At 43.2% G+C, this 288,358-nt stretch overlaps 2 protein-coding genes across 6 annotated transcripts; both read left to right on the top strand.

The window, feature by feature from the left end:
- Positions 1 to 13,244: 13,244 nt before the first annotated feature.
- Positions 13,245 to 55,410, top strand: MINDY3 (MINDY lysine 48 deubiquitinase 3). 5 transcript variants are annotated; one of them, XM_053263187.1, is made up of 16 exons: positions 13,245 to 13,398; positions 13,717 to 14,012; positions 24,845 to 24,924; positions 25,612 to 25,669; positions 26,840 to 27,013; positions 32,906 to 32,957; positions 33,819 to 33,933; positions 35,545 to 35,618; positions 36,008 to 36,087; positions 40,708 to 40,778; positions 41,257 to 41,337; positions 49,489 to 49,561; positions 50,756 to 50,828; positions 51,517 to 51,604; positions 52,439 to 52,510; positions 53,695 to 55,410. In XM_053263187.1, the coding sequence occupies exons 2-16, from the start codon at positions 13,916 to 13,918 to the stop codon at positions 53,842 to 53,844; spliced, it is 1,338 nt and encodes a 445-aa protein (XP_053119162.1). In that variant the 5' UTR covers positions 13,245 to 13,398; positions 13,717 to 13,915; the 3' UTR covers positions 53,845 to 55,410. The 5 variants fall into 5 exon arrangements, with proteins under 5 accessions (XP_053119162.1, XP_053119159.1, XP_053119160.1 ...); XM_053263184.1 differs by having other exon boundaries at positions 26,840 to 27,061; XM_053263185.1 differs by lacking the exon at positions 13,245 to 13,398 and adding an exon at positions 13,478 to 13,588 and having other exon boundaries at positions 26,840 to 27,061.
- A 21,634-nt stretch (positions 55,411 to 77,044) lies between these two features.
- ITGA8 (integrin subunit alpha 8) lies at positions 77,045 to 252,663 on the top strand. Its single transcript, XM_053265690.1, has 30 exons — positions 77,045 to 77,400; positions 84,071 to 84,195; positions 103,051 to 103,151; positions 111,837 to 111,960; positions 112,898 to 112,959; positions 114,567 to 114,612; positions 116,489 to 116,614; positions 117,678 to 117,722; positions 119,373 to 119,416; positions 121,612 to 121,668; positions 121,881 to 121,933; positions 127,589 to 127,794; positions 128,477 to 128,668; positions 143,686 to 143,731; positions 148,837 to 148,944; positions 156,894 to 156,949; positions 158,485 to 158,639; positions 164,501 to 164,638; positions 165,836 to 165,903; positions 167,506 to 167,653; positions 178,833 to 178,925; positions 179,778 to 179,857; positions 184,479 to 184,559; positions 191,454 to 191,559; positions 196,980 to 197,138; positions 201,483 to 201,605; positions 210,092 to 210,205; positions 227,288 to 227,389; positions 244,249 to 244,371; positions 248,215 to 252,663. Exons 1-30 carry the CDS (start codon positions 77,168 to 77,170, stop codon positions 248,299 to 248,301), a joined length of 3,201 nt encoding a protein of 1,066 aa, XP_053121665.1. The 5' UTR covers positions 77,045 to 77,167; the 3' UTR covers positions 248,302 to 252,663.
- The last annotated feature ends 35,695 nt before the right edge of the window (positions 252,664 to 288,358 follow it).

Below are 288,358 nucleotides of genomic sequence, written 5' to 3'. Positions count from 1 at the left end.
CGATTTGAGTTTTGGATCCCTCCTACTAATTCCCCCAGATTGCCAGCTTTCATTTAAAAAAAAAAAAAAAAAAGCTAAGCTCTAGTCCTTATAGAAGTGGAGACATGGAGCAAAATGTGTGGTCACTATTTTTCAAGTGTTTCAATTCTTTGGTGTATAATAACTTTCACTCAATAAATCCTTATGAGGATTCATTACATACCTTCATTTCTTCTATTCATTTTGACTGTCTTTTCGACAGCGCCAACTGTCAACTGCCATGTGCCAACTACACCCCACTCCCACCCGCAAGGCAGTGGGGTACTACTCAGTTTAAGTTAAGTGCCTAATGGGTAGAGGCTATCACCCAAATTGCAGAGGAATTGGGCAAAGGGCTGATTTTTGGTGAATTGTTGACGTATTAGTGTCTTTGGGGCAGATTTGGGGCATAAAGTGGGATCTGGGGCAGAAGAGTGGGGTGGGGTGGTAGTGCCTAATGGGTGGATGCTACCACCCAAATTTCAGGGGGATTGGGCAAAGGGCTGGTTTTTGGTGAATTGTTGGTTTATGTGTCCTTAAGGTTTTTCCCCATAAGGTATAATGGAGGTGTATTGTTTCACATCGGGGGGAAAGGGGGGGCGCCTAGAGCAGTGTGGGGTTGGTGGTAGTTCCCAATTGGGGCAAGGAAGCTCCCAGAATTTTTTCAAAGGATTTGGGCAGAGGGCTGATTTTTGGTGATTTGTTGAAGTTTACGCATCTTTAAGGTTTTCTCCCTAGGGAATCATGTAGGTTTCAGCAGCCCCATAACTGCAATTGGGGGGTGCTGGGGTGGCCCAGAGTGAGTGGCGGTGTAGTGAAAAGAGGATGCCAGCCACCCCCATGAGAAACCCATGGGGTACAGGGTTCTGTTGTTTCTGAGGTGTTCTGAGTGTATATTCTCTGATAGCAAATGAGAGTGGATTCATGGTTTGTATTGAAAATCTCATTTGCTGCCAGAGAATCTACACTCAGAACTTCAACAATTCACCAAAAATCAGCCCTTTGCCCAATCCCTCTTCAATTTGGGTGGTAGCCTCCATCTATTAGGCACTACCACACCACACCACTATTCTGCCCCAGATCCCACTTTATGCCCCAAATCTGCCCCAAAGACACTAAAACTTCAAAAATTCACCAAAAATCAGCCCTTTGCCCAATTCCTCTGCAATTTGGGTGGTAGCCTCCACCCATTAGGCACTACCACCTCACCCCACTCTTTTGCCTGGGACCTACTTTTTGATCTGAATCTATTCCGATTTGGATTTGGATTAATTTGGATCCAAATCAAATCTGGGGTGATTTGGATGGGTCAGATTTGGACCCAAAAACAAATCGGGGGTGTTTCTATCTGCATCCAAATCGAAACACCCAACATCCAAATTGCACACCCCTAGTGTGCAACATAGGTGAACACAGAGACTCAGTGGCAACTGAAGAAATGTTGGTGCCTGTAGTGGGTACCAAATGCCCCCCCCCCATTTCCCCTATGCACGCACAGTTACACACTCATCCTCTGCCTTAATATCTGACCACTAAGTAGGTAGGTGAGAGATGGCAACAGTGTACAGCACTTTGCTGTTGCTTCTGCTATGTCATCTTTGCTCTTCTATTGGCAGTGAGTGAGAGCATTGCTATGCCCAGCAGCAGCCACCACAGAGGAGGGAGAGATTTTTGCCCATAGAGTTGGCCTGGCTAGAGTGGTGGTGATGCTGGCTCTGTGGAGCTACCATCCACAGCAAAGTGAGTGGCTCCAAATCTGCTACTCCCACAAATTTCCTCCCCATAGTGATTCACGTCACCTTACTTCTTTTGTTTGTTTTATTTATTTTGTGGGAAACCGTGAGTTGCTTTGTACTTTTCAAGCCAAGCCATATCCTGAAAATAAAGATTGCCCCCCCCATCCAGTTCTCTGCACAAGTCTGTTCCCATGCAAGACAAAGGTATATTTTTACTTACCTTAGATAAATACTGTATCTCTTTTTTCCTTTGAGAGAACAGAAAGATTGCAGTTCCTTGTAAACTGGAAAATTACCTTTCAGTTTGCAAAACAGTAATCAAAATGGTCAGAGCAACCTTTAACCATGATAGGTGTCTTCTGTGATTGGTTTGAAAAGGCCAGTGGGCCGGAAAAGAAACCAGGTAGCCATTTTCCAAGAAAGGACTTAGCTCTTAAGGACTTTCTCCCAGGTTGATGGTGACCACCTGTGATCTTTTATACTTTCCCCTTCCTGAAACAGTACTATGATGTGTATCATTGGACTTTTTGTTATGAGTTTGTTGTTTTCTTAAACTGATTGAAACCCCAGGATTTCAGACCAAGTCATTTCCTGCTAACAAAGCACATTGTGATGGTGTTGGCTCTTATTCTCTAGGAAAGAAACCAAATGGCTGCTTTCGTTAGCAATAAAGCACTTACCTCAATGTTGGTGATGTTACTTAATACCTGTTTCTCACTTCCCTTTTTCTGAAACAGTGAAACAAATTAAGTTCCTTACCTTGCATCATTCCTTACCTTGCATCACAATTTTTGTAATGCATTTATTTTCTTAAACTTGGCAAAATCTATGATTTTTAAAAAGCTTTTCCAGATGATTTCCAAAATGAAGTTTGTCTTATTGTTGTCCATTTGTCTGTTGCTTCCTGTTCATGTTGGTCTTTCCAGGGTGAAGATACCTCTCCAGGCAACATAGTAACTTTCTCCCTACCATTTCTAGAATTATGCCTTGACATAGGTTATTTACAGAGCTAAAGAAAGGAAGGAATCTGTCATAACTCCTACCAGAGCCAGAGGAGGAGGGGGGAGTTGACTGGGGTTGGATCCTTGTCTGTAAAGTATTAACTGTTGGACATGGAGTTCCAGTGCATCGACCTTTTGCACCAACTATCCTAATGACCACTAGGGCATTGGGAGTAGAGGTAGTTAGTGAGGGTCTCCTTACCCATCCCTGCTTGCCTCTACTCCTGCTATATCTATCTATCTATCTATCTATCTATCTATCTATCTATCTATCTATCTATCTATACACACACACACCCCTACTCATTATGTAGCTGATAGATAGGATAGGTCTTTCCTATCTCAAATGTACTTCACCAATAAATCTATTTAGTTTAGACTCTACAGTGATCTCCATGCATGTTATTTAAACACTGTAGCTGCAACAACTAAACCCTGCACTCTGTAATTGGAGTGGTAGCTTCCTTGGTGCTTTGCTAAATAATCACAAACCCCAACATTCATAATAGGCTGCATCCACTTTATTTTGATGTGGGAAAACCCACTCTCCATATAAGGTTCCTAGGGGAGTAAAGTAGCAAAGCCCGCCCCCCCCCCCCGCAAGGGCTGAGCAGTCTTAGACCTTCAACGGCTCATGACTAAGTCAGACCCAAAATGAAGAGTAGCACACTTCACCAACAAGGATTTATTATTAGATTAAAAGAAAACCAACAGTATGCCATAACAATAATTGTCTCTTCAGAGAACAGATTGTAAGAGAGGGAGAGAGAGAGAGAGGGAGAGAGAGAGAGAGATGTCATTGAACCAGGCAACTCAGATTTCAAACAATAATGTAAAGAAGACTAACTTCCCTCACGTGTCTAACTGAACTGGTCCTAACACTAGCTGCAGCCTTCCCATTTCCCCAGCAGCTCTCAACCAGCTGCTTCCTCAGGACACTTCTGGGACAGAAATAACAGCCCAAAGCTTTGTCTTCTTCATTAAGTGGCCGTGTGGATAGTTCCCACCCAGTCCTCTGGATGGGCCCATCAATTTTGAATTTCCTGGGATTTTTCACTTATTAGGAAAGGCCTATTCTCCCAGCAGTTGCTCTACGTGAGGCCTAGTCCTCCCCTGAAGCCTTACATTCTCTACAGGAGTGAAAGAATTTGGCATTTAGAGGTGCTAAAATACTTGCTTCGTCCTCTGGATTGCTTGGTTTCAAACTGCCTCCAGCCATTACAAATTCGTGTTCTAGAATAGAAAGATAGTTCTTACCTAGCAACCTTACCACTCATTTGTATATTTAAAAGGAGCACAACTGCTTTGCCTTGATTATCCCATTCCTTCTTGGAACAGAACACTACTGAGCTTTAGCCATCACCAAGGGGACAATGAGCACATCATAATAGAGAAACCACAGGCTATGTCATAATTTTCATCTGTAGAGGTGGGGGCAAAGTTTCTTCCTTCAATACTGAGAAAAGATGTATCTGGTGGGCACTAGCACTACAATTATATATGTGTTTTATACCAGTCCTATTCTAGGAGTTCTAAATTGGTGAGAGTGCCAATAATTGTCAGAAGATCCCTGAGCTCAGGGGCTCCCAATCAGGGAGGAACGCTGCCGCCCCAGAATCTTCATCTAAAATCACAGCACCGGAGGGGGAAGAGCGGCAGCGGGGGGGGGGTAAGTCCCCCCCGTGCCTGTCCGAACAGGCTGAGCCATGCACATCCCTACAAAGAGCTCCTTTTCTCCCCGCCTCTCAGCTGATTGGCGGGTGGGCGGGGCTTCCAGGGAGGCCTCCATGTAGGCCTCAGTGAAGCCTGAACTGGAGTAGGCTTGCAAGGAGGCCCCAAGGAAGGAGGCAGGCAGGCAGAGTGGCCCCCACAGCTCTCTGCAGCAGACCCTCTGCCCAGCCCAGCATTTGCCAGGTAGAATGTGCACTCCTTTTTGTGGTCAATCCCCCCCCCGCCCATATATAGGGATCTCCTTGCTATAGGGCTTTGATATGGAAGGGAGGAGAGACTGAGAAGTCTTTGAATATTTAATTTAAAACAGCTTGGAAAATTTGCTGGCTTAAAAAAAAATTATCTAAAAAATCCTATAAGTGGCTTGTTTCATGGCAGAAAATTATAAAAACTTCTGGAACAAACAATATTATATTTATTTATTTATTTATTCATTCATTTATAAATGCACTTATGCTCAAGTTGTTTTGCAACCCAGAAGGTCTGAGTTAGAACTGTGAAGCATGTGTGGTGCTTTTATTTTAGTTTATTTTTCTTGTGTGTGAACTGCTCCCCAATAACTCGCAGGGACTTCAGGGTCAATCTGGCCAACATGTGAATGCAGCACCTCCATTCCAGAGGAGATGTGTGTTAAAGGGCTTTAAAAGCCTCCTGTGAAAAACCTCCTGCAATCAAACTTTACTGAATTTGTTCAAAATTCTGAGAAAACATACATAGGCTCACACTGCATGGTTGAAAGTCTCCTTTGCTAATCTGCAGCAAGGGTCCCATTTTAATAATTAGTGTTTCTAGTGTGTTCTAGGCATTAAAAGTAGCACAAATATATAATACTCAATGTATATCACTATATATTGTGAAGTGTGCATGTATGTATTCAGTGAAATGTATTTCTAGGCAGCATACTTATTTTGAAATATCAGACTTAAATCCTTGGGGGCCTGGGGTGTGCGGAGGCCCTGGACTTTGAGGGGGGGGCATTTTAAAATCTCGTCTCTGGGCCCACTCCAACCTTGCTACGCCCCTGCTCACACATCAGGTCTCCCTTTCATATGCAACCAGGGCAGACCCTGCTTAGTTAAGGGGACAAGTCATGCTTGCTACCACAAGACCAGCTCTCATCATCATTAATCTTATATGGTAGGAAACCTAACTAGTCCACTACGCCTATCAGAAAAGAAGACAAGGTGTCAATGAATATCTGGTACAATAACTTACGACATATTGCAATCTCAGAAAAGCTAACCCATATTATTCAGTCCCATTCAAACCAGACTACAAATAATGCTTTTTTCTTTCTTTCTTTTTTCTTTTCTTTTTTTGGTAATTTGGTCAGAATGTATTATTTACACTAATCAGGGAAATTATGTTTGTTTTCCTACCTTAGACAATATCAGAGAGTTTGGATGGATTGATGAATCGGGGTTTGTTGTATTAGGTTTTGCTGTTAGCGTTTGAATCAGTTTTGTTTAGCATAGTACATTTGTTTTAATAAAGAGATTTTTTAAAAAGAAATTAAGGAAAAGAAAGCAGAGGTATAATAACCTTTTTACACCAGTGCTGAGGAAGCTGTCTTATACTGAATCGATCACTGGTCCATCTAGCTCACGGTTGTCTACTCTGACTAACAGGGCTCTCCAGGGTTACAGACAGGTTGTTTCCCAGCCCTGCCTGGGGAGATGACAAGGTTTGAATCTGGGACAAAGCAGATGCTCTACCACTGAGCTACGGTTAAAAGGTAAAGTGTGCCATCAAGTTGATTTCGACTCCTGGCGCCCACAGAGCCCTGTGGTTTTCGCTGGTAGAATACAGGAGGGGTTCACCATTGCCTTCTCCCGTGCAGTATGAGATGATGCCTTTCAATATGGTTCCATCCCCTTAAAACAGGAACATAAGAAGTTGTTTTATGCTGAGTCATATCGTTGGTCCATCTAGCTCAGTAATCAGTTCTCCAAAGTTTCAGGCTAGAATCTTTCCCAGCCCTGTATGGAGATGCCAGGGATCAAACCAGAGATCTTCTACATGCTAAAGAGATGGTGTTCAACACACATACAATCTGTGTACAGTGAATGTACGTTCCAATATGTATCCATACATTATGGTCAATGCACATATAGTACCATACTTCTTATCTGTATCCAGCATTTGAGAGGGCCTTTACCCAGGTTCACATTTAAGGTGAATGCCTGTACCGTCATTCACACAACCACCACATGTACATGTGTGCAGACACCTGTACACACGTACATCATAATATCTGAATAGGGCTAATGTATTTTTCTTTAAAGAGGATTTTAGAAGCTATTAATCTTTTTTTTTTCCCTGCTCAGTTTTTCTGTCCTGTCTCATTACTTTTTTTAAAAATGTAAGGCTAAGGGGAGGACCCTCTTTGAAAGCTGAAAAAATGTTTGAAAGTTTTGAGTGTGGTACATTTTAAGTGTGTTTAGACTTGATGGTGATGATTTCCTGATAGCCCTATAATGTAAATACCTAGCTCAAAGCAAGTACTGTATGAAGATAAAAAAGAAGATACCTATGGGCTAAAAATATATTGCTGGGCTTTAGCATAAATAATACAAAAATTCTGCTGGCAATTACAATTACGAACTTCCACAGCAACAACACTATAAATCACTCTATTTTCCATTCCCTCTAGATAAAAGATGATTACCACTAATACAAGCTACAAAAGAAATCAATAGGATGCTTTATATCCTCAGCAGGCTACATACTTATTACAATTAAGTGCAGAGTACAGGCTCAGCTCTTCACTCCTTCCTGTCCCCCTGGCTACCCATAGAAAATTGTTGTGCATGATGGCTTGCGGGGGAAAGAATTCCCCCTGATTCCTATCTGTTCTTATTAGGCTGAAGCATACATTCAGGACTGGCAACACCAGAGCCATGAAACTCACTGGGGGACTCTGTGTGACACTCTTACCTCACAGGGTCGCTGTGGGGATAAACCTGATAATCATGTTCACCGCCCTGGACGTCTTGGAGGAAGAGCAGGATAGAAATATAAAAGACAAACTATAATAAGAAATGCCGATTATTTTTTGCAAAGGAAGACTGCAACTAGACCCTATTGGCAGGAGCTACCAAGAAAAGCCCTGCTGTTTTGTTTCAGCTTCCAGTGGTTGCTAAAAAGAAGCAAAAGGCCCACTTCTGCCACTACATTACAGGGAAGCCCCACTCGTTATGAAAACAACAAGAAGTAATGAGAACAGCTCATAGATGGTGTAAACCAAATGTAAGTATGACTCTTCAGCAACTAAATGAATCAGGATTTAAATAACAAATAGGATGGTTTATTTATTTATTTGTTTATTTGATTTTTATACTGCCCTTCCAAAATGGCTCAGGGCGGTTTACAATTAAAAACAGAAACCATTAAAACCAATAACAATTAAAACAGAGATATAAATATTAACACCAATTAAAAACATCTTAAAAAACAATTAAACTATCATAACAGTTAAAACTCTGAAAACAAGGTTAGCATTAAAAAAGTTAAAAATAATTTAAAACCCTGAAAGGCCAGGCCAAACAGATGGGTTTTAAGGGTTCTCTTGAATGTCAGTAAGGAATTAAGATCACAAATTTCTGCTGGGAGTGCATTCCACAACCCAGCAGCAGCCACAGAGAAGGCCCGCCTCTGAGTCGCCACCAAACGAACCGGTGGTAACTGGAGACGGACCTCCTCAGATGACCTTAACGTGTGGTGGGGATCATGTAAAATGGAACTGAAATGGAATTGAAACAATTTTCTCACATACCCATAGCCTCAGACATTGGTGAGTTCAGGGCATGCTTCTTCCGACAGTTGTCCCTTTGTGATTGAACTTACATTGCATTTCTTTTGTTTTTATCTTCTGTGCTGGTGTGTGTGTGTTATTCAGCCTAGCAAATTGCTCACCCTGTTTTGTCACTGGTGCTATCCACTGACCTGATTGATCCCGAGATATTTTCACAATAAATTCCCTGCTGCTTTCCCAGCCAGCATATTGGCCGGTTGTTCCATTTGGCACATGTTTCCTGGACTGGTCTCTTGCTCCCAGATTAATTATTTTGTATTTGTCTGTACTGAAACCCACTTGCTATGAACAAGTTATGTACATGAGAAAAACCAGTGATGAAGCTTTTTATATCTTTTTTCATTACGGTCTCAGCCTTCAAAATTAATACAGGCTGCAATGTTCAAAGTTGTAGTTGTTTCAAATCTATTTGCAAACCGTTAGTATCAGGGTAGCTCAACTGTGAAGTTTTGGAGTGGAATCAAGTCATGAAAGGCCACAGACGTTGACAACGAGGCAGTGTTGTGAAACCGTACTCAGAGAAGTGGTGCTGATTTTGTAAGCTGCCACCCATGGAATATTTTGGTATTTGGGGCATCTTGGGATTTTTGCTCAAGGTCTGGAAGTCCACCGTTGGGGTCCCACTTGTGCCCTGTGTGGCCCCAAAGAAAATAACTTTATTTTTATCTACTCAGATCCCTGCTTAATTGGACAGTGATTGGAAATTTGTGCCTGTGGATGGATCAACATTACCACCACCCATCCACTCCAGTGCCAAAGACCTGATCTTTGGCACTGGACTGGATGGATGGTGTTAAGGGCAGCATTTAGGCAAAAGAAAATATGACGCCCCCCCAACCCCACCCACATCTGCAGGTGGCTGCTCAGCTTTCTTAGGCCATACTGCCAAGACAGCAGCAGTAACAGGAAAGCACAGTCAGACTATACCACCAAGTCAGATGGAGGTATCAAGGGTCACCATTCAAGGGGGAGGAGAAGAAGAGGTGTACTGTAGTAGGAGCGGGGAAATTAACAGCGGGCCCCAATGGAGTGAGGAAGCACAGCAACAGTGGACAGCAGGGTAGTGCTCATGATGGGGATGGAACCGCTCTGGGAAGAGCACCTAGGTTCCAAGTTCCTTCCCTGGCATCTCCAAGATAGTGTTGAGAGAGATTCCTGCCTGCAGCCTTGGAGAAGCAGCTGCCAGTCCGTGAAGACAATACTGAGCCAGATAGACCAATGGTCTGACTCAGTATATGGCAGCTTCCTATGTTCCTATGGTGGGGGCTGAGTTCCCTCCTCCTGTGCCCTTCCACTGCCTGAGGCAACTGCCTCACCCTGCCTAATGGAAGGGCACCCAGATCCAAACTCGTTAGTCATAATTAAGAACCATTGAAATCAATGAGAAGTTAGTCATGACTAACTTAACTCTCATTCATTTCAATGGGACTTGGTCATGACTAACTTAGTCTGGCTCTTCCCATTGTCTCTTTAGATGTAAAACAGAAACGACACTTGAGGAAAAGGAAAACAAAGCATAAGGGCAGGCTATTCTAGGTAGAAACCATTTCTCCTTTGTATGGTCTTAATTGAATTAACCTCCAGGGAGCTAATACTGATTTTAAAACTCAGCTGAAGCACAATTTAAGCAGATTCAGTAGAGCATTCAATGCACAGGCTGTATAAAATATTGATAGAGTCAATATAAAATGGCAGCTAATGGACCCCAACCAAAAACAAAGGCCAGAAGAAGTGAGGACAATACTCACTAAATAGCCCTACACATAAAAACTGATGTTGCAATGATGATGGAAGAGCAGCACTGGCACCTGGCGTTAAGCAAGCAGTACTGCTTTAAAACTAAAGGGCTTGAGAAACACCCTCACACTGTCCAGTTCTATTGAGAAACACTGAAATAGGCACCAAGTGATCCTAGTTCTTGGTGCTATACAGGAACGACTCTAGAACAAGAAGTTTGGGGGATCAAAGGGGTGGCAAAGAATATTATTGGGAAAGCAAAGTCATAGGGATGGGAATGAGGCTGTTATTCCTTCGTGCCCTGCCCTAGGCAACCAGCCAGGTGGTGGGCCTGGGAAGACCAGCTACAGCAAAGAGAACAACAGTGATAGCAGCACCCTGGGGAACTTCAGGCCTCTGGCCAATTTCCCAGAATCCCAGGCACACCTGTGGCTTCTCTATGCAAGAAAAGGGAGATAAACAAAACAAACTGAAGAGGAAAACTCTTTTCTCCTCCCAGAAATAACAAAATCCCAAATGGTATACACAACCATGAAGTCCTATTCAAATGCAGAAAGTGCACCAGACCTGAGGTTTCCCCTCTCAGGAACCACCAGGACAAAAGGGGCTATTAGTTTAGGCTATTAAAAGAAATCTATTAGTTTCAATGGAATTCCTGATGAAATTCTACCCTAACTGGATCTTTCAGAGCCCACATTGAAATAAATAAATGTAGCAACAATCCCAAATTCACCCCAAATCTGTGACAATGGGTGGTGGTTTGCTAAGAATGCAGCAGCCAAACTGTGGCTTGGGGCAAGTTTTAATTATGGGGATGCTGAACACAAGCCCCCACCCCACCCCATCTCAAAGAGGCATTCAATGAAAATCTAAGAAATAGCCCCCGTCCCCAGCTCTCCCCCTGCCCTCCCATGGCACAATGTAGAAATAATGTTGTCAGGATAAAATTCTCTTTGGTGGAGACTGAGGTTTCAAATAATTATATAACTCTTTTTTTCAGTGTGCATCTCTGAATATGCACTTGGTTTGCAACACCTTAATAAATGGCAGACAGATGAACATGAGTGTCCAGATTTTAAAATGTCATTTCTTAAATGCAGGGGCGTAGCTAGGGGCCTGTTTTCACCCTTCTCTCTGAAGGCCCCTCAGAGTGAGGGAGATAATGAAGAAAATCGGGAGGGGTGGACCTGGGGGGCCCTTAGGAGCTGTGGGGCCGTGTTCTTTTAACCCTTTTGCTCAGTTATAGCTACACCCCTGCTTAAATGTCGTTTGTTACAGGCACTCCCCAACTTACAACCACCTGACTTACAAACGATCCATACTTATAAAAGAAGCTCCATAGCATTTTAAATTAACGAAGTCCTCAACTTACAAATGCCAACTCACACATACAGATAAGTGACCTCTCATAGGAACTATGTGCGTTTCCGAGTTATAAACATCCAAGTTACAAACAAACTTTTGGAACACAGTGCTTCGTAAGCTGGAATTTGGAAATTCCCTGTACATTTTTATTCTGCCTTCCTCCAAAAGGCTCAAAGTAGTGTACATGATTCTGTCTCGCCTTCATTTTATTGACGCAACAGCCAGCGTGGCGTAGTGGTTAGAGTGCTGGACTAGGACCGGGGAGACCCGAGTTCAAATCCCCATTCAGCCATGATACTAGCTGGGTGACTCTGGGCCAGTCACTTCTCTCAGCCTAACCTACTTCACAGGGTTGTTGTGAGGAGAAACTCAAGTATGTAGTACAACGCTCTGGGCTCCTTGGAGGAAGAGCGGGATATAAATGTAAAAATAAATAAAAACTCTGTGAAGTAGGTCAGGCTGGGGCATAGTGGCAGGCTGAGCTGGGAGTGAAACGCAGGTCTTCCCACGTCTAGTCTAGCACCCTGCCCACTATTATTTAACACATTTTAAACATATATTTAACATATGCCACACTGGTATCTGTGAGTGTGGTACTGTATAAATGTTTCGCTGACTAGGAAGCAGTTCAGGGCGCCCTCTAGTCACCAAAGGGGAAACTGCAGCTCAAGAGTCGTAAGTAATTTAAACAGACAGAGATTTCAGAGCTGAGCCGGAAGAGCCGCAGCAGCTTTTGAGCATCCTCGGGATTCTTTATGGGGAAGGATACTACTTAATCCCGTCACAACCTTTGTTCTGAGGCCCTTTTCACAGATATATTAGATTACTCGGCCAAAATACATGAAAACCCGCGAGCAAGCGAGATAGGTTAAGAGAGAGAGAGAGAGAGAGAGAGATGTTAAGGCTCTTGACATAATTATTTTAACTGAAATGCAGCCCAGAGGGCTGCATCGATCGAGTGGTGGGGGAAACGACGCATTTCCAGACTGGCTGAAATTCTCGGCACACTGGCCAGGGAATAAATCCCAAAGGAGTCAATGTGGGACTCACTTTTCAGTAAACAGGCGAAGGATCTGGACTGTTGATGTTGTTGAAATGCCACTTCAAATCTTCGTGCAACGCCAAACACCACTTATTTGAATGCAGATCCTGTTTTAGCCTGTTTCATTACCTTTCGTGCCAACGCGCAGTTTGTTTATTTATTTATCATATTTCTATGATAAAGGCTAAGTTGAAGACAGATCATCTTAGAGAGAATCTATCTATGTGGTCGCTAAGAGTCGACACTGAATCAATCAGTTTCTATACCACCTAATATGTACATCTCTAGGCGGTGTAAAAAATTTACAATATTTAAAAGTTACAAATTAAAATACATAATAAGAACAATAGAATAAAATAGATATTAAAACAAGTTTTAAATTAATTAAAATTAATTCTAATTTAAAGCCTGCGAAAACAGGAGTCTCTTTCTTCAACTACTTTTACCGCCATAAACCCAAAAGTTAGGTAGCTGAGTGTGACTTTGGCATTTCTACTTCTATGCCCACACATAGCGAACACTAACCGGAAACGGAAGTGAGGATCGAGCGGAACTCTCAAAAATTTTAATACCTCTTTGGGCCTGCCTGCTTCCCTTGAATGATTCCAGTCTAGAGCCGCGAGTCGGTCTCCGGCTTCCACCATCCATCAGTGATTGGCTCTTCTGAGTGCTTGTCACACAATCTTGTCAAATCAGAACCAGTCCCGCCCTGTCGTTGATTGGTATGTGTAGTTTCTCCTGCCCCGCCCCCCGCGCCCCGTGTTGTACTCCGAGTCTCGGCGGGCGGGCGCGGAGCCTGCCACCCTGCCTCTGATTCGACTAGAGTCGTGCTTGTCAACAGTCGGCCCAATCCGAGCCGTTCCCGGTGTCCGACCCTACCATTGAGTATTTACAGCAGAGCCGGAGGAAGGGTGTGAGCGAGCGAGTCGGTGGAAGCGGCAGGAGTGCGGGAAGGTCTCTCCTCGTATAAACAAACTGGGAAAGCAATAGAGGCTCCCCCTATACGGGTTGGGGGGGGGGAGGGAGGGAGGGAGGAGTCCAAGGGAGGATTCGCTGGAACGGAGGAACCGAGGAGAGGCCCCCTCCTCTCTCACCCCCCCCCCCGCCTAATTATTTCACAAATTATATCGAATACCCAACGGAGGTGGGCGGCGCTTCTTCGCGGTGTTCTCTGCGGCTGCCCCCTCCCCCAGAGCCTCCCCCCACCCCCGATCCGCGGTCTCCTCTTCCTCCGGGCCGCCCTCCTCAGCAGCCTCTCCCTTTCTCCTCCAGGCCTGGTAGCGCTGGAGCCGCCTCTGCCGTCGCCTCAGAGAGCCTACCTCGCCCTGCCTGCCGGGTCTCGCTTCCCGCCCCTGCCCATGTCCAGGGAACGCGGGTTGGCAGCCGACCCGCCGCCGCCTTGTCTTCGGAGCCGCCCGGCCCGGGAGCCGCCGCCGCCGCCTCTGTCGTTGTTGCCGCCGCTGCCCTCGTCATGGCTGAGCTGGGGCAGGAGGTGGTCCAGCTGGTGTGGGGCAAGAAGCCCGGCTCGCACGGCCTGGCAGATACCATCTTCTGCCGCTGGGCACAAGGTATTAACCCCCGCCCCGCCCCGCCCCGCGCGTGCCTTTCCCCTTCAGGTGCCCCTTTGTGTCGCCTCCCCCCCCCTTTCCGCGCCACACACACTTCCCCGTCTCCTCTCGCCCTTATTGCCCACACTCTCTTACCCCACAACCAGCACCACTACCCCTTCCCCGCGTTTGCCCGATGCGCTTCCCTGCTACGCGCTTTCACTTGGGGCCTTGGACCCCCACGACCGGTTACTACTTTTGCTCCATCTGTGGCTTATAGGAAGAGCGAGGCAATTGTTGTATTTGTGGAATAGCTACTGCTTGTTTATAGGCTCTTGGACTGTGCATTGACATCTTTACGGCTTGTCCCTTGGGGAGTAAGGGGTCTTCCTAGAAGCGTCTGGAGGGGTGGAATGAAATTCATCCTCTGCATCATATTCCTTCCTGCTCTTGATTGATTGATTGATTGATTGATTGATTAAAGTGCTGTCAAGTCGGTGTTTTCTCTTAGCGACCACATAGATTCTCTCCAGGATGCTCTGTCTTCAGATTGGCCTTTAAGGTCTCTCAGTGGTGCATTCATTGCTGTCATAATCAAGTCCATCCACCTGCTCTTGATACCTCCCTGTTTACTAGGTGGGTAGGAAGCAATCCAAATATCTCTGGGGTGGCATAATCATGATTTTACATCTTCCTCCTCCTCCCTGTATGAGTTGAGGCATTTATTACTAATACATAGCTTCTGCTACTACTAGAACAAATCTTTGTATACTGTTTTTCAACAAAAGTTTCCAAAGCAGTTTACAAAGGGCTCACAGTCTAAAAAAGAAACGTAAGATAGACACCAGCAGCCACTGAAGCCGTGCTGTGCTGTGGTTGGATAGAGCCAGTTGCTCTCCCACAGCTAAATGCCACACCACTTTTAAAAGGTGCCTTTTTGCCCAGATAATGGGTATTTCCTGCTTTTCCAGCAGAGCCATTTACACCATGCAGTTAGGAAACCCTTTTTTGAACTTCAGGAATCACTGCTGCTGAGGAAGTGCCTTTTTACCACCTCCAGTTGGAAATGTGATTCATCTGTTTTCTGCTCACGAGTCTGTCTGTGATCAAAATAATCATTCTTAACAATTGTGATGTAAATAATACTAGTGACTGCAAATAGCAATAGTTGAAACTACCAGCATGCATTTTTGACATGGATCCCATTGATGGTATTGAGTCACATGCACATCAAAGGCCCTAGGCTCCCTTAAGGCAGTTGTTCCTGCCACAACTTGTTTTTATGCTGTGTTTCTGCAGTGTTTTCTTTTGGTGTTTTGCTGCCTATCTGGTTTGACAAGACTGGAAAAATCCCAGGTGCCCAGCTGGTCAAGTACCTAGAAAATGTAGGCTGGTACTCAGGAGTTTGAAAGCAAAACTGGCTTTTGAGAACATTTCTCGTCTTGAAATTGGATATCTTTTGGGCACTTGCGCGTGTTGATCCCTGTAGTGTGTATAGGAAAAGGCTTCAAGATTTTCTGTAAGTTTGACCTTGGCTAACTCCACTGATAATGGGTCAGCACTGATAATGGTGTTTACCTTGCTCATAAATAATAAATTAAACACTTTTTAAAATGCTTGTAGTTGGAGCAGTACTTCTAACTTAAAAGCTTATGTGTCTAGGTTTATATTCTTGGTAGAAAGATGTGATGATTGTATCTATAGTATTAATTCCAAAAGATAAGATGCAAACCATCATAACTGCTAGATTCTCTTAGGCATAGCGACAGTAAAGTACAAAGCCGTATCAAATGGGATTGACAGTGTTGGGTTAGGGCACTGAAAGGTGAACTTCCTAGACAAATAGGGTCTCTCTCTGGTGTGTTCTCAGTATGTGTTCAGCTAGTAATGTATTTGGTTGGGTCCTTTAGCAGCATGTTTAGCAATGATATGGGATGCAATACTTTTTGAAACAGCAGTGTAAAATTTGCTATCTTTTGCCATGGAACATTTTCTGCTTCTAAAAATATTTAATATTATAAAATAGTACAATATTATGAATTGATAGAATTACAATGCCAGGCAAACTGGGTAGTTTCAAAGGTATAATGAACTTTTGGGGGTGATTATCCTTGGGAAATATTGTGTGCTTAAAAATTGTTTATATATAACACTTAAACCACATTAACCAAATGTTGGAACATAACATTTTAAACCACATTATATGTATGTTACATAATTTTTCCACAATCAGATATTTCAGTTCAAGTACTTGTGGCTATTAGGAAGACTTCAGTTCTTGTGCAAAACTAACATGGGTTACTTTTTTTAAAAAAGTTAACTAAATGTATAGGTTGAACATGCCAATTAGATCACAATCTGTTTAAGACATTGGATACTTTTCCAATCAAGTTTTCTGGAAAACCCACATCACTGATGTTTAGCAATTTTCTGTTAACTGGCAAGCTATGCTTTGTGACTTGCAGGATTATAATTAACTTTGATTTAATCCTGTAGCCCATTTAAGATAGCCACTAGTGCAATCTAAGCAGCAATGTGCTGAGCCAGCAGTGATATACCAACACAAATTGTTAAACAAATTCCAACTGCGAGAGCAGCATGCTCACCACAGAAATGAGCAAATGTATAGCATCTTCCCCTGCAATCACTATGGCATACCCAGGTAACTTCCTGGTAACTCTACAGAAGAAGCACCGTCAGCTGTGATAACAATGAATTCATTTCATCTCTTTTCCCAGCTAAAAGCTTGCATGTGCAGCAATGCAATATATCAAACAAAATAAAACAAATCCATGTAGTGAAATAATTGATTTATAACAAAAAGGTTACTAAAGAGAGAGTACGATTGGCCAGAGATTAATCTTAAGAGCACTGAATACTGGAATACATCATTTTACTTCCTGTTGTGGGCAATAGCAGTGTTGCTGCAATTACAATTTCCTTCTCCTCCCCTTGGGGCAACCCTGATGATGTGTTTCACAATCAGCAAAATACACAATTGTGGTTATGATCATGTTCCAAATATATTTTTAACCAGGCCTAGTGTATAGTGACACAGGTGAGTCCAAGAACCCAAGTTTTAGAGAGTTATCCTCCTTTGCTTTTTCCCCTGTGTTGGAGCTCATCAGATAGGGTTGTGTACTGAGCATGCTTGAGACAGAACTGGATCATGTGACGTAATTTCCTGCTGTAAGCTGCCTCCCAACCCCAGTTCCATTTCTTTCTTGCTCGAGCTGAGACGTTCCTGGAGAGAGCTGTTCTCTAATTAGTGTTTTTTGACAGCCTTTTGTTTATTCTTCTTATTGTTCTTTACATTTAGCACTTTATCTCCTCCTCTTCCTATCTAGATTGTGCAAGGGTGGGAGGAGATGTTCTCATTATTGGCTACTAAAAATTTTCTCTATTCTCAATACCTTTTTGTGTTGTAATTCGGCTAATTGGACCCAAAAAAGGACTTATTTTTCTTTTGATTCCTGGCAAATTCCAATGGAGCTGGCTCATGCTGAAGAGCTCCTGCAGGGCTCTCTTTCAGAGGGTTCCCAACTGCCGCAGGACCTGGGCAACTCAGCGCATATGGCCACAGCTCCCATCCAAAAAACACCCGGCTTTTCCCACACACCATTTTAATGCAGGAGGCAAGGACTTCGGAGCTGCCTTTTACCAAGGCACCAAAGAAGTCTACATACTGCGGGGATCATTCCCCCGTCAAAGAAAAAGAAGCGACACAAGTCACCGATCTCAAAATCAGAAAGCTCAGTTTGTCTCAGTGAGTGGCTGTTGATTAAGGCGGTATGCAAGAAGTCTAAAAAGAAAGAACACCCTCACAAGCCTCTGCCTCCTGAGGTGGATGACCAGCGCCCTTCAGGTAATCGCCTGGTATCCTTGACCTCACCTGGTATGGGCCCAGTGGCTGAGGGGGACCTGGCTGGCCAGCACATTCCCTTTCCACTGCCGATGCGATCTCCACCGGCTGCTGTTCCTTTGGACGCCGCTCCAGTGTCTGTAAGTACCTCCACCCCTCCCGGCGCAAGTCTATCCTTAACGGGTAACCCACAGAGTTACCCATTGGCTAAGGGAAATTTTCCAGAGAGAGCTTTTGTCCGACTACCCTGCTACTGAGCACACCTGCGGTTCCACTTAATGAGCCACTTGCGGCTCTGAGTATCCAGCCACTTGCGGCTCTGCTTAATCAGCCACCTGTGGGTCCAAATTATGTGCTGGCAGCCCCTGCTCCGCCACTGGCCTGGCCCTAGCATATGTTGGTGTGCTCCTAGAAGGAGCAGTGACTGTCTCCTCCTCATCCCTGGACTCTAGCCCCCGCAGGCAGGCCATTCCTATTTCTGAATGGGGTCTATTCTCTCCTAAGCCCTTGCCTCTCAGGTGCAAAAGGTGGTATAGACACTCCTCTTCCTCCTCACAGGAGGATAGGCAACCAAAACGGCCCAGACACCCACCCACACCTCCTCCTTTCCCTCCTCCTGCCCCAGTGCCTGTTGTTCCTGTCCTCATTCCCCTCCTGCTCTGGCTCCACAGGAACCCCCACTCCCTCTCACTGTTCCTCCCCCTATCCCAGTCAGACCCTCCACCCCCACTTCAGCCTCTGACTCCTTGTACTCGGAACCTGCTGAACCTATTGACTCTACCAAGGAGGATGGAAAACTATCGCATGAGGACCTTTTGTCAGGCTCCCCCATTCCTAGCTCGTCTAGACTTTTTTTGTCAGATGATTTCAATATTCTCTTGTCCAAGGCAAAGAGAACTGTTAATGATGTGGCACCTTCTGAATCCACTGACCCACCGCCCACTCTGGATCAGAACAGTTTCCCCTCAAATCCTTCTGTTTCCATTGCGGTACCGTTCCCACCGCTTTTTTGCAAAATTATGTGTGCTGAGTGGCAATGCCCGGCGTCTTCCAAACCAATTGGCAATCTTCCAAAGAAGCACTACCATCTCTCACAAGAGGGTGATGGCTCTACTGGCTACTCCCAAAATAGGACCACCACCACCCCCGCAGTAGCCCAACTCGTATCCGGCTCTATCCTGCATACGGAGGGCCAAGAGCAGTTGAAAGGCCAACAGGATAGGAAGTATGACTCACTTTTAAGAAAGGTACATGACTCTGTGGCCGCGGCCATTAGAGTGGCTATTATCAACTCCATTTTCTCACGGGCCTCTATGCTCTGGGCTAAGGAACTTGTGGCCCTGGTTCCACCTGAAAAGCCAAGCTCTGCCAAGGCATCAATAAAATGGCCAAAGCAGCGGCCCTTATGGCAGACTCCAGCCTGGACTGTATTCATCAGTCCTCCAGAGCTATGCCTGCCGGAGTGGCGGTACACAGTTCCCTGTGGCTTAAAAGTTGCAATCTAGACTCCCAAGTCCAAGCTTCCCTTGACATCAGCTCCTTTCTTTGGCTCTAACCTTTTCTGTCCAGCACTGGACCCTATACTAGTTGAAACTAGAGAGAAAAAGAAAGCCACGGCCACCAACCGCAGGGACTCTCGCAGGTTCTTTCAAGCCCCAATTCACTCCTTTCATCCCAACAGGCAATTCTACAATCAGTCTTCCATGCAGTTCCAGGACTTCTGACCCCAAAACTCCAGAGTCTTCAGCAGGCCGCAATGGCACCAGCGCTTGAGGGGCAACTCCAGATGAGCCAGCAACAGACCCTTTTCCTCCATATCCACGCCACGTAAGCAGTGACTCGATCCCCGTGGGCAGCAGTTTGTTAGAATTCGCTGCGACCTGGATGTGCACATTCACTGACAACTGGGTTATCAACACTGCCTCCAATGGCTATGCCCTCGACCTCCTCTCTTATCCCCCCCCCATGTTTTCTACCACCACCACACTCCATCAATTCAACCAAACACCTTCAGATGCCCCAAGCAGTTCGCCATCTCCTCCAGATTTGAGTGATAGAACACGCTCCATCTATGCAAATATTTCAAGGTATGTACTCTATCTTCTTCCTTGTTCCCAAAAAGCACGGCTCTTGGAGGGCAGTTCTGGATTTGAAATTTCTCAACCGGTTCATCCAAAAGAAAAAGTTCAGAAATCCCTCCACACAATCAAGGAGAACATATGTCCAGGGGACTGCCTTGCGTCCGTAGAACTCTCCGAAGCTTACCTTCACGTCCCCATCCGACCAGAGCACAGAGTCTTCGTCCATTTTTCATATGATGGTTCACATTTCCAATACCACGCCCTCCCATTCGGGCTCTCGTCCCCCCCATGTCTTCACAAAAGTCATGGTAGTGGTTATTGCCCGCCTCGGGGGGGGGGGGCGGGGGACACACATCTATCCGTATCTGGGCAATTTCCTCATCAGATCTCTGTCCCTACGTCATGCCCAGGAGGACGTCCGCGTGACACTTCAATGTCTCCAGGACCATGGCTTCGTGGTGAACATAGAAAAGAGCCACCTTGTTCCCTCTCAGTCCCTTGTTCACCTGGGGACCCTCTTCAACACCTCTCAGGACTCCATCTCTCTACTGCCGGCAAGAAGGGAAAAGATCACCACCCATTTGTGCTCCCTTCTCCACAGGAGCCCAGCGGATGTCATGGAACTCTCTCAGGCCCTGGGGTCCATGATAGCATGCCTGGCATGTACTCCGTGGGCAAGCTGGCACTCCTGCCCTCTTCAATAGCTGCTCCTACCCTTTCAATACATGATCATGTCCTCAGCCCACCACTTGATCCCCCTGCCTCTGGCACTCAGACAGTCCCTGTAGTGGTGGCTGTCCTTGGCTCTCCTCAGAGGCCTCCCACTGTCCGAACATCTCCGCCTTGTGGTGACTACAGATGCCAGACTCCTTGGCTGGGGAGCCCACTGCCTTGGCGACCAAGCACAAGTCCTGTGGTCCTTCACGGAAGCAAAAAGATCCATAAATTGGCTGGAACTCTGAGCAGTCTGCCTTGTGCTCATCCAATTTCAACATCTACTTCGAGGACAACACTTTCTGGTGAGATCGGATAACATCACCGCCAAAGCGCACATCAACCAACAGGGCAGCACATGGGCCAAATTGCTGATGCAGGAATCCGACCTCCTATTCCAATGAGTGGGAACCAATCTGAGATGTATAACTGCAGAACACCTCAAAGGGGAGGAAGACAAACAAGCAGATTGACTCCGTTGAAGATCCCTATACTCAGCAGAATGGTCTCTCAATCTTGCCATGTTCCTGCAAATCAGTCAAGTCTTCGGCCATCCCCAAGTAGATCTCTTTGCGTCCCCCTTCAACCATCTCCTTCTTCGCTTCTTCACAAGGTTTCATTCCCTGCAGGCGGAAGCAACGGATGCCCTGACTTCCCCATGGCCAAACACTTTCCTCTATGCCTTTCCTCCCACGGCCATAATCACCAAGGTACTCAGGAAGCTAGTCCAGGAACAAGCAGAAATGATTTTCATCACACCTCATTGGCCTTGCAGACCGTGGTTTCCCGACCTACTCGGTCTGTCAGTAAGCCCCCCGTGTCACAGGCAAGTCTCTATCTGATGAGCTCTGACACAGGGGGAAAAGGAACATTGGCTTACCGTGAAGGGTTCTTTTTCCCTGTTTTGGGAGCTCATCAGCCTCACCCGGATGTATAACATTTCTGGGATTTTCTCTGGGAGGGAATATTCCTACAGACACTCAGATGATCGGCTTTTTGACGGGGGAGACTGCTCTAAGGGTTACAGATGCTAGGCTCTCCTTTCTGCCCATACTCTCTTCTGCTTAGTGTTCTCAATTCTATACTGCCTGTTTCTTACCATGTATTCTAGCTCTCTCCTTCATACCGATGCTTCCAACTCGGATCAGCTCTCTCCACTTGATATTTCTCACTCTTAGCAACAGCCCTGGAACTGGGGTTGGGAGGCGACTTACAGCAGGAAATTGCATCACATGATCCTGTTCTCTCGAGCATGCTCAGTGCACAACCCTATCTAATGAGCTCCTGACACAGGGAAAAAGAACCCTTCACAGTAAGTCAGTGTTCCTTTCTGTGTGGATCTTCCTTGAATTCTTGTACAAGTCCTCTCCCTTGTGCTTCTTCTAGTGTGCCCTTTTGTGACATTGTTACCATTGTTCCCTCTTGTGTGCACACAGTTTGCCATTTTTGCACTCTTGTATATTTATTTATTTATTTATTACCCCTTAATGATTTCAAAATCATAGACTTAATTCTCTTGTGTGGATTCATCCTTGTTCTCTCCTGCTTAATTTTTGATGTGACATTCTCACTCCTTCGCTCAATAACTTGTTTTGGTTAGCATAGAAACTTTTCTAAGCTTAGTTACCTTAGTATTAATATAGACTTCAGCTGAATCGGAAAACCTGGCATCATTTAACATTGTGCCTCTAGCTGCCCTGCCATTTAACTGTTTGAGAGTTGTTGCTGTTGACCTTGCTGCAAGCTTGCACTGCCATCATATTGTGGCCCCATAATCTTCAGGTTTTTCACTGTAAAACTCCCTACTCATATTAGTCAAAATAGTCAATCAGTGATTCAGAAGCAAACATCCTCAATCTTTCTTTTTGCTTTTAAATGGTAAATATTTTAATAGTTTGCCCCCCAAGCCCTTGGAATAGGGGCTATACTTAGCTGCTGTTTCTATGCAGAATTCTTGAGGTTATTTATATATTGTGATAAGTATCGCTGCACATATAACATTGAAATGGTGATTGAAACTTGTGTCCACTTTTCTCTTGGTTTGGTTGCATTTAGCCACTGAAAAAGCAAAGCAACAGATTTGTACACTTTGCTCACTCCAATATCTCACTCGTGTCAAAACAATCCAGTGCTCTGAACTCAAATTGACCAACAAAGGACAGAGCATTGAGCTCTGTTCTAAGTAAGAATTTTCTAAGGCAGCTGTTGCAGTGTTCCATTAGAATAACCTGCTTGTTTAAGAAAAGTGGGATATATGTTTTTTAAATAAAGATTTGCAGGAATGTAAGAAAAATTCCCCATACAGATGTTTTTCAGGTAGCCAAGTAGTTGAACTGAAATATTTGATTAGGGATAGAAAATCCATGAAGGCACTTAACGTGGTTTAACTGTTATACTAAAACAAATTCAAAGCTTTGTATGGAATTTTTAATTTGAGTACTCCAGTAAATCAATAAAACATATACAAGAGGCCGATTATCATGGGTTCAGCATTCACTGTTTCAGCTATTCACGGTTCAGCTATATATATCTGGTTTCAGTTAGTGTGGCGGTGGAAGTCTATTTGCAGTTCCTGTGTGTGCATTTTGCACTTCCAGTGCCATTTCTGTGGTATTTCCTGCTTGGGGGTGCTTTGGGGGGCAGTGTGGAACCATCTTGGGACATGTTTTTGTGGAATTTGAAGGATTTTGTGTTGGGGGGGCATTACTGGAGGAGATGGAGAGCTGGAGTAATCAAGGTTTTTTTCCTGGGGTGGGTTTTGGGGTAATTTTTAGTAGGTTTTTTTAATGTACTGAGGAACCTAACCCTATCATTGCCATAGGTACAAGGTTTCACTTATTGCGGTTTTGGCGTTTGCATTGGTATTGTGAAATGTAGTCCCTGCTGTAGTTGAGGGGCTCCTGTATGTCTTGCACACACGTTTAGGGAAAATCACCTGAAAAACATTGGCCCCATTCACACACAACGCTAAACTGGAGTTTAACGGGAAGGAGGTTGTAATTCCTGTACATCCAAATGCGTGACACTTTGGTTCTGCACTCAAAGCAAACTGTGGTTTCCCTCACCAAACTCCAACTTGAACCTTCGGTTTGTAGTGAAAGTTAAGGGGCAGCAGCATTACGTCCAAAGCAGACGCTGCCGTAACTGCAGTTTTGTGCTGTTTCTGGAACTGAAATAGAGGAGTGGTCCAGACACATGTAGCAACTCACACTCCCCATGCCTGCCATGCTACTTGATGGCCACCTCTCCAAGCACTTGCTCCATGCCAGTCTCTGAGCTACTCAAGTCGTTGCCCAGCAAACAGGGATGCCACCATGTCCCATTCCAAGCCCGTCAAACTGGGATCACTGATAATCGGAGCTCCCCTCTCCGGAGATTCTCTGTGGTGGCCGATCTGCATATGCTGCAATGCAGGTCCAAATCCAGGAAATTTGAAAGAAAGTTAAGATCTATCCCCAGTCCCGTTGTCTCCCTAATCTGTCCTCCTGGACACATGGAGCAGCAAACTTGAGTTTTATGAAACAATTCATTTTTTGAAATTGGAAAATTTCAACAGCAAAATAGCATAGGAAACTTTTACCAGAAAATTTTGGAAACTGTCAACACCACATCTCTGAAGATTTGCACTGCTGTGGTGCTTATATTAGTATGTGGTTCTGATAAGCCCCAGATGGCCTTTTCCAGGTTGAATGGTTGGGACCACTAAAATTCAGAGAAACCTATTTTATTCTGATTGGTCAAGAGCAAATAAACTTTATTGATGTGCATGATGTAGAAAATGCATTAAGAATGTATCTGCATGGTGGGACAGCCCAACATCTGGTTTGCTTGATCTTGATAACACGTGCGTGTGTATGCTAAATGTTGCCTCTTTAGCTGCTTGTCTTTTTGCTGACACACTTAAAAACTAAGCTAAGAATACGGATACTTTGAAGATGAGAAGTAACTAGTACTAGTAGACCTTGGAATTGGTGCAAGTTACTGATAATGCCATTAGAATGAACCAGTGCAGTAAAAAGAACTATATAGAATATTGGGCGGAATAGAAATTTAGGCAGAGATTAAGAATGCTAGGAATATCACCTGCAATTTGACCACGACAAAGAATAAGTATCTTTTTTTCAAGGACAGAGTTATGTTGTTCAGGGATAGGTTCATTCAGAAACAACCAACATTATTTTGCTTTCTGTTCTTAGGGTTTGTGTTCAGTGAATCAGAATCCACTGCATTGGAACAGTTTGAAGGAGGCCCTTGTGCTGTGATTGCACCTGTTCAGGTAACAACTTGTGGAACTTACACAAACATTTAAGCACTTGTATTTCCACGTGCTGTCCTTAGCCTTACTTAATAACTTAAAGCTGTTGGATGGGTTCACATTAGGTGGGTTACTCTCTGTGCATAATAGCCCATTTAAGTAGTCCTTGGTTTGAAACTAACACTAATATTTTGAATCATTGTAGTCTGCAGTATATATTTTACACTATATACAATATATTTCAATGCCTTCAGCTGACCTTTTGTAGGTAACAATCTAAACTCTCAGTCCATGTTCTTATGTAGCATTTAAATCATGCTAACAAACAGTTCAGATACTTTCGGGTGAAGGCATATGGGTAGTCGCATTCTTGACTCTCTGATTATTTAGCCACTAAAGGTTTAGGAAAGAAGGGTATTGAGTGCATGAGCAAATTGGTCATGCTTCAGTGTATAGAAGCCTGTTGTAGACACATAGTTATGTTATAAACTATTTAGGTATCTTAATAGTCAAATGCCACAATTTAGTGCTTAGCCCTTTTTTATTTCTGCGTAGGGGGAAAGAGTTGTTTACTAATTGAAAGTAATCTCATTAGCTGTACGTTTTGAATGGTGAAAATGGCTTAGTAGGGAAAATGGAAACTCTTTGCACCACTGCAGATCAACAAATAGTACATTTCTGATTTGTCAATTTTGTCTTTAATATAAGGCATTCCTTCTGAAGAAGCTTTTTACTTGTGAGAAATCTACCTGGAGACAATGTGAAGGTAACTACAAAGCTACTACCCCAAGAGAGTTTTGCTATGATACTTGCCAGCACTTTGTGCTGTGTGAAGCTAAATGATATTTCACTATTAGTGAGTAATGCTCTTTTGTAATAATTTAGTATGCTTTTGTACACTAATTGTAACATTCAGCTGATGATTTCCCAAAGGGAAGATATAGAATTCAACACTAAAAGCCTTATATGAGTTGTCAGGAAGCCCCAAATCTTGCAAATGGACTCCTCATGCAAGTTGCAGAACTGTTACTTTATCTGATTGCTTTTTTTTCTGACTGGGCAGTTTGTCATCTTATTTTTGTTTGGAAATGGAGAATGTGGGCTAGGACTCATTGAACACTAGTCAATAAAGTTAAGAGGAGGAAATTGGAACTCTGTCAGATGAAGAAGCCTTTCCCATCAGCACCCTTGCGTTTCTAAGGCTTAGCAAAAAAATACATGTGTGTGTTTTCAAGAAAGAGAAAACAACCAGAGCCACCCCAGGGAACTACCAAAGATGTCAAATTCTAAATGCAAGTAATAAGAGCATGTTTCAAAGGCGGAATTAATTTTTAATGTGGCAAACACTAATTGTAAACAGTATATATTCCCAAAGTATACGTTCTATGTATCAGTACCAATTGCATATTTAAGACAGGCTGAATTCATTACACACTTTACTCTAAAGAATCCCACTGAAATTAAAAAGAATGTCCCAGAGTTACAGCCAAAATTCTCTTAGCAACTGCCTCTGTAGTTATTTCCCCTTCATGTTATGCCTCCCTTGCTCCTTTTATTCTCAAAAAATGTACTCCTCCCTTCTTTACATGAGAAATTGGAGGGTGTGAGAAAAGAGTTAGAAATGCAAGCAAAAGAGAGCAAACTAAGGTTAGGAGGAGATCTCTTCATTCCTGCTTGCTTCCCCTCTCCTGTTTTCTGCTTGAAATGGCTTTCTGCCAACTGTGGAACTTGATTAGCAAACAAGATGCCAGGTAGCCCTTCCAGGGATGGATTTGGCCCAGAATTTGCAAATTGCCAATGCATCTCATAAGCTACTGTCAACCTACCAAGGTTTTCCACTGGAAAACGCTGCATTAGATGGGACACTATTTAGTATTACTCAGTGTTTTGCATAAAAGTGCCTTTTAAAATTTTATTGATTCTTTGAATATTTCAGAGGAAGAGCAGAAGAATCTCCTTTGTCATACGTTATGTGATATTTTGGAACTGGCTTGCTCTGATCATTCCGAATCATACTGTTTGGCAACATGGCAGAAAGCAAAGACTGCTGAAGAAAGTGGTAGTATTTCTGAAAGCCCAGCCGAGTCCAGCCATCAAGAGGAGCAGCCCTGTAAGATACATCTTGTGTGCAGTGTAGTGCCAAACAATAACTCTTGTAGTAAGCCTGGTTCTGTTACAAAAATATTATTTGTTGTACTGCATACAGTCTTGTCTTCTACCCTAATTCTGTCTCATCCTAATAGGGAATAGGTTTTGTGGTATATAAACAATAAATCTCTAGTATAATTATATACATTTAAGTTCCCTGGATCCAAAGTTGACAAGAACTTCGAACCCTAATATTGGATCCAATTTTATGGCAACCGGTAATTAGAATTTAAAAGTAGGGCTGCAGTGTTTAGATTAACTAATTAAAACCCTTTTGATCAACAAAAAGGTGCCCATGATTTGGCAACAGATCTCTTTTAAAAGCTAATTATTTTAAATACATTAACTTTAAAAAGCTAAAGGTCACAGACACCATCTTAGAAGAGGCATTTCCTTATATGAAAGAGGGAACTTGTTTTAAATGGTAATATGTGTGCATTATTTAAAATCACTAGAAGTATGTTAAGCAAATGTATGTAGATTTAATTGATTAAAAATAATGCCATGGATTAACCAAGAGCTCGTTAATTGGATGACAGTCCTATTAAAGATGTACTTTATTGGTGAGGACCAGGCAAAGGTACAGCTCTCCCCAAACTGTTCTGCCTCCTTTCATGGATACCACAAGTACAGTTTCCTTAACGTTTCTTTAATCTCTGTCTGCAGCCAAGTTCATTCTGCAATGTGGTATCATCAGGTCATGCAGAAGGTAGGAGGCAGGCAGGAGGTAGGTGTGGGAGTGGTTTGTCCCAAAGAAAGAGATGTAATCCTGAATGCAGTTAGTATTAATTTGACTGATATTCATGTCAGTCAATCTTTACTTTCATACTGAGGATATAGAATGTATCCATATTTTATTTCTCACAGTAAAATTAGACCTTAGTCTCTTCCTCTCCTAACATGATGTGACATGTTAGTCAGTTCTAAATTGGCATGTTAGTGCAGATAAAATAGTCTGATTTGTGAGCTGTTTGTGGTGAAGTTACTGGGAAACAACTATCATTTCACGACCGTTCAAAAGAGGTCGTATTACCAGCTATTGCTTCTATGCCACTAGTATGTCCTTGACATTTGCTAGTTTGTAAGCCTATCGGCATGTCCAATTCCAATAAATGTGTACCACCCCAGCAGCTTAACACAGTACTTGCCAGGTCCAGTGCTGAGGGGACCCTTTGGAAATTGAGCCCACAAAGACATTGGGAAAGGCCCATGAGCACGTGGGAAGTACAGTTTCGGGGGGGAAATGGAGAAATTGAGAAAACATAATGGGTGGCACCCCTGCAAGCCACTTCCAGCAGCCTCTCTGTAGCCCCCTGAGTCCCTCTCAAGGGCTGAGGGATCCTCGGCAATGGCACAAAATGCAGTGCAGGTGGCTGCAAGGGGAGGGGAGAATTCTCAGAAGCCAGGCAAAGGCACTTGCCTAGATGGATAGGAAGATGCCTCCGCTGGCTTCTGCAATCCTGTCCCCCTTTTCCTTGCAGCTACCTGCATCATATCATGTACCATTGCCAATTGTCCCTCAAAACTCGGGAATGACTTCTGGGGGGGGGGGCAGATACTGCAGGGAGGAGGAGGGCCAACAAAAATGTGTACTTACACTGCTGTGGATGCCAGCCAGTATCTTTTTATATTCTATCAAGCTACTAGTATTTTCAAGATAGCTGCCATTTTAATTCTTATTTTTATTTTAACATTTCTATACCGCCCAAAACGTATGTCTCTGTGCGGTTTTGCATTTTGCAGCAGCTGAACACTGTTGCTCATACAGCATCCTTCTGTCATACAATGAAATTTGTTTTTTAAAAGCCTTAATTTGAGTCCCTAGTAACATAAAATGACCCTATCTTTTTTTAAACAAAAGGTGGGGGGGGCACCATAGAAGTTGTCCTTACATTCTATTCTATTAACTTAATATTGAAACTCTTACTCTTTGTTTTTGGATTTGTTTGGGTGTTTTCCCCGGGATTGTGTAAGGGCAAGCAGCAGCTAAGAAAGTATCTTTCTACTTCTTCTCTTTCTAGATAAGAACTAAATCATGTGCATGAATGTTGCCATTCTTAAACTTTGACTTTTACTCAAAATATTTTCATTTTTCTGCTTTCTTTAACACATGTTAACTTTGGAAACTTCTACAATTTATTGTACTCTTGCTAGGAGGAAAGCCATGTACAGTTAGGAATGGATGTAATACACAATTAGTAAGGTGAGGACTTAAAACTGGAATGCTGGGATCCGAAGCACTAGGTGAAGGATTCTGCAAGTGCTCAGGAACTCTCCAGCTTCCCCTTCCAATGGCAGATCTATTAAATAGCCCTAAAAGCTGCATCACTGGTTGGAGGCCCATCAGGGCAGCACTTGACAAGGCATGATGGGCGACTGCTGCTGGAAGGTGCCTCTGGATCCCAGCCAGGGTCTTCTGCAACTTATATAAGGGAGTATCTAAGGACTGATTTACATTTTTCATGACTTGTGGTTTTGGAAAGTGGGAAGTAGTGGAAAAAGACACTGGCTGGGAAGCCAGTCGTGATTTTCCTTGTTCTTCATATTTCTAATGGACGAGTTCAATCTTAATCTAATAGTACAAAGAACTATACACACTTTCTAATGTGTGCTGGCCACTGCAGAAATACAGAAATTGAGGCTTATTAAAGCATGGTTCTAGTACAGATCAGGGTTAATAAAAATGATTTTTTTTAAATCATAACTTCTAATTGTATTATATGAACATGTTAACAGCAGTATATGAGGATGAGAGATCAGGCCTGATCAGTCCTATTCTGCAGGTAGTGTACATGCAGCGCACACAACACACAGTCAAGCCCTTGCTCCCCACCCCGCTCAAAAGTGCAAAGACAAAGGAGGTCAGTGAATGAATAGAAGATTTGGGGGCTGGAGTAGATATAAATGCTGGGGAGGGGAAATAGAAAGTGAACATATTCATGCAGTCCTGAGAAAACGTTTTCTGAGTGTATTCTCTATTACTGAAGGGAAACGCCAATCATGGCAGCAGGCTGTAAAAGAGACCCCATTTGGGAATATTTTAATGAAGTTCCTGTACCAATGGGTAAGAAAGGTATGCGTGTGAAAGGCAAACAGTGCAACAATGAAATGCAAGGCCGCTTGCCCGAATGAAATAGCATTATGAGAAGTGTGTACCTACTTTCTAAAAATGAAACCTACATCTGTCTAAATAATACATCTAATAATGTATTAAACAAGAATATACTTTTACAGAAAACAATTAAATAGACTCTTCCCAAGTAATAATTTAAATTGTGATTTAAATCGTGATTTAAATCATTAAAAGTGAGTCCTCCTGTGAAGCGATTTAAATAAAATCAACCCTGGTTCAGATTGACTTGTAATAAAAATTTGACATTTTCCTTGGTTATACTTGGTTAAACTGTGAATTGGGCTACTGTCGCTTAACTTAATCCCTCCTGTTCTGCACAGGCCTCTTTCTTTTAGTCGTGTTTGTGTTCCTCTATTCATAGTCCACCTCTTCACACTGTGTGTGCCATTCCACTTGGTTCAGCTGTATCAGAGTGAAATTGGCAACCATGACTGACCCACAGATTGCCAATACAAAGTCTATTTGTTTCATCTGCTTTATGTCATGCACACCTATGACTTGTTTGCGATCCATTGATTGTACTAGTGCAGTCACAGGTTCAGAGATGTGTTTTTATATCATTATTCCCTCAAGCTGTTTTTCTTAATCATTCGTAGTTTGGTCAAATTCTGTTGGATGAAGTGACACCTTAAACTTAGAACACTTTGCACTGAGATAGCCTTGTAATTAAAGAGAAAAATTGGACTTTCCTCAGTTTGTGCTCAACTGTTTTGGTGGGCTTGCCCTTGTTGACAGTAAATGGTTTCTTAGTGATGACATTAATTTTTTTTAAAAATCACTTTTTCCACCTTGCCTTTGGGCATAGTGGAACTTCAGAAGTATATGAAGCACTGATAATGTTCCTGTCAGCCGGCTGCTGCCAGTCACCATGTTTGTGTTCTCTAGAATAATTTCCTGACTCATACTAGAGGAAGAAGTGCAAGTGCAAGCAGGAACTGGCTTCGGGGAGTGTTATCAGTGCTTCCAATGCTGTTGAAAATGCCACTGTGCCCCCAAAAGCAGGGTGGATTTTTTTAAAAAAAGAAAGAAAGAAGCCCACTACTTGCCTGGATAGGATTCCTGATCATCCTTGGCAATCGGGCAAGTACTTAATACCAGCTCTGCATTAAGACCTACCACTCATGCACACTCACGGTCCAAAATAAGCATTTGTTACAGTAAAACTTCACATAGCACTTGCTGTACTTTTTCACCTCCCAAAGTGATTTTTAAACTAGTATTTCACATTTGTGCAGTATTTCTGAGTGTTTAGAGTGTTTCACATGTATTAACACATCTTTTCAACAATCCAGTAAAGCAAGTACCCATATTGCAGATGGGGGCTGAGGCTGAAGCCTAAGGATACCTAATGAGTTCATGGCACAGGCAAGATTTGAATGGGTGGATTCACATGGCCACCTGTAAGCACCTGCAAAGCAGATATGAGAGGAACTGGAAGGTCTGGGGAGCATTCCTGACAGGCTTGATTTCTGAACCTGCCAACCTCCAGTTCCCAGACATGGTTACCCACATCGGATTTTACCAACTTTCTGCACTTATTTGAAACCATTGGAAGTTGTCTTGACAAGATCAGTAAAATCTAAGGTGGATGTGGCAACAGGGATCAGAATCCAGAGGTGGGTTCATTCAGACATCGTATTCCTCAGGACCACATGCTCCCTGGACCCTCTGGTTCCTCTCATACTTCTTAAATACTTAAAAGGTGATTGTGTGAATCCTCCCATTCAGAGCCTTCATAGAGCAGGGTCTTAGCCACTGCTCCACCAACTCTCGTATAACGAGTCTCTCTTTAATTTACTACAGTTCAGAGTTTTCTCTCTGAATAATTAATCATGTTCGGCTAATATCTTAAGGGATACCATTCAATCACAGAAGTTGTAGCCAATTTTTTTCCTTGGTTATCAGATTTTTATCCACTATAGTTAATTGAGGTTATACAAGTTTTGTATACATGTTTAATTTTTAGCTGTAAATCACTTTTGTGGAAGGCTAATTTTTAAAGCTGCATATCCTCACTGGCTGTTAAATTCAGAAATTAGTAATAATGCTCTCTTTTATTAAAAAAAACTCATTTTAATTTCTCTTTCAAAGATTGAGGGGAAAAGTAATATAAAGTCTGTTGAACCTGAGAAGGCACTAAATGCTGTATTTTCCCCTAGCTTTTTGGTTACATACCAAATACTTAAGCAGGATAATTAAACATATACACATAGGCAATACTTGTCTTCCTAAAGAGGTGTGTAATTGTTTTGCTGCAAGATATACTGAGATACTGAACTATTTAGAAAATACAGCTTTCTTCCATTTGATTCTGCTCTGAAACGATCCAGATAACCATGTTTATTTGTTGAGTAGACTTTCTAAAAGGACTAGCAGATGTATGTGTTCAGTATGCTTGTGCTTGGTGACTTCCCTACAGTGGTTGTCGTAACTCATGCAAAATAAACCCTGCAAGTTTTCAAGGCTATTGGACTTAAGTAGTTTACTAGTCTTGGCAATATTCTGTTGTGGAGTCTAATAATTTGTGCATCCAGTTACCTAAATGGTGGACACCTAGATGGTTGCATTAAACTGGCTTGTGCATATGAAAGATAGTTCAGAGGAAGTCGGGGTGGGGGTTAAAATTGAAATATGAGAGGCTTGAAAATATTCTAGCTTGCTGTGTGTTTCTTGTGTCACTTTTTGCCATGCGTAGTGCTGAAAAGTGTCTCTTGTGTATAGCTGCCTTGGCTGTCGAAGAGCTTGGCTTTGAGCGATTTCATGCATTAATTCAGTAAGTAACATGTTGGAACACTTAAAATACACTATCTTATAGTCCACAATAAATAAAATTTCGTGTGTTATCCTTAACTAACTAGGTTAGTTAAGGATGAATGAATCCTTAACTAACTAAGCACATCAAACTTAATACCTCCTTATAATTAAAACTCAAGTAAGCTATTTCTTTAAAGATCAAAAACAGTGTGCCAGTGAACCAAATCTCTTGATTTTGTGGATGGCTTCTGGGTAAAGCTTTGCACCACCATTCAACTGTTAAAAGTGGGAGGGAATGGGAGACTTGCACATCCAGCTGGAAACTGTGGGGTAGCAATGGATGAGCTCATTATGTAAGAACAGCAGTAGGTGTACAGCCTTCTGTGCTTACAACTCTCTGAACTAGAGCCAGTATGCCTAGTACTTCGTATTTTACACTGAGGATTATAGTGTGTTGAGCACACTTATTTGCAAGAGAAAAGGATTTTAACTGCACAGTTATGTATCTTACCAGCAAGAACAAAATTTAGAATCCTTGAACTATAGTGATTATCCTAACTTAAGTGCTGCCAACTTCCACTATCAACATCATGTGAGAAATCTTAACCAGACTTTTTAACATTCTGACATAAGCTGGCATATTGACACCACTAGATTGTATACATGCTGTAACCACTTGTTTTTCTCCAGTAGACATTTGCTAATGATAATGTTGCAAGTGTATTAATCACAGATACAGCTGCATGCCCTCAGCATTCAGTGTCACCTTATGTTAATCTGCATCTTGTTGTTAGTCAGTTGCCTAATGCAAAATCAGACTTGTTAGCTTTTGTCAGAGTCCAGTACAAAGTCTGATTTGGCTTTTCTTTTTAATCTTCAGCAAGCAGACATTCACAAGCTTTCCCGATTTCAAAGATGCAGTTTGGAATCAATATTCAGTCTGGACAAACAAATTTGGAGTGTTGCTTTTTCTGTATTCTGTGATACTTACCAAGGTTTGTTGTTTAAAAGTAAATATGTTAGACTGAACTACTACAAAGGAGTGTGTGAAAATGTAAAATGAAAGTTCAGTTGTTCTAAAATGGTAATATGACCTGCTTGTTAACTTGTTCTTATTGGGCTTCTCATACAAATGCAGTTTTAAAAAAACAACTGTTTTTGGGGTCTCCATAGAGTTATGTATTTCTTGAAATAATATGATACACTTTAGAAGGTAGATGCTTATTGAACATTTTTAAACATGTTTTCTTCTGTCTTAGCATGACTGGGTAGTTGTCACATAAGCAGGGTAACAGTTTACATAATCCTGGTCCTAAGAAAGGTGGAGGAAAATAATACGTTACCCTACAGCAGGGCTGCTCAACTTTGGCCCTTCTGCACATGTTGGCCTACAACTCCCATAATCCCTGGCTATTGGCCATTGTGGCTGGAGATCATCGGAGTTGAAAAAACAGTGGGGGGGGAGTGCTTAAGTTGAGCAAACCTGCCCTACAGTTTTCTGTCACTTAAAATTTTGAAGGTTATCCAACAGCTGTGGTAGAAACTTGAGTCTTGAGGCTATGGGATTTCCTTATGGAGAGATTCCTGAGGGAATAGATGGAAGGGATGAGTGAAGGGATCCATTACTTCTGTACCATCCTCTTCGCGTGTGTGCGTGCAAGTAAATGTGACTGTGTGTGGAAGAGAGAGAGAGACTTTATGTTTGTGGGGTATGGAAGGGCAGTTCAGATCAACTTGCTCTCCACTGCCACAGATGTTTGCATTCTTTACACTTTCCCCTGATCGTCACATTTAGGGTCAGTCCTCCCCTACCAGGACTTAAAATTTGGCAAGTGACTTTATACTATGGTGGACATTGGACACATCTGGTTATTGACAGCAGCTTAACAAATTGGTCAAAAAGAGGGCAGCTAATCACCAGTATTTATTTACTCATTACATGCATGTCTCACCTTTCTTCCATCATGGAACTCAAGGTGGCATGCATAGTGACTTGCATTTTGTTCAGCACTCCACTGATCCAAGAGTGCAACATGCTGGTTCTGTGCTACTCCAAAGCCTGTCCATGCTGCTAGAAAGCATGGAGAGGCTCTGTGGCCACTAATAATGGTGGTGTTGCTGTTGCAACTATTTTCTCATTGGGAATGATTGGAAAATCATTTCTACAGCAATGAAACAATTCTTGGTAGCCATGGAGCTTCTTGAAACTCACTAGCAGCATGGACGGACTTTGGAGTAAATAGCATTGAACCAGCATGCACACCACTGTAAGGCACTGTTCACAGCTGGTAACCCATTGACGTACTGATCAAATCTGCTTGGCTTCAGCAAGGTGGTAGTGTCATTAGTTTCTAGCTCATGCTCTGGTAATATTGATACTTTCTGGTACCAATCCAGATTGGCCTTCCATGTAGCTACTATTTGCCTTGAGAAGGAAGATGCCATTGCCAGTACTGTGCTTAGTGGTATGGCCCTAATATTCAGGTTTGTGGCAGAAATTTAATGGGTGGTTTGTCCATCTTAAAGAATTGGTATGACTATTGAGAGGTTTCTTAGTATAAACACGAGCTCAATATACCATACCAATAAATAATCCTGTTTTCTAGGGTATTGAAAATATAAAAAATGAAATTGAAGATTCAACGGAGCCATTGATAGATCCTGTTTATGGTCATGGAAGGTAAGCTCTAAGTAATCCTGTACTTCCCTTTAAAAAAGAAAAGAAAACATGACTATGTTCTGAACCAATGGTATTTTTTTCCAGGAATACAGTTCTTCAGGTAGTTGATTACAAAGAAATTGAGAGCCAAAGAGAATATTAGGGGCTTTACAGATGTAATTGTATTGTTTCATTGGGTGGGGGTGGGGGGAGATATGCATAGTCCTAAGGGCCATGCCCTTTGGATAAACTGAAATGGATGCTGGTTGGCTATCTGGGGCGGGGAAGTATGTTTAGTTTACTAGAACTTCTTAAATACTTGTTAAGTAGTGCCATCTGGATTGCCTTGTTTAGAAAAAGATGGCAACATAACTCATTTGCACATCTGAAAGCCTCTTCTCACCTTGCAGCCAAAGTTTAATTAACCTCCTATTGACGGGGCATGCAGTATCTAACGTTTGGGATGGAGACAGGGAATGCTCAGGAATGAGTAAGTTTCTACATTATTCCACACCATAGCCAGACTTTGTATGCTAATGATTTGTTTGCCTTGGTTTAGAATCGGATGCATTTCTTACAAATGGAAGCTGTAATGGGGTGCATGTACCAGTGTTCTCTTTAATATTTTTTTAAATCTGTGTGCAGAATGAGTTTTGTTCTGGGAGGCAGTATCAAGGCAGTGTGTGTGCACATGCATTCAAAATGGGGCCTTCCTGATTCAACCCTGAGTGGGATCTAAAATTAACTGAGCGGACATCAAAAATCTTGTGAGCACGTGCACATGCCTTAGAAGGAACACTGGCATGTATTCTTTCCTCTTCCCCACCCCAATTTTTTGGTTATTGCTGTGATCCTTCTTGCTTTACTACACTGTTGCTATCGTCCTTGTAGCTGCAAGGTTCTGTGTGGTAAACTGATTCCCCATGAAATTTCTGCTTTGCTGAATAACAAATTATTAAACGCTAATGTTTCTGCCCAAGAAGTAGATGTTCTCCAAGAACAGAGGAGAGCATGTGCTCATGAGCTCTGGACTAAGATCCTTTCACATGCCAAGTTAGACCTGCAAGTGGTTGCTGCAGAAACAAAAACCCAGCTGGGACAGCCTTAGTTCTCTCTCCATTCCCTTCCCCCAGGGCCAGCCTTTCACATGCACACTAAACCTCTTCAGTCTAGTGTGACCCTTGTGCTTCAGAAGTGCACATGATTAAGGCAGCCATGTGAATGGAGAGATGTCTAATGGGAATATGAAAAAACGGAAATCCTAAATTTTTATGGCCTTAAAATAAGTTCCTTTGGTATTTCCTCAGCTGTGTTATTAATAAAATAGTGCTATGGAACATTACATACTGGAAATTTTATTTTTATAAAGTGCTTAGACATTAAAAACTACTACTACTAGGAGTAGCATCTTAGAGACTCGGGGAAATTGGATTTTTCTACACTATTTGATTAACCAGTGTACTGTACTGATGCATGAATGCGATTTATTTAAAGTAAGCTTAGATTCTTGACTTACCACAAGATGGCAGTAGGCCCTAAGGAGAAAAAGTCCATGAGGATTTGGGATACCTCTTATCAGAGACAACAAAAAGGGATCTTTGAAGCTGTTTAGTAGTGATGGCAGACCTTTCACAAGTTCACATAGTAATTGCTGTGAGATAAGCAAGTAGCATATTTTGCTTGCTTCCCATTAATAAGTGTTTGTGTTTTGTGATAGAGGTTTCATATAGCCATGCTATTGTGACAGTGTACATTTGAGAAATGTAACAATCTATCCTTGAACCTAGGGTTGCGCCCTCAACAAAAAGAAAAGTATGCCTCAAGGCTGTTGACCAATATGATCCATGTACAGGTCACCATACTTCTCAGCAGTCCTTGGTAACCATGCCAAAAATTGTTTGCCAGGATACCTCCCAGTTTATCCTGACGCTGCCCTTTCACAGTCTTCTACTTCCCTTTCCAGCTCCATCTTTGGAACTGGAAAGAGCCCTGGGCATTGCCTTTACTTCTCAGCAGTATCGTGACAAAAGAAGCCATTCTCCCAAGTTGGTGAGGTGGCGGTGGTCCCTTCGACTTGTCCCTGTGCTTCCTAGGCACTCTAGGTGCATTGGCAACACACTGGTCAAAACAACCTCCCAGCCTCTCCCCCACATTTGGAGCTAGAGAAGCGGTGAGAATTGCTGTGGAGCCATGGGAGGACATCTTGGCCCTCTTCTGCAAGGCTAGGAGGAAGTCTGGGCTACCTCCTCGTGCTCATAGATTGAGGTGGTAGAATTCTAGAGTTCAGATGTGGGATTCAAATGTTTGAATGCTCCCCAAACAAACACACCTTCCCTGAAAGTTCTTTTTTTTTAAAAAGAAAGCATTAGTGAGGCTATCCTGGTTCAGTTTGCAGGGAGCTCTTTACATAGGAGAGCATCCAGTCATATCCTCCCTTACCTGCACTCTGAAGTAGTACAGCCCACACTACCACCTCAGAATGTTCCACTTCATTCCCAGCTGTTTCTGCTGCAAGTGTGCCCCAGGCCTCATTGTGGCAAACAAAAACATTGAACCTTGTCCTGATGTCACTCGTGGTGATGGTGCTGCCGGTGGTGGTAGTGATTACATTTTTATACTTCCAGAGTTTTTCTGTCTTGTATATTTCCATATATAGTCATTTGGTTATAAGTGAATTGCCAGAGCATGATTAGCAAACTTAAAAATGAAAATGATTTAGGTTGTGTTGTCTTTGCTGAAAGAATTCTAAGATTAACCATGGGAATGGGGGAGACTCTGCACAGAATATATGACAATACTGAAGATGTCTCAGATAATCAGGTACAGCACGGGCACAGTACAGAAATGTATTCTACAAAGTGACTGAGAAGTAAACTACATGTTCAGTGGAAATGTGTGTTTTTTAATGAAAAGGAGCTACTAGGGAAGGACTCTTCAACCCTTTTCCTGCCGACTATTTTTTTCTGCTTCAGATTAAGCTTATCTGAAATTTCCTGTCTCGCCTATAGGAGTCCAAATATGTGTTTACTCTCTGAAGCTGCTTTTGTTTTTTTTCAAGTGGCTGTTGAGCAATGGAGTGTGTGGTTTGCCCCTAAAGCACAAGCTGAAACTACAGTGGGCTAGTGTAAATATGACACTGGCTGTGTCTGTGGTTAAAAAACCAAGTCCCTAAAGAGTGTTCCCTCCTTTCCCTGTAGCAAAATCTTCCACCTCACAAATATGCTAAAGCAGTTTGTCAGCCCTGGCATTAATGTAAGGGTGATTTTAAACTAAGATTGGTGACCACCGTCGGAATTGGGTTTCAAATCCTGGTTTAAGGGAAATCCTGGTTAGCCCTAACCACTGTTAGCATATATGTCAAAAAACGTTGGTGGGGGGGGGGGGCGGCTTTCTAGTTCTTGGAAAAGGTCACCAGGAGAGAATGGATGTCCCGTAGGCTGGCACCCACTTTAACCATGACAAGCATGGAATCAAAGTTGCATCTGCACTAGCCAGCTAACTGACTGTCAGATGTATTATCCCATTTAAATAACATTGTAATATATACAATCCAACTAAATCTTTGCCTTACATGTAGAGAAAATTGAACATCAATAAGTGGTGGAATGAAGGTTATAGGAAACTAGAGGGCGAAGCCTTACGTTGAAAAAGATGTGACTGAAGCCGAAACGAGGAACAGCTGTATTTTATTTATTTATTTTATTTATTACATTTATACCCCGCTCTTTCTCGGAGGAGCTCAGAGCGGTGTACATGCTTACTTTTATCCTCACAACAGCCCTGTGAGGTAGGTTAGGCTAAGAGATACATGCTATGTTGGCTTTTAAACAGCAGGTTTCAATTAACATAGGGAATTAATAACAGTGCTGGGAAGCATGAGTAAAAAAATTTTTTTTAAAAATAAAATTTTTTAAAGTAGAAAAATTATCCAGAGAAGTCACTAACCTTTTAAGGTGATAGTGACAGGAACAACTGCAAACTACTCTGATAAAAAATGAAAGTATGAGTGGAAGGAATAAGATGCTTTACTGATGTCTTTTATTGGTACAAAGCATAAGCAGTTTTTTATTAGGGTCCAGTGGCAACATACTATCTCTGCTCCTTCTCAGACTGATAATATTTTGCCAGTTATGAATAGTCCACATTCATCTTCTGGGTTATTCTGCTGGGGGCAGCCGGGGGTGGGGGGTGGGGGCGCTCCAAAGGCCTTTAGGTCCAGGCTGCAGAATTACCTAGGTGCACCTATGTGTTGGGCTACAACTCCCATCATTCCTGGCTACCCGTCGTTGTGACTGGGTATGATGAGAGTTAGGAACATAGTAAACTACCTTATACCATTGGTCCATCTAGCTCAGTATTGTCTGCACAGACTGGCAGCGGCTTCTCAATGGTTGCAGGCAGGAGTCTCTCCCAGCCCTATCTTGGAGATGCAGGTGCTCTTCTCAGAACAGCCCCATCCCCTGAGGGGAATAGCTTACAGTGCTCACATGTAGTCTCCCATTCAAATGCAAACCAGGGCAGACCCTACTTGGCAAAGGGGACAATTCATGCTTGCTACCACAAGCCAAGTTCTTTTAGGCCAACCGCTGGAGGACTGCAGTTTGAGACTCCTGAACTATGCTGTTGGGCTTTAATGTACTCCAGCCAGCTTGTTAGTGCTCCTTTCTGGAAGCATTACAGTCTTCTCCCTCACATAATATGAAAAAGCACATGGTTGGTATGCTTAGAAGACCTTGCTTGGCATGAAGCAAGCAGATTTTTGGCAGCTGTATCTGATTTCTCTGGTCCGCTAGCAGCATGTTCTTGAGCTGTTCATAAACATGTGAAGTAACTCTCTGTATCTAATCCTTCTCAGAAGGGCAATTCAGCAAGCCAAAAAGTCAACAGCTCATCTTGGCTATATTTTCTCTGAAGAGGGTAAATTAGATATAGAGAGAATGCCTTTTGAAAAGATGTTTTTGTTCCTAATGTTGATTATTCAAGAGTCCTCTCTCTATATTTGACTTCAGTTGCTTTATTTGCTGGCCACAGTGTCACAGGTTGTTTTGGCGTAAAAGGAATATGAATCAAACTCTGACTGATCTGTTATGGGGTTTTTGTTTCTCTGCAGAATTACTTGGAATACATAAACAAGCAACTGTTGGTTTTTTGACACTTATGGAATCGCTAAGATACTGCAAGGTAACTTCTTTAAGTCCTTCATGTAATATTATGGAAGTTGTAAACCAAAGTGTAGTGTGTGCCTTTGAAAACGTTGTTTTGGAGCTATAGCTTTAAACTGTTGAAGAGTCAAGTCACAGGGCTGTTATATGTTATAACTGAAGGGACTGGAACAGAGCAGCAAGTGATGGGGGTGGGTGGGATGGAGCTTCAGTGCCCTGGACAGCTATTGGTCCCAGTTCTCATATGTTTTCTCCTTTATTCCCTTTCTTCCTTGCATACTGAACCCTACTACATGAAATGCAACCTGAATCTTGGAATGCAGACTCATCACTAATTACAAAATACGTGTGTTCCTTTTCTCAGAATGTGGAGTTGGTTTAGTGCTGAGTACTCTGAGTCCTGCCTATACTGCAGGATTTGGAAGCACAGGGTTCCATTGTGCTTCTTTGTGAACTTGCAGAGCATAGTTCGTTCTTCCTTTTTATTGAAATTTTAGGTTGGCTCCTATTTGAAGTCCCCAAAGTTCCCTATTTGGATACTTGGCAGTGAAACTCATCTCACAGTCTTTTTTGCCAAGGTAGGATTCCTTTTTTATTTCACTGCTCTTAGCCAAATAAATAATACATATTGAAGTCTACAGTTCATACCATTTCTAGAGGATAATTTTTGCCAAAGGGTTAAAATATGTTATTAACATTATACATTTGTAAGAAGTATGTTTTTCTGAATGTACTGGATTTCTAAAAGAATGCTTTCAGCAACTGAGATTGTTGAAGGCATCTCCAGGGCCATCTTCGGAATCTCCTAGGTTGCAACTGTAGGGCTAGAAATCAAGTCTCTAAGACCCTTTTATGGTTTTGCTGGGATAAAATGATTGCCATACAAGGATATTTGTGCAAAGTGGTGTGTGTTGTAATGTTTCCACAACTGAGAAACAATCATGGATTGTTTTTGCATGAATCCCAGTACTACTAATAAACTCAAGGGAAATGGGGTATGCTGCTACTTGTATTACATTGATCTGGAGTGAATGGGCAAGAGAGACTCCAGGGTGTGGGGATTGGGGAGCACCTGTCAGACAAGTAGTTTGCCTTTCTACCTGCCCATCTTATGTGGGACATAGCTCATCTACTCTTAAATGCACTTTCCCCTTCTATGTGCCCTCTTCAACCCCCCCCTTCCCGGTGAATGGGAGGGATGGATGCTGCCTGCTGTTGCCCTCCTTGTCTGTCAGGTGCTCCCCGTGATTGGCTCTTCTACATCCATTATATTCCATTACAGGATCAGCACAGAGCTGCAGCACCTGACTGGATGAAAGATAGTTAGGGAGCAAATAGAAAAGCATTGAACAGCAGCCTTGAGGGAAAGCTAGGGAATTCAAGGCAGTATTAATGAAACCTATGAATATTAAGCAAGAATGAACTGGCTTGTGTTGTTTTGAGGTTCACACAAACTTCAGTTCTGGACTTTATTTTTTATTTTGCCAAAGCTAAAGACTGACATAGCATTTTAAGCTCTCATTAAAATTATCTAGGAAAACTGGGATTCATGGAACATTACTGTAGTTATCTGCAATGCACCAGTGTTTTTCAGTCTGCCTTTAAGCTATGATGTTGCCATTAAATAAGATACGTTTTGGCATTTCCTGAAAGAGAATTGAGTCAACAAGGCAATCCTAGTTTGTTTAACTGATTTCAGCACTCCTAGGTTTTTTAACCTTGTCAGTATACAGGCTCTAAATATGGTAGTCTGAAAGGTCACTGTTCATGGCTGAACGTAGACCATGAAAATGTAATTGTATATACCCCTAGGTGATAGAACAAATTATTTCCTTTGCGAGAGGTGGGTCCATTATACATCTGTTTTCCTTCAAGATTTTAGCAGTTAACTCTACCAGGAAAAGGAGCAAAATGTTCTGCATTTTGTGTAGCTGTGAATATTCAAGTACTTGAAATAAAACTATTCAAAGTACACAAATGAGATTTTATAATCTGATATAAATTAATCTGCCTTCAGATTACATCCCTTTTAAAAATCGCATGGCCAAACCATATAACAGTTAACCATAATTGTGAAAGTTCAGAGTTTCTGAATGATGAGGGATCAAAGTACAGTTCTGATTAGGTTTTCTTTGTGCTATTAATAGTTTCAGAAATCAATTAACTTTTGAATTAGATTGAAATACTATGTTTAAAATTATATGATTGCTGGATACCACTTAAACTCTATGAGTAATGTGCATTTTGAGCTTAAATGAATAAGGATTTATTGCTATATTAAGAAAAGTATGTGATACAGTCTGCATTGAACTATGCCACAAGAATGCAGGTGGAGATGTCCATCTCTGCTCTGCAGATGCATTACTCTGTGGCCAGGATCAAAAGACACACATGCAAGTACTTCTGCATGCACCAGGACTGTTCAGGCTCCAACTCCCTTCAGTAGTCATCAGTGTCCCCCAAAACCTGGTATGAAGGCTGGGGAAAACATTCTGATGCAGCATACAGGGCTACAAGTTGCCAGCAAGTATCAAATGAGTCTCTTTGGATCTGACCATACTCTGAGTTGGGATTAAGGTATTAAGCTATTTAGATGACTAGCATAGCCCAGTAAATGCCAAATTCTGCCCAAAAATGTTTTCTAACTGACCTTAAGCATCTTAACACATGGCTAATAGAAATATCAAAGTGTTACAGTCATTGGTATAATTACATGGATGACAAAACCTTACTCAAATCTGTTTGTTTCCTATGAGCCATTTGATCATCATGTGAGCAGTAATGCATATGACAGCTGTTGAATCCCCACCTATGTTGCAGGGAACTTTGTTTACAGCATCCAGTTTCATCCTTTACAAGTGCAATATATACCCTTGAAAATCCATTTCATCCTCTCTTTTGAAGTAGCAGGAAATGAGTTTTACATTCCCTTCGTTGTCTCCTTGCATTGAAATAAAGATTCTTCTACGTACAATCATGCTTTTGACCATCCCTCGACAGCAGTGTTTAGATGAGGCTGTACAAGAACTTTCTGAAAACTGTTGTCTTGCATTTTCCTTGCTTTTTAGCACTGAATATTGCACGTTATATATGCATTGATTAGGTTTTTGCTGCTTATTTTGGGAGATAAGAGGAAATGATGAGAGTATCAGATCTTAACACCTCAGCTCATGTATCAAACATAATACCTTCAGACTGAAGAGTCCTGATTTTGCTCTGCTCTTTGTTATGCCACATTCTCCCAATAGACCTAGTCCAGACATACTTGTGGATAGTATTTTGTGCATGCTGCTGTGGGATCTTTCCTTTTACCAAATGCATGGTCCTTTCGGATAGTGCTAATCCCCAGTTGTGGGAGGTGGGGAAAGGGTTTGACTAAAATGGCTCCTGCCCACCCTTTCTCCTGTTAGTGCTTTTGGAGTAGATCTAGGGTTCTCAAACCCGGGTCCCTAGATTTTGGACCCCAGCTCCCATCATCCCCAGCCATAATAGCCAAAGCTCTGTTTAAAAAAAAAAAAGCCTTTTGTGGGTGGGGTGAGAGTTGTAGTCCAACATGCCTCGATGGCATAGTTTGTGCTGTCATCCACCCTGATTCAAGATGGTGGATGTATACAAGTTTGAGGCACAAGTGAGCTATCTTGTGGGCCACCTAACTGATTTGAAGCAAATTTGGTACAGTTGTCGTGAATGATACATAGAGACCTAGTTTGTGATGATGTCATCCAGCCCAATTCAAGATGGCAGATGTGTGAATGTTCGAGGTACAAGTGGGCTAACTTGTGAGGATGGTAATTATCAAATAAGATTATAGTGGAAGTAAGCAGACTAGATCTGGATAGTGGTTCCATCATTCATAAGAAGTGGGTTCTGCTCCTGCGCAGATCAGCTTTGGGAAGAATTCGTTAGCTCCTCACGACGCCAACCGCCTACTGCACGTGACTGCAGTACCCTCTAGTGGCGGTTAGGCATCTCAACGTTCAGTTTCTTTCTGACCGCCATAGCGAAGAGCAACTTGTTTCTAAGCTAAAGAGCTCCAGGTGTTGTAGCCTTGTCTTGTAAGGAAAGTGCTCTATGCTCTTGATCATCTTGGTTGCTCTCTTCTGCACCTTTTCCAGTTCTAGAACGTCCTTTTTGAGAAATGGTGCCCAGAACTATGCGCAGTACTCCAAATGAGGCTGCACTATAGATTTGTAAAAGGGCAGAAGCGGGCCTTCAGAGGCACAGATGCTCTGTGCCCGGTCCAGCTACTAACATTAATTTAACATTAACCAACCTTTCAGGAAAACCCCTGTATAAAGTAACAATTCTTTGCTGTGACTTGTGAAAACACTCCTCTCTTGAAGTACTGAACCAGTAACCTTCACTGGTTAAGCAACAATCAAACTCATGAAAAGTGTAAAACGTGAGTAATTATTCTATTAAAGTAGCATCTGCTGCCCTGAACCAAATTAATGAGGTTGATAGTAATGTACAAATGGAAGCTTTAAGTTTATATTGGACAGTGAGTTGCAACCTTACGTATTATTTTTCAGCCTTCTGACAGCTGTGATATAACACGGGCTCAGCTGGATTGAGAAAGGCTTTAACATGTGCAGTATATCTCTGCTCCAAATGCTGCTCATGCACAACATGATAGTCACATTTGTTCCACCCCTCCTGCTTAACGATGATTTAAGATCTAGCCGTTAAGGGCCCGTTGTAGAAGAATGTCCCAGGTTCACTCTCTGGCACCTTCAATGTTATTTATTTGTTGTAAAAAGGTTCTCTGGTAGCAGAGTGAAGAGAGGCCTTTGCCGGGTGCTTTGGAGGGCTACTGCCACTCCAAGTGTACAATAATGGGGCAGATGAAGCATCAGTCTGAATCGGCATGAAGCAGTTTCATATGTTCATTTATTTCATGCCATGTTCATTGTTTATGAAACTGTCCAAAAAGGCCTGACTCTGGCTGTGTCTATCTTGTGGCTTCTTGTATGGATTTCAAAGAGCTACACAGGCTTGTGCAACAAGGAGTTTGCAGTAGCTGACCAGGTTCTTGAAAAGTTTTTTTAATAGATAGATCTGTTTTTATGCCACACTCTGTAAAAGCATACCCCAAGGTGGTCTCTACAGTTCTTCATAGTGGTCTCTGTCCTTCACACGACTGGGCCCTGCTGCCTGTGCAGTGGTGGGTCAGTCAGGAACATTCCAGGCTCTTCTGTTTCCTCCTTCAATGGGAACACCTTGCCTCCGTGGCACTGTGTAGGTCCTGTTTCCCTTCCCATCCTAAGAGCGAAAGGAAATCCCACCCTGCCATCCGTCATTCTCCCTTCTGCAGCACTCACATTTACAGCCTTTGTCTGAAGTGGGAGAAGCTGCAAGCGTGATGCTGGGCACGTGATCAGGAGGCTCTGAGCCAGGCTTCCCCAAACTGCGGCCCTCCAGATGTTGCTGAACTACAACTCCCAGCATCCCTAAACATAATTTTTTGTGTCTGGGTATGCTGGGAGTTGTAGTTCAGCAACATCTGGAGGGCCGCAGTTTGGGGAAGCCTGCTCTGAGCCTTCAGATCATAGAAGCACCCTCCATCACGCTTGCAGCCTTGCCCTCTTCAGAAGACGGCTGTAAGTATGTCAGCCCTCTCCAGCAGGGAAGAGAGATTAGGACTTCCGCTAGTATTAGTACAGAACTAGTACCATGAGCCAAAGGGAAGCTTTCAATTCCTCCTCCTCTGGCCTGACCAAACAGCAGTCCCTATCCCACTAGCCTCATTCAGACATTAGATGAGGAGGCTGTGAGCTTCCTTTTGGCTCCTGGAACTAGTTCTGTAGTCCTTTTAGGGTTCTGAGTTTGCTCAGTAAAGTTTTGCTTGCTGGGCTTTTGAAACAGAGGTTTCAGGAATTGTTGAACTAATGTTTGTTTCTGAAGTTGCTGCTACATAATAAAAGCATAAATGAAAACACAAGCTTTTTATATTAGCCTGCAGGTTAAGAATCTGGAGTATTTTTCATTCCTCAGCAGCATTGGCTCCTAAAAATTTGTGTAAAACTTCTAGCCCTGGGCCTGTGGTGTTCCTTCCTTCAAGAGAAGGAAAATATGCTTGCTTGCTTCACTTGTTCTTGGTGGATATATTCTTGATGGAAGAAACACTGTTGAGACAGGAGGGTAGGTGTTTATATATAGGCATAGATGGAGGAGAAATTAATGTTTGTTCTGACTCCTAATTTGTATAATGAGTGCAACTATCTACAGCTGCAATTTTTTTTAAAAAAATTTACATTTAAAGAATTAGGGATTTATAAACTAAAACATTTGTGATGCACTTTTTAAAACCCCAGTGAGTTTGTGCCGGTTTTGATTTTGGGAATGAAAATGGCTGAGAAATCTTTATTGGGGCGTTCAAACGATGTGTGTGTTTGCCTCCAAGGCTAGACATGGGATCCTAAAATAAACATGCATTATCAAAGAGAATGGTATTTAAAATGGAGCAAAATGGCTTTTGTTTGGAGTATCACAAGGTCCAAAGGGTGAAACATGATATTCTTGCCTTTGAGACATGGTGTACTTCGAAATAAGGTTTGGTAAATTACTGATAGAATTTCTTTCTATAGGAGATTTGGGGGAGTGGATATTTTAGATAACCATTTACAAGGCCTGGGTGCTTGTGTTTGGCAGAAATTGTGGAACTTTGGCAAATGAAGGACATATTTTGGATGTTTTACCTTTTTAATAACTGTTAACTGCCTGAAGTGAATGAGTTGCTTGCTTTTTACAAGTTGCAAAAGTTGAAGCTATGATTTTGATGATGGGGTTGACTAGTGGGTTGTTGCTACTATAGACCAGCAAAGGGTAGGGCCAGGGCTGCAGAAGAAGGCCTGACTTCTTGCTGCCTGCTCCACATTTGATCATATATCTATGAGACTGTTGCTTAGGGCAGAGCAGGAGGGGTTGCCAGGCCAACTTTTCCAGACCTAGACCCTGTCCCATGCTCTCTTGAAGTATCTGCAGCCTTCAGAACTGGTGATGGAAGCAAGGAATGTTTTCCCCAGAACTCCGTTTAGGACTGGAGAGAGGATACTGTGTTTTTGTTGCCGGGGGTGGGGGTGTTGCCTTTTGTCCAGAAGAGCTGATGAAACTATCAATTAGTTTTTCATATTTGCTGATAACACAATGTCTTAATGCCTCAATATTTTGGAGGGCTGTCTAATAACAGTGGAAGTAGAGAAAAGTGGGGGCAAGCAGAAGGAATTGGGGCTACAGATTGAGGGGAATTGAAGGCACGGCAGGATTTTGACTGAAAATCCTAGAATGTCTTAAATCTTGAAGCTTGCTTTAGTCTCTAAATCTGTAAGTGCACAATGAAGCAACACTATCTTAACTGCATTGCATTTTTAATGCATAATCAAAAGCCCTATTCAGATGGTTTTATAGCGGGGGACGGGGACATTCCCAACATGATTACAGGAACCGAAGTGGGTTGAAGGTCACTACCTGGCATGTCACTCACCCCCTTGACATTTCCACTCATGGTTACCGTGGTTTCTCCCTAGGGAAAGACTGTTACCGTGATGGCTGGTCCTTCTGTGACTAGCAGCATGGATCACTTCAGGTTGCTGATAATGGAAGCACCAACCATCCCAGTTATGGTGTTTCCTAGGTAGACAAACGCTGCTGTAACCATGAGTGGTAAGGTCAAAGGGGTGACGCACTAGGGCGGGGCTTACGACTCACTTTGACTCCTATAAGTGTGTTGGGAAGCTTTTTTTACCAAACGACTAAATAGGGTTAAAATCTGGTTAAAGCCCCTTTATGCACATCACATTCTTGATTGTTCATTTCAGGTCTCTACTTGCAGTGGTCTCCAGAGGCAGTGCAACATACAAAAACTCCTCCTCCTTCTTAAATTTATTATATTTGTACGCCACTCCAAACATCTGTCTCTGGGTAGTTGTCAGCAGCATAAACTAATACATTAAAACAGAAATTAAAACCTTAAAATAATTAAAAACCACAACTCTAGTTTAAAAGTTTGGATGAATAAATGTGCCTTTAAAGAATTTTTAAATGTTGTCAGAGATGGTGAGGCTCTTGCTTTCAGCAGGGAACACATTCCAGAGGCGGCAACAGAGAAGGCCTGTCCCTGCGTAGCCACCAGACAAGCTGGTGGTAACTGCAGATGAACCTCTTTAGTTCAATTTAGATATCATTCCAAAGCTATCTAGCTCAAACCATGGTCTGCAAACTTTTTAAAATATTTATAATTCTTGATTGTGCTCTGAATGCAAACCAGCGTGGTGTAGTGGTTACAGTGCTGGACTAGGACCGGGGAGACCCGAGTTCAAATCCCCATTCAGCCATGTAACTAGCTGGATGACTCTGGGCCAGTCACTTCTCTCTCAGCCTAACCTACTTCACAGGGTTGTTGTGAAAGAGAAACTCAAGTATGTAGTACACCGCTCTGGGCTCCTTGGAGGAAGAGCAGGATATAAATGGTTCTTTAAAAAAAAAAAAAAAAAATTCAGGTATTTCACTATACAATAGTTGTGTTCTGAACTGTGGCTTCATGTGATGTCTGAATATAACTGGTGTCAGTCACACTTCTCTGTAGTATGGTAGCCTCTGCTGTGATTTGATACTTTTCTCTAGGAGTTTAATCTAGGAAGCTGCCATACTCCTTTCTAATTTTCAGAATGTTTAGTATCTTCAGATGTCTTTACTGTGAAGATCTTAATCTTGTGGAATTTTCTGTTAAGGATTTAGCTCTGGTTGCTCCTGAAGCTCCCTCCGAACAAGCCAGAAGAATCTTTCAAACATATGACCCTGAAGGTAAAATGTGCTGTGTGATCTTATACATGTTGGGAGGGTCTGCAACTGTGTGTTGTTGTTTTTAAACCGCCCAAAGATGTGTGTTTTGGCCGGTATACAAATACGTTAGCTAAATAAATACAACTCAGTGTTAGAGCATATCTTTTATGTGCAGAAGGTCTCGGATTCAGTCTTCAGCACATCCAGGTACAGTTAGGAAAGACCCCTGCCTAAAATCTGGATAGCTGTTGTCAGTTAGTGTAAACAAACCTGGGCTAGATGAAAGAATGGTCTGACTCTGTATAAGACAACTTCACATGTTTACTTGGGAAAAGTCACACTGAATTCATTCATAACCCAGAACGTATAAGATGAGGACAGTTAAGGTCCCGAAAGAAATTGAGCAGTTCCTATTCTCAGTCACCAATACAGGAATTTGAGTTATGACATGAAGCAAGAATATTATCTAGCTAGTTCATATTTATGGCTTCCAAATTATTTTTAAAAATAATGCTTTGAATGTATTCAAGTAGTGTTCAGTTACTTTTCACACCTTTTCAAAAAACACTTTTAGTTCAAATACTTTATATTCACATTCTCTTGGTTCTTATGTTGCAACTCTTCCATAATGAGATGTGTTTTTAAGCTTAGTTACACATACGGTGTGACTGTGTCTGGATAGTCACATCTCACAAGACAGAACAGCTTGATGAAGTTGCCCTCTTCTCTTGCCAATAACTGGTGGCTCTGACGGCTGCTGCCACACAGATTCTTCCAGAGAAGTGACTTGAAGGCACTTAGAATCCTAGTAGGAGGGGGAGATTGATGGAGTTGTCCTCCTGAGAGGTGCCACCCACTATATATTACGGCGGGGATTCCCAATCTTGAGTCTGATGACATTGATGGGAACTACAGTTCCCATTCTCTCCAGCCACAGTGGCCTTGAAGGTGGTTTTGTAATAGGTCTCCTATGGTAAGATCACCGGTTATTGTGCCCTGAAAATTGGTGACAAAGCAGAGATCCCCAGGAAGTGGCAGCTCACAATTTCAGTGCATGAGGGTGCTTTTACAAGGCCCCTTGTCATGTATTCAGAGATCGTATCAGTGCTTCTAACCCAAAAGTAGTAGCGTTTATCACTTTGCAAATGTTTAAAGGTAAAACTGGTGCTTCGGCATCTGCTAGCTCGGGCTAATTAAGGAATGTTGTGTTTTCAGATAATGGCTTTATACCAGATACTCTACTAGAAGATGTCATGAAGGCTTTGGACCTTGTATCGGATCCAGAATAGTAAGTGTATCGAGTCTTCCTAAAGCACAACTTTGGTAACACTTTCTAGATAAGGTTCCACTCTACAGATAATGTGTTTTGCTCCAGGGTGCACAGCTGGTGCAGTATGTGTTAGTTTTATCACATCTGTGTTTTGGAGAAGTGTTGGATATTTCCATTTTGCTGCTTAATAGGATCCAACAAGATCCAACGCATAGGATCCTTCAGAGTGAAATGCATGAAAGATAAAGGCAAATTCAGCCTATTTTTCCTTAGTCTTGTTCTACTTAATCTATGCTTAATTCTGTTCATCATGGCTTGTCCAATAAATAAAACAAGGGCTGGCCCTTGCAGAACAGTTTGAAAAATGACTGGTCTTAAAGCCCAGGACTGCCTGCAGAATCCGTTAAGTGTTCTGGACTGTAAGCCTAGGAATTAGACCGTGTGCTTTTTTCTGAAAGCTTTACCTAATAAGGCGTAGTGTCTCAATTATTGCTGCTACTTTGATTTTACGTAAGATTACTTTGGTTTAAAAATAACTAGATTTTGGCAACAGGATGCCATTCCTTGGCATTTGTCTTTAAGATTCTAAATACAACAGCTTCATTGTTTTTGGCAGTTAATAGTGTTGCAGAACTACAGCACTTAGTCATGCAAGAGTACGAAAGCACCCCAGTGATATTTTGTGTTTTTCATCTTCTTATCTTAGTGTAAATCTCATGAAGACAAAATTGGATCCAGAAGGACTAGGAATCATATTGCTAGGTCCCTTTCTTCAAGAGTTTTTCCCTGAACAGGTAAATACAACAATATACTATGTATTCCTGTTTATGATAAGCCATTTTTAGACATGGTGGGCAGCGATGCTGTAAACATTTTAAATATGTAATGTGTACAAATACATTGAAAAACCTGTTCCAGGTCCTCAGTTCGTTTTCTCTCCTCCTCTTCCTCTGCCCTTTCTGTTCTTCCTCTTCATTTTGTATACTAGTAGAAATACGTCTTGTAATTATTTGAAAACATTAGGAAATACCTGTGTGGCTGTCCAGAGACCACATATAATATCCCTCCTTTCAGTCCTCTTTTTTAAACCCTTCCTGAGCCTAAGTGGCATGAATGTGACTAAAGGTATGTGGTAGCTGCTACTGTTTAGTATATAAAATGTCAAGGTCACTACAAACCTGCTATCACTGCCTACAGCCCTCCTTTATCATCCCAAGCTTAACACAAGAAGGGGTGTGGTGGAAGTTTGCCCATCAGTGTTCAGAATTAGATTGACCCAAAAGCAAATCTGAGTGCCTACCTAGGCATTAGAGGCATGGATTTTCAAAAGGAGAGAGATTTAGCTGCTCTTGATTATGTGGGATCTTAAATTGACCATCCAGGTCTTTGGGGGTTAATTAACTCCTTAACTACAAAGAGGGCAGTGGGGGATGCTTTTCTCCTGTTTAAATGGCTGAGCCTGAAATACCTTCATAATACTGTATCATAGTTTATCACTTTTGTCTTGGCTTGAAAGTGTGTTTCTCATGTTATAGCAAAGTATAACTATAGAGCAGAGAGAGAGAAGAAAAATGCTCTATAATACTAAACTGTGACTTGAAACTGACTATCTTGTGTTTTGTTCTTAGGACTCTAAGGTTCAAGAATCATTCCCTGTATACCACTACAATGGATTGAAGCAATCAAATTATAATGAAAAGGTATGGCAACTTGGCACTACATAGCCACACTTCATTAGGAGTAGCGTTTCCTTAGAATGGCAGTTGCATGTACAGTCATTTGGAATTCTGTGTACAGAAGTTGGATTCATTCTGTTCCAGGTGGACAACCCTCCATTGGATGAAATAGGCATTCCCATTGTGGTAGTTGCCACATATCCCAAGACAGAAGAACAACCAGAGAATAGAGAGAACATTATAATTGGGGTGTTTAGAAAACAATTCAAAATTCCTATTTTGTCACCAGTTTAGTTTATCCGATATCAAACAGACTTGTTAGAATAATGATAGGATCTCTTATGATGATCAAAACTGTCAGCAACAGGATCTTTTTGGTGTATAGATTATTTTGTCAATTTTGTTGCAACAATATTAGGCCATTTTACTGGTTTGGAGCTAAATAATCCATCTTTGCCTTGAAATATAAGAAAAATAGTGGATTTGTTTTTCTTTGCATAAGATGGAGTATCATCTCCAGTATTGTATGGTGTGTGTTTTTAAAAAAAGGGAAAGTACTTCAGTCATTATTAGCTTTTAACACTTTATAAAGTTGTGTGCATGCACAAGTTTCCATGTCCACTGTGTTAATTGTCTGCAGTAGAGCCTGGAAGAATCAAGTTTGTGCCTGAGGGGGGGGGGCTTCCCTTACTCCCTACATTAGGAAAGTACAGATGAAGTGATGAGTTTTAAACCAAAAAAAAGGCCTCAGGAGAGGGCAGGGGTTGGGTTCCTTTGGAAGGAGAAGATATGACCCTGCCCTGAGGTATACAGGGCAATGTAGGATGGAGCCGTAGCTCAGTGGCAGAGCATCTGCTTTGCATGCACAAAGTTGCAGGTTCAATCCCTTATATCTCCAGATAGGGCTAGAAAAGATTCCTGCCTGAAGCCTTAGAGAAGCCAGGTCAGTGTTCCTGCCCTTTCAAGGATTTCCCTCCCCCAAAAAACTGTGGAGTCCAAGGACAATGCATGCAAACTGCCCTCTTGCTGGCTCTGAATGTTGGCAGCAGAGAGCAGCAAGTAGACACAGTTCTCTGCTGGTTGGGACTGGAAGTTGCGAAGATGAGCTTAAGGGATGAATTTTTAAAGCTTTGTGTAACATGTCTGTCATCAAAATAACCTGACCTTTCAGGAATAATAGACTAAACTAGGTATATCTGTTTGGGCAGGTCATGTACGTTGAAGGTACAGCGGTGATTATGGGGTTTGAAGACCCAATGCTACAGACTGATGATACTCCAATCAAGCGCTGCTTGCAGACCAAATGGCCATATGTAGAACTTCTCTGGACCACAGATCGATCCCCTTCATTAAATTGATGTTGAGATGAGACTTTGTAATACTATCCAATGTTTGAATGGGGGTTGGATAGGCAGCTGCCTGTATTTTGAAAAAAAACCTATACTTTGACTATGTGGCTATACACTGGTGTCACTGAGAAACTGTAAATAAACACTTTTTCAGTGTTAATTAGAATATTTAATTTAATTTTTTTTAAACAATTGGATTGATTTGTATTCTATCAGCTAGTTCCTCTTTGGCCATTGTAGTGCAGTTAAAAACGTGAGTTTTCACCCAGAATCCTCCTTGCTCCAGAACCTGAAAAATGGTCTATTAGTGCAGTATCTGCATATTAGATAACAATGTGTCTTAAATATGGTATTCACCTCTTTACACACTTGTTCGGCCATATGTTTTGTTTGAATTCTACCGCCTTAGGGCACCATCAGTCTGGAAATACCCCCGCCCAAGCTTCATGGAAATAAATAGGGGTTACACAAGTTTACAGTAGTGCTCTGGGGGTTGCCCAAGAGTACTCTTATGCTCTTGGGCAGCTCCATTCAGGGCTAAGGAAGCTTGTCCCTGACCTGAGGACAAAGTCCTCGCTCCAGTGGCTCCCCGCCCCCTAGGTTTTACCATCATGTGCACATTCTTGAGAAGGCAGGGAAAGGAGTTCCCAGTCAGCAATTCCACAAACTCTGACTGGCGAAGAGAAGCTCTGACAGGCCCCATTCTCGGCATTGGCCCCACCCCTTGCATCCGACATCAGATGCAGGGCGGGGCCAATACATGGGGAAAGGTCCATTTGAACCCTCTCCCATTCCTCCCCAGTCAGCGTTTTATTAAAAAACTACTGGCTTTTCTACCCAGTACAGCCAGTGTGTCACTGAACCACTGTCTGGAGAGAAGGGTGTGCCTTGCACTTCCAGCCGGCGAGCGCTTTGTTCACCAGCTGGATTCAGGAGGGGGTAAGAGGGAGCCTTGGTGGCACCCACAGACCTTGGTGGCCAGGGGACAATCTCCCCCCCCCTTACTCCAGGCTCCCTATGCCTCTGCTCCCATTCATTACAGGGGAGCTGGTGCCCTACACTATATTATCACAGCTTCAGGACTAGACTGGCATTTGCACTGAATATGTTTAGATGAGTTAAATTTCTGCTGTTCTTCTCTAGAAATCTGACTCTTATTTACATGGCTTTGCACATATAGGGCAAAAATTATGCATTTTAAAATATGGCTTAACTATAAATAAGTGCTATTTATTGGCGGTTGTATTGTTCCTGATGTTTACCTACTGGGCACACTGAAAGTAAAAGCAGGATTTTAAGAAAAATGGAATTCTAATATTTTTAACTGTCTAAAGGAAATATAAAACAAAGCAAAAAAAACTCCAGCAGCAGAGAGAATTTGTGCTAGGGGTTTTGAAGCTGTTCAGATTATTATTTGCCAAATACCTCTTCTCAATACAGTATGTCCTAACAAAAACATAAGCCAGCACTATTGTATGTGTTACATGCATTAAAACATCTGTTATTACAAGAGTATAGTCCATTATTTATTATCTAGCAAAGCCTAAATAAAAAATCTGCCAAATAGTGACCCTAGTCATTTTGCCTCCTTGTCTTTTTTAATTTTGAGGTTTTTTGTTTTTAAAAAAAGGATATTGAGTAAGGTATTAAAATGTACTGTTTTGATGAAGCATTAGGCCTCTGTCATGGCAAAATAGCTATTTTTTAAAGCCAACTAACCCAGTTGTTGGGGATTTCCTGGTTAGAAAACTGGACTACTACCATTACACAATGTTAAGCTGGTAATGTGTTGCCTTTTAAATTTAATGTATCGTGCTGTAATGCCCCCTGGAGCTCATGCCCCAATTCACTTGAATATCAAGCAAGCCTTTTCTCTGTCCACAGTATTAGTCTAGGCACCAATGGTTAACTATATCAGTTTTTGCAGCACTTCCCAGGGAAAAGTGACTTCTGCTTTCTTGAGTTGCTAAAGGGAACAATGTAATTTGAGGCAACCACCAAAAACTACCTTGTATGTGCTTCATACTTTGCACATATGGCCGAGTATTTAAAATCTTTTAAATAGAGATATACATATCAGGCAATATAAAAAAATAAATAAGGGGTGCCTAGTATTAATAATGATCACAATGGGATGTATATAACCATATAGGTGGTCACTTGCTTGGCAGGCTATAAAACTTAGAGCAAGAGACAGATGGACTGGTGGAAGGAGAGTTTTTTAAAAAATAAGGTAAATTCAAAGTAGATTCCATATGGCATGTCAGTTGCATATGGGCCCTGGGTTTGAAGATCATTGATATAGTTTGAATGTAATCACACTTCTGGCAAATATTCTGCATATTCTGTATTATATTGTTTTGTAATATAATAAGACATGGTAATACAAAATACATAAAACATACAGGTGAAACTCGGAAAAATAGAATATCGTGCAAAAGTCCATTAATTTCAGTAATGCAAATTAAAAGGTGAAACTGATATATGCGACAGACGCATTACATGCAAAGCGAGATAAGTCAAGCCTTAATCCTATATAATAAAAGGCTAAGTGAGTGGCCATGGCTTTGGAATGTTGGGGATCTGCGTCCCTGCCTCCCTGGGCTGTTCTGGGCCTGCGCGAAGCGCAGGCCCAGAAGAGCCCAAGGGACACAGGACCTCAGACACCAGTGTCCCACAGCCACGGGCGGCCATTGAGCCCAAGGGACACAGGACCGCAGACACCAGTGTCCCACAGCCACGGGCGGCCATTAGCCGATGTGTGGCGGCGGGGGAAAGTGGCCGAGGCGGCAGCAGAGCCGCCGCCTCGGCCATGAGCTGCAGCACGGCGAGAGGAGGCCGAGGCAACCAGAAGCAGCCGCCCTGAAAAAGGCGAGGGCAATGGCGGCGGGGGAAGACCGAGACGGGGGACAGGGAAGCTGGGCGAGGTGGCGGTGAAGCCGCCAACGAGGCCCCCGCCTGCTCACAGCTGTCGCCCCCGCCTGCTCACCCGCCCTCCCAGCTGCCCAAAATCACCTTCCCCGCTCCCCCCCAAAAAGATTAAGGGCTAAAATGGCCCATGAGAAGGTCGCCACCCCCGCCTATCGCCCTCCCAGCTGCCGAAGACCACCTTACCCGCTCCAGCCCGAGGGAAAAGAGAGGAGCTCACGAGCAGAGCTCCTCTCTGTGCTAAGTCACTGCTCAAACTGCCGCTATGGATGCAAAGGACGCCTATTGCGTCCATTGCGACAGTATGGGCAGCAGCTTAACACAGAGAGTAGCTCTGTTCTCGAGTTCCTCTCTTCTTCGGGCTGGAGCGGGTAAGGTGGGCTCCGGCAGCTGGGTGCGTGGGAGGGTGATAGGCGGGGGCGGCCACCTTCTCATGGGCCATTTTGGCCGTTATTCATCCACACACACACACCCCAAAAGTAAAAGCAAAATAAGGAAGAACAAAAACAGAGACAACAACAACAACAAAAAAAGAGAGAGGGGACAAGGGGGGAAAAAAGAGACAGAAAGAGAGAGAGACAGAAAAGACGGGATAGAAAGCTAGCGCCCGTTATCATAACGGGCTTAAAAATACTAGTCTGTTATAATTGTGATGATCATGGCATACAGCTCATGAAAATCCCAAATCCACAATCTCAGAAAATTAGAATATTACATGGAACCAAGAAGACAAGGATTGAAGAATAGAACAATATCGGACCTCTGAAAAGTATACAGTGTACTGTGCTTGATTGGCCAGCAAATTCGCCTGACCTGACCCCATAGAGAATCTATGGGGCATTGCCAAGAGAAGGATGAGACATGAGACCAAACAATGCAGAATTGCTGAAGGCCGCTAATGAAGCATCCTGGTCTTCCATAATACCTCATCAGTGCCACAGGCTGATAGCATCCATGCCACACCGCATTGAGGCAGTAATTGCTGCAAAAGGGGCCCAAACCAAGTACTGAATACATATGCATGCTTATACTTTTCAGAGGTCCGATATTGTTCTATTCTTCAATCCTTGTCTTCTTGGTTCCATGTAATATTCTAATTTTCTGAGATTGTGGATTTGGGGTTTTCATGAGCTGTACGCCATGATCATCACAATTATAACAAATTAAGGCTTGACTTATCTCGCTTTGCATGTAATGCGTCTGTCTCATATATCAGTTTCACCTTTTAATTAGCATTACTGAAATTAATGGACTTTTGCACGATATTCTAATTTTCCGAGTTTCACCTGTATTAATATATATTTCTTGAAATAACGTCTCTTGGCAAAATTATCACATGGTTGCTATCAAACCATTGATCAGAACTTCACAGTTTTAAGTTAGTTGGACCTTTGGGACATGGGGTCAAATCCCTCCAAAGATTTGTTCCGGTTGGAATAGAGCTTGATTTTATGTCATTAATACTTGCTGCCACCCTTGCTTAAAATTATCCAGGTGAGATGGTGAAGCCTTTGTAGAATAGGCCTAAAGCATAAGGCCTGAACACTACTGTGAGCGTGCATGGCAGTTTTCAGTGCAGCTGGGAAGTATTGGGAATATAGTTCAGTGTTTTTTCCCCAGTGTAGGAAGGAATCCATGACTGTGAGTTGATGCACCCACTTTCTCCTTAGAGACAGGATCTCATGATGCTTGGTGTCCCATTGTGCTCCTGGGCTAGGACCGCTGGTGCTGCCAGTGGCTTCAGCCCTCCCAGAAGCCTGCAGGAGAGGAGGAGGAACATTGACCCCAGGGTGAGGGACTAGAGAAAAAGACTGTCTGTCTTTTTCTCCCCCCCCCCTACTATCTGCCCCCCAGGATAGGCTGCTGGGCTGTGGTGAGGCTTTGCAGGACTGGGGCCCACAGGGGGTGACTTGGCAGTTTCCTGGATTCTGCCGGAGCTTGCTGCTCAGGGCTATTGGGGGTGCTGCCAGTGGCGGCAGGCCTGTCACTGAAGGGGTGATACCAATGGGGGTCACCCCTTTGGGGGAGCCACTTCAGGGAACAGCGAGGGTGAAGGGCAGACCTCCTGGCCCAGGTATTTCATTTATTCATTCAGTTTCTATACCACCCTTCCAAAAGGCATTTGTAGGGGTGGGGGGGATTTAATTATGCGACTTCTGTTTTAATTAGTCCTGGGTGAGATGGTTTCGGAATGTGTCCAGGCTTACCAGGAAATGGGAAGACGGGGTGTGTCCACTGACTGTGGGGCAGCAATCCCCGTGGTGGTGGGGAGCAGAAGAAGTAACATTGGCAGGTCAGTGGGCCGTTACAGGGGAAGGGGACTTGTAAGTCTAATAGCTGTTTCCCTTCCGGCTGTCCTGCCAGCTCTTTGACCTTGGGGAGCAGTGCCAACCACCCTTGGAACCTCACCTTGCTCCTCTGTAATGCCAGGTCGGTCCAGAACAAATCAGAAACCATCCATGATTTGATTCTGGATTAGGGCCCTGACTTGGTATGTATTACAGAGACCTGGTTGGGGGAGGCTGGTGGCCCAGTTTGGTCCCAGCTTCTCCCTCCAGGGTACTCCGTTGAGGAGCAAGTGAGGGACCGTCGGCGGGGAGGTGGAGTGGCTGTGGGCTATAAGAACAATATCTCCCTGACCAGGATCGCTGTTGAGGTGTTGGACCATATTGAATGTGTGAACTTACGTTTGGGGACCAGGGATAGACTGGGACTTCTGTTGGTGTACCGATTGCCCCGCTGCTCAACAGAGTCCCTAACTGAGCTGACGGACTTGGTCTACGGCTTGGTGTTGGAGTCTCCCTGGCTTGTGGGGTGGGGGACTTCAATGTTCATTTCGGGACCAAATTGTCGGGGGCGGCTCAGGAGTTCATAGCGGCCATGACGACTATGGGCCTAGCCCAAGCATTCTTGGGACCAATGCATATTGCAGGTCACATGCTTTATTTGGTCTTTCGCTCTGATCAGGATGGTGTTCCATAGGTTGGGACTCCTGTGATTTCCCCATTGTCATGGACAGACCACCATCTGGTTAAGGTTGGACTTACAGTCACTTCCCACCTTCGCAGGGGTGAGGGACATATTAGGATGGTCTGCTTGAGAAGGTTATTGGATCCAATAGGATTTCAAGAAGCCTTAGAGGGATTTAGTGTTGGCTCTGCCGACAATCCTGTTGATGCCCTTGTGGGAAACTGGAACAGCAAACTCACCGGGATAGTAGACATGATCGCTCCTAAGTGTCTTCTCCGACCCGCTTCAAAATTGGCCCCTTGGTATACGGAAGGACTACGGGGCTTAAGCAACGAGGTAGACAACTGGAGCACAAGTGGAGAAAGACTCGACTTGAATCCTACAGATTACAACATAGAGCGCATTTGAAGATCTATGCTCAGGCGATACAGGCGGCAAAGAAGCGATTCTTTTCTGCCCATATTGCATCCGCAAGTTCACGTCTGGCGGAGCTTTTTAGGGTTGTGAGAGGGCTAGCATGTGCCCCTCCTCCCTTGAATCATAATCTGGAGCCATCAATTACCTGCAATGATGTGTTAATGAATTCTTTGTGGGGGAAATCTCTCGTATTCGGGCTGACTTAGATTCCGTCTCCACAATTGCCTCATTGTCTGATGTGGAGGTGTCCAGCAACTCCTCTTGTGTGGTTAAGTTGGATCACTTCCAATTTGTGACTCCTGAGGATGTGGACAAGCTGATTGGAACAGTGCGGCCTACCACCTGTTCTCTTGACCTTTGCCCGACATGGCTTATACTATCTGACGGGGGGTTGTTGTAGAAGGCCTAGTAGAGATTATAAAAGCATCTCTGAGGGAAGGCAGGATGCCTCCTTGTCTTGAGATAATTATTAGACTGCTTTTGAAGAAGCCTACTTTGGATCCCTCAGAATTGAGCAACTATGGTCCTGTTTCCAACCTTCTGTGGCTGGGCAAGGTAATTGAGAGGGTGGTGGCCTCCCAGCTCCAGACAGTCTTGGAGGAAACTGATTAACTTGACCCATTTCAAACTGACTTTCGGGTGGGCTATGGGGTGGAGACTGCCTTGGTTGGCCTGATGGATGATCTCCAATTGGGAATTGACAGAGGAAGTGTGACTCTGTTGGTCCTTTTGGACCTCTCGGCGGCTTTTGATTCTATCGATCATAATATCCTTCTGGAGAGTCTGAGGGGGTTGAGAGTGGGAGGCAGCCACTGTTGCCAGATTTGGCTTTTTTAAAGCCAAATTTAGGGTTATGGCCCATTTGACTCATGAGTATACCCCTTGGGTTCTGGCCACCCTCTTTGCAGTGGTTCCGCTCCTACCTCTCAGGCAGGTTCCAGATGGTGTCCCTTGGAGACTTCTTCAAAATCTGAATTTTTGTATGGTATCTCTCTGTATTGTCTCCGATGTTGTTTAACATCTACATGAAACCGCTGGGAGAGATCTTCAGGAGATTTAGTGCAGGGTGCTATCTACTGATGACACTCAAATCTACTTCTCCATGTCAGCATCATGAGGAGGGGGGCATAACCTCCCTAAATGCCTGTCTGGAGGAGGTAATGGACTGGATGAGGGGTAACAAACAGACTGAATCCAGATAAAATGGAGGTACTCATCGTGCGGGGTCAAAACTCTGGAGATGGGATTTATCTGCCTGTTCTGGATGGGGTCACACTTCCTCGGAAGGAACAGGTATGCAGTCTGGGGGTGCTTCTGAATCCAAGCCTCTCCCTGGTCTCCAAGGTTGAGGTAGTGGCCAGAAGTGCCTTCTATCATCTTCAGCTGATACACCAGCTGCGCCTGTTTCTTGAGATAAATGACCTCAGAACAGTGGTACATATTCTGGTAACCTGCAGACTGGATTACTGTAACATGCTCTATGTGGGGCTGCCCTTGTGTGTAGTCCGGAAACTACAGCTGGTTCAGAATGCGGCAGCCATGTTGGTCTCTGGGTCATCTAGGAGAGACCATATTACACCTGTATTGAAAGATCTATACTGGCTGCCAATAAGTTTCTGGGCAAAATACAAGGTGCTGTTTACAACCTATAAAGCCCTAAGCAGCTTGGGCCCTGAGTACTTAAGAGAATGTTTTCTTCTTTATGAATCCCACTGCCTATTGAGATAATCAGGAGAGGTCCGTCTGCAGTTGCCACCGGCTCGTTTGGTGGCTAATCGGGGATGGGCTTTCTCCACTGCTGCCCCAGAGCTTTGGATGGTGAAATAAGAGCCTCCCCATCTCTGACAACTTTTAAAAAGTCTTTAAAGATGCACCTATTCACCCAGGCTTTTAATTAAATATTGTTTTAACAGTTTTAGCATGTTTTAAAATTTTAAATTGTTGTAATGTTTTAACTTTTACTATGTCATTTATTTTGTTTTAACTACTGTTTTAAATTTTGTTGGGGTTTTTTTGTCATTTATTTTAACTAATATTTTAACTTTTCGTTTGTTTGTTGTAAACCGCCCAGAGACATGAGTTTGAGGTGGTATAGAAGTGTGTTAAATAAAAAATAAAATAAAAATAATCCCTGGCTATTAGCCACTGTGGCTGGGGACTATGGGCACTGTAGTCCAAAAACAGCCGAGGAGCCTAAATCGAGCAAGCCTGCTCTACAGGGTCTACATGTGAACCCATTTTTGGATGACCTTCTAGTCCAATCACACTCCCTTCCCCAAGCACAGCAATACATTCAGCAAGTGCTCCATCTCCTACATACTCACAGGTTCCTCATCAAAATGGCTAAGAGCTCCGTAGTCCCATCTCAACACCTGGGAGTGACCATCCAGACTCAACTGGGCTCCATATCTCTGACCCCGGGCAGGAAATTCAAGCTACGTTCTCTTATTCATCAAATTCAGACAAACCCCACTAGCAGACATTATTATTATTATTATTTTATTTATTTATTCGATTTCTATACCGCCCTTCCAAAAATGGCTCAGGGCGGTTTACAAGGAGAGATAACAAACAAATAAGATGGCTCCCTGTCCCCAAAGGGCTCACATTCTAAAAAGAAACATGAGACACACACCAGCAACAGTCACTGGAAGTACTGTGCTGGGGGTGGATAGGGCCAGTTACTCTCCCCCTGCTAAATAAAGAGAATCACCACGGTAAAAGGTGCCTCTTTGCCCAGTTAGTAGGGGTTATCATGCAACTGGCCCAGCTCTTAGGCAGAATGATCTCTTGCTTGGCAATAGTACCATGGGCCAGATGTCACTCCTGGTTGCTCCAATGGACTTTACTACCACACCAAGATGACATCCTCTCCACTAGACACATCCACATCCCACTAACTCCTCAGCTGCACCAAGCCTTGATGTGTTGGATGTCACCCGCACTAGACAAGGGCATGTGCCACAAGGTTCACCAAAGGAACTGGATCACCACCAGCTGGGGAGTGCATTGCAAACATCTCTAAATTCAGGGCACCTGGAGCACAGCACAAGCAGCACACAGCATTGACTGGCTGGAGCTGCAAACAATTTGACTGGCTCTACTCCACTTCGCAGACAAAGTCACAGGTCACCACATTCTAATCAGGACAGACAATATTGCAGCCAACGCACATCTCAACAGACAAGGCGGCACTTGCTCCCACTCCCTCATGGACGAAACTGACTGGCTATTCAGCTGGGCAGAGCAACACCTGGCCTCTCTGCAAATGGAATACTTCCAGGGGTGGGACAACATTCAAGCGGAGTGGATGAGCAGCCATCAGATAGACCAGGCGGAATGGCAACTCCACCCCAAAATATTCCAACTGATTGTTCACAAGTTCCGACCCTCGATCTTTGTGCCTCACCACTCAACACACAGACATCATTCTTCAGTCATTTTCAATCAGTGCCCTTCACCGGAGTAGGTTTGGGAAAGGTATGACAGCAAGGGCTGGTGGCCAAGAGGTGATACTGGACAAATCAAGACTAAGCCCAAAGCTTCAGATCAGGCCAGCGGAGCTTATGCATTAGTACCAAATTTACCGGTATGATTCTTGCTGTGCTCTAGACTTTTTTCAGACAGGAACCTATAGTAGATGATGACTGAAAAGCCAGATAGCAGGGGAGACAGCTGTGGTTCAATGATAAGAGTATGGCTATTGCATGTTATTTAAACAAATATTTTAAATGAAATAAAAAAGTGTAGAAGATCCTGGGTTCCATCCCTAGCCTTTCCAGCTGAAGGACTTCCAAGCTCTGCTCTGCTTTTAGAGAAGCTTCTGCCTTGGAGAGCCCTTTGAGTAGATAGAACTGGTCTAGGTTGGCTCGATATGGCAGCTGTTTGCTTCTATCTGCATGATATCAATGGTTTGATATGCTTCGCATAATACACTCCATCAAATGCAGACATCTTCCAACTGAAGACATGTTACAGTCTGAGCTGGTAGCCAAAGCGGACTCCTCATTAAGAAATTATTTTTCCCTTTAGCCTTGCTTATCTCCATTATCCCCAAGTGCTCCCAGAGCTGTAACTTTGGTGACCCATCTCTGCCAAGGCTTTTGTTAATTCATTCATTTGGACATCATCACTGGTCAATGGCAGAAGATGGGGGATGGCCTAGTGGGTCCAGTGCTGATGGGTGGAACTTGATTGAAAAGTAAATTCCTATTCTGTCTCTGAATTGAGATAAATGAGTGCAGCTGAACTCCTTTTCAAAGAAACTGGAAGACACTTCGAGGTATCCTGAGACACCAAAGCAAAGAGGTCTTGAGGGCTCTTGTTTGTGTGTTTAGATGGCCCTGTCTTTTATTTTAACTTTGAAGGGAAGAGGTCTAGAGACAGCACTGAGATACGGCTTTAGGTTTGTTTGTGTATTCTTCTGGGTGGGCAAAGCCCTTGTAAAATAAACTTGGGCCCTCCTGGGAAGGAGAGGTTCTGTTTGCGTTGGTCAGTTTCCTTTGGAAACTGTCCCCCTGCCCCCCAGCGTCAGAGAACCCGACCGTCCTCTGATAGGCTTTTTTGGAGAAAGGAGGAGCTATGTTAGAGTGCTTTTGCTGGGAGAAAGTGGCTTGAGTGGGTTTGTTTGGTTTTGTTCCTGCTTTTATTTCAATGCACCCACCAGACTAGACTAGGAGAGGTGCAAGGTCAGCTGCCGGTCTGTATTTCACAAGTGCAGGCTTATTTTTTCCAAGGAGAATAAAAGCAGCAGGTAACCATTTCCTTGGGTTTATTAGATACTACAGCTACTTTTTAAAAAATCTGATCTTGTCTCCCCTTCCAAAAAAAAGCACTGCAAGAATCACAGATGTTTCAGCATCATGATCTATGAAGAAATTGGAGGGAGCAAAGGGTCGTGCCCTTCCATTGGCTGTGTTGAAGAAAGTTTCTGTCTCCCCACTCCCTTGAAACCCCTCAGTTGTCTCTGCATGAGTATACAGCCTACAAATACTGCTGAAAGCTAAGCGTCAAAGGACGGCAGTGTAGACAATGAAACAAAATCAAAAACATTAGGATATACATGGACAAAGAGATGTAGAAAAGGCAGTAGATAAAATAGGGTCAAGGCAAGCAAAGCCATGCCAACAAGATGGCGCCTTGTCCATATAGCAACTTCTTGTCTTGATTCAGTGCTGTAGGGCACAATCAGTTTAGAAAGTGCTTCAAAGAAGGCAGGTGCCTGATTTCTTTTTCCTTTGGCTGCTCCAAGTAGATGATGCTGGCCCACCTTGGAGATCCTGGACTCTACCACCACTTCTAGTAAAACTCCTTTCCCTTCCACCATTTGAACAGACTGCACACACAACCCTCTTGTGATGTCAAAGAGGGTCCAACTAGGGTGTTCTCTATCTTCGAAGCTGGCCAATGCTGCAAGTAGAACTCTCGTGCATTGCTTTGGGGCACGGCCAGCATGACCCGAATTGTTGACTGCCCAGTTGGAGCCAGCCTTGTGTTAACACCACAGCCCATGCCATTCGCTGTCAGCAATGTGTGTGGCCTATAATGGGCTGAAGCATCAGACGTACTCAGAGGCAGAGAGTAAAGACTATTTTTGCTATTGGGGTCTTAAGACACATGTTTGGAGCTCAGTGGTGGGGCATCTGGCTTTCATGCAGAAGGTCCCAGGTTTAATCCCTGGCATCTCCAGGTATAGTAGGACTGGGAAAGAAACCTTGAAAAGCCACTGCCATGTGTACAATATTGAGCTAGATGGACCAATGCTCTGACCTGCTATAAGGCAGCATCCTATGTAAGTTTTGCCTATGTTCTGTATAGTGCAATAATGTTAGTAAAGGCCTAGGGAAGAATCACAGTTCTTTTCCAAGGGAGAAGAGCTGGTTTTGTGGTAAGGTAAAGTGTGCCATCGAGTTGGTGTCTTCTCCTGGCGCCCATAGAGCCTTGTGGTTGTCTTTGGTAGAATACAGGAGGGGTTTACCATTGTCATCTCCTGTGCAGTATGAGATGATACCTTTCAGCATCTTCCTATATCGCTGCTGCCCGATATAGGTGTTTCCCATAGTCTGGGAAACATACTAGCAGAGATTCGAACCGGCAACCTCTGGCTTACTAGTCAAGTCATTTCCAGCAAGCATGAATTGCCCCCTTTGCTAAGCAGGATTCATCTTTGTTTGTATTTGGACAGATCACTACATGTAAGTGTTGTAAGATATTGTTGTTATTTGTTACTATCTAATATTTATATGCCACTTTTCAACAAAACAGTTCTCAAAGCAGTTTACATAGAAAAATAAAGAAGACAGTTTCTTTGTCCCAAAAGGGCTCACAATCTGAAAAGAAACATAAGATAGGCTCCAGCAACAACTGCTGGAGAGATGCTGTGCTGGGGTTGGAAAGGGACAGTTGCTCTCCCACTGCTAAACATAAGAGAATCAACACTTTTAAAGGTGCCTCTTTGCTCATTAAACAAATGCAGACCTGTAACCCAGGTCACCAACAATGAAAGCACTCTGAGATATATATACAAACTAATTATTAAATGTGTACTTGCAGAAGGCATTTTGTCTAAATGTAAATTGAGAAATATATCATTTTCAGATATTTATTTTATTTTTTTGCAGAGGGAGCTCCTACATAGCTTTCCAAATGCTATAGGTATGCTTCATATTTCTCACTATATGCTCTGCCAAAAATGCGACTCCCTTGCAAAAAGCACTGTTGTGAAGGGATAAAGGGACATTACTTGTTTAGAGTAATATACTGGGGATGTCAAGCATTCTTTTATTGTACATCAACTAGTATAAAGTTAGGGGCAACTTGTTCTGCAGGGATGCTCAGCAGCCAGATATGAGCAGATCCCTGTTGCCACTCTCTGGATCCATTTGAATGTGGTTCAGCAGTGTGATTTTTAACAATTCTCCTTGCCTGGCCATGGCATAACACTTGTCTAGAGCAGAGTATGCATGGCAGGGACAGGGAAGGAGACAAGAGAGGGAGGCAACGGACACAGCTGCATAGTGGGCCCTGGAAACAGGAGGCAGAAGAAGAGGGAAGCAACTTGCGAAGGAGGGAAGGAGGGAAGAAGAGGACAAAGAAGCTGTCACAGGCAGGAAAGGGTTAGGGATGTGTGAACTGGTTCTAACTAGAATTGGTTTGCACTTGAGCCAGCTCAGTTTGAGTAGTTCAGTCAGACCTGGTTTGGTCTGAGATCGGACTGAACCTCTCGTGCCGGTTCGGGGCTGGTTCAAGGCCAGGGGGGTTCAATTTTCAGTATTTAAAAAATGACTTACTGCCTGATGAGGGCAGTGGTGGCCTTTGGGTGGCTGCGGGGAGGTCTCCAGTGTCTCCCCCTCCTCCTGCTGGACCCCTCCCCCCAGGGGCGTAACAAGGCTGGAGTGGGCCCAGAGACAAAATTTTAAAATGGGCCCCTCGCTGATACACACACATACTTCACAATATATAGTCATGTGACTTGCCTCTGGGGGCCCCCTCGAGGCGTGGGGGCCCCCAGGCAGCCACCTCCCCTTGCCTAATAGTAGTTACACCCCTGCCTCCCCCTGGGGGGGGAGCCTGTTTCGACCCTCTGTGAGCATGTGGTGGCCTATTTTTATGTTCATGCAAATAGGCCGTGCACATGCATGACGGCCTCAAAAATGGCTGCCGTCACTCACAGAGGGCCAAAACAGCCCTAAAATGGACCAGGGGAGGGGAGATGCCAGAGACAACCTCTCCCCACTGCAGCACCCCCTGAAGGCACAGCTGCCCTTGCTAGGCAGTAAGACATTTTTAAGAACTGAAAACCCTCAACCTGGGCCTGAACTGGTTCTAATTTGAACCAAGCCAGGCCCGTTTGAGTGCTGCAAAACCGAACATTCACAGTCCAGTTCAAATCTGGTTTGGATTTGAACTGAACTGGGCAACCCGGTTTTGTGCACATTCCTAGAAAGGGTACAGAATACAGATTGCAGATCCATTCATTCATCTTAACAGACCCACCTTTTGCTATATTGCAGATATGCATGTGAATTTTTAATTAAATTAAAGGTTTCAAAATATTCCTGCAAAAACATAGTGATTGACATCCAAATCAATGGACTGCATCCAGAGGCTTTCCATGCTGAAGAACAAGCACACTCAAGGTTTTCACTGATCTGCCCAGCCTCCAGAAGTGCTCAGCATCCTCCAAAAATATGGTCCGAGGATCATGTGATCTGGGCTGATCAGCAAACATTGTTGCCCCTCCCCCTGCACATGCACTCCGCTGCTCAGGAAGCTTCTGGGTATGAGGACACAGTTCCTGCTGTATCCTCGGTCCATTGGCTGACGTTCACTCTGAATGTCAACCAATGAATTTTTGTCAGATGGAAAGTTCTGGTTTCAAACCATTAAAAGGCAGCTGCAATAAAATAAAAATAGTTTGTCATCTGTCAGTGTTCTTCAAAAGTTTCCAAAAACAGAAGTTTCATTGTGCTATGTACTAGAACATTTCAGTAGAACAATGTTCTATACTGTATGTACGTTGTACTAGAATGAAGATCTGCAAGAACACAGCAAGAAGAAAAAACATTCTCAGAATGAGTCTTCTGATAATAGCTTATTAACATTCTCTGTTTCCTCTAAGATAGGGGCATCTCAGAATGATCAGTGTTTGTGCATCATATTAGGTACATGTGATGTCCAATCTGCAGAGCAGTAAAAACGTAATATAGACTCTTATAAACCAGAATTGGTCTTTTTATTACTGGTTTTCAACCATCTAGAAAGAATCATGCGAAGTCCAGGAAAATATCCTCTGCTGTAATTACACTCCATGTTCAGCCTTACAGATGTTTAATTACTGCGCTTCACACTAGGCCTTATGCCTGTCCATGCTATTCTTTCTCATCAGGTTCCACAGCTGTTCTGCATTCTCTTGACTCCTCTGAGGTATCTTGTCTATCTGCTTCTAGATAAAGGGTTGCCCAGTACTACCAAACCCTGACCCTGTTCATAGTCTTGGCTTGGCACAGCCTCTGTGCCCTCCATCTTCTGATAACAGAGGTGTATCTAGGGAAATGAGCGCCTAGGGCAAGCACTGAAATTGCGCCCCCTGTCCAAGCATCTGACACCCATCTTTCAGATAACTTTACCATAATAACAGCTGAAAAATACAAGTCAAGCTCATTAATCTTTTAATATTTCAAAAACTATTTAGCAGTGGACATAGCCAGACCAAAAAATGCTGGAAAACTATAAATTTCAGTATGCTGGGGCTCATGAAATACCCAAAAACTATGAGGAGGTATACTTGGAAAACTAAACAGAAGTGTCTGTCTAATTCTATACTATGCATTGTAGCATCACTATTACATAAGTTTTAAAAATAAATGGAGAATTTGACTTTTCCCAGATACTCTGAAAATAATCAAAGGATATGCAAAGTAAACTGTGTCACTGCTTGGAATATATTCTAGTCTTTCAGAAAGACAGTTAAAATGAGAGAAAGAGAGCAAGAAACTCCCAGTGGGCCTTAATACTAAGGATTTCACACTGATTCAAAGACAAACTCACCATTAATAGCCATTATATTAAGACATCACATGTAACTCACTTATCACAAGAAGCAAAGTAAGAGCAAATCCTAGCTCCTAGATACAATCCTAGCTCATATGTTTCAGCTCAGTATTCACAAGCCCTGATTCTCTGTACATAGTGCCAAACTAAATATGTGTACAGTGACTTATATTATATTAAATTAATTTTTTTTAACCTGTAGCCCCTTTGGGTGGCTTCCTAAAGGCCGTGGGGGGTCTGCAAAGGTCCCCCACCCGCTGGCCTTTAGGGCCTCACAGGGACTATTTGAGCATGTGCACTGGCCATATTTAATTTTTTTTTAAAAAAATGGCCACTGAAAACAAAATGGCCACCGTGCATGCTCAAATGGCCTCTGCATGTCCTGGCATGGCCTGGGCAGGCCATTTGAGCATGTGCGGTGGCCATTTTGTTTTCAGCAGCCATTTCTTAATTTTTTTTAATTTTAGAAAATGGCGCCCCCTTCAAGTGGCGCCCGGGGCACATGCCCTGCCTGCCCTACCCTAGATACACCCCTGTCTGATAAATGCTCTTTCAATAAAGTCTCAAGGGGCCCCACTTGTTGCTGTGGTTAAGAATTTTTATTTTTTATTTCTGAGTCCTTAAATGTCTTTGCCAAGGAAAACGTGGCATTTTGTATGTGAAATAATATGTAAGCTTTCAAGCTTCACAGAGTTCCTTCCATTATCATCTAGTAAAATGGTTATTTCTGCATTTCCTATAATACTTCTTACAATGTGAACCAGGCCTGCTCAACTTAGGCCCCCCAGTAGGGATGTGCGAACAGTTTCGGAACCGAACCTATTCATCATCAAACCGGTTTGGTTCAATGGTTCAATATCAGAATGAACCCCCTGGCCTGTTTGGGGGGTTCCGGGCCTCACCCCTGTGGTGGCAGCCATTTTGGAGGCCAAGGTGCATGCCCAATGGGCCTCTGCATGTCTGGGTCATGAACTGGGTGATTTGGGAGTTAATAGAGGCCAGCAGGGGGAGGGGAAACCTCTGGGAAACCCCCCCCCCCCGTGGCCTCAGAGAAGCCCCCTGGAGGAGGTAAGTAATTTTTTTTAAAAATGAACCCCACCCTGGACTGGACCAAACCAGGGGCAGGATTTGCGGGGGTGCCAAAACTGAACTTGCCGGGGCTAGTTCAAGTCCTGTTTTTGTGCACACCCCTACCTCCAACTGTTTTTAGACTAGAACTCCCATAATCCCCAGCCACAGTAGCCAATAGCCAGGGATTATGGGGGGGTGTAGGCCAACATCTAAAGGAGGGGTTGAGCAGTCCTGCTGTAACCACTCCAGTCTGGTGGGACTTTCTCTTCCTATACCCCAGGCCATTAGAATTGTAACCTGTAAAGCTTAATCTGTATCGTCACAGTCTGCAACGTACCATTATAAGAAAAAGTATTATAGCTTATTGCAGGGGTTCCCAACCAGCTACAATTTATTTTGGTTGGGGGATGATAGGAATTGTAGTTCAGCAACACCTGGAGTACCACAGATTGGGAATCCCTGGCTAATTCTCAGAGAGACCATATTACTCCCATACTGAAGGAGTTACATTGGCTGTCAATATGTTTCCAGGCAAAATACAAGGTGCTAGTTATAACTATAAAGCCCTAAACAGCTTGGTCCCTGGGTATTAAGAGAACGTCTTCTTTGTTATGAACTCACTGCCCATTGAGATCATCAGGAGAGGTCCGTCTGCATTTGCCACTGGCTTGTCTGGTGGCCACTCAGGGATGGGCCTTCTCCGCTGCCGCCCCGAGGCTTTGGAATGCACTCCCTACTGAAATATGAGCTTCCCCATCTCTGACAGATTTTTAAAAGTCTTGAAAGATGCACCTTTTCACCCAGGCTTTTAATTAATATTGTTTTAATGGTTTTAATGTTGTAACCTGGTTTTCAGGGTTTTTAAATCATTCTGATTGTTTAATTAATTAAATTTTATGATGTTTTAATTGTTAACTATTGTTGTTCTACACTGTTTTATAATCTCTGTTTTAATTGTTAATTGATTTTAATGGTCTTGTTTTAATTGTAAACTGCCCTGAGCCTTTTTGGAAGGGCGGTATAAAAATTCAATGAATGAATGAATGAATGAATAATTGCATTGACTGTAACTAAATACATAAATATGTAGTTTTGTGCTAGATGGAGCCATTATTTTAGATGGAACCTAGAGTTGTACATATCAGGTGATATAAAAATATGATAAAACAATAAAACAATAAATAAATAAAATTATTTTCTGGTTACTGCAAATGATTTGTGTATGGGTGTATTCAGAAGAAAGCATACACAGCCGACATAGTTAGTTTAGTGCACCAAAGCCACATAGTTGCAACACAGATGGTATTCAGTGCCAAATTCCACAAGGATGAGTTGAGTGGTACTACCTGGAGCTGTGAGAATAGACCAGTGGCATTCCCTGTTGGGTGGGCATTTGTCGTGTATCCAGGGCAGTGGAACAGCACCTGCCTGCTTGCATTCAGAAGGTCTCAGGTTCACTCCCTGGCATCTCCAGGTAGACTCCTGTCTGAAACCTGGGAGAGCCACTGCCAGTCAGGGCACACAATACTGAGCTAGATGGACCAACAGTCTGACTTAGATTAAGGCAGCTTACTATGTGACCACATGAAAAAGTCTGCAAGTGCTGACTTCCAGCCCTTAGCAAGCTCGTCTTGTATTTCACGACCATTCCTTCCAAAAGTTGGCTTTCATCACTTATTGGCAAGCATGGTTTCCCCAACTGCATGTCAGCACATGACAAAAACCAAAACTCTGCATACAGTGGTGACCAGTGTTCCCTCTAAAAAGAATTCCCAGATGTTGTTGACTACAACTCCCAGAATCCCCAGCTGCAATAGCTTTTGCTTGGGGATTCTGGGAGTTGTAGTCAACAACATCTGGGAATCCCTGTGAGAGGGAACATGGTGGCGATTGCACACAACTATTAGAGTATACAGTACAGGCTAGGGGTGTGCATGGAACCAGCTGGCCCAGTTCAGTTTGAGTGCAAACTGCACTCAAACCTGTCCAGAACAGTTTGGTCCGGCCCCCCTTCGAACCCGCCTCCCCAGTTCGGTTCGGGGAGGGGTTCGCGAATATTTTTTTTAAAAAAACATTAGAAAATATTTATCTCTAGCCCCTTCGGGGGGCTTCCTAAAGGCATCGGCGGGGAGGGGGTATCTGCGAAGGTTCCCCCTCCCCCCATCAGCCTCGGTAATCCCTGCCACAGCCCATTTTACTGTACTTTCTGGCCCATTCAGGCCTCTGTAAGTAGGTGCAGCAGCCATTTTCCCTGCTGCTGTGCATGTGCAAATGGCCTCTGTGAGGCCCTGGGACATGCAGGCCTCACAGAGGCCATTTGCGCATGCGCGGCGGCAGGCAAAATGACTGCCGCACCTACTTACAGAGGCACGAATGGGCCAGAAAGTACAGTAAAACGGGCTACGGCAATTACTGAGGATGGTGGGGGGAAGGGGGAACCTTCATGGACACCCCCCCTGTGGTCTTTAGGAAGCCCCCTGAAGGGGCTAGAGGTAAATAATTTTTTTACAAAAATTTGCAAACTGACAGGGGGGGTTGGTCCCGGTCTGGATGGAACCAGGGTGGGGGTTGGTTCGACCCCAAACCATCGAACCCCCGAACTGAATCCCCAACCCCCCGAACCAGTTTGCACATGCCTAGTACAGGCTTAGCAAAAGCTTTCCCCATGTATCGTTCCTAAGGTTGTGTGAATAAATCCTCCATCTGGACTTGGTTTTACAGTCTTGTCTGAAGCTCTTTCAAATCCCATTCCAAGTTTTTGGTGGTGGTGGTGGTGGTGGTTGAAAGGTAGTTTAACCTTTCTATCTGAATTTGTGTGAAGGTTTATTTATCTTTGGTACGCTTTAAACATTGTAGACCATCCTGTCCCTTTTTATAACCCAGATTCAAGGAAATAAATGAGTTGTACTGTAGGTTACGGCTGTATCATTGTTTTAGTGATACCAAAGGAGGGTCAACTGTGATGTGTGTGTGTGTGTTTTCTTGAATTAAGCAGCTCTGATGGCTCTGTGCCCTTGCAATGGGAAGCTGATTGGCTAGATCTACTTGTTCTATCCCCAGATAACTGCTGAATAGCTATGATTATGTATCACTTCACACTGCAAGCTGATAGGGTACTCTCAAAAAGTCAAATATAGGGAGCCAGTGCAAGCTGGTGATGACAGCTTAGGGCAGTACACTTAACCTTCGAAATAAATCCACTCTTTCGCTGCAGTTGCTGGACAGGGCCAAGTAATCCTGCCTGCAGCACACACACCCACCACGCTGCAAGTATATTCAGCCCCCTAACCCCTCTTAGGCTTTGTTTTAAGTGCCTTCATGCCGGATGTTCTCAATTTACTTTTCAATATTTCTCCTGCCACTACTTTTGTTTGCTTTGTCAAAGAGACAAGATAAGCTGGGCTTAGAGGATAAGTAAGTGGATGTGTGTGAGGAGGGAGTGGGACAGGGCTGTCCTTCCTTTCCTTGACTTGCATTTTGGCAGAAAAGAAAAGAAATTGCAAAGTTGCTTCATCATGAAGCTGTTGCTGGAGTGTAACTTCCTCTCTCCCTTGTAGGAGTAGAAGCTGGAATCCAAGCAGATGAGGTTCATAAACTGCACTCAAGAAGGAAGCATTCTAGAATCATAGAGTTGGAGGGGACCGGGTAGGCCATCTAGTCCAACTTCCTGCTTGGTGCAGGAAACCCACCGCTGGAGCATCTCCTCAACAGATGGCTGTCCAGCATCTGCTTGGAGATTTCCAGCAAAGGAGAGCCCACCATCCCTGGGTAATTGGCTCCATTGTCAAACTGCATTGCTTAAACGTGGATTTACCATGTTGACAAGCAATGACATAACCACCATGGAGATTGAGAGAGCGAGAGAGAGCGTGTGTGTGTGTGTGTGTGTGTGTGTGTGTGTGTGTGTGTGTGTGTGTGAGAGAGAGAGAGAGAGAGAGAGAGAGAGAGAGAGAGAGAGAGAGAGAGAGAGAGAGAGAGATGTCCTGGGGTATGACCTGGGGCCCACTCAGGGCCTCCCTTGCCCCCCGCCCCACAGGGCACTGATAGGTAGAAGGCTGGGTGACAGGCAGTGTCAAAAGGGCCTTGTCAACATGGGCAATACAAGAAAACTGGTCTTATGGTAGCAAGCATGACTTGTCCCCTTTACTACGCAGGGTCTGTCCTAGTTTGTATTTGCATGGGAGACCATGTGTGAGCACTGTAAGATATTCCCCCTGGGGGATGGGGCTGCTCTGGGAAGAGCATCTGCATGCTCCAACGTCCTTCACTAAGATAGGGCTGAGAGAGACTCCTGCCTGCAACCCTGGAAATGCCACTGCCAGTCTGTGTAGACAATACTAGATGGACCAATGGTCTGACTCGGTATATGGCAGTTTCCTATGTTCCTAGGGGTGCAGAAAGATTGGCAGGCAGCAGCCTCACCACCACTTCATGGTTCCTGCTGCCACCTTTGCAGCTCCCAAGGGTAACAGGCAATGCTTCCAGGTTTTGACGCCTGTCATGCTCCTGGTGCCAGCATCAGCACATCGACACACAGGTGTGGTTGTTGCCCAGCATTCTGTGGTCCTGTTGACAAGACCTAGTTTCTGTAATATGGGTTAATTGCTTTAGCATTCATGTAGAAGCAACAACATTGTACAGAAAGAACCTCTTGTGCAAGAAAAGCCTTTCATCACCATTCAAACATGGAAGTTGATTGTGCAAACTGAAGACTGGTTAAAGTCTGCTTGCTACCCTACCCAGGCAGGTTGAATTCATTCAGGGTACCTGAGGTTGCACTCCAGAATCCAGTGCCATGTTACAGAAGGCTTCTGCATTATACATCATTCACACAAGGAGCTAGACAAATGGAATTGAATGGAGCATTTCTATAGAATGTTTTTCTATGCAAATATATTTGGTGATTATGGGTGAATTAGAGCAGGATTTTTTAACCTTGGGCCCCCAGGTGTTGTTGGACTAGAACTCCCATCATCTCCAGACATGGCCTTTGTGGCTGAGGATGATGGGAGTCATCTGGGGGCCCAAGGTTAAGAAACCCTGAATTAGAGTATTTTTGTGATAATTGTTATTCATATATTGCTCTTAAGTGTTGCTTTTAAAGCTTGCAAACCACCTAGAGATCATTGATTGGGGTCTATATTACATGCTATATACATGTAATGAATGGATAAATAAATAAGGATAAAATAAATGTTGGGAAGTAGAGTATCTGTTTTGTAAGTTTGAACTTGTTTAATTTGGTTAATTTTATTAGTCTGATTTTATATTGAAACAGTTTTATAAATGTTATGAGCCGCCCCGAGCAGAAATGTACTGGAGAGGCGAGGTATAAATATTTTAAATAACTAAATAACTAAATTCTGCATACAAAGCAGATGTATGTATCACCCATGATCCCTACAGCCTTGTGATCATGGAGATATCCGCCATCAGATTTACAATGCTTGCTTCTTCAGGACGCTGTAACCATGAAGAGTCAGGATGGGAAGATGAGAGGGGCACCAGGGGCAGGGGCGGGACTTTCGGAACTGCTAGAGATGCTCTATTCATGTACAGGGGTGGTCTATGTACAGGGGTCTTTTATATGTTGTTATCTGTCTGGACAGGATTAAACACAAGCCTTATTCAGATATCACATTGTATACATGTATGCTGCATGCACATGCTTTTGTGTGATTGCTGTACTCGCGTTCATTTTAAAAGCAAGCCTGGGTATAGGCCCCCTCATGCAGAGTACCGACAGTGTACTACTGTGTGTGCAGTGAATGCAACGAGTAAACAACTGTGTATGTGGGGCAAATCCATCCATGCATGCATGCGCTGCACACAGATTGTATGTGCGTTGGACATAACGTGTGAACAGGACTACAGAGACTCAAAGAGTGTGGGGGTAGTTTAAATAAAGTGCACAATAGGACGCTGAGCCGTCCTCAAATAGACCTCTGCCGTTTCTGGGAAAACGTGAAAGCAACAGAAGTACAAAGCAACAAACTACTCCGGCTTTAGAAGAAGCAGCCCACACCGGCGGTCTGGAAACGCCATCAGCAGACGCCGCCGGCGGGGAATCTCACATCCCCAAGTACCAACCCTGTCCTGTTCCATCTCTGGCGTGGCGGCCGCGGGAGCGACACCAGGGGGCGCCCTCCGAGGCAGGCTTCAGGCTCCTCGACCCCAAGCCGGCGCGGCGATCGGAGGCGAATGGCTTTGCGCCTCCCTCGCCATGCCACCTCCTGGCGGGCGGCGCGCGCAGAGCGAGACGCGGGGGTGGCGACGGCAGCAGCGGCCAGAGCTCGCCCTGTGAGGCTCCCAGCAGCGGCGGCGGCGCCTTTCAACTCAGGTTCGCCACTTGGGAGGGCGAGAGCCGGAGCAAGAGCGAGCCGCTGCCAGGAGGATGTGGAGGCGGCGGCGGAGGCTGCTCCTGCCGCTGCCGCGCTCGGCGTCCCCTTGGTGCAGGCGCTGCGCGGCGGGCGACGGCGCGCTCCTCTCCCTGCTGCTGCTGCTGGCGCCGCTGGCCGGGACGCTGCGCGCCTTCAACCTGGACCAGGAGAAGCTCTCGGTCTACAGCGGCCCCGACGGCAGCTACTTCGGCTACGCGCTGGACTTCTACAGCCCTGCGCCGCACACGTAAGTAGCGCTCCGCTTCGGCTGGGCTGCGCGCCTGGGAAAAGACGCGCCTTCCCCGCTGCTGCGCGGAGCGAAGGATGTGTGTGCTTTCCGAGCCATCCACGCGAGCCTTAGCCCTGTTCGGCGGCAGGAGAGGCCAGTGCTGGCGATCCGTCGGTTCACTGCCGTGGGGGACCGTGCAAGACGCAGACTCTTTTGCAGAGCGATGCGCTCTTCTGCACGTTGACTTCGAAGTGAGCCCCGTTGGTTATAGTGGGACGCCCGGAATGCGCATAGTAGTAGGATTGCTGTAGTCGTAGCGGGGCTTACTCCTGCCTGAGTTCAGTGGGCTTTTCTCCCATGCAAATGTGTGTAGGAAATTCAGCCTTACTAGTGGAGATAGAGAAGCGCCTCTCCTAAGGGAAGCCATTGACTTGTGAGAAGCCCCACAGAATCCAGTAAGGTGGGCTCTAGAACAAATTATTCGTTGCTTGCAGCACCATCCAGTTTTCCAGCTCCTGGGTGGAGTCCCAGAGAGTTCAGTAGCTGCTGTGTCATTAACGATGTCAGCTCAGTCTAGCAGCAGAGCCTTACTTAGGACTGATGTGCAGATGTAGTGCTCTTGAAGTCAATGGAACTGGTGGTGCGCAAGTCACATCGATCGGAACTCCGTTAGGGGGGAGTAGATGAGCAGTTCAGCCTGACAAATCCACTTGCACATCAGTGGAGCTCTAAGCTGATATTTGTTTTATTATATTTGTACCTTGTCTTTCTTCTGTGATGGAACTCAAGGCAGTACCTGCTGGAGGAGAGGAGAGCTGGTCTTGTGGTAGCAAGCATGACTTGTCCCCTTAGCTAAGCAGGGTCTGCCCTGGTTGCATATGAATGGGAGACTAGAAGTGTGAGCACTGGAAGATATTTCTCTCAGGGGATGGAGCCGCTCTCAGAAAAGCATGCTAAGTTCCAAGTTCCCTCCCTGGCATCTCCAAGATAGGGCTGAGAGACTCCTGCCTGCAACCTTGGAGAAACCACTGCCAGTCTGTGTAAACAAGTCTGTACAGAGCTGTATATTCCAATGGTCTGACTCAGTATATGGCAGCTTCCTGTGTTCCTATGATTCCCAATCAGTCTCCCATCCAAGCTGTGACCTCACCCAGACTTGCTTAGCTTTAGAAAGGTGGTAGCGTCATATGCTTTCAGTCCATTTAGTTTAGTGTAGTTTCTCTAGAAAGCACACAAACTACTGGCTCTCAAGACAGTACTTTTCAATGAAACATCAGTGAAGCTGGTCCAGAGAAAATAATGTTATGTGGTATGGTGCAGTTCTGTGCATGTCTAAGTAGAAATGCCCCATTGTGTTCAATGGAATTACAGCCTTAGTTACCATGTATAATGTATTGTATACCTGCCAACTGAGGATATGCTTCATGCATCTGATATTTCTGGTCAATGACCAAAATAAAGATATCTACCTGTCATGCATCTGATGGAGGGTGGCAGTAGTACATGAAAGCTTATGCTGCAATAAACTTACTACTACTACAATTGTTTATATACCACTTTTCAACAAAAGTTTCCAAAGTGGTGTACATAGAGAAATAATAAATAAATAAGATAAAATGGATCCCTGTCCCGCAAAGAGTTCATCTAAAACATTAGATTTAGTAGCATTTAAGGTGCTACAAGGCTCTTTGTTGTTTTAGTCATAGTTGAAATATAAATCAGCACCTTCCACTACTCAAAGAACATTAGATTTCTGCTAATTCAGTCTTACTGGTTAGTAGAGCTGATGTCAATTACTTTGTCTTGACTGGGTAGTGAGTTAAATCGTAATTGTCTGGTTTTTAGCAGCAGAGTAGTTTACTTGGATAATTGTCATGTGGTTTATGTAATGGCCGCCGAGATCCCGTGGGTCTTAAGAAGTTGTTTGTGCGCTGCTACTATAAAATAGGTTGCTTTGATTAAATGGTTGATGGATGGTTGCAACTCTAGGCAGGTTGGCACAGGGACATCATTTCATATCTCTCCACTCTTGGTTTCTACACACTTGATAACTGAATGGGTGAACTGACTCCATTGAAAATAATTGAGGCGTTAATGGAGGCTCTGTTGCGGATAACTTGCATGTTTGAATGAGACATCTCTTAATGTTGCAGTCATTATGGCAAACATGCATGTGTGAATGGAATCATATGGTTCCCGTTTCTGGAGGGAATATGGACTGGGGGCAGAGGACATTCATTTCCCAAATATTAAGATTTATCGCGGAGAATTGGGGTCGGACTGAAAGTATATTGCTTTACCATGTTCTGCTCATGAAATATGGCGGTATGGATTAACCCCAGTGGAGGTACATTGAGCATGGATGGCCAGCTTTTGGGCTGGGACATGGTCACTTCCAGACCTCTGATTTTAGGATCTGGAAACTGGACCTCCTATTCCTAGGCTTCTGCCTAACTAGGGGAATTGGTAATAGTTCTTACACATGTAAGAAGCTGCCTTCTACTGAGTCACACCATTGCTCCATCTAGCTCAGTATAGTCTACACTGACTGGCAGCAACTCTCTGGAATTTCAGAGAAGAATCTCTTCTAGCCCTACCTGGAGATTCCAGTGGTTTTTGCCTGGAACCTTCGGTGTGTAAGGCATGTATTCTTCCCCTGAGGTGTGGCCCCATCCTCAAAAGCAAGCTCCCCAAAGGATTTGCCAAAATGGACATATGGAACAAGGTAATTCCTCCGTAGCCTTGTCAATATGTCATCCGTGCGGATGACATTCTCACAAGTAAGTGCCGTTGCCAGCCTTCCTCCCCAATTTCAGCACGTAAGGCTCTTGATTATGATTTTTTAAAAAGAAAATCTTTAAGTAAAGGCCAATTCCATTGTTACTGAGAACATAAGAATTTCCTTCCTCGCGGAGACGAAAAGTCTATTAAGCAGCAGATGTTCTGGAAAACTCACAAGCTGGGCACAGTCCCTAGTTACTTTCCCCCAACAACTGATGATAAGAATATACTAGCAGAAAGAGTTCTGTTCTCAGTCATACCATTGATTAGATTTATCCATGCATTTATTTACATTTAAAAAAAAAATTGGCAGTCCTACTGGCCATCACAATGTTACATGAGGATGAATTGCATAAACTAATGATGAGTTGTGTGGACAAAATGTACTTCTTTTTAAATCAAGATGTACAGGTGAGAACTACTTCCTGAATGTAAAAGAAAATGATTGCTGAACAGCTATAGGGATGAGGTCGTAGCTCAGTGGCAGAGCATCTGCTTTGCATAAAGAAGGTCCCAGGGTCCCTCCCTGGCATCTCCAGGGTGCTTTCCAGGCTAGCTGCTCAACAGCAGCAAAATGCCTCAGTTCAGGCAAGTCACATTAGAAACATAAACAGCAGGGGGAGCTGTCTCGCAGAAACGAACAACCCGAAAAAACAGCAACTTTCTCACGCCACATATACGACATCCTAGCTCTCTATCTCAGTGATTAAATTCGAAACAAGGCATTGGAAATGTGAACGGCACCCTACGCTGTCCACGTAGGGACTGCGGTGTCACAACACAGGAAGTGTGGAAGCACACTTCCGAGATACAATGTGATCCCGTTGCAGGGTCTCATCTGGAAAGCACCCAGGTAGAGCTGGGAAAGACTCCTGCCTGAAACCTTGGAGAGCTGCTGCCAGTCAGTGCTGACAGTACTGAGTTGGATGGACAATGATCTGGCTCCGTATGAGACAGCAGCTGCACGGCATAGAGGCTAGGTGAAATAACTTCAGTGGTGTGGCATCTCCACTTTGAGTGAAGTTGAATGAATGGAATAAAAATAGGGCTAGGCAGATTTCAGCCTTGCAAGATCTACTTCTTCATGACTAGAATGCAATAGTCCGTCAACTAGAGCCAAAGTCAGAATAGTGGTACACAGGGGTGGGGGGGGGACAGGGTGTATGTGCACTTATGGGCAAACTACAAGCTAGATGTGCCACCAAGAGGCATGCTTAAGTCTGGCCACAGCTCTCAGGAAGAGGAAGACCATTGGTCCATCTAGCTCAGTATTGTCTTTACTGGCTGTGGCTCTCCAGGTTTCATGCAGGAATCTTTCTACCTGGAGAAGCAGCTGCAGGGGCCTAATCCAGATCAGGACCATGGGGCAGATGGGGTTAACCCTTTCTCCCTACACCAGTCTTCTGCCAAAGTTCTCCCTGAAGATGCCTTTTGCTCCCAAAATGACCATTTATAGCATATAACAGCTTTGGGGAGAGGATTTTTGACAGGAACACAGCTGGGGAGAAGGGTTACACAAACACACCACACACACTTCTCATATGGAACAGCCCCCACTCCCATGGCTGCTTTTTGTTAGAGATATTGCCAGACTTAAGCACACACAACCCTTAAGGACATAATCTACATAATGTGTGGTTCAGTCCTTAGGATTAAGGAACACTTAGTGAGCAACCCAGACAACAATTATTATGAGGAAGCTATAAAAACAAAGTTGTCGTTATTAACGGGGCATCTCTGAACAAAGGCTCTGCCCGGGACTTCTTTTTCAGCAGCAGAACTGAGCTCATGGGCCCTTTTAGACACATATTTCCTATATTTCCCCCAAGTTTTTTAAATTTTTGCTTCTTAAGTTCATCAGCCTAATTTAGAAATAAAACTTCTTTGCTACTATTTGTTCAGAGTCAGAAACCCTTTGCCAATTTACTCCAAATCGGGTGGAGATCTAACAGGAGATCCCAGTCTACCTTTTATCCTTCTCTAGAATAAAAGATGCTGGCCTGGGGTTTAGAGTAGGGGTGTGCATGAATCAGGCTGCAATGAAACGGGTCAGTAAGACGGTTTGATCACGAACTGAATTGGCTGCCAGGAGAGATGGTTCAGTCTGCGGTGTAACTAGACTGAGTATAGTGCATTGCACTATTGCATTTGACAGTCCACTATTGCATTTGACGGTCCAAGGAGGCAATGATTGTAAAGGGGAATCCAGTGAGGATTCCTTTTTGCAAGCAAAGGGGAATCCTGCCTTTAAAAGGTTTCTAAGGGTAGCCAGGGGGGCGGCGAGTGGGCGCCTTTAAAAGTAGGTGCTTACTGATCCTGCTGCAGCAGTGGTGGTGGTGTGGTTCCAGCCTCCGCGGATGTGCATAGGCCGGAACCCTGCCACTGCCAGAGGATCGGTAAGCACTTACTTTTAAAGGTGCCCTCTCTCCCCACACTCCGGCTGCCTTTGAAGCCTTTTAAAGGCAGGATTCTCCTTTCCAAGCATAGCCCCTTGGATCATCAGACCAGTTCGACTTGGTTTGATCAAATGGACTGGACTGGCTGACCAGTTCGACTGAACCACTTTGCAGAGTGGTAGTTTGGTTAGAATTTGGTCCAAACCACCCAGAGACATAAGTTTTGGGCAGTATAAAAAAGTATGATTAAATAAATAATCAGTCCATGCACACCCCTAGTTCAGAGCATTGGGAAGAGGGCCAGAATGTGACTTTCTGCAGTCTTTGTAACACAAAAATTGGTGAGATTAGGACAGGGCTTATATCTGCTAGGCTTTTTAAAAAAGCTTTTAGCTTTTTACTTATAATGTTTAATTTGTAACTTTAAAATGTAATATTTAACCTGTTTTTCTAAATTTTTCTAAATTTTTATTGTTTTAGATTGTATCTATTTTATTAATGCTGTGAGCCACCCTGAGTAGTGTACTAGAGGGACAGGGTATAAATATTTTAGATAAATAAAATAAAATAAAAGTGTTTGACAAATCCCAGGTGCCATGATGCTTAGAAGTTAAAAAAAAATATCCAAAATTATGACCCTGAGGGTTGCACACCCCTCAGGGACATATTTTCAGGTGGCACAGAGGGCTTCCTGGAGACGGGTAAGGCTTCAAAAATTGCACCAGTGCATTTGCATGTCAGCCATTGTGATGACTGCAGTTAAAGGGATTAATCTCTTTTCCATGCATTTTGCTGTAACTCTTGTGGGTTAAGATGTCCTATATAACTGTAAATAAATAGATTCATTCCATTCAATCTTGAGAATGGCTAGATGCATGGCTCTGTCAGTGCCTACTACATATTTTGTAGAAACAATGTTCTCTTTTTTCTTCTTCTCAGATCTTGGCACTGAAATAGGCATGTACTTAACCATTCTCAAATTACGTCTGACAGATATCTGCCAACATAGGTGTCAAGATTATGTCAGTGAAAAGTAACACATGAATCAAGATAAAGCTGTGAATAAGAGCCATTGCTTGGAATATGATGCCCTTACCCAAGACTAGCTTTGCTTCTGCCCTTCTGTAAGCAAACAAGTTCCCAGGAAAAGTGTTGGGGAAATGTTGTTAAAATAAATAATTACATCCAGCTCTTTTGCTGTTGATCTTCCTGTTTGATCCCATAACCAGCATCACTCTAGCTGCATGGGAGCCACATGTTCTCATTTGACCTTGATGATGTAGCAATGAATTCAGAGGTGTGTGTGTGTTTTAAGCGAGTCTATGCTATTGTCTTGGTCATATATGTTTTTTAGGTTTCTTTTTTTCTTTTTGCCCAATTAGAGGTGTGTGTTTTTTAAAAAAGGTAATGGACTAGCACTATGGAAACACTCATCCTTCAACAAAACAGCCCCGCCTTTGATATTTTGGATCCATCCTTGTTGTTCATGAACTTTTGTAAATGTTTTGCAGGGTAAGTGTCCTAGTCGGTGCTCCTAAAGCCAACACCACCCAACCAGACATAGTGGAAGGAGGAGCCGTCTATTATTGCCCTTGGCCATCCACTGAGTGCAGGCAGATTCCTTTCGATAACACAAGTAAGTAAATTGGCTCTTCACTGCTGTCTGCATGTGAATGCTCAGCTGACCTCTTGAGGCTGCCCTCTTTGTAAGCACATTGGACGTTCTCTTCCATTACGTTGCTTTGTCTGATCTAACTCCTTGCAGCTTCCCAGAGGAAATGCCACTCTTGGATGTTTGTATGTGTGTGTGCTTGTGGGGAAGTGTTTAATGGTCCCCAGAGAAATAACAGTGGTATGAGCTCTGGGGCTCGTACTTAACATGCTCCACCTTAACTATGATTTCTATTTCTTCTTTTCCCACCACCTCCAATGTTTTCATACATGGGGTTCTTGTATTTTTAAGAGAGTTTTACAAAGCAAGCTCTAGTTGAGCAGTTCTCTCTAAAGCTGAAATCTCTGTGTTGTAAATGCTCCCCCCCGCAAGGAGTTTCTTCTTGTTGGGTGGAGGTAGAGGTACCCTGTGCTCTGTGCTTATTTAATTCTTTTCAGAAAGGGGGAATTTTCTTTCATAGTAATGGAAGCTAGATGGAAACCAACGTTGGCATCATATGGCTAGAGTACATCCACTTCAGACCCCTCCCCTCTTCACAGATGGTTCCTATTTAATTAAAGGGAAAACACATTTTAGACAATTCAGGCTGTTTATGTTTTCTGTTGTTTTTCCCTTTATGGCCCTTGAAAACCATTTAGTGCGCGTGTTTTCTGAACATCAAATTGAAAGGTTTTAATTTAGACACGTCTGATCTTCAGAAGTGATGGCTATGATTCATCAAGTTCATTTTAACTCCAGCGCGACTATGAGTGCTTGAGTATATCAATCCCTATTTCTGCAAACAAAGCTTTCAAAGAGAGGGGGGGGGCAAAATTAGTAAAGTGATACCTTTTGAATGTACCAGTGTCTCCTGGGGGAGATCTCCTTCAGGCACAAATGAGGAGACTGGAACTGAAACTCAGCATGCCTACAGACAAACAAGCAAGGTCTTGATGGACACAACATGGGCTCTGCATGAATAAACAGTATAATTGGTAACAAACCCTCAGCGCATGAAATGCTTGCAAGACAATGGAGGGTTCAATCTCAAGGGATTATGTACAGCCTCTTGTAGCAAACTCATGAAGAGACAATGGTCTTAGACCTTCAGTAACTTCTTGAGTTCCCATGCGCAGATACAGTTTCCAGCTCTTTCTTTGAAATGTGTTGTCAAAGTTCCCTTTGAGGAGAAGACAACAGAGTTGTTGCAATGGGAGACGTGTTATTGCAGGTCACGGGATGTTTTAACCTGTAATTGCTTTTTTAAGGAAGTTATCTGTGGCTTACAGGTTGGATTGGATTCAGTCTCATATGGGCCCATGAATGGGGAAAGCTCTATAGTGTGACTCGAATTTGCGTGTATCCTGGTTTTTCCCCTGAGGAGAAGGAAGTGTTGGTTTATTGTTGTTATCACTTTTCAGTGAGTGGTGTAGTTATGAATATGGCAAATTGTTTTTATACTGCTTTTCAGCAAAAGTTCCCAAAGTGGTTTACACAGATATAAATAAATAAAATGGCTCTCTGTCCCTGAAGGGCTCACAATCTAAAAAAGAAACATAAGACAGATACCAGCAGCAGCCTCTGGAGGGATGCTATTCTGGAGCTGGATAGGGTCAATTGCTCTCCCCCTGCTCAGTAAAGTGAATCACCACTTTAAAAAGGTCCCTCTATCTCTTATGGCAGGGGTTCTCACACTTGGATCCTCAGATGTTGCTGGACTACTACTCCCACTTCCCTAACCATTATGGCTGGGTATGATGGGGGTTGTAGTCCATATCTGGGGACCCCAAGCTCAAGAACCTGTTTCTTGATGTTGTTTGAAGATCCTTGAATCTTCTCACATGACCTTTTCAGCTCAAGTTCACTTCACCTTTTACTACCCGTGCACATGGCTGCCTCTTTATGGGAATCTACTGACATGCCACCAATGTATGCAGGTATTCTCCTGATAAATGACCACAAGTTACCCTAAACATGGATTCGTGGTGACATGCAAAAGTTAAATATGATTTCTTCTGGGCTCAGTGTAGGACACTTAAGTACATCAGCAGCAGGAACACCAGAGAGCTGGCCCAGGGACATTCATATCACGTCTCCCCAGCATCTCTCTTAGTTGCCTGCCACCAAGAGAAGACAATAGAACATATAACAAAAGGGCCACACGTGTAAAGAACAACCAAAAACTAACAACAAACTGTGTGCAAACAACAAAGATATATAAACATACAAACTCAAGAATTAAATAATTATATGTATTTTATATTTATATATGTGTATCATAAATTATTTAAATATACCTCTTAATAAACATACATATATCAAAAGAACACCAAGTGTTGCCCAGAGCATAGAATAATGAAGATGGTAGTAGTATTCCAATCCTGGAAGAATTTATGATGCACATTTAATTATTTAATTCTTGAGTGTGTGTGTGTGTGTGTGTGTGTGTGTGTGTGTGTGTGTGTGTATTGCTGGTTGTGTGTGTGTGTGTGTGTGTATATATGTGTGTGTGTGTGTATATATATATATTTATATTTGCTGGTTGCACATGGTTTATTGTTAGTTTTGGTTGTGCCACCAAGAGAAGAGCTAAGAGCTGTGTCCCATCTGCTTTGGGTAAGAAAAAGCCCCACCACGAGTGGCAATGCCAGCTGATGACAGCACACTTCCCTTGGACTTGTCATGGGCCCTATAGGGACAGCAGAGATTGCTACGCTAAAATCACATCCCTCCAGCGTCTCCCCTAGCCACCCACCATTGAGGGCTGGGCCAGCATTCTGTTTATAACCATATTTCTTATATTTTTTTAATCTGTTGTAAGCTGCTGTGGGGATCATTTGACTGAAAGACGGGTGTAAATTTTAACTAATAAATACGTAAGAGCAAAGTCCTTTTCATATGGCTTGCCAGAGTTGCATGGGGAGACTTTTGGTGGCACGGAATAGAATCTCTGTTGCCTTACATCACAGTCCAGTGCTTTCTTCATTCTCTCCCCCCATATACGCACACCCTAAAAAATCCCCCAGAACTTGGGCACGAAATGCAACTGGCTTTAACTTAAAAAGAGGGGCTGGTTCAAATACTGCTGTATTTTTACAGACGTCTTGGGGTTTGTTAACATCAAAGTCCTTGGCATGACCTCCCAAAGTACCGCATTTACCCCTATAGAAGGCAACTCTGAATGTAAGACGATGTCTTTAAAAAGATAGAAGCGAAATACAGATCATACCTGTATTTATCCAAAAGAAAGAGAAATCTGAATCTAAGATGACACCCCCCATATTTAATAGGAAAGAACTGGGGGGAAACTTCGTCTTAGGTTCGGGTAAATATGGTGTGTGAGAAGGAGAGAAAAATATTAAATATATTTCAGGCCTGAACATTGGGAAACTTAGTGTAAACCAGTTTCAGCAGACATGTAAATTCCATCCCACTAGTCATTTCTCTTTGAACAATAAAAGGTGGCCAATGGGTGGTTGGTTGGTTGATTGATTATTAGTTTTATGTCAGAACAGATAATAAACCACAGCTGCAGGCAAGAAGATAAAGCCTTAGGCTATGGGCCTCATGCCTGGTTTAATTCCTGGTTCCAGCTTCTTCCTAAATGGCAAGTGCCCAGACTGCTTTGACAGGTTTCTTCCACCCACCTGAGTAAGCTGGCTTCTAGAATGCTTTAAAGGTAAAGTGTGCCGTCGAGTCGGTGTCGACTCCTGGTGACCACAGAGCCCCACGGTTGTCTTTGGTAGAATACTTTATGGGACCTGAAATCTTTCAGTGAGGGGAGACTGTACAGCACACTTGGATGAGTTCTCACTTCCAGTGCCAACAATAACGCTCCGTGGAGAAGCAGAAGGAATGAGAACAGTTCCTACAAGTGGCCTTTATGAAAGAGCAATAACAGGAAAGCTTGCATAGATTTGAAAGCACCGGGACACCCCTGCAAGTTGCTTTCCTGGATCCTGCCACCCAAATGTTTTCGTGTGTGGCCAACTCAAAGCCTGGCATGATGGTCTCTCTTACAGTGGCTTTAGATCAGTGTTAGAAGTTTATAAATGATGGCTGCTGCTGTTAGGGATGTACACGGAACCGGTTCGGAGGACCTTTGTGGGCCTCCTAACCAGTTCGAAGAAACGGCGGTTCCTCCAGTTCGAAGGTGGCGGGGGTGCCGCTTTAAGAGCAGGGGAGGGTGCACTTGCCCCTCCTGTCACTTTCCCCCTGCCGGCGTTCTTTAAGAAAGCTGATCGGGGCGGCAGCGTACCTCCCTGCCGCCCCATTGCCCCCGTTGGCTGGATATGGCCAGAAGTCCCCGGCGCGCCTGCAAATTTATTTATTTAATCATATCTCTATACCGCCTGTTATGTACATCTCTAGGCGGTGTACAAAATTTAAAATATTTAAAAGTTACATATTAAAATACATAATAAAGACAATAGAATAAAATAGATATTAAAACAAGTTTTAAAATTATTAAAATTAATTCTAAGTAAAAGCCTGTGGAATCAAGAGGGTCTTGAGGTTCTTCCTGAAAACAGAGGAGGAGAGGCTCTTATTTTTCAGTAGGGAGCATATTTCAAAGCCCCGGCTCCTTGAGCAGGTGTGCGGGCAGGAGAAGATGAAAACACAGCCTAGCAGTTGCTTGCTTGCTCACTTGGCGGGAACGGGCGGAGGAGGAGCGGGCGGCTGGTATGCCGATGCAGCAGGCTGTGAGGCAAGCTATTCTGCTCCCTCAGCTGAGCTCCTGGTGGCCGCTGGGGAGGAAGAAGAATTTGCAGGGGAGGCAGGTGCACTCCATGCCACCAACTGACTACGGGTCTGTCTGGGGACAGGGGCAAGGAGCTGTGATATGCTAGGGGATCAGAACTGTGCACCCACTGACAAAATGGCTCCTCTCCCCTCTCCAAATATTAAAGCTCCTCTTCACCAAAACACAGGCAGTAGAAGAGCAGCCAGCTTGCCTAGTATAGCAAGTATTAAATGGTTGTACAGATGGAAAGCAGCCACCATGCTCTGAGGTACACTATCCTTAAATTTATGAAGACTTGTTTTTATTTAACTCTTTGGAAGCTTTGCTCTTTGTGACTTCACTGTCCAAAATACAGTGAGCCGATACGTGGGACAAGGCCTTTTATGTGGTGGGCCTGAGGTTGTGCAACTCCCTTCCTTGGGAAGTTCACTTTTCTCCTTCTCTGCAAGTTTTTCAGTGGCAGACCAAGGTACTTCACTCCCTGAGAACTTTTGAGATGGCATGACATTTTTAATGTGCAAGTGAGCAAAGGTTCTGTCTGCCCTACTGTGGATTTGTTGGTTTTCTTAATCTGCTCCTGCTATGGGGTGATTTTCTTTAATAATAATCATTAAAAATTAAAAAATAGGAGAAGGGTTTTTAAAATTCATGTTGCTGTTGGTTGTGAGCCACCTTGGATATTAAAAGGTGGGCTATAAATATTTTTATAAATAAAGTAATACATATCCCTGAAAGTGCTTAGGATCATACTGTAGTTCTCCAAAGTGGCCAGAAGGCGTTGTTAGAGAGCAATATTGAAAAGACTTCCCTTGGTTAGATTCAAAGAAGCGTATCTAGCTGGAATATTTCAGGCTGAACATTCAAGAATGTTGTTCAACTTGAAGTATTCCATCTAGATACACTCTTCTTAAAATATTGATTTATTTTTCTGGATAGTAGCTGTTTTTCTTTCTTTTTAAAAAAGGCTAGTTCTAAAGCCCGGAATTGCTGGAATGAGATTTTGCTAATCATAGAAGATTAGGTGTGCCTTTTATCCCTGTGGGTGTGCTCAATCACACTTTGGTCACACAGGTTGTGGTTTTCAACCAAGGTATGAATCTCCCATCAGGAAGGGAGTGGGGAAATCTTTGGCAAAGTGTGTCTCTGAGATAAAACATGAGTCAGTCTGGCCTGAAGTAGAGCTGATGGTAACAAAAGCCAGGTATTGCTTAAGCAGAGGGTATGTTGTGGGACTCCAGAGATTTAATTACATGAAGAGTGGCAAGACCCTGTGGAAAATTATTACAAAATAGAATTTAGGTGTCAAGAGAAAACACAAAGAAATAAGAAGCTTGTCCTGCTGCTTTTGACACAAAGGACTCAGGAATGCCAGTTTCACCTCTAGCAATGTATAGGCAGAGTTTTGATATATGGTTGATAAATGGTTCTTTTTATCATCAGTGAGTCTTTTAAGGAGTGAACAGATGCAGCTCGGTTGACTTGCGTCCAAGGCTGAAAACATAATCCATCTTCCCCTTCCACGTAAGAAGTGGACTACTATGGAAGAAAATACATTTTATTTTATTTTATTTGTTTTACATTTTATACCCCGCTCTTCCTCCAAGGAGCCCAGAGCGGTGTACTAAATACTTAGGTTTCTCCTCACAACAGCCCTGTGAAGTAGGTTAAGTTGAGCAGAAGAAATGCGTAGAAATAAAATAAAATACTATTGTGGCTGACATCCTGACTAATGCTGTCAGGGGTGGAGCCACCATTGGGCGAACGGGTTCAAAGAACCTGAGCTGCCACCCCAGGGGCTGTGCTGTGCGGCCCCAGACACACACTCCGCGTCAGGCATCAGACACAGGGGCATTATTTCACTCCTAAATGGGGCCATGAAGCCCCGTTTGGGACTGAAATCAACTCGCACTGCATTGGCAGCATAGCTGGAGTGACTGTGCTTGCCTTTTAAAGGCAGGGAGAGCCGTTTCGGCTGCACTGCCAATGCAGCAGGGCTGATCTCCCTCCCAAATGGGGCCACGTGGCCCTGTTTAGGAGGGAGATCGGCCCCACTATGTTGGCAGCACAGCCGAAATGGCTCTCCCTGCCTTTAAAGGCAGGGAGAGTTGTTCCAGCCCGCGCTGCCCAACGCAATGTCTTTGCTCAAGTGCGGCATTCAGGCATGGAGGGAGGCTGGCGGCGGCCTGTTTTCGGCCCCCGACGCAACCCCCTAGCCCCGCCCCCCGTATTTAGCAATAGCAATAGCACTTACATTTATATACCGCTCTATAGCCGGAGCTCTCTAAGCGGTTTACAATGATTTAGCATATTGCCCCCCAACATTCTGGGTACTCATTTTACCGATCTCGGAAGGATGGAAGGCTGAGTCAACCTTGAGCCCCTGGTCAGGATCGAACTTGTAACCTTCTGGTTACAGGGCGGCAATTTTACCACTGCGCCACCAGGAGCTCATGTCAGATTTGATGTCAGATGCAGGGGCCCTGCTAGCCACGCCCCCACATCTGACGTCAGACATGGGGGCGTGGTCTCCCTCCAAACAGGGCCCTGCGTTGCATTCGGCAGTACGGGCTGGAGTGACTTTCCCTGCCTTTTAAAGGCAGGGAGAACCATTCCAGCTGCGCTGCCAACGCAGCGGGGCCAATCTCCCTCCCAAATGTGGCCGTGTGGCCCTGGCCCTGTGTGATGTCAGACGTGGGGGCATGGCTAGCTGGACCCCTGCACCTGACATCAAATGCGGGGGGCGGGGCCAGGGCGTTGCGTCGGTGGCCAAAAACTGGCCGCTGCCAGCCTCCCTCCGTGCTTGAATGCCGTGCTTGAGCAAGGGCAATTGCACTAGCTAGTTGTGCTAAGTCTGGAGCTTGTGTTCCAAGCTAGTGTAGCAGCACCACCCTGCCATCCCCGCGCCAGTGCTGGGAGGCCACTTAAAGGGCTCTCACCACCCGTGGACTACTTAGGGACTACCTTGCACTTGCCCTGCAATCTAATGCCTCCTGGTGGTGGCGGGAAGGAAGGGATTCCGATGTCAGCATCCTGGGATTCTGACCTGCACAGCCCTAACGTTTATATACGGCCCCAAACCCACGTCTCTGGGTGGCTTACGATAAAACAACACAAATTAAAACAAAATTAAATCGTTGAAACCATTTAAAATGTAAAAACAATGTTAAATTCTATGTCGAATTAAAAGCTTGGATGAACAAATGTTTCTTAACAGCTTTTTAAAAAGTTGTCAGAATGCAAGGGCAGTGTCAGCATTTTAGTCCGTGTATATAAAGCTGAGTCAGATTTGGGTTAACGAAGGCAATGCACAAGACTGAGGAGTCAGTATTTTATATTTCAGTGGTTATTTCATTCTGTGCCCCTATAAAAATGAAGCGAGACTTGCAGATTCAGTCCTCTATAAGCTGTGTTCCATTATTTGTGGTGTGCTTGTGGATTTGCAGAATCCTACATACTCTACCAGTAATTAGTTTCCCTAGATTCAAGAGGCCACTTCAGAAGATGGTCATGTATAGAAATCATCTCCCCTGAGGCAGTATTTGCAAAGGCCATATGTTATTGCATGTGACAATTGTGTTGTGCACACATGTACAAGAAAGTCTCAGCTAGTTGTTCAATGTGAAGTAATCCTAATTCTACAATACTGAGACATGGTTCAGCTTGCGGTTTGGAACAACTAAAATCAGTTCTTGTATGGGTGTTTTGGAAGGATTTGGCTTGTGTAACTGAGAGCCTCCATACCAGTGAATTAACTGACAGGCAGATTAATAGCTAGTGAGCAATAGTTCTTGGAATCATTAGCACATGCGATTAATTCTGAAAATTCCATGTATCATCTCTTGTTTAGACTCTTGTTTTGGAGCCTGAAGAGAGCTGGAAACGAAATGGTGTATTTCACTCAATTATCATGGTACTGATTTTAAGTTGAAACTTTTTAAATTACAAAAAATTGTTCTTAAAGCATATGCCATCTCTCCTCTCTACCCCAAATGTCTATTTTTAAAGAAGTTGGCAATTGGGCTTTTATGCAGTATTTGGAGCAGCATGGGTGTTGCATCCTCTGTAGTTTCCTCCCAATGCCACTCAATATGACCCAATAAGATTATGTGGTTATGTGCTGTGGTGCCCGCTGACCTCAGAAAGGGAATATCTGTGAAGTTGTCAACCTTCTGTTTACTTTATGTGTAGCAGCTTTTGTGTCTGGGAATGGGTTAGTCCCGGGCAGCATAACTTTTACCCTCCAACCTCTGTTGGACTACAACGCCCATCATTCCTTTCTATTGGCCACTGTGGCTGAGGATGGTGGGAGCTGTCATCCAGCAATGACTGGAGGGCCGAAGTTGTGCATTCCTGGGTTAGTTCATGAGCCAGGTGCACAGATTTTGACTATCGGTATGATCTCAGGGGACAAATGCTCACTGTGATTTTTGACATCTGCCCCCTTAGGGATGGATAATAGATAGCGCTGTTGCCTTTACAGCTTTCTCTGTGTTGACACCTCTTCTTTAATTCAACCCCCAAACAGTTTAGGGTAAAATTGCAGTCATTTTTGCACAGTGGGGAGCATTAGGGTAACAATAAACCAATGGTTGTACTCTCTTCATGAAGTAATCTGTGGAGAACATCCCTGCCATCCTTCCTTTCCACTCCTCTGACAACATTGATGAAGTTTTATAGTAGTTTTTGTGTCTTTAAAACTTTTAAAAGCTTTTGGCCCCTGCAGGTCCGATGGCCAGGACAACAAAAGCATGATAACAGGCTGAAAGCATCGCAATGCTTTCACCCACTTTCCATCTCTAGGGCTGTAGACCTTTAAAAAAATCACAATCGGCCTTTGTCCCCCCAGACAGTACCAGCCATCTCAGCTGGCTCATGTACCAGGGAGAAGAGCTGTTCAGAAATGTTCCCCTCCCCTGTGGAGGCCTATGCAAATCACTCTTGCACACCTCTGCTACACATCTTGGTGGCAGCTGGCACTGCGGTGATTTTTGCAACAAACCCAACAGGGCTACCACATGGAGGTGTTTTCTCATGTTCTCATAGTTTACACAGGAAACGGTCTTGTTCTGAATCAGACCACCTAGCTCAGTTTTGTCTACATTGACTGGCAGCAGCTCCCCACGGTTCCAGGCAGGGGTCTTTTCCAGCCCTACCTGGAGATGCTGCCAGGGATTGAAACTGGGGCCTTCTGCGTGCAAAGCAGATGCTCTGCCGCTGAGCTGCAGTCCTTTCCCCATCTCCATATGGGAGAGGTAACGTTGGTGTTGACTCTGAATGCATTCCTGCGGTGGGCGAGGGGTCATGCTTAGTGGCAGACCATGTGTTTTGGTACTCAGAAGTTCCCAGTTTCCCCTGGCATCTTCATTCCAAAGGATAAGGTAGCAGATGATGAGGAAGATTACTTAAGACTCTAGAGAGCCACTGCCAAGCAGAGTGGATAATACGGGGCTAACTGGTCTAAGGTTGGGTTTTCAAACTCCAGATGTTGTTGGACTAGTCTACACCTCTCATCATCCCTAGTGGCAGTAGCCAAAGTGTCCATGTGGAACTTGGTGCATGACCCTGGGATGCCAGTCAGATTAATTTTACCTAAGAAATCATAGAGAAGTTGCTTCTATGACTCCTTTGCCTTCATGTATAGAAAATCTGCATAATTTCTCTTCTATTACTCTATGCTGTGGATGTTTTGTGGCATGCAGTGCCATTTATTTTTTTATTTGTTTATTTGTTTAACATATTTCTATACCACCCAAAACACAAGCCTCTGGGCGGTTTACAACAATACAATAAAAACAACAAATAAAAAGGTTAAAACATTACAACAATTTAAAATGTAAAACAACGTTAACACTATTGAAGAACATCAAACTATTAAAACAGTATCTAATTAAAAGCCTGGGTGAACAAATGTGTCTTGCCTGCCTTTTTAAAAGTTGTAAGAAATGGGGAGGCTCTTATTTCAGCAGGGGGCGTGTTCCAAAGCCTCGGGGCAGCAGCGAAGAAGGCCCATCCCTGAGTAGCCACCAGACGAGCCAGTGGCAACTGTTAACGAGCCTCTCCTGATGATCTCAGTGGGTGGTGTGGTTCATAGCAAAGAAGACGTTCTTCGCATTCTGGACCAACTTCAGTTTCTTCGCATTCTGGACGAACTGCAGTTTCTAGACTACGTACAAAGGCAGCCCCACTACTGCATTGCAGTAGCCAAGTGTGGAGGTGACTAGCAGATGTACTACTGTTCTGAGGTCATTTATCTCAAGAAACGGACGCAGCTGGCATATCAGCTGAAGCTGATAAAAGGCACCTCTGGCCACTGCCTCAACCTGGGGCACCAGGGAGAAGTTTGTGTCCAGAAGCACCCCCAGACTGCATACCTGTACCTTCTGAGAAAATGTGAGCCCATCCAGAACTGGCAGATCAAAATCATCTCCAATCATCACCACTTCTGCTGATGTTTGACAGTCCTATGGGCAGTCTTCAGTTTATATTGTTAATCGACAGCTTTAAAAGGGGATTATACATATAAACGAAGGGTGGCTGTTAGCCATGAAGTTAACAGTCCACAGCTTGAAAGTGCTCCTGTTTCTGACATTGTCTTTGGATACTCAAGTGGCCAGAAGTGCTTTTTACCAGCTTCGGCAGGAGCATTCCCAGACAGCAAATTTGAAGGGCACATGTGCATTTGCATATCGTCTAGATTTAAGCTGAAGTCCCTGCAAGCTATTGGGGAGCACTCCACACAGGTTTCGGGTTTTTCATTATGTGTTGGAACGTAGCCTGATTTATGCCCAGGGTAAAAAAAAAAAAAATCTACTTTTTGCGTCAGATAGATAGATATAAGTTTATTTGGTCATTGACCAGCAATCATTTACAATAAACCAGTCAGTGTTTGGGGGCAAATTTGAACTTTCAGTAATCTTGTAGTAAACCTGCGGTAAAGCTCCAGGTGTACCAGCTGTGTCCCTACCTGGTGAAATTGAAAGTGCTGGTATGAACCTAAAAACCCTTTCATGGCTGCACCTGAGATACCTGAAAAACTGCCTGCATCCCTACACCTACTCAAGCCTTAAGATGTGCCTCGCAAATTCTGCTCTGTGGCCATTCATAGGGTGGTGACCAGAGAGAGAGCATTTTAAGGCGCACACACACCCATCTATGGAATGGCACCCCTTGGAAGATTAGTCAGGCTGTGTCCCTAGGCATGGTAAAAACAAAACCAGATGAAGACCCTCCTTTTTAGAGAGGCATTTGGCCCTAGCTGACTTGTGTTAAATTCTCCACGTGGCTTTTAATATGATGTAGCTGTTGTTGCATTTAGAGATGTTGGCTGCTGTTCCTTTTAACCTGTTCGTATATTTATGTGGTTCCTCTTGCTTTTAATTATCTTTGATTATCGTAAGCCAGTCTGGGGAGTACTGCACTTGAAAGGCAGAATATGCATGTATTAAATAAATAAAAGCTATAAGAAACCTCTGTGTTTGGAGACATGGCCTCTGAATGCTAGTGGCAAGGGAGTAGCAACAGGAAGAGGGCTCTTGCCTTCCTGCCCTGCTCATGGGCTTCCTGGAGGCATCTGATTGGCTACTGTGGGAATCAAGATGCTAGAGCCTTGGCCTGATCTAGTGGAGGATTTTCTTTTTATGTGTTTTATCAGGTCCTTCAGAGTTTGTAAAATCCCAGCCACCATCTTGGATTCATTCTTGGAATTGCTGACACCATAAAATTGCTTTTAGCAGTCAACGCATCAGTTTTGTTCTTGGATTTTTGCATCTGAATATGATTTTTACCTACACTCATATCCACTTCCCCTCTTAAAAACTAAAACTCCTCAAAAGGATTTTTTTTAAAAAAAAAAGCTCCTGAGTATTTTACTCCTTAGAGTGAGTCTGAGGCTTGTTCCTTTTAAGGCAAGGTCATGTCTGTGTTTCAAGCTTTGGAAGCTTTGTTTTCAATCAAGACTGCATACTTGTACAAATTTTGTGTTCAAGTATGCTGGTTTAATCAAAAAGAAAACCTTTAAAGTATGAAGCAATGCTCGTTTGGCACCATTGGCTTAGTGAATCAAAAGAGAGTTTTACTTTTATGGGCTTCAATTTAGGGTAGACCATGGATGAGGCATGGCGTAGCTGACTATCAGAAGATCTCACTCACTGTTCAGGAATGGGCAAAATGCTCTCTATTTGTTGACTACGATCTGCCTGACACAGACTTATATGGGAAGTGTGTGGAGACTATGGGTAGACATGGGCAAGTGTCAAAGAGCAATAATTTGTATATAGGCAATCTAGTATGTTTAAACTTATTTAAATACAATGGCTGACATCTTGACAAAATTACTTAACGAAAGTTCCAGGAAATTAATAGGGCAATTAGTCGTGACTTATGTGTCCTATTAATTTCAGTGGAACTTCCATTGAATAAATTAGTCAGGATGTCAGCCATTAATCTTAAAAAGAACTGTATGCCGTGTGTTCCAGGCTTGCCACCTCTCCTACACATTCACAGGCATGTCCCTGTTTTCTTCAGAGAAATGTCAGAGGGCAGATGCAATGATAATTGTTAACCAGGTTCCCTCATGGGTTGGTGTAAACCCCACCCCCAAAGGGTGAAGTAGTTGGTTCTGGCTGGTGGGTGTGGTCAGGTAGCTACTTTGTTGTGAGTACACCCAGAGGGAGATGATGCATGAGCCAGAAACTGGCCCAACCCTAACACCTTACATAGGGCTTCAGTTCTTGAGTTTGTCTTGTGGGCCTTCTTGGAAAGGTGCAAGTAAAGTGCTTGAAACAGAAGAGCTGGATCAAGTCAGGAGTTCAAGTTGGTCAGTTGTATTATTTTCCTTCTCCCCGAGGTGGATTGGATCAGTTGAACACTGGATTTGCTAAAGGGGCATAGCGACCATTGAGCAAGGCGGGGGCAATTGTTTCCAAGCCCCAAGTGCCTAGGGCCCCCCAAGGCTCACCCTCGGCCAGGGTGCCCCCTTGCCTCCTCACACACCCAGCCTCCCACAAAGCGCTCGCTGGCTAGGAGCGTGAGGCATGTTCCTCTCCTCTCCAGCCAGCTTTTTACACTGGCTGGGGAGGGATGGACTCTCCTCTCTCCTCAGGCATTGGCTCCTCCCCTGCATCTGAAATCAGATGTAAGGGGGAGAAGCCAGTGCGGAGAAGTTCATTGCCTCATTGCCCCTGTCAGCAGTTGGTGGAATCGCTGAAAGGCAACTCCATGAAACTCTGCTGGGGCTGTGACATCCCCACTCTCTGCACTGGCCCCGCCTCCCTAGCATCTGACGTCAGATGCAGGGGGCATGGCTTTGGAACATAGGAAGCTGCCATATACTGAGTCAGACTGTTGGTCTATCTAGCTCAGTATTGTCTTCACGGACTGGCAGCGGCTTCTCCAAGGTTGCAGGCAGGAGTCTCTCTCAACCCTATCTTGGAGAAGCCAGGGAGGGAACTTGGGACCTCCTGCTCTTCCCAAAGCGGCTTCATCCTCTGAGGGGAATATCTTGCAGTGTTCACACTTCTAGTCTCCCATTCATATGCAACCAGGGCAGACCCTGCTTAGCTAAGGGGACAAGTCATGCTTGCTACCACAAGACCAGCTCTCCTCTCCATACTGTAGCACCACTTTGTTGTAGACTGTCCGTTTCCAAGGTAAAAGTAAAGTATACCATCAAGTTGGTGTCAACTCCTGGCGACCACAGAGCCCTGTGGTTGTCTTTGGTAGAATGGTAGGAGTGGTTTACCATTGCCTCCTCCCATGCAGTATGAGATGATACCTTTCAGCATCTTCCTAGATCGCTGCTGCCCGATATAGTAGCAGTGGGGATTCGAACTGGCAACCTTCTGCGTCAAGCATTTCCCCACTGCGCCACTTAAGGTGGCCAGTTTCCATGAAGATTGGACATTGTCCTGCAGGGTTAGTGGGACCAGGCCAGGTGGGCAAAGGGCTAGTTTGAGCCAGTGGTTGAGAACAGTCATCCAGACTTCGGCCTCCACTTTTATCGAACCAGATTCCAAACGTAGAGCAGCATGGGAGACACAGCAAGGCACTTATAAGGCTGCTCTTAGGAATTTAGACTGAACACATTCCAGTGTGGCCAGATTGGAGGGGGATCCTGGGTGGGCACCATATAGTAGTTGTGCCAGCGGCTTGGCTTCGGAAGGTACGTAATGGTCGCCTCTAGTCCAAAGGAACCGCAAGATGGCAGCGGAGCTCCTCTGTGCCACTAGGGCAATGTGGTCACAGTGGGTCTTTCTTGAGCCAGAGGCATGGAGGACTACCCCCAGGTATGTGAAGCAGGCGACCGGCTCAATTCTGTGTCCATCAATATTCCAATGACGAGTCTTTGGTCTTCTGGTGAAGGCTATGACCTTAGTTTTTGTGGTTGTTTATTTCAAGTTGTTGACTCTTGCAGTGCTGTGACAATGTTGCCAGCGCCCTTCTGAGGCCTTTAGGGGTCCTCGAAAGGATTGCAGCATTATCTGCAGACAGTAGGTTCTTCTGGCCAACTTGGGAGGTTGAAAGTCAGATTTGTTAAGGTGGCTCACCATGGCATTGATGTAAAAGAAGCGGGGCCAGGATACAGCCCTCTTTGACTCCCTTCTGGGTTGATACAGGGTTCGTAAGGTGTTCTTGGGGGCTATCTCTCACCCTGAGTGTTGTGTCTGTGTGGAGGACGCGGATCAGAAGAAGCAGACGTCCATCAATTGCAGTAGATTCAAGCTTTTCCCATAGCTTAACTCGGGAGATAGAGTCAAATGAGGCCTTGAGGTCTATGTAGGCAGCGTGAAGGGAGGTAAAATTGTTAGAGCAATACTTTTCAATGAGATGTTGGAGCAGCAGACACAGATAATTTGTAGATCTTTTGTCCCTAAAGCCTGCTTGTTCTTCTGCCAGCATCTGTTCTTGCTCTAACCAGTCCTTAAGGTCCCCTTGTATGTGTCTGGCATACAGCTTGTTGGTGCTGTTGAGCAGGCTAATGGGCCCATAATTGGCAGGGTCATTCCTTTGTCCCTTTTTGAATATGGGGATGATGATTGCCAGTCCCCAGTTCTTGGGAATGCAACCATGAGAGTCAATGCAGGTAATTAGCGAAGCCAGAACTGGGGCCCACGACTCCAGGTTACTTTTTATAAGATCCAGAGGGATGAGGTCTTATCCTGGGGCCTTTCCTGTTTTAGATTGTGAAACAAGGGACTCAACTAGTGATGTGCAAACAGGTTCGATGTTGAACCAGTTCAGTTTGACTGTTTGGGGTCGAATCAAACCACCCCGCATTTGGTCCGACCCTGGACTGAACCCCACCCCCGGCCATTCGCGAATTTTATTTTTTAGAGCATACGCACTCTGGGGGATTTCCTCTAGGTTGCGTGCATGCAAAGCATGCACGAAAGAACACCCAGGGTTGGGGGAGCCCCCAGTCAGACTTTGTCCTCCAGCCCCCACAAAGCTCCCTACACCCTTGCTAAGAACAGAAGGTGGGGGAGGGAGTCTGCACTGAATGGCATCAGCTCCCCACCAGCTCCCCATCTTTCCCAGCCCTACCTGAAGATGCCGGAGATTGAACCCAGGACTTTCTGCATGCAGAGCAGATGCTCTGCCACTGAGCTACAGCCTCATTCCAGAGAAGGGACTCCACAAGCCTAGGATATCATAGTTAGGAGAATGGTTAGGGTTAAGTCAGCATTGGGTCTCTGAACAGTGACCAGTGTAACAGTATGTGATGGTGTTCCATGTTTATAAGCAGAGTACGGAGCTGTTCACATGACCAGGCGGGTGAAGGCAAGGTTCAACCTACCGCCCCCCAGGCGACTGCTTGCAGCCCCGAAGGCGCATAAGCCATGCGCACACATGACCAGCTTTGCTGAGAGCAGTACAGAAGAATCTCCACACTGCTCCCGGCAGCACAGGTAAACAGAGGCCAGGACTCATTGTCCCGGCCTCTGGAGATCTCACAATGCACTACGTGACGTGCACGATGCATTGGGGGATTCCCCCAAGAGGTGAGTGCTCTAGGTGCCCGTCTCTCTGTGCGGCTGGGCTGGAAGCAGCCTGACTTGCGCACGAGCAAGTAGCCCAGACGAAGGGAGCATTCTCCCACTTAACCTCAGCTAGCAACCGGGCTAAAAAGCCGGGCTAGGTGGCACTGGCCTGCTGGGATATAGGACCCAGTCCTGGAGTCACATGCAGCCTAACCTGGGCTGGGCTGCGTGTGAGAACAGCCTTTACATATAACTTAATTTGACGTTGAAAAAATACTTTAAATTCCTTCTTTGACAGCTGGTGTGTTTTTGTTTTTATTTAGTTTGCATAACAAGAGTAGGCTCTGTTGAAGTACTTCTTGATATGAACCAGAAACAAAGCAGGAGTGCACAGATATGAAGGCATGGGGGTTTACAGGTTTGCTTGTGGGTATAAATAGAGAAGTTCATTAGGAGTGACTGGTGAGGGAGGAACATAGTTTGGGAACATGTGGGAAATCAGTTTACTTCAGAGGACTGAGGGTGAAAGGAAGAGATGTCTGTTTTTTATTAAAACCTGAAATGCATTATAACTGGGCTGAGTTTTTACCCAGATGGCTTTTCTTACGCTGACATCTGCGACATGAATATAAAGCAGCGTTAAAGAGCTGTCTCTTGTGGCAGCATGTACACATGTAATACTGCTCAGAACTAAGTCCTCTGTTGTCTTTTATGCTAGTTGTGGAATAATCGATGATGAGAAACTGTTTGCTTGATCAAAATAGATTGCACTGTAACTCTCCCCAAGGGGGGGACTTCTTAGGAATTGATCTTTTGTAGATATTTTGTTCATTTATAATCAGAATACCAAAGAGCTTTGGAATTCCCTGGCTAGATGAACCTCTCAGGATATGGCTGCTAGGCTGGATTGCTTTTCCATTAATTTCCTGATATTTTTATTGTATCTAAACTAAATATGCTCAGATGTAATTTTGTTTAACTCAAAGAGTTGTGTATATGTCTCTGTGTTTAAATTATTCAGCCACGTGTTTGAGTGGCCTTGAAATATTAATAACTTTAGACACTCCTCATATCCTGTCCTTATCCTAAGTGCATTATTTGGAAGTAAACCCCACTGACTCATATTTTGATGATGTAAACCAAGATTTCTTAACCTGGGGTCCATGGGGTAGGCCCAGGTGGTCCATGGAAAACCTTTGGTGATTTGAATTTAATTTGCTTCTTTCGTAAACCAGAATAAAGTTCTTGAAAACAACAATCCTGAAAATAACAGTTCTTCCCAGCCCCCTCTAATTTTTACTGGAGGTTGGGAGTCCAGGGGTAATATTTGAAGACCGGGGGTGCTTCTTTCGTAAGCCAGAATAAAGTTCTTGAAAACAACAATCCTGAAAATAACAGTTCTTCCCAGCCCCCTCTAATTTTTACTGGAGGTTGGGAGTCCAAGGGTAATATTTGAAGACCGGGGGTGGGGTGGGGGGTTTCATCGGTGCAAAAGGGTTAAGAACCCCTGATGTAAACAAATTGGAGATTGAAGTGAGTCAGGGGTTTATTTGCATATACTGAGCCCCTTATGTGTGGCAATACACACATAGATTTGCCCTGTTCTTTTCAGTGTGGGATTCAGCTGTGCTTCAGATTACTTTGTGGGTTTTGAGTATCTCCTTTATTGAAGTGATTAGGAAAGAACGCATGAACTGAAGCACCACGTGGGATAATCTGGATTGGTCAATTGGAGTGTCATTGTGGTTCAATGAACAGGGTATTGGACTTAAATTTAGAAGATGTAGGTTCGCCCTTGCTCAGCTGTTCAGCTGTAAATTTTCTGCCTTTTGTATATCAAAGCCTCCTCAACTTCAATTTGTAACCTGCTGAATTAAGATGAATGAGACAAGAACTGTAAATAGCCTGATCCAAAACACACACATTTGGATATAAGTCCATTGCTTTCAGCAGAGGAGGGCATGTTTATAGAAATTGCAAGTAACAATAACTGAGACAGGGTGATCCTGAATATAATCATTTTACCTTTTTGTTCTCTCCTCCTGTCTATGATTATGATTAGACTAGTGCATTTAAATATGAACTTGAAAACATCCTGCTTCTTTCTTTCTCTTCCAGACAACAGGAAAATCAAGGTCAATGGCACAAGGGAGCCCATTGAGTTTAAATCAAATCAATGGTTTGGAGCAACAGTCAGAGCTCATAAAGGAAAAGTTGTGGTGAGTTTTTGTGCATTTGGTATTCATTTTGCTGAGATGCTGCTCCTTTTTCAAACATACATTTTCAAAATGCATGTACAAGTTCATGTATGTTTGATACTTATATTGAACTATATATTTAAAGATCACCATATTGGCATTAAAAAAAAAATCTATCAATAGTGCTTATTCAGAACACAAAGAATTCTGATCTTGATCTATCAAAATATAGCATTTGTATGACCATAAATTAGAGCTTAAGTTCTTTCCCAGGTCTGGAATACTTCAAATGCCACAGGATCTAGCCCTTATATTTTAGGCATTCATATTTTAGTCATATAACATTGGAACCATTATGAAGTAATAACTGTGTGGTGTTTACATGCAGGACTGAGTATACTGGCTGACATCCAGACTTAACAATGTGCACGCACTCCAGGATCGGGGTGACTTTCACCAATCTCTCCTTCCCTCTGAAGCTTATTGTGCCTCCCAAAAATATGTCCCTGAAGGTTGCACGGAGGCACAATGGACTTCAGAGAGAAGGGGCAATTGGGAAAACCATCACTCCCCAGTAATGCTAGTATAGTGTTAATTTGGATGTCAGGCACCAAAATAATCTCTGTTCCACAGAGTAATCTGTAAGTAGAGATGTGCACGGTCCGGACCAGTCCGGACCGGCACCGAAGGGGGGCCCTTTCTTTTAGGGCGGGAGGGCTTTCTTACCCCTCCCGCCTCTTCACCCCCTCCAGCACCCGTATTTAACCAAATAACGGGGCGCTGGAAACCAGCCGCCCCCGCCCCCGCCGCACCCCCAGCAGATCCACATAGAGAGGTGCACATACCCCTGCCGCCGTCGCCCGCCCGCCCTCCCTCCCAGCTGCCCGCCCGCCCAAATCCTTACCCAAGGCTGCAGGAGTAAACGAGATGAGCTCCCGGACAGAGCTCCTCTCGTTAGAAAGGCCTGATGCAGAATGAAGGCGCTTTGCGCGCGCGCACATGCGCGCGCCACAAAGGACGCCAGAGGCCCGGTCTACCCGGCCTTTTCCCGGCGGGTAGACCGGGCCTCCGGCGTCCTTTGTGGCGTGCGCATGCGCGCGCGCACAAAGCGCCTTCATTCTGCATCAGGCCTTTCTAACGAGAGGAGCTCTGTCCGGGAGCTCCTCTCGTTTACTCCTGCAGCCTTGGGTAAGGATTTGGGCGGGCGGGCAGCTGGGAGGGAGGGCGGGCGGGTGACGGCGGCAGGGGTATGGGCACCTCTCTATGTGGATCTGCTGGGGGGGGCGGGGGGGCGGGGGCGGCTGGTTTCCAGCACCCCGTTATTTGGTTAAATACGGGCGCTGGAGGGGGTGAAGAGGCAGGAGGGGTAAGAAAGCCCTCCCGCCCTTAAAGTTATACCCCCCACCCGGACCCGGACCAGCAAGGGCCGAACCGGTCCAGCAGTTCGGCCATTCCTTAGAATGGCCGCCGGACCGGTTCGGACTCACCCCTATCTGTAAGCAATAGAATCATCTGTATTCCAACACATAAATTGTTTGCTCAGAATAAATTAGGAAAATGTTGTGTTAAATGCCTTAATTTGCATAATTTTAATTCTCTGTGTTTGGGTCTTTGTAAATTTTGCCCCACATTGTATTATATATATGTCTACTTTGCTCTTCAATTTGTGTATTTTTAAAGTGTTTTATTACAAAAATTATAGCAACATGATAAAATCAAAGTTACCATAGCTAGGCCTATATTTAAAAGATGACTGGTGCTGTTCCATACTGGATCCCTGTTTCTCACTGGATGTTTTTCAAGAGAACACTCCATTGGAACACACCAACCCTATGTAACAGAAGGCCTCAGTACATTGCCAATGTATGCAAAGGGGAGTTGCGCTTGGGAGACATCTGAGAGGTGTTGGAAGAACTTGTGTCCATTTGCTGTGAAAATCACTGCTTGCTTTTAGCCTGTAAGAGTTGGGTCATTTCTGGACAGCGCCTAATGGCCAGTGTTAATTACCTAGGGCCAGCATGTTTAGCTGCTTATCAAGTAGCCATTGGAACCAATACCTTTACCCAACAGACATTGTCCCCAACGTTGATGGGTGCATAATTGCTGGAGTGGAGCAGGAGAATACTTTGTTTACATGGTCCAATCAATAAGGAATGTATTTTTGGCTGTCCTCGCTGTTTTATTGTTACTGTTAAAATGTTACCATTTTCTGTTTCTATTGATTATATGGTTTTAAATTATTTTGCTGTGAGCTGCCCTGAGTGTTTTATGGAAAGTCAGGATATAAATATTGGTACAAATATATAAAATGGTCCTGGGGAGACCAGGAGGGAGCTTGTATTTCTCCTAGCAAGCTCACAGTGAGACCTACCTCACAGTTTCAGAACATGGCAAAACTGCAGTGAGACTAATGGTTGCTGGAGTTCTACATCTGAGGATTTCTTTCAAAAATACTGCAGTTTTATAGGGCTTTTTGCAAGCCGTCATAGAAACCCCCAGGTGGAAATCCATAATGATCTACTTGTGTTCTCCTGAACGGTTTTAATAACTAGTGTGGTGATGGTGATGTGTTCTGCACATACAGGCATTTTACATTAACAGTTAATGCTCTAGGATTTAATAAAAAGCTTCATAAATGACGACAAAGCATTGTGCGCTGTGAACCTGGAGTTTGGTCGTGCTTAATTTTCCAAACAATTACGAAGCAACAAGTGTTGTCTTGGGATTCGTTTGAAAACGGTTTGAATTATTACTTAATGGCAGTGTGTATCTAAAGGAAATGCCATGCTTTAAATATTCACTCATGTGGTTAGCCCCAGAAAAAGGATTTTGACATAAAACAGGTGATGAATAAAACATCACCTTCTCCTTTTACAGAACAAGCATGTATGCTGAATTCCCAGCAGTCTTCCCTCTGAGTGATCACAGCTCTCGGATTCCAAACCTGGCACCTTTTGTCTACCTCCCTTTGGCACAGGCACTCCTTCTTGGCTCCAAAGTTGTTTCCATGTAGAGGATAACTGTCAAAAATATATGCATGCCGCCTGACCATCCTTAGTCATCGTCAGCCATGAAGTTCAATCTGGGGACCATTTTCTTCCCAAAGATAAGATCAAAGACACCCTTCTTAGTTTAGCTTCATGAATCTTGTCCAGAATGAGAGGAGAGGTAGAAGAGTGATGAGACACATGCAAAACTATATTGTTACATACTCCCCTCTTCCCTGAGCAGTGAAACTTTCCAAAGAACAGAGGTGCAGGGTTTAGTTCTTTCCCCTTGAGAGAGGAATGGAGTTTTTAGCTGTCGAGGACACCCGCTTTGCAAGCAGAAGGTCCCAGTTTCCATTTCTAGCATCTCCTGGTAGGGCAGGAAAATAACCTGTCTGAAACCCTGGATAGTCACAACTAATTAGTGCAGACAATAGCAGTGTTCCCTCTAACAGGGATTCCCAGATGTTGTGGACTACAACTCCCAGAATCCCCAAGCAAATGCTGTTACAGCTGGGCATTCTGGGAGTCGTAGTCAACAACATCTGGGAATCCCTGTTAGAGGGAACACTGGACAATAGTCCTATTCAGACTTATTCTGTACATGCATGTACAGATGTTTTTTTGTGTGAATGACTACACCTGTGTTCATTTTAAAAGTGAACCTGGCACCTCAAATGCATGATATGGATAGGAAATTTACTGTTGCACCTATTTTCAGCATGCTATGTTGAATAACTGTATCTGTGTACAGATCTACAGCTGTGTACACTCTATACTTGTACGAGTGTTGAACATAACATGTGAATAGGGCTAATACTGAGCTAGATGGCCTAATCTAGCTCAGGCAGCTTCACACACTCATCTTTCTTTGTAATGTATACAGATATACAAGCTGAGCATAAGTGGAGGAACATGGGCTCTCCTTGAGAACATAAGAACAGCCCTGCTGGATCAGGCTCAAGGCCCATCTCATCCAGCATCCTGCTTCACACAGTAGCCCACCAGGTGCTGCTGGAAGCCACACATAGGAGTTGAGGTCATGTCCTCTCTCCTGCTGTTACTCCCCTGCAACTGGTACTCAGAGGCATCCTGCCTCTGAGGCTGGAGGGGGCCTTTAGCCCTCCAACTAGTAGCCGATGATAGATCTCTCCTCCATGAAGTTATCCAAACCCCTCTTAAAGCCATCCAGGTTGTTGGTTGTTACTACATCTCATGGCAGAGAATTCCACAAGTGGATGATGCATTGTGTGAAAAAGTACTTCCGTTTGTTGGTCCTAGATTTCCTGGCAATCCATTTCATGGGATGATCCCTGGTTCTAGTGTTATGTGAGAGGGAGAAGAATTTCTCTCTATCCACTTTGTCCACCCCATGCGTGATTTTATAGACCTCTTTCATGTCTCCCCGCAATCGTCTCTTTTCTAAACTAAAAAGCCCCAGGTGTTGTAGTCTTGCCTCATAAGGAAGGTGCTCTAGGCCCCTAATCATCTTGGTTGCCCTCTTCTGCACCTTTTCCAGTTCAACAATGTCCTTTTTTACATGTGGTGATCAGAATTGTACACAGTACTCCAGGTGTGGCCGCACCATAGTTTTGTATAAGGGCATGATAATATTAGCAGTTTTATTTTCAATCTCCTTCCTAATGATCCCTAGCATGGAATTGGCCTTTCTTCTGGGCAGAAATCCACTGCTCTGCATCAGATTCCTCCCTGGTGCTTCACTTTGAACCAGCTCATCGCTCTCTGCCTCCCCAACACTGCCACTTCACAGAGGGCCAGTGTTGTGGTGAGGCACCTGCCAAGGTCTACATCCCAGCAAAGGTCTCACTGCTGATTGCCTCCTCTCCCTGATGCTTCTCATTGTTGCCACTCTCTTGTTGTTCTTCCCTTCCTGTGGCCCATAGGGGGCGAGCAAGGAAGTGACCATGGTGATTAAGAGGAGCGGCATCTGCTGCTACCTGGTTACTCGCTGGATCTCTCTCTGGCAAATGAGCAGCAGCTAGCTAGGAGGAGGATTTGGAGATGGAGGAAGATATTGTTGCACCAGTGAAGAGAACAACACGGAGCTGCCTTATACTGAGTCATAGCATTGGTGTATCTCTCTCAGTATTGTCCCCTCTCCTTGAGAGCTGCTCTTCAGAGCCTCAAGCCAAAATATTCCCATCACTTGCTGCCCGATCCATTAGCTGACGCTTCCAGGATTGAATATAGGACCTTCGGAATGTAAAGCATGTACTCAGCGCTAGCAAAAACACTGAGGGTACCTTTCCAAGAGTTCTTCAGAACATGATCCTGGCACTGAACTCACTCAATATGCAGAGCACTCCCCCCCCCCAATCCTTTTCTTGTATATGATCTGGCCATTCAGGAAATCTACAACCATGTCATGGAAGTTAGGATCCTTCCATGTCCAATCCCTGGCTCCTGTCTGGAGTCACTTGATAGATTCATTCACAGACATTAGACAGCTAGAACAATATTCTTTAAATGTCATTGATTCATTTGAAGCCAGTAAATACTACTTCTGCTGCACTATGCACAGGGCTGGTGGGGAGTGGGCAACTGGGGCAATCTGCCCCAGGCCCCTACAACACAAGAGCCCCATGCTTCAGCTTCGATGCATACCATTAATGTCTTCCACAGCCCTGTCACACTCTTCAACATAATTATTGGTATTTTTTTAAAGTTAGTTTAGGGGAAAAAAGAAAAAGGAGGGAATGGTTTATTAGAGTATAAGATGACACTGAACTGCAAAATGTAGTCTCACAATGAGGAGCTAGATGTGAGAATTCTCACATATCCCCCCCCATGTATACACTTTGTGTATACATGCACAAGACTTTGTATACACATGCACGAGACCTTTTAGAGGGACCCCAACATCACACCTGATGTAGGACCCATACATCCTCTGGGTGGCCCTGGAAGATGACCCAAAACTGGGAGGGATAGCTAGAACCCAGAGAGCAGAAATGAAATTCAAAATAACCTTGATAGAATGGGAAACTGGGCTGAACCAAACAATAAAATGCAGCAAAAGCAAAGGGGAAGTTGTGCACTTAGGCAAAAAAGGTATAGGATGTGGGATACTTGGCTAGGCAGTAGTACATATGAAAAGCATCTTGTGGTTGCAGTCAGTCACAAGCTGAAGACAGTCAGCCATGTGATGCAGCTGCCAAAAAAAAAGAAAAAAGAATGCAATTCTACACTAATAGAATCATAGTTTCTAAGTCACAAGAAGAAATAATTCCACTTATTGAGACCTGCACTATCAGGTCTCATGTGGAGTAATGCAAGAACAGCCCTGCTGGATCAGGCCCAAGGCCCATTTAGTCCAGCATCCTGTTTCGCACAGTGGCCCACCAGATGCTGCTGGGAGCCTATAGGCAGGAGTTGAGGTCATGCCCTCTCTTCTGCTCTTACTCCCCTGCAGCTGGTACTCAGAGACATCCTGCTGGGCTAAGTGGCATACAAGTAGGGATGTGTGAGCTGGCTCGGAATCTAGCCGGCTCAAGGTCAATCTGGCTCAGCTCAAAGGCTAGCACTTGAGCAGGCCCGGCCCTACAAAGAGTGAAGCTGGTCTGAGCTCAAGTCAAGCTGGGCCCTGGCTCGAAGAGCTGACTTGCAAGCTGGTCTGACTCGCAAATCTGGCAAGGATTCCCCTTTACAAGTAAAGGGAATTTCCTAAAGAAAAAAAGGGGGGAGGGATAAAATGTGGTATTTACCTTTATAAAATAAGCCTTCAGTGGTGGCAGAGGCAGCCGCTGTAGTGATGTAGCACAGTGATGGTTCCTCCAATGTCATCCCCCCCCACCTCCCAAATGACAGCCCAGGCTGGCTGCGGCACGGTTTGGGCCACTGTGCACACGTGGGGGTCACTAGAGAGACCTCTGTGTATGCACGGAGGTCTCTCTAATAGTCTCTGTGCATGCACAGAGACCTGAACTGGGCTGCAGCCGGCCCTGGCTATCACTTGGGAGACCAGCGGAGGCTTTGGAGGAGCCGCCATTGCAGCTTCTGCCACCAAAGCCTTGTTTTAAATGGCAAATACTTCCTTTTAACCTCCCCTCTCTTTCTTTAGGGAATTGCCTTTACTTGTAAAGGGGATTCCTCACCAGATTCCCCTTTACAAGAAAATCCATCCATCCATCCAGCTTGCGAACTGGCTCAGCCCAGCTTGATGCCGGACAGAACTGGTCCCAGCATGTTCAAGCCCGATTTGCCTGGGACGGCTCGAATCTGGTCCAGATTGTGTGCGTCCCTACCTACAGATCCCACTCCACTCCTTGATATTATAATTCTGTGTTGCTCGTAATGATGATCATTTTTTGGACACGTTACAGAAGCATTATGGGTTGAGAAGTGATAAGCTTGTGGGGGGGGTGGAACCCCAAAATAATAAGCTTTTGTGGTGGTTGTGGGGGAACCACACAAGGAAAACAATTCCAAGCAGCACCCAGTTAAGTCACTGGGGTTGCTGGTACGATTTTAAAATAACTTTTTTGGGGGGTGGGGAATCAGCACAACAACCCAATTACTAAAGCTGATGGGGGTGGGAGTTGCGACAAGCAAGAATAAGAAAATAAACTTCCAAGCAGCACCCAGTGAAAGCAACTGGTGCTTCTGGTACAATTAATTAATTAAATTAATTGGGGGGAAATAAAGCACTTGTTGGCACTGCAGATTAAAAGGATTAACGAGAGAGAGAGAGAGAGAGAGAGAGAGACAGACAGACAGACACTCAGCAGGCACTCTCTGTTTTTCTCTCCACTCACAGGGGGCCAGGCAGGCTGGCTCAGACCACTACTACCACTCTGTTCTCAGTGCTGCTGCAGTCTCTCTCTAATCCTTCTCTCCTGAGTTACAAAAGCAATGGCTCTCTTTGCTTCCAAGCAGCAACTTCCTTATATGACAACAAGCCAACCAAGAAGTAAGGAGATCTCACGCCAATTGGAATCCAGTACCAGAAAACCAATCTGCAAGGGAAAAAAGTGGAGATGAAATAGTGCCCACAACGTGAATCACTCAAATTGATTTGTGTTGAATCAGCCCAGATTAGATTCGACCTTGAATCAGGTCCTTCATTTTAGGGCTTGAAATTTTTAGGGGCGTTTGGATTTGGGGTTGAATATGCAAATCTCCCCCAATTCATGCATGAATTGAATTAACATCTCTAGAACAAAGATGCACACACAGAAGGGGATTATAGCTGAGTGAATGCTCAAAGATGTACATACAGAAGAAGATGTAGCTGAGCAGATGCTCAAAGTTGTGCAGTCTCTTGGTATCTCAGTTCACTTGTGCAAGCTTTGCACTTTAGCAACAAGGATAGTGGATAGCTTTGCATCCTTCCTTGCAATGTATATAGACTGAGGAAGAGGTTTCAGAACAGGTGGCACACTACAGATTGTGCAGACATACTCTGTTGCATTGGTGCAACATGAACCTGAAACACAAGCTCCCGACTTAGTGGAACCAGCTAGTACAGCATCCTTGCCCTAGTGCAACATCTTTCCACTAGTGCAGCATTAGTCTGGATGCCAGCAAGTGAGTTGTACCTCACAATTACATATGCTTAAGACAGAGGTGAAAGAGAGTGTATACAAATGCACCAGGTATAACATAATGGCACCTATTGTGTGTGGGGGGGGGGGTGGGAATCCTAGCCAAACACACATGACACCTTAAAGTTTTTGCTATGCAACCCATGTTTTGATAGGCTTGTGCTCCCTTATATCACTGGAGGACCCTGAAGACTACAGCTGAAAAGGATCCAGTTGGCACCTGTTACGTAGCAATTCAGAATTTCAGCGCCTATGCAGAATACTCTCCTTGTCGCAATAGTAAGTCTCCAACCACCCAACCACAATTTTACCTATATAGAGCTGAAATAGAAATGTGTGCTTTCCTGCTTTTAACCCAGCTGTAGCTTTGGCAAAATGAGAGACCATCAGCATCTTGAAAAGAGATGTCTCCATTTAAAAAGAGACATCAAATCATATATTTCCACGTGGATGCTCTTGTATTTAATTAAAAGAGCAAAGATGAGACTGGTGCTATTATGCTGACATGCAAAGACAGAATTGGCTTAATTTAAAAGGGCTTAGAATATAGCAAACGGATCTTGATAAGCAGAAGCCAACTTTTAAAAGCAGCTGATGGTTCCAAGTGGAACTTTCTCTATATAGAGTTGGCAGCCTACAAGTTGAACCTGCACTAAGATAATCATACTCTTTTGTAAGCAATTAGGCTATGGTGCAGCATGAGATGGGAAATATGTAACAGAGTGACTCCTGCACACCTTCTATACATTTTCTGAAAGTATTGTTTAATTGTTGATTAAAAACACCAAAGAGGGTATTTGATATCTCAAGGTCAGTTGTTTCTGCAGGAAAGCACAAGGGCTACCATGGGCTATAGTGAATGCATCTGCAATCTCTGATCCTGTCCAATGGCTCTTAGGGTAAAACAACGTTAGCATCGCAAATTCACCTTTGAACCTGCCAAAGCGGATTCCAAATTTGAACTGGTTGTTAGGTTCAGATTTCCTTGGCAAAATGCACATTCTGTTCTTGATGTCAGCATCAGATGGTCAAACCTTTCTTTGAAGCTAGTGTTCTTCTCAGAATTTGGTTTTTGAATATCGGCACCAAAACAACATATTAGATCTGCAGCCTATTAGCTCTTCCTTCTTGGAAAGCCCTGTACATTTGCTGTGGTAAAACTTGAGTCACTCCCTATTATTAAATTAACCCAATGTTTATATTTTAATATCTGCAGACAATCCAGATCCTGAGGGACAAGGTTTCTGTCAAGCAGGATTCAGCTTAGATTTTTACAAGGTGAAGGTCTACTACGTTTGACGTGTCCCTGGTTCTACTAATCTCTTTCATCTTCACCCGCAAATGCATGCACCTCACCTTCAATTTATCATTTCTGCGTCATTTCTTTTTTTTAAAAAAATTGTACATAATGTTGAGTATCTAAAACCTATTCAGATTCTTTTACAAACCAATGTATAATGATGATGTTCTAATCGTAGGCTAGGATCCAATGAACTGCGCACCCAAGGGAGCTTAAAATTTAATGAAATAATTTATTCAAGTGCAGAAGATTAAGAAAAACTATGCTCAACCCTAGTAAAAATATAAGCATTCGTAAGGTGTGACAAATGCACTTCGCTCTCCCATGTTGGCCTTACCAGCAAGTGTCACTTGGTGGCAGTGGAAGCTGGGATGGCTAAGATGACACTATGATGGCCTGTGACTGTACTTGCACCTGCATGGTGCAACCTGAGCCTCCATTGTTGCTAAATAACACCCTTCAGTAAGGACTGACCCTGTTGCAACTCATTTAGTGGCTGCACTTCATAGGGTTGTTCTCACAGCCAGAGATTCCTGAGTAGGAGATGATTAACCCAGGAATCCCTAGTCATCTGGGGCATCCGGAGTCCTCCTGAACTAGCAGCTCCGAGCCTGGGTATCCCAAATCTGCTACCCAGGCTAAAAGCAAAGTGGGAGGAACACAGAGCCTGCCCCATTTTACCTTGTAATCTGGTCGTGCTGCTGCAAGTTTTAAAAGGCTACTGGGCGGATAGTGGCCTTGATTACTCTGAAGTTGTGAGGCTTGTGAAGCCAGGGAGAGAAGCCCTGTTGCTGTACTGAGGGCTGCCTCTCCGCTGCTTGTGCGGTGCATTGTGGAATGTTGGAGGATTCCCTCCTGGAGTGCTCAGCAGCTTGTGTAGGTTGCTCGGGTTGTCTGGGAGGCATAGGGTTTGAGAATGCCTCCCCTCCAGCCCACTCCCATACAGTCATGACAGTGGGCTCCATAACTTATACCCACTACCTTACTGAGTGGAAATCATACTTATCTACCTCTCAGTGTGGATGTGGAGATGTAAGAGAGAAGTTATAACAGCATACACTTGGGGATGGCAGATCTTTTCTGTTGCTGTTCTGTGGTACACTTGCCACTTTCATGTTTGATATCCCTTCTCCACTTTATTCTTCTTTACTCTGTCCTTTGCTTACTATCCCCCAAATATGAAAATGGCTTTATGTAATACATTTATTATTTTTTTAAATATTTTGACTGTTTATTTTTTGCTTTACTATGTATTTCCATAATCCACTTCAATATTTGTTAATTAAAAGCAGGACATACATGACTGAATAAAGGAAATAAATTAGCAGCTGAGATTGGTTTCGCTTGAGCATCTTAAATGTGGAGGCTTCCACTCCATTGTAGAATTTTGGCCAGTTGCATTGGCCCCAATTGGAACAGTGCATGGAGTCCAGTTCTTGGCCTATGTCCTGTACTTATTTCTCATCAGGACTGTGCAATTTGATGAGCATTAATTCTTTGAATCACTTTTCACATGTTTGCATTTGGTCTGTCAAGCCTATTATTAATCATCATGTAATGCTGGTCTTATCTGTCATGTATCTAGAATGGAGACCTCATAGTAGGAGGACCTGGCAGTTTTTATTGGCAAGGTATGTAAACTGTTTATATAGCAAGACGTAGAATGAAAAGTGAAGCAAAGTGAAAATAATGCCTTAAAAAGAGAGACTGTAACATGACTGAATATTGACACTATCTGTAACGAACTCCTGCTGTTTTAAAACTGCTATGAGAGGCTAGAATCCTACTCTAGATTACACAGCTCAGGAAATGAAGTCCATTTCCCCCCCCCCAAATGCATTTTACCCATTAATGAAAAGTGGCAATATAATTGGAAAACTTACTTTTTGTCTGTTATACTATAAAGAAGATAGATGCCACACGGGGTGACATTTGCTCCTAGCAGGATTTTGCAATTGTATTTTGTATGGCTTGAGTTTGTTTTATAACTGCTTTGTAGCACATCTACCCTACATTGTTTTGCCTTCCCATACTCCTATTTTTCACATGCCTCTTCCTGTTTACAATACAGCCTTTCTCTGTGGCTGCCCCAGGGCTCTAGAATATGCTCCCTGTTAAAATAAGAGCATCTCCTTCTCTGTTTGATTTCAGAAAGATCTCCAAGATGCACCTGTTTTTGCAGGCTTAACTGGAATTAATTTTAATAACCTGTTTTATGAGATTGTTTATATTGTATTTTGTGGTATTTTCATTTGTTGTTACTCTTTTATATTTTAAATTTTGTACACCGCCTTCAGGTGTACATATCAGGCGGTATAAAAATATGATTGATTGATAAATAAATAAATTAAATAAATAAATGTGCATTGGGCAAGATCCTTGGACTGTCCTGTTGGGCAAGAATTGCTAGTCTTGAGATCATTTTTAACTTTCCAGTATCTGGGGTGAATCGCTCATTTATTATCAAAAATTTATTTCTCAGTTATCCATGCATATGTGTGACCATATAACATGCAGGCAGCACACACAGCTGCCTTACTGTGAGTCAGACCCGTGGTTCTGCTAACTCAGTACTGACTGCACTTACTGCCAATGCCTTTCAAGGTTTCAGGCAGTGGTCTGTATTCCTAGTCCTGCCTGGAGATGCCAGGGATCTGGAAAGATGCACCATAGGAACGAGGCAGTACAAGCCGGCTGGGCAAAAGGCTTACCTGTCTATGTGCATCATTTTTTTTGTATTAAAGGTGTGGGCAGCAGCTAACAGAAGACTTAAGCATGTGTCTGGCTCCATTTGCTTGCGATAGTTGCAGTCTCTATTTTCTGGGCTTAATTGAAATTTGTAGCCTGCACACATTTTCTACCATAGTAATTTTAGTGGAGAAACATTAACTTTTCTCAGTCTGGAATAGTTTATTTGTAGGAGTGGCTGCTCCAGTTCTCAGCAGTTACATAGGTACTGCCAGAGAGAGGTGCCTAAAAAAAAAAAAAAAGATAGATGTGCAGTAAGTCACCTGTGTGAACAAGCGCTTAGTATTAACTCTTCGTATTGCTGATTGATAATTCTAAGCATATAGGGGCTTAGATACTGGGACTTGATTGATGGAGCTATGGAAAATTGATACATGCTTCTTAAGTGTGTTGAAGGTTTGGCCCAACATTTTGATATATATATGCTGATCCAGGTGTATATTCTGTGTATAGAAGTGTACCAGATGCCTGTTCTTGTTCATTTTCCTTTTAAATTACATGGAAATATACTGCTATCGGCATTTTGAAAAAGCTCCCATTGCAGTAGCCAAATGGAACAATTTGATGGCTATATCTGCTTAAGTGATTTTCCTTTACTACCGTTCCATTGTAGCCATTTATATCTGGCAATATACAAGGCGGTTATTTAAAAAGAGTTAAACTTCACCATGATTTAAAAATGTAATCTTAATTGCTGTTTTTTTAATCAGCTGGCTCTCTGGCTGATCTCTTTAATCTATTACGTTTTTTGAATCACAGGACAGATTATCACCAGTAGTGTTGCAGATATTATCACAGACTATTCATTCAAGAATATTCTAAGGAAACTATCACGAGAAAAACAAACTGGAGTGGCACCATCGATATATGATGACAATTATTTGGGTAAGTTACCTGATGATTGTTGGAAATATGGCATAAAAACATTCACTCTGATCCATCAAGAGAGATTCACATTTTTCAAAGCCTTCTGCACCTGTAACCAGCATGGCTGTGGAATCCTGAGGAATCCTGATGGAGTGGCTGGCAAATGCAGAAATCCATCTGCATCAAGTTACACCAATAGTTAGTGTAACCCTTGCAGCTGAATCAGGGTAAATTGCATGTTCTCCAGGAACTGACCTATGTTAATTAAACACCAAAATCTAGAGCCGTTGTAACCTTTGTCATCCAAATACTTTGTTAGATCATTTGTGGAAAGAGCAGAAGGTTTCAAGTTCCCTCCCTGGCATCTCCAAGATAGGTCTGAGAGAGATCCCTGCCTGCAACCTTGGAGAAGCCACTGCCAGTCTGTGAAGACAATGCTGAGCTTAGATAGACCAATGGTCTGACTCAGTATACGGCAGCTTCCTATGTTTAAATTACATTTCTTTTCTTTTTTTGCATTATTGCAAAAAATACTGCAAAATGCAGTACTTTATTTCAGACACTGTTCAATATGCATACGGGACAAGCCCTGTGACCTTGTTCATAAACTAACCTAATCTGTGTTCTAGAAAGACACAAGGGGTAAGACAACATGTACAAATCTTGAATAAGACTTGGTGTTTACATAGTGAAGTAGAAGAACTGCAACTTCACTTTCACTATATGCATGAAGAGTTCAGACTAAGGGATTGTCGTGACAAATAAATATTACATCTTGTGGAATTATAAAGTATTAATGTTCTAACAGCTCATCTTGAGATATAATTATGGTCATGCTTTTTCATGGTTATTTCACTCTGGATTTATTGTACTTCTGAGACATATAAAGAAGTTAGTCATAAAATCCTGACAAATTGTTTTCCTTTTCCTGGCCTTAAATACTCTAGTTTATAAAGGGTTGCGTTTTTTTTATGGACATCTCTGAAACAGAGGATAGATCTTGTTGTCCTTCCAGAACTGAGTCTCTTCAGACATAAGCTTTTTTGTCAGGTTTCATGCTTGCAGGTTTGTTTTTAAACAGGATACTCAGTGGCTGCTGGTGAATTTACTGGAGATTTCCAGCAAGGTAAGAAGCCAATATGCATTTGTGTAAACTCTGTGACTCTGCAGTTTAGTTATTTATTCTGCTTCTTTCTCCCACAGAAAAGATGCTCAAGTCTTATATATGTAGGTTACCATATTATATACATGTTGGTGACGAAATTGACAAGACTTTATTTGAGACAATGCTAAGAGTTATACACTGAACATGTAATATATTCTGGAAACTATATGATGCAAACACTTCCCCTCATTGTACTATCAACCCTTGACTGAGTGTGGGAATACTTTAGTCTGAAGTTTATTATTATGATGGTCCAAGATCAGAGAACCACAACAATATGTTACCTTATTTGATGGTGTTTGTTACATGATCTGTGGTCTTGTAAGTCCTGAGTATCTCTCAGCTGTGCATTTCTATATTTCTGAAACTTTGTTCTGAAAAATTAAAAACAAGCGGTGTGTGTGTGTGTATAGGCTGACATGTCCTGCAGTTCTACAAATGTGGAAGAAGCACTGCAGAACCACCAGGAGACTGGTGTGGAGCTGTGATGGTGGTGTTGCATAGCCCAGCAGCAGCAGAGAGTGAGGGGGAGCAATATTTGCTATTTTGCAGGAGTTTTCACTTTCAGAAATAAGTCTCTGAGGACTCCCACCACCACCACCACCACTGCTGAGCTGTATGGCAAGATTTTTTCACAGCTCCGCTCCAGCCTATTCACTGTTCTGCTTCTTCCACATTCACAGCACTGCAGGACATGTCGGGCATTATACACACTTGCAGGCAATTTGTGTAATACCTTATCTTATGTATTGAGTAGTCCTTGCCTTCCTGAGAGAGAAGCTTTGGTGAACTGGATGATCAGGAATATGGCCTGCATCGATTCCCATTACTGTGGCAACACTTCTATCCATCCATGACTTTCCCATTTTGTTGCTGACCACAACCATGATTACATGATGAACACAACCACGATCATGGAATCTTTTCATTATTTTTGTCTGCATGAGTGCATATTCCTTGGAAGACTGGTCATGTGGATGACAAATATGTTATGTGAATCAGTCTTTACACCCAGCTTAATGCCTTTAGAAATCAGTAGGACAATGAAATTAGTAGTGTTTTTCTGTATTTTGCAATTATCCTTGTATCTGAATGCTCATGGGAGTCTAATGTGTAAATATTTTATACACCTGGCTCTTCTCCAGAGCCCTGTATGCATTCCAGTGCACATGTGGAATTTCTCCTTGAACTAGGTTTTGCACTTTTTCGTATGCCATCCATGTGTTTGCTCCCAGGCATACAAGAAATCACTGGATCATTTCTCTTCTGTACAGAGCATGTCCTGCAGACCTCCAAGACAATTCAGAGAATATCTGTTTACAAATAAGGATACACTATTGTAAAGCAGTCCCCCCACCCCACCAAAAGCAATCTATAGGACTTCTAACCCCTTTCTTAAATGTTGGTGTCAGACATCTCCATGAATATTGATAAACCTAATAGGTTTGGTATCCCCTCAAGCTATAAATGCTCTCCACTTAGCAGTATCCACTTAGCAGTATCTTAGCAATATACTTAGCAGTATATCTGAGCAAGATACTTAGCAGTAACTGAGCTGCATAAAACAGCTATCGCACTAAATTAACCTACAGAATATTCCTTTCTCTTTAGAGCTGGTTGCTGGAGTCCCAAGAGGTGCACAGAACTTTGGATATGTATGTAATCTACCAAATGTTTTATGTTGTTTTCTTATCAGTTAAAATAGCGCAAGGGTCATTTGTTCTCCGTGACAAAGATCAGTATCATATGTATTTTTAAAATATCCCATTCTTACTAGACTTTTACTCACTGGGTTATATTGTAACCTTTTGTGGAGTGCTGCTTCATCATTGAAAGCTCCTCCCAATCAATGAAGGAGAGATCCGCTTACACAAAGAACTTTCCAACTGAAGAATAAGGTCTTGCATGATTGTAAGTTTTTCCACTTGTGGATGGAGCTTTTGATCCAAAAGATACAACGCGCACAAAATACAAAAGATGCAAAAGATACAAAGCGCACAAAATACAAAACACACAAAAATCACATTCATAAAACTTATCTGAACATCATCTCCATTTTGACTGAAATTCAGTGCAGCCCAAACTAGATGATATGCCTATTGTGTGTTAGAGGCCTACATGACTTTCTAAAATGTGAATAGTACCTACACAGAATCGCAGTCCCAATCAGGATTTCAGTGGTTGTGGGGGTCTTTCAACCTTTGCCCCTGCTGTGGTCCTGATCCAGATCACTCCCCCGACACCTTCTGTTTGTTCTGGGAGGGAAATTCCCATTGGTACTAATGGAAATATTCCTATTGGTTCCCATTGATACCAATGGATTTCTCTCCCGGGCCAAACAGTAGCTGTAGGGGTCCTGATATGAATTGGGACTGTACTATGGCAAAGGATCAAAGCCTCCCTTGCTTCCGTTCCAAACTTGATTGGGATCTTGTACACCTGCTATTTATATTTTTTGTAACAAAACAAATACACAGGCTCCAATCATGCCATAGGTGTATCATCAAGATTGGACAATAGGCTGCTTAAATTCTGTTTTCTTGAATGGAATATAAGTAGTCTAATAATGCACAGGATTTCAGATTTATTTTAACTACAAGATGGTATTGCCACAAGATGCTGCAGATACTAAAAACAGGAAACGCAATATGCCCCCCAATAGACAGGCCACAATCTATTGTGGCCAGTGCTCTAGGTATTCACAAGACCTTGTACGTGCTTGGTGAGACATTTTCATTCACAGTACTGTGATCTGCTCCCCGGCTTTCTTGTGCAAGCCAGCAGGTAAAGGTAAAGTGTGCCGTCGAGTCGGAGTCGACTCCTGGCGACCACAGAGCCCTGTGGTTGTCTTTGGTAGAATACAGGAGGGGTTTACCATTGCCGTCTCCCGCGCAGTATGAGATGGTGCCTTTCGGCATCTTCCTATATCAGTGCTGCCAATACAGATGTGTCCCATACCAGCGGGGATTTGAGCTGGCAATCTCTGGCTTGCTACTCAAGTCATTTCCCCGCTGCACCAGAAGGCAATGAAGAAAAAAGGCTGAAAGAAATGTGGAGGAGAAAGAGCTCATTATGCAGTTGTCTGAACTGTGCATCTCAATGTGGGGTGAACAATGGTGCATCTCTTGTGGGGTGAAGTGCAGAGGCTGAACAAGAAGAAAATAGTTTGTTCTTTGATTAGTGATACAATTGTAATTGTTTGTGTTCAAAAACAGAGAGTGAGGAGGAGGGTACAGTTTTTAATTATGCCCATAACTCAGAAATGTCTAGTTCTAGTCCTGACATATGCAGAGGACTATAGAGGATAGCTTCAGAAAGCTATCTCATCTATAAGGAGATGTTAAGGACCAGGCCCAAGCCCCTTGGTGCCTGGAGCAGCATGGTGAGCCACTTCTCCATAGGGAACATAGGAAACTGCCATATACTGAGTCAGACCATTGGTCTATCTCGCTCAGTATTGTCTTCACAGACTGGCAGCGGCTTCTCCATGACTGCAGGCAGGAGTCTCTCTCAGCCCTATCTTGGAGAAGCCAGGGAGGGAAATTGGAACCTTCTGCTCTTCCCAGAGCAGCTTCATCCCCTGAAGGGAATATCTAACAGTGCTCACACATCGTCTCTCATTCATATGCAACCAGGGCAGACCCTTCTTAGCTATGGGGACAAGTCATGCTTGCTACCACAAGACCAGCTCTCCTCTCCTTCCATCCCCCACTGCATGCACAGTGCCAGTCCCCCACCCCACCCCACCCCACCCCAGCTCTGATCTCCCTACTCATCTGTTAGTTATTCTGGAATATAATAATTTGTGGCATGATTGACAGCTTGATTTTGTTTTTGTTTTTGTTTCTAGGTTTCAATTATTAATTCCACAGATTTGACCTTTATTCAGAATTTCACTGGTGAACAGGTAATGATACAAATCTACGTATCCATTTCATTCTGTGGGGCAGGGGTGGTGGTGAATGCCATCCAAAGAGTTACAGCACAAAACCAGATGTTAAGCTGCAATATTTGAAATAGAATTTGGGATGAGAGAGAATTTTCCCAGTTGTGAAAATTTCCCAGTTGTGAAAATTTCCCAGTTGTGTAGCCTTTTTAAAGGCTGCTTTTTATTTACAGATGGCATCCTACTTTGGCTACACTGTTGCAGTGTCAGATGTTAACAATGATGGGTAAGTTACAAATAATCACTATATGCTCCATTTTCAGTTTCTACGTTTTTGCATTTGGCTTTTTGAATTGATTCAGTGCAGTTAGTCCTAAATTGTCCCACGGTAAATCCATAGGACTACTCTGGATTCTGTGGTTTGGCTGACATCATAGTTTAGCTGTGCAAATCTCATATATTTTTAGTTAGAATTAGTCTCATAAATCTTTTAATCTCTGTGAAAATCTGAGTATGATTATAGGTATTCATTCATTCATTCATTATCATATTTTAATACTGCCTGATATGGTATGTATACCATATTCTAAAGAATGGCGATGATGCTTCTCTGCACTGAAAAGCCAGAATAAACTAAATCTTCCTTTGCTTCTGTGTGGATTCATCTTGAGATTTTCTCATTTTCCCCCAACTTGGTGGACAGGTGTGTGTTTCTTCATAAATAAGGGACTTTCCACAAAATCGCTTTATTGCACAATACATGTGCAGTTGTTACACAGTTGTAGCAGGGCTTCAGCACAGATTTTCCTTTGCTAACATATCTCTTACTGCTAAAATTAAAAACGAAATCTAGCAATAGGCTGTGCTGTAGTAGCTGATCAGTGTACAATGCCTGGACTCTGTTCACACTGCTAACCTGTTCATTGCAGTTTAGAATGCCATGTATACTGTTGCTGCCTGAGTGCCCAGGGGATACCTATTGGCTCATGGCCATGACATCACTGATGGTTACCAGCCAACACCATCTTCCCCAGCATGCCTGCATTATTTTGAAAACATTCATTTATTTTAATGTAATTTATTGTGTTCAAGACTGGAGCCTTCAGTTATATTGTCCCTGTAAAAAACTCATTTATGTTTTAAAAATTGGAAGGGTGGGGGTTGGAAATATGCCCAATATTCAACAGCAATGTATGTTTAACTAAAATGAATATTGTTATTATCAGTTTAAAATGTTTGATTGGATCAAGCAAGGAAACAGTTCTTGAACTCTAGCAATTGACTTTGACTTTTTAAATGAAAAAAGGTATAAGCTTCTTTAGATTTGTTATCTTTCTAGGCAGTATAGATTTTATAACTAAAACACACAAGGATCTATATACTTAATTCTTGTAGACATGCCGGTGGGGATGCGTGGCAGCACCCTCGCGAGAATTCCTGACTTTGGGCGGGTGGTGGAGCCCGGGCGCAGAGGAGGCGGCTGGCCACTGGGCGAAGCCACGCCTGCATGAGGAGGTGGCTGGTGGGATGAGATGGTGGCAGGCCGGCCGGAGGCGCGGGGGGGGGGGGGAACTGGGGCTGAAGGTTGGGGGCAGGACCGGCTGGGCCTGAAGGTTGCGGGGGGGGCAGGACCGGCTGGGCCTGAAGGTTGCAGGGGGGGCAGGACCGGCTGGGCCTGAAGGTGGGGCGGAGTCAGGGGCAGTTATGGTGGCCAGGATGAATGGGCAAGCAGCAGATGGGTGGGTTGGATGGTCACAGATGCCAGGTGAGTGGATGGGGGGGGCACAAACGGGTAAGTGGGGCAGGGCGGGGAACAGACAAGTGAAGTCTCTGGAGGGGAGGCCAAAGGCTGAGTGCACTACTGCACTGATGCTCTGTGCGGGGTCAGCTAGTAAACTTTAAAAGAGTTAATGTAAAAGCATCAAGGTGGAAACCATTTCAAATCCCCACAGAAACAACCCAGATAGAATTCACCTCTCCTATTGCCAGCCTCCACCCCCCACCCCATCGCCAGGAGCTTTTTCAGACAGCAGGCTTTACCACATGCTTATTGTGAGGCTTTACTGCGAGTTCAGGACATAACGGATAGTCCGACGCAAAAAGAGGATTTTGGGGGGTTAGGTTCCAATACAGAGGGAAAACCCTGAATCGTGTGTGATCTCTGAAGTATCGCACGGACTTCGGGGTAAATTTGGCCAATATGTGAATGCACACCCACCTACCCAAGGTAAAGTCATGGTCAAGTCACTGTTTGAAAAAGCTGCAGTCTCCCCCCCCCCCCCGCCCAATATCAGTTCAACCCTGGCCACTACAAATTTTCCTCACTCATAGCTCAACTAGCTGATCAAACATCCCAAATCAGTTCAGGTCAGCAAGTGGTTGTTCAAGAAGCTTAGCAAATAACTGTTGGGGTGGGGAAACCTGTTTCTGTAAGAAATTCTTGTGCAGCTGGAGGTGGGAGTGAACAGAAGCAAGAGGTCTGAAACCAGATTATTTTAGTAGGCCTTAGAAAAACAGGGACATCAAGAAAATATTTTCTTCCTTCCCAGGTCTAAATTGAAAAGGGGTTTGGGGCGATTGGCTAGTAGTGCAATGTGTTGATTGTGCAGATCCTTCCATAGTTGCTTAGCACGGTTAGGCACCAGTAGCTGAAATGAGCCATGCTGGTCGGAGAACAATTTCTGCACAACATTCATCGTGTAGAGGAGAATTATTTATGTTAGGTTGAAAACACGTGTCCAATAAAAATACATTAGCAATCTTTTATTTGTGCCATATCAAAGCTTCACATACTTAAGCTCTAACCTCTTGACACTCCCCGATGCTCCTGCTGTTAACTGCCCAGCAGCATACAGACGAATTATATAAAGCTCCAGCAGGTGGTTGGCTGGTGTTTTTGAATGCTGTTTTATTAAAAAGGAGGTAATAGTGCCTCTCCTATCTGAATGCACCGGGAATAAAACATATTATTTGATTTATATTCACTTCGACATGGCCGTGCAGCCATGAGGACAGTACCACAGTAAACCACCATTGCGGCTCGAATGGTTCCAGTACTGTAGAATGGACTGTAGCGTCGTTCTTCATTCCTCCTGCCTTTTTGCTGGTGTTTGGCTCGGAAACCAAACTATTTATAACAGAAGACAAGCAGAAATGTTCCTTGGTTTAAAAATGTCTACTGCAAACAGATGTTTTAAAACATACAACTCCCCACGCTCTGTTTGAACACTGGAAGCGGAGGAGGAGGAGCTGGTGGGGAGGCACAAATAGAAGTGAAATTGACATCATTGTTTTGGTTATGCGAACGAGACGTGGAAAACAAAAATACAGGGAAGATTATAAGCAGGAACAAGAAAGGAGTCTGGCCCGCATGGGTGGTTGAACTGGAGGCAGGGGCTCAGCACCAAAGCTGGGACTTGCCGTCAGTACTGACACCACAGTGGTCATTAAGGCTGCTATCGCCATCATTCCCTCTCAGCTTCTTACAGTTTGGATGTGCTGCATAAGAACCTGTCAATGGGCATAACATAGGAAGCTGCCATATATTGAGTCAGACCATTAGTCTATCTCACTCAGTATTGTCTACACAGACTGGCAGCGGCTTCTCCAAGGTTGCAGGCAGGAATCTCTCTCAGCTCTATCTTGGAAATGCCAGGGAAGGAACTTGGAGCCTAGAAGCTCTTCCCAGAGCGACTCCATCTCCTAAGGGGAATATCTTACAATGCTCACACTTCTAGTCTCCCATTCAAATGCAACCAGGGTGGACCCTGCTTAGCCAAGGGGACAAGTCATGCTTGCTACCACAAGACCAGCTCTCCTTCCACAGTTGGGGGTGGGGTTTGAATGAGCCCATATGCAGAACTCAAAGGGCTGCTATAGCCTCCCTGCCATTGCAACTCCAGCACAAAACCATTTCATCTGTTTCATTGTATATGCAGGGAGCAAAGTGCAGGGAACTTTGTTATCAAATGGGGACCATAAGAAGCTGCCTTATACCAAGTGAGACCATTGGTCCTGGACTATATAGGCCTTAGGCCTGATCCAGCAAGGCTGTTCTTATATGAAATTTACTGTCACCAAATGTGGTGAGGATCACTAGCTTGGATTAGGGATATGCACAAACTTGTTTGGAGGCCTTTTATGGGTGGCCGAACAGGTTCAAAAGATCGGCGATTTGGCTGGTTCGAAGGCTGGGGGGTGGGATAACATTAAGGACTGGGAAGGGTGCACCTCCCCCCCTCAGTTTACCCCGCTGGTGCTCTCTTTAAAAATAGTCCGGTGGGGCAGCAGTGTACTTCCCTGCCGCCCTGTTGCCTCCTCAGACTGGAAGTACCCAGCACGCATGAGCACATTGGTCGCACACGCGTGTGACGTGCGCAGGCACGTGCCCGACGTACACACGTGTGCCATGTACTTCTGCTCTGAGGAGGCAACAAGGTGGCAGGGAGGCACACTGCCGCCCCGCCTGACCGTTTTTAAAGAGGTGCTGGTGGGGGAAATGCGGCCGTGGGAGGGGAGTGAACCTTCTCCAGTCCTTAAAGTTATTCCCCACCCCACCTTCGAACTAGCAGGTGCCGGCCCCATGCACACCACTAGCTTGGGTGGCTTTAAAAGGGGCTTAGACAAATTCATGGAGAACAAGTCTATCAATGGCTACTAATGTGGTGGCTATAGGCCAGCTCCAGCCTCAGAGGCAAGATGTCTCTGAATACCAGTTGCAGGGGAGCAACAGCAAGAGAGAGGGCATGCCCTCACCTCTTGCCTGTGGGCTTCTCGGAGGCATCTGGTGAGCCACAGTGTGAAACAGGATGCTGGACTCGATGGGCCTTGGGCCTGATCCAGCAAGACTGTTCCTTATGTCCATCTAGCTCAGTATTGTCTATACTGAGTGGCAGCAGCTTCTTCAAAGTTTCAGGGAGGAGTCTTTCCCAGCCTTACTTGGAGATGCTTGGGATTGAACCTGGGACCTTCTGCATGCAAAGCAGATGCTCTACCACTGAGCTCAGTGTGATACTGACCTATGAGCAGATACTCAACCACTGAGAGCTCAGTATACCACTGAGCCAAGAGCTGTCAATCATGCCACAAATTATTAAATTCCAGAACAACTAACAGGCGAGTGGGGAGATGAGAGGAGAGCTGGTCTTGTGGTAGCAAGCATGACTTGTCCCCTTAGCTAAGCAGGGTCTGCCCTGGTTGCATATGAATGGGAGACTAGAAGTGTGAGCACTGTAAGATATTCCCCTCAGGGGATGGAGCCGCTCTGGGAAGAGCAGAAGGTTTCAAGTTCCCTCCCTGGCATCTCCAAGATAGGGCTGAGAGAGATTCTTGCCTGCAACCTTGGAGAAGTCGCTGCCAGTCTGTGAAGACAATACTGAGCTCCAGTGACTAATCTTCTTCTGACTTAAAGCCACACTCCCATGTAAAGAAAAATTCAACGGGTGCTTTCTTGCCCATTTTTGCAGTTGCTGTTCCTGCAGCTGGTGAAGCAAATTCCCTCTCATACAAAATCATGGCTTCTCATTTGGACTATAGGAGCCATAGTGATGAAAGCCAAGTGAAAGCCTTGGCTGAACACACAGTTCTTTTTCCTTTATGTAAATGACTCCCTTTGATGACCTGCAGTATGTTGTTCTCTGTAAGCACAAGAACCTATACAGAGGTTCCCAACTTTGGGTTTCCTGATGTTGTTGTGCTCCAATTCCCATCATCCTCAACCACAATAGTCAAAGGCCATTGCAGCTGGGGATGATGGGAGCTGGAGTCTCATGTCATCTGGGAACTTGGGGTTGGAAATCACTGACCCTATAGGGTTGTGTGTCCATCCTTTCTACTTGTTGCTCATGCCTGTGTGTGTGTGTGTGTGTGTGTGTGTGTGTGTTTGTGTTTAAAATAATTCCTCTGAATTTTGTACTGTCCCTTTTTCTCCCCTTCGCTCCAGGTTGGATGATATCCTAGTTGGTGCTCCTCTTTTTATGGAACGTGAATTTGAAAGCAATCCTAAAGAAGTTGGGCAAGTTTATTTATATCTGCAGGACAGTGCCTTGTACTTTAGAGATGCACAGACGCTATCTGGCACTGAGGTGTTTGGAAGATTTGGCAACTCCATTGCTCATCTTGGAGATCTGAACCAGGATGGATATAATGGTAACTCATCATGTCTTCCTTTAGGAGATCCACACAAATTGCCTGCCTATGCTTCTACATACTATTTGGTAGTCTTCTTTCTCTATCAGATTGTGGGAGAACTACCTGGAAAGAGACAAGCCACTACAACAGAATGTTGGTCTTTTACACAAGAACTGCTGCTAATTATGAATATGCCAGTGAAAATAGGGAGCATTTCACAATGCTCTTTAAAAAAAAAAGATGCTGGACTAGATAGACCTTGGGCTGATCTAGCCAGGTTGTTCTTATGGATACTCAACACATGGACAGCAGAGGTGCACCTAGGTAATTTTGGACCTTTGGAGCCCCCTCCCCCAAATTAAGCATCCTCATGTTTGGCCAGCCGACCACACCACCCAGGACAGACTAAAGAGGATTTGGGGGCCTTTAGGGACTGTGGAGGCCCTTGACTTTAGTCTGGAGGTCCAGGGGTAAAAGCACCTCTAACATTGGTCAGTAGTTCTACAGCCTTTCCGAATGGGCTGTGAAAAAACACCAAAAAGAGGGTCACATATCACCTTGGCAAAAGTATTTGTGAAATATAACATCCTTCCCATTTCAGCTTTGTACTAATTAAATCAGGCTGCTCTGATCTTCCTTCCCATAAGAAATTGATTCAGTCATTCTTGTAACCTTGCCATCTCTCCTTGTTCTTTTGCAGACATTGCAATAGGTGCACCATTTGCAGGAGATGATAGAAGAGGGAAAGTGTTAATTTACAATGGAGTCAGTAATGGGTTAAATCCTAACCCTTCCCAGGTTCTCAGTGGTATGTGGGCCTCCCAGTCTATGCCTGCGGGATTTGGCTTTACACTAAGAGGAGACTCAGACATAGACAAGAATGATTACCCAGGTAAGATTCTTCTACAGGAGAGAGGGATTTCATCCCTTCTAACTCTGGAAAATGCATCATTCCTAAACTGTTCTTTTTGCAAGGCAGAGGTCAAAAAACAGAATAGGCTCAGCATTTGCGTATAATGTTCTAGCTTTCCTTCCCTGAGAATTTGAAGTTGGACAAAACAGATACTCCCTTTCCTGTCAAGAGAAATAATCAGAAATGCAAGAAGGGCTGAAACAGAAATATTAACATGAAACACCTGACTTGTTTCTTTTTAAAAATAATTTTTAACCTTTCTCTTCCCTATCCAAAATCTGAATGAAAGAGTTATTTATCTACCCATAAGACAGCATTCTTCTCACTTTATTTATTTGGGAAACTTAGAGTCCACTTTTCAACAATTGTTCTTGAAGCAGGTTACAGTTAAAATAAAATGAGATACCAATGGAATTACAGGAATAACAATAAGATAACTAGGACAGATTCAAATTAACAGAGAGCTGGTAATGAAACAACATAATCTACATAAATGGTTTGTCTGAAGAGAAACGTCTTGATAGTTTATTCAAAAGGACTTCTACCCTAGATTTCTCACCCTGGATTTGGCACGTGATTCCAGAGCTTGGGAGCCACCACCACAAAAGGCCATTTGGTGAGAGCTACCAACTTGATAGCCAGTGGAACTGCCAAGAGGTTATTTTTGCCTCTGGATCTCAAAGTAGGAAGGCATATAAAAAGGCACCTCTCAAATATCCTGGCCTTAAACTGTAAAGAGTCCTGACGTAAATATACCCTGGGGTAGGGATAAATGGAGAGTTTTCACAATGGAGGGAAGTAAGAAGTGGGGTCCCCCAGGGATCTGTACTGGGACCAGTGCTTTTTGATTCCTAAATGATCTAGAAGCAGGGGTAAGCAGCGAGGTGGCCAAACTTGAAGATGACACCAAACTCTTTAGGGTAGTGAAATCCAAAACAGATTGTGAGGAGCTCCCAGAGGATCTCTCCAAACTGGGTGAGTGGGAGACAAAATGTCAAATGTGGTTCAATGTTGGCAAGTGTAAAGTGATGCACATTGGGACGAAAACCCCCAACTTCACGTATTCGCTGATGGGATCTGAGCTGTTAGTGACTGACCAGGAGAGGGATCTTGGGGTCATGGTGGATAGCTTGTTGAAAGTGTCAACTCAATGTATGGCAGCTATGAAAAAGACCAATTCCATGCTAGGGATCATTAGGAAGGGGGTTTAAAATAAAACTGCTAATATTATCATGCCCTTATACAAAACGATGGTATGGCCACATTTGGAGTACTGCGTACAATTCTGGTCACCACATCTAAAGAAGGAGATTGTAGAATTGGAAAAGATGCGGAAGAGGGCAACCAAGATAATCAGGGGCCTTCCTGCACCTTTCTTATGAGGCAAGACTACAACACCTGGGGCTTTTTAGTTTAGAAAAAAGACAACTGTGGGGAGACATGATAAAGATCTATAAAATCATGCATGGTATGGAGAAAGTGGATAGAGAGAAATTTTCTCCCTCTCACATAACACTAGAATCAGGGGTCATCCCATGAAATTGATTGCCAGGAAATTTAGGATCAACAAATGGAAGTACTTTTTCACACAATGCATAATCCACTTGTGGAATTCTCTGCCACAAGATGTGGTGACAGCCAACCACCTGGATGGCTTTAAGAGGGGTTTGGATAACTTCATGGAGGAGAGATCTATCGACAGCTACTAGTCTGAGAGCCATAGGCCACCTCCAGCCTCAGAGGCAGGATGCCTTTGAATACCAGTTGCAGGGGAGTAACAGCAGGAGAGAGGGCATGCCCTCAACTCCTGCCTGTAGGCTTCCAGCGGCATCTGGTGGGCTACTGTGTGAAAAAGGATGCTGGATGAGATGGGCCTTGGGCCTGATCCATCTGGCCCGTTCTTATGTCTGCCTCAGCACCCTATCAGTATTACGGTGGTGGTGGTGGTAGTAGTAGTAGTAATGCTGGCTTACTTTTCAGATCTGATGTAAGAATTACTAAAGAAATATGTAAGGTGCTTTCAGAACAGAAAAATGTTTTTTAAATATTAAATACTACCATTATTAGAAACAGAAAGAAACCTAGATATGTTCTTTGATTACTGATGTTCCTTCATTGCTTCTTTGCCCTGATATTTCTTTTTAATTAGTTTGGTTTTTAACATTTTCCCTTAACGATTAATATTTTACTGATGTCATCTGGTATTTATCAACACTGCTTCACCATTGCAACTTGCACACTTTATTTTTGAAGTGGAGTTTATCCAGTTTGGGGCAGCGTTCCAACACCATCTGTAGTCTAAATGCACAACATCTTTTTAATGTGATTCTCTCCATTTTCCCCTCTCCTCTGGGATCATGCATACAGCAGACCACAACATCTCTTTTTGTTGGGATTTGAGAAGGCTCTCGGCATTTGTAACATAACCCACACAGTAGAACTGCTGTAGCTCAAGGCTTAGATTGTTTTGCTGGCATAAGCCTTATTGGAATTAATGGGACAATGCTGGAGGAACATTTTGGAATATCTTTGCCACTGTACTCTGTTAACCTACTGTACTAATGTTTTGAGATAGTTTATGTTTTCAGTGATTATTATTTTCCTGTGCTAGCCTTAATCCAGCTGGCTAAGGTTGTAGTTTTGTGTTTTCATCTACATTGACTTTGAAAAAGGAGGATTAAAATGTATAATGTTTTATCCCCTCTGGGTTTTCTTCAAATTGCAAGGGCTGTGTTTTTGCTGAGACTTAGGGTCAAACTACAAATGATACTTAAAATGGTACTGTGCTTCTGTCGTCTTCTTCTTTTTAAGTGTGGGGTGGGGGTGGGTTCGCACACAATGCCGCAAACAAGATTGCTGTGAACTGCCGGTTCTCTGCAAGCACACACTCCCAGCATGAGCCGTTACTTTCGCACCATTCATGTCATCCAAACTCAGAAATGTTGGTTTTTCCTGCAGCACTTCCCTTCAGCAACCTGACACCTATAATCTAGATTTGAAGTTCATAGGAAGCTGCCTTATACACAGTCGGACTATTGGTCCATGTAACTCAGTATTGTCTACATAGACTGGCAGCGGCTTCTCAAAGGTTACAGGCAGGAGTCTCTCTCAGTTGGTTACAGATGTTGGTTTGCTGGGGGAAACTACTGCAGGATAGGCCAACATTTCCAGGTTCAGACAACACACCTGCAGCAGAAGTAGCGGCTCATGCCAGGAGTGTGTGTTTATGAGGAACCAGCAGTCTGCAGCAGCTTTGCTGGCTGTATTATGTATGTACCTGTCTCTTACCAAAAGTCAGAAGCTTCAGGGGACCCAATCTAGATTAGGATCACAGCATGAGAAGAGTAAACATCCAAATTCTCCAAAATCTCCAAATTCCCAAAGTTGTGATCTGCCACAGGAGGGAAGCTGCAATTGGTGACTTCAGCGAGGCAATTCTCATTGGGGGTGCAGCAGCAAATATCTCAAACATGAAGTAAATACTGAAGAATCCCCGAATTCACGGGGGGTTCCATTCTCTGCTACGACCGTGGATACGGAAACCATGAATATAGAGGCATTGGGGCAATGGGATTGTGGGGGTTAGGTTCCTGGCGGTCGGGAAAATGTTACAAAAAGAGGAAATGGCCCTAAATATGTGGGGGGGGGGAGTATCCTACTGTGATCCATGGGTGCCCAGTATCACAGCAGTGCCCCCCAATAGCAAAAGCAATCGGCCAAAAATAGTGGGCGTTTGCCTCTTTTCCTTCTGCAGAGGGATTCATTTTGAAGCTTCCGATCTCAAAATGGTGTCTGGATATGACCTCTGAGGTTATTTCTGGCCAATACACACCCCCCCCAACCGACGGACATGTGAAAATTAACCCTTAGAAGCTGATTTTTTCTGTGTATACCGAGGTCGGGTGCCAGTTGCCCGACAGCGGATATGTGAAATGGTGGATATGGAGTCTATGATTAATGAGGTTCTCCTTTACTCTATTAATATGGCTTCTGCTGTGACAGGTGAGTGCATCATCTAAAGTATGCTTCTCATTTAGTAATTTTATTTAGTAATTAATATTGGTTGACATTCTCCACAGTGCTATGAGGAAGGAGTAAGAATTCCAACTTTACAGGGTGTGAGAATACTAGCTGTTCTGAAGGATTGCCGTGCTGTCTAGCACATGGGGAGGGGGATGAGGAAGTGCTTTTTCTTTCTTTCCTCTTTGCAAAACCCTTTTTGCTGCCAGGAATATGTCCTTGAAGACTTTTCAGAGAGGGGAAAGAAGCAAAACTTGTGTCCCCCTCCACCTTACAGTTGTGCACAAAACATTTTGGGCGCGGGGGGGGGAGCGCAATAGCTTTAAGGAGCAGATATGCAGATTCTTACCTGCTCCTCCACTGCCCCACCACCATTCTGGTTAGGAACATAGGAAGCTGCCATCTACTGAGTCAGACCATTGGTCTATCTAGCTCAGTATTGTCTTCACAGACTGGCAACGACTTCTCTAAGGTTGCAGGCAGGAATCTCTCTCAGCCCTATCTTGGAGAAGCCAGGGAGGGAACTTGAAACCTTCTGCTCTTCCCAGAGCGGTTCCATCCCCTGAGGGGAATATCTTACAGTGCTCACATTTCTAGTCTCCCTTTCATATGCAACCAGGGCAGACCCTGCTTAGCTAAGGGGACGTTATGCTTGCTACCACAAGACCAGCTTTCCTCTTAAAAAAACAGGAAGCTGCCATATACTGTCAGACCATAGGTCCATCTCACTCAGTATTGTCTACACAGACTGGCAGTGGCTTCTCCAAGGTTGCAGGCAGGAATCTCTCTCAGCTCTATCTTGGAAATGCCAGGGAAGGAACTTGGAGCCTAGAAGCTCTTCCCAGAGCAGCTCCATCCCCTAAGGGGGATCTCTTACAGTGCTCACACTTCTAGTCTCTCTTTTGTATGCAACCAGGGTGGACCCTGCTTAGCTTAAGGTGACAAGTCATGCTTGCTACCACAAGACCAGATCTCTTCCCTATGGTTGTGTGCTGTGCTGCTGAAAATGCCGTGTACAGCTGCATCCCTGTTCCCAGCAGCCTGTGCGTAGTGTCAGCATGCACATGGCGCTTGCGCATGTGTGGGCGCCATGTGCATGCCAAAGGCTGTGTGCAGGCTGCTGGGAACAGGGAAGCAGCTCTGTGTGACCTGTTGAGCAGCACAGCGCCACGACCAGAACGGCAGTGGAGTGGTGGAGGAGCAGGTAAGGTCCTGCGTACTAGCTCCTTAAAGCTACTGCTTGTCCCCTACCAAAACATTTAGGCTGTGGCAACCCAAATCATTTCAGCACCTCTCTGATGTCCTGAAATGTTCCGTACAATCCCTACTCCCCCATCCCCACTTATTTATTTATTTATTTATTTGTTTATTATTGAATTTATATACTGCCTAGTATAAAAAATTTTAGGCGGTTTACAGAATTAGAACATACAATAAAACACACTTAAAATGCATAAAAGGATAAAAATTATAGATTAGAACACATTAAAAACACCTTAAAATTTTAAAATACAATCTCAGTTGAAGGCCTGGGAAAACAGGTGCGTCAGGGTCCTCCTAAAAGCAAACAGAGAAGGAGATGCTCTTATTTCAGCAGCGAGCGTGTTCCAAAGCCCTGGGGCAGCCACCGAAAAGGCTGTGGCTTTTGCACAGTGTATTGCACAGTGCAGAAAGCCTTCAGCACAGCTAGTATCCTGACTACCTTCAAAGGTGAATCTTTACCCTCATAACACAGTGACAAATATTGGCCACCATTTTATTAATGTGTAAATATAAGCATTTTATCAAATATAAGCATATTTAATAGATTGATTGATTATTGTATGGGTTTCTAGTGGCATAGATAAGAACAGCCCTGCTGGATCAGGCCCAGGGCCTATCTAATACAGCATCCTGTTTCACACAGTGGTCCACTAGATGCCTCTAGGGCAGGGCTTCTCAACGTGTGGGTCCCCAGATGTTATTGGACTTCAGCTCCCATGATCCCCAGCCCCAGTGGCCTTTGGTTGGGAATTATGGGAGTTGAAGTCTAATTACATCTGGGGACCCACAGGTTGAGAAGCCCTGCTCTAGGGAGCCCTCAAGCAAGAGGTGAGTTCATGCCCCTTTCCTGCTGTTGTTCCCCTGCAACCGGTATCGAGAGGCATCGTGCCGTTGAGGCTGGAGGTGCCCCACAGCCACCAGACTAGTAGCCACTGATAGACCTGTCCTCCATGAATTTGTCTAAGCCCCTTTTAAAGTCATCCAAGCTGGTGGCCATCACCACATCCCATGACAAGGAATTCCATAGATTAATTATGCACAATGTGAAAAAATACTTCCTCTTGTTGGTCCTAAATTTCCCAACTCAGTTTCATGGGATGAGCCCTGGTTCTAGTGTTGTGAGAGATGGAGAAAAATTCCTCTCTTTGCACTATCTCCATTCCATGCATAATTTTATTGCACAGTGCAGAAAGCCGAGATCATGTCTCTCCTTAGTCACCTCTTCTCCAAAGCAAAGAGCCCCAGATGCTGTAGCCTAGCCTCTTTAATCCAGTGATCTCCCTAAAATATATGCATGTTTGGGGGTTAACACCACTTACTCTTAAAGTCCCTCCCGGTCTTAAAGCTTTACAATAAGAGTCATACTGGAAAAGAAAAGCAGTCTGCCAATATATTTCATTTAAAAACATGTAGTTAGTTCAGAATAGACCTGTGTAAGCCAATACAAACTAAAATAATTGGTTTGAGGACAGAAGCTTTAAATTTTTTGGAAACAATCTTTCACATTGTAATTTGTTTTCAAGAACATAAGTGGATATATTTGTCAGAATTAACCATGCTTAGTGGGAAATTTGTTTTCCTTTGCTTAAGAAGTTAATATCAAAGTCAGCCTTGAAAATTATCCTAAGGTGGACTTGAAGGCCAAATGTTCTGAGTACAAATATACATTCACTGAGTTTTCCTATTAAATTTTGAACATTAAAAAAAAAAGACGGGGCAGGCATTTACCTTCACAATCAGTATTCATGACTGAACAGGACTCTGCCTCAGATGGGATCAGTAAAGGACAAAAATAAGAAACCAAGCACAATGAAAGCAAATAACCAAAAGATTAGTATTCACAGTGGCCGAGTTCAGATGTAATGACAAAAGCATGCTTCTAGTGACATGTGTGAGCCTTGTGCCAAGTGTGCACTCTCCTCCCCTTCTTAAATACACGAGGGGAGGAGTTTTAAAGCAGTATGTAACAAATCGGACTTTCCTGGTTCATCTGAATACAGGAAACTGGCTCATTAGACCAGTTAGCTAACAAACTCAAGCTCCATTACCCTTGAGCACAGGTATCTGGATCACTGCATATTGTAAAACTTAAGCAGCAAATGATTTTTTTAAAAAAATAAAATCTGGCATATTAGCTATCCTGGCTCAGATAGTTGATGGAATATCCTTTCTCAGCGCTCCTTGGAGAAACATGCACACATTTCTAGCCACAAGTCCTTCTGTTTATGCATTTAGATATTTATCTTGCTCTTTCTAAAAAGTTTAACACTTGTTGCACCAATAAGACTAAAATGAAAAAATGGTAGGGATGGACAGTGTTGTGATACATAGGAATCTCCATCTCACCATTTGTTTGTGACATGGGAGAGTGTCCAACATGTGAAGCTGCCATGGCAATAAAATTACTGGGTGGTACTGTTCATCTTCATTTGCCACTTGCCAAGAAATAAAATTGTGAGGGCTTTAGTCACCATCTTCATATGAGCAGGTTGCTGTAGAGCAATGCTGCACAACTTCAGCCTTCCAGCTGGACTAAAGCTCCCATCATCCCTGACTATTGACCATGGTAATTGGGGGTGATGTGGGCTGTAGCCCAACAACACCTAGCGAGCTGAAGTTGTACAGCCCTGTTCTAGAGGGTGTGAAGGTTTAGCATTTGCCCAGACCTCCAAGATTAGGACAGGGTCCACCACCCCAATATTGCAGTGATTCTCAGTTTGCACAAAGAACCCAAGAAAGTCAGAGGCCAAGCAAGGGAATCTTCCATTTGCAGTGCTGCACGTCTTCCAAGCTAAGGAGGGATACTGAGAGTGACTTGCTTGAGGACCCCCTCCCCACATCAAATCCTGGAACTAGTGTCTTTGGCCACCCCGTGGATCATTACACCACATTTTAAGCTTCTATAGGGTGTCCAATTTGAATGTAACCATTATGGATTTGTATTCGTAAGGTGTACAGACTGTGGTTATATTTCAAGAAAATTATTGCCATATTAAAGACATTTTAATGGGTTCATCAAATGTTTAATTGATCAATAAATCAATTAAGGCTGTAATCTATGTAGAGTTTCTTGGGAGTAATCACCACTGAATTCAGTGGAATTTACTTCTAAGTAAACATGCATTGGATTGTGCTGCGTATATGCATATACTGTATTTGAATTTGACTAAAACAATCAGGTTTTTAAATTCATTTTTAACTGAGCAGAAAATTTATTTTCCGATAGAGAAAATTTGGTTGGATATTGTCATGCAATTTGTTCTAAAATATTATAAAATGTGTCAATTTCTCAACAAACTATCCATTTGATTCCTGAAATAATTTGTAGAAAAGCAAGTCAGTTTAGTGATGAATGCAGTATCAAACTTCTAAAAGGCAGTCAAGTAGCATGGGGGCAGTAGTTTTGATCGGGGGGACATACTTGCTGTTGTTTTTAGACGGAGCATGCCTTCTGTCACAGTAGGTGCCTCTTAGAAGAGGCATTCCTCCAGAGTGAGAATTAAGAGGGAATGCCTCTTTTAAGAGGGTGCCTATCATCTGCAGCCTTGATAAATACTTCTATTGAAAATAATTAACACTGGCCAATATCCAAGTAAATGTTGGGCTAATGCAAAGATGTGGCACAGGATCCTTTTGCAAAGACAGGAGCTTCTATTCCAGGCTAGTGTGTGTTGTGTTTGTGCAAGATATTGCACATTCTGTTCCATAATCTTGGGTGCACAAGCACTCTGGTGGTATTACCCAGGTATCTACACATCCACTTGCCAGCACACCAGTGGTGAGTACCCCCGGCCCTCTGGTGAGCAGGACACCCAGCACCACACTGATCTCAGCACCAACACCACACAGAGGACTCATTTCTACTGTACTGCCATTTTTGAGAAGGTAAGAAACATCCCTTCTGAGCAGTAGGAGAGGTCTACGACTGTTTCTTACCATCTCCATCTCCCAGTGCAAATGGCAGAAAACCCTCCTGTCTCCTAAGACGTCTGCCTGTGTGCCAGAAAAGGATTTGATGGAAGAGAGGGGATTGCAATCACAAATAATGGCTGGCTAGTGAGTTAAGCCTAAATTTGTGGATCCCACGACAACACTTGTACTTCCAGTGACACAACTTCCCACAGCACTGCAACTTGGTGCTTCTTAAGTGTGCACAACTTCTCTTGTTCTAGTCTGGATGTCAGCCTTTTAAAATAAAAAATGTGTTGCCAGTTAATTGGGATGCCTTTTTAGTCAGTTAAAGGGGGGACTGAGCCATTAATCTAACTGATTAATCAATTAAAGTTGTGGCCCTAACTTAAAGACGGCAATAGCTATGTTAAGTGGGAGGAAAATATTCCTAAATCCTACCCAGTCTTTCTAAAATACTGTTCTTTGACAGTTCCATCTGCTAAATGCATCAAGATCTACAGCAGGAAGGAACCCCTCTGGCTGCTTAGTAGCAGAGATTTTGCAGGATATAAAGGTTTTGGAGCATTGTAAGCCAGCTGCCAGCAATTCTCCAACTCCAGAATTTCTGAGTGAGTTATTATGTGAATCAAGTTATTCAAGAAAAAGGGTAGGTAGGAAGGGAAGGAATGCAATAGAAAATTAAGTACGGGAGTGTTTTTGATAAGAGCCGATTGTGACTGTGACTTGTGAGATAAATAGGTTGAGTCAGTAGCCCGCAATGGGCTTTTCGTCATCAGTTCACTGTTGAGTTGCTTGCCAATATGAATATGACAAATATTTATATACTGCTTTTCAACAAAAGTTCCCAAAGTGGTTTATGTAGATATAAATAAATAAAATGGTTCCCTGTCCCCAAAGGGCTCACAATCTAAAAAAGAAATGCAAGACAGATACCAGCAACAGCCACTGGAGGGATGCTGTGCTGGGGATGGATAGGGCCAGTTGCTCTCTCCCTGCTAAATAAAGAGAATCACCACTTTAAAAAGGTGCCTCTTTTGTTATTAGTCTAATAAGACTAATATCTTCTTAGTCTCATTTAGAGAAAATTGAAATTGCCAAATATGTCCATATTTTGGGAGCGTGTCGTGCACCTTACAGTTCTGCCACTGTATGAAGTCATGAATGGGAAGAACGAAACAGGAGTCACGTCACTACTTGCTGTCCGGTGGAGTGGTCGGGGAAGTGGGGTAGGCAGAAGATATGACACTGCAGTGTGATAGGTGATTTTAATTAATGACCCCTGGCTGAGATTACATTCCAAGTCAACCAAAGGCAGTACTGCCAACTTGGGAAGCTTCTGTATGCCTCTCATCACAACCCAGCTCCAGCCAACTTGGGTTTGACATGAAACAGGATGAAGGCAGACAGCCATTTACCAAGTAGTGACTTACAGCGGTGTGCAAAGAACGATTTCATCCAATCATCTATTATCACCCAAGCAGTGGTGAAGACAATTGAACTGCTGCCATTCATCCCAGATGTCTGCTAGGTGTGAGATATAATAAAACTCTCCTGAGCACCTGGCAGATTGGTACAGACAACCATCTTATCAAGAGTAAATGGCTGCTTGTATTTGTACACACTTTTATTGGAGGGGAGGCACAGAAATACAGCACCGCCTTGCTCATTAGTCCTTGCACTTAAATGGCCACTTACTGATCTGAACTATTTTACCTCTGTCAAAAATTGATGGGGCCGTAACTCAATGGCAGAGCATCTGCTTTGCATGAAGACAGTCCCATGTACTTCCTCCTCCCTGAAACCTGGAGGAGCTGTTGCCCATCATTGTAGACCAGGACTGCACAATTTTGGCTTTCCTGCAGATTTTGGACTACAACTCCCATCATACCTGCCTATTGGCCCTTGTGGCTGCGGATGGTGGGTCTGAAAACAGCTGGAGGACCAGAGTTGTGTAGCCCTGGTACAGAAAATACCGAGCATAATGGATCAATGGTCTGACTTGGTATAAGGCAGCTTCCTACAAATGTGCTTCTTATGAAGCAAATATTGCCTGTAGTAGATCCAGAAATAATCTGCTATTTTACCTCTGTCAAATACAATTATATAGAAATTCTATAATAGTGTCAGCCCATGTTAGCTGATGGGAGCTGTATCTAATCATCCCAAGAAACAACATTAGCCAGAGGGGCCTGTTTACTTGAATACAGTACATACTGGGGTGTGCTGTGTTTCCATCGTGCTACTGCATGTTGTGACTCTCTGTCAACAAACCAGGACCACAAAGAATGACTGAACGCATCTCTTGTCTCTACTGTATTTAGATGAAGGGTCTTGGGACCTTGTCTGATAGGAATTTCTTTTTTTAAAGAAGGCTGTCCATGGTTATTTCATTACTTCATAAATATTCATATTCCCCATGAGGCACCAGTGGGCATTATTCATTATCTATATGGAGAGCAGATGATGACTCCCTTTAGGAAGTGGAAGCATGTGCATGGAATTCAGTTCTGGAATATCAAGTCCAAAGTACTGTGAAGTTTCTTATAGCTGTATCCTAGCAGTGATTTATAGAAAATGGTTTCCTTAAATCAAAGCCACAGAGATTTGTTCCCTGTTCTTGAAAAACAGTCAAATCCCTAGTAAATGAAATGGTATAATTTAATCTTCTAGTTCATTATTTTTTTCCCTCCTTCAGGTTTCATTTGGAAGGGATTCAGACACTTCATTTGATTACTTTTTTTGCTGAAAATAATGTGTGTATTTTTTTTCAAATGTGTTTGCTTTTAGCAAGGAAACCATATCTGTAACATTTTCTAGGAAGAAATGAATGCAGTGACTAAGTGTTTCTCTATTTTTAGGATAACAGCCTTGCCAGATTTGTGTAAAGTAGACAGCTCTAACGCTTGATTTTGATTATTTTCTTTTGCAGAACACAAAATGTTTATAAACCTCATTAATGGTTTTGGCAGTGTGGACGTGCAAAGTTATTCCTCATCTAGAGATAGAAAAGGGAAACTTTCAATTTATTTCTGTCGCAGTCGAACTAGGGCCTCAGTGACAGAAGCAAGAAAGGGGTGTACAAGGCGGGGGGAGTTTTGTTATTCCATTCATTTTTGTTATGAAAAGCATCATTTGTTAACCTCATATTCATTTGAAGACAAATTTTATCCTTTAATGATTTTCATTTGGTTTTGTTTCCCATATTTTTCAATGAGAGACCTAGTTAGGGGCTGTCAGAGTCTTCACACATCCAGGAGAGAGTTCCTGAGCAGGAAGCAAAAGGAACCAGGGATTCGCAGACCACCTTGTTACCTGCCTTTCAAAGACTTTGAGCTGACTCTCGGAAAATGCACTCTTGCTGAGGAGAGGACCCTACTGGTCCATGGTCCTCAGCATGAGGTGAATGTGTTGCCCCCATCAGATGTCTTCTCAGCTTTAGTATGATCTCCATTAGATTATTTGGGAGAAAAAGAGACACACACACCAAATCCCTGACTGGGGGGGGGAGATGCACCCAGTTAAGGAGCCTTTGGCTAATAGGATCTTCATTAGGGGATCCATTTGTGTCTCCCCAGTCTGAAGCCTTCTCATTTGCAGCCTCATTTTATCCCCTAATGAGCCCAGGACAACCCCTGATGGAGGGACATATGCTCCCTCCCTGAGGATCATTGTCCAATAAGGTCTTCAGCAATGGGATGGATGTGGCACTCTAATCAGAATTTGGGATTAAGGCAGTATGAACCCTTTGAGAGCCAGGGAACAGACGACTGCAAGGTTACCAGTTCTTGACTGTTAAAAGACTTTGTGTGCCCAGGGGATTTCTCCTGGGCAGCAAAGCTGGCCCCTTTGAATGCACAATAAATGGGATGCAAAAATAAACCCATTGATGACTCATTTGGACCTCTTGTCATTCATTTCATAATGAATGAAAATTGAAGCAAATGCATCTAACTGGGGTTAATTTTTTATTCATTCCAAAACTCCTAGATTACAATTGAAAAAAAGTACAATATTGACTACAATTACTGTGGTTCTGTCTGTAGTCCTCAAATAAACATCGGTGATATCCAACTCCATTAAAATCAAAGGAGCTGCTGCCTGTCTTTTAAATTATTTCCACCAGCCAAACTCTACATGGGCTAACCAATTAGACAAATAAGAGGTCTAGACAATCCACAGGGAGATTTTTGTGGTCCAGTTTCTTTGCTTGACTGAAGTTCATAATTGTTGTCTTGTCCTTCACACATAAAGTGAGAGTCATTGTTATATAGGTGGTATAGTGGTTCCAGACAAAGACCAGGGAGACTTGGGTTCAAATCCCCGCTCAGCCAAGAAACTCACTGGGTGACCTTGGGCCGGTCACTCCCTTTCAGCCTAACCTCCTCACATGCCACATCGTGGTACACATTTCCTCCTCGGGATTGTCTATTCCTGCTGTAGGATGTACAAAAATATCAGAGTACATATTGTGTGCATAATTTGTGGCTGCATAACCTAATTACTTTACAAATCCTCTGCTGAATTGCCAGGCTCCTAGCAGTCCCTCAGAGTACTGTGGGCCAGCTCAAGTCCAACTGAAATGAATATATGTTTTTTTAGAGTAACCCAAGACATTCTAATTTAGTTGTTCTGTGTTAATTACATGAGGTCGGTTTGTATGTCATGGGTGTGGAACGTCTGAGGAACCTTAGGAAGTCAGGAAGCAGCAGATACAAGCAGAAAGCTCAGGAAGGACAGAATGGGTGGGGGGGGATGAGAAGAATGAGTGCAGGAGGCAAACTGCTAAGGGAAGAGGAGGCACGGGAAATAACCTGAAGAGAGAAAGTATGGAAGCTGCTTTAAATTGTGAGGTATCCCTTAAACATTGGAGAGCGATGATACAGAATGATCTGGAAGTGATCCGTTGTCATCATGAGAAATGGGTTACTGCGCCCGTGCAGGGACCCTGCGCAGGCGCAGTAACTCTATTTCTCATGAATAACTATGGATCACCTCCAGATCATAAGTTACTTACAGGTAAGCAACCTGGTGGTGGTTTGTTGTTGTTGTTTTGGGTTTTTTTAAAGGAAAGACTTCATGCAGGCCATAGGCATGGGAGGGTCTGTGTGGTGTTGGTGAGAAGGGGTATATTGTGGCAAGTAAGGCAAAATTATGCCCTTCTGCTTCATCAGGGGCATTCCTGTCACCATCAGATGTCACACATAATTGGAGAAAATCAGAGTTTTGTTTGGAAGAGCACCTCAACACACGTACATGTTGTTGGTGAGACATAAAGAAAGGTGAGGTCACAAGGTGGCTCCGGTGTGAGGGGGGGGAAGTGACCCTCCGGACAAATATTTGCCCCTCCACACCTGCCCCCCATTCTGTTTCAGAAATATAATTATTGGGGCACAGTTCACCTATCAGGTAGTACACTTCACCCCTTCTGTGCCCCTCCCCCCGTACGTCTGCATTCATTTTCAGTGACTGCATTCATTTTCAGTGACTGATCCAAGTCAGGCATCCAATAAGGTGCTCTTCTGCTCACGCAAAGGAGGTGGTTTTACACACACACACACACACACACACACACACACACACACACACACACACACACTACATGCCATCCTGTTCCAGGGCTCCTCCAGTCCTCAGGAGCAGATTTCCAGAGGTGCAATGGAGGAAGGTGCCATTCCATGATCCAGAACAGCACTCAAAGAAGTTAGGATTCAAGCCAATGTAAATAATCTAATCTTGGAAAATATTTTGACAGTTTTGCATCTGCATTTTGAGTGTTTGTTTTTATTGTTTTTGTTTTTCAGATTTAATTGTGGGTGCATTTGGAGCTGGAAAAGTAGTGCTTTACAGGTATGTGGTGTGTGTGTGTGGTTTTTTTAGACTTTGTGTGACTACTGTAGTCAATCTCTTCCAGGCTCATTTTTCCAGAGTTGTATTCTAGGAGTCCTTAAGCAAACCAAAAACCTTTTTTGATCTATTTATTTTTTTGATGGATGGGGTGAGGATTGGATTAAGTGCTTCCGAATAATTAGGAAAAAATATATTAAACTGGGCTGGAACAATTAATATTATAGTTTCATCTACAGGCCTACTTAGAAAGTTAACTATTTGTTTATTACATATGCACATCTCTAGGCGTTGTGAAAAATTTAAAGCACTATATAAAACAATTAAAATTTCACAAAATACAGTAAAAACAATCTCATAAAATAAAAAAATATTAATTAAACAGTTTAAAATTAATTTCAGTTAAAAGCCTGAGAAAAAAAGGTGCATCTTGAGGGTCTTCCTAAAAGCAAAAAGAGGAGGAGATGCTCTTATTTCAACAGGGAGCATATTCCGAAGCCTCCAGGCAGCCACAGAGAAGGCCCAGAAGTCACCATCAAACGAGCTGGTGGCAACCGTAAGCGGTCCTCTCCAGAAGATTTTAATAGGCAATAGGGTTCATGACTAGGTGATTTTTAAATAAATAAATAAATAAATAAATAATATTATTATTTTGGTCTACTCTGAGGGAGAGGCTTCATGGTCTGCCCCCATGGAGATTTACAATTGTGCAGCTACATTCTGCTTATTTTCTTTTCCTAGCATATATGTATGCAACTACATATATGTGGTATTTGGAATTTACATATAGTGGTATTTTGGATTTACAAAGGAAGGAAAGCTTCATACCTTCTCATAACTTTCTTTCCCTACATATTATTTTGAAGAGTTCTTACTGAAGGCATCCAGTTAATTGCCAGCAGTTCCTTGGAGACACTTAAGGAAATTTCAGCCTTCTTGTCATTGTGTCTATTTCCAGCTGCTTTTTCTGTTATGATCTTCTTTTTTCTTTTTCTTTTTGTTTTGGCTCCTAGGCCACTTGGCTAAAGATCTATCAGTTGCTTTGTATCACAGAGTAGTTTCAAAAGTCTCTCCTTCCCAGATCATACTAGACTCAACTACAAAGTGTGGCAACAGTAAAACAGAGTATCTCCTTTATTTTCCACTGGAAAATGCTGAGATAACAGAGCTATGCAGATGTTCTAGATATAGGTGTGGTTCAACTCTTGTAGAGGTATTGGGATCATGGTGGCAAGCCCCATTCTTGACCTCCATACATTGGTGGGACCTTATGTACTGAGCCTATGTACCTATATCTGTACATCTCCTGTATATATGGTCTGGGACCTTCCTTTTTCAACCCTTTCTCATTGTACTCATTTATGTACAATGAGTGAACATAGAGGCACTCTACACAAGGTTTTATTCCCCTCCACATGGTGGACCTGCTACCATAATTCTCTTCTTTCCACACATTAAATAACTCTCTAATTAGAGTTAGGGTGTCTGCATAGGGTTAAAGGGGACAGCCCTGCAGCATGCTATTTAGCTAGCACAGCAAGTAGAAAGTGGCCTCATATCAGGGCTCCTAGTGTTGCACTGAGGATTCATGGTATTTATGGATTATTTCATGGTAGAAGTCTGTGCCTAATTTGCCCTGCAGTTTGGAACTTGTGACTTCTGTTAAGAAATGTTAATGGTCAGTTTGGATGCGTAGCTTTAAGATAAACATATTCTGCAACACTAACAAAAATTCTCACTTTCCCCAGAAAATGAAGAACACCATCATTAAACCACTTTTAGGACAGCAGGGGGGCTTTGCTAAAAATCCTCTCCGCTGCAAAGGTGAAATCAGTGACAGGACAAACCAGGGTCTTCACTGTGTTAGTGCCTCCCTTGTGGAATATATTTCCCGAAGGTGAAGCTTGCCTCCATCTGAGTCTCCAGTATTTCAAATGAACAGCGCAAGACCTTCCTGCTTGTGGAGAATTTAGAGAATTTCAAGGGCATCTAAAGATCTTCGAGCTGAAGATATTTTGAATGCTCTTGTAGTTTTAATATTTGAGATGATTGGGGTTTGCTTTTTTGAAGTTATGGCAGTTTTATAGTGTTTTGATTGTTTTATATTGTTACAGTTTAGAGTTGCTTGATGTGGCATTTCAAAGTTTTGGGTTTGAACCATTTTGGAATGTGGTATTTAAATTGTTATAATAGTAATACTAGTAGTAGTCGTCGTCATTGTTCCCTCTAACAGGGGTTCCCAGATGTTGTAAACTACAACTCCCAGCATCCCCAGCTGCAGTGGCCTTTAGCTGGAGATTCAGGGAGTTGTCGTCAACAACATCTGGGAATCCCTGTTAGAGGGAACACTGGTAGTAGTAATTTACTTATAATTCCTTTCCTGTGTTTTCCTGTGTTTCTCCGGTAACAACTCAGCATCTGACAAAGTGGCTTGTCACTCATGAAAGCTTATGCAATATTAAACATCTTACAATCTTTTTAGTTAGTTTCTGAGTGCTACTTTTTTCTTTACAAGATGTTGTTAATAATAATAAGAATAATACTAAGAATGAGAAGAAGAAGAAGTAATGCTGTCCAAATAAGTATGACTTAATGTGTATATGTATGTAGACGCGAATCGTATTTACAAACACAAAAAACATGAGTAAATCATTTAAAATCCTAAGCAGGGATTTGCACCATTTCCCTGTGGAAAACTGACGATTACAAACAACAGAGAGGATAGTGAGTCCCCTTGGAAAATACCTCTTCTAATGCTAACCTGTCCAAATGTCTCGCCATTGATTGTTAACTGTGTACTCCACATGCTCATTGCTTTTTAAAATAAATATCTGAATGTTTTTGCTGACACCAGTTGTTTCTAAACATTTTAATATCCATGTGTGAGGCAATGAGTCAAAGGCTTTCTTGTAGTCAATCCATGCAAACTTAGATTTGTTTTTCTTCTCTTGCAATTTTCTAAAATCATTTTGGCAATCAGCAGCTGGTCTTTTGTGCCTCTGGTGTTCAGGCAATTTCCTTTCTATTCTACTGGAAGCTGTTTGTTAGTTAATAAGTGTTGCATGACTTCATCTGCTATTATTCCAGTTAATAATTTGAACATGGTTGGCAGGCAGGTTATCGGTCTATAATTACTTAGAACTGCACCTTTTGCTGGGTCTTTCATGATGAGATTCGTTTTCCCAGTTTTTAGCCATTGTTCAATATCACCTCCTTGCAAAATGTGATTGAACTGTTTTGATAGTTGTTTATGAAGGCTTGTTAGATGTTTAAGCCAAAAGCCATGCAGTTGATTGTCGCCTGAGGCAGTCCAATTTTTAATTTTCTTTGCTCTTTCACTTATTAATTCTGGTATTATTATTAGATCTTGCATTTGTTGGTTACATTTTTCGACCTCTTTCACTCAGCCTGCTTTTTTATTATAATCTATTGGATTGTTCCATAATTTCCCCCAGAATTGAACTGTTTCTTCTTTATTTGGTGTTTCTACGTTTCTTGCAGTTTCTCCTTCTATGCTTTGGTAGAAACGTCTCTGATTCGACTGGAATTGGAAATTCTGCCTGTGTTGTGTAATTCTGGCTTTGTATCTGCAAATCTTCTTTGACATTGCTGTTATTTGCTGCTTTATTATTTCCAGGACTTCTCTAATTTTCCTTGAATCTAGGTGGTATTTTTGGATCAGATACTGTTTGGTGTTTTCATTCTTCAGCTTCTTGTCTTTCATATCTTTCAATTTATTAGCATCTGATCTAAGCCTGGTGGTTTTATTTTCTAATCTAATCTTCCATTTAGGTGATGTACTACTTTCTTTTTTTACAGGTCCACTGACCTTATATCCGAGCTCTTGTGTTGTTATTGTTGCTGCACTGTACATTAGTTGGTTTGTTTCTTGCAAATTATTGGTTGTTATTTCTGCAGGTGCAACATTTATATCTCTTAATGCCTGAGCAAGTTGTTTTTTGGCAACTGTTTTTAGCACGGGAAGTCGAACCCTGGTGGTTGTTTGGTTCATGTGCTCAGGGTTTTTTTGCTTTAGTTCTTGTTGCTTTTCTGTTAAACGGCATTTGGGTTTTTGAGGTGAAGGCAAAAGGGAGGTTGCCTGGTTTTGTTTTTGAAACAGTTCAGCAACAGTGGCATCCTCTATTTCCAACACCTCCTCCACCTGTGCCTGAGCAACTTCTTCAGTTGGTGGTAATTCTTCTTCCATATCTTGAGCCTGTGTTGTTCTTTGCAGTTCTTCCAGCTCAACTCCTGTGAATACTTTATTTCTTATTATGAATCTTCTCTGGTCTGCTAGCCTTTGTTCGGTTGTTTCTGTATCTGGATGCTTCTCTTTCCAAATTTGGTACATTCTTTTTAAATAACCTCTTCCAGTTGGACTAGACTTGTAATAGCAGATCATTATTTCCTTGTTGGCATTTTTCGTATATTTTTTCCGGTTAAACGATGATTTTTCCAGTAACCTTGCAGTCTCCATCCCTGGTTGCTCAACTGAAGATCCTGAGCCCACTTGCCACCAGATGTCCAGGGACTCCAGCACCTGGCATGGTCCTTGTTTACCCGGGTGATGACCAATCCGGTATAGGTTTATTAAAGTTACGTCTCACCATATTGTTGATGGGAGAGGCACTCTTCGTCTGGTTCCTCTGGTGAGACCGGTCCAGTATGGTTGGACCTCTGGCATAGCTCTCACCATCCTCAGAGCACGCAAGCCCCACAACCACGCCAAGGTAGTGCCTCACTGGGAAAATAATAAATAATGCTGTCCAAATAAGTGTGACTTAATGTGTGTATGTATTTAGACCCTAATCATATTTACAAACACAAAAAACATGAGTAAGTCATTTAAAATCCTAAGCAGGGATTTGCACCATTTCCTTGTGGATAACTGACCAGCGCTTCTGATATAGGTATTTACATGTATCTCCCTGCAGGAGTTTGAATGTTTATGATATGCATTAATACAGGAAGTGTGACTCATGCTTTATGTATTCCCACATGTCATTAACATCCAAAGTAGTTCTAAATATTCTTTCTTCTTCTCTCCTGCTGCAACTGATGGTCTGTTCCTTTTTGGTTTGTTATGCCTTTGTTTTTCTCCCCTACAGAGCAAGGCCAGTTGTGACGGTGAATGCTCAGCTTGTGCTCTCCCCAGTGATTGTAAATCCAGAAAATAAAACTTGTCAGCTTCCTGGCTCTATGACATCAGTGGCTTGGTAAGTTGAACGTGAGGATGATGTTCAGATCAGTCAACCTGACCTAGGGCCCTGCATATTCAGTAGAGTTCCTGCACACGTAACCTTTCTTGTTCACATCAGCAGAGGAAGCATCTTTCTTGGTGTGTACACAGAGCTGCTTCCTCCAGTGAAGTGAATGGTGATATTTTGCAGGCAAGTGCCGGATCTCCTTCACCTGTAGCAAGATGATGGATCAGGGCATTTGCCAGCTCATTTGAAGCTCTTTCCTATTGCCACTCGTTTGGACTTCCTTCTGTGCTACAGAAGTGTCCTCTTACCTTACAGGCTTCTAAGACCCACCATTGCTGTGGAATAAATAAAACAATAACAGCTCTTAAATTGATAAAAGATTATTGAAAAATCTTGCCAATCCTACATCCATGATACACAATATTTCCTTGGATTATGCATTGCTTGCATAGTGAGCCTTTGACCTTACACATGTGTTTGTGGCAGTACTGCACATCCTGTGCAATTGTTGGCACTGGCAAAGTCAGACTGCATGTGTCTACACTGTAGAGGAAGCTTCTAAGTTTAACATCTACCACTTGGAGTGCTGTAGTGAGGAAGTGCTTTTGGGAAGTCTCTATTAGAGGTCCAAGTCAGTGAAAGTTTGCAGTGATGTAGAGGGAGGCCAATCTGTGAGCTCCATAGATCAAAACCTCCAGTGGGCTGAATGTTGTATGTCTGTGTACCAGAAGCCTCAGAAATAATAGGCATCAATGCCTGGAGTTTTAGACCGCCAACTAACAATGAGCAGTTTTGTTCGCTCTGGCAGAACTGGTGTCACACCGATTGACCCTAACTGAGTTTGTACTCAGCCACCCAGTCAACCCCTTTATAGTAGGAGCAATGGCTTGAGCAGGCTAAGAGATTCATGCTGCTGTTATCTTCTCCCTACATCTTCATCTGAAAATAAGAGCATACCCCAGAGGCCCCTGTAGGATTATTGTAAGGCCTAGGGGATGCTCCCATTGACCAATGCGGAGGGTGGGAGAAGAAGAACCTGCTGCACAAGTCTCTTGGCCGCCGCCGCCGCCTCCTCCCACCATTGGTCACTGGGCCTTTCCCCAGATAACCCAGTGGCACTTGCCAGTGGCAGGTTCTTTTATTCTCACCCTATGAGGATGGGAAGGTGAGGAGAGGAGCTCCTGGTAACCGCCGTATCACCCTCCCTGTTCATTGATACGCACTTGAAAGAACCCAGGGCCTGGCCCAATGCACCGTTAGGGAAGGCTTTTCATTGGTGGCTGTCTTATACTGAATCAGTAAATGGTTCATCTAGCTCAGTATTATCTAATCTGACTGGCAGTTGATCTCCAAGGTTTCTGATCATTAACACTTCATTGAGCAGAATAAGGTACATTTGTGCAGAGCTGTGAGGTGATAAAATGGAATGTTCCACTTCAAGCTGTGGTAGAGAAATCTTCTACATTTAATTGTAGAATGCTCTTCTACATTCTACACATACACATATCCCATCCTCCTTGCAACAGAAAACCAGAACAAATAGAGCAGGTTGGTCTAGAACCAACCTCTCTAATGTGCTAGTTTTTTGCATAGATAAATTTATTATATGAGGGCATGTTCAAAAATGGCATTCCTTACCTCAAGTCTAGAGTGGTACTGACCATTCTGTCATCTCATTCTCCCACATATGTAGACCAGGCCTAAAGTTACCAGGCAAACATTCTAATTTCTGCTGTCTTCCTGGAAACTTGACCCTATAGGAAAAGAACTGCTTAAATGTGAATTTTCTCATAGATATATAAAAGTGTATCTGTTATATAGGTATCACAGAAGATAGATGGTTATATATCTGACCATTATGTTATAATATATGTTTCCCTGAAGATTTTGCTCCTGCCATAAACAAAAAATTAATCCATTCCTGCAAAATGATTGAAGAGCAGCTGTTGGTTTTCCGTGCTGTAATTTTTCTCTGTAGTTGTTATAACCTCGTGTTGTACATATGCAAACAATTATTAGTGAAACTCCAACAGACAAATATTTCCTCTCCCCCATGGGATAGATTTCTGTATCTCTTAGCCAGCTGTGCAACTTTTGCAAAATGCCCATTGATTGACATTTCAAAATAAAATAAATGAAAGTAGACCATCTTAACCAGAAAGGATTCAGGAAATCTCAAGATGTGGATTACTGTATACTATCCAGTATTAGGAAAATATTGATTTAACCATGTGGGAAACTGTTATTAAAGCGTTAAATTTTGTTTTCCTACAGGCAGACAAGTTTCTTAATGTTAAGCTAAATGAAAAGTTAAAAATGTGTTGGAATGTGTCAAAATCTAAAGTGATAAGCACAATAACTGAGGGCGGGGTGGGAAGAAGCCAATATTCTTTTTATTTTGCTGTACTTTTTCTTTGTCACAGTTGAGCAAAAACATTCCCAGCCAAAAGGTTCCTCAAAAAATAAATGTTTCTTGGTCAATTCTGATTTATTTACTGGGGAGAAATTTTAACACTGGTGGCCATTATTTCTAGGGATGGACCAGGAGGGACGAGGGAAATAGCACATGGAAATTAACATTATAGACACTGTATCAGATGCCCCACACTGCTGGGAGAAAATCTTTAGAGCCCAGAGCTTGTAATGGTCTGAGCTCTGATTGACCAGTAAGTTAACATCTCATCAGGCATTTGAAGTTTTCCAAACATTATGCTATTAAATATTTTAAATTCTGAACTTATATAATTGGGCACAATATATTTATTGTGCAGAATATGTTTATATTGCCAGAAATCAGGACAGGTCGAGTACATTGTGTGTGGATTGGGTCCCCATCCACAATCTACTGACAAGAAGCGTGGCTTTGCAAGGGTCCTTTTCTATTACAGTTTACAATTCTTTTGCACTCAGCTGCTCAGCCATTTCTCCTTCCCCTCCAGTCACATGCTGTCAGGATGCCATGTTACCTGGTTGCCTGTGTGGCCCTGTGGAGTCTGGAGAAGGGTGTGGCATCCCTCCTGTGGGGCTTCCATTCCCTTCAAGGGGTGGCAGGGGTGAGAAGAGTCCAAGCTGGTCAGGTCCCGGGGGGGTTGAGAAGGCAAGGCAGGGAGAGCTGTAGGGAACAGCTCCAGGGAGACAGCTAGGTTGAGTGTGGCAGGAAACAGGAAGCAAGGTCAGGAAGTGGTAGGGGCTGGAAGTAGGCGTTAAGCCCTGCCAACTCTGCACTGGGGCATTTAAAGACAAGACAGCCGATGATGAGGGGTTGCTTCTGAGTATGGGAGCCAGGAGTTCTCCAGGTGAAGGAACTGGCTGAATGTCGCAATCCAGGAGGAGGACTCAGGTGACAAACTAACCTCCTTCTCTACCTGTTCCTGAGGCTGACCTTTTCTGTGCCTACCTAGTCATTCTGGACTTTGAGGGTCAGGAGCCCACTTAGTCCCCGGGAGTCGGACACATGCACACACAATTGGTGTGAGAGGCATCCCACTCCCAATGTTTATGCAAGAGTAAGTAATTACTTTCAGTGAGATTACTCTAGTGTATATATGCATTGGTTTGCTATCCATCCCTCTTGTGCTACTCATGCCCAATGCCTTGCTCTCTCTGGGATCTTGTACAGCAGGACATGTTTGTGAAAAATTAAAAAGCTCAATTTCTCTCCCAAATTGTGTTCAGTCAAATTGCTATTTTTATTTAGAAGAGACCCAAACTGCATGGAATTAACTCTTGATTTATCAGAGTTGGTGAAATTGAGTGGTGGGGGAGGGTCAGCATTAAATCAGTTTAAACACAGAACTAAGGAAACTGGTCTGTAAGCAGCTTAAATATTTGGTTTTGCTGGCCTAGACATATAAAACAGTAGGCAGAAATTAGGTTGAAAATACTTAGGATTACAGGAAGTCCCCAGTACTAATGGGTTGTGTTCCGAAAGTTCGTAAATTGGTTGTTTGGGACTCAGAATGCATTTTCCTATAGAAACACAACTTGTTCATATGTGCATGTTGGCATTCGTATGCCTGATATGTGAGGGAGCTCTGTTCATATGTATGGATTTTCGTAAGTCAGATGTTTGTAAATCATGGAGAGCCTGGACTTTGGTGAAAGAGAAAGGGAGGATAGGTATTTTGTTCTGTGGTACTGATTCAGACACCAAATATGAGGGGATATACATGTTTCAAATGTGGTGGTCCCATTCAATATACATAGAAGCAGATATCTATAGATATAAATATGCACATGTGTTTTACATTTGGATTTTCCCCCTTTAAAATATAGTGGTAGAGGGGCATTCTTTCCCACTCACCATTTCTGTGTATATTTAATGGGACTACCACATTTGAAACATGCATGCCCCCTCATATTTGATGTGATATGTATATAATTTGGTATTGGTACCACAGAACAAAATACCTATCATCCCTTCCTCATTCAACATAGTACAGGCTTTCCTTGAGTTATGAACACTGATTTTTAGTGGCTCCATATACATTTCTAGATGCTTATAACACAGATACGAAAGTCTCCCTCTCTTGAGAAGCATAATAGTTGTTAATTGAACTAGAGACTCAAAATGCAGAATGGTCTAAACATTAATACCCATGAGTACCCAGAATGTTGGGGGCAATATGCTAAATCATTGTAAACTGCTTAGAGAGCTCTGGCTATAAAGCGGTATATAAATGTAAGTGCTATTGCTATTGCTAATATTTATTGATGCTTACGACCTGTGAACATTAGTAACTGATACCTGAAGCAGAAAAATCAGGTAGCATATAACCAGATCAGTTTTCCCTCTAAGGCATGCGCACACACACGTTTTTTATGTCTGCTCAGTTAATTTTAGATTCCGCTCAAATTGAATCTGGAAAGTCCCACTCTGAATATATGTGCGCACACATTGCCTTGATACTGATGCCCAGAACAAAACTCGTTCCTCACACAGATTTAAAAAAATTAGAGAGAACGCTGAACCAGATACAATGCATTGTCTTGCAAAATATATATTACAAGCTCTCTATATCTTCTTATATATTTGTATGTGTGAAAGTTCATTTGGGGGATGAAGGGTAATAAAATTGTTGTAGTCTGAACTTTTGAGTAAGTAGTGGGAGGAATTTCTAGTTTATGTTTCTAATTGTCCATTGTAACAGATCTTTTAGCCAGTCACCTATGGTCAGGCTGAAGTGTAGAGCTGCTACCAAAATCATGAAAGTTTAGCACGTAAGATTATTATTCCAGACAAGACCACGCATATGCAGGATGGTGTTCCCCCTTCCTCATTGTTTAATATCTGCTGATCTTTCCTTCCATTAATTGTTCTTAAATGCTTTCTAGATTAAGCACTGTGCAAACTGACACTTATGAATAGGTCTGAACATTCAAAGCATGTATTTTTCTACAGAGCTATAAATTAATCTACATGGTCATAAACCTTCCCCAAAACAGTTCCTCACAGTTGCTTTTTCTATGCCAGCTTCCTAAAGTCATGGCCTGCTAGTTTCAGCTTTTTCCTTCCTGTAGGGAGGAATTGGAAAGGCAAGAATAACAAGGGATGTATGTGAGAAAATATAGTGGCACATACTTAGGCTCCATTTTGGCTGAGAATGAAGATTAAGCCAAAGGCTTCTCAGAAAGTATGCGTTCTAAGGCCAGCTTTGATGGAAGAGACAGGCATGATTTCATTTAAGTGGGAACTCAAAGCATAAAGGGCAGTATAGGAAAACTGCTGGGTGGTTGAGAGCACTAAAACTGGAGGGGCAAAGGTCATGGGCAGGGGATCTGTTGGGTAATAAGGGCATGACCTTTGCATTGGCCAAGGCAATGAAGAGTTTTAAAGGTAAGGACAAAACATCATATGCCAGTATAGGAGTTTGAACCCTGGTTAGGGTTCAATTTCTATGCTCACTCAATATAACGATGGGATTTCCAGCAGCTAAAGCATACTATGCATCCAAGGACAAAGTAACTGTCTTACTGCAATCAACCATGAGAGATGGCTTGCGGGGACAGATTTCTCTAATGTTGTTTGAATGAACATGAAGAGTCATGGAACCTGGTGAAGGATGGAGAACCAGATATATGAGTTCTAAATACATTGGAGTTACAGATCTTTACTGATTCTTGGTTTCTGCATATAGGAAATAGCATTTCTGCAAAACTGTTTTCTTTTTCTGCAGTGTTTCCTGAATTAATATGACTAACACACAAGTATAAAGCAGTGTCTTCAACATTACTAATATGCAGGCATAGTCAAGCTAACAGCCCGTTTGCCCCCAAAGACTTAATTTTTGATCAGCTGAAGTCACTAAATCATATATATGCCATGTACATATTTCTCCTCTTATTTCCTACAACACACTGCCTCATAAATTTAAAAAAAGGCTCAATTATTCATCTCTTGGCAATTCCAGGAAAGATAGAAATGGTTCAGAATTAGTGATTTCTCGGTGGGCCTGAAATAAACCTTCATAACAACCTTTTGAGTCTGTGGGAAAACCCTGCTTAATGATATGTGGCAAATTGCTTGCCCTGAAGGAAGATGTTGAATAAGGTCATGCACGATATATGAATCCCAGATGTGGCACATTTTCATTAGGACTGTCAGAGGAAGCTGATACACAATTCTAATAAGAGTAGAGGTTATTCCAGAGGTGATGTTGCCAGTTTTGAACTTGGAGTGTATGTAGATATCTATTTAGTAACATGGGACTTGAAAAGCAATGACTAACCCAAGAATGTTGGATATTACCCAAGGAGCTGTCTTCTGCACATTTTGCAGTGTTGTAAAATAACAATAATATTAATAAGTGTGGTGAAAATCTCTGGTAAACTTGAGCTCTTTGCAAGGATTATAAATTTCTTTAAAAAATTATTATAAGTATCTAGGAAATCTTTTCGAGCTTTAATATTTATGACTTTTCACTGCTTCCCAGGGAGAATAAAGGTCCCCTCATCCAATTTTTTTTTTCCAGATATGAGCTTGTAAGATTTTCCTGTCATAAGGAGCAAGTTACAAATGATGGATTCCTAGCAACACTGATTAGCAGGAAATTGTACTTTTCTAATAGGATAAATGTTGTTATAATGCTTTAACCAACCATCTGTGGTTATTTGTGAAAGCCTTGAGTGTTATTTGATTAACAATTTATATTTTTATAATGTGAGGGAAAGTAATGCAGCTGAAATGCTTTTCAGTTTAATGTGTCGGGTGGTGTATCTAAAAAGTTAACTTGATTTGTAAACTGATGGCATGTTGGAAGAAATGGGCTATATTAAATATTTAACTTGTATTATGTTTACTGTGTGATTAGATTTGGAAGATATGGCCATGTTTACATTGACCAGTTTATTCTAGCTTTATAGAGTGAAAACCAGTTTGTTCAAGCAGAAAAAAAGGTTAAGAGAATGCATCAGTATATGCATCAGAAGTTATCTGACTTGGGTCCAAGGCCCATATATGCAAGTCCTTCATAGTCTTGTGTGAGCAAGGAAAAGAGGAAACATTTCCTCATCTCAGTTGTTTGGGTGGATAAATTTCCAGTTTAAACAAAATAAGGTTTGGAGGCATATAAACTCTCTGGTTGACAGTCAACCAAGGGAGTGGCAGTACTGAAGTAACAGTCCAAACTTTGCATGCGAGAAAACCTTTGCTTAAAGATCTGGAAGGGTTTTCAAGGACTTCCATTGATACCTTTTTGGTTTAGTAAGCATAGTCTGTTGGTGGAGGTGTTGAGTATGCTAACTCAGATAATAGCCTAGACTTCTTCATAGAATTGGAGTTCCCACGGCTCCCTGGGAAGAGGGGATGGCTGTTAAGCCATTCATATAGAGTTCAATGGATGTTCGGGTCAGCTTCTGTGGCAGGTTTTTGAAAAGAGAACTAAAATAGAGAGCGAGAATTACAGAAATCCCTGTACAGCGTTTCAGTGACAGAATCCATTTCACCATTTTTTCTGTAGTATTACTGTAACCATCTGCACAGCTTTTGAAGGTCAAGGCATTTCAAATAAAATAGGTAAGTGGTTTTATGTTTGCATGACTGTTTAATGCTCAGATTCTGCGGAGCTGTTTGCAGTTCTTGTTGTTACTGGCCAGCATGATGTGCCAAGCAGCAGCAGTGTTTCTAACCCACCAAGGCTGTTGCGTACGTGAAAGGCATTCCTGACAATAAGGCAGAGGTGAGCAGTTGCACAGTGACATGGAACAGCATGTGCTTCTGCAGCATTACTTCCATTGAAAACAATGGAAGTAGTGCAGTGCAAATGCCCACCCATTGTTTCAAGTAGCTGCACAACTGCCCACTTCCACAACACTGCCAGGGCTGCCTTTCATATGCATAGCAGCCCTGACAGGTCATAAGGACAGCCCTGCTGGATCAGGCCCAAGGCCCATCTAGTCCAGCATCCTGTTTCACACAGTGGCCCACCAGATGCCTCTTGGGAGCCCACAGGCGAAAGGTATGTGCATGCTCTCTCTGCTGTTGCTCCCCTGCAACTGGTATTGAGAGGCTTCGTGTCTTTGAGGCTGGAGATGGCCTACAGCTACCAGACTAGTAGCCATTGATAGACCTGTCCACCATGAATCTGTCTAAGCCCCTTTTAAAGCCATCCAAGCTGGTGGCCACTGTGGTCAGAAACACCAATGTTGCGTTGCACATCATGCTGGCCATCATCATCTAACAAGAAGTTCTCAAAACAGTTTACATAGCATTCTCAAAACAGTTTACAAGAAGTTCTCAAAACAGTTTACATAGCAAAAAGAACGAGAAGATTGTCCCCTATTGCAAAATGGCTCACCACCTAAAACGGAAGCACAACTGAGATACTAGCAATAGCCTTTGGTAAGATGCTCCTCTGGTAGGCTAAGTAGGGACAGTTATTCTCCCCATGTTCAATATGAGCCACACCATTTTGGAAGGTCCCTCTTTGCTCCATTAGCACTTTGTCTTCCCAGCCTACATTTGGCTTTCTTAGTCCAAGAAAACATATACAGGATTACAGCTCAAAGGAGATGAAAGCCAAAGCATCTATCCTTCATTGAAGTTATGAATATTTAAGTCTGTTCACCCGGATCCATCTAGTATCTTTCTTGTGCAGGACTCCACCATACATGGTGAAACTCCGATGCCCACAAAGTCTTCTCTATTCACTTCAATGCTATTCTTAAAAAAAATAGAGAGAGAATAACATATCCCAAATATGTGTGCATAGTATTTACAGCCTTCCTCCTTTCACCAAAATAGCAGCAACAGTGGCTAATCCCATTTTAAGTATTCTGCCCCTCCCATGACTGACTGATATAACCATCACATATTTTTACTTAGCAAAATATCTGAGATATGCATATATTTGTCTCCTTTAAAAAAATATTTTTAGGTAAGACTATTGATCAATTCAGCAGAGCATTGAACAGCAAATGGGGAAATGTACACCATGCAGGAAGTTACTTTTTTTAGATGCAGAGCAGCCCATGCACTTGATGAATTTGAACAGAACATGAACCATGTTATTGATTTGCTTTCATGATGTTTGATTTGCTTATATTCATTAGCTCTGAGAGTTGAACTGCAGTTAGATTCGCTAAAACCAAAAGGATCTGTTAAGCGGACCCTCTTCCTTGCTTCCCATCAGTCACAGTATGTCTCCCTCTTCGTGATAGACAGGCAGAAACGTCCCACTTGCAAGGACCTTGTGGTTTATCTCAGAGTAAGTTTTGTTCTTTTCTAGGTTATGAACATTATTTGTGGAGAGCAGTTGTTTCATAATATAGCTTGTTTGAATGATTGAACAAAGACATTAAAATTAAATTAATATAAGTAATTACAACTGTTTTAACCAGAGGTGTTCCTCACTCTCGAAAGTAAATAAGGCTATGGCAGTCGTGTAGCTTTGCCCAAGTGGCTTTAGAATGTGCTATGAATGGTAGGGCTACATCACTGAAAGTCGTGTTAATAAACAAGTGACAGCAATATTTCCCATGAAGTCTTTTCTCCTGATTGTATAAGTAAATGAGAGGTTAACATACCTGCTAAGACTGCTTGCCTTATGCAAAAACAAACTTTATGTTGTTTCACATGTGATAGGAGTTGCTCCCATCTTTGCTTAGTAGGATAGTGCATATGGCTTTGAGAGATCTGAATGTACCTAGATGTCGTAAATCTGTTAGCTCGGCTAACCCAACAGGATTTACAACCCCCTTCAGCACTCCCCCTGTGAGTTAACAGAAAGTAGGAGCGAAGCTGCACGAAGGAAAACAAAAAAACTCACAAAGTAAATAGTAAATGAATCAACTGAGTAATAACTGCAAAGAAAACAACAAAGCAAGGAATGAAAAAGAACAAAGGATACCAGAGTAAAGAATTAATGGAATAAGAGCACAGAGCATGAAAGAACAGAACAAGGGCAAATTGGAACTCTGAAAAGTTGAGAATTGAGAAACACGGTCCATGGTCAGCGAAAGTTGCTAACAGCATCTGAGTAATTCACAGACTGTTAAATATATATGGCTCAAGAGAACCAGCAGCCAATCAGGCTTCGCTGAGTCAGCACTTCTGCTTCCTCTCTTGTGATCTCCTGTGCCTGCGTGTCTCCCACTGAGCTTTCCTCTTGAGACGTCTTCTCAAGACAGGTGCAATCCCAGCCTCCTCCTCATCAGAATTCATGTCTGGCAGCTGTTCCGAATCCTCAGCTCCAGAGTCTGGTCTCCCTGCCAAATCCTGTTGCTGTGCCTCTGAGCCCTCACTAGCAGGCAAATTCTCCCATTCCTCCTCTGACTCTTCTGAGCCATGACACTTGTTTAGGATGTAGCTACAAAATTCAGATGCTGTTTACATTTCAGGAAGCTTGAGTTCTCCTCTGCCCACCTGCATAACTGTAAGCCCTCCCCTCAACCCATGTGACTATAGTTAGGGCTGGAGTCAGGACTACAGTGCTGCTGCCTATAACCTATGAGGATTACAGAGAGCATATAAAAGGACTCTACTGAAGCTTTAGCTCAGTCTGAATCATGGGGCTTCTTGAAGCTTGGTCAGACAAGCTCAGGGACTCCACAGTTCTCTAGAGTCTTAAAAGTTGGACTTCAGGGGCTTTTTCACAGCTCTTGGAATAGTGTCAAGAACTTGGACAAAAAGCAGAGCAATGGTTTCTATTTTTGTGAGTTTTGCTCAGCTGTTTATAACTCTCTTATTGAACTTACAAATTGCAATAAGAAAAGTGAAACTCATAAACATTTGGTTCATCTATTGCCTGCCATTTCCTTGGAAACATGCAGCCACGGAGAATGTTGTATGTATTCTAGGAAAGACGTTTAGTTCACAATGAAGTCCAACATTGTCCCATGGGATCTGAATGCACATTTTTATACATGCCCCAAGATCCTATGCAATGAAGCAATGATTCTATGGCAGGAATACAGGGGTTCATTCACATATATTGATGTAGAAAGTATTTCTTGAAGGTAGATATTTGAAAAAACAAACAAACCACACACCATGATATACCATGATATGAGCTATCAGTGCTGTCATGTACAGTATTAAAGCAATGTCCCTGTCAAATACTGCAAACATCAAATGACAGATAGCAAATATAATTGGACATTGAATATAGGTTTCAAATATCCAGAGAATAGTCAAGCATCCAAACATTTGGAGAATGTCTGACATAAATTTTTCAAAGGTTTTTTTTTGGGGGGGGGTGCAAATTCATTTCAGCTCTGCTTTTTTCAATGCACATACAAATAGGCTAGTGATACTCATATCTACCACACTATACTGTTCTGCTCTGGCTGCTCAGGAGGCAAGTCCAGGCTGAAGGACCTTGGAGAGCTCCGTGGGAGCAAATTGATCCAACAGAGTCCCAGCTCCAACTGAACCCGTTTATGCATCTTGGCCCTGACCACCAACCTCAGGCACCATCCCTCTGCTGCAGAATGTGGATCTTTAAAGAAGCAGCCTCTGAACCTGGAGCTGAGCATTTCGCCATCCCTCAGCCACCAATCACCTGCTGCGTTACCTGCACTGGAGAACAGACACTGAAGGGCAAGAGGGGTTCCTGATACATCTAGGTCTGATCCCTCCAGTGAGTCCAGCTCATGGGGGACCATCTCTGGGATTTCAGGTTCCGGGGGTTCATTCTCACTGTCAGGGCCTAGGTCCTGCACCTGAGCAGCTGGAGTTGGTGCTGGAGATTTGCCTGGCTCTTCCTCTCAAGATTGGAATTTTGGCTATTTCTTGCAGTCTGGGCCATGACACATATTGCATGAACAACTTTTGCAAATGTATTGGAGGAGTTATGGTACCATATCATAGGCATCTCTTCGAATGTTCTTGCGAACCTTCTGTTATAAATGACTGCCTGATTTCTATAGGTGATTTTGTAAAACATTCTCCCTCCACCTTGGGTTTCATGATCTTGGGAAACAATTAATAGTGTCTCTTGCCTAACATGATTTTTTTTTTTTAAAGAAAAAGCAAACTTAAGATGCAAACACAACATAATTGGCTACTTACCTGTACTTGTAGTTATTTTGATAGTTCATATGGATAGGCATTCTGTGGCCATCCTGCCAAAGTGGGATCGGGAAGTACTTTTTGGCAGTATGCATAGCAAAATAATGCTCAGGATAATCCAACACTGGAAAGGGGAATGCCCGATGTTCAAGCTGGTTTCAGAAAAGACTGAGGAATAAGAGACATCATTGCTGATGCATGCTGGATAATTGAGAAAGCCAAGGAATACCAGAAATAAGTCAATATGTGCTTTGTTGACTACAAAAAAGCCTTCAATTGCATCGACCAGGTCAAGTTGTGGAATATCCTTAGGAAAATGGGCATCCCAGAACATCTAATTGTTCTCGTGAGAAACCTGTACACAGGACAGGAAGCCACAGTTCAGACGGAACATGGTGAAACAGACTGGTTCCAGATTGGCAAAGGAGTAAGACAAGGCTGTATACTTTCTCCTTATTTATTCAACTTATATGCTGAACACATACTGAGAGAAGCTGGATTGGAAGAAGATGAGCGTGGTTTTAAAGTTAGAGGAAGAAACATCAATAACCTGCGCTACACTGATGACACCACTCTGATAGCTGAGAATGTGGATGATCTGCAAGCTCTAGTAATGAAAGTCAAGAAGCACAAATGTAAAGAAGACTAAACTAATGACAACGGGTACAACAACCAGCCTCAGAATTGATCATGAAGACACTGAAGTGGTAGATAGCTTCTGCCTTTTAGGATTGACCATCAACAGTAAAGGATCCAGCAGTCAAGAAATACACTGCAGACTAGCACTTGGTAGGGTTGCAATGAAGTCCTTGGAAAGGATATTTAGATGTCGTGACGTGTCTATACCTACAAAGATTAGAATCGTTGAGACAATGGTTTTCCCCATGACACTCTATGGATATGAAAGCTGGACTTTGAAGAAGAAAGATAGAAAAAGTAGTGGCGTTTTGAACTTTGGTGTTGGAGAAGACTTTTGAGGATACTATGGACAGGCAGGAAAACAAACAAATGGATCATAGAACAAATCAATCCAGAAATTTCACTCGAGGCACAAATGACCAGATTCAAACGAACATACTTTGGACACATTATGTGAAAACTCAGTTCTCTTGAGACGTCCATAATGTTGGGAAATGTTGAAGGAAAGAGAAGAAGAGGACAACCAGCAGCAAGGTGGATGGGCTCGATTACGACAGCAATGAATGCACCACTGAGAGACCTTGAAGGCCAAGTTGAAGACAAATCATCCTGAAGAGAATCTATCTATGTGGTCACTAAGAGTCGACACCAACTTGACGGCACTCAATCAATCAATCAAAGGAAAGTTACAGGAAATGGGGGGCACTCATTCACACAACTCTATATTTATTTATTTATTTATCAAATTTGTACACGGCCCCAAACTTTCGTCTCTGGGTGGTTAACAATAGCATAAAACAAGTTAAAATATATACAAAAACTTAAAACAATTTAACAATTATAAATCACCTACAAATTAAAACCTTAATTTTTAAAAATAGGATTAGAGGAGTGCCCAGTCAGGGTTGGAGAGTTGTATGTGCTCCTAATCGGCAATAATGTGAATTCAAAGGTAGGAAGAGGAGAGAGTAATTGTGTGGGAGCTGGGTAGGATGGCTTTTCATTCATCCTTGATAAAATGCTGGGGAAGGAATGTGGGTCGGCCACTCCTGTCCTCTCCAGATCCCACCTCCCACACAATCACTCTCTCCTCCTTTAAATTCAGACTATCACCAATTGGGAGTGCACACAGCTCTCCTAGCTTGACTGGGTCCTCCTCCAACCTTGTGTAGGGTCATGTGAATGAGCCTGGTGTGTTTTCAAAGAGGATCCTCCTTGGTTATGAAACAAATCCACACTATTGCCTCCACAGATCCACTTGTGTGCTGCGCCTTCTGCCAGGCAGGGAAGTGTTTGTGGGAACTGGTCTTTTTAGCATTACAATTTCATTATAGGCTACTGCTTTGAAATAGTTCTGAGTCTGTGCAACTTAGCAAGCTATTTTCTGAGTCTGAATGTGGCTCTGTGGAGGCAATGTGTTCTGGAAACTCCTACACAGGTGAGTAACTTGTTCTCTGTCCTTTTTAGCCTACTTTCCAGTAGGCTTATAAGATCACCCAGCATTCTGTGTGTGTGTGTCTGTGTTCCCACCCCCACCCCACCACTATCAACTTTGCAACACCTGGACCATTATGAACCAAATCAGGTACAGTTGTAGGAACACATAGAGACACCTCAACAGTGTAGTTTGTAATGATTTCATCCATCCCAATCCAAGATGACGGATGCGTAAACCTTTGAGGCACAATTGGGCTAATTTATGAACCCCTTAACAGATTTGAACTACTGCTGTAGGGACACATAGGGACACCTCAGTGGCATAGACTGTGACAACGTCATCCATCCCAGTTCAAGATGGCAGACACGTAAACTTTTGAGGTGCAAGTGCACTAGCTTGTGGACAGTTAACTCATTTGAACCAAATTTGCTACAGCTGTATGGACACATAGAGATGTCCCAGTGGTGTAGCTTGTGATGAAGTCATCCACCTTGACCCAAGGTGGTGAATGGATAAACCTTTAAGGCCAAAGTGCACTAACCTGAGAACTTTCTAACCCATTTGAACCAAATTTGATACAGTCATAGTGAGTGACCCACAGGGACACCTCAATGGTATAGTTTGTAATAATGTCATCCACCCTGATCCAAGATGGTGGATTCATGAACATTTGAGGTGCAAGAGATCTAATTTGTGAACCTCAATTTGAACCAAATTTAATCCAGATTTAGAAAGAGTGAAAGGAAAGTAGGCTGATTAGTTCTTACTAGAACAACTTGTTGAAGACTTGGGTTGCACTTCTATGTGCACTTAGCTGAGGTAAGTCCCGTTGAACTTGGAAAGTTTCATTTTTGAGTACATGGTCATAGAATTGGGCTGTTAATTGCTTTATCATTGAAGTAAGAACCTTTTTTTTTTTTTTACATTAATGAAATGTAATGTGTATATTGAAGGGTTTCCCTGTAATTTTCCTCCCACAGGATGAAACTGAATTCCGAGATAAATTGTCTCCTATTGGCGTTAGCTTGAATTACAGCTTGGATGAATCCACTTTTTCAGATGGTTTAGCTGTGAATCCAATATTGAACTATTATCAGGAAAACATCATTGAGGAGCAGGTATGGATCTTGCATACAAGCATGTGTAATTTGTTTCTGGTTTATTTGTATCCTGGTCCAAGCTGAACCAGGTTTCTCTCCAAGTCAGGGACCCAGGAGCACACCAGACTTCAGGGGCAGAGGCAGAACCTTGGTTAGCGCTGAGCAGAGAAGCAAGAGCTAAGCATTGAGACACAAAAGGGATGTTGTTCCAGCAACTTCTTGCAACAGACTGCCAATTTTTATAGCTACTACCCAGACAGTGTGAATTGGCCCCACCCTTTCGCTAGGAGGACTCTGTTTCTTAAAGGGTCCTTGTCCAATCTTGTAAGAGCTGGCTTTGGCAACACTCTAGGACCTCTGCTAAGAGTGGCAGATCCTCATGGAGGACAAAGGCAAGGCCATGTCCCTGGATCTTAGCAAGGGTGCCTCCCAGTGGGGCCAGGACTGAGGAAGCCACCCACCACTGCAGACACTTTTTGTACTATCTCTGTCTCTTCCAGTTGTTTTTCAGGTTGCTTTAAATGGACAGCATTCAAACTAAGTCCCACTGAAATTAATGGGACTTAAGTTAACCATGACTAACTTGTCTCAGAGATTTCAATGGTGCTTGTTAAGATCAATTAGTCTGGATGCTGCCCATTGTTTTTAAAGTTAGTTTTTTAACCTTTATCATTAACCTCATTGGACACTTTTGATAAACAGAAAGAGGAGATATAATTTTTTTCATAAGTAAATAGACACACATGTTATGCAGTCCAACAGCTATCAAGCTGTGTGGCATCTTTTTATAAGATGCTTTTTCCAAGATTTCAGCAGACCCTCTATACATGCAACAAGAGTTTAATTTTTTCATTATGGTGAGTTAATTGAACCAGACCTATCTGAAATTGTTGAAACTCTTCCAGTCTGCATTTTCTAAATGTTCTCATTCTCTTAGTCCCAACTAACTGTAACAGCATGTAAAACATAGTCGTTACAAGAATGAAGGAAAGATGAACGCTCTTTTTAATATGCAGAACATACATGGTATTTACAGATATAAGCAGTCACCTCTGGCTCTTTGTATTGGGATCAGGCTTTGCAAAGATCAAATATTTCCGGGGAGATATTTTTAATGACTATAAACAAACAAACAAAAAAGAAAGGAGAGGAAATGGCTGGAATTCCTTTTGAACAGAACCCTAACACAAGTGATGCATGTTTTGGACAATGCAGGCTTACATTCTTGTGGATTGTGGAGAGGACAACTTGTGCATTCCTGACTTGAAACTTTCCGCTGTGCCGTAAGTTTGAACAAATAAACTTGTGTATTGCACTTAATGGAATAAAGGTGTTCATTAAAAAAACTGCTTGGGAAAGGGAAAAAAAAAAACCAGGACTGCCCTTGCGATAGGAAGGAGATCTTAACTACCACACGCTGAGACAAGTTTTTAAGACTCTGGTTCACCTTTTATGGATCTGAAATGTGCAACTTCAAAGGTTTTTTGCATTTTTACAAAGTCACCTTTGTACATCTCCACTTAGTCTACTTTGCTTATTTCAACAAAAATATGTTAGGTACTCTTTCTGCACTTGAAGAAAAACATGTGTAATTAGGTTTTGGTGGGCAGGCGGGGTGTGTTTCCTTCAAAGTTGCAGCCTTCTCTTTTGGCATCTGTGCCAAAAGGATAATGTTGGATAGAGGCATATTAGAGTTGCAGGTAAGGATGAAGAATACATCATCTCCAGGTCATTTCCTAGAATAATTCTGGCCTTGTACCATCTGTGCCATTTGCCAAAGTACCCTTTCACCCTGCTTTCTAATGGGAGAGTGCTAACCAATAGAGAGGATGCATGCTTTCCTAGCGAAAGCCCAAAGTTTAATCCTATCATGTTTAATTGATATTGCCAATAAACCGACTTGGAATGGTTCCTGCTTCTGCATATGAAGCTGCATTATGCTAAATCAGACTATTGATTCATCTAGCACATTATTATCTACATTGACTGGTTGTGGCTCTCCAGAATTTCAGACAGAATCTTTCCCGGCTCCAGTTGGACGTTCCAGGAATTGAACCTGGGACCTTTTGCATGCAAAGTATATAATCTGCTATTGAGCTATAGTCTCATCCCTAAAAGATAGCTATCAGTAATGGGAGTGGAGGTGAGGAGAGCTGGTTTGTGGTAGCAAGCATGACTTGTCCCATTAGCTAAGCATGGTCTGCCCTGGTTGCATATGAATGGGAGACTAGAAGTGTGAGCACTGTAAGATATTCCCCTCAGGGGATGGAGCTGATCTCAAGTTCCCTACCTGGCTTCTCCAAGATAGGGCTGAGAGAGATTCCTGCCTGCAACCTTGGAGAAGCTGCTGCCAGTCTGTGAAGACAATACTGAGCTATATAGACCAATGGTCTGACTCAGTAGATGGCAGCTTCCTGTGTTCCTAAGTGATCATGTAAGGCTAGATGTATCATAGATTTTACTTGGGACCTGTTCACACAATCTTGTTTTTGTTTTACATTGCTTGATGTTAATATGAGCTGACATTTTTCAGTGTATTTGTATTATTGAACTGGACTTGTGGATAATTCAGCACAGATCTAGATAATGCCTCAACACAGACAGATTCAACCTCCTTCTCAAAGATTTTTCAGGACATTTTGAGTCACAATCTTGATTTGTGCCAAACGGTTTGCAAAGGCAGGTTTTGGGTTTTGCAGGTTGAGCAGTGCTTCCGGTAACTGCATAGGTGGGCATTTGCAAAGTGCAGATTAGTGAAACAAAAATGGGAATGGCTCTTCACAATTGCAGAAGGTGTTGGGTATTCTGAATCACAATTTGTGCAGAAATAAACACTGTGGTTTGGGTTTTTAAACGGTCTTGTGAAATATACGTTCTGTCAACAGAGATAGAGATCAGATTGTTATTGGCGAAGAAAACTGTGTCGTGCTTCTGATAAATTCAAGAAATGAAGGGGAAGGCGCCTACGAAGCTGAGCTGCATATAAAGATACCTCCAGAGGCAGATTATACTGGCGTTGAGCGTAACAACAAGGTAATGCTAAACAGATATGAACTGGATTACTACTTCCCCCCCGACAGGGAGAGGTGCAGCCCATTCTCTAGGACCTGACTGCAGAGCCTTGAGTGCTTTCCCTTGGGAGCAGAGCTTAGCTGTGGAGGGAGGAGCCGAGCTGTGCTGAGGAGAGCTACCAGGTGGAGAGGAAGTTAGTTGAGGTTCCAAGGAGAGAGGCTGAGTCCTGAACAGGGAGCTTCCAGTTCATTACCATTCTATAATAATCATAAACAGTCTTTTAAATTGGTGGTGGGGGGTAACAATTGGGATCTCTTTTCAACTGGTTTTTAATTTAATATTGGACCTGTTTAGCCTAACTTCCTGAAGTAGAGAACTAGCTGCCAATCATATGCATGCTGACCCAGGAATACATCCCATTGATTTTAGTGGAGCTTACATCTAGATATGCATAGGGTATTAGCTAATTTAAAAAACGGCTTCAGTCAGTGCCGAGCAAATTGTGCTGTCTGCAGACTGAAGAGAAGCAAGATACACACAATGGCCAGCGGGTCAATGTAGACAAAATAAAACCTGTGAGTAAAATGCCTAATGAAAAGGTTATTATAGCTTTCTGCAAAATACCTTGCTTCATTGCACAATGGAATCATAGAATTTTAGAGCAGCAAAGTACCTTGGAGACCTTCTAATCCAACCCCCTGCTCAAAATTCTAGCCTTTCCAGCAGGGGTGTAGCTATAACTGAGCTAAAGGGTTCAAAAACCCAGGCCCCCAGCTCTTGAGGGGCCCCCAGATCCACCCCTCCCTATTTTCTTTATTATCTCCCTCACTCTGAGGGGCCGCCAGAGATAGGTGTGAAAATGGGCCCCCTCTCCCCTAGTCACGCCCCTGCTTTCCATATCAGATTTAATCTTGATTCTGTTTCCTAAGTTGCCAGCTATTTCCCCTGCCCACCACAGTGTCACCTGCAGATTTGATTAGCATCCCCTCTGCTTCCTTCTCCAAGTCATTGATGAAAATGTTGATCAGCACAAGACCCAGGAGGAAAGAGCTTTCTGGCACTCCACTCAGTACCTTTCTCCAAGATGGTGTGGTGCCGTTAATGGGACTCACTGGGTGGGCACAGTTCTTTAACTACTTGTGAATCCTCCTAGCAGTGGCAGCAGCAGCAGCATCTAGCCCACATTTTAACATCTTGTCAACAGGGATATTGTGGGAGACTTGCTCAAATGCTTTCCTGAGATCAAGATACTCTATGTAATAAAGTTATTACATAGCATTCCACAGTTATGTCCACAGCATTCACTCAATCTACTAAACTAATAACTAGCTTCCTTCCCTTCCTTCTCTGATGTGAATGACGTCAGTTAGCTTTATTATTCAAAGAATGTTCCATAATCAAATTCCACAAGTATTCCATAATTTTCATGTTGATAAACTACTAGTTCTTTGATTTATTTGCTTTAATCCATCTGCATGCATGATTAAAAAGAAAATTCCTTTTACAAAAATTACAAATATTCACAAATTCCTTTTACAAATATTAAATTTATTATTTTATTTTATGTATCCATTTATTTATATAGTGCTCGACTCCGAAGGTGCTAGGCAATTCACACAAATAAATACAATAAAAACATAACAAAACAGCTTTTAAAACAATTTAAAATGTGATAGATATAACTTATTACTTGTCAATTGAATAAACAGTTGTCACGTGCATTTTAACAAGCAGTCAATATTCATAATGAAGATGGTCACATCTTCAACCCTCTCCCTATAATCCTTAAACACATTTCTGGGGTCCCTATCAATGGAGAGGAACCTCGTAATGCTGCTATTTATTATTTGGAGTAAGGTGGAAGGTAAGTGGCCTGAATCTTGAAATAACACTTTTTTCATTTAAATATGTAGCTTTTCCATAAAACCTATTTCTGAGGCATGGTGCACAACAAAACAGTTATAATAATGTTGTTTAATAAGCCATGTGGAGATTGAACTGAGCTGGACGTAGTTCATTTTACTTGAAAGCACAAGGAGGAGTCCTTTTGGAGGAGCTGAGATGAAATTCTATCCCCTAAATACACAGACCATTCATGTGCACACTGTTGGGCAAAAAGAAGATATCAACTCATCTAACTACAAAGCTTGCAAGTTGATACACTATGAACTTTATTTTGGATGGTTCAAAGCATGACACCCAAAAAAGGAACTAAGGTGTGCCAAGTTAATTTCCTTTTTCGAAGCAAAGGTTTTTGTTGTGTTGAAAATAGCTTCCTGCTCCTCTTCTGTTAGTCGTCGTACTAATATATAAAACTTGGTGAAGGGGGAAAAAGACAAGAAAGGAACTGATGCCATTGTTTAAAGTTATATTTTTTTAAATTTAAAAAAGCTTAATCTTGTATGTACAGACATATCTTAGAAAATATCCTGAAACCTTTCTGCCAAATGTATTTTGATGTTCTGTCCTCTCAAACATGTAACTTTAAGGATTACAGCACTGAAGCTTTTAAAATCACGTTATGAGTTTATAGGTTGCCAGGAGGTTGTGTTAAAATTATGGACATGATCCATCTCCTATGGATGTTGCTCCCTGTAGCACGAGTAACTTGCAAACTGCGGCTTGAAGAAAGGTGAATTGTCATATGAGAGCTGCATAACTGTCTTCTATTGTGAGTGATGGTCTGTATCCTGTCCAGCAGGAATACGCCCTCTGGTGATCCGTCCCCCGTAGGTAGAGCGGCGCCTGTACAGGCATCAGTAATGGAACTCAGGCTATATTTCTCTTGTGAATTTAGGATGAGAATGGATTGCAAGATCTATTTAACAGAATTATTATTATTAGTAGTAGTAGTAGTATCAGTAATAGTGGCAGCAGCACTGATAATATATGACTTTTCAACAAAAACATTCTCAAAGCGATTTACATAGCAAAAAAGAATGAGAAGAAAGGTTACTGTTTTTAGACTTGCAGTCTAAAAAGAAAACACGAAGGAGACACCAGCAAGAGCCACTGGAGATGCTATGCTGTTCTGAATAGAGATAGTTGCTCTCCCTCTCCTAAATATAAGAGAGCCACCGCTGTAAAAGTTTCCCCTTTGCCCAGTTAGCAAAGGGATTGAGGTAGAAATGACCAAATCCGCCCCAGGAATTTCTGAGACATTTTACATCTCATGCACAGATCTTTAGGATGTGTGTGTTACTTATTCTAGGGGGAAATTAGCAAGGAATTGTTCCTAATGGAAGTAGTGCTGCGGAAGTGTCCACACACTATTTTAGGTCATTGTGCAACTGCCCGCATCCTCATAAGAACAGCCCTGCTGAATCAGGCCCAAGACCTATCTAGTCCATCATCCTGTTTTACACAGCGGCCCACCAAATGCCTCTGGGAAGCTCACAGGCAGGAGGTGAAGACATGCCCTCTCCCCTGGAGCTTTTTCAGATGGTGACTTTACGGCAACTTTACTTTGTGAGGGTGTGTGTGTGTTCACATATCAGCCAGATTTACCCCAAAGTCCATGCAATATTTCAGAGAGCTCTTCATATACGATTCAGGTTTCTCTCTCCGTATTGGAACCTAGCCCAATTCATGTCCTGGGTTAAAAAAAAATCCTCTTTTTTCATAGAAATATCTGTTATGCACTGAACTCCCAGTAAAGCCTTGTGGTAAAGCCTACTGCTGTTGCTCCCCTGCAGTTGTTATTTAGAGGCATCCTTCTTCTGCACCTGGAAGTCCTATAGCCTGGGCGTCCTATAGCCGTCAAGACTATAGAGGAGAGGAGAGCTGGTCTTGTGGTAGCAAGCATGACTTGTCCCCTTCGCTAAGCAGGGTCTGCCCTGGTTGCATATGAATGGGAGACCAGAAGTGTGAGCACTGGAAGATATTCCCCTCAGGGGATGAAGTCGCTCTGGGAAGAGCAGAAGGTTCCAAGTTCCCTCCCTGGCTTCTCCAAGATAGGGCTAAGAGAGATTCTTGCCTGCAACCTTGGACAAGCCGCTACCAGTCTGTGAAGACAATACTGAGCTAGATGGACCAATGGTCTGACTCAGTATATGGCAGCTTCCTATGTTCCTATGACTAGTAGCCATTGATAGACCTCCATGAACATCCTCCAGACCACCAGGGCTGCCTTTCACATGCACAGCAGCCAAGGCAGGTATGGACCACCGGCGTTAGGTTGCTCAATACAGCAGCCACTGGTTCCTAAATACGTGTACTCTGAAGCCGTTGTCACTGATTCTGTTGGCACTTGTTTCCATGTAACTTCGAGTGTAGGAACTGTGTACTAGAATGTCAACAGCTGGCACTCAGCTCATTACTACCCAGACCCTGAGGGAAATAATCACATTGTGGCCAGCGATTAATCATCCTCATGAAAGCTGCTCTGCCAGTTTTAAAACCTACAGCTTTATTAATCCAAGAGGTTTAGTAGGTGTCCTTTTTCATCCGCATTCCAGTCATTTCCACTTGAAACACAATCCAGGTTGTGCTAGTGCTAATTGGTCAGGTTTTGCTACTGTTCAGAACTGTGAAGTAGGCCATGTGTTGCTATAAAAGGAGAGAGAGAGAAGCTCTGTTGGTCTCGTAAAAGACTAATATGGCTAAATGTACACAGATGTCAATGGATGTACATATGTGATCAAAGGTGCTGCCAGTGTGTCATTTCTTCATGGCAATGACCCAGATCTTTCTTCCTCATTACAACCGGAAATGTCTGCAATCTTGCCATCCCCTTGAATTAAGTGGGTTTAGAAAGGGTTTCTTGGGGAGAGCAGCATTTTCATTCCTTTAGGTTGCTGTCTCCCAGATGGTGTTCTTAGGAAACCTGGCGTTCCTTGAAATTCAGGGTTCCTCAATGAGAAGATCAGTAATAGCAAACATGTTATAAAGTTCCAGGGGATTGAACTAGGCAACCTGGTAGCAGGGACCTAGGGACCTTAGTCCGTGCACCACTGGGTCAGCTCTCAGGTATGGGCGACTGATGGTTTGGTCTTTACTGTGCTGCATTGTCACTCGGATAATGGCCAGAAAGAGTATTGCAGCTTATCAGCTCAGCCTGACCAGGTGATCTGGAAAGCCAGCAAGTGCTTGATAACCTTATGTAACCATTGCTTCAGACACAGTTCCTCAGCAGTTTGTGTTAGTACAGTAGACTTCTGTGCCTCGCCTCACTTGTGACACCTTTGGCATCTTGCCCAGGTACCTTTTGGTATGCCAGCATAGCGTAGTGGTTAGAGTGTTGGACAAGGACTGGGAAGACCCAAGCTCAAATCCCCATTCAACCATGAAACTAACTGGGTGGCCAGTCACTTAACTGTCAGCCTAACCTACCTCACAGGGTTGAGTAGGATATACATGTAAAAGTGGCGGGGCGGGGGGGATAAACCATGGCCCTGAGTTGCAGATTTGACCTCATAGGGCCCTAGTAAAAGCTTCCCAAAAGAACAATGTGCCTACCAGTCCAGACCTTTCTTTGCAGTGTTCAGTCACAGGTAAGGGTTCTAGGTCACACTCTCTAAATTCATGTATAGCAAAAGTGAGGCCCAGCAGGCCTAGCAAGTGCTTCCCAGGAACCAAGTATGTGTCCTAGTTATTTATTTTTATGTTTATATCCTGTTCTTCCTCCAAGGAGCCCAGAATGTGGTGTATATGCTTATGTTTATCCTTACAACAACACTGTGAGGTAGGTTAGACTAAGAAATAAATGACTTTCCCAGAGTCACCTAGTAAGAATGGGGATTTGAACTCTGGTCTCCCAGGTCCTAGTCCCACATTCCTCTCCCAGAGGTTTCATAGCAAATGTAAAGGTTTTTTTGGCAGAAAAACAGTATGGAAGGTTTCCCTGACTAGAACATAGGACATTTGGGAACTAATGCTTTGGGTCAGTGCTACTCGGTCTATCTGACACACGCACACACACTCTTCTACCCCATGTGCCTTCTTTGTAGATGATGTACATTTTGTTCACCATGGACACACTCCAAACTTGTGGTTTTTTCCCCACCAAATGTGTGAAGCAGTCCTAAGTACTGTGGGTTTTTTTAAATTTAAGAAAATATTTTTACAATGAGAAATAAAGATGATAATATTAAATACAAAACATGAGAACAAAGAGAATACATGTATTTAGAAAGAAACAAGTAGCAAACTAAAAAAGATTTTATTCTCATTATGAGGTGATCACTTTATATAATAGTTAAATAAACAAGATAAACTTCAAAATGACCTCTTTAATGCATAAAAGATATTAAAGTAACTTAAAGATTTTCATACAAAACATGTAAGCTAAAATAAAACTGAGCAAACTTTTTGGTGTGAAATACCAACCTCAGGGCTCCATTTAGCATGCCAACTGAAGGCACTTAAATACAGAAGCTGGGAACCAAAAGTAGCAAACAAATTAGAGATGTTCACAAATCATTTTTTTGCTATTTGAGGTCACACTCTGCCAGATTCAATTCAACCTTGAATCTTGCCCCCTTGAATCAGCCCAAATTAGATTGGAATTTGAATCAATTTGGGGAAAATTTAAAGGGCCAGTGGACACTAGAGCAGGTAGGGTGGTAGTGCCCAATTGGTGGCAATTACCACCCAAACCCCAAAGGAATAGGGCAAAGGGGTGATTTTTATTACGAATTTTTGAGTTTTAAGTGGTTTTATTTTTTCTGCCATAGGGAATAATGGGGATTCAAAGCAGCCCCATTACTCCTTGTGGGTAGTGCCAAGGTGGTCCAAAGTGTGTTAGGGGAAAGGACTCATTTGGTGCCAACTACCCCCAACCCTCAAGCCAGCGGGATACTCAGTGGGTTTTTTTGTGTTTTAGGAATTTTTGAAGTGTTTCAACTCTTTAGTGTGTTACAACTTTTATCATAATGAATCCCTTACACATCAAAGAGTACCCCACTGGCTTTCAGGTCTGGGGGAATTAGTGGCCGCATGTGCCAATGACCCCCCCAACCTGCAAACCAGTGGGGTACTCAGTTCATTTTTTGAGTTTTTTGGATTATTTAGACTCTTTGGTGTGTAATGAATCTTCATAGGGATTCATTATGATAAAAAGTCATAACGCACCAAAACACTTTAAAAATTCCTTTTAAAAAAGCTGAGTACCCCACTGGCTTGTGGGTTGGGGGATAGTTGGCACCCAATGTGCCCAACCCCCAACCCACTTTGGACCTCCTTGTTGCTACCTGTGTGGAGTAATGGGCTGCTTTGAATCCCCATTATTCCCTATGGCAGAAAAAATAAAACCTCTTCAAACTCAAAAATACTTTTTTTTTTAAATCACCCCTTTGCCCAATTTCTTCTGGATTTGGGTGACAGTTGACATCTATGGGGCATGATACAATGGCAATGACAGGGAAAATCGAATCTCAAATTGATTCTAATCAAATCTGGAGAGGTTTGATTCAAGTTCTGTTTTGGCCAGGGGTGATGGCAGATTCATTTTGAGTTTGAATCACTCTAATCGACCCGTTCAAGTCAAATCAATTTAACCTCAAAACGATTTGCATATCCCTAAAAGAGATAATAGATAGCACATGAGGGGAAAGGGAGCAGACCTTTTGCCGAGAAGATATTGACACTTTCTGTGAGCAGTATATCTCATGGCTTCTTTAATCTCATCCTTAACATTAATATTAGGTTCCAATTGTTCTATGAAAATTGCTTCCTTGATCTTACATCTTATTAAATTCCCTTCATCAGCCAATAATGATACTTTTGTTTTTGTCACTTTATTTTATCACTGATATACCATCTTAAATAGACAAGACAAGAAAACAAAGTATATTTTAAAATATACTCATTTCAGTTTTACATATGCAACTTAAAGTGAAATTATACTGAAGAGAAAGCACAAGAGCCGCATATTATCTTCAAAAATTAGTCTCTTCCTGTCTGAATTATACCCATAGAAGAATGGACCTGCAACAAAATGTTCCTCTACATCTATGGTGTTCAGGTGTTACCTGAGCCTGTGGCTAAGCATGGTGAAAAACAACAGTTAGCAACAAAGACAGAATTGCCTGTTCTAACTTCAGTCTTAATTCATATGCAACTTTTATTTTTTCTGTTTGTTGAGTGGCAGGGACTAATGCCCAGTCCTGGCTGCTTTTCAAAGCCGTTCTTCCTCAGAAACACAAAACTGTAAAAGGAGCAAGGTTTGGTAATGTCTCCACTGCTGTGGAAATATGCATTTTTTTATCTTGACAGGCAAGCCTCAGGGAGGGCCGTGTTTCCAAAGAGCTTCTGCTTGAATGAGGAAAAACTCATGAAGGTTACCTATTGGCAAGTGCCTGGGATATCACCACACACCTTTTCCCCTCCAACCTCAGGAACAGTTTGGCAGCTGTTTTGATTTGTGTGTGTTTAAGATGAATGCATATTTAAATAAATGTACAAATGCACTTTTAAAAAATTAAAAGGGGACCAGCAGCCCATATTATGCCTAAAGAAGAGGAGAAGACTTGCATCTCATCTTGACTTTCTGCTCACCTCAAAATGGATTACTTTGTTGAGCTTCCATGGGTAATACTAAACAAAAAGTTGATGTTTTGTTAAGATTTTTACATAGTGAAATGTTCCACCTCCCCTGTCAGTCCTCCCACCCTTCTCCCACTTTGTGGAGGAGGAAGGATTAACCACTAGTAGGGAGAACTGCTGAGGAGTATGGGATTTGTAGTTTTCTGTATCTATGGATTGTTAGGTAGACAGAGGGAGCTAAAATTCCATACTTGTTGGTAGGAAGTAATACTCTTAACTGTAGTGAGGAGCAGCATTTTCAGGTACAGAGAGGCTGGTAGGGTATCTCTCTAGAAATTCTCCTTCCCCACTGCCATTTATTCCCCCCTGCAAATTTAAGTCTTTTTGTTTGGGACAGGAGCATGACTGGCCCAAAGGTCAGAGGCACCACAGGTGAAGCTCACCTGGGCACCCCCTGTTGCCTCCCCAGGTGCCCCCTCCGCCCGCCTGAGCAGCCTTCTGGGCACTGCAAGTGGGAGGATGGGCAGTGAGGAGGCAATGAGGAGTGTGTGTCCGCCGCTGCCTCTCCCCACCATTTTGCAGCAGTGACGGCAGTGAGGAGGGCAGGCATGTGATGGGCAACGCCTGTGAGCTTTGTGCCCTAAGGGGCGCTTAGCTCACTTTAATGGGTGGACTGACCCTGGATAAGAGTGGGAGAACTGGCTAGAGGGTGAGGGTTACTGCATTTCGAACCTGTTTGGACAGGTTTGGGCCCGGCTAGAAACGTGGAAGGGCTTCTTGAACTGAGGGAGTTTATACATCTAACTCCCCACTAGGGATGTACAAACAGATTTGAGGGTCAAACCGAACCAACCCCTGTCCGGTCCAACCCCAGACTGGACACACATACACCCGGCCCATTCAGGGGGTTCGCGAATTTTAAAAAATATCTTTAATTTTTTTAAAAAAAGCTTACTCCCTCCAGGGGAGTTCTCTGAGGTGGCGGGGGGGCGGTCCATGAAGGTTACTCCTCCTCCCATCCATCCATGCACTGAGTACTTCCTTTTATTTCCGGCTGAGGAGGACACCAGGGCAGCAGAGTGGTCCGCTGGTCCCCCTAATGGACACTTTTTAAATGGAGTGCCAGCAGGGAAGTGTGGTGGGTGTGGTAAAGGTACCTTCCCCCAGCCTTAAATGTATGCCCCCCCCGCCTTCGAACCAGTGTAACTGCCGAGCGGTCGAACCAGATCGGAGTCCCATAAAGGGCCTCCAAATCGGTTCCATGCACATCCCTAGTGTATAGTGTGTTTTTATACACTACAGAAGGAAAAGCCCTCAATCTGATTTCAAACAGGACAGCAGGAAAATATACAAGTTATTTATATATGAACTACTGTTAGAAGCACAAAAAAACAAAGTAGTAAGTATAAGTAGAAACATATTGAGAAAGAACCATTTTTTCATATTTCTCTCTAATTTTTTTCATCTGTGTGCAGAATGAGTTTTGTTCTGGGTGGCAGTATCGAGGCAGTGTGTGCGCACCTGCATTCAAAGTGGGGCCTTCCTGATTCAACCTGAGTGGGGTCTAAAATTAACTGAGTGGACATAAAAAAATGTTTGAGTGCACGCACATGTGCATGTCTTAGAGGGAACACTGCTGCTTGCCCTACCCTAAGGACTACCCTGCCTCAAATTCACAAAAATGTAGCACCCTCCATATTTCCTCATGTAGGGTAGTGTAAATCTTACAACTCCATGTTGAAACCATTAATCACTTCACAATGACATACATAATGTTTCAGAAATGGTCCATATACACCCCTCTATACATGCCAATGTTCTGTATCTCAGATGGTAGCTGCATTGGTTTGCAGAAGCTGCATGAACATGGGCCAGCACACAGTTTGGTAAGAAATTTTTTAATGCAATGGAGCCTCAACATGCGAAAGCACATTGGAAGCCTCTGCATGGGAGGTTTGGCAAGAGAGAGAGAAGCCCACAATTGGCTCCACCTCTCACAGTAATTTCAGTGACTTTCATTGAGTAGTTTAGTCAGGATATCAGCCAGTGATTGTCCCAAGGTCATCCAGTGACACTTGCATTTGTATAATGTTTTTGAGTGTTCAAAGCACTTCACGTGTACTGTCTTGATATAACACTTATGACAACTGGGTAAGGTAAGTATTAGTATCCCCATGTAGCAACTGGATTGCTGACAGGGAGCTCATGCCAGAAAAAAATTCTAAATTGAGAGAGTCCTGATTCGCAGCTCAGTTTTACTCAAGACACTATGCCAGTTCTTGGATGGGTAGGGAATTGAACCCAGGTTCCCCCACAGTCCTAGTGTAACCACTATACCACATTGGCTCTCTCTTAAAAAAAAAAATCAAAGTTCAACTCTGTTGCAATGACAGTACAGTACAGGGACAAGGCAACTGGTTAGCTTGATGTTCATGCCTTAGATATTTTCTCTACATCTGCACTGAAGAAGTGGGAAATGCAAGAAAAATAATATGTAAATATTATTTATTCCTATCCATGCGGCACCTTTAATACATTAGACAGAATCAAATTTGTTTCCTTCCAACCAAGTGTTAAAGCTTTCCTTAAAGTTTGGACCTCTGTGCAGGTGTTTGAAATCAACAGCAGTCTTGCCGTCTAAAAGGCAAGTCATTTTGCCAACACGCTACATTCTGGATTGACCTTTGACCTCCACGTTGGTGTTCTTTTGTTACAGGCGCTACGCGTGCTGAGCTGCGATTACAAGATGGAAAATGAAACTAGGATGGTGATTTGTGACCTTGGGAACCCCATGGCAGCTGGAACAAATGTAAGAGAAAACCAGGAATGTTTGCTGATTTTTATCAAATTGAATTGTTTGGGGAGTTAATGGAAAACTACTTCAATTAGGGACATTTGTGTCAATAAGTGGAAGCTAAAAAAATCCTTAGGGAGGAAATTGTTGGTGTAATAGATGGTAAAATTACAGTGTCTAGAAAGATAATGCTCTGTTTAAGACTATTTATGACCCTAGCTATAATCCATATAAGGTTAATCAACTAAGATTCTGTTGATATTAGTGGAATTTTAGAACGTAAGTATGTAATTGTCTCATTGCTTTCATTGAGATTTAAGCTCACACAACACACTTTGGATCACACCCTGTTAACTGTTTCTAAATGTAACTACACTTGAGTGGGTAAGGAGTACCTCAACTGAGGTACAAATGTAGTGCCAATTTCATCAGATCCATGTCATATTATTGTGGTTTGTTTTGGGGTTTTTTTTTTTTTTTTGGTATAAAGCACAGCAGTGCTAAAATAGCCCAGTAGCAGAGGACAAACTTTGCATACAGAAGGTCCCACGGTGGGAAGGACCCTTGTCTGAAAACCTGGAGAAGTGCTGTCGGTCAGCATAGATAATGCTGCGCTAGGTGGACCAATGATCTGACTCGCTATAAGGTAGCTTTAAGCAGAACAGGGGGCAGGCAAATAGAACAGGGGGCAGGCCACCAGGTCCTGAAGGATTATTTACAACCCTGTGTATCTGTCTATCTATCATTGCAAAATAGCCACAGTGTAGTTAACTAACATGGCAACACTCAAGGGCCAGTTCAGACAGAAGCCTTAAGAACTCCTTCTCCGAAGGCTGCCACATCTAATAACTTAATTCTGATTCCTAGTTTTCTACAGGCATCAGATTTACTGTTCAACATTTTGAAAATGCCGAATTCAGCATCAAGTTTGAGCTGCAAGTGAGAAGGTAAGGAAGCTTTTGTTAAGAAGCATGGTAACACCTCTCACTCTATACCCATGTCTGCTTCATTACTACACAGATTTACTTTGACTTGGGTAGTATACTTACTTCCTACCTTGTTACCAGTTCCTTACCAGAAAATATCAAATACTTGAACACTTGATCCTATGAAACACCACGTTATGCAAAATAAATACATATATACAGACCCATGTCTTCTGTAATTTATTCTGATAATTTAACTTTGCTTCACACTGGTGAAGAATTAGATAAGGAATACACTTGAACCCTGACCATAACTGATAAATTTAGGAGAGCCTGCATTTGCTTTCATGAACAGAAAGTGAACAGATAAAATATTGCCTTGACTGTTGTGGATTGCAAGCAACACTATATGCTTTTAACTGCTAATGTTGTTGACAGAGATTAGAGCCTTCTCTTTTTTGGACTAGTTTCAGTCAGACTTATAGGGTAGAAAAATCTTAAGAGTTTCCTTGCAAGATTCTTCCCAGTCACAAGTTTAGAGAGTGCTCTAAGGAAAGCTGACAAAGCAGAAAACAATGTATTCATTGACCCTGTATAGAGGTCCTTGAGTTGAGTGCAGTTGTTATACAACTAGAAATTGTTGGATAAGGATAAATGTACACAATCTGGCTAAAAGAAAGCTTTCTAAAGAATAGCTGTCATCACTCTGGATCTGTTTCATAACCACATCACAAGTTTAATCTTCAGATGGCCTGCTTTGGCTACATTAGCGGAACATGTAATGTGATTATTGTCATAGCCATTTATTTTCCTATTGATCTCTTAATAAATCATACGGCAGAATCAGTACTTACATTAAAAATAAGACTTTCCCCCTTAATTTACATCAAGCTGCTTTAAATATGTATATGCAATTAAATATGTCTATAATATCCTGTTAGCATTTTCAATTTTGTGAAATCAGCTAGTGTCATCAGGCAAAAGTGAAGTAGAGCTATAATTAATCACAGGACTGAAGAGTGCTGTTAAACTAATAATTTTATTTGATTAGCACTGGAGAAGAATAGGCTAACTTCTTTTGAGATTTCAAAGAATCGAGCTGATGTATCTGCTGAGTCCTCCAAATACCTTCTTTGCTGGGGAGGGCTGTAGCTCAGTGGTTCAATCCCTGACATCTTCAGGCAGGGCTGGGAAAGATCTGTCTGAAACTCTGGAGTACTGCCAGTCAGTGTATATAATACAGTAATAGACCAATAGCCTACCCTGATATAAAGCAACTTCTTCTTTATGTTTTCTAGCTAGGTGTAGGGACCCTTTGGAGATATTAATTGACTGTTATGGTGCCTTCAGAGGATTATGTAAATACAGAGTTCAACTGATAGGAACATAGGAAGCTGCCATATACTGAGTCAGACCATAGGTTCATCTAGCTCAGTATTGTCTAGATACTGAGACAATACTCAGACTGGCAGCGGCTTCTCCAAGGTTTCAGGCAGGAATCTCTCTCAGCCCTCTCTTGGAGATGCCAGGGAGGCAACCTGGAACCTAGAGCGGCTCCATCCTCTAAGGAGAATATCTTACAGTGCTCGCACATCAAGTCTCCCATTCATATGCAACTAGGGCAGAACCTGCTTCGCTAAAGGGACAAGTCATGCTTTCTACCACAAGACCAACTCTCCTCCACTTGATCTAACACCTATATTGATGCCTTCTTATTGAGGATTGGTGGTCGCTTCTTCAACCATTTCTTCCTAAGCAGCAGTAATTTACCAATTATTTCTTTTAAGCAAAGGTTTTATAACCTGTCCCTTAATTTGGGCACATTCCAATTAGCAGGTTATAACAGAATGGTGGGCATGTTATGATATTCATTTCCTCTGATTCTATAAAGATCTTGGTATTGAAGCCATTTCCTCACGACGTAGAAATATTGTCCTAGTTGTCCAACACCATTTCATTGGTCTCAATGAAAGAACCGGCAAAAAAACCAATTTTGGTCTACATGCATTGTGACTGCAATTTTGCGTTCAGCAGAGCAATCCTGGGTTGTGAGGAGTTTAATTTATGCACCTTCTGTTTTAAATCAGTCCCAGAACTTTGTTCTGCTGTGATGCTTTTAATGGGCTCTTTGTGGACAAAATTTTCTGTATTCAAGCCGACGGACTCCACTATTTCTGCAGTCTATGAAGGGAGTGTCCAGCAATCGCACTTGCAGTATTAGATTGGATCAGTTTCAATCTGTGACTCCTGAGGATGTGGACAAGCTGCTTGGGGCGGTGAGGCCTACCACTTGTTCTCTGGATCCTTGCCCAACTTGGCTGCCTCTGTCTAGCAGGGAGATTGTTGGAGGTGGCCTAGTTAAATCATGACGGCATTGCTGAGGGAGGGTAGGGTGCCTCCTTGTTTGAAGGCAGCAATGGTTAGACCACTTTTTAAGAAGCCTTCCATGGATCCCTTAGCGATTAGTTTATAGGCCAGTCTCCAATCTCCCAAGGTTGGGCAAGGTAATAGAGAGGGTGGTGGTCGACCAGCTCCAGGTGGTTTTGGAGGAAACTGATTATCTAGACCCATTTCAAACTGGCTTTAGAGCTGGCTATGGGGTTGAGACATCCTTGGTTGGCCTGATGAATGACCTTTAGCGGGGAATGGGCAGAAGGAGTGTGACTCTGCTGGTTCTTTTGGCTCTCTTGGCAGCGTTCGATACCATCAACCATGCTATCCTTTTGGATCACCTGGGGGAGTTGGGGATCTTTGCAGTGGTTCTGCTCCTATCTCTCAGGTAGATTCCAGATGGTGAAGCTTGGTGACAGTTGCTTCTCAAAACAGGAGTTATGTGGAGTCCCTCAGGTCTCCATTCTGTCACGAATGTTTTTTAATGTCTACATGAAACCGCTGGGTGAGGTCATCAGGAGATTTGGTGCTGAATGTTATCAGTATGCTGATGACACTCAAATCTATTTCTCCTTGTCATCTTCATCATCAAGAAATTGTGCATTTAGGCAGGCATTCCCTAAATGTGGACCACCCAGAGACATGAGCTTTGGGAGGTATAAAAATATGTTGATTGATTGATTGATTGATTGATTGATTAAATGCCTGCCTACAGGCAGTAATGGCTGGATGAGGGATAACAAACTGAAACTGAATCCAAGCAAGACAAAGGTGCTCATTTTAGGGGTTCAGAACCTTCAGGCTTGACTATTACAATGTGCTCTACATGGGGCTGCCTTTGTACGTAGTTCGAAAACTACAATTAGTTCAAAATGCGGCAGCTAGATTGGTCTCTGTGCCACCCGGAGGGACCATATTATGCCTGTTTTGAAACAGTTGCACTGGCTGCTGATATATTTCCAGGCAAAATACAAAGTGCTGGTTATTACCTTTAAAGCCCTGAACGGCTTAGGTCCGAGTTATCTTAGCGAGCACCTTCTTCTGCACGACCCCCACCACACGTTAAGTTCATCTGAGGATGTCTTATCTCCAGTTACCCTGGTACGTCTGATGGCAACTCAGAGGTGGGCCTTCTCTGTAGCTGCTCCTGGGCTGTGGAATGCACTCCCAGCAGAAATCTGTAATCTGAGTTCATTATTGGCCTTCAAGAGAGCCTTCAAGACCTATCTGTTTGGCCTGGCCTTCCAGGGTTTTGAACTGTTTTTAAACCGTAAAGGTTTGGCCTGGTTTTCCAGGGTTTTACAAACTGTTTTGTTTTAGTAATGGTTTTATGTTTTTTTTTACAGTTCTTGATTTTAATATTTAATTGATTTTAGTTTTGTTTTAATGTAAACTGCCTTGAGCCATTTTTGAGAGGGCAGTAGAGAAATATAATAAATAAATAAATAAATAAAATTAAATGCGGCAGGCAGAACACCTCTGGGGTAACCTGGAGTGACCATATTATGCCTGTTTTAAAACATTTGCAGTGACTGCCAATACGTTTCCAGGCAAAATACAAAGTGCTGGTTATTACCTTTAAAGCTCTGAACGGCTTAGGTCTGGGTTACCTTAGAGAATACCTTCTTTTGCATGATCCCCACCGCATGTTAAGGTCATCTGAGGAGGTCCGTCTCCAGTTACTACCTGTACGTCTGGTGGCTACTCAGAGGCGGGCCTTCTCTGTAGCTGCCCCTGGGCTGTGGAATTTATTTATTCAATTTTGGAATGCACTCCCGGCAGAAACCCGTAGCTTGAGTTCATTATTGGCCTTCAGAAGAGCCCTTAAAACCTATCTGTTTGAACTGGCTTTCCAGGGTTTTTAAACTGTGTTAAATGGTTTAATTGTCAATGGTTTCATATTGTTTTAAAATTGTTTTGTAATTATTGTGTTTAAAGGACTGATTGGTGGGTTTTATTTTTACGTCTGTGCACCACCCAGAGCTGTTTGGATGGGGATGTATATACATGTAATAAATAAATAATAAACTAGAGGGAGCTTCTGCTTTCCTTCTTTGAAAGAAAGAAAGAATTCTTTTCATAAATTGGTTGGAACGTCATTCAAGCTAACAAAGGGCAATACCAGAGAGCATATAATTTCTCCTGTTTCCACTCTTTAAAAATGAATTTTTAACATTTTGTGCTTAAGTGAAAATACTTCCAGTTTTATTTGTCTGAAAATTAACAAACGTTTTACACAAATCTGTTTTAGTTCCAACAAGGTGAAAGCCAACAGCAATTTGGTTGACCTTCAGCTTGACATAAGCGCAGTGGCTCAAGTACAGCTCCTAGGGTGAGTACCTTATTTTCAGCACATTTGAAATGAACATAAACATTTGTCTCTCCTGGTATACGGTAAAAGTGCAATATTTAGGCCAGAGTGGTAATTGGGCCCAAGATGGTGACTGACCTCAAAAAGCTTTCTCGTTTAGAAGTTTAATTGATTTCCCATTCCACTGGGAATACTTTTCCCAGAAGCTTTGAAGTGTAAGAGTCTGAGTTTCTGACACTACCATTCCATACAAATAGGTAGACTGTACATTTACTCATTGGTTATTGACTTTTCTGTGAAGAACAGTAAATATTTTTTGTGTGGCTAAAAACAATTATTTCTTTCTCAGCATATCCCAGGGAGGTATTTATATCTAATATATACACAGTAGGCTTGTTCACACAATTGTTAACTAGGTAGGACAAGCATCCTTTCCAGCTTTGGTAACTGTGCATACTCCCGATTTTCAGTGAGTATAAAGCAAGTTAGGAGGCATGATCGTCTGCTAAGAGTCAGCTGGGCAGGATGAGCACGCCTTACCCTGATTCTGTCCCCAGGTTTATTGGCGCAGCAGGAAATGACTTGACTAGCAAGCCAGAGGTTGCCAGTTCGAATCCCTGCTGGTATGTTTCCCTGACAATGGGACTATATCGGGCAGCAGCGATATAGGAAGATGCTGAAAGGCATCATCTCATACTGCACGGGTGATGGCAATGGTAAACCCCTCCTGTATTCTACCAAAGACAGCCACAGGGCTCTGTGGTCACCAGGAGTCGACACTGACTTGATGGCACACTTTACCTTTAGGAGGAAAAACTGTCCTACTCAGCTGATGCTTAGTAGTCAGTCATGCTTCTCGCCTCCCACCTTGCTTTTCACTCGCACACAACCGAAAATCAAGACCATACATAGCTCCCAAACCTGGGTAGGAGGACACTTGTCCTATCCAGTTAATGGTCTTGTGAACAAGCCTATTATATTCTAATCTCAATTCATCTGCACAAACTACAGTGTGTCGAGAAGACATCCCTGTACCATTGGGCCAGCAAGTGAGGTGGGAAAGCAACACTCCTCCCTAGCCACAGTCTGATTTCCCAGAAGCTGTTATCCTATTACTTGCTCACAGTCCGATCCTAATGTCACAACTGAATCCAGTGTAGTAAATGCTGCAACCTGCCATGAATGCAGGTGAAGGCAGTCGAGTGACAGCTGATGGTGTATGCACTGAATCTTAGAATACCATTGCAAACTTGTAGTTCACACGGGTGTGCAAAAATGTAGTGTGCTTGGAATTTTGCATTCACCATCGGCATCACGCAACTGCCTCTGCTCACAGTAATGGTATCTCAGAATCAGTGTAAACAGTATGCCAGAGCTGATTATGAAAATAGCATCTACGTAGTATACGACTGCTGTTCTCTCTCTCTCACTGGCTCAATTTCTGAGCACTAGCTCTCTTGATATGTACTTTGGACCACCTTGCCTTAGATATTTCAGATTTCACCAGTCTTCCACTGGGTTGTCTCTTCTCCCTTACTTTTCTGTCAGTTTACTGGGCCAAATAGTTAAAAAGAATCAGGCTCATCCTAAGCTCCTGATAGCAAATGGTTTAGGTTTTGCTTTTAATGCTGGAAGTGCAAGTTTGGTTGCTTATTGAACACGTGGTCATCCTCCTCCCCTACCTTTCTGAATTTGTTTTGTATGTGCAATTAAGGTCACTTTCCGAATGTGTACAAATGCAGTCATGCAAATCCTCCTTGTTCTTCTCTGCTTTGTGTCAGAGGGGTTTCTTTTTCCAGGTAAATTTGGATCTAAGCACTTGAACAAGGCATAAAACTGGGTGCTTTGTCAAAAATGTGAAAAATTCAAAGAAGTCCTGAAGAGAAAAGATTCTTTAAAAATGATTTTAAAATGATTGCATGTGCACACATCAATGTTGCTTGTCCACCAACTGCTTCATTTTCTCCTCTTGGTGAGATTCACTTTGAGGGCACCTTATTAAGGGATACTGTGTGTTCAAGCCTCCTTTTAGAACCACACACTTGGAAACCTCAGTTTTAAAAGTTTTTATGGTGCTGAAAGGCATCATCTCATACTACACAGGAGGAGGCCCTGGTAAACACTCCTGTATTCTCCCAAGAAAATCACATGGAATTTGATTGCTAGGAGTCGACACCGACTCGACGGCACAATCTTTAATTCCCCCCCCCCCTTTATGGCAGCTTATGATGGGGAGCCCCAAAGAATGCTGAACCTTTTAATAAGAACATCTTTAGCTCAAAATATACTTGGCTGTGATCATAGGAAAGATAATAGAAAATGGCCATGTGTCCCACACTCATTCTAACAGGTTGCACAGTATGTCTACGCTGCATTCATTCGTAGTGGTTTTGTATGGTGTAGCGATGCAAATTTGGGTCAGCATGTGACATTAGCACAAAATCAGCTTTGGCCTGCCTTAAAGTATCAACCACTAACTCTTAAGGACCAGAAGAATCTAAAGATCAATGGAAGAGTTGCTTCTGCATGTTCTCATCCTTCCCATCACCTAAATCCATTGGCACCTCCCCTGGTCCCTCCCTCTAAAGGAAAAAGCCAGAAGAGATTGCCCCCTACACACCAACATATCCCTAATTATATTGCAGTTTTAGCATGGATTTTAATTCATTCTCTCTTTTTTTGCCATTTTAAATTTTTATTGGATTTTACAATAGCTTTTACATTCAAATTGCAACTACACGTAAGTAAATATTGATTTCCCACTTGCCTATCTGCAAGGTTCACAATAACTATACTTATAAACCATTGCTATAATAATTCAAAACATACATATTCCACAATACTACTCAATTTTACCCAACCCAACCTGCTGTTATTACTGTGTTTCAAACCCTACTGAAAAGTCCATATTAGAAAAATAATTCTTTTTAAGTAAAGCAAAAATGGTTCCCAATCTTCTTTGAAACATTCCAAATTTTTGTCTCTTATAAGTGCTGTAAGCTTTCCAATTTTAATTTGTTCTCAAAGTGGCTTACAACCCTGGCTGAAAAATGGGGTGGATATGTAATTAATTAATTAATTAATTAATTATTCGGAATCCCTAAAAAGATAAAACCCTGGAAATAATTAAAAACTAAAAAGAACAGAGCTCAGGCAGAGCTAGCTCACAGCCCACTATAATCAGTAACAGTCTCTTCGTTGTCGTAATAGAGTTCAGATAAGAGTCATCGTCCAGAGAGCTCCTTTAGGTTGCCCAAAGGTGTCTATGCACTCAGCAGGATTCCCTTGAAGCACCATTCCCACACTGTATCACAAATTGCTTTGGAAACATCTTTGTTTCCAAACTGGATTAGATTGCATCATCAGGAGCACCTCTTCAAGAAGATATGTCCAGAGGTCCAGGAGGCACATGGAACTAATTGTGTAATTCTCTTAATAGTGGCCAAGTTCCTTACTGCACAATCTTATGGTTACTCAGAAGCAAGTCCCACTAAGGTCAATGGGGCTAGTAAATGGGTTTTGGATTGCAGCCTTTATTTATTAATAAAATATCAGCTATTTTCAGCATACTTTTATAAAAATCCTTCCGAAAAAATCTACATATTCCTAACATACACTCTTAATCTACTCTCCAAATCTAAACATCTTACGAAGAAGGATACAGTTCACTGAACACAGAATTCTAAAATTGTTTCGCTCAACCTTATCTTAATAAATGGCCAGTCTTAGTAATAATTTTGTCACTCCTAAACTATATATCCTGTATACATTTTGCTAACATCACATGAAATGAATCAGTTTTATAATCTCCAAAGGAAAATTAAAATGGATACTCTTGCCGGAAAGAAAATCTGCTTGTGAAATAATATGTATTTGGTTAAGCAAACGCCTCATCTAAAATGGCTGTTTTTCTTTTCTTGTCCCCCCCCCCCAAAAAAATGTTCCCTTAAAAAATGAAACTGGACTTTATTGCTCTCCACATGTGAATTTAACAATTTAAATGGATATACCTTAGCTTTGCAGTCTGGTCGTTTGCACTGGTATTAAACCATTGGGAAAAGCTGACAGGTGCTTCCCTTACTCAATGTTTGGGTGAAATGATGGTCTTTGTGAAATAATGTTATAGCTAAGTTCATGCACAACTGTCTCTTTCCTAAGTGTTGTGATGGAGGGGGGACCATATCCTGAGAATAAAACCACAATTCCAGATATTCCTCTATCAAAGTTGTGCCATACTTGGAGCCTGGCAAGCTATTACAGCATTTTGTGAGGGAACTGCAGTGAAGCACCTAGCAATTGTATGATAGCTATGCTTCCATCAGTACTTTCTTCTCCTCTGTTCCCTCTAACGTGGCTTCTGATTAGCCAGGACTGAAGTTTGGTAGCGGTGAATGACTTCGCAGGTTGGAAAGGGGTTGTGGAAACTGCAGTGGGGAGGACGTAGACCGCATCTACTATCTGGGGTAGCAAAACTTAGGTCTGTTTCAGTTTACACATAATTTGTGTTTGCTGCAATTGCACTGGTGTTTTCTACAACAATCACTTATAACTGGTTCAATTGTAACTTCAAACCATTTCTATGTTAAGGCCCTGGAGACCCACTAGTTATACACTGTCATTTCAATGGTTGATAGGGAAGTTGATGCTACTCTGAACCAAGCAGAGAAAGAGGCATGGCCCCCATTTAAATGCTGGGCAGCACGAGGTCTAGTTGGCCTCCCCCCCCCCAGGCTCATGCCCCGTGCTCCATCTCTTTTAGGAGACAGAGAGATACTGTGGGCTGGGGAGTGTCTTTGTTTTGTTTTTTTTAAAAATCTATTTGAAATAGTATGGGTTTAAATTGAATGTACAATTGCTTAAAAAATTTTTTGTTGTTTGAATTCTTTCTTGGTACAAAGTCTGGAGAGAACAAATCAAAACTGCAAAACCATCTGCAGAAGTGGCAGTTTTGAAATCAGCACGGAACTGTTTTTACAACAAGTCTGCTCTAGGTGTTAACTGCTCTGGTGCCTGGATCCTACTTAAATCTGATTACTGTTAATAAATACAGAAATGAAGTTCTGAGCTGGCAGAGTTCCCAGATGTTAGCCATAGCTAACCTAAATGGGGCTTTAAATGAATAACTGCAATGCGCTCTATGTGGGGCTGCCTTTGTACGTAGTCCGGAAACTGCAGTTAGTCCAGAATGTGGCCGCCAGGTTGGTCTCTGGGTCATCTCGGAGAGACCATATCACTCCCATTTTAAAATATCTACACTAGCTGCCGATAAGTTTCCGGGCAAAGTACAAGGTTTTGGTTATAACCTATAAAGCCCTAAACAGCTTGGGCCCTGGGTATTTAAGAGAACACGTTCTTTGCTATGAACCAGACCACCCATTGAGATCATCTGGAGAGGTTCATCTGCAGTTGCCACCAGCTCGTCTGGTGGCTACTCGGGGACAGGCCTTCTCCATTGCTGCCCCGAGGCTTTGGAACACACTTCCTGCTGAAATAAGAGCCTCCCCATCTCTTACAACTTTTAAAAAGGCAGTCAAGACGCATTTGTTCACCCAGGCTTTTAATTAGACATTGTTTTAATTGTGTTTTAGTAGTTTTAATATTTTACATTTTAATGTGTTAATCTTTTTATTGGTTTTTATTGTCTTGTAAACCGCCCAGAGATCTGGCGGTATAAAAATGTGATTAAATAAATAAATAACAATAATCTTTGACTTGCGTCACTCTAGGGCTGTATATGGGCAGTTATTTCTGTGGAGCAATGGCAACAACTCCCTCTCCCCCACCCCTTTTCACTACTGTGGCACTAGTCCTGACCTGACACTGGTAGCCTGAAAACTATACAAAACATAATGGGTGGAGGAGCCTATTGGCTCCATTTACCTTACTCATAACTGAAAGTTCTTCTGCTGCACCCATATAGATCAATACAGTGATAAAATTGACCAGTCCAGAACATAAAGCAGCTTCTGGTCTAGTACTCCGAATGGGTCAAATGTTGCAGTTAGTCGAATTTTGCAATTAGTCAAAGTCAAATATTTATTTCAGCCCTTGACCAGCAGAAATTAAGACAGTGTGTGGCGAGTGCAGGGGTGCAGGTGGATAATCCGATTTGCAATCTATAGCCATAATAAAGATAAAATAATTAAATTGGTGTAGAAACAATCAAAATTCACCTAATCAGAATCTGCTACCAACTCGTTATCCTGGCCTCTGTGAATTCCGCAATGCACCACACGTGATCCATTGGGGGATTCCCCCAGGAGACAGGCACTTTAGGTGCCCATCTCTGTGTCCGCTGTGGCTAAACATAGCCCCAGCAAACACACAAGCAATTAGCTCAGGTTAAGGGAGCGCTTGCTCCCATAACCTCAGCTAACAGCCAGGTTTGAAAACGGGGCTAGGCGGTTCTACCCTGCCAGGATTGGGCCTAATCTTGGCAGTTCTTATGTGCAGCCTAACCTGAGCTGGGGCTGCGTGTGAGAACAGCCTCATTGTCTCAGAGCAGCTTGGCAAATCCTTTAAGACCAGCATAATTAGAAGTGAGCGGGTTTCTTGATAGAAAACACAGTGGAGAAAAACATGCTCCAGCACTCCGATGAACCCGAATCATAGGGGCATGTTATCTCTGAATTAGGAAATATCTGGTAGCTAACATCATGCACAGCTGATGGGAAAGTGTTACACCGAGCCAATGTGAAAGCCCTTCTCTGCCTTGTAAGTGTTAATTTAGATATATAATTAGCAGGCAGAGGTCTAACATAGGTACTCACTGCAGTGTGGAATGTCTTGTAGTTAGCTTCCAGCTATTATCCTGTCTATTTTTTCCAGTTTCAGTCAGTCGTAGTATGTTTAATTTGTTAAACACAATATAACTGATAATTGATCTGATGTAGCTGTGTTTGTGACCCATTTCAGAGTCTCTCATCCACCACAAATTGTTTTACCAATTTATGACTGGGAACCAAAAGATGAGCCTACCAAAGAAGATGACATTGGACCTTTGGTAGAACACATATATGAGGTAAACAATCTGCAAAAAAGAAAAACTTGATGGCATGTATCATTAACAGTATGACTGCTTATATTTGGATGTGAGACTTGGACTTTGGCCCAACTCATACACGCAAACAGAAATGGGTTTTTGGTCTCTGGAAAGAAAAAGAAAAAGGAGTTAGTTTGGCATAGATGAAATTGCCAGAACTCCCTGTGGAGCTATATCATACAAATCTGTTTATCTTGAGATATGTATTAAATGCCATTGGAATACAGTACATTTTGAAATTCCATCTTGAACAGCAGACTGCTAAACTTCCCCACCACCAGCTTTCTAAAATATTTGTGTGTACAAAACTTGAAAATTGGCTTCATTTGTGGCACCTTCACACAGTTTTCAAACAGCTGCACTTCAAGCATTAATCACACTCTTGTTTACGATATTAATTTGACCACCATTTCTGCACTAGCAGGTTGTCTCCCTTTTGAGTCTAATAGGGAGGGTGGTATTGCACCAGGTTAGGCCTTTGCTTAATTTTGTTCACTAGTGGCCCATGAACAAGTCTAGCTGTTTAGAAAAAAAAACTCTGTAAAGGTTTAGGGTGAATTCACACAACTGTGTTGCTGTGTTGGCTAGTACATATTCAGACATCTTCATAGATAAACTCTTCTGAATACAATCTGGCACGCAATCTGAACAAGTGTCGGACTCCTTTATATGACTCGGATGTATTTACTCTGCTCTGAGGTAACTGTAAATGCACATTTCATGATGAAGAAAAGTTATGTGAACCCTTTTTCAGTCCTGCATAAATGGGAGATCTGTAATCTCATCCACCAAACTTGATAGTCGAAACATGGAGCACTGAGATTGGTTGGGAATCACACTTACCACATTTACTGTACTTTTACTTTACTTGTACATTGTACACAATGTGAAGCTCTGAAAAAATAAAGAGCAGAATCTGGCTATGGGAAGCATTGATTCCCTGGAGGCAGTCTCAAGCCCTCTTTCTCCCCAGATCCTTGGAGAAGTTTTGCACAAAGTGTTACAGACTCAATGACATTCTAAAAACCATTCTGGTTTCCCACTCAATATAACCATGCGTTGAGCAGAATCATTCTTAATAATGGCTTCCCCATTATAAAAAATGTTGAAACTTCAAACATGGAAACATTCAAGAGGGATCCAGAAGTGTTGCTAGAACTTGATTGAATCTATGAAAGCTTGTCTCATTCATATTTCTACTTCTGTGCTTAAACTGCAAAGCCTGGCACCCAATAGGGAGTGACAGGCCTGTTGTGACTTCTGTTTAAATGTTACATGTATTATTGTCACCCTAATCTATTAAAGTACTAGTAAAAGAGCCATCCCACTGTCTTTTTCTGGGGTTGTGTTCACATTAATGCTCAGTTTACTAGGTGAAGAGTTTCCTTGGTTTTCTCCAGGGCTCATTCCTTCCATTTTAGGAGAACTGTTGAGCATTATGATAAAACTTATTTTTACCCTTTAATTCACTACCATGATCCCAAAAATTAAGTATACTATAATTGTCTCTGCCCCTCAAGCAAACTAGATGAGCCAAACTATGACAAAATGAGAATTTAAAATTAATTAAAACCCACATTTCAGAGTAAATATGACCTTCCTTATCTTCAAGCGTATGTCATCATAAATTCATCCTAAAAAAATCACTGATTAGAAGAAAAGGAGACAGCCTAGAAACACGCACATTGAAAAAATGTCATGAATTCAGAATCTCTTGGAATTTTATAGATAACCCATGTTTGAGAGTGAAACAGGATGTTTCACATATGGTTCCTGTTTGAAAGCCAGAAGGCAGGACAGAATGGGTAATCTCCAATGGAAATACAAATGACAAAACCTAAACAAAATTGTGAGGGTAAATCTTGCAAGGCAAGTGCTGAGATGAAAGTTTCAAGACAGGGCTGCATATCCCAGTCGTAATTTGGAATCAAGTTGAATATTCTGATTATCACTAGCACCACATATTAGCGTGTATGAATAACATGAGCACCATGCTCTTAAGCTGTGATCCTTACATCGTTTCTTATAGAGTACACAGGAGACTGCTTTGAAAAAGAATTATGTGAGGTTCACAGCATTAAGGGTTTACACAAGGAGAGGGGGAGGGGAAGGGACGAGACAGCAAAAAGGTGATGGTTTGCAACAGGGTTGTGGAGTGTTGTCTGAATGGATGTCACACTCATTGTTTGCTTTGGAGGCTACCACAACAGCATGGTTGGTACCACTGTTCCCTCTAAGGCGTACACCTGTGCATGCGCTCACACATTATTTGCTGTCCGCTCAGTCAATTTTAGATCCCACAAGGGATCAGGTTTAATCAGGAAGACCCCACTCTGAATGCATATGCACACACACTGCCTTAATACTGCTGCCCAGAACAAAACTCATCCCACACACAGAGAATATGCGTTGTTACTACTAATGCAAAAGTTCAAAGGGAGAGTCTGACTTCTGATGCAACACCACTATATCTGAATTAGTGCTACTGGATGGTGTACTTTTTTCTTTCTTTCTTTTTTCTTTCTACTTCATGGCACTCTGGTACAATGAGAGGAAGCAAATATTAATATTTAGAACATGGATCTAGTCAGCTTAGAACAGATACTTATAGTTTTATAGCTTCGAATTTAGAGTTTTTAAAATTGATTTTTAAATTGTATATTGTGCCCAGCTCAAGGAACTCTTTGTATGGGGCAGTATATAAATGTACTAAATAAGTAAATAAATGCTCTACCATCACAGTTGTGAACTGAACTGTTAAATTGCCAGATATTAGTGACTTTAAGATGAGAAGTATGGATGTGCACAAATGGATTTTTGCAATTCAAGGTCCTATTGAATCAGCAAACTCGAATCTGATCAGATTCGATTTGAGTTGGATTAGATTTGATTCAGATTTGAATCTACTTGACCCACTTTTAAACGTCCAGGGGGCACCAAATTGGGATGGTGGGTAGGACCCCATGGGTGCCACCTACCACCTATATTTCAAGGCAATGAGACACTTGGTTGATTTTTTTAATGGATTTATTTAGTCTTTAGTTATTTTGTATACAGCAGTACCTCACCAACTGCAAGGGCTCCATTCCTGAAAACTCTTGTGGTTGACAAATTCGTGGAAGGCAAGACACAGTCTTTAATTGGGCACAGAGAGTTAGGGGAATTGTGAGAGGGGAAGTACCCAAAAATACAAAGAAAAAGTTTTAAAATCCCCCAGATTCCCAATTTTCATTTTTTTAAAAAGGCGGTGGGGTGGTACTCTCTAACCCTTGTAGAATTGGAGTTATGGAGCATAATGACCACACATTCCTCATAATGAATCCCTATGAGGATTCATTACACACTGTCATTTCTTCTATTCATTTTGACTGGCTTTGGGCAGTGCCAATTGTCAATTGCCATGAACCAACTACACCCCCCTCCACCGCAAGGCAGTGGGGTACTACTCAGTTTATATTCTAGGAATTTTTTCAAGTGTTTAGACTCTTTGGCCTCTAATAACCTTTCCTCATAATCAATCCCTATGAGGATTCATTACATACCAAAGTCTAAACACCTCAAAAATTCATTATGAGGAAAAGTGATTATACACCAAAGAATTCAAGTACTTAAAAAATAGTGACCGCACATTTTGCTCCATAACTCCATTTCTACAAGGGCTAGAGTTTAGCTTTAAAATAAAAATAATAAAAGCTAGGGATCCGTGTAGGGTTAGGATAGGGCAACTTTGAATCCCCTATGAGGATTCATTGCACACCAAAGAGTCCAAACACTTAAAAAATTCCTGAAGTGAGTACCCCAATACTTTGCTGGTGGGGTGGGGGAATTAGTGGCACCCCATGTGCCAACTACCCCCAACCACAAGCCAGTGGGGTACTCAGTTTTTTTGTTTATTTAACATATTTCTGTACTACCCAAAACAAAACTCTGGGTGATTTACAATTAAAATCATTAAAACATTAAATCAAATAAAATCATTTAAACATTAAAATCATTGACATTAAAATAATTTAAAACCCAACATTAAAAATATTAAAACTATAAATATAATAAAAAGGAATTTTTGAAGTGTTTAGACTCTTTGGTTTGTAATGAACCCTCATAGGGATTGACTATGAGGAAAAGTCATTACACACTAAACACTTCAAAAATAGTGATCGTACATGTTGCTCCATAACACCACTTTTACAAGGGCTAGAGCTTAGTTGTTGTTTTAATAAAAGCTGGTAATCAGGAAAGTAATAAGAGAAACATGAAACTTGAATCTCGAATGTATTCTAATCAAATCTGGGGAGATTCAATTTCAGCTTGAATTTGTACAGGGATGACTGGGCAGATTTGTTTCAAGGTCAAATCACTCAAATCGACCAGATTCGAGTCGAATCAATTTGACCTTGAATTGATTCATACATCCCTAATGGGAAGAACATAACTCTTCCCCAGAACAGGTGACTAACTTAACCCTTTGTTTATTTATGACTCTGTTCCCTATAAATTAAAACAAAGGGATAAGAAGTGACTTATTTTTGTAAGGGTCTTTCCTACCTATGTCTAAAACCTAAAAGCTGAAAGACTATGGAATACATATAAATCTTACTCTTGGAACATATCATCATATGTATATTGTGCTTGTGTCAGGGAACCCTCTTACTGTGACTGGCTGATCTGGTGCAATAGCTTAGAGTGTTCAGTTCAGGAAACAAAGTAGTTTGCAGATCAGGTTATGTAGGAGAAGGGAATGGTGTAAATTTGGCTGAGATTAAAGTCAGTTTGACCAGGGACTGTTGAGAACTGAGTGGACCAGGAGAGAAGGGAGAGTATTAAAGGAAGATTGTAGAGTGAGAAAATAGATTGAGATTATTTTCTCAATAGATTGAGAAAAGGAAGTGTGTCTGTGTGTGTGTGTGTGTGTGTGTGTGTGTGTGTGTGTGTGTGTGTGTGTGTGTGTGACAAGGCTTGAGTTCTTGGATCTGAACTCAACTAGAACATGGATTTGAAGTTAACTAGAAAGGGATCAGAAGAGGGTTATGCTATAGCAAAAAGAAGAGAAGGTTAACTAAACAAGAGACAGGGAAACTAAAAGAAACAAATGTAGTCAATGTCTTAATAATCAGGCATCAAAGGAAATAATGGGTGGTGGAGACATGGGCTTGAAGGAAAGGAGGAGCCAAGAAGGTTGTAGATGATTGTTATGATTTCTAGGTCTCGAGTATAGATCATTACAGGAAAATTCTATCAGTTGCAGCTCCAGTTACTGCTTCATTGTGACTTTACAACAAGGACCAAACCACAGTGAGATCAGAATGGTAATGGAACTGAATTTGCATATTAATATGAACTCATGAGCCAAATCTTTGATTGCAGGTTTCTAATTTAATTTATTTTGTTTGACACAATAGGTGCACAACATTGGGCCAAGTGCCATCAACGATACACTCTTGTATGTGGAGTGGCCAGTCCTGAATGGGAAAGAATTCCTTCTCTACATCCTCCACATTCAGACACATGGACCACTGCAATGTCAAACAAGCTCTGCTATCAACAGTTTGGAAATAAAGGTGGGACGCTTAAGAGAGGTTACTGAATTCATTTATATGATAAAACATATTTTGACCCCTCTAGACTATACCTCACTGTTGTTCTTTCTAGACATTGGGCATGTCCAAATGTGGACCGGTTTGTGGTTCCATGAACTGGTTCATACCAGTTCGGCCCAACTACAAACTGGTTCAGCCATTCAAAGGCAGGGCCAGGGAGGTGACAAGTGGCACCTTTAAAAGTAAGCAAGCAGGTTCTTACCTGTATGACTGCTTCCTGCCGCTGTGGCGCTGCCCTCAGCAACTCATGCATGACATTGTCAACCACCTGGCCTCCACACATGCGCAGAGGCCATTTGCATGGTCAGCATGATGTTGCCGACCACATACCTGGCCTCTGCAGAGGTGCGGAGCCAGGTGTGTGCCGCTGCTGCACACAGGCTGCTGGGGGAAGCATGGCGTTAGCAGGAATCTGCCTGGAGCAGCAGTCATGCAGGTAAGGACCTGCTTGCTTGATTGCTTGCTTTTAATGGTGTCGATCTCCACCCCCTCACCAGTGTCACCTTTGCAACACTAATCCGGTACCACAAACCAGTCCACATTTGGACCAGTGCATGAACCTCAGTCTGTGCACATGCCTACTAGACATAGCTTCAGCCTGTTTTCATTTAAAGCCCAAAGCACATACCAACCGCTCTATCAGACAAGCTGTACACATAAAGCGGCACACTGTATAGTTCTAATGATTTGTCAGTGCTGGCATAAATCCTTTTTTTTCCCCTAGTGTGCAATTGTACCAAAAAATGCCACAACTGCATGAAAAGCTGTACTGTATTAATAGCGAACTGTGCTGTTTCAAGTGACCACCTTTTTAAGAGAACAATAGCTGACAACTTGACTAAATTATTCAGTGGAAGTCCTACTGAAATTAAGTAGCCCCTTAGAGTAACTCCTGAGTAGTACAGTTGAGTAACTTAGTCTGGACATCAGCCATCGGATTTAAGATTAGTTTTCCAGGAGTCTTCCTGGAGATGTTCTCACATCTTTCTTTCCTCTCTTAGAGCAGCTAACAGTGCTGCCCACATTGAAATTCCTCTTAAGTGAGCATGCTCACCTGACTGAGAATTCTCTCCACATACTGGAGTGAGCATGCATGATCCTCCCCATTCACCACGTCGATGCCATGCAACTCAGATGTACTGCTCATAGGCCCAACTTGCATAATTTTTCCCCTCAAAAAAGAAGGGGGAAATGATGCAAATGAAGCTTACATGTGTAAGAACATAAATGCAGAGCGCTTTAGGTAGGTCACATGTTTGGATTATTTGTGTTTGTATGGGGATGGGGTCGTAGCTCAGGAGTAAAGCACCTACTTTGCATTCAAAAGCTTCTAGATTCAATAGTCTCTGGCATCTACTACTACAGATATTCAACCCAAGTTCTCAAAGCGGTTTCCATATAAAAATGAATAATGTATAAATAGCATGGTCTCCTAACCCCCAAAGGGCTCACAATCTAAAAAGAAACCTAAAGCAGATACCAGCAACAACCACAATAGGGGTGCTGGGGTTGGATAAGGCCAGTTGCTTTCCCCCTTCTAAATATAATAGAATCGCCAGTCTTGTGCCCTCCCCCTTGTTCCGTTGTGGTTCTGTCCCTGCAGTCAGTTTAGACAATGCTGTGCTACACCCCTGCTAACTGAGCAAAGAGACACCTTTTAAAGTGGTGATTCTCTTATATTTAGCAGGGGGAGAGCAACTGGCCCTATCCAACCCCAGCACAGAATCCTTCTAGTGGCTGTTGCTGGTATCTGCCTTATGTTTCTTTTTAGATTGTGAACCCTTTGGGGGCAGGGGGCCATCTTATTTACATATTTTTCTATTTAAACTGCTTTGAGAACTTTAGTTGAAGAGCAGTATATAAATATCCATAGTAGTAGATGGACTCAAGGATATGATTTGGTATAAGTTCAGTTAAGCTACCTTATGAAAGGATACTCTCTGAGGTGGGTGTATGAACCAATGTTATGCTGGCAAATGTAGATGGCTCCCTCTGGATTTTGTTGTTGTTGTTCACATCCACAAGAAGAACACACCAGAGTTAATCTTACCTTTTAATAGCAAAATATCAGCCAAACAGTGCTCATTTGTCAAAATAATCATTTAGGAAATTACATCAAGAGACATTCAATCCATCCCTGGGCAAATGTAGGATTGTCTAGACTTAAACCATCCCTGGGCCAATTGCAACAAAATGTTTTTTCTTCTTCTGTGAATATCTGTGGAAGAATGAATCTGAAAAATAGTTGGAATGAGCGGGGAAACTCATGGGATTTTCAGGAAAGGTCTATGAACAGCAGCTGGCATGAATCTGGTATTCTAATATCATTTTCCATGTCTATTACTCTGTAGAGGAAAAACATTACATTGCAACCAGCCATAAGTACTGACTAGGAAATGCAGTACATTAGAAACAGTCCTCCGATAGATGCTCATCCAGTCTCATCTATTTCAAAATCTTCCAGAAAAAAGTACTATATAATTCCCTGGGCAGTTGGTTCTGTTGTCCTGTCCCGTCTAATTGAAACATACAGCAACATGGACTCATTGCTGCGTGTACAGACCTTAAATGTTTTAATAGTTTATGTCCCTTTCTTACTCAAGTGAGGTATGCTCTCTTCTTTCTGCCTTACTTCATATATCATGTTAATGTATTCTAAATTGTTTATCACCTTCACTGTTGCTCTGTGAGTTACTTCCAGTAATTTATTTCTGGAGTAATACCAACATTATGTTTATTGCCAGCATCAGAGTATAAACTGTTTAATTTGTTGATTTCGTTTGTTCAGGCCTGGTGAAAAATGCAAGTTTGGTCTGTTTGTGAGACTCAGATCAGAATATAATTTCTCTCTGCTTCCTCCAAAACTGACATCTGGCTGGAGTCACAGAAATACAAAAATGAATCTTGATGGTTTATTTTATAACTAGCTGATCTGGCGCAGAGCATCTGTACCCCTATTTCTTTGCCGCCACCACTTTCTCCCCCACCCCTGCCGCTTTTTTGCTGCCACTTTTTTGCCCGCCGCATTTTCTCCCCCCGCCTCGCTCATCTTCTTCCTCGCCTGCCCGGCAGTCTGTTTCCCTGTGCACCATCTTCATCCTTCCCTGCCCGCTGGAAGTATTCTTCCCCATCTGCCCCCTGCCCGCCATCTTCATCCTTCCCTGCCTGGCCATCTGTTTCCCCACCCACCCGCCATTTGTTTCCCCCACCACCATTTTCTTCAGCCGGCCAGCACCACTCACCACCAGCGTTTTGCCCACCAGCTGGCTGCCACCGCCATTTTCTTTCCCCCACCCATCCCGTGCCTATCTGGCAGCTCTCCGAACTCTCACAAGAGCTGCCACACATGGGATTAGCCAGAGGTATGCCTCAGAGAAATATATATGAAGAAGATTAGAAAAATAACTGGTATAGGTAGAGTTCTAAGAGCTTTTCTCCCAATGTTATATTTGTAGCTATTCATCTAGAGTTGTTCGTCCTAATGCAGAAACCCTCAGCTGGAATAATTAGTTTTCCAGAAAGCCACAAAAAGTGATCATACCAAAACAGGAATGTGTATGGAATGGGATTTGTGTTCCATTCCAAGCTCAGAACACAAATCCCCAGAACATTCAGTGGAACGAACTAAGGTTCCAAGTGGTCCGAGTGGAGGGGCAGTGCGGGGCGGCGGTAGTACCTTTAAAAATTATTACCTGGTTACTGCTTGCACCTGCAAGTCCCCATGAGCAACTGCGCCCCAACCAGCATCTGGCACCAATGATGGCTGGCCTATCTCCTGCACCCTTCTGACCTCTGCGCAAGCACGGCAGCCATTTATGCTTGTTCTGTTCCAAGCTTGAAACTGGCCCATTTGAAGGGTGTTCTGTTTTGAGCTCAGAACACTCAAAACAGCCCGTTTTGAGTTAGAATATTCCAGGCTTGGAACATTCTGCACATCCCTATACCAGAAATATGTACTGGTGCCAATAAAACTATTAGCTGTTTACCACAAGATTTCTAGGCATCCATAGACTGATGCTCAATTTGTGGTGGTGAACAGAATGTGGCCCCAGGAGCTTAAATACAAAATACAAGCACACCCACACACAGAGATTTTTTAATCTAGGTGTTTTTTAAATATATATATATTATTTTGCAAAATTCTAGGCAGTAGCTAATCCTTTCACTAGATTAAAACCGATCTCTTAGGATAAAGCTACATGAGGAAAAAATCCCCAGTCATAAAGCTCAAGATCTCTGAAAGCAACATATCTGTTAGAGCAATTGTGGCATATGTTTGCAGTTCACTTTTCTCTCACTTTGCAGTTTGCTGTCCCAGAGGACACTCCAGAACTCGCAGCTTTTTTGCGCAACTCCTCTATTCCTCACTATGTTGGACGGAGGGAAGCCAAAATGGTGGAGCACCAAAAGAACTCTGCAAGAATTTTGGTGAGATAATATAGTACCACACACTGAAGGATTAATTATACAGTCTTCAGAATGGGATGCCTGCTTTATTCTGTTCTCGGTACTGCCAGCAGAAGAAACGCTTCACATTTTGAGATTGTGCTGTAATTTTTAAGTATCTGAATTTCTGTGGAGAAAGCATCAGATGCCAAAACACTTAAACACTAGTTTATTGTGTGTGACAATAAAGGGAAACTTTTGGCAATTGAACCAGGCCCTTCAAGAGATCTGGCATTCTGAAGCCATGCTTGCAGCAGGTTTTAGTTGCAAGCTGAATATCAACCAAGAGCTGATGGATGCCATGAACCAGCTGAATTTTTTAATAACCATCTCAGACTAATATTGGGCTTTCCTAAAAATGAGGGATTCTGAGGAAGGATCCATAGGTCGGTATTTCCCTGAGTAGTAGAGAACATGCTCTAGATACTTTGGCTAAGCAGTCCACTTTTTTCCATGCAAAGTCCCTGATTCTGTGTTTCCTGTTCTCTATATTTCCCTAAAACTGTATTTAATGGCTTCTAGAGGTACCTTTAGGATACCTGCCAAAGGAAACGAGGACAGGACTTTGCTTTCTCACCACAACCTGCCTAAGCAGCAGCAGAGAAAGAACAAGCAGTAGCAAGAAGTTTTTCCAAAGTAAGAAAATACCTAAATTTAAGCAGATGCCATATTGCCTGTTGAACACTTGATGAGGCTGTTCACACGAGCAGCCATACCCTGGCTTTCACAGTCCTACCCAGGTAGGGCTGCTCATATGGAGTGCCGGACTATGGCTCGATCCTGGCACTGCCCCACTGGATGGCCTGAGTTTTTTTTCTCAAGCTATTATTGAGGTAGAAAGGTGCAAGCGTGTCCTTTTACCCCGGTACCCAGCTGTGTGTGTGTGTGTGTGTGTGTGTGTGTGTGTGTGTGTGTGTGTGCGCATGCCCGCGTGCTTGGGCTGCCTGCAGTCTGACTATGGGAATTAACTTAGAAAGCTTAAATAGCCCTGGGAAGGATAACCCACACAGTTCTGATAGTCCTGCGTCTGCTCGAAACAGCCTTTTTCCCTCTCTTCCAAAAAGCCTTCTCTCTTGCTTTTATACCTAATCCTTCCAGTTCCATTTCAATTCTATTTATCCTACAGTTCTCCTGTACAATTCTCCCTTTCTTTTTTTACGTATTTTTTTTAAAGTCCCTTCTTTCCCTCTGTATTTCCGTCTTGTCTGCTCTTTCTCCTTACTTTTCTCTGTAGCCAGCAGAAATGATGCAGAACAGTCCTAGAATCTGGAATGTCTTCCGAAGGGCAATCAAAAGCAAGCCATTTTTCCTCCAACGAGGTCCTCTAGCAGCACACTGAGTGCCACGAGGCCATTGTCCTCAGCTGCTGACCCAGACACCAGGCACATCAAGCCTTGCTGGGCCCAAGGAGGTGGGAAGCCTCCCCAAACCATCTCCAACTCTCCTGGAACCAGGGAAGCGTCACGCCTCCTGCTGCGAGCGCTGGGGGTTCAGATTCCCCTCTCCAAGTACCATCATCACTTGGACCTCCTCCTAGGCCTCTCCAGCCTGCTCAGAAAACATTTGCCCCAGCTGCAGGGCTAGATCAGGGCCAGAAGGATCCCTCACTCGCCACGAGGGAAATGCAGGCATCGATGGCAAGGAGGGTGTGTGGGTTCAGCTACCTCTATTAGGTTGCCCAGGATGCTCTGACCAGGCCCAAAAAGGGTGTGGAAACAGAGCGGGCAGATTGGAAGGGACAGGGACAGGGCCAGGGCCACAAACACCTTCAGATGGTGAATCCGAACCAGACAATCAAGGGCCAAACAGACCAGCCCCAATATAGAACTCCCGGTACTGGTGGACTTTACTGGGGTCATCCCCTGCCCCCCCCTTCAGGTGCACTAGAGGCAGTACCCCCAGCATGGCATACCTGGTTTAATGACCTGCTGGATAAGACCCTTCAACACTTGAGGTCTTTGAAGGGGGCAGGACGTAAAAGGCAAAGGAAAGACCCATCATTCTCTCCCTCATCCTCAGAAAGCCAGAGAATCTAAAAGGAAAAGCAAGGGTGAAGGGAAATCCTCTCAGAAATCCTCTCTCCCCCGCAACCCATCCAAGACCCAAACAAGCCCCCTTTCTCCCCAGCCACCCAAGACCCCAACCCACAGGCAGCCACACAGCAATAGAAAAGGAGAACTAGTAGTAAGTAGTACAGTTATTGGTTTAATGGCTTTGACTCAGCTTGTCGGCTGTTGCTCGCTTGGCTCACTCGTTCACTGGCGGCGGCTGCCCAGTGCCTGGCGGCCAGGCGCTGGTCTGGTGGAGAGTGGAGTGTCCCTGATGGTCCCTTCCCCTTGCCGCTCTCACCCTTCGTCGCGCTCACCAACATTGTCGCCGCCGCCGCTGCTCCCTTGGCTCCTCATAGCGCATGCAGCTTTGCTGTCATGTGGTTGGCTGCTCTTGGCTGCAGCAGCCTGCACGACAGCAGCACAAGAGAGGCTGGGGCACATGTGGCGTGCGCAGTCAGCTGAAGTGCCGGCTCGCCCCTAAGCAGCAGCAAGAATCATCTCTGCCACGCCAAAGCCCCTCTCACTGCCCAGCCCACAGCAAAATACATGGCCGCTCTGGCAGTGAGAGGCGGCCTGGCGGGGCCATCTGCCTCTGATTTCGGCTCAGCATAGGCAGAGCACACCGCATGGCCACTAGCAGCGGCACAGCCCCATCCCCACTGAAGCCCCCAGGCCCCCCCCCACTAAGTCAGATCCCCACGGCCCAGTCCTAAGAACACCTCTGGGGGCTATGCTGCTTTCTCCACCCACCATACATAATTTCCCATCATGGAATATTCACACCATTCTCCAGGTGTTATAATGTCCCCCACCATCACCACCACCATTCGAACCCATCTGCTTGATTCAGCTCTACCTTTTGTCTTATAAACTGGCATTTCTAGTAGCTGTCATCTCTGCCAGAAGAGTGTCAGAGCTTCAGGCCCTATCCATCAACAAACACTTAATCATAATCTCACTGGACTCAGACGGATCCCTGATCCATCATCCATCCCCAAGGTGCCATCAATTTTTCACAGATCCCAGGACCTTATACTGCCCTCTTTCTGCCCTAAACCTTCATATCCATTGGAGCGGGCATAGCACAAGCTAGACAAAGCAGACTATGCTTTAAAACCTACAATCTACATACTGAGCCATGCAGGTCCTCAGATGCCTTGTTTGTATCGTATCTCCCTTCTTCCATGGTAGTAGGACTCAAAAGCCAGTATTGCCAAATGGAGCAAAGCCTGCATATCCCTGGCATATTGCATGTTAAAAATACTGTTTGTGGATATCTCAGCTCATTCAACCAGGGCAGTAGCAGCAATGGCAGCCTTCTCTACAAATGCTCCACTGTCAGAGATATGTAAAGCAGCACCATGGTCCTCCCTGTCTACTTTCACAAGCCATTACAAGATGGACTCTGAATGCTCTGCCAAAGCCTCATTAGGTAAAAGAATGCTACAGCAGGTACTCTCTCAGCAGTAGTCCCAGACACTTCCCACCTGGGCTTATCAACTGTGGCATGTCCCATGAGATGTCCTCTTTCACCAGCAGGGAACATTGCGTTGGTTATTTATCGTGAAAGCGTCTTCCTGCTGCTGGATATACCCCGTACCCATGCTAACTCAGCAAAGTAGTGATTCTCTTATATTAAGCAGGGGGAGAGCAACGGGCCCTATCCATCCCCTGCACAGAATCCCTCCAGTGGCTGTTGCTGGTATCTGCCTTGTGTTTCTTTTTAGAATGTGAGCCCTTTGGGGACAGGGAGCCCTTTATGTATTATTATTATTTCTGTGTAAACTGCTTTGAGAACTTTGGTTGAAGAGCGGTATATATTTGTCGCCGTGTCGTCGCCATGGATCTGAGGACATCTCGGCCCACCCGCTTGGGTTGACCAGGTCTACTGCAGGGACTGCCTTTTTTCATTATCTTTTGTTACTCAAAATTGTTCTCTAACTTGATATTCTCGGTTATCTCGACTTGGCTGGGTGGGGTTATCCTTTACAGCCCTGTTATGCTTTCTAAGTTAATTTGCATAGTCCTGCCTCTGGAGCAGCAGAGGAAGTATAACCCACGAGATGTCCTCATATCCATCAACAGGAAGAAGCTTTCACGGTAAGTAACTAATGCTCCAATCAGTAATTTACTTTAGGGTAACTCAACAAACGCTAATCATTGGCATGTGTGAAACATACATGACATATCTAACTAGGCCCAAATGAAAATGAATTTTAGATTTCAGGGAAACAACTTTTCGAAGACATTACCATTCAACCATAAAAACTGCTAATCCATTCCAGAGTAATGCTTCGTTATCTGTTATCTTTCTCTCACTGGCCTTGTGTGTTGCCAGTACAAATTCAGCAACTGCAAGTGGTTAGCCTAAATGGTAACTCTGTGTGGGATCTGCATTTTATGGAGCAAAATAAACAGAACCAGGCCTTTTATTCAGTAGTTTGATCCAGACTTATTGTATTTGGATTTAGTTCGACAATGTTTGGTATAATGCTTTTCTCTGATCACATCTCTGGTGGTTTTGAGCAGCTGAGATGATTGAAGGCAGGCAGACAAAAGAGAGAGAGAGAGAGCGCACTTGCTCTGTATAGTGCTTTGCTTTTGGCGCACCTTGACATCCTGCTGCAGTGATTCTAGTGCTTATAGGAGGGCTCTGCTGAGGAACTGCCCTGTCTTCTTGGGTTTTGAGATATGCTCCACATGAGCAAGAGCATTCCTCAGCATGAGGAGGAAGAAACATCTTGGCTTGCCTAGAGCCTTGTGTGAGTATCAGGGCCCATAAACTGCAGCTCATGGCTAGAATTCACAAACGCTATTTCTGGCAAATCCAAGGGCTTGCCTTGTGCGGAGTCGGAGTTTGACTTTTTCTCTCTCTCCTTTGAATAGCAAACCCCACGCCAAACAGCTTTTGAAACGACCTTCTGTTTTTAAAAAAAGTTAGCTTGCCATATGGAATGGGGTATCTGATGACTGGGGGTGGGGTGGACATAAATCCAAAGACCCCTTGAGTGCAGGGAAATAGTTGTGCATAGGAAGCTGCTTTATACTGAGTCAGACCATTGGTCCATCTAGCTTAGTATTGTCTACACTGGCTGGCAGGATCTTTCCCAGCCCTACCTGAAGATGCCCAGGATTGAACCATGGGGCCTTCTACATGCAAAGCAGATGCTCTACAGCCCCACCCCCAAAGGTGGCATACATAGATCTCCCATCCAAGCACTGACCATACCAAGATCTGCTTAGCTTCAGTAAGGTAGCTGTATCGTGTGCCCTTAGATCATGCTATTTGGACCAATAAATTCATTCAGTTACTGCAGCAGCAGCAACAACAACAACAAAAAATTAGAATGCAAGTTAATATACCACTGGAGAAAAATGAGTATCTAGTTAGGCTTTTGATTATATGACTTTTTCTTCCTTTTTGTTCTGCTATGATTATGAATTAAAAATAAAACATGCCTTGCTTGCTCCTTGGAGATAGAGGAATAAACAAATCTGGCTAGATTAAAGCATGATTAAATAAGAGAAGCTAAACACACACATCCTCTAAAATACTGCCTTTAGGTAAGTGCTGTATAATCAAGTTCTTGTTGAGGAAGTAGCTGGGACTTGAGAAAACACAATCTTTAATTCAGTTCTAATGGGGGTGCATTCTGTGTAACACTGTATAATGTTGTATACAAATTTAACTTTGCACTGGTGTTTGCAGTGTATGAAATTATATGTACCTAATAGGCCTGTGCGCTTCGGTAATATTGGTATCCCAAAGTCAGAATCCCCTGCCCCTACCACAGCAGGGAAATGCTTGACTAACAAGCAGAAGGTTGCCGGGTCAAATCCCCACTGGTACGTTTCCCAGACTATGGGAAACCCTTATATCGGGCAGCAGCGATATAGGAACATGCTGAAAGGCATGGTCTCATACTGCACAGGATGAGGCAATGGTAAGCCCCTCCTGTATTCTACCAAAGAAAACTCCTGGGCACCAGGAGTCGTAATTGACTTGACAGCACACTTTACCACCAAGAGGCAAGAGGCAGTAGAATGTAGGGCATGTGCCCCAGGTGGCATCCGCTTGGTGGGGGCCCTTTAAATCACCTCCCAGCACTGGCGCGGGGGTGGGCAGGCGGCGCAGCAGCCTAGCACCACAGGCCTACTACCCAATTACTTTCCTAAAATGTAGTAAATTCTACATAGAGCATAATAGTTCAGAAATTAACATTAGAGCATCAAGTGCTCTGTGGGTGGAGTCAGGGACTTTGAACATGAATATCTTATGGGTTGGGATTCATCCAGTCATATAATATATGTTGCTGATGGCTCCTGTCTCTCCTTTCATATACTATCTCTTTGAGTTCATCATCACTCATTTAACTAACCCCATGGCCACTTGTAGCACTATGATAATTCTTATCACAGATTTCTGCAATAGTTCTCGCTTAGGCTGGCTGAATGATCTATACATGTTCCATCATTTCCACACCTACCAGATTTTAATTGACAGCAATGACATTTATAACATCTTATGGTTTGCTGGTCTTATTCAGTGCTGTTTTTGTTCTTCTTCTAATCTGTAAGTTGTTATATTGCTTTTACATGTTAGAAGCTACCTAATGGCGTGGTGGAGAAATAACTTGCCTAGGGAGCAAGAGGTGGCTGGTTTGAATCCCCGCTGGTATGTTTCCCAGACTATGGGAAACACCTATACTGAGCAGCAGCGAATATAGGAAGATGTTAAAAGGCATCATCTCATATTGCTTGGGAGATGGCAATGGTAACCCCTCCTGTATTCTACCATCTTGGTTCCAAATGGGCGGAGAAAGCCAGTAGAATCTTGAGCAGGTGGGCTGGGAACCGTCGTTTGGTGGGTTTGTGCGACAAGCACGCTAGCAGTGCATGTTTGCCAGGAACCTCCAGTTCCTGGCTTCTTGTCTTGGCAGTCAAGGGACCGTGTGAACTCATGAACTCATGAACCACGTAATAAAGTAAAGCTGTGCCATCGAATTGGTGTCGACTCCTAGCGACCGCATGACTCAGTGGTCGCTAGGAGTCAACACCGACTCGATGGCACAGCTTTACTTTATTACGTGGTTCATGAGTTCACACGGTCCCTTGACTGCCAAGACAAGAAGCCAGGAACTGGAGGTTCCTGGCAAACATGCACTGCTAGCATGCTTGTCGCACAAACCCACCAAACGACGGTTCCCAGCCCACCTGCTCAAGATTCTACTGGCTTTCTCCGCCCATTTGGAACCAAGATTTGAAGTTGGACAGAGAAAGTCAGTAGAAACTTAGGCAGAAGACACAGGAACACTGTTTTAGTGGGTTTGCATAACACCCGGTTCCTGGTTCTTGGACATGGTGGCAATTGTGAAGCTGCCCATTGTCTACTGTACATTTAATGTAAACCACCTTGTGGATTTTTTAATGAATAGGAGAGCAGCATAGAAGCCCCTTAAATAAATTAAACTAAATTAACCGAAGATCTTCCTATAAGGAATGCTTTAAAACAGCCATGAGATCCTTGAGTCTCCTGGGATCTACTCTTCCCATCCCCCAGAACCCCAAGGTGCATCAGCTGGAGCCAGATGCAGAATGGTGACTAGGGTTAAACCCCTTGCCAATTTACTACAAATCATCTAGTGAACCACCTTCTGCCCACCCCCACTTCAGACCACAACATTATGAAGTCATGGCTAATAAAATTCAGCAGAACTTCTATGTGGGAAAATCGGAATGAAATATTGGAAAAATTGGAATTGAATTTGATACAGAGTCATGAACTCTGTGCACACATACCCCCAGAAAACAAACAAACAAACAAAATGCTAATCCTCCACCAAGGGAACTTGGGCACTGTATTTTAACTACATTATGCAGTTTAAGTAATTTACTATGCATTTTCTTTTTAAAAAATAAATCGAAAACCTTTTTCTCTTTAAACCAGTTACCACCAGTATGTCTGGTAGCTCCCATCGGTACGTCTGGTGGTGACTCAAAGGCGGGGCCTTCTCTGTAGCTGCTCCTGGGCTGTGGAAAGCACTCCTGGCAGAAATCCGTAGTTTGAATTCATTGTTGGCCTTCAGGGCCGGCCAACCTATCTGTTTGGCCTGGCATTCCAGGGTTTTTTAAGTGTTTTAAGTGTTTTAATTGTTAATGGTCTTATGCTGTTTTAAAATTGTTCTGTAATGATTGTTTTCAAAAGGATTGATTTGTGGGTTTTATTTTTGTTGTTGTTCACCACCCAAAGCCATTTGGATGGGGTGGTATATAAATGTAATAAATAAATAATAATGATAAATAAACATGAAAGCCAGTTTTGTTGGGATTCTAGGTTCGATACTGAACACTGTGTACATAAATAGCCTTATCTTCTTACCAAAAGAGAGTCAGATTATCATATTGTTTCCCATACAGAACTGCACAAACGTAGAATGCTTAATGATCAGCTGCTCGATAGGACTCTTAGAAAGAGGGAAAAGTGCTGCACTGAGAATACGGTCTCGGTTATGGGCCTCAACTTTTCTACAGGTAAGGAAATGCAAGCTAAAGTGAAACTGGAAGGGTCTTGGAGTTTATGTATCCATGTATATGTGCATTATGTACTACTAAAGGGATGTTGCATTCTACTTCTGCCAACTTAGATGCGTGCTTCTGGATAATATTGGAAACCCTTCCTTGCCTATTCCAGGCTTGAGGGCCAAATTACATGCTACATTAAATGTGTAGTTTGGCCCTCTGTGTCTCCCTCTGCCCCACTCTAGAGCATAAATAGCATCTATAATGTGGGGCAACCGGGACCATGGTGCATGCAGAAGAGGTATTTAATGCTTTCCTCTTGTGCTGCAGTCATGATGCTCTCTTCTACTGCTCTTCTACTACATATTAGCCCCAGAAGGGGAGCTTTCATTGCGAAGGAAAATAAATTACATGAATCTTTAAAATGTCTCACTCATCCACTGAGGCAATTACCACAGCAGAGGGGAGGAATGATTAGGTCCTCCAAGCTTGTTTGTCCACATGATCCAAAGGAAAAACAAGCAGACCACATTCAAGATGCAGACGTACACAACATTTATTTTTCTCACCAACAGACTCTGCAGAGTAAATGCAATTGTTTTTCAAGCTAGCCAAAGGAGTCGGGGGAGGGGGGATTCATTTCTGGATAAATTTCAGGCAAGTTACAACAGACAAACCATCCGCAGTCAAATTCACAGTTTTGCAGCTTATATAAATGTGTCATGTTGGAATAGCAGTAGAAGGATTTGGGAAGCATATAAACATGTGGCGTTCAAAGGCAAGCCTACACTGCACTGCCTGGTTTAAAACCTTATTGTGCAAAATATATACCTGTAGCATCATGCTATAGGCAACCCAGTGGGCAATCATTATTCAGGCAGCTTGCACCAAATGTGGTAACTGTATCTGAAATGGCTGATTCTGAATGTGGTTTTTGAACTAGTGTTCTTTCAGTTGGCATCAGAGGAGGTTTCCCTCCTGGGGCTACCACCACTGTTGGTGGGAGGGGTGGATTTTCATTGGGACTGCAATGCAAGAGGAAGGGTTAAGTATCCCTTCTCCATGCACAATGGTCCTGATTCCCCCTGTGGATGCTATTTACGTTGTTTGTGTGTGTTTGTTTTAAAATGACCCAATTACATGTTTTAATGTAATGTGAAGTTTGACCCCCCAAATCAAATGTGTGAATCCCAACAATCCATCCCACGTTCAGGTTGGCTTGTTGCTGGAGTGCTGGAGCATGAGATAAACTGTGGCTCGGCTTTTGATTAATAAATGCAACAAGTTGTTCTAAGTAGAATTAATGGAGCCTCCTTTCCACTTCTTTCAACATAGTGGATCTTACCTATGAACTCTTCCATGTGCTGTGAATTTGGTTTGTAGCCAACTGTCAGCACATGGGTCACAAAGGAGTGTTGTCTGTACTTAGAATAGCTGCCATCTTGAACCAACATGGCAGATCGGCAAAAAAAATCCCCATCAGGTTCTCTATAATCTCCTTTCATGTGCTGTGAATTTGGTTTGTATCACACTGTAAGCATAAAAGTAATTAGAGGAGGATTTATGGACACACACAGGGAGAGTGGTTCCATAAGCCTTCTTTCCTTTGAAAAGTAAATAAAAATGTTCAGTTTCTCTGTCTACTAGATTTCAGCTTTCTAACTAATGTTGAAGTATCTTTGGACCCTGCCATCCCAAGGGACAGATGTACAAATGTCTGACTTTCACACTTCTGTAATAATTATGTGCCCTTGGCTATGTATGTACCAAATCTTAGGTATATGAATGCTATATTAGTTACAGCTGTTTGGGGCTACACTTCAGGTCCCCTCCTTTTTGAGAGAAAGTTATAAGATCGATCAAGTTCATGCTTTTCTAGTAGTAGATGTACCTGAGAAATGTTAAAGATGCAATGAGTAAGACTTGAAAGTCTGGCAAAATGGGACCTGGTCCAAGTTCCAACATGGCCATTTCCAGTTATCCACTGGACCACAGCGCAGTGGCTATCAGGAATGATGAAGGGACTGTGTCATGCTGGCACCTCTGGCAAGAATATGGTGCTCCTGAAGCTGTGTAAATCCTACCAGCACACTGCCCACCCAACCCCAACCCCAAGAGCCCTCATCTGTGTTGCAGGTGCCAGGTGGTCATAAACTGAAACCCTTCAGATATAACCTGGCATGATGGAGTATATCTGATTCCCCACACCCCACCCCAAAATTACTATGGGCAGACTCAAGTGCAGTTGAAAGAGAGAATTTTTAAAGCCTGAATGTAGTCCAGTGTGACATACTAAAGAATAATGGAACAGCTTCTTTTCTCAGATATGAAAGTGTAATCCTGATGAGTATTTAATCCATTGTGATTTGTTTTAGGTATAAAGAACATATGTTTCCTTTCAAAGAATGAATAAATCATATAGGGGTTTTTTTGTTTGGGGTATGTTTTTTGTTGGGTTTTGTTGGGTTTTTGGAGGGAGAGTTGCATGTTGTATTCAGTGACTTTCTGTAATGTTAAAATGACATTTGCTGATCATTTTTTCTGTACCAGGGCAAACTGTGTGCTGTCACCTAAAAATCACAAACTGCAGTTATACGAAGTGAGACATGTTTGGTAAACAAGCAGCTTAGGGGCTCCCAGTGAGCCAACACAGATAATGAAGGCAGTTGGATCAAAGCCAAGGAGGGACAGGATCACTTTTGGCTTTGCTTCAAAGCTTGAATGCAAATACAGACATATGTTAAATGTTGTAGTCAGTCTAGCTGAACCAGCAAATCACCAAATACTCTAACTCCTTGTACAAAGAAGAAAATACCCTTATTTGGTTAGGCTACATTGTCTTTCCACTAAAGATTCTACTAGCTCTCCAATTATGTAATTTATGGCATTCTGATAAAACACTGGTTTACAGTGTAAAACTACATGTTACATATCAGGATGTATTAAAAAGTTACTGCAAAATAGCTTCAAGAGACAGTGATTTTGAGTGGGGAAAGAGGTATTCCATGCTTTTCTTGCCTTTTATTTTTCTGCTTCAAAACTTCTCCATGCCACACACAAATTGCCTTTCTCTTCACCAGGTACCAGACCCAAGGTGGATTTGGAATGGAGATGTTGCAGACAAGGGAAGCTTTAAGCACCCACTTCAATGCTTCTCCACTCAAAATCACAGCCTTTTGAAGTTGCTTTTCTGAACAAAAACCATATTTTGCTCCTTAGTTGTATATCTTATTGTGTGTGCACATGCACATGTGTATGCGAGGAAAAGTGTTTCATGTTTCCCAATTGTTTTCTTATGAGAGTTTATGCAGGTTTATTGTGGGTTAGAATTTGGGAGCAAGCTAGAAGATCGTGCATCCCATCCCCTAACCACATCCTTTCACCATAGCAATTTTTTCTCTCCCACCTTAACCACAGGTAAGCATTTCAACAGCAGCAAGTTTAGGGCTAGGCAGACTTCCTGTTAACCAGAGTTTGCTAATTGGTTTCAAATTCTGGTTATATGATGTCTGGTGAGGTTGGCTGTCTTTACCTCTGAGGGCGGGGTGGTGAGGGGGCCCAAGGCGACAGGAATGGGTGGCAGCTGGGGGAAAGCAGAGGAAAGACTGCCAACAGGTAGGGACTCAGCTCTGGTGGAGGAGCAGAGCCCTGAAAAGGTCGAAGGAGAGGCATGCAAAGATAACATCAGCAGCATGCTTCCCAAAGGGTGGGGGTCTGAGCAGGAGGAGGGAGAAGGGGGAGAGGCATTGGCAACAGCTGTAAAGGGTGGTCAGTTACAGGTAATAAAGAAGGGCATTGGCCCCGTAATTGGGGGCGGGTGATGCATAGCCTGTGAGGAGGCATATAAGGAGTCGGCCAGGGATGAGAGGCTGGCTGGTGGAGAGTGTCAGGGGCCCCCAGAGAGGGGCAGACACAAAAAGCAAGCAGCCTGGGACAGAGGAGGCACAAGGTGATGTTCAACACCCTCCAAATCCCTGCTCTGAGGCCGGACCCAATAAGCCTAGCCAGGCTTGGTAAAGGAGACAGGGACGTGTTGCCGGACATACGGAAATCCTCTTTAACCTTAACCATGGTAAACGTAACTGCTAGCAAAACACTTAACCACAGTTAAAGTGAGAGGGAGACATTTGCTCAAGGGGAGGGCAGTGCGAAAGTTACAAGGGGAACTCTCTAAGCCCTGTCTCTTATCAGTTTTTGCCAAATCATGCCCTCCCACAGCCTTCTAAAACCAATGGCCAACATCCAGACTAATGCTGTGCTTGTGCAAGTATCTCGTGTTAGTGCAAACCTAGCTAGTTAGTGCAAACCACTAGCTAGTTGCACTAAGAACTAGTGCTGCATTAACACAAACATCCTTGCACTAGTGCAACATGGTGCACAAACCTGCGGTGCATCTCCTGCTGGGAAACTTCTTCCTCCGTCCATTTATATTGCAGGGATCATTTGTACAAGAGCGCAACACTGGGATTTTGCACAGCTGTGTGATTTTCTTGTGGGTGTGCACTTGCTTGTTGCATTAGTCAGAATGTCGGCCAGTAGTTAGATGAACTTTCACAAAAAATAAGGGGACAAGCCCCCTCCCCGCCCACCCTGAAATTTAAACATTGAAGGAGGAACACACTATCCCGGAATGTACTCCTGAGCTCTTAACTGTAGAATGTTTGCTCCAGCCTTAAACTATAACAATTGGATTTTAGCATCTGAATTTCCATTTATTGCCTCCTAAATGTCATACGAGTGCGATGAACCAAACCATCTCTGGTATATGGTACCCTTCCAGGCTCTTCCTTTAATCATCTCTCCTGAATGTTTACCAGCACTGCCAGGAAAACAGCACAACTCATTCTCAGGCATTGTGGATGCTTGTATTGTCATTGCTGAAGAATTCTTGGTAATATGGCCTCAAGCCCACACAGGGCGGCCCACAAGCTGCAAGATTAAAAGCCTGACATGTTCCCTAGGTTCCACATTAAAGAGATTTTCCTCATTTGTTTACTCCTATCATCACCACTTACAAGGCTTTGTATCCCTGACTACAGAGCTTAAAAGCAGCTGTATTGGGGGCCTTTTGTTAAGGGTTGTTTTTTTTTTCCCTTTTCTCATTTTGGTTTTTGTTTCATTCCACTTTTGTTTGAATGTTTGGATATCTATCAGGTCGAGTTGGGTCTTCAGGAAGTAAGTTCTGCCTCCCATAAATAACATATGTGCACAACGGTCTCAAGGCAATTTTGAATGCATTATATTTTTCATCTCAGGGTGAATTATTGTATGACCTTCATTACCTGCATTTGTTTAGGGGCATTTTCTTGGCAGTTGTTCAGTTCCTAGTAGTTGCATCTCAAGCAGAGAAGGAGTGCTAATAAATTCCCAGCATGCACATTTAAACAGCAACAGTATATTGCTCCCTCTCCTCCATCTAAATATGCCAGACGTCAGTGGAAATGAGGTGGAACTCCCGCCTCCTCTCTCTTTTTTTTTAATGAAGCTGGATTAACATTATTGCAATAACCCAGTCAGAGAATGTACTTAGCAGTATATTTCACTTTGGGGAGCAAAGTTCAGTGCTATCACTGAGGAGGTGGATTTTGTTGGTTTCTTCCCCTTAAAAAGGGGGTCGTGATACTGACAGGGAAAGTCATCCTTAAAACATTTCTCAGAAATAGTAAGATGAAGTGCAGTGGGCCTGGGCTTTTTGGAGTAGTAGCCAACACATTTTCAAAGGTTAGGACATCATTCAGATCTGAAGGGAAACATATGAACCCACCTAGATTCAGCTAACTGCTCCAACTGGCTAAAACTGCTACTTCTCCTCCTGCTCCAGCATTCCCACCTGCAAGCCAGATGCAGGGGTTGTTGTTTTTTTGTCTTTACGTGCCTTGCTTGGCCTCCACCTTGTATCTTTTGGAGTGGGTTATTGACTTCTGCTGTTGTGCCTCATTGGGACCAAAGCAGGCACCATCATCCATCAACATGCCTACTGAGGACTCATTTAAATTGTTTTTTACTACTTAGGTGGGCCAGGAGGCTGATGTGCTTTCCAAATTATGGCTGTGTGTGTGTCTGGATACTATGCAGACAGATCCCGTACTTGGTATTTGCTGGAAATGCTTAAATATTTTGAATCCAGGTGCCCATGTGTTTCACATTTGCTGAAACAAAGCATCTGATCTTTCCTTCTGATAATAGAAGGTATGCTAGCATGGTAGCATTACTGAGAGTGATAAAAGTATTAGTACATGTAGGCTAAGGCATAAAGTTCAAGGCACGTAGATCCCTTAACCTCTAGAACACAGTCCAGTGGCTGGAGCTCAGGACAGGGGAAGAGATGTTATACTTGTTCTAACCATGTTGTTCTACAATATAGCTTGACTTGAAAACCGATCTGGAGCACTCTGATTGCTACAGGACAAGTCATGTTCCAAACTATAGATACGGTTTTTCATTTTCCAGCAAACAAGCACGGAAGTCTTAAATCTTGTTCTGGCAGAGAAAATATTACTCCTGTGTGATGAACTGGGCAGGGGCGTAACTACAATAGGGCAAGGGGAGACAGTTGTTTGGGGGCCCACTGACTGGGGGGGGCAGAGGCAAGTCACACGACTGACTCCCCCAGCCGCACACCCTCCTGGGCTTCCTTCAGTTGTATTCATCCTCTGAAATTGATGTGAGTGTTAAGACCTGGAGCTACCAGAACAGCATGTCTTTCTCTAGTACCATTAAATGACTTGCATCATACACAATTTACAAAACCTTTTAAACAATAATTTAGGATGATGTTCTGTTGTGGCACATAGGTAGGCATGTGTGTGTGTCTGTCTGTCTGTCTATCTATCTATACATACACATACATATATAAATTTTACTATGCTTTTTGTTACCACTATTAAGCCTCATTTAAGGTTTCTTTACTTCATGAGCTGAGCTTCAGTGAGGTGGGGTCCATTTTAAAATCTTGTCTCTGGGCCCACTACAACCTTGCTACACCCCTGGAACTGGGAATTCTACAACAGAATACATGAGAGGGGAAAGTATAAATTTTAAAAGGTTGTAAAAGTATAAAAAGGTTATCTGTATAAAAAGGAGATATCTGAACACCACCAGATAATTCAGTTTCAAGTTGTTATTAATATTTATACACCACTTTTCAACAAAAAGTTCACAAAGTGGTTTATGTAGCCATAGAAATGAAAAGAAGAATGAGAAAATGGATCCCTATCATAAAGGGACTCACAGTCATGAAAACACACACACACACACACACCTCTCTACCTGCACCTGAGCTGGTCTTGTGGTAGCAAACATGACTTGTCCCCATAGCTAAGCAGGGTCTGTCCTGGTTGCATATGAATGGGAGACTTGATGTGTGAGCACTGCAAGATATTCCCCTCAGGGGATGAAGTCACTCTGGGAAGAGCAGAAGGTTTCACGTTGCCTCCCTGGCTTCTCCAAGATAGGGCTGAGAGAAATTCCTGCTTGCAACCTTGGAGAAGCCACTGCCAGTCTGTGAAGACAATACTGAGCTAGATAGACCAATGGTCTGACTCAGTATATGGCAGATTCCTATGTTCACCCACAAGGGAGACACCGACCAGAACAGCTACCGGGAGGCAACTATCCTGGACTGAATAGAGACAATTGCTTTCCCCTGATAAGTATAAGAGAGTACTATATATTCTCACATCTCTCTTGCTATTGACCTTGCACATTGTGTGCCCTTCAGCCACAGACAAATTGCTCTGTGGATACTGAACCAGTACATTCTGTGGGTTTCTCTCCCCACTCCCCCACCACATATACTTTCAGATTCTATTATGTTATAGAAATTGAATTCCAGAATACTTCCTGGAGCTTACGAAGCGGCTGTGAGGATTCAGTGGCCCAAGGCACAGTTCAAGATTTTTAAAAGTCCTGGCAGACATTAATCCCCAGGAAGTGCCCTGCAGCGGAGTAGTTGCTAGAAACACAGGCTTAAAATTGAAACAGAACATACACAATGCTGAAAAGAAGGGTGTTTTTTTATGGTTGATGTATTTACTGTAAAAAGGGCTTTGGCAATAGCTAATGCCTTCTACTGCTCATCCGTCAATCAGACTGTATGGGATATCGCTCCGCGAGCTGTTTGATAACATCACATTAATGAGGACAGGATATGCACTGCATTCCAGCTCTCTGTAGATTATATGTAGTGAGCTTAGTAGCTTGCTTGGATGTGAGCAGTTGAGCATGTAAAGTTCCCTGCAGATGAGTGCTAAATTGCCTGATGTAAGCTATGAGAGTGATCACTGTAGGGAAGAAAAGCAGAGAAAAGGAAGAGTATTTACGGGTATTTAGTGTGAAGACTGCGTATTGAATAAGATGCGAAGAGTCAACTGTGTCTTGAAAACTACATATACATGACCACCAATATAACTTTGCTATATATGAGCCCCTGGTGGCGCAGTGGTAAAACTGCCGCCCTGTAACCAGAAGGTTACAAGTTCGATCCTGACCAGGGGCTCAAGGTTGACTCAGCCTTCCATCCTTCCGAGGTCGGTAAAATGAGTACCCAGAATGTTGGGGGCAATATGCTAAATCATTGTAAACCGCTTATAGAGCTCCGGCTATAAAGCGGTATATAAATGTAAGTGCTATTGCTATATATTAAAGTTGTTCTCATGACCGACAGAAGTGGGGGAAGCTGGCGGGTGGGGGAGGTAGGAGCTCTCTTACCTTCCCTTCAGATGCTGATGGTCATGTGCTGCATGGCCATCTCAAGGCCAGGGGAACGCAGCCAGCCTCCAGATATCCATCAATGCACTGCACAAAGGACTGAGGCAAGAGGGCGCACGCATGCCCTCTTACCTCAGTAAGAGCCCAGGCGAAAACCCCAGGCTACCTAGCAGGGCAGCGCTGGGATTGGCCTTGATTCCTGTGCTTCACATGAGCAGCCCTACCCAGGTAGGGCTGTGCAAGCCTGGGTAGGGCTGCTTGTGTGAATGGTCTTATTATGTTTCTTGTAGGCGTGCCTCCATTGCTGATTGCCTATAACTGGATTTTCTTGTAGAGGGATACTGTCCATCCCGCCTTTGATTCTTGTTCTCATGTTCTGTCGTAAAGATCACAGAAGAGATCAGACTGTATTGATGAACTTGGTTCACCATATGAATTGTTACTACGTTTGCTCACATGTGTGGTGCACATGTGTGTGTGTCTCTGCTTTGGGGCCAGTTAGGGGGAATTTACTCATAACCAAACGTACAAGTATAAACTTACACGTGCTCCCCCGTCCATGAGATGGCCGTGCAGCACATGTGGGAGCGCAAGCCCTGCAGCCCGAAGACTGCAGCAGATCATCGGGGGGGGGGGGAGGTAAGAGAGCTCCTAGCTTCCCCCACCCCACAGCCCTACCTGCGCCTGATAGTTGTGAGAACGACCTTAATATGCAGCAAAGTTATATTGGTGGGAATGTATATGTAGTTTTCAAGACACAGTCAACTCTTTACATCTTATTCAACACGCCGTATTCACACTGGATCTCATAAATACACTTCCTTTTCTCTGCTTCCCTACACAAGACAGTGATCGCTCCATAGCTTACATGAGGCAACTTAGCACTCATCCACAGAGAACTTTACATGTTCAACGGCTCAGACCTAATAAATAGACCTCAGTCTGGGCAGGCAAGAAAACAATAGAGTACCCTAGAGGAGCAAAAGACCTGGAAGCAAGGCTTTTGGAAGACAAGAGACAAAGTTTATTAGTAAACATGTGAAATAGAGCCAGCGTGGTATAGTGGTTAGAGTGCTGGACTAGGACCGGGGAGACCCGAGTTCAAATCCCCATTCAGCCATGAAACTAGCTGGGTGACTCTGGGCCGGTCACTTCTCTCTCAGCCTAACCTACTTCACAGGGTTGTTTTGAAAGAGAAACTCAAGTATGTAGTACACCGCTCTGGGCTCCTTGGAGGAAGAGCGGGATATAAATGTAAAATAATAATAATAATAATAATAATAATAGATGCTTGTGAGAAACTCATTGACCTTGTTGTGGTGAGCAGCTTTTGGACCCTTTCCAGAGTGTCGTCAGTCTTTTGGCTGAAGAGTGCCTCGCCATGCTTGCTCTGGCTTCTTGAGACAAGGAGGAAGACCTCAACTAGACATATCTCCTCAAAGATATTGCCATAGACATGGAGTGGGATCTGCAGCCTGCACAGTGTCTAGAGCAGGGCTGCACAACTTTGGCCCTCCAGCTGTTTTTGGACTACAATTCCCATCATTCCCAGCCACAGTGACAAATAGTCAGGGATGATGGGGTATGTGGTCAAACACCTGCAGGAGGGTCAAAGTTGTGCATCCCTGTTCTAGGATAATTGGACAATAGGACATTGGAGAATAGGCGTTGCCTGTTTCTGGTCTGAGCAGATTCAACAACTATGGAGTTAGGCACAGGGTGTTTCGTTAAGAAGCCAGTGTCCCTCTGTTGGAGTCTATACATGTTCTCCCATTTCGTAGAGGTGGCAGAGATTGATGCTGGCTTCTCCCATGCTGCTTTGACAACTGCCAATGTGGGTATCAAAGATAGTGCCACTGGAATGTGAGTGTCTGATTGGATGAATTCAGATATTGGATCCTCTAGAGGTGGTGTTTGCTGATGGATGTCTAGACCTAAGGAAGAGGCCATGCACATTAACTGTTCTGCATGGACTCTTCGAGTGATGGATCCTCTGTTTGTTTCTTTGCTATTTCTTCAGTAGTTGGAGTTGCCATCACTTCTGGTTGCTCTTCTGATCCACAAGTGTCTGAACCTGCATTTGAGGAAGGTCCTGGGCCCTCAGAAAAGAATTCAGGTTGCAATAGTTTAGGGATGGGTTGATCAGGCTCCGGTGCATTTGGTGGCTGTGGTGGTACAGGAAGAGGCACAACTGTCACGGAAGGATGTGCCTGCAGAGGCTGCTCATTGCGCTGTGGACATCTATGTCCCAATCGCTTTGGAGACCGTTGTAGTGTTTTCAAGCAAGATCAAGATAGGGATCTAGATCCATGGTGAGATCTGTAGACATTACGTGAGGAACAGCATGCCTCTCTGTTGAGGTGTCAATCACAACAACCTCTGTCCATGAGGGCGTAATGCAACAAATAATGAATGGAGGAGTAGTGTGGTTCTGGGTGATAGAGGTCATAATATGGAGTGAAGTGAGGCCTAGGCTCATGCTGTTGCTTGTATCCCTCCCTCCCATGGGAAGAGTAGCTATCCTTGGGAGAGGAAATGTATCTCCAATACTTAGATGTGTGCCTGTTCCATGGGGAATCAGATTGTCCCCAAGACTAAAACCTGCATCTCTTGTGCCCCAAATTATCCGGCCTGGGTAAGCAACTAAGGCTTTTGCCATGAGATTTCTAGTAGTACGGGCTCACCGGAGAATTTAATGGGTCAGCTCCTTATAGAGTCAGAGTCATAAGGCATGTGTGGTGTGTCTGACAGCTTCTCCTCTAAGTGTTGGGGCAAGACTGGAACTGGAAGTGCTTTGGGGGTTGCCGATACCATGTGCTGCTGCTGCTTTTTCTGCTGTAATTCAGCAGAAACAGGCTGCTTAGGTTTTGCTTAGGTACCAAAGGCTCACTCCCAAATGGCACCAATGGTCCAGGCACTGTGGGAGTGTTGGCTTTTTAAAACGGTTTTAGCTGTCTTTGCTCTCGGTACCAATAAAGCCACCACTCCCTTCTTTGCCTTCAGAAGGCTTCAAAGGCAATGAAGGCTCCACCCCCTGACTAGGGATGGTCGTCACGAGTGCACCAGTAGTAGGGATCTGTTATGGAGTCATAACATTTGAGCCCAAAGGCTCCTGCAGAGGCAGTTGCAGCACTGGAGAAGAAGGTGCCGTGTGCGCTGTTGGCACAACAGTCAGGGCCTGCATAGGGAGCATGGTGGGGCCAGAAGACATGTTGAAGATAGACTGCATTTGCCCTGTTGATGCCTTAACCCCAGTACAAGGGGTGTTCAGTGTGATGTGCTAGCAACAGAGGAGCTTGCTAAAAGAACTCTCTTCCACAAAAGAGCGCAGAGGCGAACCACCTAATTACGATGGGCTTGCTTTGTAAATCCACTTGCTTTGAACATTTTCATAGGGTTTTGCTATCTGCAACATTCCAAAGGTAGAAAAACCTCAGAAATACAAAAGTGATATGGAAGAAGGTTCCAACGCAGGATCTAGAAGAGATGTGTGAATGCAACAGTCGTTATTCAGATGCGTGAGTGGGTGACAAAATGGCAAATGCAGTTCAATGTAAGCAAGTGTAAAATGTTGCATAATGGGTGGGGGGAGAACCCCACCCAACTTCACATATATACTGATGGGGTCTGAGCTGTCGGTCACTGAGCTGTCGGTCACAGGAAAGGGATCTTGGGGTCATGATGGACAGCTCATTGAATGTGGTGACTCAGTGCATGGCAGCTGTGAATCATCCCATGAAACTGAGTGCCAGGAAATTTAGGACTGACAAAAGGAAGAACTTTTTCACACAGTGCATAATTAACCTATGGAATTCTCTAACACGGAATGTGGTGATGGCCACCAGCCTGGATGGCTTTAAAAAGGGGCTTAGACAAATTCATGGAGGGCAGATATATGTGACTATTAGTCTTCATGGCTATAGGCTGCTTCTAAATACCAGTTGCAGGGGAGCAACAGCAGGTGAGGGGGCATGCCTTCATCTCTTGCCTGTGTGCTTCCCAGGGGCATCTAGTGGGCCACTGTGTGAAACAAGATGGTGAACTAGATAGTCTTTGGACCTAATCCAGCAGGGCTGTTCTTATGTTCAGGTAGAGCTGCATGGGCTGGTCAAACATTGACCAACCTGTGCAGTTCCATCTGATGAATGGACAGCCTACAGGCAGCACATCTCTTATTAATGCAGAAGCAGGGCATGTTGGGAGAAAGAGGAGTGAACCGAACTCCAAGAAGGAGAGGCAGCTGTGCCAGTGTTCCTTCTAACGGGGATTCCCAGATGTTGTTGACTACAACTCCCATGATCCCCAAGCAGAAGCCATTGCAGCTGGGGATGCTGGGAGTTGTAGTCAACAACATCTGGGAATCCCTGTTAGAGGGAACACTGAGCTGTGCCTCCTTTGGCATCTCCTCCCTGCTCGTTAGTACGAGACGCTCTTGCCTGAGAGACTACTCTGTTATCCCTTTGAGAAGATAAAAGGTTTCCTGGGCAAGAGAAATGTAACAGAACTAATACATTCAGATTTCAGGAGTAACACATAAAGGGGAATCAATGAAATTTTAAAAAATTCATATCAGCAGCATTGTAAAATGGATAAGGAACTGGTTAAAGGAAAGGAGGTGAAGGTTTTTGCTAAAAATTAAACTGTCAAGATAATGGCAAGTAATTAGTTTGGTTCCTCACAGACCACTGTGGGACCCATTTTATTTTGTTATGTTTGCTAATAGAAATAGGAGGAAAGTAGGAGCATATTGATGACATTTGCTGATGACCCCAAATAGGAAGACAGTATTATTACTACAGATGAGGATCAAGTTATGTTGGTTGAACTGGATGGCCTCATGGAACTTGAGTCATGGAAATGGAATGAAATTGACCAGTGCAAAATGTTACAAGAAAACATGGGACTAATAATAAACATTTTTGCTATCAACTGGAAGCGTATCATTTAGAAACAAGAGTAAAGGAACAAATCTAAGAAGGTAATATAAAAAAAATCGTAAGAGGTAATATATTGGAGCGGGGATTTTTAAGTTTAAGGATTAATGGCTATAAGAATGAACAAAAAGGTGGAAGTCACAGGAAGGTTTCTAATGATAAGTTAAGATATACCTGGAAAGACACTTAGGACTCATGGGGTATCAACATTATATGGTATTAGGGACTCTCTTTTTTGGTGGCACAGAGCACTTACAGCAGAAGTGAAGGTCATCAAAATTCACACATGCGCACACCCCTGTGCTGTTCTAGTTGAACCTATTGGCAACACCAGCTTCTCACATATACAAATCTGAGCTTATATTATGGAGTGGGGGGGGGTTACCTGGGGAAGGGATGTTTTGGGACTGTAGCTCAAAGATGCAAGCAGGATGAGGCCATTGAAATGAACTGGGGCACCACAAACTATTTTGGCATGGTACTTCCAACCATGACCAGATGTCTCACTGAGCTGAAAGCAGCTGTGTATAGATCAAGCAAATTGGTCAAGGAGGAGGCCCTGAGTGAACCTAAGAAGACTAGAGAATGCCCAAAGAGAAGCAAAACTCCTCATCACCTATTCAGACTCTAGTTGTGTTCCCTGGGCTGAACAACAAATATAAACACAATGGCTGGCATGACGGGCAACCCTGTATTGGAGTTAGGGACCCACCGGGGCTGAGGCACAACTTGAAAGGCAGACTCCATGGTGTAGTGCGACAGGCTAGGGCAACAACTGAAAACTACTACTGGGCAATCAGAAACTTCAGTATTCATGGAAACCTCTTCCCTTCCCATCAGTCATGAGCATTGGCTTTATTTTGTAAGTCTAGACTGAGCAACTGGGATTTCTCTGGGTCCACAGTCTTGGGTTTTAAATAATTTTTGCATAAGGAATGTGTTAGTGGTGGGGGTCAAGAACAATAACTGAGGGCAAATGGCCACCTATTTGGGAGGAAGCCATCTCCTCCTTTCTCATTTCTGGAAAGATTATTTTTGCTATTCCTTTGCCCCTAAAGACAATGCAGTATTTAAACCACAGAAGGTATGATGAATTCAAGGAGAAGAGAGTCAGTCAGCTGACTTCCTGTTACTAAAAAAGAAATGAAGAATAAACTCTCTGCTTTGACGAACAATGACACATATTTCAAACTTACATGTGCTTTCAAATGAGTGTGTGTTTGTATAAGCCCCGCCCTCGAGCACAGAGGTCAGGGATTAACGTACTAATAAATCCTCTTCACTGATGAGAGATAAAGTAACTTAAGGAGGCCTTCTCTGGACAGCAGCTGCAAAGGGAGAAAGTATCACTAAAATAATGGAAGAGCAAAGCTGATGCTGCAGGAAATTCCAAAGAATATAAACATTTTGCACTGGTGAGATGAGAGTGCTGGTCTAATTGAAAATGCGTAAAAAAAGAGCCCCGGCATCTGTTTCTCTCAGAGGACTGAAGAGAGATTTTCCTCAGAAACAAAGACGACTTTCTCAGGTGCAGGATATAAAAGAAAAAGCAAAGTTTTGGAACTGGCATTCTGCCAAAACAAAAACTAAGAGCAGGACAAAATATGAAATTTAGTGATTCTCTATGATACTGATATTGTCTAATGCACTAGAAAGTAGGGAGTATTGTATTTCTTCCTGCATAGGAGTATAATTTCTGAAGAATAGAAATGCATTTCTCGTGTTCTTTCCTGGTTTCTTGAGTTACCTACTGTAATAAAGCTCATCATGGATTTGTTGTGATTTTTAGTTGTAATGAAAGCAAGCTTTGTGTGTGGATTCAGTCAAAACCTGACTGATAGTGTCTGGATCATATTTTTAGGGCAGTAGTCTCTGTGCCGGTTACTCCTCACCACTCAATGAGTCTGTGGGTTGGGAGGCTTAACTGTGGGACAGCTTCTAAGAATGAAACCCATATCCTCTATACATATGCAATAAGGATTCAATTTTACCTGACCCATAGGAAACATAGGAAGCTGTCTTATACTGAGTAAGATCATTAGTCCGTCCATCTCAGTACTGTCCATTCTGATTGGCAGCATCTCTCCAGAGTCTCAGACTTCAGGCTTTCTCAGCCCTACCTGGAGACACTCACACCTGAGACCTTCTGCATGCTAATTAGATGCTCTGCCATTGAGCTACTGGCCTCATCTCATTCACCTGAACGCTTTCTTCAGTTTGTGTGCCTCTGTCTCAAAGAAACCGAGGAGAGTGAGGGAACACAGGGTAGTGGTTATATAACCCTGAAAACAATTGTTTGGGGGAGCATTAAAAGGACTTCAAAAGATGAAGCATAGGCCGCACCACAAACCTAACTGAAAGCCTGTGGTAGGAATTGGAAGTGAGAAAATTAAGAAAAGAAGTTGGCAGAGTGCTGTGTGGACAGGCTTGTAGACTACACCATAAGATGTTGGAATATTTCCCCCTCCAGGCAGTATTCAGGCTATGTGGGATGAAATTATTCAGTACTTGGCAATCAGTGTCCTGCTGGTTGTTGAGAGAGATTGGCAAACTCTGCTATGTGAGTTGCCTTCCAAAATTCTTGGCCTCTGCAATACTTGCGAGTCAGAATCTGCATAGCTTCATTAATCAGATGAATCTTCTGTCCAGTTTTGTATCTTTCTAATTGGTCACTAACTAAAGCCCTAATCACACATTATGTTAGAAGCACATACAGTCTCTGTACAGTGTATGCATGTACGTCTCTCACACAAAGTTATTCATACATTATGTTCAGTACACACACACACACACACACTAGTACACTTCCTGTCTATGCCTTGCATTTGAGGAAGTAGCCAGATGTACTTTTAAAATGAATGTTTGTGCCATCATTCACATAAGCACATGTATATGTAATACTCTATACCAGGGTTTCTTAACCTTGGGCCCCCAGATGTTGTTGGGCTACAACTCCCAGAATCCTCAGTTGCAATGGCTTTTGCTTGTGGATTATGGCAGTTGTAGTCCAACAACATCTGGGGGCCCAAGGTTAAGAAACCCTGCTCTACACACTTAAAATTTAATGTCTGAATTGAGCTTAATTGTATTCCTCTGATGTCAGCTTAGTAGTTCATTTTGTGGAAAGAATAATTGTATTTCATCGGGTTTACATATGCTTCTTTGTACAGCACATGTACCCACAGTGTTTTCATAACAAATGAGAGCCATATTCATATTTTCCCCATTGTGAATATACTGAAGCATGCACACACTGTATATGCATAATCAAAAGACAGAGAAAGGTGGCCCTTTCATGTTGAGAGGAACATTGCAGGCACACGGTGCACAGGAATGGATGCACTATTGCTTTAACAAGACAGATAGTCCTAAGGAAGACCAACCCGATATCTTCTCTGAGATATTCATTAATGCAGTGTTTGAAACTCGCTGTCTGTGCTTTATTTTCCAGAGGAAAAATTACCAATACTCTCTTTCTGTCAATGTGTCATTTGAAGTAAAGAAGATGCCATACAAAGTTCAGCCGGCAAAACTCCCTGAAGGAAGCATAGCAGTGAGTAACCCAGAAAATAACCTACTGATGCAAAACATGTGCATGGTTTGGGTCATCTTGATTAGGGCTGCATAAGATATTTATAGATGGGAAATCTGAGATAAGTGTTTCCTGTGTTTCTAGTGTGCAGGTTCATCCTCTGAATACTATTTAAAGGATATTCATGTGGGAGAGTTTAAAATAATCTTGACATTTGTTAAATGGTGATATGTCCATTGTGATGGTGCTTAGGGGCTCACAAAGAGGAAAGGGCTAATCCAGCTATAACTCAGCTGTCAGGGGTGCACAACTTTGACCCTCCAGCTGTTGATGGACTATGACTCCCATCACTCTTGACTGTTGGTCACTGTGACTGGGGATGATGGGAGCTGTAGTCCAACAACAGCTGGAGGGTCAAAGTTGTGCAACCCTGCTCTAGGCAAAAGGGCAGCTCCAGTGATTATTTGCGGGATTAGGGTCTCCAATTTGTGTTGTTTTGTATTGAGGCAGAATATGAGCAACAGCATCCAGCCATTTTTCTCAAGATTAGCCTCCAGGAAAACAGGATTGAGTTTGCAGTCCTAAGCTTCTGTGGTTGATTCATTTGTTGCTCATTCTGAAGATTGTTTCCTTGACAAGAGTCTCTTTTCCTGTTTCTGTTTGGAGGAAGATGCTGAAGGGAGGGGGGAATCTAGTCAGCCTGGGTTCATTCTGGCTTGCAACCTGCCTACACAATGAGCTCTCCTCCTCCTAGGCTGTCTTGAACACTTTTATCAGACTCATAAAAGTCTGTGCCTAATCTGAGCCAATTAGCTTTAAAGCAGCTGCATCCATGGTGCTGACACAATAAAGGCTGGCCAAGGCATCCAGGAGCAGCACCTTGCCAAATTGGTATGGATTTCACATACAAATCCCTCGATGCCAAAAAGAAAAAAGAAAAATCTGCAGCAGTCAATATACTGGGCCTTGATTTTTTTTATTATTGTACTTCTGATTGTTATTTTATACACTTTCTTGGTTGCATCCCAAAGCAATGGACATGAGGGCTGTCGCAATGGAAACTTTTGTTTTTTGATCACACTTCATCATGGCTGCAGACTGCTACCTTCCATGCCAGAAAGCTCCTTTTGTTCTCTGATTTACTAAAAAGAATATCTGCTCATGCCTTTCAGCATACATGTCCCTTCGGTATATACAAGAGCTGTATTATGACTCGTAGATCACTGTTTAAGCCTGTAAGTAAAGATAACTTGTTCCTAAACTACTTCCCTCATTTCTAAAGGGGATCACGGTTGTCGGAAAAGGAGCAATTCCTGGGATCCATTTGTTTGAGGGATTTCCCCACCACCCTTTCTCAAATGTTGAATATTAGAAGAAACATAAGCCGACTTGAGTTGCCTGTGTCAGGAAGGGCTGGACATGAATGTTTTAAGATTACCTAGTGATATATTTCTCAGTGTTTGGTATTACAAAGCCAACCATAGGTAAGCACCTTTTTGCACATATGCAGTTGCAGACTTCACCTCCTGGATTTTCATGTAGGCAATTCTTTGTCTGAAACAGCCCATATGTCGTCCTTTTAGATAACAGCCAGAACCTACATCTACCATGCCTGCACTGGTGCAGGATGGTGCTCCAAAGGGGTTTGCAGGGTTTGCTTCTGCCTGCCTTTGTGGGATATGTTGAATGTCTGCACTGTGACAAGGTAGCGAGGGGTGGAGGGAAGATAGCTGGATATAGGTAGCTGCTGACTGGACCGCAGCTGACCTTTCACACCTTCTTTCCTGAAATCCCATTTCTTTAATCATGGGGAGGTGGGGCAGATAATGGGGTCTTTCTCGCGATCAAGCATAAGGGCGGCTGGGCAGGCAGGGAGGAAACCTTGGAAAGCTAACCTCCACAGACACTTTGCTGCCGCCCCTGGGAGCGCGGAGGCGCGGGTATGGGTTGTGTTGTCCTGGTCCCCAGAAATCCCACAATGCACCGTGCCAGTGCAGAGTGCATTGTGGGGATCCCCCCAGGGACAGGCCGGTGCCCTTCGTTGTTTCAGCGCTAGTTGAAAGCAGCCGGTGTTGACACATGGCCAGGTAAATGGGGTTAAGGGAGTTCTCGCTCCCTTAACCTCATTTAAGAGGCGGGCTCCCTCACCAGGTTGGCCATCCAGGTGCTACCGAGAGCAGCCAAGTTCCCATGGTCAGCCAAGCTTGGGCTTAGCTGCCCTAGCCTGGTCTTGGCTGCTCGTGAGAACAGCCTCAACTTTACACATAACATTGGGCAGGAAGTAAGAGAAAATATTTTTCTTCCTTTTAGGAGAGAAGAAATGATTAGGGATGTGCAAATTGATTCGGATACAAATCGATTTGTACCCGAATCTAGCTGATTCGGGTGATTTAGAGACAAAACAAATCACCCCTGTGGTCCATTGGCTAGATTCAGGTACAAATCGAATTGTGCCTGATTCAATTTGAATCGATTCAATTTTCAGATCCTTCCTATTAATTCCCCCAGATTTCCAGATTTCTTTCTTTAAAAAAAAAAAAAAAAAGCTGAGCTCTATATTTTTCAAGTGTTTCGATTCTTTGGTGTATAATAACTTTCACTCAATGAATCCTTATGAGGATTCATTACATACCTTCATTTCTTCTATTCATTTTGACTGTCTTTTCGACAGCGCCAACTGTCAACTGTCATGTGCCAACTACAACCCACTCCCATCCGCAAGGCAGTGGGGTACTACTCAGTTTAAATTACGTGCCTAATGGGTAGAGGCTACCACCCAAATTGCAGAGGAATTGGGCAAAGGGCTGATTTTTGATGAATTGTTGAAGTTTTAGTGTCTTTGGGGCAGATTTGGGGCATAAAGTGGGATCTGGGGCTGATGAGTGGGGTGGGGTGGTACTGCCTAATGTGTGGAGGCTACCACCCAAATTTCAGGGGGATTGGGCAAAGGGCTGATTTTTGGTGAATTGTTGAAGTTTATGTGTCCTTAAGGTTTTTCCCCATAAGGTATAATGGAGGTGTATCGCTTCACGTCGGCAGGGCCGGATTAACATAGTAGCAAATGTAGCATTTGCTACAGGCCCCGCATTTTCTAGGGCCCCGCACGCCTGGCTTGAACGTCTGCCCCTTCTTTTGCTCTCTATTTGGTGCTCTCTGCTGACTCTCCTCATTGCCTGCTGCTGCCCATTCTCTCGCCTCACTCAAGGGCATTTAAGCAAGGTCTTCCTGGCACTATGGTGTTGATTGGGTTATCTATTATGTTAAGCAGCACGGGAGGGAGTAGTAAGAACAACAATAGGAACAGATAGCTTGCAAAGGGGTCTCAAAGATAACTTAATCGCCACGGAGTTGGTCCTTATTTGTTTAAACTGTAAAAGTTTTTAAAAACATACACAGAGAGAGTAAAAGAAATAATAGCAGTTTAGATTAAAAAACAACCAACTATGAATGAAGAAAGGACGCTAAAGAAGATGCTAGTTGAATGTTGCCAGCGTTTTCTGACTGACTGGGAGAGGGTAAAGATAAACAATGAGAATGTGTACCTTTAAGAGGAAAAAGAAATCCGGAAGTAACTCAGATGTACGGCAAGAGGAGTCTCAAAGTTTAGTGGATCAATTGAGGGGAGCTTGGAGGGAGATTATATTATGGTCTTGTTGGGTAAGGTCACTTATATCCTCCTTTAGTATCTATTGCTGTTGGGAGGGAATTTGTGATCATTGCTTTTCAAGGAACTGCCAAATTTAAGGTGAGCTCCTTTCCTCTCCTCTAGAACTGAAATAACTACTGCTGTGTTGCCAACTTCATTAGCTTTACATTGGGATGCCCGTTGAAATTGTCCAAAGATAAATGGAGGCTGCAAACCTAAACACACTTACTAGAGAGTAAGGCTCATTGAGTTCAGTGGGACTTACTTCTGAGTAAACATGCTTAGGGTTGCACTGAATGATTTGTGCATTTCCTCCTTTTAATATTAAGCATGTTAGTGTAATTTAGATTGAAAGAGGCTGTGCCTCCTGCCAAAAGATTGTCTTTTGGATACTTCTGTTTTCATGGAAGTTGCTAATGCACCTCATCATAATCACATTCATTTGCAATGCATCAACTATTTTAAATATACATCTGCTTTCCTGTCAGGCTTGCACAAGAGGTTAAACATATATTCTTAATATTGTCAAATGGCCCTTTTAATGTGATGGCTGCTGGGATCCAATATGTTCTGCACACATTGGAATCAAACATCCACTGTTGTGTGCCAAAATTGCTAATAGGTTCAGATTTCTCAAAGTACAGAATTCCTGAGAAGCTTTTAATTTAAACATTCAGAGTTTTGTTCCCCACCCCCTTTCTCTTTGTGAAAATAACTCCAAAGAAGAACCCATGGTCAGGAGTCACAAAAGTGTGTGGGGGGGGGGGGATGTGTGTTTTGCAAAGTTTGTTGACTGGCTGGCTCAGCTGAGTGGAGGCATGGGGTGGTTGGGGGGGCACTAGGCAAATGAAAAAAATGAATTACTTTACTATGCTAGTAAATAATTTATGTTTCAATATTTATGTGCATTTTTAAAATTTGGGGCCCCTTCATAACATATGCTACAGGCCCCACACTAGCTTAATCCGGCCCTGCACGTTGGCGGGGGGGGGGAAGGTGGCCTAGAGCGGTGTGGGGTTGGTCCTAGTGCCCAGGGGGGGCAAGGAAGCTACCAGAATTTTTTCAAAGGATTTGGGCAGAGGGCTGGTTTTTGGTGATTTTTTGAAGTTTACGCATCTTTAAGGTTTTTCTCCATAGGGAATCATGTAGGTTTCAGTAGCCCCATAACTGCAATTGGGGGGTGCTGGGGTGGCCCAGAGTGAGTGGCGGTGTAGTGAACAGAGGGTGCCAGCCACCCCCATGGGAAACCCATGGGGTACAGGGTTCTGTTGTTTCTGAGGTGTTCTGAGTGTGTATTCTCTGATAGCAAATGAGAGTGGATTCATGGTTTGTATTGAAAATCTCATTTGCTACCAGAGAATCTATACTCAGAACTTCAACAATTCACCAAATATCAACCCTTTGCCCAATCCCTTTGCAATTTGGGTGGTAGCCTCCACCCATTAGGCACTACCACCCCACCTCACTCTCCTGCCCCAGATCCCACTTTATGCCCCAAATCTGCCCCAAAAGCACTACAAAAAATTCACCAAAAATCAGCCCGTTGCCCAATTCCTCTGCAATTTGGGTGGTAGCCTCCACCCATTAGGCATTACCACCCCACCCCACTCTTTTGGCCCTGGGACCCATTTTTTGATCCAAATCGATTTGGATTCGGAATAATTCAGATCCAAACCAGGATTCGGAATAATTCAGATCCATGTGAGGACTGTTTCAGACAAACATGAAAATGGGGTGATAAAGTCAATGCATACCAAATGACTGACTATACCACCACAGAGATAAACATAAAGGAACATAGGAAGCTGCCTTTCAAATCAGACCTTTGGTCCATCTGGCTCAGTATTGTCTACACAGATTGGCAGTGGTTCTCCAAGGTTTCAGGCAGGCTGAAACCAATCCTACCTGGTGATTGAACCTGGGACCTTCTGCATGCAAAGCAGATATTCTATCACTGGCCCCATGCCATAAGGGGGATACCTTACAGTAGATAGTGTATTATCCTCTATATAATCCTAATGGTATTATAACTTTGATTCTACTTTCAGATTTTGAATATTTATTAGTCCTCAAAAATCAGATCTTAAGCTAAAGAAAATTTTACATACTTGTAATTGTACATCTTGTGGTGCTATTAAGAATAAGGGCATGTTCTTTCCCATACCCACACTAAGAGCATCATGAGAAAAACATAAAGAGATGGGGAGGAGTTCAGACAATAAACAGAGGGTTTTTATGATCTAACTCATGGCCATCTTCTTGCTTTTATGCCTAGTATTCAGAGATGATTTACCTTTAGTCTGGAAAGCAGAATGTTTTGATCCTTAATATTCATTGCTCATCCAAAGAGGTTCAAAGATACCACAGTAAAAGATGAATTCTGGTTCTGTTTTCTCACCGCCTGTGTTCCATAACAGAAACACATGCTGCTCAAAATGGCTGCTAAATACTGCCTCCATCTGTGCCAGGGTGCTTTGCTGCAGGTGATAGCCTGCTGTTCTCAACAAGTCTCAGATGATATACCGATTACCGAATGATCAGATAAGCATTTTTACAGTTAAAAATGAGGCATATTCTGCAGACTTGATTTACTGCCAGATGTCCATAAACCTTTGGGGAAATGATAGCACTTTTTAATGTCCTCTCAGATGGTAGTGGACATTTGCCAAGTCTACAGCTTGATGTGTTGTGTTGTAAGCAGAAGTTCTTTTGAAGTTCCTACTGGCAATACATTTTATTTTCACTTCTCCTGAAGCTGATCAATAATAGATTCAAAGTGTGTCTCAGAGTCTATTTGAAATGTTAAGAGGTTTTTGAAAGAGTCCTTCTAAGTACAAAGAGTGTTTGAAAATATATTTAAGCAATTGCCAACATGGTTTTCATTCAGAATGATAATCAAACACCCTTGAGCTTTGGTTCCTATACTGTGTTTTCTAAATCAAGGTTCAGAGGTTGCCCCTGTAAGGTGAGATCCATCCTGAAAGAAATCAGCAAGAAGCTCAATTGTTTCAGCCAACCAACAGTGCTGTCTTGGGTCCTTCATGAGGCACTATGTCTCTGTGGCACAATCCATCCCACTCACTAGAGAAAACAATCCTGCTTCTGTTTGTGGGATTCCTGGATGAATGAAAGATGAGTCAAGAGCCTAGAACTCCTGATCATTGTGTTTGGCTCTCTTTCAACTCACTTTGCCCTGTGTCACCTCTCCAGAATGTAAATGAATCCGCTGAAGGAATGGGCCTGTGTCTCAGTGCTAGAGCATCTGCTTTGCACGTAGAAGGTCCCAGGTTCAATCCCCGGCATCTCCATGTAGGGCCGGGAAAGACTCTTTCCTGAAACCTTGGAGAACTGCTACCAGTGTAGACAATACTGGGCTAGGTGGAACAGTGGTCTGATTTGATATAAGGATGGTTCAAGTGTTCTTACATTTCTATAATGAATTTGGGGCTAGTTATTCCAGGATAGTTAACAGTGGGTGGTTTTTCCAATCAACACCAGCCAGGTGCTTTTGTGAAGCTTACAAGCTGGGCATGATGGTGACTATATCTCCAGCATCTGGAATTCCTTATATATATATATTACTTCTAGATTTGGAAATTCCACTTGGCTATTATAGATCCGTATGTTTCCATCTCACACATGGAAGTGGGTACAAGTGTGTGTTTCCATCACATGTGTACATGAGGTATGTCCTAATGTTGTGATGTGTGAGGTGGTCTTTGAGGAAAGGGACATAGCTCAGTGCTGGAGCACCTGCTTTGCATGCAGAAGATCTCAAATTCAATCCCAGCATCTCAAGATGCGGTTGGTAAAAGTCTGTCGGAAACCCAGAAGAGGTGCTGCCAGACAGGGTAGACAGTACTGACCTGGATGGACCTACGGTCTGATTCAGGGTATGGCCATTTCATGTGTTAGATGGAAGTATAGTGGCTGGTCAGATTACCCCAGAAAGCTCATGAGCAGGACATGAAGGCAACAGCCCTCCCTTCTTTTAGCTATCATCATCAATACTGATAGCTAAATGTACATGGTCAGTACAACATCCCACCCTAACCCCCTGACATTGTGTGGCGGCAGCCCTTCTCACTGTGCAGTGCTCCATTTTGCTCATTGCTGGTGGGGCTCCTTTAAGGGAAATGGAGCCCTCCCAAGCTCCAGTGCCATCTTGGAAGGCACACATGGAGTGCTCAGAAGCGTAGAGCTTTTCCTATAGAGCTCTGTGGAGAAAGTGCTGAGAAGCACTACGCTTCCGAGCACCCTGTGCATGCCTTTCAAGATGGCACTGAGTCTCATCAGGGCTCTGTTTCTCTTACAAGGGTGTCACCAGCACTGGGCAAAGTACAGCACTGTGCGGAGGTCAACAGGGTGACAAATGGCTCCCACGTTGAAAATTTTTTTGACAAAATGGCCTCTGCTTGAAAAATAGTGATGATCACTGCCATATAGCTTACACCTTCCTTCAAATGTATGTACCTTTTCACAAAGATCCTAAAGAAGCACATGGCACCTTTATGCTTTAAGTTGGGTATGTGTTCCACTTGACCTAAGTAAGCATTCTGAACATATATACATCATTCTGCATCCCATTATCATGTGCATAAATTGAGAAATGTCTAATTGATCATTTATTTGTTTGCTGAATCCACCACTGTTCTGCTAGATCAAGCCCAGAGCACTTGGATTATGTTTGGGATTTGATCCAAAGGAAGCTTATCATACTTGCTAATATAATCAGAACACTTTTTTAAAATTGCCATTTCAGGGGAAATACAGGATAATTTTGGTGTTGCTGTCATAGTAAATTATGAGCATAGTTCCTCAGGCTATGTCCCTAGACACTTAATTCCCATTTTTAAATTTTATTTTATGTATTTTTATACCACCCAAAACTTGCATCTCTGGGCAACAAAGCAAAATAAATGACAACAGAAAAGGTTAAAACATTACAACAACTTATAATTTCCACACAAAAAATTAAAACAATGTCAAAACTATTAAAACAATATATAATTAAAAGCCAGGTGAACAGATGCATTTTAAAAGACTTTTTAAAAGCACCCATTGATTTTAGTGGGATTTTAAAAAACCTTTATTTTCTATATATTATGCCTTCTGTGGGTATTCTTAGACAAATGTTTGAGCAGAGAAATGTTTGAGCAGAGAAATGTCCTTTCTGTAACTTGTACCACACAAAACACTATTGGCCTAGTGTGTGAACATTTGGAGGTTTAAATGCTCTGTGTTTTAAGTGGTGCGTCAACAAATTCAGTGTTCAGCCTTATTTATTTTAAACTCGCTTGTGCTCCCTATGAAGTATATTTATACAAGGGAGTTATAATATGCAAACACATATGTCAATATTAATTATGAGTCTGAGCTCAGGGGAGCTTTTACATACTGTGTTGGGCCCTTTTTCAACACATAAGAAATGGTAAATGCTTGTTTGAGAATAACATGCAGGACTATTAGAGAGTAATTTATTATCTTTCAAGCCCTGTAAGCAAAAATGATTGAAGATCAGAGGAGGGGCTGTTAGGCACACAAGTTCCAATAGCATTACAAGAATAGCTCATTTTCTGCCATCTCAGTCTGTGGCAGATAAATCAGAGAATGGTAGTTCAGTTGCCATTTTAAAAGGAATAAATGTGAAGATTTGGATGTGAAAATGTGAACTCCATTTGCTCTCTTTTATTAGAAGGGGTGGAAAGCTAGTCTGGTAGGAGCAAGCATGAATTGTCCCCTTTGCTAAGCAGGGTCTGCCCTAGTTTGTATTTGAATAGAGTACTACATGTGTGAGCACTAAGATATTCCCCTTAAGGGATGGGGCTGCTCTGGGAAGAGGACCTGCATGCTTGCATGCAGAAGGTTCCAAGTTCCCTCCCTGGCATCTCCAAGACAAGGCTGAGAGAGACTCCTGTATGCAGCCTTGGAGAAGCCACTGCCAGTCAGTGTAGACAATACTGAGCTAGATGGACTAATAGTCTGTCTTGGTATAAGGCAGCTTCCTATGTTCCTATTCCATCCGTGTTTTAATTTATGTACAAAATGTTATTATCTTCAGGCAGGTATTTGCTTTCCAGTTAAATCATGGTTCCTAATATTTTTAGTAAGGAGAGCACCCAAAGAGCTCTGGCTGTGTGTAGTCTCTGCTTCCTCAACCTACACCTCCATTTCCAGCCCATTGTGATGGTCAGCACCCTAAATGCAGGCTGTGACAAGAGGTAGACTAAAAATAATGCCAGTAAAATTGGGCCTCATTGATTAATCAGGTGGAGCAGTGTATGGTTGCTGCTCCCTCTGTCACTTCTCACAGCACAAACACAACGTTAGAACATTCTGTTCACATGGGAGGGACTAACTCATTGAGGCTAGGATTAGGCTGCTCATGTGGAGCACCGGGGTCCATGCAGATCCCAGCGCTCCCACTCAGCCAGACCTTACTTTTAAGCCCAGCTCTTAGCCGAGGTTAAAGGGAGCAAGCGCTCCCTTAACCTAGCTTCCGGGTCTCCTCGGGCTGCATGCAGAGCACCCGCTTGATAGGGGAATTCCCCAATGCACTGCGCTCAGCACACAGTGCATTGTGGGATTCCTGGAGGCCGGTTCGCATCTTCCCAGCGTCTGGAGATCCGCGTTGCTTGGTGCAGCATGGATTGTCTGGGAGCACGGCCCACGTTCCCTACATTTTCATTGTCCGGGGCAGGGGGGAGGTAAGTTTGGGACAGCCTCACCCCCACCGCACTGCCTGCATACTCACCCATGCAGTCGTGTGAATACCCTTGTTGTGTCAGCATCCCCCCACCTTGAATCAGCTCTAAGGCTGGTGTGGGAAGTAACTAGGTTATTTGCTTTGTAATGTTGCTGGAGCACTGTGGGGAGCAGCCACAAGAAGTAGATACTGCCCCGCCATTTTATAAATGTGTTTTTGTTTTCCTTGTGTTATGGGGAAAATAATATGGCTGAATTGAGTTTTGAATAAGAACTTAGAACCCTTATGAAGATGGTTGAGCTGAGTTTGAGAAGAGTTTGAGAAGAGTTGTTCATACTTTTGGCTACCAGTCTTTCACCAACTTGTTCTCCTCTTAGTCAACACTGAAAAATGCACTTCTTCAGCACCTTTGTCTAATGGTGTAAGGCAGACCTGCACAATATAAGGCCCGGGGGCTGAATCCAGACTATGAGGACTTTTCTGCTGGCCCCCAGATAGGAATTTCCTGCAGCAACAGCAGGAGTCACGAAGAGCTCTTGGCCTGTCCTGCTGACAACAGCAAGGGCTCAAGGCAGTTGGCCACCTGAGACCTGATGTCCCCCAACCCTAGTCGAGTGCCTCTTGATACCATCCCTCTTCCCCCTTGCCTTTCCCCCAGACTCCAACCTTCTGCCTCCTCACTTTTCATTAATATTTTTAAGAATTAATTTTAAAGTTATAATGTGCTGAAAATTAATGTAATTTAATGTAATAATGTGCTGAAGAGCCCCTGGTGGCGCAGTGGTAAAACTGCCACCCTGTAACCAGAAGGTTACAAGTTCAATCCTGACCAGCGGCTCAAGGTTGACTCAGCCTTCCATCCTTCCAAGGTCGGTAAAATGAGTACCCAGAATGTTGGGGGCAATATGCGAAAATCATTGTAAACCGCTTAGAGAGCTCTGGCTATAGAGCGGTATATAAATGCAAGTGCTATTGCTATTGCTAAAATTGACCTCGACCCTCGCACACCAAGTCATGGTTGGTTCCGACCCACCGGGGCATTTGAGTTGTGCACTCCTGGGGTAAAGAAACATTTAAATCCAATCTACAGCAGTTTCCAAGGTGTAACCCTTCTTACCTTGCTGAAGAGAGATGCAGACCATAGTCTATGTTAAACATGAGGAGTTATTTTTAAACAAGGCTGCATGAGAAAGCCAAAGTGCATCAGAAGTGGCTTGTCAAGAGCACATAAGATGGGTATAAAAATTCCATTGCTGAGTAACTGGCCACCTCAGATAAAAGGATGAGGGTAGAGATCATAGCTGATCATCTTTGTTTCTAAGTTCAAGAACTCTTCATCAGTTGTGTTTTTAAACAAAAGGCAATAAAAATGAAAGTTGTAGAAAAGAGATAAAGCATTTCTGAACTATTAACTGGCTCTAGGCTCGCAGCACTATATTAAACCTAAAAACACATGGGGAAGTCCAGGAACCATCCAAGTTAAAGAGCATATGCCTTGAATCATAGGCTGATGTTGTTCTGAAGCATACCACGGGCAGTTCTGTACTGCCCACACTGTTGCAGGCATCTAAAAGAACACCTACGCTGTTGCACAAGAGTGCTCTTGCACGAATACGTAAATCACACATGCGTATGCTACAGCCATGATCTCCAGTGACCATAGCGTTCTGCAAGCACAATTGCATATTTTTACATAATGACACAAGAGTGTTATTGCTCTTCATGGGCAGGACAGTGCTGGAGGCAAGACTTCTAATCTGAAAGTATTGAAAATAATTTGGCTAGGATAATAAGAAATCCATTGCTAATCTGCAAAAATTCAAATCACAAGGACCCAACACACCCAGATGCACGATGCATGTATTAAATACTTTTCCAGTGCGTTGGGGGCATTAATTGTGCAGGCTTCCTGTGTGTGTCAGTAAGTTCAATGGCCACAGTAGAAGCGACTCAATTCAGTTTGCTAATAAATATTTTTGAATGGCTTTCCTTGTGTCTCCTGACAAGACGCTAGCTGCATGGAAATATAAGGGCAGGATGAGTAAGGGGAAAGGTCAGCTGCTCTATTTTCAGCAATCTTCTGCACAGAACGCTCAGTCAGGGAGACAGATGAACCAGGGCAGAAGGTTTCGCCATGTGGATACTGCAGACATTACAGCATCTGGGACTGACTTAGCCAGATAACAGATCTAAGGATTTTTCTCTCTTTAGAGACAGCACTAAAATTCCAACAGATTCTGATGTTTATACAGCACCAGGTATACTGCTGTATAAGTAAAAGTACTGCTTTTAGTAGAAACGAGGGCTGTTCTCACAACCGGGAATAGGGTAGGAGAATACTTCGACCCTGATTCGAGAGCCAGATACACTCCTGATTGGCCATTGTGAGAATTATAAAAGCAAGCTAAAAGGAGAGTAAAATGATCATCTGCTTGTTGAGTACAGAGGTGAGAGGCACGGAGTGGTCTTTCCCTCCATCCTCACTCTTGAGCTGGGTACAAGTTCTGGGCTTACCACTTCTGTCCACCTCTATACCAAGCTCGCAGACTGTCATTTTCCTATTCTCCTGCCTTGCTTTTAGAATTCTCACTGTGTCCAATCGGGAGCATGCCTAGTTCCTTATATAGGGTCAGCAACTTCTCTTACCCTATTTCTGATCACGTGATTATATACCCCACTGAGCAGTGAAAAGTTTCAGAGACTACTCTACTAGGTTGAGTTCCTTTGGAAGGGAGAACAGTGGAGACTGATGGTCCAATGAGACGTGACATGAAAGCTGCATGATTGGAACTCTCAATTTATTATTTTCACAGCAGAGTAGGAGTGTCGAATTTGGATCAGGTGTAGAGTGAGGGGGTTTAAACCTTTGCCCTTGTATTGATTTCCCAACTTATATTGCCCCCCCCCAAGCTGCTATTAGCGATGGAGGGGCAAATTTATAGACACAATTATGTGCCTTTAGGTTTCCCCCTCTATAAATAGTAGGAGTTTCAGTGATGGGGCAATCCGGATTGGTTTTATTGTGAGTCATCTTTGATATCACTGTTTTACTGTGAGTCCTAGAAACTAAATCAACTAATTGTCGACTTCACATAACTATGACAGCCTCATCATGTGGCTTTGCAACACCTTTTTTTTTTTTTTTTTTTGCTTCTACCTGCCAGTTGAAATTCATGGATAGTGACTAAAAACATTGATTCAGGATAGCGGATATTAATAATGCAGCTGCAGATTGATGAGTGATAAGATGAGCTACTGGCTTGCCAAATAAAAAACTAGGGAGGCTGCAAAATGGAGAAAAAGTGGACAAGCATTAAGGAGGAATATTAACTTGGGAACTGTTGCCCAGCCTAGAATCCCAATGACGTATGTGAAAATTGCACTCAGAGCTGATTCAGACATTACACTGAAGTGGGATTTGCAGATGTGAGAGTCATTTATACTTCTCAATACCCTCTAAGGCAATGCCCAAATGGCCGACATTGTAGCTCTCAGCTGTGGTCAGAGCTATGTGCTCCAGAGTCCGTTATACACCACTGATTGGCCAGAGGTAAGATCCATATGCCAGCATTGTTAGCAAGCATCCAGAATCTTGAGTGATGCCTGCATCTGCAATATCCTGTGTCTGCAAGTATGAATAAGTGTTCAGTGTTCAAATTCCAGCTAACACACCATTAATCTGAATGGGCAACATCAGAGGTCAGCTGTATCCTAAACCTCAGATGAATGGAAGTTAGGTATTTCAGATATAAATCTACAGAAAAGAGTGTTTTAAAATGTTGGAAAGTGTATTATACTGGGGGAAAATATAATGTTCACTTTCTGGAAAAAGCATAACCTTCCTCTGGAGAACTAGCAGTGCCAAAGCATGAGTATATTTCAGAAGCGTTGTAAAATCTGTCTGTTGGTCCAGCTTTTGTGGTCACAGCTAAGCCAGAATGCTAAGCCAGGTCACAGCTAAGCCAGGGGATGGCATTAATCCGTTTTTACACTTTGCTTGAATTTTAAGTTATCTTTATATGCAACATAGCCTAAAATACCGTTATCTCCCATTCTCCAAGTACACTAGTCTTCCTTTAAAAATGACATCAAATGTTTATCTAAAATTAGAATTCAAATCTGATACCTTGTTGTTCCTGTAACAAAAGGATTCTGTGTCTTATGGCTTGTTCTGAGGCTTCTTGCCTAAAGTTTTTAAAAGGTATGTTGCTTTGTCAGCAGACTTCTGGAGCCATACTGCCTAATGCAAGCAGTCACTATTTTGGAACTGGTTCTTGCTTTATGCCATGGTGAAAGGTAGCTTGGATTTATTTGGCTTAGGCCATCATGTAAACCTCTGTAAACCTTAACCAATTCAACGGATGACTTTTCCAATAGCAGTCCTAGTTACTGTAGCTTTCTGAGCACCATTTCACTAGCAATCAGGTAAGGAGAAGGCTGGCCCTCCTAGGCAACAACCTGAAGAGTGCTGCATTGGGTGGGAAATTGAAGGGGTGTGGAGAATTCAGCTGCATCTAAATACCAAATACCTTCTGGCTCACTACCAAGGTGAGCCAGAAGAATTAACAGGGGAATTAACAGAGTTCCACAGGTGAAGTGCTACAGCCATGAAAGACTTGTCCCTAGTAGCCTTGTCCCTCACCTCAGAGGATCGAGGTACTCTGGGGATGGCATCTGATTAAGATCTTAGCAGGCAGGCAGGCTCAAACAAGAGTCGGAAGTCCTTAGCCATTTTATAAAGCTCCTCTGGGGTGACCAGAGCAGCGGTTACTTATTACAAACCTGCATTAATTCTGTCGATATAAGCTCTTTTCCATCGTTCATGCGGTGCATTCAATAAACCTGTATACGAGGAGGACAGCAGGGTCCACTTCTACCCTAGACATGATTACTGAATGCCTGAATGGAGTTTCCACATGTCACATGTGTGTGCCAGGTCTGCACAGACATTCAGTGAATATACAGATGTTGGGGGCGGAGTCTGTCACTCTCCCAGCTGTGTGTGCTCGTTGTGCATGTGATGTGATGAATGAAAAGGGCTATAGAATCAAGACAGCTTTACATAAATGGAAGTAAGAACAGAATTTTATCACTGGTGTGGTTCTCAATCATTTAGCTTGCAAATCTTCCCATTCCCCCTGACTGGAAGTGTTGTGCTCTCTTTCAGCCAACAGAGGTACTTTATTTATATTCATACAATTAAGTATTACATCTGTTTTATTAGGAAAGACTATGAGCCGCTTCATTTCAACACTGGCCCAACATGGGAAGAGGGTGGCGACATGGCATGAGCGTGCCCTTATTATGTCATCTGGAGAAAATCCCGACATGCTGTTGGGGCATCCTTCAATCTTATGTGGGGGCTGTTCATCCGTATGGCCCTTAATTAAACACGTGCTCCAAAACCCTGGGTTTCGGAAGACATGTTCAGGGACTATTCAGTTGGACAGCCCCAACACATGATTGAAGGATGCCCCGACAATGTATTGGGACGATCTTCAGATGTCAGAGCGGGCATGTTCATGAGAGAGCAGGCATGCTCATGAGAGAGCTCTCATCTCTCATCAGAAAGGAGAGCTGATCTAGTGGTAGCAAGCATGCCTTGTCCCCTAAGCTAAGCAGGGTCTGCCCTGGTTGCATATGAATGGGAGACTTGATGTGTGAGTACTGTAAGGTCTTCTCCTTAGGGAATGGAACCACTCTGGGAAGAGCATCTAGGTTCAAAGTTCCCTCCCTTCCCTCCAAGATAGGGCTGAGAGAGACTCCTGCCTACAAATTTGAAGAAGCCGCTGCCAGTCTGTGTAGACAATACTGAGCAAGATGGACCTATGGTCTGACTCAGTATATGGCAGCTTTCCAATGGTCCTATGTCCCATGGCACATCGTCGCCCTCTTCGCATGTTGGGCCTGCTCAAGTGAACTGACCCTATGAGTTCAGTGAACTGGCCCATTGAGTTCAAAGACTGTTCACATGACTGTTAATGGGGTAGGACAAGCATCCTACCCAGCTTCGGGAGCTGTGTGTACTTGTGTACAAGCAGATAACTAGGTAGGAAGTGGGGGGGAGTGATCGTGTGTGAGAGAGGATCTGGTAAGGCAGCTTTTCCTCCTAACTTGTTAAAATGCTGGGTACAAAGAGCTGGGTAGGACGGTGTCATCCTACCCAACTCCCCTCTCACACATGCTCACTCTCCCTTCCTCCTACCTCGTTGTTTGCTCACACACAATCAAAAATCAGGAGCATGTACAGCTCCCAGAACTACGTAAGTAGGATGCTTGTCCTACCCAGTTTTCGATCATGTGAACTAACTTATTAAATATGACAACTTTGTACTCTGAAATTCTGGAACTAATCCTTGTGATATTACAGCAGGTATTGTATGATGATGAGTTTTAAGATAATTATTTGTTTTTAATTGCTGTTTCTATACATTATAAATTTCCTTCACTTTCTGTTATGTTAGAATTTTTCACTTACACTTCATTTCATTTTATAGATTCTCCCCCCACCCCCATCTTCCATTTCAGATCAAAACATCTGTTATTTGGGCCACTCCAAATGTCTCCTTCATAATCCCTCTGTGGGTTATAATACTAGCCATACTCCTTGGACTGCTGGTTCTGGCTATGTTGACCTTAGCTTTGTGGAAGGTATGTTAAATGTTGAACTGGAGAGGGTGCTGACAAAACAAAACAAAAAGAGGAAATAAGAACTTGTGATCTTCCTCTGAACTAAATCGTCACAGACATATGAGATGGGTGTGTTATTTATTTTGGATAATTGACATGTTTGTGTTGCTGACCTTTAAAAAGAGGCAGGTTGTTTTCAAAAATCTCACATTATTAAAGGCTAGTTATAAATGAGCCATGAGAGTTTGGCTATATTCCCAAGCCCTATGATCTTCTTTCGTCCAGGGAGCTGAGATTTCTGCAGCATTTTACAAAGAAGTGTCTCTGGCTTTGTTTCTCCTTAAAACCTCAAGGAATTATCTTTTGTAACATGATCTTGCACCCTGTATGGAGGGAAAGAAATGTTATATTTTTAAGGCTGCAAGTGATTTTATTTTAATATCAGTTGGTTCTGTTTGATGTTTTTACTACATTGCTAAAGATTTGAAGTCACTGAGTCCCTGGCAGTTAACAAGGTTTTGTTTCAGAGACTTGGAAACAATTGACTTCAAAGTACCTAAAAGCACAACTTTTGCACATCAGAGACATAGCTTCATTCCATTGCAATTGATGCCATTTTGCAGTGCTCTTTATATACAGTGACTTATGTCAACCAGTCCACACTGCTTAGTGATGGGAGAGCTCCCTTTTGCTCAAGTATGTTGGATAAACTGTTTCCCTCCAAATGAGAAAAATTATTTATTTATTTTGAGTCCTCAAACCCCCTTCTTCCTACACAACCCTCTTTCTTCTGTCTAGCCACTGATCAGTTTCTCATTGATCAGAGAAAATCTAGCTTCAGTTTAGTGAGCTCATGAATTCATTTTTAAGAGATGTGTAAAATTTACCAGGTTTTAATTAGATGTAATGTTAAACCAGCTTATTTTATGTGATACCATAGTGTTGTGTGTGTGTGTGTGTGATTTAGATTTTTAAAATTCAATTTCTGCTTATTTTAAATCATTGATTTCTATCCACTTGCCACATTTCATTGTAATTAAGCCTGCACAGATGAAATAATGGCATAATTATTTCCCAGTTTACCACTGCCTCCACTTCCCCTGCTGACATAAGTGAGATAAACTGACATTTCATCTCTGTTGTGTCAGTTCTAAATTGTAAACTCCTTGGGTCGGGGACCTGTCTCGCATTCTGTGTTAAGGTTTGTAGATGGTACATATGGATAGTGCTACTACATTGTTGTTGTTGTTGAATTATTGGCAGAATTGTTCCTGATTAGTTTCCAGTGGGCCAAGGGTATGTATATTAGCAATGCTGTAAGGAAATCCTCTATACTCATAGAACAGGACTGCCGAACTTCTGACCCACCAGTCTGAATGCAGCCATCAGCTATGAGGAGTGGCATGCCAAATGCTCGACATCCCTCAGTTTTGGAAATTGCAGACAGGCAGCAAAAATAGAGCTATTGAACCTCCAGTGGACAGGCAAGCATGGTGGGTGGGCTGCATTCCGCTTTGTGGGTCACCGGTTGGGCAGGCCTGGCATAAGAACACTTTCAGAAGAACAGAACATGCACGATTCTTTCCACTGCTCTTCAGCATCCCCAAAGAACACTCTCAAAGGCTGCTGTGCAGAGATCTAATAAAAACACATTCCGTTCCTTTCTGTCATCATGGTTTGGACTTAAAAGATTCCCCAAACAATGGTGCAGACAATCAAAGCCAGACGCTCAGGCTGGCAGACCAACCAGGTGAGAGGCTCTTGTCATCTCATCATCTGCCCGATGCTTACGTCTTGCCTCTATAGCTGGGATCATGCCGAGCAGGTCAGCCACAGTGCAAGTTTGTTTGAAAGGACAAGTGCACAGGTGAGACTCGGCAGAGCCATTGCCAGCTGGTCTGATCTGCTCCAGTGGATGATTTATGGCTCACAGCTGTGAAGAGTTGCAGACTGGAACGCTGCACTGTTTGCAGATTCTTACCGATGCTGAACACCTGGTGTTCACCACTGTTTATTCCACGGGAGCACTTCACTATTCAAATCACAAAACCAATGGTTTCTCACATTGCAGAGATGCAGTATTGCATACAGAAAGACTGACAACTCAACCCTAAACATTTGTGCTAAAGTGTCTCCCAGCAGCCCTCTATAAACAAGTTATGAGGTGTAGTGGCTACAATGCCCTCATTTTAAGCACTGATGTGACCTTGTGGCAGGTCTTGGGTTAGATGCAGACAAAAGCTGGAGTTATAACAGATGAAGATACCATGGAGTGACTGTTTTTTATAAGGAGGCTGTTGATTCATTGCTTTACCTAATCTAACCCAATCTAACCACAACCCCATTACGAAATTAAAGCTTAGCATATTCCGGTGTATCCAGCATCTCCAAGGAACCATTACATTGTGGGCTGCAGTCTCACCATGTGATTGTAACAAGGCAAAACATTCAAACAAACCATGGCAAAAACCATTACTTTCTGGTGGCTTTTCTACTTCAGTTATGCTTTCATAAATTCACCTTTGGTTGAACCCAAATAACATTTTTTAAAAATAATAATTACATTTTAGCCTCTAGGCACTGACTGCAGAGTAGTATTTACTCCAGAATAGTCTAATTCACCTCAGTGTCTGCAATCAGTAAGCTTGTTCATACAACCGTTAAGTAGGTAGGACAAGTGTCCTACCCACCTTGAAGAGTTAAAAGCTAGGTCAAAGGAGGGGAAAGTGACCATGTGAGAGGATGGCACAGGCTCCAGTGGCATCATCCACTGCTCAACATGCTTTTACCCAGCATGTTACCAAGGTTAGGAACATAGGAAACTGCCATATACTGAGTCAGTCCATTGGTCTATCTAGCTCAGTATTGTCTTCACAGACTGGCAGCAGCTTCTCCAAGGTTGCAGGCAGGAATCTCTCTCAGCTCTATCTTGGAGAAGCCAGGGAGGGAACTTGAAACCTTCTGCTCTTCCCAGAGCAGCTTCATCCCCTGGGGGGAATATCTTGCAGTGCTCACACATCAAATCTCCCATTCATATGCAGCCAGGGCGGACCCTGTTTAGCTATGGGGACAAGTCATGCTTGCTACCACAAGACCAGCTCTCCTGGAAACACAGTCAGAACCTGTGCCTGCCTCCCACAAGATTGCTTTCCCCCTCTCCAACCTAACTTTTAACTCATTCACAATCAAAAATCAGGAGTGCACACTACTTCCAAAAGGTGGGCAGGATGCTTGTCCTACCCAATTCATTGTCATGTGAAAAAGTCTAATGTATACTACCCCTAAACTTTCCTGAGACATTTACTTTCAGCAGTCCTCCCACAGATACCCCAGATGGCTTTATTGGGCTACTTAGTATGCTACAGCATTCAGACACACACATTTGTGGAGGCTTCAAAAACTGCTTCTGCATCATGACATTCCAAATGACAGAGGGGCCTTAATGTTTGAAATCTGTCTACTATATGGGATAATCCAGATTGCATAGCAGCTGCCGAGAGCAGATGGCATTTCTGGGGAAACTCTCCTTGTGGTTTGGTCAACTGCATGGTAAACAGATTTCAAAGGCTGTGTGCCATGCAGAGACATTTTTCTGTGGCTCTATATAGGGATGGTAAGATTTGAATAGGCCCCTTAGAATCCATAGAGCATAAAATGCTTCTTAATGATGAAGCATGAGTATTTTTCAAGTGAGAGTGCTACCAGTAAATAAGAATTCTTCTACGCATTTGCATAGGTATGTGCAACCAAGATCTAATGGGATGGCAAGTTTTGAAATTTAAAAGTGGAGGTGGAGTGGCATGGTCATCAAATGACTGCTTTGTCTGCACTTGACGTTTGTTTGTTTGTTCTGTTCTGTTTTAGTGTGGCTTCTTTGACAGAGCGAGGCCCCCTCGAGATGACATGGCTGACAGAGTGCAACTAACAAGTGACAAGACTACTGATGCATAAAAGAGGAGATGTAATTAATACGGAGAGTCCTGATCAGAAACAGAAATGTGTTAGAGAGTTTTACTCCCAGGAGTTTTCCTTTGGACTCAAGATTGCCAAGACGTCACAATCTGAACGGTGCAATGTTCTACAGATTCACGGCATACTGGCCATAGAAGGCAGAAAAGAACATTATTGCTGCCTCAGAAACACATCCAGCTGATGAGCTAAAAGTTCAGCTCTATGTTTAAAAAACAACAACAAACAAGCACCGAGCCATTGTACTCATTTGAAACTGTGATAGATTCTTCACAACACATGGGGTACCTTGAAGTTAAAGCAGTCTTAGCCTGAACCGTGCAGAGATGAAAAGCTTGTGTTGCTGTACAGCTTAGAAGATGACCAGCACAACGTGTTCAAACACTACTGTATATAATGGCAGAATGTTGTGGCACCTCCCTAAGAATAAGAACATTTTGAAACTCTGGCTCAGGGAGACAAGCAATATGTTGGTACTGTGAAAGTACTTCTGAAGAGCAAATGTAGCCTTGAAAAATACTTCATAAGTAAGGCACAATTATTTATTTTTCCATCTTCTGTAGACTGGGCATCCTTAGAATAGTTTCTGAAGTTTTATACTGATGTTAACAGCTTCATAATTCCACATGTAAATAGTATGTGTATCCTGCACATTTCATATACCAGATAAAAGTGTTTTGGACGAAGAAAAATGATATATTAGTGTATAGTCTGGAGTGTATGGTAGAAAATCATAGGATTTCAGGCCTGGGAAAGTGACCCTGAAGATGATCTAGGTCGGTTCCTTATGGCATAGCACATACAACCTGCCATATATTTAATTGCACCATACCATGGACCTCTCAGCAGATTGTTATCCATTTTATCTTGATTAGCAAGCACAGAGAATCAAATGCTCCATGCTAAATATACATATCTGATTCTAGAAAAGTGTCTAATAGTACATTCTGTAATCCAGATATTTCCAACAAGTGAGACAAGTCACAATGATATCAGGAGACAAACAAAAAAGCCAGCTAGCCAACTTAACTTGATTGAAAATGGCTTACTTACTGGTAACTTAAACAAACGCAGTGAAGACATTGCTGTGAAGCAAAACTCATTCACCCATCCTTCCCAAGAAAAGCTCTTTGGCTCACTAGCATAAGTCTGCTATACTCAACCTCTGTTTCTAATCAGAGCAACCTCTGATGATTCAAAGGAAGAAAAAATATTTCATAATTTAAGGTGAAACTTTCTAAATCCAATGTGCCACATCTGAGTACCAGATTTAAAAATGCAGAATAGCCTTCATAAACCTATTCAGATCTGTTTTCAAACCAGTGCAGGCTGGGTTAGTTGGTTTGCTCTCAAGAGGCTCTTCCAGAATTCTACTTATCTGATTCTACTTATCTACTTATAGTTAGGAACTTTCTTCAGTTTTACATCATGAATTTATTGATGGGCAGTTTAAAGATCTTCATCCTTGTATTTTGACGGCCCAGTCCATCCGTCTGTTCTGGGAATGTGAGGAAAACAAACAGGGTGCCATTGAGATTATTGAGGACACTGTGCATGCAAGAGAACCATGTGCAAACCTGGTTTCTCAGTAACAACAATCTGCTTTTTTAGACAGAATCATTCTCTCCTATGAACAGTGTTCTTTCGTTAATGTTTGTGAATGCATTATGTCTTCTCTGAAGTGTTGGTTGCAACAGGACAATCATTGGACCAAATCCAGCAAGATTTGCAAGGTGTCCTATAAACACCAATTTTGGCAATAATAACTGGTCCATGGGCTCTGTAACAATTGGACCCAACTTTCAGCCAAGTGATTGGCTTTGCTTGGCATTAAATTCTGAACATGGTACAAGCAGGAGGGAAACATCTGCATGAAGTTTTGAACCCTTTGTACTCTTCTCGTCTACTCATATCTTTTGAATCAAAAGTAAAATGCAGAATGTAGAAGTGTCCGTACTTCTTGTCTACTCATACTCTTCCATTCTCCCTGGCTGGCTTATTGGTGTCATGTCTAGCACCATATGTCCTAGAAACAGTTGTTCCAATATGCCTGACTTTTGGCCTGCCAAAAACCAGAACTGCTCTGTAGTGTCTGTTGTCAGAAGACTGGAGAGGAAGGAAAGACAGTTGACTCTCGAGCTTTGTCACTGGAACCCTTTGAGTATTTTTATTTTTTTACGTCCAAGCAAAAGAGATAATTACCCAGCATCACACCTGTTGACCCCCCAGACAAAGCCTATTCCAAAGATTCATCAGAATAAGCCAAATCCCAGCCAGTGTCTTAAACAGACCCATAACAATTAAGTCTGTAGCTAGGAAATACGAAGTTTATCCCAATCCCTAGCATAAACTGGTAGTGAGTTGTGGATTTTTAGCTCTGCTTTTAAACGCCTTCTTTCTCATGTCTACCAGGAGGAGAACTATTCATTTTCCATTTCATGAGATAAAATGGAATGTATTCCCAAGTTTGATTATATTGATACATCCCAGACCAAACTTCAACATTCACTTCACATGTACAGTTATAAATAAATCGCTGCCTTTCGTGTGGTATCAAACTGAGTAGGATGTTGATATCTGTGAATTCAGAATTATCAGGGTCCACATGAATAGAGGATCATGGGAAATAGAAGAACCTTGGCAGTCATTTTCAAATGAAGCAGGCCTCTAGTTCCTCAAAGGCTTGTCTGGGTTTCTCAAGGAGACAATCATGGTAGTGCTTTATTCACATGTTCAACACGTATACAGAAGTACACTTCCTAGCTGTATCCAAGGTCACTTTTAAAATGAACACATGTACAGTCATTCACACCAAAATGTATCTTGTCTGCAGGCATGTACAACATAATAAAGTTGTTCTCACAACCGCTACTGGGGTGGCGTGGGCGGGCGGTGCGGGGGAGGCAGGGTTGAACCTACCTTCCCTCCAGACGATCGTCATCCTCTGTGTGGCGCGCAGCTTGCGCACCCACAAAAGCAATGCGGATCTCTGGAAGCCAGGAAAATAACACCAGCCTACAGGTATCCCTAAATGCACCACATGAGGAGTGCACGTGAGGAGTGCATCCTATCCTCAAACTAGGTGCTCTAGGCCTCAATCCCGGTGCTCCTTACCACATAGGGCTGCTCAAACCTGGGTAGGGCTGCTCATGCGGACAGCCGCAGTGTCTGAGAAGGGCTAAGCTTGTCTATAAATATTGTCCTTTCTGTGCAATACACAGCTTCAAGGGAGTGTATATATAGCCATGTTTTAAGGTGTATTCCCTATGGCGGATTAACGTAGTAGCAAATGTAGCATTTGCTACGGGACCCGCATTTTTTAGGACCCCACACGCCCGGCTTCCAATAAATATCCCTTTCCTGCTAAATGTGCCTTTTAAGAGAAGGCCCAGCACAGCATCTGTCCAGTGGATGTTGCTGGTGCCTACTACATTTTTCTTTTTAGAGTGTGAGTCCTTTGGAGACAGAGAATCATCTGTCCACTCTTTATTTTTCTATGTAAACCACTTTGAGAATTTTGATTGGAAAACGGTATATAAAGGTTCGCTGTTGTAGTAAGTGTGAGTTTGTGGCTTGGTCTCCCATACTCCCAAATATAGTAAACGAAAAAAGTGAATTACTTTACTATGCAGATAAATAATTTATGTTTTAATATTTATGTGCATTTTAAAAAAATTTAGGGCCCCTTTATAACATATGCTATAGGCCCCGCACCTGCTTAATCTGGCCCTGTCCAATTTATGAGAAGGAATGGCAAAGCTCAATAGGCCTTGCTGGTGTCCCACAGAGTGAGCCCTCTGATGCACCCTAGAACCTGCAAGGGCTCCAAAGCAGATGCTCAGAGCAGACAATACCATGTGGAAAGGGTTCCTGAGGACAAGAAATTTGAAAGCTATTGTGTTACCCGGGCATTCTCACTTGCTGTAGCATCCACTGTGGGCCCGTGTCACTGCAGAGACCCACACAGAAAAGTTCAGTGCTAGTATAAAAGGATATCTGCCAAGCATAAACTCTGTTCTGCAGACTTCTGCACCCTACCTGGTTTACATCAGTGCATCTCCTCCCATGAAAAGGGAGTGAATTGTGCCTTGTAAATATTGCATTGTTGAGTTATATTCGCAGATGATGCAAAAGGACTGACTGGCAGAACTCATGCACATTAAATACAAGTAAGCGTTAGATGGCAAAAGTACTAGGAAATGTGGAAGATGTTTGTTCATATGTGCAATACTTTATATTATCTGTGTACCTGGCGCATGTTTACACTGGCACTCATGGTTGGTTTTTTTAAAACCTCTGGATATATTGATTAACAAATTAAAAAAATTAACTCTCCTGCATTAACACCAGGATTTGTTAGCCTGTGTTGCAAAGCGTTTTCAGTTTGGTATGCATTCTCTGGTGGGACAAGATGAATTAGCAGTGAGTGGAACCAGTCCCTTGCTTTCTTCTGGGTGAGGGCCTTCCAGTGCTTCATCTGCCTGCGAGGTCTCTGCTTCATTCATTTCAGTAGATCCTTTGATGGATTACACATCTGCTCTCCCACTGGAATGAATGGGATCCACAATGAGTCGAGGAGCTGCCGTGTGTGTGTGTGTGTGTGCTGACGTACCCAAAAGAATCAAGATTGAAGTGAATGTGTATTTGATTCAGTGTTTGGTCGTTAACTTGTATTTCAATGAATAGCAAAAAAAGGCAGGACGGCAGAAAGGCGGGGGGGGCGGCCTTAAAGAAAGTGAAACAACATCGGTCATGGCTAGCCTGGCTGGAGTCCATTTCTTGCAGCTGCACAGTGTCACAGCAAAGCAAGTGAGAGATGCATGAGCTGACAATTGCTTACTTTGAGCAAAAGCTTTCTGTTCAGATTTCTACTCCTTGACATATTTAAACTCCCCTCACTGTAAAAATGTGCAGCTTTGGGTTGTCAAGGACTGCAGCTTTTCAGTAGTTTCTTTAGATTTGTTGATATCTGGAAATGGAGAGGCTGGCAGTCCCATGGATCTGTACCAACATGAGGATGACCTGGTTTTGATAGGAGCCAGTGCTCAGACAGGACATCTGGTTTATGTGTCAGAACTCTGTCCTGGTACACATATAGCAAATGCAATCAGCAAGAAAGCCGGTGCCTATCTTTCGTTTCTTCTTAGCCTAAAGTTGAATGCCAGGAATGTGGGGAAAGCAGAAATTGACTAAATAAAAAAAAGTCCACAGAGGAAAGTAAACCACCCTCTGCTTACTTGGTTGGCCAAAATGATATGGCCACAAAATGGAGTTCTGAATCTGGGGTGATTTGTTTTATTTATGTATCATATTTTTATACCACCTGATATGTATCTCTCTAGACGGTGTACCTCTCTGATAGATAGATAGATAGATAGGTAGATCTTTATTGTCATTGTCCTGTGCAGAACAACGAGATCTGGCAGATTCCAGATTCCAGTTTCTGTCAAGCACACAAGGTGCTTTGTGTTATAATAATCCAAGTTTTCTTTGAGTTGAAGGTTGGGTTGCATCAAGTAGACAAGATGTTGCAGGATGCTGAAAAAAGATTATTCTAGCTGTAGCTGTTATGAAAATCTATCTAGAGATGCTGAAAACACTGGTTGAGAAACTGGGACTTTTTCTGAAAAGCCACTGAATTTACAAGTTCAGGGACTTTCTGTGGAATAAAGGCAAAAGGAAAGGATTAAAACGATTCTCCCTGTGTCAGTTGTTACTAGCAGTGTTTTTCTGCTGGCTCCCAGGAGTCCCCTCATTTGTGTTTGAGTCTCCAGGCTATGAGATCTCACTCTTGACATGCTCAGGAGCCTCATGACATTGTGAGTTCTCCATTTATGGCACATGGGAACAGGTTACTTAGTTGACAGTGGGCCAGTCGCCCCTAGATTTGGTGGCTAACAAGCAAATTGGAAAGGGGAGCAGATGCACATTGTTTGTCATTGAATCCACTCTCATTTCCTACCAGAGAATCTACTCTCAGAACATCTCAGAAACAACAAAACCCAGTGCCCCATGGGCTTGTGGGTTTGGGGGTGGTTGTTCTACATTTTCACTACACCAACACAAGCTCTGGGTCACCATGGTACCCCCCCCAGTGGAGTTATGGGGCTGCTGGAATCCCCATTATTCCCTATGGGGAAAAGCTTAATAATGCACCAACTTCAAAAACTCTTTAAAAAATCATCCCTTTGCCCAATTTCTTTGAAATTTGGGTGGTAGCTTCCACCCATTGGGCACTACCACCCACCCAATATTTTTGCCCCTTGGGCCCCTTTTTTGCTCAAATCGATTTGGATTCAGAAAATTCAGGGGGGCAGATTTGAACCCACAACAAATTGTGGGTGATTTGATTCAGATACAAATTGAAATGAAAAAAATCAATTCGTGTACATCCCTACTGATTATAGAACCACTTTTGAAAGTTAGTGTCTGAACCAGAGAATTAGAAAATATGAGTTAAACTTAATGTTTAAAAACCTTTAAAAAATTAAACCTAAATTTTCAATGGGTTAATGCCCAGCTTTAAGCATGCAAGAATAGAAACCCCTGACTTTAGCCTAGACTGAAATCAACAGGCCATAGTCTTCTTCCTTTTTAAGTAACGTTTAATTGAAGTCTGCATATAAAATATGAACTAAAAGAGAAAACACTACCCATCCACCCCAAAAAATGTGGTGGTGTTTCTTTTTACTCCTAATTCATGTGCTGGTCAACGACCGTAATAAAGATTATTATTATTATTATTATTATTATTATTATTATTATTATTATTATTACTCCTAATTCTAGCAAAGTCTTCCATAAAAGCAAGTCAGTCCCTTCTTTTAAAAAGGGGGGAGGGTGTGTGGAATTGCCATGTAGATCTAGTATATAGGCTTGTTTATAATGGTCATTGTATAGAGGCAGTGAATTGGATGATGCATCCAAGGACCAAACTACATATGACTTTAATCATATAATTTGACACTGGTGGCTGGGGATTTTTTTAGATAGATGCCATGGGAGAGAGATCAGGATCAGGACTATGGCAGAGAAGGAGGGAGGCTTTAAACCTCTTCCTTCACAATGGTCCCAGACTGGATCAGAGGGGGCTGTAGCTGCTATTTTGACTATAAGGAAACCTACTGGTGTCAATGTTTCCCTTCCAGGGGAAACAGCAATTGCAGGGAACTCCAGTCAAGACCACAGAGTAAGAAAAGGGTCACAGATACCCACCATGGTCTTGAACATGCTTTCTCTCTCTCTCTCTCTCTCTCTCTCTCTCTCTCTCTCTCTCTCTCTCTCTCTCTCTCTCTCTCATACACACACACACACACACACACACACACACACACACGTAGTCTAGACCAGGGATCCTCAACGTTGGGCCCCCAGATGTTATTGGACTTAAACTCCCATAATCCCCAACCAAAGGCCACTGGGGCTTGGGATTATGAGAGTTGAAGTCCAATAACATCTGGGGGCTCAACGTTGAGGATCCCTGGTCAAGAATATGAAGGGGACTACATCCCCTAAATAAATGATCTTCACTATTTTTCAAACAGTGACAGTTTGCAGGGTGGTGGGGTGAAAGCCATTCCTGAAGCGGCTCATTTTGGAAGGAGATTCTTGAAGACAAGGCTCAAACCAGAGGATCTTTGCTCCCAGGAACTTTGCAAACAGATATTGAAGGAGTTTGACATGGAGTTTAGCAGGGAAGTGTATGGGAAGGCACACAAGCAGTCCCGGTTTATCACAAAGGAGACTTTCAGTATGAAGAAAAGGTGAGTAGTACCCTGCCCTTCTAATTTTCTTGGAAGATGTTGCTTAAAACCTTTACTTAGCTGACAACTGCACAGAGTGTTGCAGGTATGACTATCTGCCTGAGGGGCAGAAGTTGTGTGTGTGTGTGGGGGGGTGCTTGGTTGAAAGAGCTCCTGGCTCTCAGAGAACAAGTTCATTCCCTCAAAGCCAACTGGAGAAGCTCAGGGAGGCAGAGAAGTATGTGGATGAGACCATCAGGAACATGATAGAGGCGTCTCACTCCCAGGCTGAGAGTTCCTCTGCTGTCATGGAGAATGAGGGTCTCAGGGAAGGAGGACATCAGTCTGAGGAAGAAGGGAATGCTCCCTTAGAAGGGACCCCTTTTGGGGGGTGATGCACCCATATCCTCTTGCACAGATGATACTTCTCTGGGGGGGTGGGGTTTCCTAGTAGTGGGTGATTTTATTGTTAGGGGCCTTAGGATGATGGGTTTGTGACCTGTGTATAGACTGCACGGTGACTTGCTTGCCTGGTGTGAAGGTTGCGGACGTCACGCAGCATCTAGATAGGCAGTGCTGGGGAGGAGTCAGTCATGGTGCACATCAGCACCAACAATGTTGGGAAATGCACTTGGGAGGTCCTGGAAGCCAAATCTAGGCTTCTAGGTAACATATTGAACTCCAGGACCACCAGGTTAGCATTCTCTGAAGTGCTACCAGTTTGCACACACAGGACAGGTGAGACAGGCAGAGCTGAGTGTTCTCAATGCGTGGATGAGCCGGTGGTGCTAGGAGGAGGGGTTTAGATTTGTTAGGCACTGGGATATATTTGAGGGCAAGCAAAGCCTGTGCAAAAGGGAGAGGCTCCACTTGAACCAAGATTGAACCAGATTGCTTAAAATTTAAAAAGTCTCTGCACAGCCACTTTTAAAATGATGCCTGGGGGATTACCAATGGGAACTGGGTGGGATCTGGTTCGGCAAGCAAAATCCCCTAAGGGATGAATAAATAAATAATAAATAAATAAATAAATAAAATAAAGTAGAGTCAAGGAAGCTATAAAATGGAAGAAGATTTCCTTCAGAAAATGGAAGTCCTGCTCAAATGAAGAGAACAGGAAGGAACATAAACTGTGGCAAAAGAATTGCAAGGAGACAATAAAGGATGCAAAAAGAGAGTTTGAGGAGCATATAGCTGGAAGTGTCAAGAGGGATAACAAAAACTTGTTTATATCAGAAGCAGAAAACCTGCCAGGGAGGCAGTTGCACCCTTAGATGATGCGGGCATGAAGGGGATTATTATGGAGGATAAGCAGATTGCAGAGAAGCTGAATAAGTTCTTTGCATTTGTCTTCTCGGCGGAGGATATTTACCATATACCTGCTCTGAAACTGAGTTTCTCAGTCTTGGAGGCTGAACATAGGAACATAGGAAGCTGCCATATTCTGAGTCAGACCATTGGTCTATCTAGCTCAGTATTGTCTTCACAGACTGGCAGCAGTTTCTCCAAGGTTGCAGGCAGGAATCTCTCTCAGCCCTATCTTGGAGATACCAGGGAGGGAACTTGAAACTTTCTGCTCTTCCCAGAGCGGCTTCATCCCCTGAGGGGAATATCTTGCAGTGCTCACACATCAAGTCTCCCATTCAAATGCAACCAGGGCAGACCCTGCTTAGCTATGGGGACAAGTCATGCTTGCTACCACAAGACCAGCTCTCCTCTCCTCTGAAGAATTGGGCCAATTTGAGGTGACGGGAGAGGATGTTCTAAACTGTCTTGAAAAACTAAAAATTGACAAATCACCAGGGCAAGATGGCATCCACCCAAGAGTTCTGAAGGAACTCAAATGTGAAAATGCTGATCTAGAAAAAATATGCAACTTGTCCCTACAATCAGGCTCTGTACCCAAAGACTGGAGCTAACGCAACTCAGGTTTTCAAAAAGGGATTCGGGAAATTACAGGCCGGTTAGCTTAACTTCTGTGTTGGGTAAATTGTTGGAAAGCATATTAAGGACAAAAACATATAGAAGAACAGTCCTTGCTGAAAAGGAACCAGCATGGCTTCTACAAGGGCAAGTCTTGCCTCTCTAACCTTTTGGAGTTCTTGAGAGTAAAACAGAATATAGATAAAGGTGATCTGATTGACATAGTATACTTGGACTTCCAAAAAGCTTTGATAAAGTTCCCCACCAAAGGCTCTTGAGTAAATGTAGCAGTCTTGGGATAAGGGGACAGGTTCATTGGTAAGTGGTTGAAGGACAGGAAACAGAGAGTATGAATAAATGGACAGTTTTCACAATGGAGGGAAGTAAGAAGTGGGGTCCCCCCAGGATCTGTACTGGAACCAGTGCTCTTTAACTTGTTCAGAAATGATGTAGAAGTTGGGGTAAGCAGCAAAGTGGCCAAATTTTCAGATGGCACTAAACTACTTAGGGTAGTTAAATCCAAAAGAGATCGTGAGAAGCTCCAAAAGGATCTCTCCAAACTGCTGAGTGGGCGACAAAATGGCAAATGCAGTTCAATCTAAGCAAGTGTAAAGTGATGCATATTGGGGCAAAAAAATCCAGCTTCGTGTATACACAGATGGGGTTTGAGCTGTTGGTGACTGACCAGGAGGGAGTTCTTGGGGTGGTGGCAGACTGCTCATTGAAAGTGTCGACTCAGTGCATGGTAGCTATTGAAAAGGCCAATTCCATGCTAGGGATTATTAGGAAGGGGATTGAAAATAAAAATGCTAATATTATAATGCCCTTATACAAATCTATGGTGCAGCCACATTTGGAGGACTGCATGTAGTTCTGGTCACCATATCTTAAGAAGGACATTGTAGACCTGGAGCACATTCCTTATTAGGCAAGGCTACAGCATCTAGGGCTTTTTAGGTTGGAAAAGAGCCAACTATGGAAAGACATGATCGAGGTTTATAAAATTATGCGTGGAGCAGAGTGTGTGGACAGAGAGAAATCTTTCTTCCTCTCTCACAACTCTAGATCCAGGGGTCATCCCATGAAACTGAAGGCCGGTGAACTTAGGACTGACAAAAGGAAGTACTTTTTCACACAGTGTGTAATTTATCTATGGAATTCCCTGCCACGGGGTGTGGTGATGGCCACTAGCTTGGATGGCTTTAAGAGGGGCTTAGATAAATTTACTGAGGACAGGTCGATCAGTGGCTACGTACTAGTCTAGTGGCTAACAGACACCTCCAACCTCAGAGGCAAGATGCTTCTAAATACCAGTTGCAGGGGAGCAACAGCAGGCCCTCACACCCTGCCTGTGGGCTTCTCAGAGACATCTGGTGGGCCACTGTGTGAAACAGGATGCTGAACTGGATGGGCCTTGGTCCTGATCCTGATCCAGCAGTGCTGTTGATCCAAAAGTGATCCAAAGTGCTACAATTTGCCTAGCGTGCTTAAGAAAAAACAGAGCCCTGTCAAGCCTCTGCACCATCTTAGAAGGTGCACACAGACTGCTGGCAATTGTAGCTCTTCCCAGAGCTTGTCCTATAGAGCTCTATGGGGAAAGCACTGAGAAGAACTACACTTCCCAGGAGTCTGGACACTTTCTAAGATGGTGATGTGGTTTGACAGGGCTCTGTTTCCCTTACAGGATCCCACAAGTTATTGGGAAAGCCCAGCACTGCGTGGCAGGTATGGTCACCTCTGCACAGTGCCAGGGGAGCTGTGTGAAGTATTTGATTTCAGCTGAAACATTGTACAGGCCTAATCACAGTCTTGGAGCCACACCGAGGGAGTCAATGGGAGCCACCACTGCCTTCCAGACCTTGCAATGACAGCGAGCATAGCATAGTGGTTAGAGTGCTGGACTAGGACCAGGAAGACCCAAGTTTGTATCCCCATTCAGCCATTAGACTTGCTGGGTGATTCTGGGCCAGTCACTTCTCTCTCAGCCTAACCTACTTCACAGGGTTGTTGTGAGGAGAAACTTAAATATGTAGTACACCGCTCTGGGCTCTTTGGAGGAAGAGCAGGATATAAAATACAAAATAATAATAATAATAATAATAATAATAATAATAATAATAATAACATGGTGCACAAACCTGTGATACATTTCCTGCTGGGAAACCTCTTCATCCATTTATATTGCAGGGATCATTTGTACAAGAGCGCAACACTGGGATTTTGCACAGCTATGTGATTTTCTTGTGGGTGTGCACTTGCTTGTTGCATTAGTCAGAATGTCGGCCAGTAGTTAGATAAACTTTCACAAAAAATAAGGGGACAAGTCCCCTCTGGGTGACTCTGGGCCAGTCATGTTTCTCTCAGCCTAACCTATCTCACAGGGTTGTTGTGAGGAAGAGAGGGATATAAATGTAAAAAATCAATCAATCAATCATCAACCAATCAATAAAGACTACTGCCCTAAATGATGCTCTTCTGACTGTAGTTAGCTGAGAATGTCTATTCCACCCCTAGGTCAAAGGCAAGTTACCATCAAATTACCCCATGTGTACCAGTTTTATACAGCATCTATTTGTGTGTTTTACACACACACACACACACACACACACACACACACAGTCCTAGACTGTACGAACTGTAGAATCATTCATGTTGTTCTACCTGCCATTGCTAGATGCATCAGCATCTGGGAACTGCTAAAATGTTTTCTTAAAAGTCGGAGCTCAACAGGACAGTGGAGAGACCTAAACAGACAATCATGCTAGGTACTTAACCGCTTGTAGCAAACTTTTTCTTGTTTAAGAAGAAAAAAATTACCACTTGACATACTTCCTCAAGATATTGTTTATGAGCAAGTTCTTTATTTATGCTTGCTGGCAAACATCCATGTTGAAATGCCGTCTGAAGTTAGTGCCTCTTGACAATATAAAGTCTTGACTTTAGCTTATGCCGGCGCCATGATGTGACACAGCAGGAATGTTTTTAATATCGAAGGACTGGTGCTTGTTTTGACTGACTGCACATTGCATCGCGGAAACATCGCTGCTCGGCATGGCTGCCTTACTGTGTGTGCTGATTTGGAGATAGAAAGCAGTTCAGGTTCAACCGTGGGTTCATCTTGTTGCATCCATAGACAATAGTTGGTTAACTGAGAGTCTGTCAGATTCGGAAGCTTAGTGGTGACTCCTGCATTAGTTTCCCCTTTCGGACAGCAATATCTCGATGTAGTATAGCTTTTCCAGAAAGAAGCTTCTCCAAAGGCTGAGAACCCTGAAAAATCCCCTGGAGATGATTGCAGCAGTTTAGAGTTTCCATGTCTGCTTGTTACCTTTCATCAAACTGAAATTGTGGTTCAGCTCAAAGCACCACTGACTTTCATCTTTGGAAGAACCAAGAAGGCCTTTTGCCCTTTCTTGCATCCAAGGATCTGGAAACACGTTTAGGTTTAAAAGTGCCATTTTGAGATCAGCAAGTAGCAGCAGCATCCGTGCTTCACATAGCTGGGAGAAAGAGCAAAGAGGCTTTCCTCTTATCAACACAGAAGCCATTGCCTTTGACATTCCACACTGCACTGTGGCTGAGATTGTGGCCATGCAGATTTGGAAAAGCCCTTGACCTACATAGCAGGAGGTTTAAACAGACAATTTCAAAAGGGAATTAGACAAATTCATGGAGGATAGGGCCACTGTTCCCTCTAACAGGGATTCCAAGACTACAACTCCCAGAATCTTCAATCCCTGGGGATTCTGGGAGTTGTAGTCAACATTTGGGAATCCCTATTAGAGGGAACACTGGATAAGGCTATCAATGGCTACTAAACTTAGTAGCTATATGCTTCCATCAGGAACAGAGGTGGCATGCTCCTGAACACCAGATGCTAGCAAGTACCAAGGGAGGCAATGGCCTCCCCTTTTTCCCCACTTGCAAGCTTCCTGAATACACCCGGTTGGCCACTGCATGGGGCAGGATGCTGGACTGGCTGCGCCTGGGCCTGATCCAGCAGGGCATTTTAGGAACCTAATCCTAAAATGTTCTGCATTGGCAAACAAGATGGGAGAAGACTGGGGAGATGGGAAATGAATGGATGCAGCTGGTCAATGTTACAAGAAAATGATAGTTAATGTGGCCTTACAGAAGAAATCTATGAGGCACAACTCTTTAGAATTGAGCAGAAGCGCTCTTACCTCTGGGCTTCTGGGCCAAAGTCCAGGGCCTCCACACCTCCTGGGAGCCCCCAAATCCTCTTTAGTCTGTTCTGGGTGGTGTGGTCACTGTGTTGGGTGGCCAAGCATAACTATGCACTTGGTGGCTGCTTCAGAGACAGAGGGGAGAGTGGAAAAAGAAATATGTGGGATGGGAATATGTTGTGTGTTGAAATGTTTCCGCTAATGCATATTTGCATAAATATGTCTGTTTTATATTCTTATATCCTTGTGAGTTCAGTTGCTGTTTGTGCCTTCAAGAACCCGCGTGTTAAAAATACTGTGTCTGTTTGTTTGTGTGTATGTAGGGTGATGATGCTTAACTTGCAGCGGGGGGGTGGGCTCCAAAGGCCTTTAGGTCCAGGCTCCAAAATTACCTAGGTGCACCTCTGGGACTGAGCAATGGGAGGGAGAGCTAGCAAATTAAAAGATCTTTAAGGCAATCACATCAAGTATGAGTCTGGGGCAAATGGTTTAACAGTCTCTAGAAATGCTGTTATTACATAATTTGGGTGCCTATAAAACATGCCGTCAGACTGTTGCTTGCAATTTCTCAGCCCATCGTAGAATTTTTATATTCAATTGGCTGATTTTTAACAGTTCAGCGTTGCTGTACTACAAGGGAATGGTTATTACTGATGCAAAATAATAAACTCACTTAATGAACTATGGGCATCCTGACTAGTGTTGTACTTTATTCCTAAAACTGCTGGAGAGGTCTGCTTATTCCATTATCATCAGCCTGAAACCAGCTGAACTCGTATTTCAATGCAAACATTAAAAAATAATCCAGTGCCATCAGATAATTGTTTCCCAATCTGTTGCTTAAAGTCTGCCAGGTGGGTGGGAGACATTAATATTCAATAAACCTCCTTTCCAGTTCAGAACCACGGACCCTATGGGGACCTGTCCTAAGTTCCTATTAAAGGACAGTATTTATTAAGGAATTCTGTATCATTTATGGAACTTGGCTACAGGACTTTCTTTAAGAGCAAAAATAAATGTGCTTTTGAAATTGGTTTTTGTTAGCCAATCATACATTCCCGTTTCTTGCCTCTTACCATTCATTTGCTTGAAATGGCTGCAGTGCTCCAGCCACGGACCTAGAAACAACAGTGGAATCGAATAAGTACTTGCAACATGTGAGCCAAGGTGTTTGTGCATGCCTAGACAAGGATGGGGTCAGCCATAGAGTCATAGGAGTTTAGAGTTGGGCAGGACCTTGAGCAACTAGGTCTAGAGCAACCCCCTGCTCAATGCAGGGACTTGCTAGAGCATCTCTGGGCGGAGAGCTGGTCCTGTGGTACAGGTAAAGTGTGCCATCAAGTCGGTGTAGACTCCTGGCAACCATAGAGCCCTGTGGTTTTCTTTGGTAGAATACAGGAGGGGTTTATCATTGTCATCTTCCACGCAATATGAGATGATGCCTTTCAGCATCTTCCTATATCGCCGCTGCCTGATATAGTTGCTTCCCATAGTCTGGGAAACATACCAGCAGGCATTCGAACCGGCAACTTGGTTCCTAGGCAAGTTACTTCTCCGCTGCACCATTAGGTTGCTGGTCTTGTGGTAGCAGGCATGAATTGGCCGTTTGCTAATCTACCCTGGTTTGCATTTGAATGGGAGACTATGGGGCTATTCTCATGACCAACAAAAATCGGGTGAGCAGAGGCTAGCCCAATTTTTGTTGGTCGTGAGAACCACCGGGCTCGCAACCCCTGGCAAAAAGCAGGTTTGCAGAGTGAGCGCTCCTGCAAACCTGTTTTTTGCAATCATGAGTAGCCACGGCGCATGTTCGCACCACACCTACTCATGAGTAGGCCCCCAGCCGGGAGGCTTAAAAGCAGCCTCCCGGCTCGGGGGTCTCCCCAGTATGCCCTGCGCACTCACGCAGGGCATACTGGGGCTTGTGGGGGTCGTGCGGCCCCTGCTCCCCCCACCGGCTCCATCTCAGAGCCGGCCATCGTGTGGGTGGCCAATCCAGCTGCCCAGGGCTCCCTGCCCACTCGTGAGCGGGGAGAGCGGGCTTAGCCTGCTCTTCCCGCTCACCAGACAAAACCGGATCTCACTGATCGTGAGACCTGGTCCTATATGTGTGAGTACTGCAAGATATTCCCCTTAGGGGATGGGGGCCACTCTGGGAAGAGCACCTGCATGCTTCCGTGCAGAAGTTCCCTCCCTGGCATCTCCAAGATAGGGTCTAGAGAGTCTCCTGCCTGCAAATTTGGAGAAGCCGCTGCCAGTCTGTGTAAACAATACTGAGCTAGATAGACCTCTATATAAGGCAGCTGACTCGATATAAGGCAGCTTCCTATGTTCCTATTCCTGGCATAGAATGTCCAACCTCTCTTTGAAAACTTTCCCCAAAGGAAACACATCATGGCAGGAGGCAGACTGTTCAACATGGAGGACAAGTCTATGGGTGGCTATAGGCAACCTCTAGCCTCAGAGGCAAGATTCCTCAGTCTCAATACCAGTTGCAGGGGAGCAAGAGCAGGAGAAAGGGCATGCACATACCTCTTGCCTGTGGGCTCCCCAGAGGCATCTGGTGGGCCACTGTGTGAAACAGTATGCTGGCTAGATAGGCCTTGGGCCTGATTCAGCAGGGCTGCTCTTATGTTCTTATCTTTTACAGTTAGGAAATTTCTCATAATGTCTAGCCTAAATCTGCTCTCTTTTAACTTCAACCCATTGGTTCTAGTCCTGCCTTCAGGAACAATAGTGAGCGAGTCCACTCTTCCTTCTGTGTGACAGCCTAGGTATTTGAGGAATGGTGGTCAAATCTCCCCTTCGTCTTCTCTTCTCCAGGATCAACATACACAGCTCCTTCAACTGTTCCTCGTAGGACTTGGTTTCCAGACCCCTCACCAACTTTGTTGCCCTCCTCTAGAATCATTCCAGTTTATCAATGTCCTCCTTAAAATGCAGGTTCAAGAATTAGACACAGTGGCTGACATCCACATTAACAAAGCATCCTTGTTATGGGAGAAGCAGTAGTGTAGCCAGTGCATCCGAAGGGTTCCAGGCCAATGCTGCACCGGTGCTTCAGTTTCAATGACCTGCCCTTCCCCCAGAAATACACTGTGCCACCAAAAAATATGTCTCTGAGGGCTGTGCAACCCTCAAGGACATATTTTTGGATGGCACAGAGCACATCCAGGGGAAGGAGAGGTTGTTGAAATTTGCCACTCCACCTCCTGCTGTATGAGGGGGTAGAACTGAATTGCTTAAATTATTCAGAACTACCAGTGCTTCCCCATAGCACTGGTATTTCATTTAGTCTGGATGTCAGCCAGTATTCCAAGAGATGTCTGACTAATGCAGGATAGAGGAGCACGATTATTTCTCATGATCTGGACATTATGCCTCTGCTAATGCAGCCCCAAATTACATAGGCTTTTTTTAGCAGCTGCATCTCACTTCTGGCCCATGTTCAGCTTGTGGTCCATTAAGATACGTAAGTCCATCATGTCAGGGAACTTGTGAGAGCAGATCCAGCCAATCTTTGCAGTAAGAATGTACCACCAAATGTAACCTACATCTATTTAAAGAAAAATGCATGCATGTGTTGAATTTTCTTTTGTTTTTCACTAATATAAACAGAATTATATTTCATTAGCCAAGATCATACATATCTTTCATTAGTTAAAAAAAATTATTTCAAGCATGCTAAATTAAACAAATGAAATAATGTATTTGTGACTAATTCTTTTTTGAGAAGGATTTTTTTGTGTTACAATATTAATGATTTCATTTTGAGTGTCTGAAGCTTCTTCTGTTTGGTTTGGTCTATGATGTTGTACTAGCAACTTTCCATTTTAGTTCTATCACTTGTTATTAATTATCCCAATATATATCTTTTTTGGTGTGATAATACTTGCCTAATCACCTACACAATATTCTGTCATTTTATAGCACCTTTCTTGAATGAATGAATGAATAAAAGAATAAATTTATTACAGTCACCAGCAATCAAAAAATAAAATGGGAAATAAAATTAAAGTAAAATCAAATCAAAAACAGGACTGGGTAATAGAGTATCAAAACATATATATATACAGAGGTCTCCGTTACAATCAACTGCTCCCGTCTCAGTTTGCATGCTGCAGCACAGAATCTTGCTGTATTCTGATCTGCTAGAAGAAAGGAAGTATAATACTCTTCTGATAGACCTGGCATGTTTTTTTACAAGTGGCTCAATCCAGGCAATGCAAATGTCCCTATAATATAAACAGTATAAGTGCACATGAGATAGACTCACTATTGCCCGAACCTAATGGACACAGCTAGTTCCTGAGTGGTATTCTCTTAAATCTGCCATCCAAAAAGGCAGAAGGCAGGGCATTAAACTGTGCCAGCGAGAGCACTCTCCTCTGATTTAGAGTAGTCAAATTTGTAAGGTATACCACTGGCTGAGGGTAGTATGAGAAGCCCCCTGGAATGGCATTAAGGTTAACAAGAATTAAATTAGATTGCTTCTCCATATCCACAATACATTGTTTAACAGTGGTTCATATGCTGGTAACCTCCTGGCTTGACTACTGTAATGCACTCTACATGAGGCTGCCTTTGTATGTAGTCCAGAAATTACAATTGGTACAGAATGCAGCAGCCAGATTGGTCTCTGGGGAAACACGAAGGGACCACAGAACACCAGTTTTGAAAGAACTACGCCGTCTGCCAAAATGTTTCTGGGTGAAATACAAAGTGCTAGTTATTACCTATACAGTCCTTAATGGCTTGGGTCCAGCGTTTTTAAGAGAGTGCCTCCTTTGTCATGAACACTGCCACCTGTTACAATCTTCTGGAGAGGTCCTGTTATGGTTGCCACCAGCTCATTTGGTGGCGACCCTGGACCGGGCTTTCTCTGTGGCTGCCCCAGGGATTTGGAATATGCTCCCTACTGAAATAAGAGCATCTCCTTCTCTGTTTGTTTTCAGGAAGACCCTCAAAACTCACCTGTTCTCACAGGCTTTTAATCAGAATTATTTTAATAATTAGTTTGAATAATTGTTTTATGCTACTGTTTTTATTGTTTATCATATTTTCATATTTCCTGATATGTATATCTCTAGGCAGGATACAAAATCTAATATTTAAAAATCAACAAAAATACTTGAAACAATAAAAACAGCAGCATAAAACAGAAACGCAATAAAAAAGGGAGCATAAAGCAATTATTTAAAAAAATTATTAAAATTAATTCTGATTAAAAGCCTGTGAGAACTGGTGAGTCTTGAGGGTGTTCAAGGATTCTCTGCAGGATGATCTGTCTTCAGCTTGGCCTTCAAGGTATCTCAGTAGTGCATTCATTGCTGTTGTAATCGAGTCCATCTACCTTGCTGCTAGCCGTCCTCTTCTTCTCTTTCCTTCAACTTTTCCCCGCATTATGGACTTTTCAAGGGAGTTGGGTTTATGCACAATGTGTCCGAAGTATGATAGTTTGAGCCTGGTCCTTTGTGCCTTGAGTGAAAATTCTGGATTGATTTGTTCTATGATCCATTTGTTTGTTTTCCTGGCTGTCCATGGTATCCTTAAAAGTCTTCTCCAGCTCCAAAGTTCAAAAGCATCACTACTTTTTCTATCTTGCTTCTTCGAAGTCCAGCTTTCGCATCCATAGAGTGTCACAGGAAAAACCATTGTCTAAACAATTCTAATCTTTGTAGGTATAGACACGACACAGCATCTAAATATCCTTTCCAAGGCCTTCATTGCAACCCTACCAAGTGCTAGTCTGCGGTGTATTTCTTGACTGCTGGATCCTTTACTGTTGGTGGTTGATTCTAAAAGGCAGAAGCTATCCACCTCTTCAGTGTCTTCATTATCAGTTCTGAGGCTGGTTGCTGTACCTGTTGTCATTAGTTAAATCTTCTTTACATTTAGTCATACTCCCATTTTTTCACTGTGCTCCTTGACTTTCATTACTAGAGCTTGCAGATCATCTGCATTCTCAGCTATCAGAGTGGTGTCATCAGCGTAGCGCAGGTTACTGATGTTTCTTCCTCCAACTTTAAAACCACGCTCACCTTCTTACAATCCAACTTCTCTCAGTATATGTTCAGCACATCAGTTGAACAAATAAGGAGAAAGTATACAGCCTTGTCTTACTCCTTTGCCGATCTGGAACAAGTATAGCAGATCCACACCTCCGTGCACTTCCTGCAGTACGTTCGCGTTGTGTACCCCATGTACCATTTGTATGGAAAACTATGCCCAAGTGCTTATAGCTCCTAACCTGCTCAACCCGACTCCAATTAATTTGCCATTTGTGTTCTTTCGGTCTTTTGGCAAATACCATAACCTTAGTATTTTGGGTATTTGTGACTAGGGACTGATCTTCACAGAACTGTATAAGTCTTTGTAGTGCTTTCCTCATGCCAACCAATGTCCTCGGTAGTATAGCCGCATCATTGGCATAAAGTAGGTTTGAGATGGGACTGCCTGCCAGTTTAGGCGGATGGAGGTTGGGATTATCCAGAAGGGGAATTTAAAAATCAATATAGAAATTAAACAGATAAGAATAAAAGATACACCCTTGCTTAACCCCCTTCTGCATGGCTACAGGTTCGGACAGATGACCTTTATTATTGCACTTTACTCTCAGTGAAGTATTTTCATATAGCATAGGGATGAGCAGGGGTAATCGTGGGTCTATGGAGCTGTTGCCCAGTTTGCTCCAGAGTTGTGACCTAGGGATGGAGTCGAAAGTGGTTTTAAAATAAATAAATGTCATATATAGAAAGGTTTTCCAGCATACCTTTCAGTTAGATGCTGTAAAACCAGGGCCTGGTCCAAGGTGAACCACCCAACTTGGAACCCTGTTAATCCTTAAGGATATTCTCTTGCTCCGCCCAATCAATAAGCTTGTTACAGAGATGTCTGGCATACATTTTACCAACTATGCTCAGCAAGCTTATTGTGTGATAGTTAGATGGATCGGAGCATTGACCTTTCTTAAAGATAGTGACAATAATGGCAGTACCCCATTCTTCCAGTGTGTGAGCTACCAGATCAATATAAGAGAAAAGATTTGTCAATACCGGGGCCCATCACTCAGTGTTTGCTTTTAATCGCTTCACAGGGATGAGATCTAGTCTAGGTGCCTTGCCTGACTTTATCTGGGACACTAAGCTAACAATATATTGGGTGCTGACAGGAGACCAAGCAGGGAGAGAGTCTAAATGAAGCAAAAGCGGTGTATCCCTGGTATAATTGGCCAAATTAAAGGGCTTAAAATGTGTCACCCAGGTGTCCACTGAGATGTAACACCCCAGCTTGAAAGAGTTCCCTTTCCACTAGAACTGGCCGACACGATTGTCCAGAATGCTCTCGAGACTTTTGCTCTGGAGGCTGCATATAACTGTTCCCAGGATTCCCTTTTTGCAATTCTCTTTTACTTTCTTATTAATGATTTATATTGCTTCTTCTGTTCTAATAGTTATTGGGCCATCACCACATCCGTGTTAGCCCTATACAATTTGAATTTTGTGGACATGTCCTTTATTTGCTGCAACACAACCATGATCAAAACAACTATAAGATTTACATCTCCCACTGGGGCCGGTTTTAGTGGCTTGACCTAGACAGTAGCACCATTCTTAATCTTTGAGATCATTCACACAACCAACTTGGCAGGGCAGCAAGCGGGAGAGAAGGCCATCTTCCCCCCAGATGACTGCTGCTTGTTTCTGAGAGCGCGGAGTGCACTCTGAAATTATCTGCACTGCGTGTCTGCAGAGTGGAGCTCTGGAAGCTGGGGTGATGCATCCCAGCTTCCATAGATCCCACAATGTACTACACGACATGTGCAATGCATTGGGGGATCCCCCCAGGAGACAGATGTTCCATGTGCCCATCTCTGTCTCCGCTGGGGCTAAACATAGCCCCAGTGAACACACAACCTCAGAGCCAGGTTAAGGGCTTACTTGAGCCATTAACCCTGGCTAAGATCCGGGCTACAAAGCGGGGCTAGGCAGCTCCGCCCTGACAGGATTGGGCCCAATCCCAGCGGTTCTCACATGCAACCTAACCGAGACTGGGCTTCCCTAGCCTGGGTTAGGGTGTGCATGAGTACAGCCTCTTTATCTTTTTAAGTATTAATGTTAACATTCTTCAGTTTCATTGATATAGTCACACAGTTTGAATACTTTCAATATTTGTTGTTCTGATTTCCCCCCTCATTTTGTATTGTGACTTTGTAAATTAATTTTTTTAAATGCATGTACAGATAGCCTCTTTTTGATGCTTGCAAGACTCACATGCTAGAAACCAAAACAGGAACAGACTCAGGGGCAAATCAAGAAAGTCATGCACATTTAGATGACCAGCAGTATTTTATAAAACCATTTTAATTTCAAGTTATTTTTCATAGATGGATGAATGGACGACAGAAACACAAAACACAATCCCCTAAAAAAACCAAAATCCCAATACCACAACACATCTCTTATTTACATGCCGTGCAATAACACCAGTGACCTTTGAATCCAGGCCCACTATGAGTCCATTAACTTTGCATTGAAATAAGGGAGACACAGTTCCTCATCCTCCACAAAGGAATGATGCACACAGTGGAAAACAAATTGCTCTAACAAAAAAAAATATCCCTGCCAAGGTGTGCCTAATGCCTATCCAACCTGCACAGGAAAATACACAATAGTTTGCATCTCAAATTACCTGAACCTCAGTGTTCAGGGCACTTCAAAATAATACACCACCTAGAGATTTCTATAGTAGGCGGTATAGACATTCAATCAATCAATCAATCATTAATATTTCTATGCCTCTTTTGTTGAAAAGTTCCCAAAATGATTTACATAAAGAAATATAAATAAAGATGGATCCCTGTCCCCAAAAGGCTCACAATCTAGAAAGAAACATAAGATAGACACCAGCAACAGCCACTGGAGGGATGCTATGCTGGGGCTGGATAGGACCAGTTGCTCTCCCCTGGCTAAATAAAGAAAATTACCACTTTTAAATGCTTAGTTTAAATGCTTAGTTTAAATGCTCTTGCTTAGTTAGCAGGGGAAATAAGCTACACGTGTGATCCCTTCAAAATGGGTTCATACTCATCATCATCACTTCCAAAAGTGACTCAGAAAACTCCATAAACAAAAACTCACAAAGCCTAAGCAGCTCTGAAATGCTCCTTCCTCTTTAGCGCTCTCTCGCTCTCTCTCTCTCTCTCACACACACACACACACACTTCCTTGTCCAACTTGATTTGGTGTCTGACATACCACACAATGCTCTGTCAGCCTTGCAACAGAGCACTTGCACAGTTGTGGTCTTACATAACACACAAGAATGGTGCAGACATGACATAATGGCACTCATATTGGACATCTGCATTTGTGCACTTCTTGCATGTTGCACAAGAGCACTCTTGCACCACAGCACTACAAGAGCCATTACAAAGCTGGCAGAGCCTTGTACAGAGCCGCTGTTTGCTTAAGGAGCTCCCAAAGGATTGCTTTGCAAAGGCAGGCAAAATGTCTCTCTGTTCCATAATATACGGCACCCACCTTCTGAATCCAGTGAGCATTTTTCTTTCATTGACTTGAATGGGATCATAGCTGCACTCCTGCAGTTCGCAAAGTTAAATGTTTAGGATGCTTTCATAAAGCTTTAGTAAATCTAAAAATAACACAGCCCAAAGCAAAGTGGAAGCAGTTCTCCATGTGGTTTGTGTCCCAACAGAGGATCAAGACATGCTGATTCCTTGGAAGAAAGCTGTGAGGTTCTGTAGTATAAATCTATTGACCTCTTAACAATGGCCAAAAGTTTCCTAGAAACATGCCCTCCCACTTTGCAGCTGCGGCCTCCACACATGTGTTGAATCAGTGCTTCACATGTGCCCATTAGAGGTAGAGATGTTGTGTGTGTCCCTGTCCCATAATCCTAAATAATCATCGTAGGAGTGTTGTGTGGGAGGAAGAAATGTGTCTTAATCTCCATGGAGAATCCCATCATCCCTTCCCCCTTCATTCAAGGGGGCTCTTTGCAATACTAATGAAGCCAATAAACTACAACAGACATAAGAGTAGGAGAGTAAAAATAGTGACAAAACAGCCACTAAGGCTTCCAGTGCAGAAATCAGATGTAACACTGATTTCCCCACCCTCAGTATTGCACAGTCTTGTATCTATTTCAGAAAGAGCTGGACACATCATAATCTTTATGGACACATAGCCAGAGAGGAGTGAGAGGTACCACTCAGGTTGACCCACAGATACATTTTAAAAAATCTGAAGAAAAAAAGCCGAAGGGGTCCCGAGAACCTCAAAACTGCCTCCATGTAAGTCAATGGGATAGTCATGGTAGGGGTGTGCACAGAAACGTTTTTAGCAATTCGATTTGAATTTGAACTGAACTGCTGATCCGGTCGAACCAATTCGGTCAAACCATCAAGCGGTTCGGTCCATTCAATTGAACCGGGTTGAACCGGTTCAACACAGTTTAGCAGGTTGAGGGGCTATGCTTGTAAAGGGGAATCTGCTGAGGAGTCCCCTTTACAATAAAGGGGTCGGGGAATCCTTTAAAAATCTAAGAGCAGCCAGGGCATGAGGGCACTTTACGGCAGCGGTGGTGGCAGCGGCTCCTCTAAACCCTGGTGGCCGCCCCCCAGGGGTGCAGGCTTGCTAGTGTAAGCCTCCGCATGTAAGCCTCCATATTTGCAGAAGCTGGAACCATGCCACTGTCATGTGGCCCACGCTGTTGGGGGTAAGTGCCATGGTTTCAAGGAGCCAGTGCCAGTAATGTGCCCTCTGCTGCTATTCTGGCTTCCCTTAGAAAATATTTAAAGGGTTACCCCACCACTTTGCTTGTAAAGAGGAATCCTCACCAGATTCCGCTTTACAAGCACAGCCCCTTGAACAGTCAAACTGGATCAACCTAGACCGTAATGGATCGGGCCCGGTTCGATTCCAACTCAGACTGTCTGCTCTTTTTTTAGACTGGTTCAGTTCACGTTTAAACCGGTCAAACCAGGCCGATTTGAATCAAACCCAATTCTATTCAAACCAGTTCCACACACCCCTAGCGCAGTTATAATTCAAGAAGGTGGGAGGAACTTTATTGTTTTAATGATTTGGGTGGGTTTTTTTGCTGACATAATCTGCAGTGTTCTGGCAACATAACACTGTGCCCCTGGGGCTGCTGCACAGTTGGAATGCAGCCCTGACGCTAGTAGGAACAGATAGCTTTGGGGGGGGGGGAAATTTAGCAATTTCTTGCAGAGCGCTCTTTCCATGAGTCAATAGCAGGAAGTTGCCTCAAGCGGCAGATCATTAGGGCACCAATGGGGCAGCAAGAGGCTCCCTGCCATTTCACCTCTCTCTCTTTGTCACTGGCTAACATCTGAGGGAGTCAATACCGAACAGTGGCACAGCCACCACTGGGCAAAGAGCCACTCCAAAGGAGTTCTCCACTTATTCCTTCTTCATAGTAGCAGCACCCACTGCCACTTGACTAAGTGGACATCCTCCTGTGCTTTCCCCCTGCACCATGGGACTGATTATGAAAAGGGGGAAGGAGCAGAAAAGGAAATGTCAGAAGGGTAGTAGATTACTGGAGATGCTATAGAATGTCTCCAGGCCTTTTGATATTTCCTCTTCCGCTCCATCCCCCTTCTCATAACCAGCCCAGTGGTGGTGGGGGCCCTCACCAAGTTAGGCACTAGTGGCTATTGCTGCTGTGAAGGAGGAGGAAGTGGAGCTGGATGTCTGTGCAGTATATGGCACCCTGCCTTGGGAGTGTAGAGGTCACTGGGAACATTGGGACCCTTTGACTACAATGGCTGCTCCTTTCACATCAAAGGAGGGAAACAGTAAATGTATCCTTTTGTGCACATGTACAGACTACCCCCTTTCTTTGGGGGGAATAGAGGAAGCTGTTTCCAGACACTCGGAATTCCGTGTACATCAGAGTGCAGACAGTGATCTAAACTGGGGAGTATCAGCTTTTCAGACACGTGGGGAGAAAAATGAAGAGTGGCCGAATTCCTTGCATTAGATCATTTTCACATTGATTGGCAGCTGCCAAAACCTTTTCCTGTGCTTTTATTATTTTGAAGGATAACAAACCTGTTTGAGAGAGGAGGAAACTGAAGGGTTACATCTGGAGAGAGTTAAGGACTGTGGCTTCGAGACAGCTGGAATGCAGGCAACACGGAAGCTCCTTGTATACAGTGATGTTGTTTTCTTCAGGGAGATTGCTGAAAGGAACTGCTTAGTTTCAGTGCATCCAGGCCTTATGGAAATTGCCTTATGGAAATTCCATTGGTGAGTATATGAGAATATCCTGGAATATAAATGTGCTTTCTCTTTCTCCAGTGCATCCCTTTTAATTATGCATTTGCCACGTGCCATTGGTATGTTGTCCATGAGGAGCAGAAGCTAGGGAAAAGCCTCCTAGCAAATCAGTGGCTTACATTTGCAGTCTCCTATCAACCCAAGAGTAGGGCATGCATGTTGCTTCCATGTAATCCAGCAGCCTCTCCTCACTGCTAGTAAAGCTGGGCTCCTTGACTTCTAAGGATTGCATCCTTACTGTAGCGATGCTTCTCTCAACCCACTGCCCACTCCAAATGGACAGCCCCCTTCTTCTTGCTTGGAAACGCTAGTCTGAGATACTAATGGTTGATGGGGGAAATTGCTCTTCCCTAACAAGCAGAAGGTTGCCAGTTCAAATTCTCACTGGTACTATATCGGGCAGCAGGGATATAGGAAGATGCCGAAAGGCATTATCTCATAGTGCGTGGGAGGAGGCAGTGGTAAACCCCTCCTGTATTCTGCCAAAGAAAACCACAGGGCTCTGTGGGTGCCAGGAGTTGAAATTGACTTGATGGCACACTTTATTTATTTAAGTGTTTTTCGAATGAAGTTCTTGAGCTAGGGAAATAAAGGAATACCCCTTCACCTGTGCTTAGTTAACACATACAGGAGTGAGAAATGAGGATTTCAAGAGCAAAGACGACAGAATTTTCCTATTTAACAGTTCTTTTTAGAGTTGAGCCTCCTTTTTCAGTACAATAGATTGCATTCTCCAGTTGGGCAGCAACTCTGTAAGCCATAGTTTAGCAACATTTGACACAATATGGAATGACCAAGCGGGCATCCAAATGATGAATCCTGCTGACCACTTCCACAACATTGGTATTGCTGTGTGTGGTGGCTCTGGATACAGGAGAAGCAAGCTGTAGAGTATGTAATTTTAATCAGGGTCAAACTACAGAAGCACATAATTGGGGCTAGTGCACATACTTAGTATTTGATCAACAGCAGTTGGATCACATCCATGGCATGGAGAGATGGTGGGTTAACCCTCTGCTCCCACTGTGGCCATGATCTGGATCGTGCCCAATCCCACACAGCTGCAATTTGCCCTGGAAAACAACGTTCTCACTGATGCTGATGGAAACCTTCCCCCAGAGCAAAGAGCAGCCATGGCAGCCCTGACCCAGATCGGGACTGTGTCAGTTCTGATCTGCATTGGGCCTGTTCCAGCTGCTATTTACTGAACAGAAAAACAGGCACACTAATCCCAAATTTGTGCTTAAAATTTAATCCCAAATACCTGTGTAATACTAACATGTAGCTTTAACATTTAAAACTAACATCCACATTATCTCCTGAGTGGTTTTACAAAAGCACCAGACCAAGTCATGACCAACAGGCTACAGCTGTTAGTCATGATGCCTAAGTGGAACTTCTTGTGCATCTCTCCAAGGACAAACAGGGAGAAGTCACCACTTTGTGCCCTGTAGATAATCACTCGGAAGCATCTGGCTGGCTGCTGTTGTTGGAAACAGGATTCTGGACTAGATGGACCTTGAACTGGTCCAAAAGAGCTCTTCTTGTGTTTTTATGAGCATTGCCACTCCCTTGTCATCACTCAGAAATCGAAGAACCAGATAAATAATTAACAAAGCCAAATGTGAAAAATCAGTCCAAGAACCAGCCTGAGCTGCGAAAATGGGATTTTTAGTAGAGGCTGCCTGTGTGATAATCATCTGTATGAAATATTCAATATAACAAAAACTTGGAACACATTAAAATCCCGGAGAATGTTTTCATTTGTCTGTTTTACAAACGCAAATATACCGACATGCAATTATTTCCATCCGAAGACATTCTTCAGCCAGAGGGAAGGGGGAAAACATTCTGACATAAATATCAGAAAGCTGTTGGATTAGAACATGCTAGAAGGTAATCAGACTGTATATAATACATTCTCCAGAGGTACCAAGATGGGCAAAAGTGCACCATCCCCAAGATGATTATAGGAAAGGAATCGAATTTAATAAACATACCCAAATAGATTTAGTAAGCCAAGGAGGCCATATTGTATAGAAGATTAAAAACCCAATGTATTACAAGTCAGACTATCTTGGCCATTCCCCAAATCAACAGAGCCTTTCCCATAATCTATTACTGAAATCCATCTTTTCCAGATGTTGACATAATCCTTATTTGATTATGGATCCATTCATCCTAACCAATGCCCCAGAGTTCCCTACTAGTTGCATAGGGTTGCCCATCCAAGTGTTCATCCTGGACTAGAAAGATGGAGAACATTCTGGAAAGAAGGAAGAATAAATGGCCTGGTTTTTGCAGAGTTAACTGAGACCTGAAACTCTCCAGTCCATTTAGCTATTCATACATCAAGCCTCAGTTCCTGCTGTTTCTAAGGCTCCCAGAACACTGGGGCATAGCTCAGCAGGAAATGTCCATCCTGATAAGCATGAAAAATTGCTGTCTGTTCTAAATGTCTTTTAAATCATCTGTGAGGGCTTCAATAGAGCCTTCTAGGATTCATTTGTCATAATCATTATGAAGAACAAGGGAATAGCACAGATAATTTATGGTTATCCTATAGTATAGTATGGCTGAATCCTGACTATTGCTGCACTTGTGCAGCAAACAGGGATGGAGTTATAATGGGCTCAAATTACCCATTCGCCCAGCTCCTGGGAGCCGACTGGCTCACCCCTACCCATGAGCTGCCCCTGAGCTCTAGCCGGCCTCATGCCCAGCCAGTTTTGTTGCTGGCTAGGTAATTTCTTCAGTTTCTCTCTCACACTCAAAGAGGGAGAAAATGTAGAAAATACACAGCCAAGAATGAAGTCAGCTGGGAAGTGAGCTACGGAGGGCTGCACTCTGTGCATTCTAGTTGCTGTCCAGACACCATAGATGTGATGTCACACATGGGGGCATAGCTGGTGCACATGAGGGGCCACCAGGGAGAAGGACAAACAGGAGCCCACTAGCTACGCGCCTGGGAACAAACATTGCACTCGCACAAAAAATCACGTTGCTGCATGTAGCAGCTTCGGACGATACACCAACTGCGACCTTACCTAGACAAAGGTAGCTTGACCACAGTTACGCATGCTCTGGTAACCTCTCCCTTAGATTACTGCAATGCATGGTATGTGGGGCTGCCATTGAAAATGGTCCAGAAACTGCAGCTGGTACAAAATAGGGCTGCAAGATTATTAACTGGGACTTGATGTTTTGATCATATTACGCCCATGTTTCATCAGCTGCACTGGCTCTCACTCTTCTTCCGGGCTCAATTCAAAGTGCTGATTTTAACCCTTAAAGCCCTAAATGGCTTAGGACTGGGTTACCCGAGAGAGTGCCTTGCCCCATATGACCCAACCCAGAACTTAAGATCTTCTTCAGAGGCCCTGCTTGGAGTGCCCCTGCCAAACGAGGTGAGGCAGGCCTACCAGGGAGAGGGCCTTTTCGGTGGTTACACCCCATTTATGGAATAGCCTCCCCAGTGAAGTTCACCTGGCTTCATCACTGTGTTCTTTTAGTCGCCAAGACCTTTTTGTTCACTCTGGCCTTTTAAATTTTGTTTTTTAAAAATGATTTTAATAAGTTTTTACACAGCTTTCTATAGTATTTGTAATTTTTTCCCCTTTTGCTCTGTTGAGATTTAATGTGTTATGTGTTTTTATTTGATGTTTTAATGCTGTGTTGTGAGTTGCCCAGAGGGTGTTATTGGGAGGCTTATCTATTATTATTTTTCCTTGTCTACACAGTCAGACAGGTGTTGTTGTTTTGTTTTGTTTACACAGTCAGACAGGTGTGATTGAATGGTCTGTTTTATCCAGACATTGAGTCCTTTACGAGGACCTGGGCTGGCTGAATTTTATTATCAATATTGTTGCTGTTATTATAGATATCGTCGCAGAATATAGGCTGTTCCCAGTAAAGTTGCTTTTTGTAATTGGCTGGTGATTTCGGTGGTGTTGAGGTGCTCTTCAAGTTGTTTTGGAATTGCACCTAGGGTGCCAATTACCACTGGGATTATTTCTTCTTCTGCCACAGCCTTTCAATTTCAATTTGTAGATCTTTGTATTTTGTGATTTTTTTTCTATTTCTTCTTCTTCTTCTGTTCTGCTATCCCCTGGTATTGCTATGTCGATTATTTTAACTTGTTTTTCTTTCTTCTCGACTACAGTTATATCTGGTGCATTGTGTGGCAGATGTTTGTCTGTTTGTAGTCGGAAGTCCCATAATATTTTTACATCTTCATTTTCTACAACTTTTTCAATTTTATGTCCCCACCAATTCTTGGCTACAGGTAGCTTGTATTTTTTGCAGATGTTCCAGTGTATCATCCCTGCTACCTTGTCATGCCTTTGTTTGTAGTCAGTCTGTGCGATCTTTTTACAACAGCTGATTAGGTGGCCCACTGTTTCATCTGCTTCTTTACAAAGGCGGCACTTGCTGTTTGTTGTGGATTTTTCGACTTTTGCTCTTATTGCATTTGTTCTTAGTGCCTGTTCTTGTGCAGCCAATACTAAACCTTCTGTTTCTTTCTTCAAGTTGCCATTCTTAAGCCATTGCCAGGTCTTGGTGATGTTTGATTTTCCACTTATATTGTGCAAATATTGGCCATACAGTACAGTGGCTTATTTTTCCATTTTTCTGCTCGGTTCTTGACTTGTTCTTTCTTGTAGGCCTGCTTTGTTTCATTGGTGTTGAATAGTTTCTCATTATTGACCATTTGAAGTGCATCTTCTTCACTGTCCTTTATATATTCTTCAAGACCTCTTTTCTCCTCCTCTACTGTTTGGTAGACTTGCAGCATTTCTCTTCCACCTGAGCTGCGAGGGAAGTATAGCCTATCTACATCACTGTGGGGGTGTAGAGCATGATTCATGGTCATTATTTTCCTGGTCTCTAGAGTCTCTAGCTCTGCCTGGGTCCAGTCTATTATTCCTGCAGTGTATCTGATAACAGGTATAGCCCAGGTGTTTATGGTTTGTATGGTGTTCCCGCCATTTAGTTTGGACTTTAGGATTTTTCTAACTCTCCTGATGTATTCACTTCCAATTTTTCTTTTAACTCCAATGTGTATGATGTTATCAGCTTGGAGAATGCCCAAGTATTTGTAATGTTCCTTCTCTTCCAGGTTCTTGATGTTGCTTCCATTGGGCAGTTCTATTCCTTCTGTTTTTCTTATTTTTCCTCTGTTCATTATTAATGCAGCTCACTTGTCTAGTCCAAACTCCATTGCTATATCACTACTGAATATATGGACAGTGTTTAGCAGTGATTCAATTTCTGATTGGGACTTTCCATACAACTTCAGATCGTCCATGTACAGCAGATGGTTTATTTTACTTGATGTTTTAGATGTTTGGTATCCAAGGCCTGTTTTGTTTAGTATTTGTGAAAGTGGAGTCATGGCGATTACAAACAACAGAGGGGATAGTGAGTCCCCTTGGAAAATACCTCTTCTAATGCTAACCTGTCCAAGTTTCTCGCCATTGATTGTTAACTGTGTACTCTACATGCTCATTAATGATGATGATGATGATGATGATGATGATGATGATGATGATGATTTCACTCATGGGGTTTAGATAGATAAATAAACTTTATTACAGTCTTTGACCACTACAGAAACTTGAAGTTAACTGTGCTATTGCGCAAAAGTTCCCTTTAAAACACATGAGATGTACCACTGGTTGTACACTTGTTGCACAAGCACAACACTAGCCCCGAATGCAAATGCAAGACTTCGCACAAGTAGCTAACATAGCAGCTGTGTGCTAGCACAACATTCTTGTGCAAGTGCGCCACATTAAGATGCTGGCCTATGCATTTTTGTTAGAATATCTGCATTCACCACACCAGCCACAAACATCTCTCCATCTCCTGCCATTTCTGATGCTGACACAATAGGATGGAGGTAGGAGAGGATGTGAGGGAGAGCATGAACCATATGGTGCCAGAGAAGAATACTCTGTCACTGACACCATTCTGGACAGCCCAGCAACAGAATCACACTAAGTTCTCTCTGGCTGTCATTCTATTTTCTTCCCTCATTCCAGCTTGGGTCTTGCAAAGCAGTGTAGATCCACGAAGCAAGTGATTGTCCAAACAAACAGGCAACCATTGCAGAACTGCAGAAGGTTTCAAAATTTGAATCTTTAACTCACACTTAAAGTGTGAGAACATAAGAAGAACCTTGGTAAAAAGTCCAGCCAGCCAGGGAGATCCTAGGCACAGTTTGATTTTGGCAAAACAAACAAACAAACAAAAAACCACTGCAACCAAGAGTCCTGGCTGTAACTTGAGCCAGGCAGGCTGCTCATTCATGAAGCTGAATGATTAGCCCAAGCAGATGACCAGCAAATGACTAGCCCATGCTCGTTTGGGGATACAATGGGAGAGAGTTCCCAGTCTATTATGGAGGGCAAAATACTTCAGAGATGAAAATATGCTGCTGTTAATTTGGAAATCCACTCTGAGACAATTACTGTTTGGAAATGAATGTCAAGGCATGCAATTCATATTCAAGAGAGTGAATTTAGGTCATGAGACTAGCTGTTTATTGGGTGCTGTGGTGCAATGAGCAAAGAAGACTGTGAGGCAGTTCTTACAGGCAGCCTAGCTCACCTGGAGCAGACTGCTCACCTGGAGTGCTGAGATCCACACAGATGCCGGCGGTCCTGCCCAACCTAATCCCGCTCCCAAGCCCGGCTTTTAGCTGAGGTTAAGGGAGCAAGTGCTCCTTTAACCCAGCTGCTGGGATTGTGTGTCTCCTCAGGCTCCACGCAGCCCAAGGAGACACAGAGATGGGCACCTAGAGTGCCTGTCTCACGGGGGAATCCCCCAAGGCACCACACTTGTCACCCAGTACCTTGTGGGATATCCCAGGCCAGCAAAATGAGTCCCAGCCTCTGCTGGTTCATGCTGCCGAGACCAACATGGATCGTGATCTGCACGGATCATGTGGGTGCACAGTGAAGCAACAAATGTCAATTGTCTGGGGGAAGGTAAGTTGAACTCTGCTTTCCCCCTCCCCGCCCGTGTGGCCATGTGAATAACCCCTGTATATTTTGGGCTGCACAATATGCAGGCCTTTTGGGGAGCAGGGTGCACTATTACAGTGAGGGAAATAAGTATTTGATCCCCTGCTGATTTTGTCCGTTTGCCCTCTGACACAGAAATGACCAGGCTATAATTGGAATGGTAGGTTTATTGTAGCTGTGAGAGACAGAATAACAACAAACAAACCCTCAAAAGCCCAGTGCCCAAAAGTCAGCGATGGATTTGCATTGTAGTGAGGGAAATAAGTATTCGATCCCCTATCAACCAGCAAGATTTCATTATATCCTTACAGTGTGCACCTTCAGGGGTGCTGTACAAAAGGGAGAGAAAGAATAATTGGCAGTGCTATATTCTGGCACTGTTTGTGAGCCCCCTAAGAATCGGTGCCTTAGGTGGCTGCCTAGGTCAGCCTAATCAGAGGCATATCTAGGGAAAATAGCACCTAGGGCAAGCACTGAAATTGCGCCCCCTGTCCGGACATCTGACACCCATTTTTCAGATAACTTTACCATAATATCAGCTCAAAAATAAAAGTCAAGCTCATTAATCTTTAAATATTTCAAAAACTATTTAGCAGTGGACGTAGCCAGACCAAAAAATGCTGGAAAACTACAAATTTCAGTATGCTGGGGCTCATGAAATACTCAAATACTATGTGGAGGTGTACTTGGAAAACTAAACAGACATGCTTGTCTAATTCTCTACTATGCATTGTAGCATCACTAATACATAAGTTTTAAAAATAAATGGAGAATTTGGCTTTTCCCAGATACTCGGAAAATAATTAGAGGATATGCAGAGTAAACTCACTGCTTGGAATATGTTCTAGTAATTCAGAAAGACGGTTAAAATGAGAGAAAGAGAACAAGAAACTCCCGGTGGAGTCATTTATCACAAGAGGCAAAGTAAGAGCAAATGTATACAATCCTAGCTCATAAGCTTCAGCTCAGTATTCACAAGCCCTGATTCTCTGTACATAGTGCCAAACTGAATATGTGTACAGGGACCTATATTATATTAAATTTTAAAAAAAAAAACCTGTAGCCCCTTTGGGGGGCTTCCTAAAGGCTGTGGGGAGGGATCTGCAAAGGTTCCCCCTCCCCCAACAGCCTCTTAATTCACCACCGCAGCCCATCCCAGGCTGATTTTCGGGCCTGTTTGGGCCTGCAAAGATCGGCGTAGTGATCATGGAGGCTGTCATGCATGCTAGAATGGCCTCTGTGAGGCCTGGCAAGGCCTATGGCCTCACAGGGACCATTTGAAGCATGTGCGGTGGCCATTTTAATTTTTTTTTTTAAAAAAAAAGGCTGCTGAAAACAAAATGGCCACCATGCATGCTCAAATGGCCTCTGCAAGGCCTGGCATAGCCTAGGGCCTTGCAAAGGCCATTTGAGCATTGTGGCAGCCATTTTGTTTTTGCTGGCCATTTTATTTTATTTTATATTTTTAAAAATGGCGCCCCCCTTCAAGTGGCACCCGGGGCATGTGCCCTGCCTGCCCTACCTTAGATACGCCCCTGAGCCTTATAAAATGGCCAGACCTGCATCCAGCATCCTGCTTCCCACAGTGGCCAAACAGATGCTTCAAGGAAACCATGATCAAGACATGAAGGCAACAGACCTCCCACTGTAGCTCCCAGAAACTGGTATTCAGTGTTATGCTGCCCCTGTCATTCTCTCTAAAAGTGAACTAACAGTACCTATTATTTTGGGAACCAAATGGGGTCACTCAAAGGTTTCTGAATAGTTGGGAGACTCCCTAGATACACAGAATATATAAAATTAACTTGATTTTTTAAAATTTGTTTTTTTAGCAAACAAAAATTTAGAAAACAACCCCAGGAGCTTCCAGGACCTCAACAGAATATCAAGATCATAGATATTAGAAAATTGTAGAATAAGTCATAAGAATATAAGAACAGCCATGCTGGATCAGGCTCAAGGAAGCCCATCTAGTCCAGCATCTTGTTTCACACAGTGGCCCACCAGATGCTACTGAAAGCCTACAGGCAGGAGTTCAGGACATGACATCCTTCCTGCTGTTACTCTCCTGCAACTGGTACTCAGAGGCATTCTGACTTTGAGGCTGGAGGTGGCCTATAGCCCTCCAGCTAGTAGCCGATGGTAGACCTCTCCTCCATGAAGTTATCCAAACCCCTCTTAAAGCCATCTAGATTGTTGGCTGTCACCACAACATGTGGCAGAGAATTCCACAAGTTGATTACGTGTTGAGTGAAAAAGTACTTCTGTTCGTTGGTCCTAAATTTCATGGTAATCAATTTCATGGAATGACCCCTGGTTCTACTGTTATGTGAGAGGGAGAGGAATTTATCTCTATACAATGCATGATTTTATAGACCTCTATCATGTCTCCCCACATTCGTCTTTTTTCTAAACTAAATAGCCCCAGGTGTTGTAGCCTTGCCTCAAAAGAAAGGTGCTCTAGGCCCCTGATCATCTTGGTTGCCCTCTTCTGCACCTTTTCCAGTTCTACAATGTCATTTTTTAGATGTGACCAGAACCGTATGCATAGCATAGTCTTTATTTTGGTCTTTGAACAGCAAAATGGATTAAAACAGTTCAACCAATCTACTCCTAAAAAATAATTAAAAGTCTCTAGAATTGTATGCAGTACTCCAAGTGTGGCCACACCATAGTTTTGTATAAGGGCATTATACTATTAGCAGTTTTATTTTCAATCCCCTTCCTAATAATCCCTAGAATTGAATTGGTCTTTTCCACAGCTGCCGCACATTGAGTCGACACTTTCAACGAGCTGTCCACCACAACCCCAAGATCCCTCTCCTGGTCAGTCATCGACAGCTCAGTTCCCAACAGCGTATACTTGAAGTTGGGGGGTTTCGTCCCAATGTATATCACTTTACACTTGCCAACATTGAACCACATTTGCCATTTTGTCACCCACTCACCCACCTTGGAGAAATCCTTTTGGAGCTTCTCACAATCCATTTTGGATTTCACTACCCGAAAAAATGTGGTATCATCTGCAAATCTGGCCACCTCACTTCTTACCCCTACTTCTAGATCATTTATGAATAAATTAAAAAGCACCAGTCCCAGTACAGATCCCTGGAGGACCCCACTTCTTACTTCCCTCCATTGTGAAAACTCTCCATTATCACTACCCTCTGTTTTCTGTCCTTCAATCACACATTAGCAATCCACACATGTACTTGTCCCCTTATTCCACAACTGCTAAGTTTTCTCAGGAGTCTTTGATGAGGAACTTCGTTGAAAGCTTTTTTGAAGTCCACCTATGCCATGTCAACTGGATCACCTTGATCCACACACCTGTTGACACTCTCAAAGAACTCCAAAACATTTGTGAGGCAAGATTTACCTTTGCAGAAGCCATGCTGGTTCTCTCTCAGCAGGGCCTGTTCTTCTATGTGCTTTACAATTTTAGCGTTGAGGATATTTTCCATCAATGTGCCTGGAACGGACGTTGAGTTAACTGGCCTGCAATTTCCCGCATCGCCCCTGGATCCCCTTTCGAAAATTGGTGTTACATTTGCTACTTTCCAGTCCTCCGGTACAGAGCCTGATTGCAGGGATAAGTTATATATTTTACCAAGGAGGTTGGCAATTTCACATTTGAGTTCTTTGAAGACTCTTGGATGGATGCCATCCGGCCCTGGTGATTTGCTAGTTTTCAGTTTTTCCAGACAGTTTAGAAAATCATCTCTTGTCACTGCTATCTGACTCAGTCTCCATCTCCGAAAAGCCTGTTCACAAACAGGTATGTGCTCAGTATCCTCTGCTATGAAGACAGATGCAAAGAACTCATTTAGCTTCTCTGCAACCTCCATATTCTCCTTAATAATCCCTTTCACTCCCTCATTGTCTAAGGGTACAACCACCTTCCTTGCAGGTTTCCTGCTTCTGATGTATTTAAAGAAGTTTTTATTATTCCCCTTGATACTTTTAGCTAAATGTTCCCCAAACTCTCTTTTCGTCTCCCTTATTGTCACCTTGCATTTCTTTTGCCATAGTTAGGAGTGTGCATGGTTCGGTTCGGGCATATTATTATTATATTATATAACTATATTAAAGACCACCAGACCGGTTCAGAAGTCCAGCGGTCCGGCAGGACAGGGGCATGTAGCTTTAAGGGGGGTGGTAGTACTTACCCCCCCGCCGCAGCTCTTCCCCCTCCGACTCTGGTGCTGTTAAAAATCTTCTTGGGGCGGCAGAGTTCCTCCCTGCCGCCCCTGCCTCCGTCGTTGTTCTTCAAAGCCCTCAATGGAGTACAGCTAGCGGCACGCATGCGCCCTGCGTGGCACGTGCGTGTCTCTGCTGCTGGCGCGCGTGCTGCATGTACAGTGTAGCATTACTGAGAATGCTACCTTGGGGGCCCTGGACTTCATTATGCTACCTATCAGCCTAAATTTGGCTTCCAGGACCTCCCGACTACATTTCCCCACATCATTGGTGCCGACGTGTACCACGACAGCTGTCTCCACCCCAGCACTGCCTAAGAGCCCGTCTAGATGCTGTGTGATGTCCGCAACCTTCTCACCAGACAGGCAAGTCACCATGCGGTCAGCAAGTGGGTCACAGACCCATCTCTCTATACCTCTAATGATCAAATCACCCACTACAAGCAGGTCCCCACCCCCCAGAGGAGTATCCCCTGTGCGAGAGGATATGGGCTCATCTTCCACGGAAGGAGTCCCTTCTAAAGGAGCATTTCCCTCTTCCTCAGGCCGATGTCCTCCTTCCCCGAGACCTTCATTCTCCCTGACAGCAGAGGAGCTACAAGCCCTGGAGTGGGATGCCTCTACCATGTCCCTGAAGGTCTTGTCCGCATGCCTCTCTGTCTCTCTGAGCTTCTCCATATCCGCCACCTTGGTCTTGAGGGAACAAACTTGCACTGCTTGCACACACCCATGACTTCTGCCCATGGAGCAAACAGTCATACATGTGGCACTCTGTGCAATACACTGGGAAGTGCCCCCTCCCCTGCTGACTTTCTATCTTCATACTGGTTTTGTTGGTGTTTACAGTATTTAGAGATAGTTTATTAGAAGGATAGGTCTCAGCTGTAATGGTCAGCTATTTAACTATCCAAACAGCTTTTCTCAAGAATATGAGGGAGAGATGAGGGAGGGATTTGTACTTACCTTCTCTTCTCCACTGGGCTCCTTATGATCACAGGGGCTTGTTCCAGGCTCCGCCCACACACTTCCCACTAAACTCCCACAAAACCCCAACATCCTGTTTGCTATCCCTGTTGCTATCATCTCATCTGGAGAAGAAACTTCTAGTAAGTAAGTAATAAGTTTATTGTTGTGACCATAGGTCACAACATAGTATAACATAGCATAAAAAATACAACATACCAAAAAGTTTCACCAGTTAGGTTAAACTAAAACCATTTTAGAACATGTAAAATCTTTCTGAGTTTAAAATAAAGCATTGTAAAGGTGGCAACTTGACAGCTGACAAATGGAATCACATGCACAAAAAGGTAGGGCAAATGTTCTACATCCAACCCCTTAAGTTTACCTATCAGTGTTTCCCCCCTGCTCATATCGTAAATAGGGCAATCAAGGTCATGGTGGATGATGTCCTCAACTTCTAGGTCCACACTGAAATTTCTTCTAACCTTTTGATAATGCTCATTGCACTTTTCTGCACCTTTTCACGCTCTACAATATATTTTTAAAGATGGACCCACTGAAACTGTACACAGTATTCCAAACATGTCTGCACAGTAGTTTGCATGAAGACATTATAATATTACCAGTTTATTTGGAATACATGTGGATTTTGCCTTTTTTTCACCACTGCTGCACACTGAGAAAGATGTGCAGATCTCATAGTAATATATGCAGGGTTTGTACGATCTCAAACAGCATCCTCCAGTGTTCTTTATCTTTCTCTTCCATACAGTTCAGCAGAACATGAGGTCCACAGCAACAACCAGATACAGATTCGCTTTCTCAGCAAAGCACAGGGGAATTTGTTCACTCCCACTTGGATACATCTATTTTCACTGCAGAATTGAGCAACTTTGTGGGATGGTCTCTGAGTTCATAGTGCACAGGAGTTTAGGCCACCAAATGTGTCTGCAAGAAGGTGAGCATTGCAGCTCTGCTTTTGACCATAAATGTCTCCCAAACACAGACAAAAATAGAAAATGTGTCATGAAATATTAGAAAAGATAAGATTTTCTAATCTAAGGAGAGAAAAAGAAGGAAAATTACTCTCTCCACTAAAGTGTCAGTGTTGGAACATCTGCATTATGTTGGTTTGTCGTAATAATCTATTCTGTCTAACATCAGTGTAAAACAATTAAGGATATTAAATCATAACGTCTTTTTGGCTTTAAAGATCCCAGACGCTCTGAAAGAAAAAGAGAAATCTAGATGCCTTATCTTACCTTAGATTTTATGTCAGCACTTGGCAGATTTAAGTTTGAAAAGAAAGCAGAGGTCCCACAAATACTATGAGAGCAAGGATTCTTGTAAGCATGGACATATCTATATATCTACTCTTGACTGTGGACCTATTTTTATGCATATATTTTCTGGTTTGCCTAATAAAGGATTCTTTAAAAATCAAACATTAAGGATCCTTTAAAAATCAAATAATAAATTACAGGATAGTTTTATGATAAAGTCTTAGGAAGGTCAGAACTGCTTATTAATATTTAGTCATTCTTTTTATAGAACATGTTTCATAAAAGACTGTATTTGTCTCCAAGGCAGTTTACAGTAACGTATCACATGCAATGACAAAGTACCCAGGTGTTTTATGTACTGATAAGATAACAAGAGGTGAATAAG

The sequence above is a fragment of the Hemicordylus capensis genome, chromosome 6 (assembly GCF_027244095.1).
Source record: "Hemicordylus capensis ecotype Gifberg chromosome 6, rHemCap1.1.pri, whole genome shotgun sequence".
NCBI classification, from domain to species: Eukaryota; Metazoa; Chordata; class Lepidosauria; order Squamata; family Cordylidae; genus Hemicordylus; species Hemicordylus capensis.
This window is presented reverse-complemented; position numbering and strand designations above follow the sequence as displayed.

Coding starts and splice junctions, on each gene's coding strand:
- MINDY3 (XM_053263184.1), top strand. CDS start 13,916: ATGGCTGAGCTGGGGCAGGAGGTGGTCCAGCTGGTGTGGGGCAAGAAG. Junction 24,925..25,611: donor CTGTGATTGCACCTGTTCAG/GTAACAACTTGT, acceptor CTTTAATATAAG/GCATTCCTTCTGAAGAAGCT. Junction 49,562..50,755: donor TCAAACATATGACCCTGAAG/GTAAAATGTGCT, acceptor TTGTGTTTTCAG/ATAATGGCTTTATACCAGAT.
- ITGA8 (XM_053265690.1), top strand. CDS start 77,168: ATGTGGAGGCGGCGGCGGAGGCTGCTCCTGCCGCTGCCGCGCTCGGCG. Junction 77,401..84,070: donor TACAGCCCTGCGCCGCACAC/GTAAGTAGCGCT, acceptor AATGTTTTGCAG/GGTAAGTGTCCTAGTCGGTG. Junction 201,606..210,091: donor AGAACTCTGCAAGAATTTTG/GTGAGATAATAT, acceptor TTTCCCATACAG/AACTGCACAAACGTAGAATG.